Consider the following 218,966-nt stretch of genomic DNA (forward strand, 5'->3'; position numbering starts at 1 on the left):
GAACGGATTAAGGTTGTATTATTTCTCTTGTTTGGTTTTCGCTAAAAAAAGAATTAAAAGAAAGAGCACACCAGACAGTCGAGATGTAGTGTTCTTGGTATTGTCCCTTTACATGTGTTGTCCCTCTAAATATATATGTCAATATGCACAACAAGTGCATCAAAACGCTTGGCGTCTGCATGTAGGCGGAGGGTGGAATTTCCTCGCATCTTCCGATTGGCTGGCCTTGAGTGACGTTTCTGGAGCCGCTTCCTGGTCTGGCTGCTCTCCAGGGGAGGAGGAGAGAAGCGACTGCGGTGTTAGCTAGTCTCAACAAAATGGCTGCGAGACCACTGACGCCGAAAGCTCACTGATCCGCCTACCACGACCGTGCTCTGCGCTGTCTGGACCCTCGCAGAATGTATTTTCTCGGAGTCGCTTCCCACTTTGCATTCGCGGTAGCTGGCGCGTTACAAGTCGTCCCGCTGGTCACCTAGACACAACAGTTATTTTATTTTTGCACTTTAAAACCAAGTTGGCCGGCTGGCTTTCGGACGGCTGTCGGCAAGCTCGGACAAAAAAACTGCGCCATTCCATTTTCATTTCTTATTTTTTTTCAGTGCGGCTCAACTTCTACCGGCTAATGTTGTCGACAACAATTTAGCTGCGTTTTACAAGGTCATTCCTATTCGTATCGTTTGTTTTTGTTGTTGCCTTCGCGTAGTCCCCCTTCCCGCCCCCTATACGAGATCGCATATGGCGTTTTAGCATTATTTTTTGCGGCATTTTTTCCAATGTTTCTCCCAAACGACACATTACAAAACAGTGATTTTGTATATGTGGCCGAGGAGGGGGCGTTGTATACCTCGCTCAACCGTCACCAAGCTGCTACGGCGGCCGCAGGCGAAGCTGCCAAGTCTTGACTGAATCTGCTCCATCGCGTTACGGGTAACTTTGGAGAGGACGAAGGGGATTGATTACAAGCTGCCAAAGCCGTGCTTAACGCAAGGTGAGTGTATATTCAGCACCTCTCTCTCTCTCCGTCATTTGTAAGTCCTCATAATTATCAACTCTAGAGTTTGTGCTCCTGCGAATATAAATGTGTTGGTTTCAATGGGGATTCCAGTAGAAATAACAAACGGCGTGATGCTAAATTGCAGTTGTAGGATTATGATCAGATACACCTCATTAAATGCATTGTAAGTCTTTCTACTGGGTTATTGGACGTGAAACTTAAGCGTTACATCACAGCTCTTCTGTGATTGGTGGAGAGGGACTGAGAACACTGCACATGTGAATAGTTTCTTTCACATAGCCAAGGAGGTATTGCATTACTTGGATTTGCACAAACAAAGGCTTACATGCTTTTATGGGAATGCAATGACATGATGGCAGCCTTTATATTTAAAGAAAAATGCCTTTTTAAAATTGTGCAATCTGCTTGTGGTTCATATCGCTGTGGTACATCGTGTATCTTGTACATTCCCCTACACTAATTCCAAGTACATTATTAAACATAACTATCCCGCCGCCCATTCTCTGTTCCTCCACCTGTACTCCCGATACTGATTGAACTGTCGCCTTCCGTTGCATTGCAACCCCCCTATTCTTGCATCCCCAGGCTCCCGAGTACAGCTTTTAATATCTCTTTGGCGTGTCTTAATTGAAGTACATAATATCCTGTTCAATTTCAACCCCCTTCATCTCCTCCCTCTGTCATCTTCTGACAGAACTGTCTTATCTCTATCGTCACACACCAGTGCCGAATTGAAATGAGAAAATTGGTACGCGAACACATACATGTGTCGAGATGGAATGTGTTGCTTCCAGCTCAGTGCTGTTTTATTGACGTGTGCAAGCATTTTTTTGGGCCAAACTCGAGGTCCCGGCAGTTGGTTAATGCCCTGCGGTTGCTAATCAGGTCATGAGGTGCCTCCCGCATGCCTCTAAACACCCAGCTCGCTCATTGATGTGCACACATATTTTTTTCTCCAGACGGTCAAGTGTCCTCCTTCCTAGACACCACCAGTCTTTCCCAAAGGCTGACTGATAGCAAATAAAAGAGTCCCTGTGAAAAGATTTTTCAGGGGCACTCTGCTGTCCATAAACTAGAGAATAGGGGGAGTTTACGCTTGTTCAGAAGAGGGAGTCTGCTGTAAGTCCCTCACAGTCGAGCTTCCAAGCATACCTAACATCGACTTGAGTGAGCCGCCCAGGTGGATAAAATCCTTCTACCTTTTTGATTAATGATTGCAGTTCAAATTTAGACGTCTGCGTGAATGTATCTCATCCATTGGCAGCGTCGTGTACTAGGTAGCTGTAGCTGTTGAATATATTTTGAATAGATTGTCCTTTTTATTACTCCCAAAATTAATGGGATAAATTTATTTTTAAAATTTGCCTTAAAGTTAATTTTCGCGTCATTTTGTTTTCTGATTTCGTTAACATTGTTGTGTTCTGATATTGGTCAATGAATGAACATAAACAAATAATAATTAAGCAATATTACGCAAGACGGATTGATGATGCTCTTGCCAGTCATTCTGAAACTGAGAATTTGAGCATTTTGTCGTCATAGCTATCATCCATCACTAGTGGAGTCAAAACAGCTTAAGTTACTGTTATTGAGTTTTGTGGACATAGGAATGAAATGGAGTATTCCCGCCAACAGTAGTAGTCGCTCTGTGCTCAGCTGAGGCTTAATTTCCAACAGGTGAATTCTCTGAATAATTGCCCTATATCGTAGGAAAAGCTTTTTGTTAGTTTGTCCTCTCTACAGCAGGAGAACATTAGAAGAAACATTCTTTTCTTTTTTCTTTTTTTTTTCTTGGCAGCACACTCGTGCTGAAGGCTGTTTGGACATATTGTCACTACCTCAAGGACAAACCCACTCCATCTGCTGTGTCGTATCAGTGCACATCTGGGTAATTTGCTGCAAATAATACTCAAGGTTTGTTTTCTAATGTCTGACCTTTTCCTGATGATACACTGCACCCTGTCGAGTCTTCAGGTTGCTCTCCTTGGCTTGTACCCATCACAAAGCCGGAAGCTGTAGAAGACTTTATTGTTCTGTGTCGAACAATCCCACAACTCTTACGTGAGCCAATTTCCAAAGAGTCTCCAAGTTCCAATGAACAAAAAGTGCTTTCAAACATATCTGTTGGCTCCAATAAGTCCCACTTAGTCCTGCTTCAAAAAAGTGGCTTATATCGCCGACCCCCCGTCATTGACCTTATCCCAGGCCTGACCACGGTGCTTACCGAGCCCGTTATGAAGCCTTTCAAACAACTGGCACAGAACTGATAGATAACATGCTTAACACCACCACGGGGCGCTGCTCCAGTCTGGGGGGCATTGACAGCGGAATCAGATGGGTTCAATTTGTGGCTGTCAAAAGCCATTAACCTCGTCCTCTAGACTGTGAATGGCGATTTTAAAGTGCAGGGGAGCAGAATAATTAGATGCCTGTCTGTTGAATTTGATGTAGGCATTGTTATAAATTAGGAGTATTTGTGGACGAGGTTCTCAGCAGTAACAGTGAAAAAGGAAATTCATGTAAGAAGGAAAACCAGGAATTCTGCATGCTAACACCAGAAGAACACACAAACTATGGATTAATTAGACAGAATTCTGCTGTGGCAAATTCTGCTCATTGTCATCAAAACATGAGATCGGGATACTCGGAACAATTCCCTCAATGCTGTCAGATTATTTCTAAAAATAACCCATAACAGATTAATTACCCTAATATTCAATCATCGAAATGCAGTCAGATATCCATTCTGATTTTGCATTGTAATCACATTGTATTGACGGCGAAACCTGAACAAAACTTTTTTTCCATATAGGCGGCTTTAAATATTTTTGTTTTGTTGCTTGCCTGTTTTATGCCTCCTTCCCCAGCGTATGTGCCAATAGAAGGGGCAGGGCTTAAGGGGCCCACCAGGGGTAAGCCAGGTCAGCATTGAAGCTGGGAGATGGAGTGGTGTGAGGCGGGGGCAGCTGGGACCTGGCGAGCTGATACTTTGAGTCTTGGCACGACTCCAGGGGAATGTTCACTGTGCGGAGCTTGATTTGGGGCCCTGTTCCCTCCCTCGCTTTCGTGTTGGCTAATTGGAGACGCTGTGGGAAGGAGCATGGCATTACATGGAAGAAGCCTGATGGGGAATATGCGGGACATCCAATTTAAATGTTCCAGTCTTCATACCCAAACTAACATTAGACAGCCTTGCTCATGATGTAACAGGGCTTGAGCCTCACAGCACATTCAACGCTCTCAGTTAAGGATATGTAAATAGCACTAGCATGCGCCACCTGTTCTTGTACTGGGATTAGGATTGAGGCTCTTAGGTCCTAGCTTTGTTGTTGTTGTTGTTTTTTTGGGTTTTTTTTTTAATGCCAATATCAGTGCAGTGAACTGAAAACGTATGCTTGTAGATCAGACTTTAACACAATCAGGATTTTTGGGACAGATCACAGAAAACAAAAAAAAAGATCACCAATGACTGCATATCTCTGTCCTGCCAATCTTTGGCCTGGTTGAAGGAACCACGGGGGGTAGGTAGGTAGGTGGGTGGGTGGTGGTGGGGTCTCGCCTGATCTCTCTTATGGATGATGGGACTTTGATCACCTTCCCAATGAAAATAATCGCTGCAGTTTTTGTTCGCTTCCTGTCAACGTCTTTCCAGAGCGTTATGTTAAACTCTGAATATCCTAATGACTGTACATACAGGAGGTTTTGCCCAACATTGGGTAGAATTTACAAACAAAAAATACAAAGACAACAAAAACAGCTCACAGTGACAAGATCGCTATTACACCTGCTGGAGTGATGTGGGGATCAGTAATATGTGAGCTGTCGGTGCGGTGCCCCTTGGTGCCAAGAACGATCCCCAAACTTTCAACGATGGATATGTTTGATACAAAACTCACCGGGGGGACCGTATAAGCCTAAATGTAACCCTCCAATTGTTTGTTCATTTTACAGTGAGGGTTGGCCAACAAAACGTTTACAATTATATGGTCAGCTCAAATCAATCGGCATGTTTTTGTAACATGAATGTAATCTCTTCTGTCCATTTGTTTCGTCTCGTTATTATTGCTCACATTGTTGTCAACTTGAGAATTATCAGATAGGTGACATTTTGCTGTGTGCTGTGTCAAAGTAACCTCTAAGTCTGCCTCAGCTGATTATGTCGTTTGTCTTGGCGTGCGTGCAGTTTGTGTTTGTCAAATTTTGATTGTTATTGTGACAATTTCATGCTACATTTGGCCTTTTGTTGTGAGTTAATTGATGCACAAAATGTTTTACACACTGTAAACAATTTTGTGTTTGATTGGAACAAAGTGCAGATCATAAAACATACCCATTGAATGTGAATGAATAATCCATGCACTTGAAGCGATGTAAAGCAATCGAGGGCAAATATTGTGCAGTACTGCTTCAGTGTCAACGAGCCTGTTGGCTGAAGTCAAGCGACATCTTATGTTATGGCACAACTCCTGCGGCCAGCATTATTCTGCAGACGGCTCAATAATCGGGAATTGTTCCACACCACTCTCATTTTATTTAAAAAGCAAGAATGAATACATTAACTGCTCAATACTTTTTACATAGTCAAAAAAAATTTCACTTGTAAATGATTCTTGACTTCACCATGCATCTTATAGACAAGAGTGCGGACTGTGCTCTACATGCCGAATCCTCTACACACAAATCAATAAGAAAGGCCCAACGTGTAAAATGGCTTGACACCTCGAATTCTGTTCGATTTAGCAGCGGCAGCAGTCATCCTGCTCGGTCTCGTGATGTTTTTTCACTTGATGAGCTGCTGCCGTGTTAAAGTTTAATGTCAACTTGGCTGCTTCCCCAGCAAAGACACCCGAGTGCAAACCTCAAAACTATTATTTATAGCACCAACTCTCCCTCTCTCCCTCAGTGTTGGACTTTATCCTCCCCCTCATGAACTATCCGCGCGCCTTCAGCCACGTCAGCAAATCCCAGCATCCATTGATCAAGTCCAGCGTCGTGGCAATAAAACACGTTTTATACTTTGACCCACCTGGCTCAGCCGAAGCTTCTATGTGCAAAATGCTCACAAACAATAGCAGCGGCCTTGCTTGTTGAATTTACAGCCTTGCTTTTCCCACACGGCGATCATCACGCCGAATTGACGGGTCACACTAGCACATTGCTCCAGAGAGTGTCAGTCAAGGTATCATCTCAAAATGATACAGTGTCTACATTTCAAGCCTGGAACAAATCAAGTCATTCAACCGGTTTGCTATAGAAATGAAAAGAATGCTTTTAACTTTAAACTCCACGAGTATTACACTCCAGGAATGTCTGGATTTGCTAAATGCTAACAGTGGTGGCTAGCAAGTTTCCCACGTCGTGTAGTAATGGTGGATCATATTAGGGCCGTTCACATGGCACACATTTGCTCCGGCGCTGCACCGATATATTTTGTTGCGATATATTTTGCACCGCAGCAAATTGTGTGGAGCGTCCGACAGAAGGCACGAAAGCAACGCATTCTCGCCATACGTACTCTTCACAAGCATTTGCTCTGGAGCAAATTTAACCCAGTTGCGTTCACACGTGGAAATTTACACCGGTGCTGCTTTGCAAACGAGCATTTGCTCCGGAGCAAATATTTGAAATTTGGTCCGGTATAAGCTCTTTTCCGGGGCTACGCCGGAGCTAATTTGCATGTGTGAACGCTCTACTGGGGCAGCCCCGGCGCAGCACCAGACCAAACCTTGCCGTGTGAACAGCCCTATTGCTTCAGTCCTCTGTCGTCGTTACCTCACCAAGCTTTTGTGTCTTCCCTGCACCATCTTTGCCCTTTTCATTTGTCTTTGTCTAAAGCAGTGCAGGTCTTTCGGTTTCTCTCAGCTGTGCAGTTTCTCATTCTTACCACCGTCCGATGGATATTAGTAATCAAGGCGCATGGTTATTTCTGTGCTTTCCACCCCCGCCTCTTCTCTCACTCTCTCCCCCCTTGTCTGCCAGCCTCCATCATGCTTGCTTCACTTTTTGCCTTTCTCTTCACTGTATATCCAGTGAGGATTTTCTTTTCTGTCTTTCCCACTTCCAGCCTCGGTTCCCCTTTTTCGCCCTGTCTGGTTCTCCGGCGGCATGTCGTTCTTAATTGGTGTTGTTCTGCTTCTGCTTTCATCCACCGCCTGTTTTTTTCCTCCTTCCTCTCATCCGCCCACCTCTGTTTCTCCCACCCCTCCCTCCTTTCCCCAGATCCTCTGACAGAATGGCACCAGACACACCGCCTCTCTGCCGTCTTTCTATGTCAAGCTTGTATGACTGTAGCTTCATCATTCGCAATAGACTGTTCTCCTTACCGTACTGTGTTCACCATAACTGTGCCACATACTTCCATGATGTCCATTTATTCTATTTGGTTCTACGGAACCACAGTCAGAAGAATCTTTGGTCGTAGGCATGCAAGGGGAGTTCAAAATACAAATTCCCCTGAGACCTTACAAATCTACGTCAAACCCAAATATTATGTATTTGAAGTCGATGTTCAGCTATCATAAATCATGTCATGCAAAATCTCAACAAGGATGACTTCTGGGTACTGGTTTTCATTTTTCTTTGGCTTTTTGTGAGTTTTTTCCCCCCTCCAACACTGACTCAACTAAGAGGTAATGGTGTCATGAATATCAGCGCACATCTCGTCTCTGCGCCAGTGGAGAACCCTGTTTACTGAGCTTTTTGGGGACATCAGGGAAGAAAAACAAGTATAAACACCAGACTTTCCGTGAAGTTTATTTCTTTTGAGTCTGGAGCTGATTATTCGGATTTCCACTTTCAATTGTTTCAAAATATTGAAATACGTCGGAGGTTGACCTTTGTCTTCAAACTTCAGAGGTTGCACTTTATTTGTGTTCAGTTTGTTAGATTCAAAGTATGAAATACTGGTTCACCATTAATTAGATGCTTGTGTCAGCAGTGCTGAGAGCGAGGCAGTGAGACAGGTAAGGATATGTGAGGAAGCCTCGCCTGGCATTTACTTTGTCAGCTAAAAAACCCAACTGTCCCTGCTGTCACATTTAAAAGAAAAACACCAGCAATAAAGTCCGGCAGTTTCCCTCACACACGCCGTAAAATGTGTTTTGCATAGACGGCAGAATGAAAAGCTGTATCTCAAGTAGGGTTGTCATTTAACATAAAGTGATTGGACAGATGAAGAGTTGGTGAAACTGTGATTGACAGCAGGGATGTGGTCATGTTGGAATAGGTCAACCAGGATGTGGAAAGAATCTCCAGCAGATTCAAATGAGGAAAAGCAGTCAATATTCACGAAGCTGTAATTACTGCCACTTCTTGGAATAAGTAAACAAAGCCATAGTTAATTGTTTTTTTTTTCCTGTGTTTCCATCCATTCTCAGGTCAAAGTATAGTTGAGGTTGACAATGCAATGTTCGGTTGAACCTAATATTGAAAATTTGACCTTGTTTGCCCCCTTTGAAGCTTGCATTGTGGTCAGGGCCACATCTGCTGGTATTAGCATTGCTAATTTGCTATTGACGCGTCTCCCAGAGATTAGTCTGACCTTTGAACTGTGCTACGTGCTATTCAGCATCTCCTGCTGGTACAAGTAAGTTGATGCGACCTCTACTGGGAGTCACCCTGGTGCGGTGCATAATTTTAAACTGACTTGGCTGATTGCATCAATCACGAATGCGATTGTTGTGGTTTCGGTTCTGTCGCGTTAGGCTTTAGAAGGATGAGTACATTTTGAGCCAGGTTTTCCCCCAAAATGTTGTTCGTGTCGTAGACCTCTGAGACTGTTTGTGATGTGTTAAGTCACTCATTGGATAGGATGACTTCATAAGCACTCCCAAAGGTGGTATCATGTGACTCTCACATGATGATGATTGATTTCACGGTGCGGTGTATCATCAGTTTGATCTCACAAATTATTCCTGTGTCCTAAGCACATTAAGATCCAAGCGCACAAACATCCAGACATCAACAAGCATGCACATGCGCCGTCCTTGAGACCCAGTTCATACTTCCAATAGTTTCCAGCACTGTCACTAAGGAAACACATTCTGGCCTTCGGGCAGTCTGGCCAGCTAGTTTGACTCACGCAACCAGCATTGTGTAGATCATTCTGTCACTTTGTTAATGTTTGCACTGTCCTGCTTGGAGATCTCAAAAAACTCAAGCATCTTGCTTCTTATGTGAATTCCTCTTCCACAATAATTTTTACTTGAGCTGTTTACTGTCATCATCTGTCGTCCTAATTCATGTTGTCTTGTCACTTTTTCACCCTTCAATTGCTTCCTTGTTTTGTTTTGTGGCTCTATTATACTGTTTGACTGAGAGGAAAAATGTTCCTTTAGACATGTCAAGCGCAATTTACATATGAAGGGAATGTTGTTGATGGAAACCTTTTCCCAGGCACGGTGTGCGCTCTTGCTGCGACTGGAAGTAAATCAAATGGAAGGGGCTTCCAGTTTACACAAATACGTTTGAAATGCACACACTGATCAATGACGCGTCTATTTTGTGTATGTTGTAATTGAGGGAAAAAGAGAACAAAGTTAATCAAAGCCTTGGAGTGGGATTCTGTTTTTGACCAAAAAAAATGTTCTGTTGATTTACAGCTGAGAGAAGCAAGCAAAACAAGAACGAGAACCGTTTGATGGAAGAAAAGAAAAAGAAAAAACAAGGAGAAAAGATCAAGAAGGTCATCGCTCAGAAGAAGGTGATTCACTTGCACATCTGGTGAAGTTATTAATAGATACATCTCCTTACACAAAAAACACAACAGTCAATAAGGGGTTGAGTTGGCTCTTCGTTTTTCATGTTTTAGAGAATGTTATGCTCCTGAGATTGTGGGAACATTTTGGGAAAGATCCCTTTCTATTGCAGCGTGTGGAATGTAAGATACTGTAGCTGCAATGGGTGGGACAGCTTCATATCTGTTCCACTCTAATGCTACTTTTAAACGCCCTTCTTGGTGCATTTATTTCAAGAAACTTCATTGCTCTCTCCCCTGCAGGCTGCTGAACAGAAACCCAAAGGTGAGTACCTGTCATCTTTATTTTTTATTTCTCAATATTAATAATCGGCAGTAATCATTTCATATAAAGCTGCAAAATTAAACACACGTAGCCTTTGATGTCCTGAGCCAACCCCGTCGGACGTCATGCACACGCGTGAACCATTTTGTGCTCTGAATCTCGCACGCACACGCACACACACACACACACGGCGCAACAGAGTGAAATGCAGGGTGACGTCTGCTGTGCCCGCAGCAGCAGGCAGTGGAGTGTGTGAAGGCATCCTGTCAAAGCACAGTGTTGTGGCTACAAAGGGCGGCCGGGAGAAGTGGTGAAGGCAAAATGGAGACGCATGGAGAAATAACGGCGTTGAGCTATGAGTAATGCCTCAGGACAGAGGTTGAAAAAAACAGTGTCCTCGCTTACCCTGAGTCTTGTCCGGATATTTAAGTGCAAACATCGCCTAATTATTTGTGTTAGGTTTTAATTTAAGGAGGGGGGGGGCTTTGGATTTTTAATGAGACTTTCTTGCTTTTGAATCTTGAGCTCTCGGATTACAAGACATGAATCCGTTTTATCATTCTGAAGAGGAAAGTTCAAATGGATGAACACACACTATGGTTATCAATAGTACAAAGTAAATATTAGTGCCTTTTATTTTCTTTTTGACGCTATGTATTTTCTAATGAGAAGCTGTTTTGCACAGTTCTGAATATATATATAAGAGCTGTCAGTTTAGCGCGTTTTTATTGGCATTAATTTAAATGAATTTTAACGGGATTAAATTTTTTCTCGCGAGATTAACGCGGCACACGTCACAAGCGGATGTTACTTGTTTGGAACTATTTTGTGTGGAAGGTTACAGTGTTCTGCGTCCATATAAATAGAGCGGGTGGAGCTTCTCTGTGTTTGTCTGACAGTGGTAGCGACCTAGCGAAAATAAAACGTCTCCAGTGTTGTCATTCGAAATGAGGTCGACACAAAAACTGTAGAGAGACTTCCGCACAAGGACCAACACAATCAACATAGCCTGACTGTGTTAGGGGGAGTGACCCCCCCCCCCCCCCCCCCCGCCCCTTTCAGAATGGTTTGCCCCAGCAGCACGGGAGAAGTGCGTGCGCTTTTTTGTACGGCGGGCAGTTTTGAATACAGCGGCACATAATGAACACTGGTGTCCGGTGTCTCGTTATTCTTTAACAAACATACAGAAACAGACTGCTGTGTTCACAGTAAACTTGAGAAAAACGAAGTATGTAACCATGGTTTAAATCTACTACAGGCTGTGTACTAGTTTATTTATATTGCTCTGTTTTGATTTTATAGAAAAAGCTGTTAAAGCAGCTGTTGTGTGACAAAATATTGTTTTCACTGTTGTTGATGGACAGTAATATTGTGTGAGAGATTATGTGTGAATAACTGCTCCAAGTGAAAAATGTTCATGTAAAATTGAAAATCTAAATTATTTCAGTAAATATTTGCATTTGGCGCATAGAAAACTGATTCATGATTCCATGTTGATGAGAGCATTAAAATGGGTGAAAAATAGGACAAAAAATGTAAAAGGAAATTCAGAAACGATAAAAAATGTTTGAGTAATCACGATTAACTTTTTAGTCCATTTGAGTTAATTATGCATTTTTAATTAGATTAAATATTTTAATCGTTTGACAGCTCTAAAATATATATATATATATATTTTTTTTACTTAATGCATGTCCTCAATAGGCAGACTCTAGCCGTGATCATGACCTGTGCGCTTTTCATCAGGACTTGTTTCGTTATTTTGATGCCCATAATTAATTGGAGAAGCTCACATTTTGGGCGCTTTACTGTTGCTGTTCATCCTGCTCACCTGCTCTATGCCATAGTGAATGTTTGAGCATAAGGAACAAACATACAAATCACATTTTTATAGCTCTTCCCACACGACACGACTCAGCCAATCAAATAAATTGTTTACTCAAAGACGTCAAGCGGTGATGACTCCAAGAATAAAGACCCCTGTTCAAAAGCATGAATTTGAAGAATGCTTTATGAGTCCTTCCAGTTGAATAGCCAACAAGAACAATTGGTGCATCTATCTCTCTATCTATCTCTCGCTCTCTCTATAAATGGTATTAATTTTTTTAACTACCAGTTGATAATGCCGAAATGCTTGGCACTGAATTATGATACATGCAGTATCTTATAATCTTCCGAATTATTGCTTGAACTAGACCTGCAAGTCATACAATCAGTGTTTACTGTGTAGACCAAATGTGCCATGTTCAGGTTTGAGACTGAAAAGGCTTGAAGGATACCCAAGGTACAGTCTAAAGGGGTGTTCACACGGCACACATTTGCTCCAGCGCTGTACCGATGTATTTTGTTGCGATATATTTTACACCGGAGCAAATGACGTACAAAGCCCCTGAGCGTATTAGCACCGGCGCAGCGTCGGTGCAGCTCCACTTGCGTTTACACGGCATTTTCTGCAGCGGAGCAAAACGACAGAAAACAAATGAGCTGTCGTGTTGGTTCTTTTTTAAACGTATACACAACTCAAGCAACTACTGTACAGGCACGTCCTTCTCCTTCTCGGTCTCCGTGCCTTCTGCTTGAGAGTGTGTAGTTTGTGTAGGAACAAACTACACAAACAACTCGGAGACAGTCCAGTCTCCTACAAAAGGAAAGATGACGTTTGGGGACTATCCCCCCCACCCCCACCCCCCTGGTTTACATGATCATTAATGAGATAGCAAGCAACATGATCAGTAATTGGGTGTGTTTTTGAGGAGAAAAATAAAAGTGCGGTTGTTGTGGAGACTAATCACTCAATAAGCCACCTCTGTGATTGTGCTCATAGCCTCATGTCTGCCATTTCTCTTGAAGGCAAGGCATTATCGACTGGAATGAGTTGTTTTCATGCGTGGAGGTGAATAATAAGAGGTGTGCCCGTGTGTGCGCGCGCGTGTGTGTGGGAAGGTAGCAATCAGTATGCAAAGGTGATTTGTGTCTTTCCATCCATATCGGTAAATTCAGAAATTCATAGACACATACAGATTCACCCAATCCCGTCTTTCCTGCTCACCGCTGTGCAGGGCTTTTGGGTCTCTAAGCATTTCAATTTGTTTGTGGTAATCGATCTCGGCCCGACGCGTTCATATGTATGAAAATGAGATAAAGCTCCAGCACAGTGGAATTAACTTCTCTGCCACCCATTAGGCTTCACACCAGCATAGGGCTTCATTCAGCAGGCAGCCTCCCACTGCCCGTTTCCAACCCCCATGCACACGGCCACGTACGTGCAGACGCACACACAGACAGACCACTGATACAGGGCCTCCATCCTCCTTTGTCCTGGTCCCCCATTACCTACGTGATTATTCAGCCCATGCGGACACGCGGCTCTGTCGCAATCTCTCAATACCACCACTGCAAGCACAATCAACTTGGTCTGTTTCATATCGCCCCCGACGTGGACAAATGCACGCTGGCACAGAGAATAAGAATCAGGAGAACACAAGGTTTGTTAAACCTTGTGCTACATATTAAAAGATAAAGTATGAAAAAAATATATCCCATCTCCTCCCTCGTTGCCATAGTGAGTGGTTTAAAGCAAATCCTTCCATCGTGGATTTGCAAAACCAGAAAAAAATTGAGCAGTGGCGGCATATCGAATGCTCGTAACTTGCCGGGAATGGCATTCATGCAAAAGCATTACCTAAGCAAAAAATAAATGTGAAGAATTTGCTGCAGAACCTTGATGTATTGAGTCACATTCCCCAACTACAGTATACTCAGAAAATCTGCATTTGCAGTTTATGCTACTACCACACATTTCACTTCTGAAAGACCAAAGGAACACAAAGTGGACGTTTGACTAATCTGTTCCATGGTCAAAATGTCCATCCTTAAGCCTTTATTACCTCTAAGGACAATTGTTTTAAGAAACAATATAACACGCTTGACATCTGTACAGGTACAAATATAAATTCTCCAGTGTGAATATAGAAATATGAATTGTGTGCTCATTGTGCCTTTCCGGCAGCCCCTATATTTTGTTCTTCTGCTTCTTCCTTTCATAACTTTGCCACTGTGAATTGGGAATTTCTCCATTGCGAGACTAATGAAGGTTTTCTTATCTTATCATTGCCTGAGCAGAAATCAACCTGTCAGGGGAGGTTACAACAGTAAAAATAAACACATTTCCCACCGTACTCACGTCATCACTTGAGTTTTTGTAAACTTTACGACATTTCACTGAGCAGCCAGAAAATGTCTATTTCCTATTCTGTAGTCATCATATTTATTTTGAGCTACCGACTTGGGTCGAAAGACGATGCCAGTTCATCATTGACGTTTTTCTATGACTTTATTTATCCCCAAAGTATTGTTTCAATTCTGCATTGTACTTCTGCCATGACCTTCATCTTGAGAGACGCCTATTGAACGTTTGCAGCATGGTTTGTTACCTTGACCCTTCCTTTTCAACACCTGCAGTTACTTCCTGTTGCTTCATTTCATCCTGGGAGAAACACAATTAATGCAGTGAGAGGACCATTAATGTTTATCAAAGTGAGAGACCAAACACAAGTGAAGTGCTTGTTTCCGTTTTGGATTAATTTGCAATTTCATATGCTATTAATTGCGTCAACACAACAAGGGAATTTCATGAATCACAATCCAATTAGAAGCTAATTTATTTAAGCATCAGCAGCGCTCTTCTCTTCACTTAGCCACATTTATAAACACTCAAAAGAATTAATAGTGAATCGCTCGCAAATTGCATCCCATGGATTTATGACTACCAAGCATAATTGTTTTCCCGCTGCCCCCTCTCTCCCTCTTCTGTGTACTCATCCCGCATGCATGTGGCGTGTCGGAGCGGAGCAAGAGATGAAGGGAGAGCCTGGGGTCAGTGCGACAGGAAACAAGAGGGCCACACAAACCTAAACAATGCCTTGCTCTTTGTCTATTCATACGGCGGAATCACTCGCAGTCTGCTGGGAAAAAAAGAGGCCATTTTATGCCTCTGGACCGCCCCCCCCCCCCCATCTTCTCTCGCCTCATCCTCCATCGCACCACGTCGAAAGTCTGGCAGATTATTAATAAGATGTGATTTAGCTCCTATGAATGACAGTTCTGACCGTGCCCGGAGGCCAAGATGTTTGCATACAAGTTTAAAAGGTTCAAAGGCTGTCAGTCGGTTCGCATCAAGAATGTGCTTCTCACTCCTCAGAGGCTTGAAGCAAATACCAGTTCTCCACACACTTATTATTCCTCTAGTTTCCACCTTGCAAGCATCACCGGATTCTTCATATCATCCATTTATTTGTTTTCCAGTTTGATTAGGATGACATTAACCTTGGTAGACGGGTTGCACCGTTTTTCTGATTAATTCCTTTAAACCGTCATGGCCTTCAATAAATCGCTTTCCTGGAGCTTGATCGCGAAAAGCTTGTTTCTCCAAATGTTGTGCGTTATTCCTTTTATAAGACGTTAATGTCTTTCTTTTTTTTCTGATAAACGAATACCTCTTTAAAAGTCAAAACACCATTATTAGCAATGGAAAGGCAGCAATATTGTGAGAGTGCCTCTGTAAGACAAAAACATTCAAAATTTATAGCCATGTTTCATGGCAAAGCTACAAATGACTGGGGTTATTATAAGAATTTGTATCATCCTTTTATGTCTTTTTTTTTAATTTTAATTTTAATTAGGCTTTATTGTATCAAAAATGCTTCGTTTTAGTATTGGTTTTAGTTTGTTTTCATAAGTATCTTATTTAGAGTATTTGAGTGCTAAATAAAAAGCTGAAAGAGTCATCAAGTGTTGTGTAATGAAGTAAACCACAATCCCCAAATGACTGTTTGAACTTCCTTCATCTGTAAGGTACAGAAATAAACATTTAAAATCAACCCCAAAGTTCATGTATATTAGTTGACAAAGACAATAAATAACGAAGGGCATTTTCACGATAGTTTTAGTTGGTTTTATAAATGTAACATGTAGTTTTTATTTGGGAGGGGGGGTTGGGGTGTGTCACTCCTACATTGTGTAAACGCTTTGGCTCACTCTTTCGACAATGACTATCAAATGTAGCGATTATCATGTACACAAACTGCAGAAGCGTTTTAACATCCTCGCTCTCATACCCCATACCAGGGAGAGGTAAACAAGCGTGACCCAATCGAGAGAAATCACGGTCCTGGGATGGAGGTGAAGATTGGGTGTACAGGGCACTAATTAGATGGAGAGGATGGAGGAGGCATGGCATGGGAGAAGGTCACATGAGGCCACAAGAGGCAAATGGAGGTGCAGGAGGCAACAGTATTGGTCTCTATGGCAACCGCCTTTTTTATAGAAAGGACGAGGGGTGAAAATGCTTTTGCCTTAATGCGGTGTGAGTGTGTTAGTGGAGTTTTTACTTTATTAATACAGACAGATGGGATGTCACAGTCTCCCGCCCCCACTGTGTGTCTAAAAATTCATTGCCATAGACATGCATATGTAAAAGTTGACGTGAAATAGTTAAAGTATGAAATGGTTGAATCTCAATTTAAAAGGCCTTTTCAAGATGTGAAGGTTGAGATTGTCATAGTGGAAAGATAGTATGGCTTCATATCCACAAACCCACAAATAACGTCCCTCTACATTATTATCTGAAATTTTATGTATAGACATGGTCATAAACTTGGGGGATGGCACCATTGTGCAGCGCGTGTATGCTGGTGCATGTTTTCCATCCCCCACTATTACAAACATGGCTGCATAATGAAGTGCTTTTGAAGACAATAGACGAGCTCCGGGAGAAGTACGGCCCAAGGGACCACAACTGGCCCTCCTATAGTCTCTGACCGCCGGCCCTTGTGACCATGAAGTCAAAACATAAAACGTATATTTTTTGGGGGGGCATTCGTGCTTTTAATTTATGTGCACACGGGTGGACACCAGTACAAGTGAGGTAACGCGCATGAGCCATGACTTGTGTCTGTAGTGTTGCTAACTCTGTGATGTTTTTGCTCTATTGAGCAACTTTTCCTTCCCCATCAGCCATTATTTTTTTCCCCCCAAAAAAGAGACTACTTATTCGAATTTTTTTTTTTCAAGATGGCGCCCGAGTAGGCAGCCTTCGGCAAGTGCTCTTCAAGAGCCTTGCTTTTTTGTTCTTTTTTGCTGTTTTTGTCTTTTGTTTTGTCACATGTTGTTTGTTGTTTCATTGTGTGGACCCGATATGGACTGTTTTCAGCGCTTCTTGGCCACGACATTCGTCAAACGAGCAGTATCTGTGCTTGGTGGTTGCGCCTTCTCGGCAGCACGCCTGTACCAGCACAGATTTTGATTGGGAGGAATGTCGGCGCCATTGACTGTCGGTGCTGGACAGACCTGGGGCGCTTGTGTTTTTTGCGCCAGTAATGGGCAGCATTTTTCACAACCCCGATTTGTTCAGTGGCTATGTCAGCGCTGTTGGACAGTCGGCGTTGGTGCGGCTGGATGGATGGCTGCTGAAGTTGAGGGTGAGGAGAGAGGAGCGTTGGCGAAGAGCGCCGACGCGTATTTGGAACCGTGAGTCGCCGCTCGGAATTGAAATGGATTTCCATGGGACAGGAGAAGTGAACCAATCTCTTTTTTCATCAATGGATGCTACAGCTTCTTGTTGACTTTGAAACTTGGCTTGTAGCCGACGTGTGCACATTTTGAGCATGACGTCTCTGATCCACTGGTTAAAGGACACTTTGAATCTCTCCTCTTTCGTCTCAAACTGCTTCAAACAACAAAGCGTGTGACGGAAAAGTGGTTAGAACTGCACGACTGTCCGTTTTTTATGTTATGTGTTGTGTTTATTATTTTACTTTATGCTAACTGTTTTGTTAAGCGCTTTGTTACAGCTGCCGCTGTTGTGAAAGCGCTATATAAATCAGCATGTATTGTATTGTATGATCGTACTTCTAATAATATTTCATTCTTTTGATTGAATGCATTAATCTTGGAAGAGCCTTTGGAATTGTTGAACTGCAAATGTCTGTAATCCATTCATACAAGACGTGAGACATCTATGATAATAAAGGCTGAAAGTCGTAGTTTAGTTGCACTCCATGACACCACTCGCAGGCTGCTGCGCCATCATGATTTATTAAAGCTTAATTTATGATTTGGGCCTTGGGCTGCCCGTAGCGCATGAATATTCCTGCATGTCTGCTGTAAAATAAACAAGCCAATGACCCAAGTCAACAAAAGGAGTGTATCAAAATATACCTGCATTGTATCTTCACCGCGTTGTTAGCGACTCAACCAGAGGATTTTAAGCCTTCCATGTGGTTCAGATGCAATACGCTTGTAGCCTCTTTAATTTACTGTGCGGAATCTCATTCCCCTTCACTGGCAGGAAGAGTAATGAGCATACTCTTCACATTCCTCATTTAATTTTTCATAGACGTGCTCTTATCTGAGGGATTTCCCTACTCTTTTCCATTTTTTTCCCTTTGTGGCTTTTTATTTGACGCTCACCCTCTATAAAGCACTTACCCAGCCTTCATGAATTACTAAAAAATCGCTCTCCCACAATATTATAGACACATCACGCTTAATATACTTCTGTTTGATCAGGGCAGAGGGGAGCTGTTACCATTATAGGTACTATTTTTTTCACTTAGCATATTCCGGCTGCCCAATTTCAAGGTGGAGGGTGTACATTCTTCCACTTTTTTTCAAAGCAATTTCACAAGTTACACCGGGAGTTGGAACCTATTGATACGGAAAACAGCCCTTGCGTATTAAAAAAAGGGGGGGAGTTAATTCTTGAAGCACTACAACTCAAGTCAAGCCAGTCCAAACTTGATTAACAATCCAGCTATCATCTTAACATGTGTAAAATGCATAAAAACCTACATTTTGGGTTGCTTAAAATTTTAGAGGCGGTTTTATTAGCCCATCTCCCCCAAAGCCTTTCATTTGTCTGCCTCAATATGTTCTAGCCTGGAAATCCAGAGTCATGGCTGTACCAACAATTAAGTCTGGGCATAGTATAATCAAGCGCGTTTCCGAGGCGAGGCAAACTTGAGCAAACAGACTTGAATTGACCCAATCGGCGAAGAGTGTTTTTGATGTTGGTGCGGGGGGGAGACACTTCCAGTGCAGTCAGCTGCTGGTCTCTTAATGACTCTACTGTATTGTGACATCTCAGCTTTGAAACAGATTGTCCCAAAATTATTATTTGGATATATTCTAAGCAGAGTCCTGTAGAGTGTTGTGCCCTTGAATCAAAGAGGTTTACATGCTATTCAGTCCTGAAAAACTTGCATTGTTTCGTGTTTTCCCCCATTGCAGTCTGCTGCACCATAGAGCAGTCTCAAGATGGATGATGGCACAGAGGGGGAGAAACACAAGGGAGCATCAGGCTGAGGAAGATATAAGGCAGAAATAATGGTGATGGAGAGACAGTGAGAGAGAGAGAAAGGGGGAGAGCAGGTGGCTTAGAAAGTAGCTGGGATGGAAAAACAGAAAGAGGAGGTCGTTGAAAACACAAGGGAAGAAGAGGAAGTGCGGCAGGGTGGCATGTGTTCACCATCCTCCGGCCTGATTGACTGCGAGTCTGTCAGGCGGGCTGAGTAGAATTTAATCGGAGATGTGCGTCAGCCACTGCAGTTCCAGGCCAACTGATGGAGGCGCGTTGTCACTTCATCTACATGTGTGTTTAAAATCACAGAGAGGAGGGGGGGAGTGCAAAACATATGTGCCCACTGAGTATTGATGTGTCCTACAAAGATGTATAGGCGTTTGAAGGAAACCAATGGAAGACAGGCGTCAATAACATGTCTTTCCTCTCAACGTATGAAGTGCTGTGTATCTTCATTGGTTGTACTTTCATTTTTGTCATTTCTGCTCTTTTTACATTCATGCTCCATCTTGGAAAGTATTGTGTTTTCGGAAAGGGCCTTTGTTTTTGTTTATTTAACAAGGTTGTGGCAGATTCATTGAATATCGCCGCGCTCCCTGCTTACTTGAACCTCTACTGTGGCTACTGCTCTCAGATAACATCTAACTCTTAACCACGACTGATGTTTTAACTAACATATTTTCTTCACTCTCTGGTTTTCAAAGGCGCTCTCCTCTCATAGAAGCACACACATTCTCTTTTTTCCCTTAAGTGAAAACCGTCTCAGCTGTTGTGTCGAATGGTCTTTTCTGTCAGGGGACTACACAAAACATTATCAACTATTCATCGAAGTGTTTATCCTCAGATCAACAAACTGTTCTTTGCAGTTGCTTGTAGGTCACGAGTCGGCTTTAGCACACTGCCAGTATACAGATTTTGCAGTGGTGAATGCAGATCAAGTGGAAAACATCATCCTCTTCAACTTCCTCAGTTTCTGCACATTCACAGAGGACCTTTTTTTTCCCTCAAATATTTTTTGTCAGCAGATGCGATGGCTGTGTATTAACTCATTCAGTACCAGCCAATTCTGGACCAAGTCTGAAAAGTCGTTTAAAAACGTCTTTGGGAGTGAATGAGTTAAACAATAATGTCACATTACACATGAATGCTACATTAGGTGACTGGCTAGGGAGAGGAATTAGCATGGACATGGCATGTACAAATAACATTCAAATAGCTGCTCCGAAAAAGCCCAACCCAAGCGTGTAGTTTTTGTTTTTTTAACTTTCGTTTGTTGAACATTGTCAAGATTGCTAAAATAAGTTATTTGAATCATACCGTTTTGGCATTATTATTATCCCATTCAAGGAAAAAAGGTTTGCATGTCATGCGCAAACATTAATTCGCCATCATGGCTCTCTCTGGGATTCAATGTATCCGACATCACTAAAGCTCTAATACCATAACAGCGATGAGTTTTCATATATACAAATATATTGCAGTTAGTTAGTTTGCCCTCACTGTCAAAATCAGAATGCATCAGTCACTACAAAAAAAAGTGCTTTCGTCGTTTAAAAATTGTGTTTTTATGAAAGTTTCATTAAAAAAAAAAAAGTCTGTCATTTCAAAAAAAGTGCGTCACTGACCAAAATACAGGGGTGGAAAAACAATGACTTATGCTCCCTTGGCTAAGCGCAGCCTCGCTTGGGGCGCCCTACAGCCAAGGCCAGTCACTCCACATTCATTGATAGCCTAGTTCATATAATGCATATTGTCCCGCGCGCCAACGTGCACCATATTCTTGTTCATGTTCCACTGCTGAAACATCATTTTGAAAGCCTCTCGGATCACCTTTGGTGTGTTAGAACCCAATGGCTTTTGTGAATGCACTGTTGGCTTTTGCATATTGTAGTCCTCGTCCCGCCGTTGTGTCGTCAAGCTGAGCAGAAATCCATATGTTTGTGATGAAACTGTTGTCCCATATATTGTTGTGAATTGGAGAATGAACATATGTAGAGACGGCATGAGGCGTCCTCGAAAACATGTGTCTGCAAAGTAGTCGTGGGTTGGAATAAGTAAAATTAAAAAGTGTGAAGCGAATGTCTTTGTCAAAACGTGACCAGGTTAATATAATTACCTGCTTCATATGACAAAACCCTTCAATTAATATCTTGCTTCCTGTCTGTCTGCTGTCTGTTTTTGTGCGTGTATGCGTCTCCATCCAGTGCCAGAGCCTGCTCCCCCTAAGCCCAGTCCCTGCACAGCCAACCACGTCCACCCTGCCAGCCCTACGCTGCCACTCTCCTTCTCATTTCCTTGTGGAAATGACAAGCGCACCTCCTGCAGTAGCCAGCTCCAGAGTTCCGTTGCCCCTCAGCCACAGTGCACGTCGTCCTCTGCCGGCGCTCGCTACCCACAGAGAGAGGTGCCCCCGCGCTTCCGGCAGCAGGAGCATAAGCAGCTACTGAAGAGAGGCCAGCCGCTGCCTGCAGGAGCCTTTGGTGCTCTCGCGCCCTCCTCTTCCTGCTTGTCACATTCATTACCTTACTCTTCACCTTCTACAAGTACCAGCAGCACTACACCAAAGTCTGCAGAGTTCACTGCAGGCCAACAACACTCACCAGGTTTGTGCGCTTTTTCCAAGCCCTACACTTATTCAGATTTCTTCATTTAAATTTCAACCGTGTGTGAATTTGTTAAATTTTTTTGTGCATCTTTGCTTCATGATTAGATTTTTTTCCCTCTTTCAAAACATGGGGGGAGGAGTGCTTTTCATTCACTCATCAGAAGAAATCTCAAAGCATTTCACTGGTCCCAATAGTTTTTTTTTTTTTTTTTAATGACAGCACAATCACTTTCAGTCGTGTTCTGCTGCTGTGGCTGTTGCGCCTGGATAATTAGCTGGCGTCGTACAGAATCTTCATACTTCCAAAATCATCACTTTTCGGGAGATCCCCAAAATGTTTTTCATCCATTCACATTGCATTACTAAAAATAGCAATCCTTTTCCAACATTTTAGATGGGGCAGTAATTTGTAAATATAACAGCCACACATTTGGATTGACCAATAATACTACAGATTTGTAGAAAAAGCCATTAAATTCGCCACATTGGGGCAAAGGAGGTTTTGGCCTGACATCACTGATTTGTTTTCACACATTCAACATCACACATTAAATATTTACAGCCACTGCACGTCAGACATTTTGCCAAACTAGGTGAATTTGTTTGCATCTTTGAGACACTCCCTCATTTTTATCCTTCTTGTTTTTCATCAGTGCCTTTCTTGATCTGCTCATAGCTTATATTACAACAAAAACACCTGTGCAGTGATACAATTTTCAGCTGTTCTTTAAAGTAAACGAGTCAACAAGCTGCAGTTGGCTATTTTTTATGTGATGAACAGCCCTAGGATTTGTCTCTGCTGAGGGTTTTTTTTTTGGCTTTCTTTTTTCAACTATCAAGACCATACACATCCTTGCATATTTCCTGTCTGAGCTCAGCTTCAAGTAAGAGGCTTCTCTCAGCTAAATTTGGATAGAGGCATTGTTGACACAAGAGGAGAAAGCCTAAGCCTTGACTCAATTTTGAAGCCTCTGTTCTTAAGCAGTTGGGCTCATGTCGATTGCGTTAACCTCAGTCTTTCTGCAGGACTCTCAGGGCCACTTTTACTGCCCAGTCTGGATGAGGTTATGATGATTCAAAAGTTGGAGATGGTAGGAGCCTCAAGTCGTCCGAAGCTTTGTACGTGTGCGCATACAAACGAACACATCAGTGTTGTGGGTGTGTCGCTAGCCTGACCTAGTTGTGTCACCTCAGATCTGTGTCTGCCTTGCAGGCCATCTGACACACACACGTACACACAGACACAGTTCGGTTTATATAAAGCTATTGTATAGTTTTCCTATTTTTCCAAGACAATGAATAAGACCCACGTGCAGTATGTGCGGATATTCCGGCAGGCTATCCAAGCACAACACAAGCTATAAAGACTGAAAGGGAAGCACTATATCGATTCAAGAGGATACCTCACCACCCCAGCCCCCTACACAATCCTCTCACCAGAGATACATCACCCCCCACCCTTTTTCTGCTTCTACATCCTGGTCTATCCAGCTGACCTGGGATCATTAAGTAGTCCAGACCAGACTGGCTTTCCCAGTAGCAGGTGCTGAATTGGGGGTCTTTTAAGACGTGTGGGAACTTCAGCCCAACAGCTGTTTTGTGATCCAAAAGACAGTGCATGTAGCCATAAGGCGCTTTAAGGACCCTTGGCCCTACTGTTGAGGCAGCTTATGTTTGAGTGAGGATCTGACTGCCTGGAATAGGCCTTTCCGTAATGAGGAAATCCAGACAGTTTTGATGTAAATGAACAGATCAGTCAGTCTACGCATCCATCCATGTACTGTACCCTTCTTGTAACTCCACTGCTTATCTTCATTGAGGTTACAGGTGAACCGATCTGATCTCATAACCTAGAACGGTTACCTGGCTTTCGCAGGGCGTATATAGACAAATAGCCATTCACACCTATTGAAAATTGAACGTCTTCACTAAACTTAATATGCATGTTTTTGGAATGTGTGAGGAAGCTGTAGTAAACCCACACCAACATGGAGAGAACATACAAAGACCCCACAGGGAGGTCAGCTCCCAGATTCAACTCCCCACATCAGAACTGTTGGGCAGATGGGCTAAGCACTAGTTTGCAGATCCTTTTTCCAAAATTACACTTAATCCTGACATCTGTTATTCTAAGCTTTTAAAAAAATCCAAAAACACTATTGCCCTAACGAATTTTGAATAACGGTTGCTTTGTTTTGTTTTTTGATACATTTTTTTAAATGTACACATCACAACAACACATTAAATAACCGCAATAGTATTTGGTCCAAAAGAAGCCCTGATGGTTTTTATTGCCTATTTTTGTGCTCTCACGCTCAAAGGAGTGGCAGTGAAGCCCTTGGTGGCCTAATTAATCCAACTACGATCAGTGAAACAACAGAAGTCACCATTGCTGCCCCCCCCCCTTTTTTTTCTTTGCCCAGCAGAGATACTGACATGAATGATGAGTTTTATATCCTTGTATGACTATTCCCCCCACCACTGGGAAAAAAAATAAGCGCATGCCTCCTTTGGTCCAAGTAGGCTTTAAAGCTCTCCTCAAAGAGTAATGGATCAGACCTATTAGAATGCAAAATACTACTAAATGTTCACTCTCCTCCCGCTGCACACCACACTGACTCGTCCAATCCAGTGATCCATCTATCCAACTCAATATATGCTCACATTAACTAGAGAGGAGTTGCGTCACCTTTGTTTTTGCTCAATGCTGCATGTACCAACCCTCCCCCTCTGGACGTCTCACTTGCACCACTCCGCTCTCCCGATCACTGTCACCACTCCTTCCATTTTTTTAAATTCTTGGCTACATGCCCATTTCTATGTAGACAGCTTGATTTATCAGTGTTAATCTCTTGTTTAGTTCATGCTTTAGCTCTTGTAGTCTGTTGCCATCCAGATTACAGCTATGGCATTTACATTCATTGCATGTAAACTGTTGTCATGCGCCAATAGTCCCCTAATTATCTGAGCACTTTTCATGATCACTAAGCTTTGGTCCGGATGGTTAGCAATGAACAGGCCGCAGATGCATGCACAGACCTGCACATTCATGCATGCAAACAGGCAGCTTTGTTCCCATTTGGGAACATGAACAGAAATAAAATGGGAACCTTTGTTTATTTTTTGGGGGTGAGGGGGGGAAATAACCAATGAATGGCCTCTTCGTTGGATTGAGAATGAAACAGCACTTTGGAACTGTCACTTATATATTATGGATGGAGACAATTTAACACTGCCAGATTTTTTTTATTTGAATGTCAGGAGAGGGAGTTGCAGGAAATGAATTTGATGACTTAAGGTGGAGGAAAGATAAGATGATCTCTATTTTATCTATAGCGTTATAACCACATTTATTTACATGTATATTGTTAGGCATCATACAATAAAATGTAGTAATATGCGAACCAATAGTGTTATCTGCACATCAATAGTATTATTTGCCCCTTGATTCCATGACACAACCTCACCTATGCGCTATTGGTGCCTTCTCGCTGAATCGGGTACTAGAAATTGTATCTGACATGTTCCGACATTAATGGTGGCCCGATGGCCAGTATAGCACTGTGTCGAGCCACCGTGTTCCTTGCAGATACTGGCCCAACGGTGCAATCTATTGCATAAGTAAATACAATGATATTGTCACATTTTGTGATTTTTACACCAAATTTTTCATTTTATACTAATATTGTATTTTAATATAGTATAAATAATACATATATACAAAATACAATATCGAATTTTATACTGTCCAGGAAAAAAATACAGAAGTAATGTTCTTTCATCCATCCATCCATCCATCCATCCATCCATCCATCCATCCATCTTCTACCGCTTATCCAGGGCCGGGTCACGGGGGCAACAGCTTTAGCAGGGAAGCCCAGACTTCCCTCTCCCTAGCTACTTCTTCCAGCTCTCCCCGGGGATCCCGAGGCGTTCCCAGGCCAGCTGGGTGACATAGTCTCTCCAGCGTGTCCTGGGTCTTCCTCGGAGTCTCCTCCCGGTGGGACATGCCCGGAACACCTCACTAGGGAGGCGTTCAGGAGGCATCCGAATCAGATGCCCAAGCCACCTCATCTGGCTCCTCTCGATGTGGAGGAGAAGCGGCTCGACTCGGAGCCCCTCCCGGATGACCAAGCTTCTCACCTTATCTCTAAGGGAGAGCCCAGACACCCTGCGGAGAAAACTCATTTCGGCCGCTTGTATCCGGGATCTCGTTCTTTCGGTCACGACCCATAGCTCGTGACCATAGATGAGGGTTGGAACGTAGATCGACCGGTAAATTGAGAGCTTCGCCCTTTGGCTCAGCTCCTTCTTCACCACGACAGACCGATACAACGTCCGCATCACAGCAGACGCTGCACCGATCCGCCTGTCGATCTCTCGCTCCCTCCTGCCCTCACTCGTGAACAAGACCCCAAGATACTTAAACTCCTCCACTTGGGGCAAGATCTCCCCCCCGACCCGGAGGGGGCACTCCACCCTTTTCCGACTGAGGACCATGGTTTCAGATTTGGAGGTGCTGATTTTCATCCCAACCGCTTTACACTCGGCTGCGAAACGCTCCAGTGAGAGTTGGAGAGCCCTGTTTGAAGGAGCCGACAGCACCACATCATCTGCAAAAAGCAGGGATGCAATACTGAGGCCCCCAAAACGGACCCCCTCAAAGCTTCGGCTCGCCTAGAGATTCTGTCCATAAAGGTTATGAACAGAATCGGTGACAAAGGGCAGCCTTGGCGGAGTCCTACCCTCACTGGAAACGATTCCGACTTACTGCCAGCAATGCGAACCAAACTCTGACATCGGTGGTATAGTGACCGAACAGCCCGTATCAGGGGGTTTGGTACTCCATACCCACGAAGCACCCCCCACAGAACTCCCCGAGGGACACGGTCAAACGCCTTCTCCAAGTCCACAAAACACATGTAGACTGGTTGGGCGAATTCCCACATACCCTCGAGAACCCTGCTAAGGGTGTAGAGCTGGTCCACTGTTCCACGTCCGGGACGAAAACCACACTGCTCCTCCTCAATCTGAGGCTCGACTTCCTGACGGACCCTCCTCTCCAGCACCCCCGAATAGACCTTACCAGGGAGGCTGAGGAGTGTGATCCCTCTGTAGTTGGAACACACCCTCCGGTCCCCCTTTTTAAAAAGAGGGACTACCACCCCGGTCTGCCAATCCAGAGGCACTCTCCCCGTTGACCACACGATGTTGCAGAGGCGTGTCAACCAGGACAGCCCCACAACATCCAGAACCTTGAGGAACTCCGGGCGGATTGCATCCACCCCTGGGGCCCTGCCACCGAGGAGCTTTTTAACCACATCGGTGACTTCAACCACAGAGATAGGAGAGCCCACCTCAGAGTCCCCGGGCTCTGCTTCCTCCAAGGAAGACGTGTTGGTGGAGTTGAGGAGGTCTTCGAAGTACTCTGCCCACCGGTTCACAACGTCCCGAGTCGAAGTCAGCAGCGCCCCATCCCAGTAATGTTCTTTAAAAAGCTTAAATAATGCAATTATGCTAAATATTAACTAATAATTTAACTTAAATACAGTTGAGTTGAGTTACCATATTATGTCATGAGTACCAGTTCTAACAGAGCTACAACAACACAGCCCACTCAAAAAGTCTTAATGTGGGACTCCGCAGTATCTGCTCAGACCAGGTTTCAAGCGCCCAACGTTCTAATAGGTGAGTGATGTAAACTGTTTTTCATTCATTAGTCAAGCAGATTCACCATTGCGTGGCTGCCCTGTTGTACTATTTGACGTGGAACGTGCCAATCCAGGGCAAGTACATCCTAACCGAGCTGGTACTGTGCAGTGAGAAAACTTTGTCCTTTAAATGTTTGTAAGACTGGAGTGGTGAAAATGTCGTCCTTTCAGATGACGATCAGTTGTTGTGACCCATTTTAAAGCCTTCAGGAAAGTTAACGTGCCAACAAGAGGACACAAAATACACACAAGGTTTAGGGGTGAATAGAACCAACACTCTCCTGAGGGAGGATCGTATCTTATCTATTGCTGTGCTTCAGGACTAATAAAATATGTTGCTCTAAAGATAGTGTTGACAGATCAAAGACAGTAGTAATATCAGTTGCTAATAATGCCGTCTCTTCGTGTAAGACATCTAAGCCACTTTGGTTTGTAATTGAAAAGACCATTTGTGTGGTTATGTCTAGTTGCTTTCTGTACCGTCTGATTTGACAAGCAGACTGCCATGCATCTAATCAGCAATTGAAGTTGATTTCGACGTGTTGGTTACTTCTGTGGTCTATTTCCAGAAACATTCATGCTTTTTTTCCCCCTCCAAATAAACAGTGTCATAAGGCAGAGAAACCCCTTCCTTGCCTAAGGCCATATTACAGATGTAATGACAGATTGCTTTTGCTGTAATGTAGGGATTTCTTTTTTCCTTTGTCCAACTGATTGTGTGCCAGCATTACGGAATATGCATGCACCATCAGCCCGATGACCTTGTGCGATAAAGCCACCTGCGAAATGAAGATAAATGTTTGGAGGCAAAAACCGCATTCCCAGCCGCTCTGTTGTGTGTTGTACTGTAGCTTCAAGGCACACACGCATGCATGCACTTATAAAAGAACATTTGAGGTCTATGGTTTGACATTGCATCAGTTAAACAGTTTAATTTAGATTTTTCGGCACTGTTTATCGAATAATACATTGTCCTTTTTCTCTCTACATGGTGGAATTTCCCTCTTCATATGCCTGGTTGACCTGTGTGTTGTTTAGATAAATGATAAGAATTTGTATTATTTGAAGACGATCGCATGGCTGGCTCGTGGGGATCAATAGCTTTCCTTTCTCTCTGCCTCTTGAATTAACAAAATCATTGATTACTTGTCTCATGATCGATTCATTTCCCTTTTATAGCACTGATTCGATCAATTAGTAGTCCCGTCCACTGATGGGGTGCCACTGGGGCAAATAAGATTGCTTGTGTGCAGTGGAATATAAATGTATTAATAAATTAAATACTTGCTGGGGATGTCCTGAGTTTCTGGTTTCTGGAACACAGCGGCTATGTTCACAGATAGACTAGACTTGCTGTTGTATGCAGTGGGTGAGGCATATTTGCAGACACTTGGAAAAATGTGTTTCCTTTAGTTTTAACGTGTGTTGGGGGTGGAGTACGAGTGTTGGCTGTGATGGATGTGAAGTCAACTTGGTTTCATTCCGATAAATGTGCAGCGTTCCACTGGGGCTTTCCTTTAGTGCCTCCTGCTAACAAAGCCACGTTGGTGACAGATGCTCCTCGACTATGCTGTGTGTTTGATGAGGGAGAGAAATGGATAAGGGAAGAGGCACAGTACACAAAGCAAGACAGAGCATCGCTCACAATATAACAACAGATTAGGGCATCCCAAGAGTGAGGAAATAATATGTTTGAAAAAGTGGAATAGGAAGAGCAAGGGAAAAGTTGTTTTGGTTCGGCTGACTGTATGATATGATATATACATGTACTACAGGTACAGAGCCCTCCTCTCCCTCTATCCGCAGGTGACTTGAACAAAAACTCTTCATTATGCTCAACATCATGGTTGTTACTGAAACCATTTTATCCCACCAGATTTTGGGAGCACCGCTTTAAATTGGTGAAATCCATAGATTTAATGTGTTCTCTGGTCCTGCACTTATTCTTTTGGATTTTTTTGTCATGTTCTTCCATTCTCTTTATCATTCAATTTGTTTTGCTCAATCTCACTTTTAAAGTATATCCAACTTTGTTTCATTTCTCATTAGACATATCCCCGAAGAGTGGTCCTTCTGCCCAGATTTGCCAGTGGGGCGCCTCCTTGAATGCAGACAGCATTTCCGGTGACAACAGTTGGAACAAAGGAAATATTGACAGAAGTGATACAGAAGCTTGCCGCAGCAGTGACCTCGGTCAGCCTCCGGCACCGGCATGCCCCTTTGGCTCAGCTAGCTTCAGCACAGACGCCAGCACTGTCACTACCGTTAGTGGTACTTTTCTGACTATGGCCACGGGTGCCACAGGCCAGCCGGCCCACTACACATCTCTCAAATCTAACAATAATATGATGGCAGGACCTGGATCAGGCAACACATTGTCAACTAACAGAGGTTGGGGCTCAGATGCCAAACAAGATGGAATGAATAGTGGGTGGGTCGGAACGCCCAATCACTGGGGCTCACCCGGTTTTAACTTGAATCTCAATCCCAGTGCCAACCCTTCTGCATGGCCTGTTCTCGGTCATGAGGGTGGTGGTGTTATTGGCTCAAATGGTGTCTCAGCCTCATCTCACCCACCAGGCAGTGGGAATGGAGATATTGGGAACGGGAGCCTTGGAGGCACAAGCACTTGTGGCGGAGGTTGGGTTAGCATGGTTGGTGCTAATGAAAATGAACAGCAGCGCCCTTCCACCATCCCAAGCTTGTCCTTCAATATGGAAACTAACCTTAACACTGATGGACCAAACCACACCAAGCAACAAGCTCAGGAGCCTATGAGCCCTATCCATGGGTTAACAGGCTGGGGAGGTCAGTCGCCTACTGAATCATCCCAACTCAATGGAGACACAACAGGCAGCTCTGTCTGGAGCGGTGCTGAAACCAAGGCAGCTGATTCCCCCAAGGACTCTGGCTGGGACGCAGCCCCCCCTGCGGGCCTCTCTGCTTGGGGTCGCCACGGTAGTGGTGGTGGCGGGAGTAATGGAAGTGGTGGCTGGGGCGACTGGGGGAAACCCTCAGGAGGTGGAGATGCATCAAAAGGCTGGGACTCTGTTGATGCTGTCATTTCAGGTCAAAGTTCAGGTCAAGAGCAACAACTTGGCTCATGGTGTAAGCAGCCCGGAACTGCCCCAGCAAGTGAAGGTAGTGGGGACAGCAGAGATGGCCATTCTCACCACAGAGAGAGGTCCTCAAGCATGGATTTTACCCCCGTGTTACCCCGACAGGACCTGGATCCTCGGGTGCTGAGTAATACGGGTTGGGGGCAGACTCCAATCCGACAGCATACCGTGTGGGAGATGGAAGAAGCAAACTCTGATGATGGGAAAAGCAACAGCAGCTCAGACACATTTGAAAGTTCCAGTTCTAACAGTGGATCCGCATGCACCAACGGAGGTGCCGTCAACCCCAACATAAGTACAAATCCGAGGCATGGATCTGATGCAAAACATGAAAGCGAAGGATCGTCAGGCTGGGGAGCCCCTCCACCCCCGCCAGTTGAGACTGCTTCGGGATGGGGCGATCACCCACATTCACAGAAAGAAGCCACTAATGGGACCACCAGTGGCTGGGGAGACCCCTTACCTACCAGTGGACCTAAAAATGTAGGCATGACATCTTGGGGCTCTGAGGACAAGTCACCTAGCTGGGACAGTGACATGACAAAAAGCCAGTCCACTAATTGGGGGGAGGGCACGATTAGCTCCCGTGGTTGGGGAAGTAGTAATGGGGGCACCAACAGTTCTAGCACAAGGGACTGGGGAGAACCAGAACGCAAGAACAATGGGTCACCCAGCAGCTTGTGGGAAGGGGAAGGAGGAAATGGAGGTAATGGAGGATGGAAGGAAAATCCTAGAGGAGGAATTAGAGGAGGTGGTAAACTTGCTTCTTCTTCTGCAAGTAGCGGCACTTGGGGAGAGAACGCCCGTACCAGTGGCCCAGTCCAGAGCACCTGGGGCTCCTCCAAGCCCACTGAAAGCAGTGGCAGCAGCACCGGTAGTGGTGGAGGGGGCAGCATTGGTTCTTGGGGAGGTCCTGGTTCTGTCAAACAGAACACCTCCGGTTGGAGCAATGTCAGCAAACAGGACCACGGCTTGGAATCTACAGGTTGGGAGGAGCCCTCCCCTCCCTCTATCCGCAGGAAGATGGAGATTGATGATGGAACATCCACCTGGGGTGATCCCGGCACATACAGCAAGACTGTCAATATGTGGGATCGCAATAATCCGAATAATAATCCAGGCAACAGCGGTCCACCCCCCATAAAGAATAGTGGCATGATCACACCCAACAATAATAATTACTCTGTCGGCCCTAACAACAATCACCACCACGGCCATCCAGTGCACCACCATCCTCACCATGGCAATGTGCCAAGCCATATCCATCAACATCATGGAAACAACTATGGGCCACCCAACAGTTGTGCCCCACACCCAGGTGCGGGTCCCCAGAGTCGACCTCCTCTTGCTAACCCAGGTAAAACAACGGTCCTTGCATTATCTAACATACATTGACCATCTTGTATGCGCTCAATAACTTTAAAATGGTTAAAAGCTGTTTTAAATAATAAATCAGATCAAGTAAAAGATATTTTTCAATCGTTGTCAGATGATGTGACGAAATTACCATTAAAACTATTTTCGAGGTTTGTAATTATTCCAAGGATTATATCTTCAAGTAATTATTTTGTGGTGATTGTTCTATGGTTCTTCTTCTGGTTGTTGCACATCTTAATGACGATGCATGCCGAATCAAGTCTGTCCATTTATTTCGATTTTTGGTACGCAGTTCAAATGCGTCTCGTTGAAGATAAAGGCTACATACATACACATTAAAGACGTCAATACTTTTAATGAACAACTCTAACCCCTCTCTTTTTGATTGTCCCCACTGTGAATCAATTGGACTGCATTAACAAATATTAAAGTGTAAAATTAGTATTCCTTCAATTTGTAGGAACAATACAACCATTCCCAGTTAGCAATTAGCATCCTTGATTTTGATGGCATTTCAAATCGCTGTGCCGTATGAATGACCCCTTTCAGAAAATTCCCCCGTCTGTTTTCCAGGCTGGGGAGAACTTCCCAGTGTTCAGCCTAAGTCAGAGCCTGCTTGGGGAGAGCCTGCAGCTCCAACATCAGCTGTGGACAACGGCACCTCTGCTTGGGGCAAACCATCAGGAGGTGTCAGTGGATGGGGAGATGGTGTCCATGAGCCCACTGGACCTTATGGCAGGACCAACGGACCCTCCTCTGCTGCACCCTGCAAGACTGGTACATAATTGCCTTTGTATACATTGGTGATAATAATACATTTTATTTGTGGGCGCCTTTCTAGAAACTCAAGGACACCTTACAACAAGCAGTTAAAATCACGAGTACAATGTTAAAAAACTACATCAAATAAGATAAGAAAAAATACAACAAAATAAATAAATAAAACAATGGCTTTATGGTCTGAGTGAATAGGCTTGTCGAAACAGATGTGTTTTGAGGCGGGATTTGAAATGTGTTAATGAGGCTGTATTACGAAGGTCAGCGGGGAGTGAGTTCCATAGCTGGGGAGCAGAGCGACTGAAGGCTCTATTTCCCATGGTGACGAGGCGAGCAGGGGGGACAGAGAGGAGGACAGAGGAGGAGGAACGAAGAGAGCGGACAGGCGTAGGAATATGGATGAGGTCAGATAGGTATGGAGGGGCTAGGTCATGAATGGATTTGAATGTGAGTAGCAGGATTTTATATTGAATGCGGTGTAAAATGGGAAGCCAGTGGAGATGTTGGAGGACAGGTGTAATATGGTTTATGTATGGCGTGAGTGTGATAATGCGGGCGGCTGAATTTTGGACCAGCTGAAGCTTATGGAGGGTTTTTTGAGGGAGACCAAACAGAAGGGAATTACAGTAATCGAGTCGCGAGGTGACGAGGGTGTGTACAAGTATAGCAGTGGACTGAGGAGTGAGAGAAGAGCGGAGCCGGTGGATGTTTCGAAGATGATAATATGCAGAACGAGTGATGTGGTTGATATGTGAGGTGAAGGAGAGGGTGCTATCAAGGATGACACCCAGACTCTTGACCTGAGGGGAGGGGGAGATGGAAGAGCTTTCGAAGGTAATGGAGAAATTGTTTATTTTGTTTAGATTGGATTTAGTGCCAATAAGGAGGAATTCAGTTTTATTGCTATTCAGTTTGAGGAAATTTGAGGTGAACCAAGATTTTAATTCCTGCAGGCAGTTGGTTAGGGAGGATGGTGGAAGTACGGTATTAGGTTTGGTAGAGATGTAGAGCTGGGTGTCATCCGCGTAGCAATGAAAATGAATGTGATGTTTCCTGAAGATATTACCCACGGGAAGAAGATAGATTAGAAATAGCAATGGGCCAAGGACAGAACCCTGAGGAACACCTGAAGTGAGGGGAAAGGGGTGAGATCTAAAACGTTTGAGCTGGATAAACTGGGTGCGGTCAGAAAGATAGGAGCGGAACCAGGAGAGGGGGATGCTGGTGATGCCAATGGAGGAGAGTCTGTCGAGGAGGATGGAGTGAGAGATGGTGTCAAAGGCTGCACTGAGGTCAAGCAGGAGGAGGATGGCGAGTGAACCGGAGTCAGCAGAGAGAAGAAGGTCATTGCATATTTTGAGGAGGGCAGTTTCAGTACTATGGAGGGGACGGAAGCCAGATTGAAATTGTTCGTATAGCTTATTGGAGGAAAGATGGGTGTGAAGTTGAGCAGCTACTGTTTTCTCTAGAAGTTTGGAGATGAACGGAAGGTTTGATATGGGACGAAAGTTGTTCAAGTCGCAGGGATCAGAGCCAGGTTTCTTCAGTATGGGAGTGACAGCAGCAGTTTTGAGATGAGATGGTACAATGCCAGTAGAGAGGGAAGTTTGAATAATGTTAGTGATGAGAGGGGAGAGGGCCGGGATAGAAGCTTTGATGTCTGGTCCTGAGGAGTCTCTAGTGGGTCTTAATAATCTGAGCAATTTTGCACCTTGGAATGTTTTCGGGACCAAGTGCAGAGTGCTGCATGACGTTAACTCACAAGCAATGTGTTCAAACGAAAACAGTGCCATCAAGTGGTCAAGATCAAAACTACCCGCTGTGCTGATTTAGCTAAAATTACATTTGTATTAGGTTATCTTCGCAAGTATCCTCCCTTTTTTTCATCTTTGATACAAACCCACACTTGATTCTTTCGTCAGGTCCTAAACCTATGCAAGACAGCTGGGGAAGTGGAGGGGAGGAAATGGGCATGTCTTCGGGCCAGTGGGACACTGAGGATGGGGACATGTGGAGCAGCCCCACCTCGCTGGAGAGCAGCTCCTCCTGCAATTCCTGGGGCAATGGATCCAAGAAGATCCCGAACAAGGTAAATATCTACATTTCTACATATTTTATAGACATGTCTACACGTGGACACACATTGATCATGTGATTATTTAAATGTTTGACTTGGTGTCTCTTCAGGGGAAGATGATGAACAAACCAGATGAGACATGGATCATGAATCGTCTCATCAAACAGCTCACCGACATGGGTTTTCCGGTATGAGTCATTTATTCTACAAATGTTTAGGCTGATGTGCATAATTTATAAGCCTTCTTTAAGGCTAAGGTTTTATTTACTATTTGAGGAACTTATTTAATCACTGTCTTACAGAGAGATCCTGCTGAGGAGGCACTGAAGAGCAACAACATGAATCTTGACCAGGCCATGAGTAAGTTCACTTTTTGTGTGAGTGGTGTGTCTTTGTACGCATGTTTCAAATATTATTTACAACATTACACCCCCCACTCAGGCGCTCTGCTGGAAAAGAAGACTGACCTGGACAAGCGTAGTTTGGGCATTTCTGATTACAGCAACGGCCTGAACAAACCACTGGTGTGTCGACCATCCATGCTCTTGAAAGATCCTTCTGACCGCAATGCCTTCCTTGACAAGGTAATAAGCCACCTGGATGGCCTTCGGAGCTTTAAAGAATGTCAATCACTAATCTTTGTTACTCTTCTCACTATTTGTCGCCTTCATTACTGTTTTATTCTTCTGTTCCAGGATGGTGTTCTTTCCAACGATGCCCCCCCATCACCATTTATGCCTTCCCCCAGCCTGAAGCTCCCCCTGGCCAACAGTAGCCTTCCCGGGCAGGGTCTGGGACCGGGCAACTCGGGGCTGGCCATGCAAAACTTGAACAACAGACAGGTATTGTTTATGACGTCTCAAAAGTCGCTACATTGTCGAGGAGCTGTATAATCATAAATTCTATTATTGTCTCTATTGTTCACTTATGTTTGAATGATGAATGTGTAGCTCCCTTTTCACAGCTCGGAATTTCTTTGGCCTTCAAAAAATATCTAGTCGTTAAAAACAGTAATACTGCTCAACAGCAAATTGAAATTGGAAATGGCTATGTGTATAAATTAAATGTATATTTGACGCCGATGTGAAGAATGTTTTTTGTTTCCAACACATCTGGGGTTTTTTGTTGTTGTTTTGATTTTCCTTTTTAAGTTTGACCCAGAAAAGCTAGCTCAATGCGAATTTTACCATGTGTTGTAATTTATGGTGATGACGTTAAACCAGAAATATTACTTGTGGTCCGACCGATATGGACTTTTTTATGCCTATATATATTAGTGTATGCTCTCAGCATTTTTTCTGCAGTAGTGCCAATCATGCAAGAGGTATTGCCTATCCCATTCTCATGAATATGTTACATCACTTTAAAGATTTTTTTTAAACAGTCAAAATTAATGTCTATCATTTCAGTCAAGTCAACAGTATTTATAGAGCACTTTCAAACAGCCATCGCTGCATACAAAGTGCTGTACATGGAGCAATTTAACATGCACAATAAACAGTAAGACCAATCGGTAATAAAGGCGGTAGAAAGCACCAAACAGTAAAATCAAGAACAAATCTAAGTCATGCTGAGTCGAATGCCAAAGAATACAAGTGAGTTTTGAGGAGGGCTTTGAAGATGGGCAGCGAGGAGGCTTGCCGAATGTTCAGTGGGAGGTCATTCCAGAGAGAGGGACCAGCAACAGAAAAGGCACAATCCCCTCTGAGCCTCATTTTAGTTCTTGGTACTTCTAATAATGTCTGGTCCACAGTGGACTGATGGATACAGTCATACAATTGTAAATGACTTTGGCCGTTTGGAAGTAGGGTATGTATAAAAAGAATAAAGAAAGAAATTGTTTTGTTCCAGATACCCAGTGGAATGTTTGGCAGCAGTGGAGCAGCACACGGCCGTACCATGCAGCAGCAGCCTCCTCAGCCACCAGTGCCACCTCTGAGCTCCTCCATGCCTAGTCTACGTGCTCAAGTGCCTCAGTATCTCTCCCCTCAGGTACATGAACACACATGCACCCAAATGATTCTGCCATTAAGCCATGCATTTTACTATATCAACTTGTCTAAACACTTCCTACTTGTACATAGCAGTATGTAGTAATTATGTTCTTTCCCGCTGCTTTTGTTTCCTCATGAATTATAACAACTTACCCGTCATTCCCCCCTCCACCCTTTGCAGGTCCAAGCACAGCTCTTGCAATTTGCAGCAAAAAACATTGGTCTGAACCCTGCACTTTTAACCTCACCAATAAACCCTCAACAAATGACCCTATTGTACCAACTTCAGCAACTTCAAATGGTGAGTCGCACCGTCTGATCAATAGACATTTTTGTAATCACATTTCTGATTCAGTGTATTTAACAATCTATTTCAAACCCTCTTCTTTGCTTTATTTTTGTGTATGCGTGGCTGTACTGCAATGTACCTTTGCTTCCCTCTTTTTTTTTTCAGGCATACCAGCGTTTACAAATCCAGCAGCAGATGATGCAGGCGCAGCGTAATGTTTCCGGTCCCATTCGACAACAAGAGCAGCAAGTGAGTCAACGGGCACAACGCTGCACTCACAACATGATGTGATGATCAATGTGACCCACTTCTGGAGCATGACTGCATACGCTGACTGCAAAATCGATTCAATACTGTAACAACAGGAATGGATAACGTCTCATTGTTACGTCAGTAGTTGCTCAAGTGTTGCTTGCGTGGGTGAAGTTTCTTCTTGGTGTTCATACTTCCCCACATTGGTATTTCTGTCCCTTAGTATTTCTGTCCCTTTCGTCACCTTTTACTCTGCCGTGTGTCTGCCCACTCCTAGGTCGCACGCACAATCACCAACATGCAGCAGCAGATCCAGCAGCACCAGCGTCAACTCTACCAGGCGCTGCTGATGAAGCAGCAGCAGCAGCAGCAGCTTCCCTCCCATTCCGCCTCCTCTTCCTCCTCCCAAGCTGGTCTGCATGCCCCCGGTGGCCCCACCGGAGGCCCAGGATCTGCAAAATCAAGCCTGGACCCTTTCACAGGCCCGCATCATGCCCTAGGCCTGGTCGACACACTGCACACCAAAGAGCCGCTGTCTTCACCCAACGCCTACAGCACCTACCCTCTTTGTGAGTCTTTAACAGAGAGCAATTAAGGTTTCTATTAGTTCAGTCACTGTGGATTTGGCAACATCCTTGGTAGCCATGGTAACAACGAGTCGGTGATTGTTACCACAGCTGTAAATTTTGGCTTCTCCCTTCCAATAAAAGAGAACAATGAATGGAGGTAATTACTGTGGATGAAGTACTTATTGCCTCAGCAGCAGCAGCCAAGTTGAAACACAATCCGCATTTAACTGACTTGTTTCTTCAAATAGTAGCTCATGGAGTTTATTTACTTAACAGGAAATATTTTGTTTTGCATGATAGTTTTTGTAGAGGAGGCCTGTATATGTTAGAATAAATATACTTTTATTTCATGGGACAATTTCGCTTTAAACTCCATAAATGTCAACCTCACAGATGCCTTGTCTGCTCAGGAAGCAATGTATGGTATACTGTAGTTGTCCAGTCTGTCCAATCAGTAAATGCAAACGTAATTCCAGCCACACAGTAGTAGCACCAGGCCCCCCCCAAAAAATGTTGAAACGCATGATAGAAGCATAATAATAACTTGAGACAAAGTGGAAATACGGTCTGCCATTTATTATTAAATGCTATATGGCAAAAAAAAAACATGCACAAAAATAACAAAACATAAGTCATATTTTCTTTAAACTCTTAAATACTACAGTATAAATATGCTGAATATGAAATAATCATTGAAACATGTCATAAATATACCTACATTGCAAGGGCCATCACAATATGGCCACCCAAACAGGCTTAATGTATTATTTTGTTGTATTGTTTGTAAAAGTATGTGTTTTTGAAATCTTGCATCCTGTGTGCAGCTGGACTTAATCCAAACATGAATGTAAACTGCATCGAGGTTGGGGGTCTGTCTCTGAAGGAGCCCCCTCAGCCCCAGTCCCGCCTGTCCCAGTGGACGCACTCCAACTCCATGGACACCCTGGGTGGCAACACCTCAAACCTGGAGAACAACCTCAACAAACACGGTGGGTCAAACATTCATATCTTGGATCATCCACAACAACAGAAAAGATGGATTCAAGTCACTGTGTGCTTTTTGGTATATGCTAGGTGCCATATCTGCTGCCTCAACCTTGGGGCCACCTGGGAAGCCCTCACAGCTAGAGGATTCCTACAGCCCATACAATCTGATGTCCAGCTCGGACTCCCCCGCCAGTTCCTTGGTACCGCCAGACAACTGGGGCCAAGGCAAGAACCCCAATGAAAAGATCACCAACGGCACCAACATTAACTGGCCCCCAGGTGAGTACAAAGATAAATGAATAGCAGTGGTCTTTGCCACCGCATTTGTGACAATCTACTTTCTTTCACATCCTCAGAATTCTGCCCGGGTGTGCCATGGAAAGGCCTTCAGAACATTGACCCTGAAAACGACCCCAATATGACCCCTGGTAGTGTCCCGAGTGGTCCTACCATCAACACAAACATCCATGACGTTAACAGATATCTTCTGCGTGACAGGAATGGAGGTATGGACACTCACATGATATGCTTCAAGTCTCTAATCAGCACAGCCAATAACGCAAAGTCATCCTGATTTACCGATTAATGAAATATAGGCAGTACAAAAATGTTGGCACGCCACCTCAACAACAAAATTGTACTCACTTCCTCGGCAACCATCTGCACCTCTGCCAACCACAAAAAGGAAGGCCTCACCTCAGATGGCAGTTAGCAGTTTTCGTGTGATTTTTTTTTTCCAGAGGAATTCACCAGTAATTCAAGAAGTGATGCTTAAGTACACTGCGGGAAGCACTACGAGAAGGTTGCTTTCTAACTTAGTCATGCATCTGTTTTATTTCTTACCTTTGGCTTTGTTGAAGGCAAACTGTCCGATGTAAAGTCCACCTGGTCCACTGGGTCCATGACGCAGAACCAAGCCTCCCTGACTCATGAGCTGTGGAAAGTCCCTCAAGGCCCACGCGGCTCAGCAGCCCCGTCCCGACCCCCACCGGGCCTCACCAACACCAAATCTTCCTCTACCTGGGGGGGCAACTCACTGGGACTGTCCCAGGGCTGGAGTGGCTCTTACTCCTCGGGTGAGTCAAAATATTGTGATGGAATTTCTGATTAGAAATTAAGTTGTCTTTCAATATCTCTATTTTATGTGTATGGCAAAAAGTTCAACAAAAAAATAAAAATACGAGAGACCGAGTTGTAGTTTGCTGGCTACAATTTTTTGTTTCAACAACCCTTCTGCGAGGATGCCTTTAATAACCTTTGCGTACCCTCGTCTAACACAGAGGAACTCACCTCTTGGTTCGACTCGTCATGCCGGGCCATCCTGGATTTGGTGGCTCCTTCAAAAATTGTGCTGCCAAAGCCTAAACCCGAGCCATGGTTTAACGACATTACCCGCGCAGCTAGGCAGGAGTGTCGCAAAGCTGAACGCAAGTGGAAAAGAGACAAATTGCATGTCTCTTCTCAAATTTGGAAAGACAGCTGGCGTATCTACCAGCTCACAGTAAAAGAGGCCAAAAGAAAATATCTGTCGGACCTTATTCTAGCCAACCGTCACAACCCTCGTGCACTATTTAAAACGATAGATTCTGTACTCAAACCCCCTCTGCCTACTTGCTCGGATTCTTCAGCCGAGATGTGCAACAGATTCCTTCAGTTCTTTATTGATAAGGTCTCTACAGCTAGGATTCCGGTCCCAAATACCGCATCTGACCCCTCTGTCCATGTTCCATGTTCAGCTGTCCTAAATTCTTTTGATACTGTGTCCTTGGCGCTTTTGGAGGATGTAGTTCGCCAGACGAAGCCATCTGGCTCCCCTTGCGACTCTCTTCCCCCACGCTTCTTTCAGGAGGTTCTCCCGAGTGTTGGTGCATCGGTCTTGGATATCATCAACAGCAGCCTTTCTTCTGGTGTAGTTCCCCAACAGTTTAAACATGCTGTGGTCCAACCCTTGATCAAGAAACCTGGTCTTGATCCAGATGAGCTGTCAAGTTACAGACCCATTTCCAAACTGCCTTTCATTTCCAAAATTCTGGAAAAAGTGGTGCACATGCAGTTGAAACTTTTCTTGGATGAACATAACATCTTGGAGGTCTTCCAGTCAGGTTTCAAGACGATGCATAGCACGGAGTCAGCCCTGTTACGCGTTTCTAATGACATCCTCCTGGCAAATGACTCTGGAGACCACGTGTGTCTGGTTTTATTGGACTTAACTGCAGCATTTGATACAGTGGATCACAGTATTCTGCTGACTCGTTTGCAGCACTTGGTGGGCATTGGCGGGAGTGCTCTTGATTGGTTTAGGTCCTATCTAGCTGACAGGACCTTTTGTGTCAGCCTTGGCTGCTCTGAATCACGCACTGCTCCCCTGTCATGTGGTGTTCCACAGGGCTCAATTCTGGGGCCTCTGCTGTTCTCGCTGTATCTGCTCCCATTGGGTTCCATCTTAAGGAAACATGGTATTCCTTTCCACTGCTATGCAGATGACTGCCAGATCTATGTCCCACTGAGCAAGAAAGACACCTTCTCATTAAGGCCACTCCTATCCTGTCTGGAAGAAATCAAAACCTGGATGGCACAAAATTTCTTGAAGTTCAACGAAAAGAAGACAGAGGTGATATTGTTTGGCCCCAGTGGACCTTGTACATTCCATCCTGTAGACTTGGGCCCCCTATCTCCTTATCTGAAATCAACGGTCTCAAACTTGGGACTTAAACTGGACAGTGATTTCAAACTCGATCGGCAAATTGGTGCCGTTGTTAAATCCAGCTTTTTTCACCTTAGACAGCTGGCCAAAATAAAACCTTTCCTCTCACATGAACACTTTGAGACAGTAATTCATGCTTTTGTCACATCCCGGCTCGATTACTGCAACGCCCTGTACTTTGGAGTCAGCCAGTCCTCCATCAAGCGCCTTCAGCTGGTACAGAATGCCGCTGCTCGCCTCTTGACTGGTACTCGTAAGAGGGAGCATATAACTCCTACTTTGGCATCCCTTCACTGGCTCCCCATTCATTTTAGAATTATTTTTAAGATCCTCCTCTTTGTTTTCAAATCTCTGAATAATCTCGCGCCACCTTACCTCTCTGAGCTCATCCGCCCCTACACCCCTGCCCGGCGCCTCAGGTCTGTGGACCAGTCTTTGCTAGACGTGCCAAGAACTAAACTGAGGCTCAGAGGGGATCGAGCCTTTTCTGTTGCTGGTCCATCTCTCTGGAATGACCTCCCACTGAACATTCGGCAAGCCTCCTCGCTGCCCATCTTTAAATCCCTCCTCAAAACTCACTTGTATTCTTTGGCGTTTGACTCAGCATGACTTAGATTGCTATTGGTTTTACTGCTTGGTGCTTTCTACCGCCTTATTACTTATTACTTATTACTGATTCGTCTTACTGTTTATTGTATATGTTAAATCGCTCCATGTACAGCACTTTGTATGCAGTGATGGCTGTTTGAAAGTGCTCTATAAATACTGTTGACTTGACTTGACTTGACTTGACTTGACTGTTTGTGCCGTCAAGTAAATATAACATAAAATATCCTGTATGTGAACCACACTGGCTCAATGAAGCATGTTAAGTGTCTGTGAGTAAAAACAATCAGTCTTGAACGTATGGGCAGCCTGGAAAAATAATAGTAAAAGGAACAAAAAAAATTTGAATAATGAAGACAGTAAATAATAATATTCCCTTTACAAATATAATGCAGAACAGCGCTGCAAATCCTTTTTTTTTTTTAACAAAATCTCACTAGGAAACCTTTAATCAAATGCGAGGCAGACTTGGTCAAAGAGCAGAGATGACATCTGCTCTCTATTGATGTCTTATCTTGTTGAACGTACCCTGCTAAACTGACATCCTGAGGTTTACCGGCTCGCAAGGAGGCCTCATGTCAACATTGTTTCTCTAAACTGCTTTGCTCGTCAGTTGTGCCCTTTACAAAAAATGTTGGAGTTGGCGACGCTTTTCGTTTAAAAAAACAACAACAACAATAAAAACTAAGAAAAAAAGAAAAATCACAATTTAATACTTGAAATTTTTGAATCAAGTATTTGCTATTTATATGAGTATATAAAAAATATGTTTTTATAAAACAAGTTGCAAATCTCTCGCTGTCCTTATTTAACAGAGGGAACTACATGGAGTACAGACAGCTCCAACAGGACCAGCAGCTGGCTGGTGCTGAGGAATCTCACACCTCAAGTAAGTGTGCCAATTGATTGATTTGAACAAATGGTCCAAGTTGAGTGAATAAAAAATTCAAAATGAATGCCACACTGTAAGGCCAGGTGGTATCTTGTGTATTTTAGCGAATGCTTTATAAAAGGTTCAAAGTAACTTCGAATGTCACCCAGGCCGCTTTGTACGCACAGATACGTTCTTTTTATCGAAATATACTGTACATCTCCTCTAACGGCCATGCGTCGGTGGCTTTTGCTGGCTCTACAGATTGACGGTTCGACTCTACGGACCCTGTGCATGCAGCACGGCCCTTTGATCACATTCCACCTCAACCTGACCCAAGGGAACGCCGTGGTGCGCTACAGCTCCAAGGATGAGGCCGCCAAGGCCCAGAAGTCTCTGCACATGTAAGTGCCAGAAGCTGTTTGGGAATATCACACCAACATTTGCAAAGCTACCTCTTGTTGCTCTCACTTAATTACAAATGTGTCACAAGGTGTTGGGCAAGTCTTTGAGCAAAACGTAGAACATCCAAAATCGAGGACTATTAATCCGGAGACTCTCGTTGACTTGTTTAAAACCACTTTTTAATGTGAATTATTTTATTCTAGACTGAAGTTGTCATCTTTAAGTATTCAATAACACAGTTGCACAGTTGCAATAAGATTATTTCACAAAAACCTTTCACCACAACTGTGAATGCTTTTGCAAATTTGTCTTGGGATCATTTGACTGACCCGTCTTGTGTTTTGTGTCAGGTGTGTGCTCGGTAACACCACCATCTTGGCAGAGTTTGCTGGGGAGGAGGAGGTGAATCGCTTCTTTGCACAAGGCCAGTCGCTGGCCTCAAACAACACCGCCAGCTGGCAGGCCAACCCGGGAACCAATCAGAATCGAATGGGCGGGGCAGCGGCATCCCACTCCATCGCCCAGTGGAGCACCGGCGGCGGGGGAGGAGGCGGCGGCGGTGGCAAGACCAGCGGAGGGGACCTGCTTTGGGGGGGTGTTCCCCAATACTCCAGCCTGTGGGGGCCTCCGAGCGGGGAGGACGCACGCGTGATCGGGAGCCCCACCCCTATTAATACCCTGCTGCCTGGAGACCTACTCAGTGGGGAGTCCATGTAGAAGGAGCAAAAAAACCCAAGCAAATCATGTGGCGATAATCAGCTCCATTTTACAACTTTCTGTAACTGTGAATTGAGAAACGGAAGGCTCACCAGCCCTTCTCTTTTTTTCGTGTTACCTTTTATTCCTTTCATTTTGCAAATGACTTTGTAAGAAAGAAAAAAAGAACTCAAACGTGACACAAAGAAACCTTTTTGAGTTTGGTTTGGTTTTGTTAGGAGAAGCAATCAAAGCTGCCATCTACCCTTTCCTTGCAAGAAGAATCATCCCAGACAAAAAGACTCTCAAGCGATCATTCCCAGCATGCCCGTGGCCAACGATGCGGTTGGATGACCTTTACTTATTACTCTTTGTTTCTCAGCACTAATATTAGCCTTAAGTGCTCACCTGGTCCTTTCCAAACCGCCTTTTTTTTTTTGTTGATAAACTGAAGAAGCAGATGGAATCTTGCACAGTTTTTGACCTCTTGAGCCAGTGCCACGCGACTGGCGACCGACTCTCTTCGGGAAACCCGGCTCTTCGGACTCTTCACTTGTTCGACGGCGGGTTCATTGTTCTGATGTCCGTCCCCCAATATATAAGCTCTGAGCAACTGCGACGGCGCCCAATCACTGACGAGATCTTCGCCGTCACCTCCAGTTCACTCACTGGTGCTTTGTGGAATGTTCGACAACCTTTCTGCAAGTGTCATTGCAAGGAAAAGGAAAGAGGACACGGCTTTAACTTTTTTTGAACGTGACGGTTTACATTGTGCAATATACACCGTAGAAACTCTACGTCCGTCCCGTCTGAGCTGGTCAGTTTTTACAGCTTGAAAGGCCGTTTTTTTTTTGTTTGTTTGTTTTCCTCCCCCCACCCCCTCCAGAGCGCCATTGGAAAATCTGTGCGAAGCAGCAGCAGCTTGGACTTCGATGCACACTTCCTGTCTGCGCGCCGCACCCACAGCCAACAAGAGACTGGATCCGATTGGACACCTCTTCTGGGTGTCTGGCACAATACCAAAAAAAAAAGGGAGGGGGGGGGTTGTGGCGTATGAGTTTTCCCAATGCAGTAGACCTACGAGTCTTTCTCGTGGACACACATGGGAAGGCCTCTTATCATAGCACTTATGAGGAGCCAGTGGCTTTGGCTCAATAAAGAAATAAATCAAAACAAGACAAAAGCTCTGATGAAGGGAAAACGCGACTGACACGAACGAAGTCATCTTCGTGAAGAATAGGAACAATTCTGAAAGTGAATATCACTGTTACTCCAAAACGTCCAAGCCTTGCTCGCTCTTTTGGAGACCAAGCGTGGATGGTCATTGGGTGTGTATGTGGGGAGGGGTGGGGGCAGCATGGAGGGTGTGGCGTCCACTGAGTGCCTCTCTGCTGTGGTCCACCGCCCACCGTCCCGCCCCTCCCCCAGGTGTCCGACCGCAGCACTTCCTCCCCGTGCTCCGTCTGGCAATAACCAGACCAACCGTGCTCATTCTCCTTTTCAGTTGTTAAAACGCAAAGATCACTTTAGCTGGAAGATCTACTAGTCATATTTCTGGATTGTGTCTCGTTGTCGTTTGTGTCCACAATGCAGAAATGCGTACGTACCTGCGTATGTACAAGTACATCGTGGCTGCCTGAAGGAGCCTCTCACTGTTCATATGCAGAAACACTTTTTCCTCAGAGGTGCCTCTCTGTGCTCATCCTGTGTTATGAATGCAAAACAAGGATCAATACTATTGATTGTCAATTGCTTTTTGAGCTGATCGTGCTTTGTGTTGGACAGTATTCTGTCGTACTTCCAGGTCTGGGGGTGTTTTTCATTGTTTTGGTCCAAGCTGCTCCGCCTACCCACAGGTTGCCCATTGCATAGCTGCTACGCTAAGCCCCCCCCCCCCCCCCCCCACCACCACCACCATTAAAAAAAAAACTGTCACATCTGGTAGCCTCCACCCAACCCCTCCCCTCCATGAGGCACCGAGGGCCACTTGTAACTGTTTCTATGCAAAAGACGAGAAGCCGGGGCCCTCGACAAGCACCCCGACCCCTTGTCACTCCAGCACTATTCCCACCCCTACTGTGAACTTCGCTATGGCCGCCATTTTCTCGAGACACTGTCACTGAAGTGGAGTGCGAAGACTTTATCAAAGGCTCGTGTCCAGACTTGATCTCAGGGTAGGGGAGGGGGGCACAGAGGATGACCATGCAGCTCTCTCTCTCTCTCTCTCTCTCTCTCTCTCTCTCTGTCTTTCTCGCTCTCCACGACCGTCCTTTGTTCCCGTGTACACACCTCACGCATTGAAGAGATGCCAATGTACTGTGCCAACTTCACCTTGCTGAACAGAGGCAAGGAATGTTTTTTTTTTTTGAGGGGGGCGGCACAGGGGAGTTGGAGGGGCAGCAGCATCACATCCTGAAATGACGGATTTTCCTTTTTTTGTTTGTTTTGTGGGACAAACCCAAAGCTAACATTGCGCAGGGGGAGGGTTCCAGTTTGCTACAGTGCACAGTCGATGATGGGTAATCCCGGGTACATATTTTTTTTTAAACCAAAAAAAAAGTTACAAATCACATTTTAACATCATTTTTATGGAGTTTGACAGAAAAATCTTTTTTTAAAATACATAAAAATGGGGGGGGGGGGGGTGTCTATGATTTTTTGAAGCTCTGCACTTCTCGCTGAAACTTCTCCGGTCGTCACGTTCTGCTCACGACATGAACAAGTAGACCCACGACTGGGGTGCCTTTTTGTTTGATTTGTTTTCTTGTGGATGCTGTATTTATCTGGTTTATATTTTGTGTTGATGTCCTGCTCAAAGCAGGCCCCGATGGCGAACTGTACATTTCCACTGGATCCGAGTCGGTGATAGGTACAAAAGTCTTAAATCAAGAAGGAAAAAAGGGGGACAAAGGCTACCTTTCAGGACACGGCGTCCTGCAGCACACGAGCAAAAATCACTATTGCCTGTTTCTGTAAAACTGCCTTGATCCAAGAAGCTCAGACAGACCCAATAGTCCATCAGTACCGCGCCCAGAAAGTCACAAGGGGCTTTCCCATGCTGCACCAGCATCGAGAGGCTCTCCTCTTCAAGCGTGCTTACCGTAGACATATACACAATGAATGCATACATACGTACGTGTGTATCTATACACAGTCGATATTTGTATGTATGCATACGTACGCACCAACTGTACATATATGTACACCTCGGATGGTAGCCTCTAAAATGTTTTGTCTGCAAGGTTGAAATGAAGATGAGCAATATGTATCACCCCCCGCCCCCACACACACACACACGCACACACACACGAACGAACGTCCACACAAATATGCGAAGGAAGCAATTTGGTTGTCAACGAATACTTGATCCTACGTTCTGCTTTTCAGCCACATGACGTCGTATACGTCAGTTAGTGTCATATGTATGGATCTTTGTTCGTTAGCCCGCACTCCAGTGTAAGTCGAGCATTTGCTAATTAAAACAAAAAAATGAAAAGTAGAAGAATCACATATCAAAAATATATATATATCTACATATATATATTGAACTTGAATACTTGAACTACAATGTACAAATGAGTATTTGGGCCACACTGAAGAGAAAAAAATGTGTATAGTCAACTTGTGCCGGGGGAAAAAAATCTGTTTTAAAATGTTTGTCTGGATTCTCTAATGTTACTTTTAATAAACAAAACCAATTTTTACAAGTGGGGAATTTTACAGCAAAGCAGCATTTTTGCTTCTCGGAATAATCAAATTTACCCATGGATGATTAGCACAGAGTTTTCTCTTCAAAATTGTAATGCTCAATGTTGTCATTATTCTTGGAAGATCGTGACATTGTTCTCAAACAATACTATTTAAAATTACAAATTGCGTAAAATTATGAGAAAAAACTTTCAAGAGATTGAGGATTCAAACTTTTTTTTGTATTACTTTATTCCCCATTTTTGTTTCTTCTGATCAATCATACTTTTTCTCATTTTTGGTGCCCACGCCAAAAAAAAGACTGAAGACTTCCCAACTCCTGTTTACTTAAAATTTACAACTGAAGACGCCTTTTAGATTACCTTTTTTTTCTTTAGAGACTGGCCCAAATACTCCTTGGTCATGGAGCGCCAACAACGTAATGTGAAGTCAGTAAAGGTGTCTTTCTTTCTCGTCTGACAAGTAACATGGTGAGGATGAAATTTACCAATCTTTTGGAGGGAGAAAAAAAAGAAATAAGTGTCATCTCCGTTTTGTGTGCGACGGATATTTGAATGTGTGCCAGAAACTGTGTGTTTTTGTTTTTGTTGTTGCCTGGTTCTCTTCTAATGTTGCACTGAGTGTCTTGTGCCCCTCACTCAGCTAAAAAAAAAAAGTACAGGAGGGGTAGACGGCGACAATTCATGTGTACATGTTTACTCAAGGAATTCATTTGTTTTCATTCTATCTGTACAAAAAAAAGTTGATCTACCTTTATAGTGGCTTTTATTGTGGAATAATCCCGTTGCGGGGTTGTCATTGAGTATTGCACCATTTTGTTTCAATAAGGTTAAAAAGTTAAAAAAAAAAAGTATAAATATAAAAATGTTTTTAAAAAATAATATAAATAAATCAAGACAAAGAGGCAAGGCCACAGCTAGGTGTAAAAAAACTGTGTAGCATCAAGGAGAAATGAAAAGAAAAGGGAGGCGAGGTCATTTCAGAGGTGCCTATTGTTTGTGTTCCTGTTGTTTACAAGCATTTCATTTGTGTCACCTTCAAAGAAAATTGGAATTACTATGACAGGAATGTTGTGTTTTGAATAAGAAAATCCTCTTCCATGGAATATGGACATGAAAACCTTGCAAAATGAGGATACGTATGCTACTTTCAGAACTCTGGGATCGATCAGTGTTGTCATATTTCAAGTTCGGCCCTCGTTCGTTTGCGTCGTTTTGCTCATTTTCTTGCACACTTGTTGTTCGAAACATTCATGAATTTTGTCTCAGGAAGGCCAGAATTCCAATATCCCAACTCCTCCATTGTTCCTTTTTTGTTTTTTTGTTTTTTGCTACTCCCAAGCAAGCACTGAAGCTTTTTCGGGGGACTCTCAACTATGACGACAACACCACGTTTGTATTGTAGCAAGTGACGTATTTACCAAATAAGACTGAGAATTAACTTTGAATATGGAGAATTAAAAAGTGCTTTACCGGTGAAATCTTGCGTAGAGATTGCTTTACATTGGGAAAACAAGGATCAATGGAAACACATGTGTTTGTTTTTTTGTTGGTTTGTGAGCGCAGGATGTTCTCAATCATCTCTCCGTGTGTCCGTGTGACGCTTTTCAAGCAGCAGAGATTTCAAGCAAGAGGTTCTGATCTATGCACAAAAGTGGGAGGGTTCAGGGTTTTATGTTGGCTTCTTCTTTGACTAAATGTGCTCAATGTGCCGTAGTTGTCTGGTGTTAGCGGACCCTTATGACGTCACCATGCTGTGGAAACCCTTCTTAACTAATGAGCGCTTGTCCTTCTGCTTAAAGCACTGTGGGTGGGCATGAGAAGAAGCCCGTGATTTGCTTTTTGTTTCTTTATCTTTTGGGGGCTTTTGCCTTTGCCATTTTCTTATTACTTTGACACACGCAAATAATGGAAAAATGTCTGTAACTAAACTACAAAGTTGTGGCTTTTTAAATGTTACTTTTTCTCCTCATAGAATGTGATTGTTAAGACATGCACCGGCAAAAAAAAGTTTCCATTTGGACTATATGGATCTTCTTTCGGACGATATTAATAAAAATTACATTTTCTTGGCTGTAACTACATGTCTTGGTCCTTTTTGTTTTGTTTTTTTAACATGTCACATGGCTGTGTGATGCTAGTTGGCTCCCCCTTGTGGTACGTGAAAGCATCACTGCCAAGGTACAGTTTGGATGTATTTAACTTTTTTTAAATTTGCATTACTTTTTGAGAAATGCCTGCTTTTCAATCTTAGTTGAAATACTTTTCTTTTTTTTATTTAACATACTGCATTTTAATGTTACCAGTTTTTGAGAAATGCCTGTTTTTCAATCTGAGTTGAAGTGCTTTTACATTTTTTTAAGGTACTGCATTTTAATGTTACCATTTACCTACATCACCACTGACTGTTTTAGGTGGTATTTGGTGCAAAACGTTTCATAACCTCTGTACTAGGGAATAGCCCTACATCTGCGTTTGTTTCCTCAAAGTGTGATCATATCTTTAATAAGGCGAGGCAGTTTTATTTCTACCACACATTGTATACACATGGCAATTCAATGTGCTTCATACAAGCAAAGGCACAGCAACTAAAACTTTACAAACAAAACAGCTAACGACATTCAGAAGCAAAGCAGAGAACACTTGTTTACGGAAATTATTGAAATAACATACATTGCCAACATTTAAACACAACAGAAGATTTGAAAGAAAAACACTTTAAAGAAACAAGAGTAGTTTTCTAAAATTACAACAAAAAAGTTAAAATGTTATCAAAGTTATGGGAAAAAAAGCAAACGTTTTAAAACTGAATTTAAAAGCATTCACACTTCACTTACGTTGGCATCTTGTTCTATTTGCTTGCAGCGCAACAGCTAAAAGCAACTTCGCCATGTTTTAACTCTGGGGCTCCACTAATTGACACAAATCTCCAGATGTCATAAATCCCAGTTTCAAGTTAGTCACTTAGTCTCCACTGAAAAACAAATGAATGGTTAAGACGTTAAGAGGCTATGAGGAGAGAAGTGGTGCCTTCGAGTGTCAGAATAAAACTTGAATCAATGTGTTATCTCAGTTCATAGACACTTTAGATTACTTGAATGTGACGTCACTTCTACTTTTTTTTCGCTCAGCATCACTGGTATATAATACTCAACTGCACTGTTCATTTGAAGTCGAATTACTGGTATCTCTAACGCACCACGTTATCCTCAACTTTTTGTGAGATTAATACTACGAAGGAGCTAATGATATTTAAAAAGCTGACCGAATGGGAGTTTCGTAATGATTTTCCGGGCAGTTTTTCTTCACTTTGGAGTTGCGATACTCGGACACCTCGGTGTCGTCCAGCTTGGCACTGAAGGTCTTCACACCGGTCATCTCCTCGTAGATGGGCGCCGGAGGGCGTGAGGCGGCACGGCTGCGTGCTCGCTTCTGAAAACCAAATCAGTGAGGTGTGTAAACAATTCATTTCCTGTGCAATAAATAAATAATCTGAGTTCTCGCCCCTGACATATGAGAAGCTACTTGTGTGGAAACAACTCGGTTGTGAAACTGCTGCGGTTGGCGGAGGAAGAGGAACCGGCGACACCCACACGACACCCACACAACAAGCAGGTGTTAATTTATATGGGACTAACCCTTCTCCGGTTAAGAGGAGAGAAGTGGTGCCTTGAGGTATGAATGACCCAATTGTATTTTTTTTTTTAGATACGAGGCTGACTTTATTTGCACGTGCAAACTTGAAGTACTGCACCTTACATAACACAACAACACTCACATGATAGATGAGCATCAAAGCGAGGAGCACGATAAGGACCAAGACGGCCGAGGACAGCGCATACAGCAGAGTTGGGTAGCTGGAGCAGCCGCATTGACCTCCTGGGAAGAAGACAAAAGAGGCTTTTAGGTTGCACCAACCTCATGAAGTAATCGCACGCATGTTGATTGCATCAACAACAAAAAAGGTGGTTAGAGAACAAAGAGTTCAGTGGAATTGCAGAGGCCGCTGAGCCGCTTCCTTCCGTGTTTGAGGCTCAACTACAGATGATGAAGATCCAGCGATTGCCCAATGATTAGTATTAGGAGATGAGTGACATCTTGACAGATGGAAGATCATAAATCACCAAGAGGCACAGACATGGACCGACAGGACAATGAAACCTCCAACATTCCTCCAAAAATGATGGCAGAATCATCCAGAACGAAACAGATTTGGTTAGACCCTGGAGGTTCCAGTGTGCTGGATGTTATTTTGACCTTGTGTTGTTTGATTGGAAGGGGGCGGTTGTTAGAGGATGTTAATATGTCACCGGCGTGACGATCAGGTCCAACTCTTCCATCACCTACCTCCCACGGAAACAAAGACGGCTTGTTTCATGTGTAGCGCGGCGCTAGTATCGGGACGGCCGCGTAGAAGAAGCTGGCAGCTGTACAGGCCGCTATCCTCAGGCTGCAGATGTCGCAGGGTGAGGTTGTACGTGAAGCCCCGGGGGCCCGGAGCCGACCACAGCTGGAATCGTGAGGAGGAGGAGGTGGAGGCGGGCCCGTCGCCGAGGTGCCGCTTGGTGTGGTAGAGCAGCTCCACGGGAGCTCGGCCCCTTCGCCGCGTCAGGCTCACGCCCTCCACAGGAAGGTCCTCGCCGTGAGGGGGGAGACACGAGACGATGGCTGAGCCCCCCGCGCACACATCGATGCGCCCTATGTCCGCTGTCCCACCGGAGAGGGGGATACAAACATAGACTCAGTGGGCCCAATGGAAGCCAATGATAGTACAGTATCGGTGTCCGTGCTTCCAGGTGTGCAGTCATAAACATTTTCACGTTTGCAAGATTAATACAATTATTATCTCGGGGCTGTTACTCTGAGCGGCAGGATTGTTACTATTCTTGCCCAAAAGTACAGTACAGTACAGTACATGCTGATTTATATAGCGCTTTCACAACAGCGGCAGCTGTAACAAAGCGCTTAACAAAACAGTTAACATAAAGTAAAATAATAAACACAACGCATAACATAAAACAAGGACAGTCGTGCAGTCCTAACCACTTTTCCGTCACATGCTTTGTTGTTTGAAGCATTTTGAGATGAAAGAGGAGAGAATCAAAGTGTCCTTTCACCAGTGGATCAGAGACGTCATGCTCAAAATTTCCAAGCGGCGACTCTCGGTTCCAAATAGGCATCGGCGCTCTTCGCCAACGCTCCTCTCTCCTCATCAAGAATAGTAAACGGAAGCAGAGCGCAGGCACCTCAGGCAGTAGACAATATTCGGAAGCGAAGTGGAATTCGCCACAATTGTGCTCAACTGTTAAGGTAATTGCATCGTTGGTTTTTAATTGATAGTACAATAAAAAAATACAAATAAATACAACCTCAAACCGATAACGTTGAGTGTTGTTGCGTTATAGCAACACTTTACAATGAGCAAGTCATGCTACCAATGCAGCAGCCATGGCTAATGTCATTTTGACAGCGCTAATGCTAGCTTAGTACAGTATTGCTAGCGCTGGCCTGTTGAACGTGGATATGTGTTCAGTTTCCGAATTGCATGCCATGATGAATGGACAATTTTGAGAAATTGCTTGTGCACATTAGTGAGGGAGAACATTCAACAATTGCTCGCAGTTTTAACACTGTAACCCCCCCCCCCTGACCCCTCCCCAAGTGTGTCAAATTTACAAGATACTTTTATTGTCACTTTTCTAAGATTTGAAAAACATTGTGTAGTTTCCATTGATTTTGAGATACTGTAGTTGTATACTAAACCAGACAAATCTTATTTGCATTCTTTTTAGAACAGAAAAAAAATGTGATTGAAAAGGATTATAATCCCATTATAATTTGTGACATTGTTTTGGTAGTGAGCAAGCAACATTTGATATTCTTTTAAAATTGAGGTGCAATTGCTGATTTCATGGTTACCTTATCTGTGAGATGGTGAAAAAGATCATTTTAGAACACTTAAATTGGCATGGCAAGCAATGATAAAAATGCCTTCTCCTTAAGACAGACAAAAGTCACACATTTAAATTGTGTGGGTGCCATTTCTAGGTCAAAATGACACCAGTCTGTCACTTGGCATCGTGTTTATTCTTTTTTTTCCCCCGGTCCAACAAAGTAGATAAGCATAGTGCATAATGTAATTGTAACATGTATTTTTACATATTTTGATGGATTTTAAGATATCCTTTATTTTAATTCCTTAACTAACATTTATGTCTGAATTTGAGGCATAGGGGTCTTGGAACGAATTAGGGGATTTTAAATGGAAAATGCGTCTGTACTTACAAAATGTTCTAGTTAAGACGTTTCTTCCAGAACCAGTTAATTTCGTAGGTAGGGGTACCACTGTATAGATATTCATGTGAATGGTTGTCCGTCTTTGCGAGTCATTCATGTGACTGACAAGTAGGCATATCCACGACCCTCCACGTGGTGTCAAAAGTCCCTAGACATGTTTTGTATTTGATTCTTAGTTTTTCAAATGAAAGTGCTTTGCGGTCGCTTGTGAGAGGAAAGTCTTGTCCTTCAAATGCCAACCTCCTACCAGTGAGGCGCAGGTTTAATAGCTTGTTTTTTTACACATAAAAGAAAGGGTGTCCAACATCTGGCCAGCAGGGCTTTTCCGTACAATGTCGATTAAAACTGCTTAGCGTATATCATCGACCAACACAGAATTGGTGTCAGCTGATTTATCAAACAAATGGTCGGTTCATATGTATAGCGAATGGGAATGAACATTTTTATCCCATGCAGAATTTGCTCACACAAGAAATGAACAGTTTTTCATTTTGTTGATGAATTCTTGATTATGGTAATAGATAGAATAGTCGTCAAAAATACAAAATAATTAATAATAAACGGTCAGAAAATGTCGATTTTATAGTGTGAAGTGCTGTTAGTGGTTGACCCAAAAAGTTTGCACTGTCATAGCAAAAGTAGCAAAGAGATGTTTGCACAGAACTCAGGAGATATTTTAGCCCAGAATGTTTGAAATCCTTTCAAGTGTTTTGGCTGTCATTTGAAAACTCTCAGTTTCATTTCCCTCCACAGGTTTTTGTTTTGGTTGAGCCTGGAGTCTGAGTAGACCTCACCGAATGCCTCCCCCCACAAAAAAAGCCGAAAAAAACTAAACAAAAAAAGTTTATTATCTGACTGATCGTAGTCAAGGAGGAAATGTGATCTGTGGAAGAAAAAAAACCTTCCCTCCCTCTCTGTACCTCTAATTTGATTCTTAAGAAATCACCACACACAAGGAAATTCTGAGAGAGAAGGTGTGACTGACAAGATTTGATTCATTTTCCTGTGCTTGTGGGTATCGCGGTAGAAGAATTCTGTGGTTGTAAGAGATAAAACACTTCATTTATTCAAACCTTTCGATGGTGTTTAATTCACTTTTGACTGATGCTCTGTGTATTACCGTCATAAATAAGACACCGCGAAATTGACAAACTGTAACTTTCTGTGTGAGTGAGCATTTCTTTTCCCCCCTCCGCCTGATGTGAGGCCCTGTGGACAATGTTTGGACACCCCTGGGATGAACATACAAAAGATCACTCACCGGGATTAACCAGGAGGAAAAATTCTGTCTCTCCAGGCACGTGTTCGTCCTCAGAAGACGGATTGGCCACCACAAACTCGCAATTGTAGCGGTCCGTGTCATTGGCTCTCAGGTCAGATAAGGTGACGATCAGAGAGTGGCTGCTCGGGTCGCCGCCGATCTCCAGGCGACGTCTGTCGGCGGCGACGTTCACGTGCGCCTCTGTGTCGGTGTATTTGAAGAGCACTTGACCAGGGTGCAGCCACGTGCGCCTCATGTAGAAGCCCAAAGGAGAGCGGCTGCTGGGCTTGATGGTGCACGGAAGGTCCACCGAATCACCCTCCTGCCTCTCCAGGAACTGAATGTCGCCACACACTTGAACCCAAAAAGTAAAAAAGGACGGGAATTTTCAGTCTTTTTTAAATGAACTTGTGAAATGTATGTTTTTGTGCTTTATTTTCGTTTTGGGTTGCTGCCTTTCTTTCTGTCCCGTCTCCAACACACCAGAAAATGTCATTGCTAATTTCGATTTTTTGGGGTGTTTTTTCAAAGATTTCCACCCCTTTAGAAGACGTCTGTTTTATTATTCCACTACATTTTCATCATAACTGCGTTATTCTGTTGAGGACACCAAAGACCCTTTATAGTAAAATAGTCCCGATAACTATTGCCCTCCATCGCTACTTTTCTTTTATCTCCCATCCATCCCCTCTCAAATTACATCCGTGCAAGCATTATTGTTATTCTGCCACCTCTCAAATGAAGTACCGGCAAGTGTTTTTTTTTTTCCATTGGTGACCACGTCACTTCCAAAACCACAAAAACAATACCACGACTTGGAACACAAAATGCAACTCACCAAATACACTGTGAATGACCAGCAGGATCCAGAGGTGGTGGATGGTGGTCATCTTTACCTCAATGCCAAACCTCTTTTTTAAAATGCAGAAGGGAGGCAGACAAATGCGTCATGACAACACGTACAAAAGAACCTCAAAATGGGTGTAAGAACGACCCTAACCAAGACTTTGAGAAGCTCCGCCTTCTAACCTCAAGGGGAACAAAAGAGGAAGATCCTTTTAACTTACACTGTTATGTTTTTTGTCATCTTCCACTCAATTGTAGTAAAAGCTTAACGTTGTCTTGAAAAGAATTATGCTGTATACCGTGATAGCGATCGCACGGTTAACACACCCATTTTACAGTTCTGATATCAAGGGTTTGAATCCAGGCCCCGACCTTCATGTGTGCAATGTATATGTTGTCCCAGTGGTTGTGTGAATTTCATTTGGGCCTCCTTCCACATTCAAAGAAATATAAACGACACTTAGAGAAACAGTTTATTAACAAAAGGACAATCACAATACAGTCAGGAAGGTTACAAAATCACCCAAGAAAGCATACTTTGCTGAATATAGCAGTGAAGGTCAACTCATTTTCTTGGGAAACGCTGCATCTTCCAATAAGTATTAAAGTTTCCTGTGGTCTCCAAAACTCCAGTCAGCGACCACCAAGCTTACACGTTACACTTCCACGAAGCCACAACTTTCCAATAAGCGTCAGAGGACAGTTTTTCTCATTGACTGAAATAAATAGCCAACTTGCTTTCCCCGACTAATAACATGTTCATGCAAATTAGAGAATGGACATTTGCTAAAAAAAAACAAAACAAATAGCAGGATTAACAATAGAGGAGAGGGATGTTGTGTCACTGGCGAACAGAAGTTGCACTTACAACAGAAGGGCGGGCCGTGGTCTGATTGAGAAGGAAGGGAGTGATTCAGGGAACTGTCACTCAGATCCTGATTCACTTTCACGTCGTGTTCACAGAACGGCACTGCAGTCACAGACCATGTGCCTCTCGAGGCACAGGACTCGATTCACGTTCCCTCTCGAGGCACAGGACTCGATTCACGTACGGAGACCATACCGCTAAAATTCACGTTCCAACGAAGCGGGTTCAGTGAATGTACTGTGCATTGACCCCGCGATCAGAAACGTCCCGTCCCCAAGCGGCAAACGAATGAGGCATATTCGCCGAGAGCGCCACTGTGCCACATTCAATATGGCGGCGACGCCAACGTATGGTTGTGATACAGCCTTTATTTTAAAACGAATCATAAAATCAAAAGGCACGCCACATGTTTCTCATTAAGTAACGTTTTCCCAGAAATTAATGAACAGCATTCGATTCAGCGTTTAATGCGGTGTTGGGGTACAAATGATGTTGGTTCTCCGACACGATAGGCGGCGAGAGGGAGGAGCAGCAGCAGCAACGAAAGAAGAGGACGAGGAAGAAATACGATTTTTTAGGCGCAATTTCTGTGCCTTGTCTACGAATACTGTTGTCCTGTTTTTCTTGCATTTTCACTATCTCGAGCTAAACCAGCAATGGCTGAAAATGCGGTTCCCGTCCACCCTGTGGACGTGGTAGTGACCTTTTACCGAACAGAAGTCCTTACTGGCGAAGAGGCTAAACATTTCACCAAGAGTGATCTTGCTCCTTCTCCGAAGGTATGTCCGCTCTGTTTGAACTGCTTGATGCTACACATTAATTGAATAATGGCCTACGTTTGGTTACATTTAATGGCGTTTGGACTTGAACAAATGCTCCATGTCAATTAGCGACGTTCAAACGAAACAAATCATGAAAGGAGAGCGTCCCGTGTCAACAGTGAATTTCCCGAGCGAGTCAGTTGAAAGTCTGTCAAGTCTAAGAAACGACACACAAAACGGATAACCAATGTGGGGCGTTGCGCTAAGTTCCTTTTGTGAAATCGACAATTATGTGCTGTTTTTAAAGTAGGTTCACACTGACGCTTTTGCATACAGAATCTCAAGTCTAGTGGCGAATGTTTAATTAAAAACCGATTTGATGCTATAGTCCTTTTTTAAAAACATTTTTTTAACCAAGTCACTTTGTAAATTCACTTCTTTGCAGCCAGAAGCAGTTCAATCACTGTACATGAGAGTGTTGCATCAGCTCTTTCGTTTCAGACCTGAATGTCACTCCATGGTAAGTACTGTTTTACAGGTAAATGCTAACCAGATTCATTCACATACACCGATATCCCTTCTCCAGTTGGATCATACCGCCAAATAAATTAGGAATTAAGTTAATTCGCCTGGAAGTATTAAGGTCAGACCTGACAAATAACCGCAAATCACAGTGACGCAACGTATTTGACTGGCTATTCATGTCGTCGCACATATCATGTCTTGTAAATTTCCCCAGTGTGGGACGAATAAAGGATATCTTATCTTTTCAAGTTGTCGCCAAACTCGCCACACTGCATCTCCAATTCCCTTAAAAAATTGTTCACTTATTTCACCAAGACATGGGCACCATTGAAGTCGCGTTTGTGTAGATTGTTAGTCATTCGGGGCACGGTAAAGAGTTTGACAAACGGTCATGATACCAATCACTTTCCTTGTGGATTTTACAGGTTGTACACTACACCACGGGTCACCAATCTGTTGCCCAAAGGCACCGTGTCGTGCCTCAGAACCACACGCCTTCTAAAACTAGCTCATCAGTGGAGGGACACTGAGATCTACAGAAATAAAATGTTTCATAGATAATGATTTTAGTCAAGTTATTTTTAAAATGGAGTCATCGTTTAGAGACTGTGTTTAACTTTAATTTTTGTGCAAATCCTTGGAATCTCAGCATCTCCCCCTGAAAACACGATCACGTTTTTGTCGTACCCCATTAAAGTAAAGCTTGCTACTTTATAAAATGTTTTTTTTTTGTCCATTTTTCCAACAGGTTCCACTTGTGGAAAACATTCAGCATCCCGAGTGCCACGAGGGGGCAACTGCTATCCTCAGTGTCTATGCTCGCATGTGAGTTTCTGTTCTGATATCAAACTTCACAGAGGCACAATTAATTTTGTCAAACAGAAGTTTTTGAATCCTCTTGTACAGTAGCAAAGTTGCAGAACCAGAATATTGGTGTGGTGCGCTAAACACAGTATGATCAACTTTTAATGACATTCGGTTTGATCCATTGTGGTCATACGCAACAGTGAATTTCTAGTTCTCAGATAACTATACTGTAACTTCTTTTTTTAGGCGACAGTTTCTGCCAATGTGTTTTGTGTATGACTTCTCACTCAATGACCTCCTGGCACCTAGTAAGTATGTTTTAAAGACATCATTGGATTTTTTTTAAACACCCATATTAACTTCCGGATCAGCACATTTATGAAACGTAAAATCATTTTCCTTTTCAGAGAAACATCGGACACTTACCATTTTGAGTGCCATCATGAACTTTCTCCAATTCAGGAAGCAGAGGATTAATGTCATGTCTGCAAAGCAAGTCAAGTTTGTATGTGATATTCTAACTCACCTTTTTTTGTTTTTGTTTTTTTGCTTGGAAAATGAATGTGACTCCGCTCACCAACGATTGCAATTTGATCCCGCCGTCCCCCAAGAAATATTGCTAATTGCCTATCTTGATAGTTTAAAGCAAAAGCATGCTGCAAATGATGATGTAGAAGTTATTTTGCTGTATTTTGTTAAACTGAGGACATAATCAGTATTTTAGTTCGGTTTGTGTTTACAATGACTCGCCGGTACTGTGTTTATTGTCAGAGGGCAGCCTTGGACATGCAGCAGACTTATGCCAAAGGAACCCAGGAAGCGGAAAAAAAAATTGAGATCCTGACGTAAGTCTTGAATGAAACATGGTTTGCGCATATCACGGGTCGCACACTTTAGTGACATGTTTCTGGTATTTGCGTTAACCACGAAAGAGTATTTTCAGGACTGTGCAAATAACATGATGCTGCCCCCAACACCATGCGTCACTGTAGCCTATGGTGTTCTTTTGGTGATGAGCAGTGTTTTGTTGGCGCCAGTTTTTGGTATTACAGTGAAACTCCTCTAGAACAAAACCTACATGGGTGAAAATACCCCCTAATGTGAAAAAATCTTCATGCATTAACACCATTCCCATTCTACTGCCCCCCATCCGACAAAAAAACCCGTGTTGCGTTATACGAAATAATTTTTTCTTCTCCGGCCTCACGAAGACATTCACTACAACGAAGTCTAATCCAACAGCGACCTCTACTGCTTCGTTCGGAAATGGCAAAAGCAACCACCACACTGGTTTACATAGTGAACAATGTTTATTTGGTGATGGTGGAAAGAAAAGCCAGCGGGTCCAGGAAGTATTTGTTATTGTTCGATTCAGACGAGCATGGACGTTGCATTGCTAAAATGACTATAAAACGGACCTTTGGATGTCAAGCAGCTAAGACAAGAAGAGCTCTGATGCTGGAAGAGAGGGTAAAAGTGATCAAAATGAAAGACGGAGCAAGCAAAATAAAATACATTATCCAAGAAATTGATGTAAGGGAAGTGAATGCTGATCATAAATTTCACAATTTCTTTCCCTTTTTTTTCTTTCTACATGGACAATATGAAGTGTCAAATAAGTGTGTGCTCATACTTATGCACTATTGGAATAAAAATACAGTACACATACGTTTGTTTGTGTGTGTGTGTGCGCGCATGTGTGTGTGCGCATCTTAGATCAAATTTGCTACAGTGAAAAACCCCCTGTTGTGAAAAATTTCTTGCTGCAAACATGATTTCGTTGTAGAGGAGTTTCACTCTATGGCCAAAAAATTCACCCTTGGTTTCATCAGACCAGTCTTTTTTTTCTTTTTTTTTTCCCCTCCATCATAAGAGAAGGACGATGCTTACTTTGTTTCACTTGCTTAGGTCTATCCCACCGGAGCAGCAAGCTGAGGACGCTAAGCTGGAAGCCGCCCTTTCTGAACTGCAGGCCAACACCACAAGTTTATACAAGGGCGTGGTAGGTGGTGCCAGAACTGTGTTCCCAATTGCATTTAGCGTGTTCTCAGTCAAGGTCAAATGAACCTGGTGCTCTTCTTTCAGAATGCTAAAAACGACACAATTGCAGAGTGGAAAGCAAGAATTGCAGAGAAAACGCAGAAACTGGTATGGGGGGTGGGGGGCTGTACTCAACTGAAAATGTTTAGATCAGAAATGTTTTTTTTTTGTTTTTTTTTTTAAGACCCAGCTCAAGATGGACGGAAGCAACATCAAGGAAGAAATCACGAAACTCAAGTCTCAAATTGTGGAGTCACCAGAGGAGCTGCAGGTCCAAATGGAGAGGATGAGGGAAAATATCAAGGACTTAAAAAGCTCGATTGTGAGTGAATAGTTATTTCGCTGCGAATATCTAATCGAGTTTGACCTTACCATGACAACTATTTGATATTTGCATATCCTGTATGACAAGCATGAATTGTGTTCATGTTAGGGGAAAACTGATGAGGATGTAGTGCAGCTGCAAAACATGGTCCAGACAATGAATTGCACCGATACGGAGATCCAGCAAATGTACAATCTGCTGCAAGACCTTGAAATCAGCATGAGCGACAGCAAGCAGCAGGACGAGGAGGTATCGTCGTAGAAACCTAAGCAAGTTGTTTGTATCGAGGGATATCATTCATTTCAACTGACGATATTCCGAGTTCCAAAAGATTGTCTTCTGTGCACATGATGCAGCATAAACAGCTAATTTCCCAGCATGAGAAGAAACAGAAGGAGCTGAAGAACCTATGCAAAGAGGAAGAGCAGCTGAAGCAAGTGCTGGACATGAAGCTGGACAGGGAGGCCAAACACAACGTTCGCAGGCAAAAGAAGAAGGAGGACAAGGAGCAACATGTCAACACTGTGTTGGGGTAAGCCTGCGTTTCGAGCTCAGCTTTGCAATGAGCCGACGCCATTTAGCAGCATCTATCAAAACTGTTTTATGTACAAACCAAGTCCAATTTCCGACTTAAATGTATGATTTATTTATTTTTTATTCCAAACGGTTGCATGTGATTCTCATGCACCAAGCGTCTTTTGTGTAGTAGTTTGTAGCCATGGCTTGTAAAATGAGGCAACAAAGTATTCAAAGCACTACCTCAAAAAAAACACAGTCCGAGTACTTTGCTTCAATTGTCGAGGTCCAATCTTTGTAAAGCGTGACTTTTAAGGAATGACGGCGCCAAAAACAAAAGTATCGACAGTCTGTTGTGGAAAACAAGTCAGGGTCTTGGCAACTGAAGGGAGTAATGGCGCCAAGCCAACCCCAAGCCTGGAAAAGCATCACAAAAGGAATACAAAAGTTTGTCTGTCAGTCACAAACTTTGATTTGCGACTCAACATCAAGTTTTATTTCATACAACTTTTAACTTGTATCTTAACTCGTACGTCTTCCCAGATTCTTATGATCAGCTAGAATGTGGGTGTTTCGTCAAATTATTGCTTCTCTTCGAAGTTGCGTATCTGATACAGAGGTAAAGAAAGAGTTGTTCCTTTGTCTCTTGTCCATTTTTTAATGTCAAACCCAAAAGTTTTCAGTCTACAGAAAACAAATGAAATATGCCCATTTTCTTCCATTACCTCATCTCTCCTCGCTGTTATGAACCAAATTAATTTGCATTGTGTTTTGGTTGAACTTGAATCCAGACAGTGTAACCAAATACATCAGAAACGTCAGGAAAAGGTGGACAAAATCCAAGAGGTGTCTCAAGAGAATCAGCAGCTGCGAGTAGATATCCAGAGCCTGACGGATGTCTGCAGCCAAGAGACCAAGAAAGCTCAGGTATGACCGCAAACAAAGTTTCGACATTTTCAGCATGTTTGTGTGGTTGGGTTCAGTCCTTTTCCTTTTCCAGGTTATGTATGACACGCTTTCAACTGCAATGGATGAGCTGGATCAGAGAATTGAGACGACTATTTTAAATGCAAAAGAAGATGCCATCAAAATGTTGGCAACTTTCCAATAATTGTTTTTTTTTCCCCCCTCATTCAAGAGATTCATGGAGGTTGTGTTCAAGTTTTTACATGTATGTGCACTTAAAAGCTGTTTGGTGTTGGAGTGACTTTGTACACGATGCGTACATAAAGAAAATAAATACAAATTGTATTAATGACGTCTGTCAGGCAAATTTTTTTAGAGGGTTTATAGCACATAGACATAAATGTTAACAATTTGCCACGAGGTAACAAAAGCACACTTGTTAAGTTGAACTAGGGTTTGGGGGAGGGGGTAATGTTGGGTTAGTTTTGTGTTGGGGTTGGAGTTTCAGGGTCCATTTAGGGTTGGTGTTAATGTTTGTGTTGGGTTGAGGGGCTGGTTTAAGATTCGGGTTAGGGTTGGTTTATCGGATTAGGTTTGGCGTTAGGGTTATAGGATTAGGGTTGATTAAATCATGGTTTAAATTCTGATGCACCAAACTTTAAACGTAGTTTGTAATACAGGGTTCTCACTCTTTATTAAAAAATAAAATAAAGCAGGTAAATCTTAAATTTACGGTGGCGCGTGATTACGTCACCGTAAGTTATTAGCGCTCAGCAGTTTACAATTGCAGCTTGTGATCAGAGCTGTTGCGCTCTATCTTTTATCGTCATGATTCTCATTCAGTTTGCTTTGTGTACAATTCACCGAGGGCATGGGCAAAGAATAGGAATCTAGGAGGGCCCAGGGAAGCACTTTAAAACGGTAGGTGTGAGCTACAATAGTTAACTGACTGCAAAAGTGCGCCATGTGTATGTGTGTGCGTGCCGGTAAGGGTAGATCCCGGGAGGTTAGTTGATCGAAAAGTAGATCTGCGATCCAAAAAGTTTGGGCACCCATGGTCTAGTGCAGGGGTCACCAAACTTTTTGAGAGTGAGAGCTACTTCATGTGTCCTGATTGTGTGAAGGGCTACCAAATTGATACACGTCTGAAATAACATTTGTACAAATTACATTTAATAATATTAGAACATTAGCTAGCTAGATATATACTGTAGCTAGCTAGTTAGATAGCTAAATAGGTAGCTATAGAATCTATAATACTGCCCATGTTTGCATTTTTAAATCATAATTTCTACGAGCAAATCACAATCCTAGCACTGGCGGGCTACTGGTGTGGTCCTCACGGGCTACCTGGTGCTCGCGGGCACCACGTTGGAGACCCCTGGTCTAGTGTATGCGCCTTTCCAAAGCCTGACTGAGAGCACTTCGAGCTGACACGCTGGTTATACATAGAAAGGCGACAGGCATGCGGAAGTCCGCCAATGAGTGAAGGGTGGGCGTGTACGAGGACGCTAGAGGTACGTCCCTAGCAGGTACCAGTCGCCAATGAGTGAACAGGGTTCCCACGGGTCCTTAAAGTTCATAATAATCCAAAAGAAGTTGGAAAATTATGTTCTTAATTGTCCTTAATTTTCTGGGGAAGCTTCTAAAATCAATAAAAATCCTTTAAAATTAACCTTTGGTGTTCATTTCATTTGTGTATGGGCCGAATAAAACGACCATGTACAGTTCGGCATTTTGGGCCGAAAAAAAAAGACCAAGTAAGTCAGGCGTTTTTAGCCAAAAAACCGACCATTTATAGTAAGGCATTTTTATCCGAAAAAAACGACCATGTTTTGTAAGGCGTTTTTAGCCGAAAAAAACGACCATGTGTAGTAAGGCGTTTTAAGCCGAAAAAGTGCCCATGTATAGTGAGGCGTTTTAAGCCGAAAAAAACGACCATGTATAGTAAACCGTTTTTAACCTAAAAAAAACAACCATGTATCGTAAGGTCTTTTTTAGCCGAAAAAAACGTCCATGTATAGAAAGGCGTTTTTAGCCCCAAAAAACGACCATGTATAGTGAGGCATTTTTAGCCGAAAAAAGGACCATGTAGAGTAAGGCGTTTTTAGCCGAAAAAACCCCGACCATGTATAATTAGGCGTTTTTTTATCAAAAAAAAAAAACCCGACCATGTATAGAAAGCCGTTTTTAGCCCAAAAAAACGACCATTTATAGTAAGGCGTTTTTAGCCAAAAAACGACCATGTATAGTGAGGCATTTTTAGCCGAAAAAAACGACCATGTATAGTTAGGCGTTTTTTATCGAAAAAAAATGACCATGTATAGAAAGACGTTTTTAGCCGAAAAAAAACGACCATGTATTGTAAGGCGTTTCGAGCTGAAAAAAAACGACCATGTATAGAGTAAGGCGTTTTTAGCCCAAAAAAAAAACGAACATGTATAGTATGGCGTTTTTAGCCGAAAAAACGACCATGTATAGTAAGGAGTATTTAGCAAAAAAAAAATCACCATGCATAGGAAGGCGTTTTTTGCCTTACTATACATGGTCGTATTTTTGGCTAAAAATGCCTCACTATACGTGGTCTTTTTTTTCGGCTCGAAATGCCTTACTATACATGGTTGTTTTTTTCCGGCTAAAAACGCCTCACTATACATGGTCGTTTTTTTCGGCTAAAAACGCCTCACTATACATGGTCGTTTTTTTCGGCTAAAAACGCCTTACTATACATGGTCGTTTTTTCGGCAAAAAACACCTCTTTACACATGGTCGTTTTTTTGGCTAAAAATGCCTCACTATTCATGGTCGTTTTTTTCGGCTAAAAACACCGCTTTATACATGGTCTTTTTTTTCCGGCTAAAAACGCCTTCTTATACATGGTCGTTTTTTCGGCAAAAAACACCTCTTTACACATGGTCGTTTTTTTGGCTAAAAACGCCTCACTATACATGGTCGTTTTTTTTCGGCCAAAAACGCCTTACAATACATGGTCGTTTTTTCGGCAAAAAACGCCTTACAATACATGGTCGTTTTTTCGGCAAAAAACGCCTTACTATACATGGTCATTTTTTTTCGGCTAAAAACACCTTACTATATATGGTCGTTTTTTTCGGCAAAAAACGCCTTACTATACATGGTCGTTTTTTCAGCAAAAAACGCCTCACTATACATGGTCGTTTTTTTCGGCAAAAAAACACCGCTTTATACATGGTCTTTTTTTTCCGGCTAAAAACGCCTTTCTATACATGGTCGTTTTTTCGGCAAAAAACGCCTCACTATACATGGTCGTTTTTTTCGGCAAAAAACACCTCTTTATACATCGTAGTTTTTTTGGCTAAAAACGCCTCACTATACATGGTCGTTTTTTTCGGCTAAAAACGCCTTACTATATATGGTCGTTTTTTCTTCAAAAAACGCCTTCCTATACATGGTCGTTTTTTTCGGCTAAATACGCCTTACTTTACATGGTCCTTTTTTCGGCTAAAAACGCCTTTCTATACATGGTCGTTTTTTTGGGGGCTAAAAACGCCTTACTATACATGGTCGTTTTTTTTCTGCTAAAAATGCCTTACGATACATGGTTGTTTTTTTTCAGCTAAAAACGCCTTACTATACGTGGTCGTTTTTTTTCTGCAAAAAACGCCTCACCATACATGGTCGGTTTTTTTCGGCAAAAAACGCCTTTCTATACATGGCCGGGTTTTTTTTCCGATAAAAAACGGCTAATTATACATGGTTGGGTTTTTTTTCGGCTAAAAATGCCTCACTATTCATGGTCGTTTTTTTCGGCTAAAAACACCGCTTTATACATGGTCTTTTTTTTCCGGCTAAAAACGCCTTCTTATACATGGTCGTTTTTTCGGCAAAAAACACCTCTTTACACATGGTCGTTTTTTTGGCTAAAAACGCCTCACTATACATGGTCGTTTTTTTTCGGCCAAAAACGCCTTACAATACATGGTCGTTTTTTCGGCAAAAAACGCCTTACAATACATGGTCGTTTTTTCGGCAAAAAACGCCTTACTATACATGGTCATTTTTTTTCGGCTAAAAACACCTTACTATATATGGTCGTTTTTTTCGGCAAAAAACGCCTTACTATACATGGTCGTTTTTTCAGCAAAAAACGCCTCACTATACATGGTCGTTTTTTTCGGCAAAAAACACCGCTTTATACATGGTCTTTTTTTTCCGGCTAAAAACGCCTTTCTATACATGGTCGTTTTTTCGGCAAAAAACGCCTCACTATACATGGTCGTTTTTTTCGGCAAAAAACACCTCTTTATACATCGTAGTTTTTTTGGCTAAAAACGCCTCACTATACATGGTCGTTTTTTTCGGCTAAAAACGCCTTACTATATATGGTCGTTTTTTCTTCAAAAAACGCCTTCCTATACATGGTCGTTTTTTTCGGCTAAATACGCCTTACTTTACATGGTCCTTTTTTCGGCTAAAAACGCCTTTCTATACATGGTCGTTTTTTTGGGGGCTAAAAACGCCTTACTATACATGGTCGTTTTTTTTCTGCTAAAAATGCCTTACGATACATGGTTGTTTTTTTTCAGCTAAAAACGCCTTACTATACGTGGTCGTTTTTTTCTGCAAAAAACGCCTCACCATACATGGTCGTTTTTTTTCGGCAAAAAACGCCTTTCTATACATGGCCGGGTTTTTTTTCCGATAAAAAACGGCTAATTATACATGGTTGGGTTTTTTTTCGGCTAAAAATGCCTCACTATTCATGGTCGTTTTTTTCGGCTAAAAACACCGCTTTATACATGGTCTTTTTTTTCCGGCTAAAAACGCCTTCTTATACATGGTCGTTTTTTCGGCAAAAAACACCTCTTTATACATGGTAGTTTTTTTGGCTAAAAACGCCTCACTATACATGGTCGTTTTTTTCGGCTAAAAACGCCTTACTATATATGGTCGTTTTTTCTTCAAAAAACGCCTTCCTATACATGGTCGTTTTTTTCGGCTAAATACGCCTTACTTTACATGGTCCTTTTTTCGGCTAAAAACGCCTTTCTATACATGGCCGGGTTTTTTTTCCGATAAAAAACGGCTAATTATACATGGTTGGGTTTTTTTCGGCTAAAAACGCCTTACTTTACATGGTCCTTTTTTCGGCTAAAAACGCCTTACTTTACATGGTCCTTTTTTCGGCTAAAAATGCCTCACTATACATGGTCGTTTTTTTCGGCTAAAAACGCCTTTCTATACAAGGTCGTTTTTTTCGGCTTAAAAACGCCTTCCTCTACATCAGGTGTCACCAACATTTTTGAGGGTGAGAGCAACTTCATGTGTACCGATTGTGTGAAGGGCATATTTGTCCAAAATACCTTCAATAATATGAGGATGTGTTATTTTTAATACTTGATGATTTAAATTGTCAGACTTTGATCGTGTTTTGAAATGTCTCACAGTACTGCCAATGTTTGCATTTTTAAATCATAATTTCTACTAGCAAATCACAATGTCCAGGCACTGGCGGGCTACTCAAGTGGTCTTCACGGGCTACCTGGTGCCCGCGGGCACCATTTTGGTGACCACTGCTCTACATGGTTGCTTTTTCAGCTAAAAACGCCTTACTATACGTGTTCGTTTTTTTCGGCTAATAACGCCTTACTATACATGGTCGTTTATTTGGGGCTAAAAACGCCTTACTATACATGGTCGTTTTTTTGGCTAAAAACGCCTTACTGTACATGGTCGTTTTTTGGGGCTAAAAACGCCTTACTATACATGGTCGTTTTTTTCTGCAAAAAACGCCTTACTATACATGGTCCTTTTTTCTGCTAAAAACGCCTTTCTATACATGGTCGTTTTTTTCGGCTAAAAACGCCTTCCTCTACATGGTTGCTTTTTCAGCAAAAAACGCCTTCCTATAAATGGTCATTATTTTCAGCTAAAAACGCCTTACTATACGTGGTCCTTTTTTCGGCTAAAAATGCCTCACTATTCATGGTCATTTTTTTCGGCTAAAAACGCCTTTCTATAGATGGTCGTTTTTTTCGGCTAAAAACGCCTTCCTCTACATGGTTGCTTTTTCAGCAAAAAACGCCTTCCTATAAATGGTCATTATTTTCAGCTAAAAACGCCTTACTATACGTGGTCCTTTTTTCGGCTAAAAATGCCTCACTATTTATGGTCGTTTTTTTCGGCTAAAAACGCCTTTCTATACATGGTCGTTTTTTTCGGCTAAAAACGCCTCACTATAAATGGTCTTTGTTTCGGCTACAAACGCCTTATTTGATGAGGCGCCCTTCGGCCCACAAGTGTTGTTCCTTGGTTCAACTTTTTGTTCATCTTCATTGCTTATCGTGAAAATAAAGAGATGTTTAGCTCTATTAAATAACTAACAATTTCATTGCAATGCTTGTGGGTAGACAACATTTTTTCGCTAAGATGCCCGCGCGATCGTAGTGAGCCACTGCCTGAGCGGCGCAGTGGCGGCGCGGTGAAGTAGGTACGTTTTGAAAAGGGACAGACGGAAGGACAGACCGCGTGCGGGACGACGCGCAATATATATATAGATAGGATTAGGGTTGATTAAATCATGGTTTAAATTCTACTGCACCAAAATTTAAACGCGGGTGTGGGGTCAGCTCTCCCTCCCTGAAGCCCCACTCAAATTTGAAATAGATTAGATTTAAACCTCCGTCCGATTTGCACTCTACAAGAAAGTTGAAATTTAAATCTGTTGCACAAGAACTTTAAACCCCAGTTTAAAATGTGATTGTGAATTAATTTTAAACCAACAGTTGGGATGGTTTAACTTTAATAACAAGACTGACGGGATTACAGCAATTGTGGACAGGATACAATCAGTCGTTTGTGCAGGAGCATTCGGGGGTGTATAAATACCTCTTCCCACGTGCCGTGTGTTCTCTTGGAGATTGATTTTAACACAAATGTACTCAAAGTCCATGGAATGAACAGTTGGTCAATTACATTCTGCAGTCAAATGACCTTCTTACATTCCACTGTCTCCTGTATAGGACATAGTTCCCAATTGCTATAATTACCGAAATGTTAAACCAGGTTTCAGAAATTAAACGAGGATTATAATTGAGCCGGGCTCTCGGTCAAATCTGGGTGACAAATGTGTAGGGACTACCCCCCCCCCCCCGGTCTAGTTAAAATGGTATAACCCAAGAGGCAAGGTGCGGCTTGCCATCGTTACCGTCAGTTGCGATTCATGCTATTAATGCATTAGTCAAACGCCATCATGACTTGTGTCATTAATTAACCAAACAAAAAACTCCTAATGTTTGGGCGAAAAATATACATGCGGTAAGCAGAATTCATAAACAATTGTTTGTACTACCACGCGTGTTCCACTGGGTGGCGATGTATTGATTCAACAGCCAGAATTATGAAGCACACGGCAGAATGTAAACACTTTCAGTTTATTGGTGAAAATCACAAAACAACGGTTTCGATAGACATTTCTAATTATATTGTAGTATGCCTCAACATGTAAAACGCTTGGCATTTATGAAACCATCAAGGTCACAGTCACGTTAAACTTTCAAACTGACATAGCACAAAAACGTCCTCCAGCGGCGTTCATGTTTTTAATCGCATCTTTTGTAAATACTTTTCAAATTGGCATTGCACTCTTAATACATCCTTTAAACTTCTAAATGGTTTAGTATAATGCCGTTCTTTTTTTTTTGTTTACTTACCATGCAAGTCCATTCTGTGACTGTACAGTTAATGTGAATTAGCAGTTCATCTGTGCGGCCTAGTCAAGTCTGAATCATACAGCATTATGATGAAATGAAATACAGTTGTTGGACAGTGCAGACCCACACTACGAGGAACAGCGGGTACTTACTGGGTTTAAAAGGCCTGTAGCGCCAGCTGAGTGGGTACAAGGCTGAAAAGTGGAGTGGGAGGTGCTACAGACAAACAAGATACAAAGCAGTTAAGTGATCGGAGGGAGCTTTTTAATCCACATTATTTACCGACAAAGTCCTGAAGAACTTAACCAACCTGATCGGAATCCTGAACAGAAAACAGGTGGCCAACAGGACAAACGAACAAGGAAGCATTTTAGTACCCTGAAATACGCACACTGCAGTAAATAAGGCTAGGTGCAAATCTTTTCTGGAAACGGCCATTGTTGTGCTCTCTTGGCTAGGCCAGGTAAATACGGTCGCACCCTCCAACCAAGGATGTACTAGCTGGTATTTGCTGCAGTTCCTGTATTACTGGGTGTGACTGGCATTCGGCATAAAGCGCAAAATGTGTGTACAAATCGAACACCTTTAAGTCATTTCTATCGCTAGCTCTCTCCAGATGTTTTATCATGCATCGCTAGGGACCACAAGTTGACCATCTTCATTCAAGGCCAAGAGCCTTTTGGTTAAGGACAATATTCAGGCTTTTGGAATATGATGTCATTCTGACGGATGACACCTAAATGGGAGTGATGGCCAGCTTTGTGTTGCGCGTCAAACGTACAAAACTTGGTACAAACCTTTGTGACTCACCTTCACGCACGTCACAACAAACCAGCACTGCAGTTTTAAGGTGGATTTTATTACAACAGCTTGATAAAACATTACAAAGGATGCACACAGGGACCCCTTTTTAAGCAGGAAATATTAAAACAAACCTGAAATAAGAAGAAACCTAGACTCATGAGCCACAGAGCGGTAACACTACAAAGTTGGAATCATCACCGGAAGACCCTCACCAACCAAGGTTGGGGACGCAAGTCCAACAGCACCTAAGCATGCTGTGAGGGCCGCCAGTGATCGACAAAATAAATGAAGAAAAAAAGAAAAAACTAATCAATGAATGGTTTACAGGGTAAACTTGCCTTTGTAAGGGGTTGGTACGTTCATGTAAGTCCAGCAGCTTCAACAGAAATATGAATGACTTTAACACACTTCACCCCTAAGAACCTGAGTGAAACCTACGAGGGGAAAGAGTTTTTATCTTCACAAGTGATCAAATAAAGAAATTGAAGCAGTCTGGAACTTGTGTAGTTACATGAAATGTCCATGTGTTGCCAACAATAATTAAGTCTTCGCCACCGCGGGCTTTACTGCTCTTAGGTCTGAAAATGTACAAGGATGAGAGAAAGGTATGAACCTCAAACCTAATGTGGGGGAGGCTTTGCCGCTTCAGTAGCGCCCAGCGGGAGACATGACAGGAGGCCTCATGCCCATGGGAGGGCCTCCCTGGTAAGAGGGCACCAGAGGAGGACCCTGCCCGAATGGAGGCATCCCTCCAGGCATGTAGCTTGGCATGCCCTGTGGGGGGGCACCGTACTGACCTACAGAGGACACATTTGGGGATTGGGGAAGGGGAGATAAATATTTTATTTAGAATCAAACATATTTAAAGAATTTGGTTTTCATCTTTTTAAGGTACTTTTTAATTTAATTATTCACCCCAAAATAACCACATCATTTTAGACAAATGGAAAAAAGGAGAAAAAAAATTATATCAATGACAAATTTTATAGGACTTCTTATGTCAATGCTTGGTGGGCAGCAGCAGCAGAGGCCGTAGAAGGGGGGAGAGAAAGAAACACTGAGCGTCACTTTTTGTGCCACGTGACTCCACAAACCAGTTCGTGCAGTTAGTTCATAACGTCATGACCATTGTAAACGGGTGACGCCCGTAATTGACATGGATTGAAAAACTGAATTCTAAATCCGGACACGGGCCCCGCAACACATTGCGTTGGACCTTTGAAGCTCCAGTGTGTGTTAAAAGCAGTTGTCTCCTAACCATGCATGGGATGCCTCATGCCAGGCTGCTGCGGTGGCAGGCCTTGCTGCGGGGACATCATGCCGCCGACAGCTGCCACTGGGGGAGCAGCCGCATGGGCTTGAGCCGTCCTGGCTAAGAGACGCTGGTAACGGGGCAACTGGGCCCTCAGTTCCTCCTGTGGTCAGTGACAAGAAACAGAGCAGCCATTAGATTTCAAGCAACACTGCTGTGACCCTTTACAGCACAATGACGAATGTCCACAAATGCACACAACTGAGGCTATGCAAGCTTGGGCTGCTCTTCCGACGTGGCCACAAGAGAAACAATCTACGAATTTTGAATTTTGTCTCGATAAGAGTGTGTGAATTAACGCTGTGATTAGCATGCATTAAAATGAACAATACTTCGCAAGGCTTCCTTCCCTCCACTGATTGAAAATGCCATTATATGCTTTAGCCATTACTTACTGTGGAAAGGGCAAAAAAGAGAGTTCAAGCAACTTACCAGCGAGATATCCTCATCAGGGTGGATCAACTTACTAGTTGCACTCGTGGCAGAGAGGGTGGCAGGTTTAGTGGGCACTGTGGCCGGGGCTTTGGCCACAGTGCTGCTAGAGGGGTTAGAGGAGGAAGTGGAAGCGGAGGAAGAGACAGAGGGTTGGGTATATGCAGGGAATGTTGCTTTGGGTGGGTCGGAGGAGGCCGCGGTGGCGCTGTGGGGGTTTGCTGCGGCAGCTCCTGAAGCGCTTTGCTGGGCCTGCGTGGACAAGAGATAGATGAACAGTGGAACATACGACAGCGACCTGCTACACACTGAACTGCATCCCAACTTTTGGAATGGAAATGCAATCAAGTGAAGCCCCGCTGCATCGCGGTTCGTCTTTCGCGCCTATGCTTCTGTTTATCACAGTGATTGTTTCTCATGGGTTACTGCATACCTGGAATATTCAAATTTAGCGCTGCTCAAATTCAGTGTCGTGCCCTGTTGTGTTGCAACATACCGGGAAGCATTGTAGACCGCTGCTACAGGATGTAGCTGCAGTGTGAAACGGTGCAAGAAAGTCGTCTCAAATATATTGTCACAGAGAAAGTGAGGAAAGACTGAAATTGTGTCTTTTAAAAACTTTAGATGCATTTAAAGCATATGGTAGGGAAAAGCTAAAAAGATGGTAGGAGTGCAAAAAGTGAAATCTGATCTGATGCAGATCACGCGTGCGGCACCTCAGAACCTGATTACCTTGCCGCTGGTCTGAATAAGAACACCCTTCTCCGTTCTCATCATCCAAAGTGTATTCGCCAATCTGAAAATCCTAAAAATGGGAGGTTTTGCACGACTATCAAAAGATATTAACATATTGTGGGTGGGTTTGGAATGTTTCCCCCACAAGAAACAGTGGTCCACTGTAATTATAATGCATGACCCTACCTTGTACTGAATTTGGGGTTTTAATTTTAATACAATGACTGACTGTACTGTACACGTTGCGTATTCGAACCCAGACAACTCATGCATGTCTACAGAGGGCAAAATGATGCAGACTGACACTTTGTCACTGTGTATCATTGTTAGTAGGGCTGGGCGATTATGGAAAAAAAAAATCCAGATTATTTTGACTGATATCGAAAATTTTCATTGAGTTAATTTCTTTTTATTCAACTCTAAATGAAACAACAGCCACAAAACAAAGCAATATATCAAAGTATTAAATAATAGCAAAAGATAAATACCGGCTGTACCTGCTGTGCATGCCTCGGCCTTTTAGGGCCAGTGTAGTGCCATCATGCATGAAGACACACGCTTACATTAAGACAAAAAGAGTAAAAGAAGAAAGTTGCGATTGAATTTTATTAACATAAGTCATTTTTACAGATTTGGAAAAATTATGCTGTCGAGTATTGCTATATTTCCGGGTTGTATGTGTCACGAATATGAATTATTTGAAGGAATATCACAGAACTCTATGCAAATGTTCAAATAGTCTTGTCAATGAAATGTACACTGACTGCTCGCAGTGGCAATGTTTCACATAGTATATTGTCATGATTTTTGTTGTGCGTTTAGTTTTATAGTAAACTCCAAGCAGGGGGTCATTAAAACCCTTTATGTTGGCTCAGCCAGAACATGGATGTTTGTCACACACTTGCAGCACAAAAATCATGGTGCATTCAGGGTGCTTTCACAATGTAGGTACTTAAAAACACACACCGTGCTGTTCAGCACCTTAAAGGTGACGTCAACCCCAAAATTTACTTGAGAAGAATATGTTCAATGAAGCACCACTAGTCTAAACATGGCATTGTAACGAATACTGCATTGGCGGAATAACCATTTTTGTCCACCTTGGGGGGGTCAGCCATTTTGCCACTGGCACTCGACTGAAAATGACATCACAGTTATTCAGAGCTCAGGTAACGACCAATCACAGCTCCCCTGTTCCACCTTGGGGAGGGGGGGCGGGGGGCAGCCATTTTGCCACTGGCACTCGATTGAAAATGACATCACAGTTATTCAGAGCTCAGGTAACGACCAATCACAGCTCCCCTGTTTTCTAAATTTGGTCACATACTGTTCGCAAGATGTGCCTTGATTGGTTGTTCCTTGAGTTCTGAACAACTGTGATGTCATTTTCTATTGGCAGCAAGTAGCAAAATGGCTGCCCCCAAGATGGATAAAAACAGGTAGATGCTGCTGGAAGTCAACCCAAATGTTTTTTTTTACAGTAGGTTGTCCTTATGTGCCTCCACAGTCGAGAAACTACATTCTGATTAATATTGTTAAGCAGCAAAATCCATTGGTTGTGGCTCACATGTTTTCTGAAGCTGAGCCATGATTGGTCAGTGCCTGGGCCCTGAGCAATGATGTCATTTTCAATTGACAGCAACTAGCAAAATGGTCATCCATGAGATGGACAAAAACAAAAAAACAACCGCAAGGATTTTGCTGCTTAATTTGTACTCTGCAATATGAATCAGAATGTCGTGTTCGGACTAGTGGAGCTGCATAGACCAGATTATGGTTTAGAAAAGCTTGAAGCCGACTTGCCCATGAATTCACATTCCACAATATTAATCAGAATGCCGTGTTGACACTAGCGGTGCCACACAGAACATTACTGTAAAGAAAATGTTGGACTTGACGATCACTTTAATCATTTTTCTTCTGATATCATAATATTTTTTTTTTACGATTGTGAGAAGCCAAAATTAAAATCACAATTAAATTTCGATTAATTGCCCAGCCCTAATAGTTAGTTTAAAAAAAAGCTCATGCATCGAAACAAAGATAACAGCCAGGTGGTTGTCTTGGCTAATTCTGTGACCAAATGTAGCCGCTGGACTACCTTTGCGGAAGAAGTACAAACACCATTAGCCATCGCTTACTACACTTCAGGCAGAGTTAGAGTGCATGTGTGTATCTGTGAGAAGCAACATGCATCTAGATGCCAGCCACAGTCTATCTGTGAGCGTACTTGTGGTGTGTTAGGAAAGGGCGGCTGAGAGGAGGCAGACTGATGGTCTGCAGGTGGAGAGGAAACAGCTGCTGTGCCCATCTGCAGCATGGTGAAAAGGAGATGACACCATTGGCACGTCACAAGAGATTTGAACATTGTAAAAAGCAGGGGATGAGGGCAAACGAGTTGACCAAATGTGAATACTGTAAGTGAAAGCTGGAAAACGTCAGCTAGTCCTGACTCAAAAAAACCTCCACATGGTAATCATATAAAACGCTTTCATGGAAGTGGTGATGAAAATATATTTTGCGGGCGGTGAGAGGTAAGCGGATGTATTGTCGGGTTCCAACCTGTGCTGCACTGGGGAAAAGAGGCTTGGTGACAGCAGGCTGGGCCGCTGGTACTGTTGGTCGACTGGGTATGACTCCTGCTGCGGGGGCGGGAGTCATGTGGGGCATCCCTGGCCTAGGAGCCATGTGTGGAGGCATCCCTGCGAGACCCAGGAAAGGAACATGCTCATAAATCAAAAAAGTAGAACACACCATTTATTTTCTCAACACGTACAAACCCAATTTCGATGAAGGTGAGATGTTGTCTTAAAGATGATTAAAAACAGAAAACAATGATATGCAAATTTTGAACTGAATACATGACAAAACTGAGCATATTGTATGTGGCAGTGTAATGTATTTTCTGCCAATGCACTTATTGATTTTCTGTTGAGAGTTTGTTACGCTTAGCTGTAAGACACATTGTTTCAGCAAAACTGAAGCGAAGCATCAATCATTTACTCCGGGCATCTCACTACTGAGTTTAGCAGAGCTTAGCCTTAGCATGCCTTCTGCTGTTAAATACTACTCCTCCTCTCGTGGTAACGATACTTGTCAGAAGTGTCACTTATTCGCTACCATGAGGGCAATAATCAATTACTTTTAGAGGAGGGGCTGTTGTTTTGCCACAACGCTAACTGCTATGCGGCACCTGCAAAGCTAGTTTTGTGCACGGGGAAGAGCAAAGGCCTCGATTTGAGGAAATACAGCGTGTTAGAACTTGCTTCTCTACAAGTCAACTAACCTGGTGGCATTCCAGGCATGCCTGGCATCATGGGAGGCATCATCCCACCCATTGGCATCATCCTGTTAAAGGACATTCAGATGAGTAACTGGCTTTTCCCAGAGACTTACAAGCACTGCAAAACATCTGATAGAAGGATCCGATCTAACACAAAATCCAAGATTGAGATGGTACCCTGGAGGCATGCCGTGCATGGGAGGCATTCCATGCATCATGGGTGGAACACCTGGCATCATTGGAGGCATTCCTGTAACGGTGATGGGGAAAGAGCATTTACCCAGGTGATTGGATAGCTGTAAGCCACAGGCTGCTCAATTTGATCTGTCTAACCTTGATATCCACCGGGAGGCATCCCGGGTCCCCCAGCAACAGGTGGAATTCCTGGCTGAGCCATGGGTGCAGCATAGCCTGACTGAGGTGGCACTCCAGCCACCTGCGGTACCGATGGACCCGGTTCATCGTCGTCGTCATCTTCATCCGAGTCATCTGGGTTTTTCTTTTTGCCATCTGAAGGAAGGAATAAATAATGTATAAAATGTAGGTCTCTATCTCACGATTATTTCAATAATAGATTAATCTTTTGATTATTTTGTTGCTTGATCAATAAATGAGAAAAAAACATTTCATCTTATCCTTTTATTCTAAAATGAAGTTATTTCAAATGTGCAAAAAATACACAATTTACTTGTTTAGTTCATAACATGTCAGGAAATGGCCAGATGTTTATAATTGTTTTCCAAATTAAAAGTAGATGGTTGCACGTGTATTATTTTGATTAAAAAATAATCTCTTTTCAAGAAAAGAGACTGAAATTCAGAGAATTTGGATCATTTTCAATGAAACTGGATCTCTAAACAATGACCCAATTTTCAATATATATGTATCAATTAGTTTAATAAAACTGCGTAGTTCAAGCTTTAATTTATCAAGCACTTTATTGCTCAAGGGAGCACAAACCTTGAGATTTCTGTTCTAATGTCCGTCTCCTCTCTTGCATGTCTTTGTCAGGGATCCCCTCCATGCCATAGATTTCCAGCTCAATATCCGTGCGTCCGGGAATTGCATTTGGCACACTGTCAATAGTCTCTTTGTGTACCTGTAAGGCATGCCAAGTGAGCTTCTCTGTACTAGAAGATAACTACAATCGGAAGCGATTGACGGTCAACCCACCTGCATGCAGTGAATGGCCAGGCCTGGACCAGTGTACAACTTCTTGTGGCAAATGTGACATTTGAAATGCTTTGCCTTTTGGTGTTGAATAAGAATTTTTTCATCGTCAAAATCTCGATTGCAATACCTTAGAAGAGAAACTTAAGGAATGTTCTCGACTTACGTAAAAGCAAACGAAAGCACATTGTTCAACGAGAAAGATACTCACGTCTTCGTTTTTAACAGTTTGATTAACAACAACTGGTTTAAATATCACAATTTGTAAGGCAGCATATCTTGTAATTGACTCGACGCGTAGCATTGACCCGCCGTCAAAGCGCTAGCAATCGTGCTGATTACAGTCGGCTAGGCTAGGCTCACTTATTCACTGACATCTGTTTAAGGATAAATAAAAATCAGGCTTAATTATACCAATATAACTACGTATGACTTACTTACAAGACTAAATATCGCACCTCGGCAGCACACAATGACTTTAAATCCGCATTTGGTACCTTACACATCGATAAACCGTCAGAGTGAGCTTAGGCCTGTCTTTTGTCAGGCTAGTTCCGAAATGTTGCGCCTTTTTTTCGCTGTTCGCTTTTCCATTCAAATGGATACCAGCACCAGGGCTTCATTTGCTTCTTCTTCTTTCTCCCCATGCTTGCAACAAGTACTGAAAAGCAAATTGTAATCTCTTAAATTCTTATTATCTGGTTGACGACAGCATGCTGTTATTCAACCTCAACGCCGAAAATGGCGCCTAACGCAGGAAGTAGAAGCGATCTGTTTCTTTCCATGTAGGTGACGTCACATTAAAGGACAGACGCCCATAATTTACGATGATTTACTACTTTACTATAATTTTAGTTTTATTTTAAATAGCACAATAGATTATTGTTAGTGTATTCTGACAATATCGTGCGTTACTTTTCCGTCTGTAAACGATACTAAATTGGGTGGGGCGAAAAACCGGGGACATACCCTAACTCTCGCGAGATTACACGCAGTTCGTCAAGACTCCGCTTGATGGCGACAGATGTCGGGCGAAAGGTGTTAGATATACAGTGCACTACTACATTTTATTTATACCGCATGTCAACAATTTTAGTTAAAATTAAACACTGGTACAGTGAACACTGTGCTGTCCATGTGCACTATGCTGTGCTCAGTTTCATTCATTTTATTTATTTGCCTGCAGTTTCCATTTTGTATTAATTTCCACGCTAGGCTTGTTTACCTTTTCGTTTTTTGTATCACATAATTCTAATTTAGTTGTGCAGGGCACTGCCATTATTGGTTTTATTCGACGTGAGAGAATACCAGTTCAATGGCCATTTAGGACTATAGTAATCCCTCGTTTTTAGCTATTAAAAATAAAATGATTGGCAACACGGTGGACTTTTGGCAAGCACCTCAAAGTTCTGAGGTTCGGATTTTGGCCTAATGACCACATGCGCTTTCGCTAATGGATGAATGGATATTGACAAAATGTCAAGTGTTTGGCTTCAGTATAAAACTGTTTAATGCACTCCAGTATGTACATATCAAATCTACAAAATATCCACAATGTTAAAATATTAGTACCCTTCAGTGTTGTCTCACCGTCCTTATAATACATACGTAGACGGTTTTTAACTCACTATTAAATAGGATGCATACAAGACACTATATACAGTACAATGGAGATAGACCAGATAATGTACACTATATACCAATATCTTAGAGTAAAAACAGCAAACATGTTAATCTGTGTTTAAACACACGATAATCAAGGTTTGTGTGAAGTAGTTACCAAAGAAATATAAGGTTAAAAGTACAGTACTATCGACAGCTCGAATCAATAAAAACGTTATTATGCTTTGACAGAGGCAGACAGAGCATCGATTTCTTTCCCATTTTTGGAGAATGACAAACTTGAGTGTGAACTGACACCAGTTCAGACAATAAAAGCCATGCCCGTGTGCACTTCTGTCCATTTGGTTGGAATAATACAGATATAGTAATTCACCATTATCAACAAATAACATCATTGCAGACATTCACAATCTCTAAACACAACAGCTTGGCATCACATACGACAGTTTAGCATTCTGAATGGCACTTGTGCTTGTGCTGTGGACACACATTTTGGTGCAGTGGTTACAGAAAAAGTCAGACACATGCATGAGGTTCAGATAACATGGAACTACTACCCTCGTTTCATTTCTCTAGGAACTTGAAATTAACCATATCGTTGCAGCTCGTGGTAGCTTAATGCATCTCACTTTTGTGCAATGAAAAACTCACAGACTTTGTATGATTATTCATTCATTCATTAATTTTCCGAACCGCTTGATCCTCACTAGGGTCGCGGGGGGTGCTGGAGCCTATCCCAGCTGTCTCCGGGCAGTAGGCGGGGGACACCCTGAATCGGTTGCCAGCCAATCGCAGGGCACACAGACACGAACAACCATCCACGCTCACACTCACACCTAGGGACAATTTAGAGTGTTCAATCAGCCTGCCATGCATATTTTTGGAATGTGGGAGGAAACCGGAGCACCCGGAGAAAACCCACGCAGGCCCGGGGAGAACATGCAAACTCCTCACAGGGAGGCCGGAGCTGGAATCGAACCCGGTACCTCTGCACTGTGAAGCCGACGTGCTAACCACTGGACTACCGGGCCGCCCTTGTATGATTATTATTATTATTATTATTATTATTATTATTGTTATAGACAGAACAGTTCCATTACATTTAAGATGAACCTCTCATTCACCAAGCTGTTTGAGTAGGCACCATCGGATTGAGTGTAGCAAGAGACTATGTCCACATGTACATGGAGTTAAAAAATAATGCATAAAAAATCCCAACCGTTGAGTCAAAAATAATTTTAAAAAGTATCACGATCAGTCATGGGTTCGCTTCCAAGCCTGTGTGGAGAAGCAGAGTACACAGAAGTTGAAAAATTGCAAGACTGACTTCTTTCACATTCGTCAGTAGTTTGGCCTTGACGAAGGTCGATGTAGTTGCGCTGAACATGGTCATTATACAACTGTTACAAAACCACACTAGTCAGGGCAGACATGTCCTTGAGGCTTCACATTTTTTATACTGCTCTATTCGGGACGAAGAGGATTAAGTCTGGTCACATGTTTTTACATGGGAAGGGATTGCAAGGCTTCCTCTAGAAATGCAGCAAGTGGATGAAAACAGAGTCCACTTGAGGGACAGAAGGACGAAGGGGGTATTGGTGTCACGGTGGTGGGGGCAACCGCACATCAAGCAAGCTGTAGGCAAAAATGTTCCAGAATATGGCACAGAGCACAAACAAGGTATAGACGCAGAAGAAGATCCAAAAGAGGGACTGCTCCTGGAGCCGCTGTTCATAGTTCTGCAGGACCACGACCCCCAGTGTGAGACCCACCATCACCCCGCCCAGGTGAGCTACAAAGCTGGGGTTGGGGCAAGGAGAAAAGGCTGGCGGGTAGAAGCGGAGCCACACCGCCCGGCCAAATTCGACACTCACTGCATGTGTGCAAAAAACACAGAAAAACCTGTTTTGTTTTCAACAAAGATAGATAGATACCAATCTATCTATCTATCTATCTATCTATCTATCTATCTATCTATCTATCTATCTCTATACATGTATATAAAACTGTATATATTTATATATAACTATCGCTCTCTCTGTCTCTCTCTCTCTCTCTCTCTCTCTATATATATATATACCGGTACACACTGTATAACTATATACTGTATTACTATATAAAATTTACTACAGGATCAAGGAGGAGCTATCGGTAAATTAAATTTCAAAATACACACAGTCAGGAAGATTACAATAATTATTAAGGCACATGGACAGCAGTGTCCTTGGGTGTCTTGAAAGGCGCTTATAAATAAAATGTATTATTATTATTATTATTGTGTACAGGTTGCATGAAAGGGTTAAATTGCATACTTTACGTAATTAGTCACTTTTTTTACTTCCAGGGGAGGAAGGAGGCACTTATTTGTTCAATTAGAAGACACAGCCAATGATTAATTTACGAAGATGATCTACTACAGAAAATCTCAGGTTATATTTATTGCTGGGTAGCCAAAATAAGCGGACTTACTGCACACCAGAGCCATGGCCATCCGGAATAATTTAAACTGACACTTCATGCCGGACCAGTTCTATAAAAGAGAAGACAAGTGAACAGTAAAAGAGTCAACATTATGCTCCAAAATCAAGTCTTTTCCCATCACAAAATGTGATGGAATGTATGGCATGCGCAGATGGAGCCACACCTGCTGCCGGGCCCCAAAAAGAAGCTGCTTTAATGATCAAGTACAGTGAGGGATGTGATAATCATCTATTCACACTGAGTCTCACACACACACACACAGACACACATTACCATGACTACATTGGCCAGGTGTGCCGAGACCAGGGCATACACCCCGCCAGACGAACCGACCACGGGAGCTGTCATGTCAGTGACGGACACTGCAAGAGACCCTGCAGAGACCAGACGCATCACATATGAGAAAACTTCACCTGGATATTTTTAGGCACAACATGAGAAGTGCGACAAATGATAATACAACTCGCACACTCTGCGTAGATTCAACCGCCCAGTTTAAAAATAGAACGCAATCTATGCAATATCCCTTCCAGACTGAAAGGGCTTCATGGTTGTAATAAAATGAAAATATAAAGGGCTGTCCAATTTGTAATTAAAAAGAAGATTGAGGATCTTAGCGAGCTAAGCTATTTGAAGCTAATTGAATTAGTGTTTGATTAGATGAGTGATGCAGACTTCATTTTTGACCCTGGAAACAGCAGTGTCTCTGAATTGCACACTCGGTGCACTTGTTCAGTATGTACCGGTAGTATTGTTCTGTTTCGATTGATATCTATCAGAGAGATTTTTTTTTAAATATGCAGAATGATTGGAACCAAATTTGTCACATAATCCCCAAATACTCTAAAGTTAAATAAAATATACCGGTACATCCCGATAAATGAGAAAATGGTGCAAAATGTCATTTATCTCAGTAGTTCATTCATATAAAGTTACAACAGAATGAATTGAATCTTTTTTTTTACTGTGCATACTACGGTTTATAATTTTAAAGATGATACTGTGGTTGACAGAAAACACAAATCCCAAATTCATCACCTGAAGAAATCGGAATACTGTTACACATAAGGTAAGAAACAATCTTTTTTTTTTATATGTCAGCAATTTGGTAGGAATCTGGCTTTCATAAGTATTTTCCTGTCTTTACTAAATCCTCGTAATATATGATTTTCACTGGATGAAGAGAACAAAAAATAAATACAATTCAAGTTATTATCCACTATTGCATGCATGCAAAGCAAGCAAACATTTTTAAAATTGTTATTGTCTCTTGATTACACCCTTCACTCAGCTGTCAACAAACAAGTTCATTGAGTCCCACAAAAGGGCACAAATGTGTGTTGTACCAAGAGGGCCATTGACCGCTCAATGACTCATGACGTGACCTGTGACCTCTGCCCTGACCCCCCCCCCACCCCCCCGTCTGTGTGCCAGCTGAGCTGCTGTCTCCTCGCCATGATTGTTTGGATGTTCTTTTTAAAAGACAATTTCAGTCATGTGATCATACGAAAACATTTGAAACATGCTATTATTGATAAAAAAAAAACATGAAACAAATAGAACCAACTATAATGGGAATGCAAAATATAGATAAATAAAAAGAGATCTGAATAAATGAATGAAACAACAAATGTGAAGTTATTGAAATCTCCAAATGATCCATACTTGACCAGAGTTTAAATGGTTGTGTGTCCACCCTGCAGTTGACTGACAACCAGGCCAGGGGGAACCCCGCCTCTCGTCCACAGTCAGTTGAGTTTGCTTCCAGTTGACTTGATTGTGGACAAGCGCCATAGAAAAAGTTTGGATGGTAGCGGGACATTTCAAATAAACACGAGATTTATTATTTTCTTTTTAATGTCCGTGACCCAAGCGTTATATTTCATAGCTAGATATTAAAGTCAGATGTCTATGAGTGATAAAATATCCGGTAGTAAAGACTGACTTGTAAACATTTGATCATGAAAATGTGATGGCCCATTTACGCTGATATTTACTGGATCATGTTGATGTCTGACAGGAAATATGACCTGCGGTCAGACAACAACGAACTAAAAACACAAACAGCGAGCGCGTTATCTCCGCTGGTGGTCGATATCTCATTAAAACAGCTGACTTGTGTGTGTCTGATTTATGCTGTTTCCCTCCTCATTTCACTCTGGGCTTAATTCTGTATAGGCCACCTCAGCTGGTATCCACAGGGGGGCTTGTCACTGACCCGTGCACTCACACATCGCAAGCGAGCAACCGCACAGTGGGAGTTATTCAGAGACAGACAATTTGCATGAATATTAATCCAAGTCTGAATGCAGCATTTCATATTTTAGCCATTTAGCGCACTTCCCCTACCTTTGGTAAGACACGCACACAGACGTCCAGACAACAATAGCCTGTGATTGTTGACGGATGATGTGATGATAGTAGCTTCATCAAAATGACATTAGCGACATTCAAACTTGAAAATATATGTTGGGTTTGTGATCGAACCAGTTATTGAGTGTATTCTTTGCTTTTTGGTTTAATCGAACTCTGCTTGCCATGATTCTTGGGGCAATGCTTGATTGTACATGTCAAGGGAGGGTACTGAGGGACACCCTCAACCCCCAAAAGACCGCCCACAGAGCCATCTGTCCAGATGACACACACACACACACACACACACACACACACACACACACACACACACACACACACACACACACACACACACACACACACACACACACAAACACACACACACACACACACACACACAGAGAAGATCGGAAAGTGATGCTGAAAATCAAACAGATGGGGTGTGCAATTGGGCTTGAAATGTGAGACCTTGTGTTTTTGTTTCTGTGTCTTGCTGCGTAGTACACGTATGGATATTGTCCATTAATGTGATGAACTCATGCGGTGCTTGTTGGCCCGCCCACCTGCCAGCACGCCACACGCGTAGACGAGTCCGATCCTCGCCGCCCCGTGGACCATCTCCAGGGGGACTCCCACCAGCAGCTGCATGGCCATGTTCAGGCTCAGGTGTTCTATCCTATCACACACACATGCACACACACACGCGCACACACACACACACACACACACACACACACACACACACACACACACACACACACACGCACGCACACACACACACACACACACACACACACACACACACACACACAGAATAATCAGGAGATAAAATGCATCAACTCTCAAGGGAGAGGTAGGATTTTAAGCTAAAGGTAATGTAATATAATTAGTGGGTATCTAACGTTTTGTGGGCATGCTTGACCAGTTTAATCAACTGCAGTGTGGGTTCCACACCCACTAGTGTTAGGGGAAAAAAATGCGTGATGCAGGAAGACCAGATACATTTCTTCATTTAATAGTTCTACTTTTCCCACGCAATTTAATCACACGCAAATGAAAATCTGAATCTTTATTTTTTTTTTTAAATGTGGCTTTCTTACCTTGTGAAACTTTACTTTATTACCATTAAGTAATGTTAATTCTATTCAATTTTTGGGCATTTTTTTTTTCAAAATCACCTTTGTCATTCCAATAAAGTCATATCATTAATAAATCTATTTTTATGGCAAGCCGTAGGAATAATACATGTCATAAGGAAGTTTAAAAGTGCTTTGACAACAAGTTCCCAATGAACAATCATGAAAGCAAGAGTTTGCAAAAAAAAAGGGACAAAATCCAGTTTTGGCAAAATTGCAACAAATGTGAGAATGACCTGAGAGAAGAACATTTGTAAAATGGTCTGTGAAAAAGAATTCGGACCTAATGGCCACATTCCAACGCTTATTTGATTTGAACAAACCACCACATCAGAGGAAAAATAACCCATCAATGCCTGAGGGCTGAAATGTACACATAAATAGATAAATATAGTTCCGGTTTAATGGTATTAAATCCGAATTCTGCACTTAGAACTGCAGTCAGTGCAAATATAGTCAAATATTTGTGTTTTCAGGAAGCACGATGCCCGTTAATGTGCAAGCAATATTTTTTTTAGAAATCTATTTTTACACAAAAAACACTGTGTAAACACATACCAATGCAGGACATAAACATTTCCTGCGACCTGCACGCTTCATTCCAAACCTCATTTAAGCAGCAGACCAGCACTCATTTGTATCCAAAATCCAAAAGCGCAGCTGCCATAATAATCTCGCCTCTCTTTTCCGATCCCTCATTTGCTCGTGTTCGCCGTATGAATAAAAGCACCAGCTCTACTTGATGTTTTCTGACGGATAAATGACAAACTGCAGCAAATAGGGCCGACGTGGCGCTTAAAAGCGGCATGTTTTGACTGCGCTGAGCACACAACAAAGAGCCGCGGCAGGAATGAGTGCAAAGCGTCCCAGCAAACAAGCACGCAAACAATTTCCACCAAGTGTGCCAATAATCTATTTAGTGCATGACAAACCATCACCAGATGGTTCAATCATCACGGGGAGGGGGGGGGGCATTGGGGTGGCATTGATTATAAACACACACGGGCAAGATAACAGCAACTGACATGCGGAGGGATGACCTCTGATCTAAGGCAAAACCGTTATGACTGATATCACGGACTCACCGGAGTTAAATTTAAAAAGTCACCGGATCGCAAATTTCAGTCTCACGAGATCTGCTAATGATGGACGGACACGGATACCATAAGCCAAAGGTGTCAAAGTCAAGGCCCGGGGGCCAGATCTGGCCTGCCACGCCATTTTATGTGGCCCGCAAAAGCAAATCAAGCATGTCAAGTTCCATGATGCTTGCTAAATTCTGAACCAAAATTTCAAATTGTTATATGTCATCCAAAATAACGGTCAGTATTCTTGACTTTTGATTTGAAAATGAGCGATTCAGCCATTTGTTGTGCGTTGTGTATGTAATATGTGGAGGGGGTTAAACATTTATATGGTTCCCCAAAATTCATAACGGCCCTCCAAGGGAAACCGTAACTACAATGTGGCCCGCGACAAAAATGAGTTGGACACCCCTGCCATCGGGTATCTTGCCTTAAAAAATAGGGGCCCTATTTTTGTGCCCAGCGCCAGGCTAGAATTTAAGTGCAAAGGGAAGCCGCCACCATGTTGTGTTTTTCTTCAGTTCAGATTTATTTCTCAACGATGAGGAACACTTGTTTTCCTGTAATTAGTTTAGATGCCATTTACATATTGCATCTGACGTCGGGCACAAGTCTTGCATTTGATTCATTTTGTCATTTAACAAGATGTCATTTATTTATCGACTGACTGATTTTGTGTTGGGCAGCCCGGTGGGCGAGTGGTTAGTGCATCGGGCTCACAATAAAGTCCAATCCAATCCAGTGTAGATGCACAGGGTTCGATTCTGGCCTTCCTGTGTGGAGTTTGCATATTCTCCCCGTGCCTGTGTGGGTTTTCTCAGGGTATTCCAAAAAACATTTGTGGCAGGTTAATGGAACACTCTAAAATTGTGCCGAGGTGTGAGTGTGAGCGGGGATTGTTGTTCATCCATGTGTGCCCTGCAATTGTCTGGCAACCGGTTCAGGGTGTCCCCCGCCTACTGCCCAAAGACGGCTGGGCTAGGCTCCGGCACGCCCCATGACCCTTGTAAGGATAAAGCGGATCGGAAAATGGATGGACAGATGATTTTGTGTTGTGGTTATAGTTTGCCGTACAACTCACCCAGTGTGCATGAAAATGTAGCTGAGGTACCTCCAGGCCTGGGCCCGGAGCTGGGGGTGGTAAGGTAGAGGACTCTTAAGGAATGATGGGCTGGACACCTGCAGAACTAGGCGGTCCAGGTGACATCCATAATAAAAAAAAACAATGACCTAGGGCAGGAAATACAGACAGCGGCAGTTATTTGACAACCCGACCAATTACAAACATCGGTCATGGCAACTTTGAGGAAAGAAATTCTGACAAGAAGTAAAAAGGTGTGCGTGAAAGCAGACAAGGGGAAATAAGATTCAAGAGTCAAACTTCCAAAGGGGAACATTTTAACATTTGGATTGTCAGCCAAAATAAAGTCAAACATTATCACCATTTGATGGTTTTCTGTCGGAACATCACAAGGAAATCAATCTCAAAAACATACCGCTATAGTTATTTCTTGATCACATAGAAAAAGGAAAAAAAAAAAGATGAAATGATGAAGATTTTACCTCCACGTTTGGTTAGACTTTAAATGGCGGCTGAACTTCAATTTGTAAGACTTAGTTCCACTTTGGAGGTTTGACTGTACAAATCGAATCAACTCAAACTCCAGCAGTTGACTGATGAGCCCGTCAATAGTATCAAGCTGTGCAACCTCAATACTAACAGACTTGGTGAAATCATATGGTGATGAACCCCCACCCCCCCAAAAAAAACAGTGGTCCAACATTGTTGTCATGGCGATGCATGCTACGCCCTCCCCCCACCCCCACTTCACATTAATAAGACCGAATAGAGGCACTGACTGACTGAAAATGGCTTCTAGGTGACATTATCATTAAAAGAGGGTGAAGATTTCAAGGTGTTTGTCATTGTCGAACAACAATTAAACATTTGCCATAATAGTAACTGATAGTGTGGAAACCTTTGTATTTGCTCTTTTCCCGAATTATACTTATTTTTAGATGGTACTTGGTGTAAAACGTTTGAGAACAACTGTTCGAACATTTCAGTCCATCCTTCGAATTGGATCATTTACCTCAAGAATGGTGATGGTCAGGATCAGCCATGGAGGGGGCCAGTAGTTGTAGCTGTCAAAATACCACTTGCGATCCACTTCCCGCGGCAACGTCTCATAAGCAACGTGTCGGACCAGGCGCTGGGATAGACCCAGACCCACCTCATCCCGCAGACTGCTGCCCTTTAGGTGCCTGCCCCCCTGGAGGATCGCTCTGCGGAAGCTATTGGAACGCTTGTTACTCATCTGGAAACAAGGGACATTTGAATCGAAGTTTAACGCACCCTACTGAGAAGTGTTGTGCTGCACTAATCTGACTTTGATGCAGACAGTCTCAGTGTGAGTCTGAATGGTCGTCTGAGTTCATATGTGCCTTGCAATGACCTGACCAAATTGCGGTGGCTAGGTTCAGAGACCTATCATGAATAGCGAAAAAAATAAAAAAACTTGGGTCATTGACACGCCCCCACACAATGTCCATCAATGCTGATATTAATAATAATAATAACAATAATAACCCTAATTTTCTATACATTTTTATACATGAAAATAAATGATTTTGGATTTTGCGGAGGAAGCAACCCAGGCTTCCTGCCTGACACGCAAAGCTAATCACCCACTCAGAATGTATCACTTCACCAAAGTTCCTTGGACCAAATGCAAAAGGATCAAAAATAAAAGAATTGGCCTCGCTGCTCCAAAACATTTGGAAGGGAGCATCCTCCAAATGCACTCCATGTATGACTAAAATCTGATGACGCAGCACAGGCAACACAGACTATAGAATACCATTATCATCACCTAGCAACCAACAAAAACCCTTCCCCTCACCGCTGTCTGCCTCCAAGGAGTTCAACCCCCCCTCAACCCCCACCTAAAATGTCCCTTTTATTGGGGTGGCCAGCTCAGTCTGACACACTGGAGCCATCAGCTCAGTCTGACACAGTGAAGCCATGCCATTCCTTTCATAGTTACTCTATGATTATTTTTTAAACATAAAGTGGAAATTAATGGCTGAAGATGATACATGCTCCACCAACAGTGAAGCTCTGCGGTGTTACTTCGTCAACGTGCCTTTGGGCTGAACTGGCTGTATGCTTTAACGACAATCTCCATGACAACATAATGATTGCTTCCTCACTTCTCTCCTGCAGTCGGCCTCTCCTTCCACCTTCTTATTTTTATTTCATGGACCATACATCAATTCTACTTTTGTTTTGTGGGCGCCACAGCACATGGAAATTGGTTATAAGGGTAGCGAAGGTTCAGGTGTGGCAGAAAATCTCAAATGGACGTGGTAAAACAAGTTATTCTGTAACAGGACATTAATTTAAGGGTTGATCAAGGGCCCTGTGTGGATGGAGACGCTTTCAGGCACATGCCTGGCTTTCTTTTAAAAAAAAAAATGTTGCATTTCACTGGATCAAAATAAAACATTTGGAAGCTTGGAAAAACAATGAGCCACATTTCCCCCTATTTTCTTATCATGTTATGGAGCAAACCAGGAACCAAATAATGATATGCGGATTTTCGACCGTGTGAATTTGAAATAATTGTTCCTTTTTTTTTGGACACAATACGTATTTGTTGTCAAAATCTGATTCAATCAGTTAACTGTCAAAATAAGCGACAGAAATTTGAAAAATGTTGGTTCCAGCCTTACTTACTTACTTGGCGCTGTGTATTTTTGGACAAGTTTGAATTTAATGTTTGACAGAAGCGGAGATAAGCACCTGATGCACACTTGAGAGCATGCCAGAAAGAAATGAAGTTTAAAAGTGGAAGGGAGGAGGTGGTAGAAAAAGAGGAATGGAGCAGTGAATCAAACATTGTCATCAGGCAACAAATCAGTATTCTGACAGAAGGTCGCAGGAAAATGTGGTCCCGGCGATGAACAATAACGCTGACCTTGAATGAAACCAAGTGACTCCAGTCAAGCATTTTGGCCAGCAATTTTGTGGATCTTTTCACATAGCAGACCTTTCTCGGATGGAATATATTCCCGATCGGTGCCATAATCACCCAGGGACTGCCCAGCATGTCTACATATCTTCCAAAGTCAAGTGAAAGGCAAATATTAGAAGCACAGAAAATGGATGGAAGTTAAAACATTAGTTAAAACCTTACCCCTAAAGGAAATCCCTCCCAAAAAAAATATTATTAAATCCTGTTACAGTTACCTCCAGGGGAAAGTTTGAACAGACTGAAGGTCAAGCAGCCTTTTGGAACGAATCATGTTTGACTTGACTGCAAATGCACAAGTATGGGGTGCGCTGGATGTTTGCTTGAAGGGAGACATTGAGCAAGAATCAGCAGGCAGAGCTTTCAAGGTCAAAGCTAAAAGGCGGCGCAAGGTGCGAAGCAAGAGAGGAATTGTATCCATCATCTGTCAGAAATTCATTTCCCAGGACACCGTCTTTCCACCTCATAGCTGATCTTGGAATACAGATGCTCAATGCAAACATGCTAATCAAGTTAGCTTGTTTTTCCCCTACCATTTAGAGAAACGGTATTACGGGTCATCTATTTTTGTTGTTTATTTAAGAGATACATTGAGTATCATAAGTGACTGACGGACCACCAGGCAGACCAAACGATGGCATACAAGTCTAACTACAGAAATCGTGACAGCCTCACCAAATTGACAAAGTCCTGGTTGCAGATTTTTCCGTCAGAGTTACCATCGGCGAGGGCCAAGAGGACTTCCAGCTTGTGGGGGTCCAGCTCTGAGCCATGCGTCGCCAACAGGTCCCTGAAGCGCTCTGTACTGATGAAGCCGGAATTGTCCGGGTCATACTATGGGTGAACACACATATTTAAAAAAATGAGGCAGACTTTTATTAACAAAATCAGGGATGCCATCTGTTTTCATTAAACGTATGAATAGGGCACAATAACAAATAAGTTCTTTCTACATATTAGCGTTGTCTGTCGACAACCATCACATCCACACCCTGAACCGGTTGCCAGCCAATCGCAGGGCACAGACAGACAAACAACCATCCGTGCTCACACTCGCATCTATTTACAATTTTAGAGTGTTCAATCAGCCTGCCATGCATGTTTTTTGGAATGTGGGAGGGCCTGGAGTACCCGGAGAAAACCCACACAGGCACGGGGAGAACACGCAAACTGGGGAGAACATGCCGCAGCCGAAATCAAACCCGGACCGCCATTGGAAAATGTAAAAATACGAATTCTGTACATTTTTGGACAGCATAGGAAGCCATGTAGAAAAGTGCTCGATGAAAAATAAATAAAAAATAAACGTATTCAGGCACCTGTTCCACAGGTGATGGCTAGCATGTGACTGTCGCCACTGCAAGCAATTTCCAACATGACACTGTTACCCACGAGTGTTAGTTAAAGTGAAGGAACCCCCCCACCCAAAAAAAAAAAGTCAGCAAGACAACAGGCAGCAACACGCAGCTTGGCAAGCTGCCATGTTCTACTCTCTACGGACCAACGGAAATAATGAACTTCAATGCTACAGCAGACACACTGCCAATATTGCTTTGTGAGTGGTGTGCGTGCACAAATAGAGTATTGATTTTGAACCTGACAAATGTTCACACCCTTGGGTCAGTCTGGTCAATGCCTTTTGAGTACCCCCCTTCATTAAAACGTTTTGTCTTTAGTGGGTTGCTTTTATCGGACAAATATGGCACTGAACGTGTAAATAACAGGACGGGTGCAGATTGGAGCAGAACACACTGCCATTTGCGAGAGCAGCTGTTCTCAAAGGGGAGGTGTGGCAGCTTGAAAAATAATAATAAACTGGAAATGTTCAAGGCAAAATATGCCATTTTTTTATTTTAGATCTACAATAAGACACCTTCTAGGGTGGAGTGGAAAACTCTATGAGAAGGAATTTACTTACAAGGTCGTGACCTTGGAAACCTGTTTTGAGAAACGTGCGCTTTGAGTTCCGAGGTTGGTCAAAGAAAAAACTAACATCTTATCTCAACGACTGACGGTACCAATATCCCGCACCTTACGTCCTCGAAAATGTTGTTCTATAAATTGTCGCCGAATCGGTGATCGACCACAAAGTGGAACCATTCCAGACCACACTTTGTTATTTCACACTCGGCAGTAAACTGAATGTCGATATTGTGTGGGAGATGCACAGACGGCTGTTACTGTCTACGTGCACCGGAATATTACATTTAGCAAGTGCGCTCGTACCAAACACGAGGACAACAGTCAAAATATTTAACATCTGCTGCAGAGGAGGCGGCACGGACGTATTCACTCTCTGATGAGGAAAAAAAAACTGGCTGACTATGATTAAACTTGCACTGCATCTCTTAACACCCACAATATTGTCCCCAGGAAAGTACACCAGATACACTGCGACATCTACTCCTAACACTCTCACACACACACACACACTTTCACTATGTAAAAGTGGAAGTGAAGCATTAGTCCACAAAAAGAACCAACCTTCTGTTGCAGTACATCAGCCAGATTGTGCTGCAGGCATTTGCCCATGACGAAGTAAAAACATTTACAGTAAGCAGGGTCACCGCTAAAACAATGCAGATGCGTGCGTGTGTGTGTTCTCATTGTTATATTGTTTGCGGCAGACCGCGCAGGGTCATTTACAACCAGGGCGAAAGGATTACAGCTCAATCCAAGACCCTCACAGGACACCTCCCCCATTGCCCTCCCCCAATACGCGCACACTCATATTCTTTAAAACCATCATCAGACCTCTCCCCATGCAGAGCTGACATTTGTTTGCCTGTGACTTTCACGCAGACACCAAACCAAGTGGGCCGCACCGATCAAACCAGATAATAGGATGCTTGATAACATCCAACATTTGGAGTGACGTTTACATAAAACTGCGAATATCACACATCTGCGAAACGACTTCAGAATGTAGTGGCACAAGTATACACCAAATCAGAATAAATATTTCACATATATACAGTTAATCTGCAATCTTCAATCAGAATCATTTCAAATCTAACGACAAAAAAAACTGCCTGAAAAGCGGGCTATTTTTGACGAAATTTACAGATCAAACCAGTATTTGACTCATAATCAATTTATGTTTGTGCATTTACTGAACTCTCTAATTGAAACAATTTCCTGTTTTGTTTTGTTTTTAAAAGGGGGGAAATTATTATTTTTGTTCATTTCATTGAAAAATAAATGATTAGATTGACGGACTTTGGGGGTTATTACCTTGTGTCTGCGTGAAAAGAATTTAATTTAAACGAGTTTTTAGTTGAGGGCATTTGAACCCTTTCATGCACCCGGTAACCACTGTAGTAACCGCTGTCCCTCAAAGGGTTAATATTATTTGAAACAAAGTTACTCGGGCTTACGAAACTGTGATAGTCTAAGGCACCAGATTGAAACAGGTACATTAAAAATGTGCACGGACTGTAGATCCAAATGATTCATTTCTATCATAAGCGTTCATTTTAAAAGCATCTTTGCAGTGTGGAGAATGAAACCGCAGTGCGGCGAGGCAAGGGGCGATTGGGGGTCTTTCTGGTTGCAGTAACGAATTGCGTTCTGAAAACAATGCTGGCTGTTTTGCATTCTTATTGTTAAAAGCATAAATATTAAGGACTTGCCTCAAGCCCAAAGAAATGCCTAGCCTTGTATCAAATATGCAGAGAGGCAAAAAAAAAAAAAAAAGAAATGTTAATAATATTTTAGCCTCAGGGTGATTGACTGAGTCCAAATAAAGAAACATTCAAGCAGCTTGTGAAATCATTTTCAATAGTTCCAACATATAATGAACATTTAATCTTGAAAATACCGACCGAGAAGAAAGGAAAAAACAAACAAAATCAGTCGCTTAAACACAGAGTCTATTATCGAGTCTGCACTTCTGTTAAAGTTTGGATTTCACAGACATGCTGGGTGAGATATTCTCTTCCATGGGTACCCGTTGTAAAACATACTTTAAAAATACTGTTTGTTTGTTTGTTTGTTTGTTTGTTTGTTTGTTTTAAACATCATTAAAGTTCATCAGTGTCAGGCGACGGTTGGATTCCAGTTGACAAATATAAAAGTCTATGGCAGTGAAGGAGTTAATTGTAAAATAAATGGAAGCCCCGAAGCCTTTGACCAGATCTGACAGGATGCATGCTGGGAACTCTGTCGGACCCGGCTTACAGTGCACAGCGCATGGCAGTGATGGGCATGATTTACTGTCAAAATGCATCTCCTGTCTCATTCTACGTGCTAGCTCCTCCAGGTACAAATACTGTGCAGAGAATGACTTCCATTTGGCTCGTGCGACATGACGAACATGACGGGTAGAGCATTAAAAGAAAAAAAAAGGTGGCCTATGGGAGTCGAAATGCCGCATGTTCGAATTGTAACATCCCCTGCAGGCTGATGCGGAATGGCGGGCGTGACTGTGGCTAATCACCGTGGCAACTGGCGTGACAAGACCCACAGAGTGCGCGTGCACTACTATAATACTGGGTGTCCCGAAAGTATGTATGAATGTGTTAAATTAATGTATATCGTGGATGCGGTGAATAATGGAAAATAATTGTGAATTGTACAGACAGAGGGGATGGAAGGAGAGAAGATAGAGCGGTCTAAGGAAGGAAGAAGTGGGGGTGGGGGGCAGGTCTGAAGTGGAAGGAAAGACTGCAGAAAGGAAGGTATGAGGAAGGCAGAAAAGTGGAACAAAGGAGAGATCCATTGTCGAGAGAGGGAGGTAACAAAGAAGGTATATGCGAAGGAAGCAAAGCCAGGAAGAAAAGAAAAAAAGCTGGTCTGAGGCGAAAGGTAAGACAATAAGAAAATTGGGTTCAAACGATGGAAGGAAGAGTGATTAAATTCAAGTGATGGAAAGCAGAAAAGTCGGTTTAAGTGAAGGAAGGAAAGCTGTAAGGATGCACAACTAAAAATTTGGGCGAACGGAAGATAGGACGGATGGAGAACGGGAGGAAGGAGATCAGCAAGGAAAAGATGCGTAGGTAAAAGAAAGCAGGAAAGATGTCCGGAATGAGGGAGGGAACACAAGAACAAACAAAAAAGAAGGGCAAACTGTTTTTCATCGGAGAAAGGACAGAAGTAATGCAAGAACAAAAAGCAACTCTGAAGGAAGGAGGTCAGGAATGAAGAAAATGCAGGAGAAGCTGGCGAGTTTCCTTTACTAATTGCAGCTAAGGAGAGTAGCTCGCAGCTACAATGGACACCCAGTGGCCTTCTCATGTTAATCAGCCCCTTCACATTGGGGCGGGGTTGGCTCAATGTGACACTGTTCGAGCCGCTATTTCTGTCACACACACACACACACACACACACACACACACACACCTTTGTCACATGATCTGTCACAGCTGAGAAAGTACATCATCAGTGCCATTGGACATTGTAAGAGTGGGGACACCGTGTGGGTCTGGGGGTTTATCGTCAAGCCCGCCGGCAGACTTGGCCTCATTTAGCGGACTAGTTCAAGTTGAATGGAGCCGACAGCTTGTCAGCGGGCGGCTGTCTGAATGGGAGGTGCTGAAGGGGGATCGGGGTTGGGGGGTGGGGGGGGTGGTGCTCACGCATTCTGAAGGGTGGCTGACATTGGCTAAAAGGAACACGGCCAAGTGTGTGAGGCCACCTGATGTCATGGATGCACAGGTGGTGATGGATGAGAGCTATTTTTCGATACCCCGTGATTTTCTCATCTGTTATCTACAAATCCGTGCGGAATGTAATCAAATGTATTGTTATTGCACATGAATCCAGAACAATTTCACTTAACATGAGGAGCAGGGAGAGACAGAAAAACAAAATCCCAAACTTTGCTCCTAGGGAAGGGCTCAGTATGGGTTTGGAAAAACCGTTACGACAGCCACATGAATGGGAGACGTAAACGACGACAACTCAAATACTTGGGTTGGGAGGATGTGTAATGGGAGAGGATTTCGGGCAGGGGCAGACGTAACAGCCCAGATATGCACGCTGGGCGGCAAATGCAGCCTTTTCAAGGTGTGCCACACCTCCTCAGCAAACCTCGGCGGAACCTGCTCCGCCACAATGTCGCTGGTTTGGAAGCAAAGAGCGCTGACCACTGAGCTCAGTCCGGGCTGGAGCCTCAGCTTCACGTCGTGTTTGAAGGGATGGGAAATGATGTCTAACTCATGTACAATTTCTATTTAAAAGAAAAGAAAAAAAAGAAAAGAAATCATAACATAGTTTCGCGTGTAGCGGTGTCACAGGAATGGCTCCTGATGCCATCCTAGCACGAACGAGAGTTGGAAACTTTCCACATTAGCCTAGCGCTAGCTAGCTGATACATCAAACGTGTGGAAGGATTTAAAACACAAAATAACACCCCAGGTTCTGCTGTCATCCAGGGTATGGCAAGAGATGATGGAGGTCAAAGTACGGTAAGTTATTTTAAACTTTAAAGAGGAAAACCCGTCCAGAGGATGTCAAAACACCACTTTATACTAAAGCTACGTTTCAAATCAGTAGGTGGAAAGATTTTTTTTGATTTGTTAGGACTCTGACATGGTTTGCGGCAAAGAACAATGAGTAACCTCTATTCAAGTGAATGTCGCCACAAAAAGCAAATGGAGATTTTGGGTGCGAGGCTGAGGTCTAGAAAAAAAATAGTCATTTGGAAGCCCATCATTGGCAAAGTTGAAATTGTGCGGTGGGCTTCTCCTGATAAGCCTCGAGTCGATTCAGCTGATCTAATTCTGAGACTGTGCCGCGATAAGAATTGAAGTACGCATGTTTCTTTGTTCACCAAATGCAAGCGGATAAACTGACCTCTACCACAGCGTGGGCGTGACCCAACCGCTCCTGGCTCGAGCCAGCACTGCTGCCAACTCGCTAGCTAGTGGCTCGTTTCATTGTTCTCCGATAGAGGGAGGATTCAGAGTAATCCCGACAAAAGAAGTATTGTTTAGCCAAGAAGGTCAAGATGCAGGAATGCTGCACGGAGCGAAATTGTTATTCCGATTCAGTCCTCAAAAGACGGGGAACTCACGAAAAGGAGGAATGTGACAAGCGGCTTTGACTTCACATCATTAATTGCCCACACATCACCTCTTCCATTGTGGAAAAGCCCTCAAGAAAAGGTCAAGCGTTCGCATTCATACAAAGAGCAATTCGCCATTCACGTCACGATTCATCCCTTTCCGCCGGGCCCGGCCGGTGCTCTGACCACGCACACATGACTAATGTCACTGCGAGATTTGTACCAGCTTCCAAATGTTAATGCCGGTTAATGCCGTTAGCGAAACACCAAGTGGATGCAGAGGTGAAGGCGAAGTTCTTAGCCACATGAAAGCAAAATTGTAGCAAAACAAACTCACAAGGAATGAAAGCAGGATTGATGAATTCACTTACATTTTTTCCATGATAAGACCATCCTCCCATTTTCACTTTCGGTCAGGGTCACGGCAGGAATCTCACACTAGCTGGAAGAAATTTTGCGATTATGTGAACCGCCACACTTGGTGGTGCTACATTAGAATACAGCGGTACCTCTCTTTACGAACGTCTCTTCATACAAAGTTTTCAAGTTACGAAACGCCTCAACAGGAAAATATTGCCTCTTGTTACGAAAGCAATTTCAGGATATGGAAGGTAAAAATACACTATGGGCTGCTACTCGCAGCTCAGAGTTTCCTCAATGCAACATACTTAGAGCTGCTTTGCCAATGACTATTCCCGAGCATCATCCTGGCATCCCATTGGCTCCCGTATGTGTCTGTGTGTAGATAGATAAATAGATTGAAATGTGTCTATGCAGCGTCCTCGTCATTCGCCCCTCGGGCCATGAGGCGATAGTTTTACGTAAATGTGAATCACCCAGAAAGAGTGTTCACAAGTCGGGCGATCGCTCACAATGCTGATGTTTGCATTGGACATTTTCAAAGGACTGTCAAAAGCCGACAGAAGCAAACGTCCTTGGATAAGTTATTGACAAAACGCCAGGCAAAAACCACTTCTGAGAGAGAGAACGTGAACTAAAGTGGGCAAAAAAACCCAGATGAGGACACAGTTAAAAGTTAAATGACCATCATTTTCATTCTTTACTCTGTTTTTTACAATAAGAACAACTCATTTATTGTGCAATAATCTAATTGTAACATGTATTTGTCTCATATTTTGACCCGTTTTTAATGCTTTAGAAAACATATACGTTTGAATTTTGGCGGGCTTGGAACGGATTAGGGCATTTACATGGAAAATGCGTCTCTACTTACAAAATGTTCTAGTTAAGAAATTTCTTCCAGAACCAAATCATTTCAGAAGTAGTGGTATCACTGTATTCCATTTACGGTATACTCTCGTTGATATGTTAAAGAGCAACTTGTTCTCACAAGAATTAGCAGAGTCGATTTCATTCTCAGCATAATGCAGTATAATTGTTAAGACACGTTGGTGTTACGTCACACGATTTCGGAAAAAGTCATGCCCATGCACATGTGTTGAATGTTTCCTTTTACACGCAGCTATCATCAGAATCTACAAATAGGCCCCATTTACAGTAGTTTTTGCCGGGTAGCTGTAGGTTTAAGGAAGCACAATTCAACTTGATTGAAATGGCTTCTTAAATGCACCCGGGTACAGAGGTGACCTCATCATGTCGTTTGTCGGTGCTGTTGTAACCCGAAGAGCCGTTACATAACGGTCTCATTTCTGTTTTCACTGGCATTACAGAAGCTCCAAACTGGGGAAAAAATGTCTCAAAAACTCATTCCAGTGTCGTCGCAGTGAATCAGCTGAAGTTGGACTCTGACTCGTACGCATGGCTGGATAAGATAATGAAGGCTGATTTAATTCAAGTCCACTTAATACTTAATTACAAACACAGTTCTATTATCATCGGAAAGTTATACAGAAGACTGATTGACAGCGGCTCCTGCGCTTTGTCATCTAGTCAAAATCTAAAAGCACCGCTATAATCACGGCCTGCAAAATACATATCAATGATTCCAAATAGTGAATAACAATTCACTCAGACAGATGACTCATTTTGAACTTGAGAGCAGTGTTTTTCACGTTGACCGTCGATTTCTGACGGTGTGTCTCTCTCTCAGGATTTACACAAAATCTGTCAATCAGAATCACCTGTCTCCAGATTGGAGCTCACATCCGCACACAAACACACACAAACACAGTACGGTACAGACCCACACTCACCCACGCAGCCTTCTGAGGCCAACATATACACGCACCATTTCCTCATTAAATGGTCTGTAACCAAGCAACCGCCATGACCCAAGCGGGCGTATGTGCACCGAAGCACTTGACACACATGGTACTTGAAGATGTGCGGTTGGAATGTCACGCGCGGAGGTATTATATTAAATCCCCACTTTTTATGCACAGGCGCACGCACGCAATAAGAATCAAGTGAGTTTTCACGAGCGTCTGAAAACCCCTGATTGAAGCTTATGTCATTCACACCACAGTGGCGCCTGTTCATTTCCCCGACGTTAATGGTGCTTCGTGCTCTTGTGACCGAATGAGAAAGCGCTCATTAAAAATCAAGTAACTCGTCCCGTGTGATAGCAACAGCCGCATGATATGCTTCACATGCTGGCACCGACGTCAACATTCGCAAGTTAAAAACACTTTTGAGAAGGGAGTCAGTCACGGATGTACAAGTCAGACGCCGGTCATAAGCCTTGACGTCGCAATTTCGAGAAGGCCCGAGTTTCTGTGGCAAAATTTCAAGGACGTCACGTGAAGCCATGACTGTATTTGGTTCTTGGTTCCAAATGCGCTCTAATGACTCGTCAAGCGGATAGACAAACGGTTCATATCATTCCAAAACGTCTTTGACACACAATTTACGCACTCCTCATCGACTCCCCCTGCTTCATTACACACACCTCGCATTCACAGATTGTTAAATAAACACACTCAGACACCGCGTGCGGGAATACGGTTTTAAAAACGCTAGTTGATAGCTGAAGGGATTGAGGAGGAGGCGCGAGAGTGAGGAGCGGGAAGCCCCTTGAGGTGTCTGGAGTAGAGAAAAAAGGGAGTCGCAACCGAGTGAAGCCGAGCGCGTCTCAGCAGGCGCTTGAGCGTGCGCTCGTATAAACACTTAACCTCCTGCTGCTGCTTAGTAAAGCGTTCACGCTGGAGAGAACGCACGTGACAACTAGACGTGCAGACTTCCATTTGAGGGGACGGGGAGGTGAAGTTTTCGCCATCAAAGCGGCTGGCTGCCTTTGACACGGAGATCGTAAAAGCAAGAGTCAAAAAGGCACACATGCGTAAAAGAAAACACTGATGGAGTGGCCGTGTCAGTCAGGCAAAAGGTCATGCTTGGGTCAGCGCGAAGACAGACGCACATCGGCGAATGAACTGGCGACACCGAGCATTTACAGCGAGGCGAGAGCCCCTCATTACCGTCGGGCCAAAGCTTCCATCAAACGCTCCGATTCGCGTTGTAAGACAAGAAGAAGGGGGACAAAAAGAGGGGAGAAACATTTGTTTAACGAGCCCTTTGCTGGCTGCCTTCTTCTCCCATTCAATCGCTACTTCTTGCTCCGGGCCTGCCTTGAGGTCAACCCCCCCCGCCCACTTTGCCTCACAGCGCCGTCAAAACCCAGCACCAGTGACGGCAGCGGCTCCATTCAGCGCAGATTTATGATCTCTAAAAGCTGGCAAATGGACCTGCGACTGTCTGCTCCCCCTTCAATTCCTCCAAATGTTGAGAATGGAAAATGGTTAAGAAGGGTCATTTGGGGGGGGGGGGGGGGGGGGACCAAGCGGAGTTGCCGGGGACATTTTCAAGGATGCCTTCAGGGTTGACCTGCCTGTCAATCCCCAATAAAAAGCCCTCCACTACCTGGACGGATGAATAGTTTGGGGGGCGTGGGGGGGGGGGGGGGGGGGGGGACTATTCCTCTTGCTGTGTTACTTTGGTGAAATATTTCCTGATGGATCTTTGGATTGATAAGGGAAGTAGGATCAGACAGGGCAGAGATCCTAGCAAGTGGTGAGAATCTCATGTGAATTCCCAGGCCGCTTCGCATTATCCTGTGAGGTCAACAGTCCGTGTACGGCCTCACGGCCTTTGTTGGAAGGCAGCCCTTTCAAATGATATTGTGACATGAGGAGAAAACACATGCGAACTTCCAGAAAAGATGGTTCACAATCGTGGCATTCAAATTTCCTTCGGAACTAGTAAAATGATTTAAAATCCAGATTAAAACCTTTGCTCCCCCCCAACCCCCTGCCCCGGAAGACTTTTAATTAAGGTCTTCATTTCACCTCTTCTTTACAATACTGTCGGGTCCTCTGCACCACACTCATCGACTTCAGCACATTGGCACTGCTGTCAGATTTTGGCAGCCAGACACTCCGGTAAAATGATACGAGAATGGAAAACAAAAGGCCGGGCCTTTATGACGAAGTACTGTCGCTCACTTCGGATGAGCCGAGACGACCAGGTCGCACCAGATCCCGCGTGCAATGACCAAATAAGTAAGAGCCGAGCAATCTGTAAGATTTTGCATGATTATTTTCTTCACATACACGACCAGTCGAATGTTTGGTCACACTTTCCACTGCGATCAAATGAAAATGAGCTTTCTGAAGAGTCATTTCCTGTGTGTAATGAATTGATATATTCGGCGCGTTTCATTTCCGCTTCTTGACAACTGAATTAAATCAGTTATGGTATTAGAATTTATTGAGATGCGTCCGCATATATTTCTGCAGAATCACTGTATTGCGATACTGTCGTCGTCGTCTGCAAAATGCAAGCATTTTCTATCCCTCTTATTCCAGTTCAGCCCGTCACAGATTGGGAACTGAACCCACGAAGCCTGCACATTGCATGCTGCATTGTATGCTTTGATTCTCACCACTAGTCTTAATAGTGACCATCTTTCCAATTAACAAGTGGCAAAAAACAGAAGAAGTAGCATCATTTAGTAAGAGCCATCTATCTCACTGCTTCCAGTCACGCAAAATGAATCCAAGCATCCGGGGTCAATCGTTTTTCATATAAAGTGTTATTTTTCTAATCTAATTACCAGCAGTCAAAAAAAAAGTCATTTTTTTGGCCCCCAAAATTTTGAAACTAGGAAGCCTCTTGTGTGCTCCATCTGAGCGATACTCTCGACTTGAGAGGAATCTGATTTGATGCCACTTGACATCGTGGTTCTACAACAGAGCCAAAACGTCTCTGCCAAAAGAAACAATCAGACATTGTGCAGCGAAACAAGGCCTGCACACAAAACTTTCACAGCCATCGAGAAAATACAATCACCATGACACATGTTCATTTGATTGCAGATTATGTTGCTTGTATTCGGTAATATGCATCACTGACAGGGATTAACATTTGTTTAGGGATTCTAATGACAAGTGAGTGAAGCAGTTGGCGGGAAGGCAGCTTCGTGAACAGATGACCCAAAGCGATCGGAAAAGCCAACCAACGTTTTAGAGAGCGTATCTGGCGTCATAAATCTGAACAAAGAGGTTTAAACGCGGCGGATCCTGCTAGCTGGCCGCTTTTGTTTGAGGCGATTGTCGGAGTGCCATCTGCCTGGCGAGACGAAACTTCCTCCCTGCAAAATGCACACCCCGGTGGAAACGTTCACCATTGGCCTACGAAAGAGCCTGTTAGCATGCGCGCTCACCCACACATTATTTCAATCCCATGAAAGCAACGGGATCGCTGTAAAAGGGATTTGGCTTCAAGTTATAGTTTGCTGTGACTGTGAGGATCCCAACTGTTGTCAACGGATTATTCATGAGAGCCCCATCCAAGATTCTTTAAATAGACTCTCCGAAATTTAATGCATTGTGGTATCAGGGCATTTGATGAGGATTTTGGACAACTTTTAACTCCAGCGCATGCCGATCATTGAAACCATCAATATTTAACACAAGCACAATATGTAAGAGCAGGCAACTGTGCCATGTAACATCCCTTGGAACACTCGAGAATTCATCTTTATCAAATAACATGACATACGTATAAAACATTTCAATAAAATTAGGGGTGCATCGATCGATGGGCCCTGGATGAGAATCGGGGGCGATTTTGCTGAATTTTGGAGGATTTGGCGATTGGCCGTTTGTTTCCGCTGATCTCATCACACAGAGCTCTGCAGAGGTCTGAAAAAGTCAGCCACTGCTGCTCTGAGATGAGAGATATTTCATATTTATTTGGAGAACTACTTCATGTGCAATTCAAACAACCCAACGGCATCGTTTCATTGGTGGTTTACAATCAAACGAGATTGGAAAATCGAAGTAAGCTGTTGGTTATGAAGAAAAAAAAAACAATCGGGATTGACTGGGCAAGATATTTAAAGTCACCAGACTTACTGATCGGTAAACTTCTTAGATATATGCCACATGTGTCAAACTCAAGGCCCGGGGGCCAGATCTGGCCCGCCACATCCTTTTATGTGGCCCGCGAAAGTCAAACATGTCAACTTCTATGATGCTTGCTAAAATCTCTACCCAAATGAAAAATTCTCATATGTAAAAAAGAAGAGACATATTGGAAGCATTGTCGTGTAACCAAACTCCTCATTCCAGTAACTTAAAGAATAGTTGAATAAACCATTATTCTTGACTTTTTTTAATTTGGTTTCTGTCATAACGGCTCTCCAAGGGAAATTGTAAATAAAATGTGGCCCGCGACAAAAATGAGTTTGACACCCCTGATATATGCTCTAGCCAACCAATCAGAGGACAGAATAATGCTGTTATCTTAAAAGTTATGATAATAAATAATATGAAATCCGATTGGTCAAAAGAAGACTCTCATCGCCATCACTATACTGATTCTCAGAGCACATGGAGGCTGAAATCTGATTGGACAAAGAATGTTTGCTGAGACCTGACGGGAGGGGTCACCTCTAGCTTCCATCACACATTGTCAACAGATGTTTTACTATGCCCAGTGGGCATGTCTTACAGTTTCATCCGCAGAACGTGAACAAAGAACTGAACAGCATGTAGCGTTTTTGTTCCCCGCGTAGACTTAACCACAATTGTGTCCTAAACGGTTTGAAAGGAGACGATGCGGTCTTCTCCACAAATTCAAAAGATTGTAACTGCAGGATAGAAGGAGCCAAGTCAATTCATGTAAATGTTTAAAATGAATAAAACAACAAAAAAACAAAACAATAACACATGGCTGTGTTAGAATATCTATAAAAACAAACATGGTCTGATCATTAGGTGCAGCAATGCTCTTCCAAAATGCTACACTGATAATTGACGCTAATTCATACGTGGTTGTCCTGGCTGGTCTAATAAATGTTATGGAGCACTGGAAAGGTTCCTGGGTTGGCATGGCAACGGCAGAGGTGCTACAACGGTGTACCATCGACATGGTTTCAAAGCAATTTTTTTTCCAAGTCAGATGATTTCATAGATCTATACACAGTCAGAATGCAATTTGGAGAAAAACAAGACAAATAATCCATGTCATTTATATGTTGTTGGTATATATATGTATGTATTTATTCATTAAATAGTTTTTAAAATAATTGTACAATTAATCACTTGTCAGAATTTTATCCTGCCAAATTTTGGAATTTGTACCAGCCTCCCAAAAAAACTTAAAAATAAAAATCCATATCAGTCGGGCCCTAGTTTTGACCTTGTGATTTATCATATGTAAACATATGCACAGTATTTACAAAGGGATAAACCATTAAGTGCCACTGTACCTAGCGCAACATTTCAATTTCATGCCAGCGCTGCTGTGAATTGGAGCCGTGAAACCAATTATGGCCAACTTGGCACATCGTCTTTTTCCCATTTACCGATCAACAGGCGCGGCAGCTATTTTTACCTGAGCATAAAAGCGGAAACTGTTTTCACACTCCGCCAGCTGGAACTTGGCTTTTCAGTACGGAAATATATTTTGTGCCCCGAGGAGGAGCAGCAGCAGCAGCAGCAGCAGCAGAGAACAATAAACAAAGATGAAATCTTTCAATTAACTCGTTTAAGATGTTATCTGTTATTCTTATTGCTTTCCTTAATACAGTGCGGGCCATTTGCAGCTCCTCCGAATTGTTTGGGATCGACGAAACTCAGCTGGTGTCAATCATTCTGGGAATGTTGAGAGGGTCAGCGTAGTGTGACCTCGCCATCTGCGCGCACGTCAATGGCCATTATGCAGAGGAGCATATCAGCGTGCCACAGATGATATGGATGAAGATTTAATGTGTTCATTGGGAAGAATGGCAAATGTGAAAGTTGCTGAGAGAGGGAAAAGTCTCACTCCACCACACGGTTGATACTGTTGCACTCCAGACTTGTGGAATTGCAAGCGAATGAAAAAGGTTGCAGAATCTGTCCCACGAAAGAGCATCTTTTGGATCTGGTGCCTCACTGGCCATCTTAGCCTCAAAGTGAAATGTGACAACACAAAAGTGAAAATAGAGGAGTTGAGTCAAATACTCATCTGGGCCATGAGAGATGGGCGTGAATCAATACCAGTAATATGTATCGGGGCGATATCGGCCTTATTTTAAAGGGTTGAGATGCTCATGCTTCCATGACACATATCAAACCTGGGATACAAGAGGGAAAAGGGGGGGGGGGGAAATTTGATTGGGTCACTGGAACCATATCGTGCAATTGAACGAAATTGACACTTCATACTGGTCAGCCAGATCAAATTTAGGGTACCTGAAATCGCCAGCTCAAAAAAATGGGCCCTCAAAAAAACTGTTATGAGAAATCATTCATTCATTCATCTTCCGAACCGCTTGATCCTCACTAGGGTCGCGGGGGTCCTGGAGCCTATCCCAGCTGTCTCCGGGCAGTAGGCGGGGGACACCCTGAATCGGTTGCCAGCCAATCACAGGGCACACAGAGACAAACAACCACCCACGCTCACACTCACACCTAGGGACAATTTAGAGCGTCCAATCAGCCTGCCATGCATGTTTTTGGAATGTGGGAGGAAACCAGAGCACCCGGAGAAAACCCACGCAGGCCCGGGGAGAACATGCAAACTCCACACAGGGAGGCCGGAGCTGGAATCGAACCCGGTACCTCTGCACTGTGAAGCCAACGTGCTAACCACTGGACTACCGGGCCGGCTGTTATGAGAAATCAATATCCTGTAAATACTTCACAGGAAAAAAAATGATTGTTTCTGGTGATCAGAATGGTGCCGGCCCTGCTTAATTTGAGCCAGGAAACCCCCCGCAAATTTGATTGAATTACTTCCTGTTTGTTTTATCTGGCATCCCCGGCATAATTGGGACGCGTGAGGCAGCAACCTGTGTCGTTTAAGAGATGCTGGCGTCGCCGGCGAGGATGGCCGGGGTCACCCGCCCTCTGCTTGACAAATGAAACAAGTCATTGTGAGACAAAAGGGAAGGCGTGCTGAATAAAAGCTCGGCGGCGCATTTGGAAGCGGCACGCTGCCGTTTGGAGACTTTTTCACATTGACACCCGCGCCGGAGGCACATAAAGGAAGTCTTAAGGCTTCATGTATGCGCGGACACACACAAACACATACACACACACACACACACACACGGGAAGCTCCTCCCTTTCTCGTAATCCCCTGGGACCCCACGTCTTTGCAAAAGAGGAAAAAAAACTGGGTCTGACATGAGCCTTTGCCTCACCCCATTAAATGCCACATGCGCGCGCGCGCACACACACACACACAAAAACACTTATGTTCATGCATACAATTTCCGCGAAGAGAAAGTATGGGGGGCCCCAGGGCAGGCAGGTGCTGGGACAGCAGAGTGACTACTTTGTGTATGTGCATTTGTGTTGTGTGGTCATCGGGGTCTGTCAGCTGGACTGTGTTGCGCTCTCTTGTGATTAAAACCAAAGTGGCCTGGCTGATGTGTGTCTGTGACACCGTCACTGCATGATCAGGGTCAATTCCCTACAGTGTGTGTGTGTGTGTGTGTGTGTGTGTGTGTGTGTGTGTGTGTGTCCCACATGACTGGTCGCTGCAGGAGTTTGCTTTGACAAAAGCCAAAGCCCATGGTTTTGCTTTTTGGCAAGCCGGCAGGCTTTTTCAAAAAGGATATCAAGCGAGCAGCACGAGGCACGATTGGAATCTAAAAATACATTTGGCTAATGAGCCTACACGAAAACGGAGCTGACGGGAAGCGAGAGCGTCCAGTCTCGACCAGCTGAGACCCAAACACTTTTGAGAAAGAAGTCGAACGACACAGCTTGGCAAACAGTGCAAACTTCAAAGGTCAACTCAACCATGTTTTGGGGAAAGTTACTTCGTAGCGCAAACCACAATTAGCAGATCTCGTGAAGCCTCGGCATCCCTCAATTCAGCGAGCATTAAAGTGACATACCTGACTTTATATCAAAAGCCTCTTTTACACGACGTGCGAAAACCAGCATCTTCCGTCTCGCTATTCTGTACTGTATCATTCACTTCCTAAAATAATGGCCTATGGGCCCCCCCCCCTTTCATCAACACCTCTGCTAAAATTGCCTACATCCACAGTTCAACAGATCATTAATATTATTCATTTTTAATGAATATAATAAATGTAGTATTTATTTCTGTTTTTAGTGCTCCCTGAGGGGGGAGGATATCACTTAAACCACAGGTGTCAAACTCAAGGCCCGGTGGACCAGATCTGGCCCGCCATGTCATTTTATGTGGCCCGCAAAAGCAGATCATGTGTGTCAACTTCCATGATCCTTTCTAAAATCTGTACTGAAATGTCAAATTGTCATGTGTAACAAATAACATTGAGATCATTTTCTGACCCTGTTTACACTCACTTGAACAATAAGTGAACAAACAACAAACAAATGACTGATTTCAAAACGAGGAATCCATCAACTTGTTGTGTACAAGTAATAATTCGACGTGATTAGTAAACATGAATTCAGCCCTCCAAGAGAAGACGTAACTCCAAAGCGACCCGCAACAAAAATTAGTATGACACCCATGACATAAACCATTACTTTAGGAATGGAATGATATTCTGGTTCTCGAACATACAGTATCTCCTTCATATATATTCATCACTATAAGCTTAATAGCTAGCACTGTTTGGATCCTTCTGGCCAGTAATTATTCCAAACAATTGAAACGGCGGCAATAGTGGGAAGCATTTCTTGGCAAATGTGTGTGTGTGTGGGGGGGGGGGGAGAAGGTCACAGAAAATGAACACAATTGGATGATGCAAGCAAGAGTTGAGAAATTTTGCGGCACGTACCTTGTCAAACAGTTCCTTCCATTTCTGGGAAAAGAGAAGGAGAAGAGGGGAATTTAGACATGAGGCGTGAGTACCTATTTGGAAAGGATGATTCTAAAAATACTATCCTAAACATGCTGTGTGCACTGGGCTATTACCTAATCATCGTGTTCATTGAGCTGCAGCCGACGAAGATAATATGAAAGCATATGACAACAAGGAGCCGCTCACATTTGTGCGAGTATTGCCTCCTTCTCCCAAAACTACATGACGTCATTAGCGGCTCTTCCCATTGTTCTGCAACACATTCAAGTGCTTTAAATCCACATACAAAAGCCAATTTGAATGAAAACTAACTGGAGAATGTTAAGTATTGCCTTAGATTTTAGAGCGTGTCGGTGGGAATATTTTAGAATATTTTTGCCATTCACACATCTTGAAAATCAGTGGGGAAAGTGGGGAACTGTCCAAAAATGTATTGATAAGTGTATATCGATCGATCAATCGGCCGATAGATATAGGGCGGCCCGGTGATGGACTGGTTAGCACGTCGGCCTCACAGTGCAGAGGTGCAGGGTTCGATTCCAGCTCTGACCTCCCTGTGTGGAGTTTGCATGTTGTCCCCGTTCCTGTGTGGGTTTTCTCCGGGTACTCCGGTTTCCTCCCACATTCCAAAAACATGCATGACAGGCTCATTGAACACTCAAAAATAGTTGTGACTGTAAGCGCTGATGGGGGTTTTTTTTGTCTATGTGTGCCCTGCAATTAACTGGCAACCAGTTGAGGGTGTCCCCCGCCTACTGCCCGAAGACACCTGGGATAGGCTCCAGTACACCCCCGCAACTCATGAGAGGATAAGCGGATCAGGGACTGCATGGAACTATCTATATAACAAATATACAGTAAGTGCACGTGACTTGATAAAAGGAACGTGTTCCAATACTTTTGCCCGCCAATAAAGTTATCTCCTACTCACGTCTTCGGGAGCCACGGGAAGGACTTCGGTGCTCTCCAACACTTCTATTTCCTCTCCCTCCGCATTGGCCGCCACCGCTGGGGAGGAGGTGACCGTCAGCTCCCGGTTGCCGCCCGCCATCCTCCTGGTCACACGCGGTCCCTCACCGATGACTCCGCATGGTTTTATATTCTCCCCTCCACTCTGGCTCCTTCCTCGGCGTCACTTTCACTTGACCACCATCGTCGTGAGGTGAGTTCCAGTGATGAAAGAAAACAACGGAGAAGAGGCTACTTCAAGATTCGCTGAAGAAGAAGTTGATAAATCCAACGACTCAGATGAAAAGGATTGATAAAAGAGAGAAAACTAGGATAATCCCAGGCAGGAGAGAAGGCGGCAAGCGTCCAAGTTTGGGAAGCAGCCAGGATGCTGCGCAACAGCAGCAAGGGAGTCGAGGACTCTAGAAAAAAAAATAGTAATAAAATGAAATGACATCATCGAGTAGTAACAGGAACGAATCCCATCTAGTAGTTGAGTTCAAGACGTTTGCAGCAAACACTCAAGCTTTCTTTTTTTTAAGTGCGTCACAGTACCTTTTTCACGTCTGCACGATGATTTGGAGCGTTTGTTATATTCACCTCGGGGATCGGTGGTGGGAGGTGTTTGCTAGCCCGGCGTACTCCGCCGCCGCCGCCGCCGCCACCTGGGTTAGCTCCAGGAGGCTCCGGAGCTCCGTCCGCGGCGGGAGAAGGGAGGGGATGGGGAAAGCTCTTCCCCTCCCCGCACGACCTCCTTCCCTCCTCCCCTTGCAGCAGCTGACTGTCACTCACACGCTCCGTTGAAGTCATTTGGTCCTTTTGTTGATAATCAATATTGTTGTACTGCATTGTGAATTTAATGGAATACGTTAACTACAATAGCTTTTAGTATTTTACGAACTTGTCTTTTACAAACGGGTTTACCAAGTACATATTTGATCTCATCTTTCACAAAAAAAGTGGATTCAAAAGTTAATTTATCTTCTGCCATCCGGTGGACCACTTAATTTCTGTGCCTGCCACTGTACGCCGGTGGCATAGATCGGGGATGGGCAACTTAAATGCTAAGTGCTAAATGGCATATACAGTATATATAAAAAAGGGAAGGGCCACACTTCCAAGTGATTTTAATTTGCCCTTCTCCCCTCGTGGGTGTTTTCGGGGAAAAAAAGTTCATGGTCGGTACCTTTCAGACAAGCAACCCATAAATTAGCTGGAGACATCCGATATGCGTAACAGTGGGGTGGAATTGTGTGTGTGAGGGTGCACGGAGAATGTGACAAAGATGAGCTCTGCGATGTGTGAGTTCATTAAGAGCATCAAAGTAACCACAACACTTTGTGTTTGTCGTGATGAGAGAATTTGTGGGTGTGAGGGTTGCAAAACCTAACATAAGATTTAATGAGCAGAACCTGAAAATGTGCTAAATTGCAGGTTAGTCCAAGAGGGAATTTAACATTGACATCAGTCCAAGTCTGTACATTGGTGGTTTGGGTGGAATTTTTTTTCTACGCAATGCTGCTGCCTGGTGTTAGTGGAAAAACACTACATCATACTGAGATTTTGGTTAATTTGAATTTATTTTGACTACCGATACCTTATGTAGGTACCCAAGGGGTTAAAACAGTTCTCTCGACAATGCAAAACACCATCGCAAACTGGAACCGCAATAATGCTGAACAAATGACTAAATGAATCACTGTCTGATTGCAGCACAGGTATAGTATTGGATTTCATTTCAAATGTTATATGTCCCCTTTGCTGACACCCAGTCCAGGATGAACCGCGTTTTGAGCTCTCAAGTTGAAGGAATTAATCAGTTGTGCAGAAACATTCAGACATGTCAAACCAGATGATTTGTATTTATTGTGATTTTTCCAAATGGCGGTGCCTGGGAAATACTGTTCATCCAATCGTAACATATGGCAAGCAGTTGTACAACAGACTGTCGTTGAATCTTCCGCTACAAGAAATTCGGTGGAGATTTCGAAAAAGGTCACGGGGACAAACAAATATGTTTTCATTTTCAGCTACACAGCACATACTAATTATGGTGAGTAATGGATGGAATGTGGCCAGAAATGATAACACGTGTTTTGCAGCATGACTAAATTCTGCAGGTCACATGTCCCCATTCACACACTTGGCCATAAAAAGGCAAAAACAATAAATAAATAAATCCTATCGATGCTTAAGTATCATGCCAGCCAGTCTGAAGGAGAAGCTCAGAGTTATTTACAGTATGTACACTATCACTAATTAAAATATTGCATCTCTCGCCTGGCTTGACAAGTGCAGTCAACGGGCCAACCGAAAGAAAAAAAAATTATGGAACACACCTGTATACAATTTAATACGCTTCAATCAGCAGTAGCTTCTTATATTCCTCTGATATAAATATATGTTTTCTTTCTGCACACATGCACAATAAGCAAAATTACACTTTGAAGTAGAAAATTAAATATTGCAACTTTTTTTTTTAAGCACAATAAATGTCTGCATCTCAAGTCAGAAATTTGGTACCTGTGTTGATGCACTGGATGGACAAAAGGATTGGGACACGTTGCAATTTCACCCAAATGCACTACCGTAATACGAGAGGAAATGATGAAGAAAGGCTCTCTTTGCAGCTACAAGCGCTTCAATTCTTCTGGGATTCTTTTTAGAAGATTTTGGAGGGCGTGTTGATGGACGGTGCTCATTTGTGACGGAGTTCTTTTAAACCAAACCCATCCAACACCGTCTTTATCGATGTCGCTTGAACAGAGAGGGCCTTTCTTATTAATACGGAAGACATAATCCGGAAAAAATGACTTATTGTTTGTCTTTTTGCTGGCCCCTAAAATTGATTTCAGCAAGATAGGAAATGTGGTGTACAAAGTGGCCATTGAGACTATTTGGGGGTATTTCAACGAAAGTCACAGACGTGAAAACACCTGAAAACTGTTTTAAAACGAACTTGATGTCTCCTTTTAAGACTTTCATAAGGTCGTTCACACCCATAGCCGAGTGACTGTCCCTATACTTTTGTCCATATAGTATGTATTGTAGAAGAAAGGGTTGTGGGTAGTCATGAGGCATCACCGTGGTTTGAGCAGAACTCTGTACATTGCGAAGCCCAGCACAGCAAACACGGTGGCGCCGACACTTGCTCTCAGCCAGAAGGCAGAACTCTTCAGGTCCGCTTGGCTCATATGTCTGTGACAAAGACAGCGGAAAAGGGCGTCGGAATGTATGAAGTCATCATCACACCCTTCAAAGAATTACTGTTGAGGTGTATGAACAAAGGGGGATGTGCAAAATAGGATGGAATCGAGAAAAATGTACATCAGTGACATGTCAAGGATGAAAGATGGTGATGAAGTGGCCCATAAAAAAAAGATTAAAAATAATCAAGGACAGTCAGTTGATGGCTCACCAGATGAATAAAAAGGCTATCAACCTAAAGACAACAAAGGGAAGAGTCAAAATAGAAAGGCTTTCAACAACATGCGGACCAGGGAATGCAAGAAAACGGTTTCGTTAAACAAAAAAAAAAAAAATAAGACTGAAGAAGAGGACAAGTGAAAGAGAATGTGATGGCTTGTGTTTAAATACTGTGCATGCTAAGGTCAAGTCATAAAATTACCAGTATTAAGTCAAAATCATCGTTTCAAGAATGTTTCTGTGTGCGACCTTCAACATTAAAATGACATGAAGATTCCAATTCATATTTTTGACAAAAAAAAAAGATCTAGCCTTACCTTTTCTCACATTAATTTGTTCATAACATTACTAGTTTTTACAACTTAGTCAAAACTACATTAAATTAGTATTCACACATTTCTGCTTTATTCTTATTCCAATTTGGTTCTTGTAACATTCCATCTTTATCGTCCTATCATGACTGCCTCCGTGTGCCTTGAATCTGAAAATATTAAAACTTTATTCCGACTTCTATTCTTGTTCAACTTGGTGATCAGATTTTCATTTAATTCATAGAGAAAATCCCGTTCAGAAGTCCATCAATGTCCAAATCTCATGCGTGATCATTACATTTTGTTCCTTAGGACCCAGAACGAATATCTGAATATTAAATGAAATTTCTGTCGTCAGCTTAGCCGAGATCCAAAATGCTAAATTTAACGTTTAATATTTGGTGGCGGCTCTCCTATGAAGGAACTTGTTTGGAAATGTGGAAGTGAAAGTCAAGTTACACAAAAACATCTGGATGAGTAGAGAGAAGAGATCTTGGACAAGGACCTGCGGAGAACCACAGCGTGGAGTTTGGCCCTGACCGTCTGCAGCAGCTCGGAGTTGAGCAGGTTCTGACACAAGCAGAAGGTGCAGCGGTTACAAGTGCACATGCAGCGCAGTCGCGCGTGGCTGAGGAGAAAGACACACATACAAACACGCCAGACGAAGAAGCCTTTAAAAGATGCCATCATGTAGAAATGCCCTCAGAGTTGCCACCACAACAGAAATGTGATTGTTGATGCTCCCCCTGCAGGCTTCGAAGCCTCCGCGGGGATCGAACGTGAGCACCGCTGTGCTTGAGTGGAGGAAATGCAACAGTGCCTGCCAGGCCGCAGGGTAGCCAAGCGCGTCGATGCGTCAAGTCGAGTGAGTGACGCAGCAACGTGGTGAAGCGACAGGTCCTAACAGCCGATCTTTGTCCTACTCCAGATGTGCACACAAGAGCAAGATCTTGAATGTTAAGAGACTTTTTTTGGAGGGGTGGGGGGGAACTGTCAGGGCCTTCAGAAAAACAAAACACGAACAGAAAGTGGAATTGGAAAAAAAAAAGAAAGGACAGATTGAAGAAGGAAGGAAAACAAAGGAAAGGGAAAATGAATGAAAGAGAGAAGGAAAGAATGAAAAAGAAAGACAGGAAGAAGGAAGGAAAGTGAAAAGAAGAAAGGAATGATAAAGGAAGGAATGATTGAAGGGTTGAAAGTGAAGGATTGAAGGAAGGTTAGAGTCAGGAATGGAACAAAGAAAAAAGGAGGAAAGCAAAACATTGAAGGAAATGTATGAGAGATCGGAAGGAATGAAAAGCAAACAAACAAGAAAGGATAGGAGTAATAAGGAAAAATGAACGGGAGGAAGGAAGATTAACAAAAACTTGCAAAGAAAGAAAGGAGGGAAGATGAAGGAAAGGAAGGAGGGAAACTAGACAATAGAACAGAAGAGAGGAATAAAAGAAGGAAGAAAAGGTAGGAAGGTGACTCTTATCGGAGATGGTTTTTCCTCATGTGGTGCGAGGGAGAATTCAATTACTTAACCGCAGAGAGCTCCAGGAAATTAGGAGTCAGGAATTAATAGGGGAGCTTCATTTGTGCAAATGCATTTTTATAAAACACTGCATACAAATGTTGAGAACATCCTTAATTTGTTTTGTGCTTTTGTCAAAACGTCATCCATCTTTTACCTGAAACTCCGCCTTAAACATCAGCTTTTACAGACGCCGTGTCAGTTGTGTCGTCGATGTGCTTGGCAGTAAGAACGTCTATTGTCGCACAAGGCGGTATCGCTGACACGAAAGGTAATTACTGCCCCCTAGTGGCATCGCGGTACTATTTCAGTCACGACCTGATTCGTTTCCTTCATGGGATTCATTCAGCTGCCTGTCAGAAGGAAATAGACAATTGCGCGATGACATGGGCATACTTACGGGTACATGGCCATAGTGCTGAGTTTGGTGTAGATGTCTCTACTAGGCGGCCCCGCTGTGTTACAAGTGAACGATTGCGGAGGAGGCATTTTGTGCCTCCGGCAGAACTCCAGAGGGCTGCAGCCGTAGAACTGTTTCGTCTCGGGCAGGTCCGACTTGGCCGCTATCATCATGCACGGGATCTTGCAGTCCATGAAGTATTGCTATGAAAGCAAGGGTGACATGCCTGTTTAGATGCTATTCAAATCAGGGATTTTCTGTTCTTTTTTTTAAAAAAGCCGTTAGCATGGGAATTGTACCTTGAAGACTTTAGCGCAATAATCGAAGGAGTACGGGTTGCTGATGTCATAAACAAAGCAGACGATGTCACAGGTCAGGTCAGTGTCAGACAGGTAGTCCAAGTCAGGGAACACTTCATGAAGCTGAGAAGAACAAAAAAATACTGACTTTGGTCTTATTTGTCTACAGCAGGGGTGGGCAAAAGATCGCACGGGGGCCAAATATTGCTCGATTCATTCTTTTAAAAGCACAGCAACACAGATGAGTTTTAGCTTTAGCAATGAAGCTAGCAAAGGGAAAGGTGAAGCTATATGGTTGGTGTAGTTTAAATTTTGAATATGGGTGGCAATAAACAGCTTGAATTTGCCTTTCTGATGAATTCTTCACTATTTGAGAAAGGGCTGCTTGATATGAAGTGAGATGAGTTCACACCATAAAGTGATTGTATCTCAAGTCTGCGCTCACAAGTTAAAAAAATAAATAAAATGGCCTAACAACAGCGTTTAGGACAGAAAAAACCTCCTAAGTCATCTCAGAAGGCAACACTGTATCTATTATCTACAAATAACTTTGCCCGTCTGTCCATTCAAAAGTAAAATCCGCGCGGCTCTTGATCACAAATTTTGCCCACCTACGGTCGCAGGTTGTGGGTCACGAACAAAAAAAAAGATCACGAATAAAAGTGGCCCAAATGAATGAGGGAACTCTGGGATCCCAGGTCAAAGCTGCTGCCACCTTTATGGAAATGGGAAATATGAAGACAGCCATCAATCTTAACGAGACACTTACTAGAAGGTACTTCTCCTGACCATAAACGAAGGTCGTGCTGATGGCGTAGTAGGATTTATGTTCCTCTTTGATCATTTGCTGGTGCTAAAATAAATAAATAAATAAATAAAATCATGTAAAGTTTGGGAAGTTGAGCCACAGTGACAAATAGCATATTGACTTATTTTTCAGGGCTGACATTTTGTGGTTTACCATCAGGTTTCTCCCCAAAAGGGCTTGGAGGAAGCCGCTCTTCCCACTGCCGACATCTCCGAAGATATTGCAGCGGAAGACGCCACGCTGTGTCTGCTTTTTCTGCAAGTCAATCTTCTTATCCCTGGTCACTGGGGGTCGGGGGCAAGGGGGATGTCACGTACGCATCACAGGATTAGTTAGGACGTGTCCTATGCACGTCACATGTCCGCAAGTCTCAACAAAGCACAGCAGTCTGTGTGTGTGTATAAAAAAGCCGTTTTCTGGTTTACCTGTTATCCCTGCTGTTTGGGACTCCTGCTCAGCTATGATTGAATAGCCAAGGTAGCCCAGATACTCCAGGCAACGCTGGACATCCAGATAAGTTGTTAAACTGAAAATAATAACAATAAGGGTAAACTAACAATTAGAGGAATGTATAGTTCTTTAAAAAGCACGATAAAAAATGAATATAAATGACTAATTGTGTGAAAAAAAACAAATACAGAAACAATCGGTAAGTAATGTTTTAAAAGTATATAAAAATTTAATTAAATCTGGGAAAATAACAAAGTGTTAAATACTCAGTATTTGAAATAAAATGCAAAGAAATAAAACTACTTGGCATAGATAATAGATGCAGCAACAAAATTAAGTTAGATTTTTTTAATTTTAACAGATTAAGAAAATTACACAAGACAAATACAAAAAATTGTTTTCATTATTACGCCATTTTTATGACAAACGAAAAAAAATCGAATTATTTTTAATACAAATAAGATCAGTGGTGAGCAAAGTTTGATTTCAAAATGGACAGATGGGCCAAGTCATTCGTAAATGAGTTAAAAATCTGAAAAGATAATTCATTCTCATTGTGACTTTATTTTTAATTCATTGAATTTGAATTTATGAACCAATAAGTTAATAAAACTATGTTTTATGTTCAATAGACAAACAAACCCTAACAAAAAATAAAACAAATGTTGAGCATATATATGTAATATTTTAACTAATATTTTACTATGTGCAATAAATTACCCCCAAAAGCAATTAATTTATTTATTCACACACGCCCTCAAAAAAAATGGGGGTTTTAAATTAATGCAACAAATATTGCAGGACTCTTGATAATGCAAAATGATCATTGGGCCTGTTTATAGACTGGAGCCCATGTGCCACTCCTGCGTTAGAAAAAAAAAAAAAGAGGCCACTCACGTCCACTGTGAGAGATAACCCTGGTAGGTGATCCAGCCCTGCTCGTTGGTACACACTGTATTGTTGACGTCAGGACCCCAGGGCATGTAGGGAAAAACATCAAACAGGTCCCTCAGCTCCTCTGGCGACAAGGCACAGTCACGGTCCTGACAGAACACAGAGCACAGCACGCGATTCTTTTTCACTGTTGCGCTTGCCCTTCGAAGTTCACTGCCAATTCCCCTCTCAAGTGAAAGCGTGCCTTAGCAGGGGGTCAGGACTGGCAGGTATCAGTAAGTAGGGGGGCCGATTGGGTTACGTACAGTAATGCAGACTGAGCAGCTTTTCAGAGTTGAAAGAACATGCAGCCAGACGTCAAGGATTATACCTTGTCATGTTTGTCGAAGACACTCTGCAAGAAGAGGTAGGCTGTGTGGTTGAGCTCTGTGGTGCAGTCGGCGGGGACTTTCAGCCTGTAACGTCACCATGAAAAACTACGGTCAGAGAACAGAGCATCTTTGAGGCAAAAAAAGGGGAAACACACAGACGGAGGGAATGGCTAAAATCCCAACGCACTAACAGTCGTCCCCGTTCATGATCATGCCAGCGTGAAGACGACATACGGAGGGAAGAGGTAGTCCTGATTGAGCTCCAGGTCGTCGTCGTATCCGAACCTCCTCAGGACCGTCCACGTTGTTTCGTGTCGACCTCGCTGGATGAACAGCGTGTGGAGGAACAGGAACCCTGGAGAGGGAAGACAAAGAAGCGACACGGTTAAAGACTAAAGTCGGACCTAACGCGCGAGTGTGTGTTTTAAGAGTGCCAACCTTTGAGAGTGAGTCCATTGTCGCACACCCCATCTCTCAAATTCTTCCTCACGACAGTTTTCACATCCTCCAACGCCTGCGGCTCCAGTGGCATGTTGAAACATGTCCTCTAGGGGGTACCAAAATAACATTAGTTAATCCGCATTGTTGAGTCAGGCGATTCTCAATAATATCAGCAAACAGGGAAATTACCTGAAAGAAGTTAAGCTCACTATCGTTGAGAATACCATCGTTGTCCAAGTCGGACACTTTGAAGATTCGCGTCAGCGCCTTGACGCAAAGTGGCTTCATCTAGGACCAAAACACGACAAATGATGCATTTGCATTTAGAGTCAACCGCACGGAGCATAGGTGGGCACATTTCTGTACTCAAAAGCCACAATTGATTCATTTATTTTTTTAACACGTCATTTGTTAATGAGACAAAACAAATGAAATAAAAATAAAATAATTTCATGAAACGTATAATCATGTCATGTACAATTAATTTAGTTAATTGGCTGGATAACTAAATCAAATACGAATGAATATTTTAGTTTGCAAGCTTTAGGACAGAGCAGCCCAGTGACAAATACTGCAGGGCTCTTGATAATAAATTCCCAACGGCACCATCGAGAAATAAATTTGGGTAGAAACCACATCACACCAGCTTGCTGAAAATGCGCTTTGTTACTGTACCTGTACTGCAGTGAAGTTGCTAAATTAAATTGTCAGTGTCACAGGGTCAGAAATGTGCTACAATGAGATCAAGTATTGTCATAAGCTGCATCCTGTAGTTAGTAATTCTGGCTCATTATGATGGCGACACTTACGTCTTTTTTCTCTGGACAGTAGAGGGGGCCAGTGGGATGAAGGACAGCCTTTTGGGCATAGTAGAACAGCTCCGAGATGTTCTTCAGATTTTTTGCTGAGCACTAGAGGTACAAAATCAAGAACTGTTTCAAGGCGGTGGCTACTACTGTGCGGCACGTGAGTTTGTAGGACATAAGCCTTGAAGCAGGGTGGAATTACACTTGACTTGGCATGACGGAAAATACCATGTGACAGTGCAATGGAAACATTCTCTCGCCCAGTGTGTGTGTGTGCGTCCACGTGTGTGCGTTTGGCATGGCCAGACAGGGTATTAAAACACAGGATCCGTCTGAGCACCATGCCTGCTCTGATTATCCCGTCTGCAAAAAAGACAGGTGATGACCCGAACGCAGGAAGTCTTTAATTACCATTTGCATGCTATTTAACAACGAAAAAAAAAACACAGGAAGAATAGCATTAGCTTGGGAAATGAATATGAGGCTTTCATGCGGAAAGCGACTGAACGCAACAGTGAACGGCAAATGTCTACAAATGTATGTACAAAAGTATGACATTTTTTTTGGCGTGGTTACTGACAGTAATAAAAATAATGATAATAAAAACTAAAAAAAAACTATTTTCTGACTTCAAATTGGACAATGCCATACTGTAAAAGTGTGGGGGGCTGACGGTACTTCATTCTATTGAATTGTCTCTTAGGTCAGAGTGAGTACATTAAGTCGAGAACATTAATCCACTTGCGCTGCCTTATTGGTGAGAAAGGTTTCCCCCCACACCTCGACGCAGGTCTCGATCTCGCTGTACTGGTTCATAATGGGCAGGATGGTCTCCATGCTACTGTGCTCCACTAGGTCAGACTTGTTTCCCACCAGGATGAGAGGAACCCTGGTTACACAGGAACATATATGAGGGACAACATTTTTATTTTAAAGAGCACATATTACAGAAAGTAGACTTTTTAGGGTCTTATGTATAAACAGTTGGGTCTTTGGAATGCTTGCCCATCCATCAAGTGTAAAGTTAAACAACCAAGTAAATCTTTTCATGATGTGCCAAATTCTCAATAAGTGTGTGAGTGAGCTGTTCAACAATTGTCCCCACTGTTACATAACAGTGGGGCTCATTTATACAGATAGTATACAGTCGTGTATGACGTGCTGCCTCCATGAGAGAAAATGCTTTTGTCTATACAGTATGCGAGTTCCCCCCCTCCCCCTCCACAGACACCTACTGCAACTAGTAGCCACTCTCGTCGCAAGACTCATGCTATGGTAACAAAGGGTCATTTGAATAAAAATGAATGTTTACCATTCACTTTTATTTGCAGGGGTGAAGAACTGGAAAGCATCATCATGAGAGCTTTTACCAAATACTGCACAATACTTTCAGCTTCATGTGCAAAGCTATTTGAAAAAACTCTCAATATGATGCAGTGCAGTTTTAAAACCCAGACAATATACACATACCTGCTGTCCTTGTCGGTGTTGTCAAGAATGAGGGGGATCCAGTAGCTGGTCACCTAAAGAAGAGAATTTTAAAAAAGGTACCGTGATCAATGACATTTCCAAATTATTAGCATCAATTAATTTTTTGTACTCGTCTTTAGTAGAGTCGCAGGTGGGTTGGAGCATATCATATATATATATATATCACATCTCTTCCTGGTGAGCCGATGCACAAACAGACGAGCTGCCAGAAGCCAGCTATTCGCATCATGGTCATTATTGTTATTCTTATTCACCTTCTCTATTGACGTCTTATTGTTGACGGAGTACACAATGCAAATCACATTTGCCTACGGGAAAAGAAGACAGCGGGCCTAGTAAGTGTCAGTTGAAGTCAGCACTTAACATGGGACGTACAATATAACAATCTTGAGACTGACCTTTGAGATCTCTTGGAACAACTGCTCATCTGTCTGCTCCGCATCTGCGCAGGGAAGACAAAAGATCTGATGAATGATCACCACAACGTAGAAACAGATATGAAAGTAGAAAACAGCATGGTTGCTCGGAACAATAGAGTACAGTGACTGTCATGCGATATTAATGAAATGTGTACATTCATTTCACAAGCAGATTCTAGAGTCTAATGATAGATAGCATGCAGCTGAATGACTTACGAGTTTACTTCCAACTTAATTCATTCCAGACTTCAAATAGTGAATTGTCGTTACTTTCGCTTTGTTGTTTTTTTTTCTTTATACAATTAGTAATGTTCAAATGCGAGTTAAAACGTTGCCTGTGTAGTTTATGAAGGACCTGAAAAGTCGACAATGTGTGTGGGGACTCTCTCTGGAGTGACATCTGCAGGGATGGTTATCTCCTCAGCTCGGTAAGGAACCTGACAGAAAACATTCACGTCACTTCACTAGCGAGGCTGATCTCTTCCCAACAGACCGCAGGTACTTTCTGTGAAGTGTAAGGATAGTTAGACATCCTTACCACAGTTGGGAACTCCTCGCTGACCAGGGACATGATGAGCGATGTCTTTCCCACCTTGGCTGTGAATCAAACAACATAAGTTACAATTTGGAAGTTAATGCACCAAACTACACCATGTTTTAAGTAGCATACAGTTCGATGCAAACTCTACACAGTGGCTAAGATTTAATTTGAACCTAAAACCATGACCCATAAGCATTTTAGTGGAGTGGCTAAAAACAAAATTCATAACGAAGACACTTTGGGATTTAATTGACTTTTGTCACTGTCCAACAAAATGAACGTTAGTCCAAATGTAATAAGCTTTTCAATTGCCCTTTTAAAAAAATAAATTAGCAACAACAAAAAAAAAACATTCTTTTGTACGACCGACAAGGGGAATACAAGCTTTTTATTGATCAGGAATAACAAGCATGCAGTCTTGATGGTTTGTAAAGAAACTTAAAAAAAAACGGAATAATAAATTGAAACTACCGGCATATGAGACCATTATGATGCTTTTGGTTGTATATGAAAAAACAACATTCTGTGCACACTTTTGTGGGCATAATTTTCCATGTTCTTGCAAAGACCAATCAATCAAGAACCCTTTTTTTCTGTCGGGGGGCCAACACGTTCTCTTGCGAATGAAACAAGTCCTGTGTTTTAAGCGTAGTACAGCAAAATCTATTTGTCACCATGAATGCACGGAAGAGGTAATGTGTTATCACACTTTGCAAAGAACAACATCATCAAGTCGTGTTAAAATGGGTGTGACCATGCCCTCAAGGATACGAATAACGTCTTGTGTAAATTGAGGTTACTGCAACACTGAATGGGACTGCACATATAGTGGGAAATGAATGACATCCAGTTAGTATACAGCAATGAAGATGGACATCACGCAGTAGTGAAATGACTCACGTTCGCCAACCAGTAAGATCCTGACGTCCTTCCGCATCGTCCCCAGTGTGTCGTTCACCTACGCCACGGCCGTACAATGCGTCACACATTTATGCTCCCGTGGGCAAGGAGGACACTGACAGCCCGGCTAGCAAGCTAGTTAGCTAGCCGCTACGTTCGCATATCACGGCGTTGACATTTCGATGCTCAACATGAGAAATGTTTCAACCAAATTATTCCAAACGTAAGCTGTTTATGTTGATAAGTGAGTCGTAAGCCACGAGGCGACGAAAGGCCTCGGTGAAAGTGCATGCAAGGAGCTGACTAGGTTAATCTACTCTAACTGCATTAGCAGGCGGTAGCTAGGCTCTTTGACCACGCCCCTTCAAGTCAGCTGACCGAGAAGCGCGACTGTCGATTTAATTTAATTAAGCTTTTCTTTTTTCTTTCTTTCGGCTCCGTATTTTTCAACCAAATATTTAGAAAAAAAATCTGTAAACCAGTGGCTGGATTTGACTCTTAATTAGATTCTGAACCCTAACTATTAAAGAAAATGGATTGATGCCCAAACATTGATATTGTGACAGCTGGAAAGTGTGTTCTTATAAAAACAGGGCAGAAGCTAATACTTAAATGTTCTTTATTTGAGCCATCAACACAACAGTTAAATGACACTTGTGTCAGTGCTTTTAACAAACCTTTTCACCAATGCTGCAGTACAACCCTAACACATTACCACAAAATAAAACTACTGTATATACATTGTGGGAAGAGTCCATACAAATCATTAGTCAGACCCATGCAACCGTTAAATAATAACACCTCATCTTACCTAGATATTCATGCATCCAACTTAGTAGTAGTTTATGAGCCAGATATCTCCCGATACATTTGTCCATAGTATAAAAATGATAGTGTGCATTGGTGTAAGAACCCCTTCAGGTTATTTGCACCTTCTCATGTTGGCTTCATCTACAAAGACAAACAACAGACTTACAGTATACATATTTGGCATTGATATATGAACTGGTGTCTTGACTGAGACAATAACAAGCCTGTAAACATAAAATTTGCATGAGGATAAAGTCCTTCCTTTCATGGATGGATGTATATTCACATCATTATATTTGTCTTACTTGCATAGTCTTCTGGCGTCATTGGCTGACCGATGACCTTCCCGAAGGCCTGCAGCCACTCCTGCTGTTCCAGTTCCTGCTCGCACATGAACACAAACTCCCTGTCTGGCGTGTGTAGAGTGATGGCACAGTGCCAGCGACCACCTCTGGAGTGGCGCCTGCTGCCCTCCAACACCAAGTAACCGTGACTTTCTGTGCCGATGAAGACGGCCCCGAGCTCGGTGGCATCCTAATATGGGACAAGACAGCACAGGATTACACTTCAAATGGTTTATTCAACAGCATATGGAAGTTTATTCGAGGGGACGCCTTTTTGGTGGAATTTTATAACATGGTCTCAGCATGTTGAGATTTATGTCAAGTGTTTTTCATGATGGGAACGAGATATGTTGTGTTTTGGTGTTGCTGTTTTGGTTTAAATTGACTCAGCAGTCATGCTAACATTCAAGCATTACCGAATACAGTATGTGAACAGTATGAAGTGAATATGCATGGGTTTGTTTTCCAAGCAAAATGAATAAGAACGTATTTGAGCGAGGCTATTTGCCTGTATAGTAGATGTTGCACACAGCAACTCATCGGGTCATGACATCCATTCAAAGGATGGTTGTTATTTGAGGAAATACGGTCTTTTAATCATTCTTACTAAGCGTCTGTGAGCAGATCGCTTGTATCCTGGATGGGGACATGCATGGCAATTTATAGTGTAAGTTGAAATTAAGTGAATGTATTTTAAAATAATGTTCTTCTTTTATTTAAAAATATGACAGATTTTTTTGGGGGGCGTGGGGCATTACCAGTGGGGATTTATAATAGAGAAGCTTCCTGTTCAATGCACACAGAGTGAACCATCTCTTTTTGAATGGCTCCCGCTGCTGCAAAACAAACAGAATATAGCACGTTAAAAGACAACAAATAGAAATATGAACATTTTTGACGCATGTTTTTTGGTAGGCGACGCACCGTCGGGCCAGTTTTCTCCATGTATCCCTCCTTAAGGCAGTGTCTTGTTAACTGAGGTACTAACTTTGCAGATAAACCCACGATAAGCGCACGTTAAAGTTGTTCAAAATTCTGATATAAATGTGCTACGTTGATCACGATCACTACATTGATCCCACCTCACTTTGTCGTAGCGTGGGATGCTTCTTCTGGAGGTAAGCCAAGCGTGTTGCTCGAATAGCATTGAAAAAGGAAACAATGACCTGTAGAAGTGTGAGTACAACACAAGGTATTAAAAAGGGAATCCGATTTTAAATTGTTAAGATTCAATTTGAACTTCAGTACCGGTCCAGAGACCTACCACTGGCAAATCATTAATTGTCAATAATAAGTTTATAAAATAATGAAAGGTAATTGAAAGTTTTTTTATTTCAGACTGCAGCCCTTCACATTCATGAGTCGTAGTACTTTGTAGTTGTGGCTCTCACTTTCAGAAAGGTTGGTGACCTCTAGACCAACTGGGTGAATACCGTGCTTCAGCAATTTGTGCCTCACCTGTCCATTCTCGTGGTAAACAAAGATATTCCTTGTCCGTACCTCCTGCAAGTAGGAGATTTGCAGGCCGTGAGCGTGTCCGATCTTCTCGGGCTGGAAAACCGCATTCAGCTCCTTCATGCTGATCACAGCTTTGGGAACTCTGGACTTGGTTTGAACAACAGTAGCAATGATCGAAATAGAAGTTACACCAATATCTTGGAGGAAAAAAAAAAAAGTTGAAAACTGAACTGTACAAATAGATATATCGCATACAAAAATAGAAGTCCCGCTGTATTGCAAAACAATTTAAAAAATGAAATGGTAACATTATTTAATATTACTACAAAAATTAATTTGCACAATGTAACTCAATGCACTTGGCCACTAGCCGAATTCCAAATTCTCCCAAATTCTATTGAGAGCAATCTTAGGACCCACATTCTGTTTTGTGAAGTATCTGAGAGTGAAGTCCTTGTGGGACAGCAGGAAGATCCTTTTTAAAAAGTGCCTGTTGTCTTTGCCCTTCTTCCACAGCGTTTCCTCAATGGTGTCTAACACATCGAGCACACAAAACAAATTAATGGACATGCATTCGAAAACAAAAATAAAGTTGTAATACCTGCACCATACGACTGTTGAAAATAGCCTTTCTCTCCAATGAACTCTCTCCTTTCATACTTGGCACGAATCCACTGATCCTTAAGAACCCTGGCGGTTATAAATCACCAGGCTGCTTTAATAGCTGCTCTCTGTGTGTTTGTTCCCGTTTTAACGTTTGCAATAGGAGATTCCAAAAGCATATTGGCGAGCCTTCGCTTTCAATTCCACTGAGCTAATAAATTCCTCTGATGACAAATCATCACGTACACACAGTCTCTCTGCTCCGGGCGGTAGATGAACGCAGGAACACATTTCTCGTAAGTGGCTTTGGCTGCCAAGTTTCCCCGCTGACTCATGGCCTGGGGTGACAAAAAAAAGTGACATTGAAAGCATGCATTGTACAGATTGCTAATTTTCTTTGAGATCATGGAAAAAGTGGCATTATCTGGAGTACATGCTCACGATGTCACAACTTTTGAAGACGATAAGAAGGGTTAAAAAAGAGAAGACTGTTTGAGAAACGGTATTAATGAGAGCAAAGACATTTATTTAAAGACGTGTATTTAAATGAGGCTATGTGAGCCTAAAAGAAAAACAAAGTCATACCTCTACAAGAGAGTCCTGCCAATGGTCGAGACGTATGGACTTGACTTTGCTGATAGAAGGCAAGTTCCGATGCATTCCAGAGCAGTTGACACACAAAAACACACAAAGCGTGTAGGAAGCCCAATCAGGCTCTGCAAGGCAAGCACGCAAATAATGTTGATATGGGAACTAAACACAGACGGGGTGAGATTATCATACAAGAACATGAAATACAAGCCCATATGACAATTAACACCTATTCTACAAAGATAAACACATTGTACATAAATTTACCCCGACAGTGATGACAGTAAGGTTGATTAACACTGGGGACACAGCCACCATTTCCTGTTCTGATCCTATAAAATGTGACCAAAGTGTGGCTTTAAATTACAATTAACACAATGTGCCTGTTCTTGCAGCTCATTTCGAACAGTGTGTAAAAGCTTCAGATTATTTGTTTTAGCAATGTTAGAATGACCAGAAAAAGATACTTATTCAGAATATGCTTGATTCCTTCCTTCCACAGAATACAACCAGAAACACTAGAAGTATTCGATGTTGCCGGGAGGAAACCCAACTTCTGTGAATTTAATATTTTTTCACGTACCGATAGCACTGGTCAGAATCCGCGTGGGGTTGGCTATTTTTCAAATTATTATTGACCTATCCAAACAGTTGAAAATACTTTGCTCTCTTTGACGATGCAATGTTAATGTCTCAAAAAACAAACCTTTTTTTCTAGAAAATGTGATCGGTTTGCAGATGCGAGGATTCGGCCCAAGGCCGTCAATATTTAAACCAGGCATGTCCAAAGTCCGGCCCGCGGGCCAAATCCGGCCCGCGGTCGAATTTCATCCGGCCCTCGGCCCCTGTCATAAAATCAGTGCCATCTGGCCCGCAGGTTGGGCGCAATGGAACACGTGTTGCATTGACTGAGGTCTCGTAGACTGGTGAGTGATGTTTCATAGAGTACTGCTTCCCTCTAGTGGCTAAATGAGTAATAGCATTCACTAAATGAGTAATAGCATTTAGACACTAGAGGGCATCACTCACGAGTTAACAAGACATCACTCCGTGTTTATATTGACTGATATGTCATATTTCAAATGATCCTTGCAGTTGTGGATATGTGTATTGCTTGTTCATTTCCCCGTTGTTCGAATCAAAGGTTTTGTGACTATTGAAAAGTCATGGTGATACATTTTATGTTTCAAATCAATCAATTTGCACTCAGGAGACTTCTGTTTAAGAAAAAGTCAAGTGAATAAGCAGTTGCATGTGAAATACCTGTTTCAAATGAACCAAAAGAAATTCTTAAGATAGTTGAAATTAAAATAAAAATGGAAATGTGAAACAGACTGGCTTACAAAAATTTGTTGAACAATATTGTTGTTCAATGTAAAGAATGTCAGCCAAGGTCGGCCCCCCGACATTTTACCACATAAAATCTGGCCCCCTTGGCAAAAAGTTTGGACACCCCTGATTTAAACTCTTTTAGCGCACAGTGAAATTAACTCTTATCCGTTAAAAGAAAAAAAAAAACCAAAAGACGCAAATGCAAAGAAGACATCAAGCATATGATCCGCACTATCATACAAATCTAAACTCAAGAAATTGTTCTAAAAAAAAGCAGGATGATGCACTTGGTGTTTCGAGGTTCTGGGTTCGAATCTTAACTCTGGCTCCCTAATATAGGGTTTGGGTGGGTTTCCTTCATGTCGTCTTCCTCCCACATTAAAAAACAAACCCCCCCCCCCCCCCCCCCATATGTGTAAGACTCTAAACCAGGGGTGTCCAAACTTTTTGCCAAGGGGGCCAGATTTTATGTGGTAAAATGTCAGGGGGCCGACCTTGGCTGACATTCTTTACATTGAACAACAATATTGTTCAACAAATTTTAGTAAGCCAGTCTGTTTCACATTTCCATTTTTATTTTAATTTCAACAATCTTAAGAATTTCTTTTGGTTCATTTGAAACAGGAATTTGAAATATGACATATCAGTCAATATGAACACGGAGTGATGTCTTGTTAACTCGTGAGTGATGCCCTCTAGTGTCTAAATGCTATTACTGATTTAGTGAATGCTATTACTCATTTAGCCACTAGAGGGAAGCAGTACTCTATGAAACATCACTCACCAGTCTACGAGACCTCAGTCAATGCAACACGTGTTCCATTGCGCCCAACCTGCGGGCCAGACGGCACTGATTTTATGACAGGGGCCGAGGGCCGAATGAAATTTGACCGCGGGCCGGATTTGGCCCCCGGGCCGGACTTTGGACATGCCTGCTCTAAACTGTCCATAGATGTTAATGTGAGAGTGAATGGTTGTCTCGATGTGCACTGTGATTGGCTGTTGACTAGGTATGACTGGCCCAAGCTTACCTTTGACCGTAATGAAGGCAAGTACTCTCAAAAATGGCTAAAAGTATGTAACAGTCAAGGCACATTTCTAAACAGGAGTCTAGTTTTAGTAGCCTGAGTGGTGATTTTTTTTAACTGATGATGGAAAAAATATTAATGACAGTTGCATCGATGCTGCATCATATCTTTTTTTTCACAACTTTAGCTAGGCTATTGGGGAGGCATTTGTAAAGAGTGAAATGGCCCCTGATAAGATAACGCTTACCCACCACTGAATTATAGAAATCAAAACTCACCAGGAGCACCACAGTCAGCACATGTATTGTTCCAAGGCTGTCTCACCAAATCAAGCAAGATTTTGTTGTTTCTCTCTAGGTTGGCCATAGGTAAAGGCTCTGCTGGATCTTGTCAAATGGAGTTGCATACTATATGCACAGACAGAACACACAGTGGGCAGGTGAAATAATATATTTTCCTTTCAGTGCACTGTGGTGGCCAAGTGTTTCCTCTTTGCCGCTCAGCATCATGACGTTTATTGCTCTGCACACAAACAGCGAGGTGTGGAAAAAACTGAGAAAGGAAGTGAGAGCGGTTACTTGTGTTCTACAAAAGCAGGATCAGGTTTCATGTAGTTTCAGTTTTATGTCGGAATTTTGCCTTAGAATGATATTGAATCTAATCTAACAAAATTACATGTTTACATTGTTTGTTTTAAGTGATCTAAAAAGCAGTGTGCTGTCATGAGGGATGGCACTACACCGCCTCCCCCCAAAAAAGGGGGGGAAATCAAAGCTTATTTTAAGCCTGAGTGGCTAAGCCCCACTTAATTATTTCATGACGTCACAAATAAATGTTTAATCGGCATAATTAAAATAATAATCAAAAAAACTGCATGCTTTCATCTTGGATAAAGGGTTGAGTTATAGCAACACTTATTCTCACTTGGGTCACGGGTATGCTGTTTTTTTAATGACGAAAACAACCGTTAGAGGTCAGTGTGGTGAAAAAGACATCTCCGGAACGTTACGTGATGCTGTTGTTTAAACCGGGCATTTTAACGCAACGGACAACAACGAAATATTTATCCGATGTCACAATTGAAGAGCGATTAATACGATAAGAAAGATTCATTGGTGAACATGTGGGTCGCCAGGCGAGTTTTGTCGTCTGTTGCCCATAGTCGTAAGTACCGTTCCATTTCGTTATTTGATTGCAGTGCGTGGATATTTTGCTGGTTTATACACAAAAGGGGCTTGCGTGTCAAAACATTTGAAACCCTTATATTTGCTCACTATCTTCTAAAATGATCCAATGTGAAATGAAAAACCTGATCTTGTAAATAAATAGCAGAGGTGGTAAAAGTACTCGCTGTCTGGATCAGGCGTTCATGCCATCAAAACAACGTGTTCCGTTGTGAAAGAAAAAAAAAGGAAGAAATTGACAAGTGAAAAATGTACACCATACCAGTATGTTTTTTTTTCTTTTTCAATGCCAAAAGCCGTTGGTTTTTGGGCTGGCACGAGACATCGTATTTCAATCATTCTTAGCACCAGTGGCGTGCGGTAAGGTTCATGGTTGGTGAGGCACCGACTCCTTTAGTGTCAGATTTACAAATGTATCAACCAAAAACAGTAGCTTATTCAATTGGCTACTGGTTATTTCATATCCAAAATTTGACCCCATGGGTAAAAATACAATATTCTATTCTATTTTTCTTAGACTAATTTATTTTGTTATAAGATTTTGACAGGCTCTGCAGTTTGGTGTCATCAAAATGTTGTGACATCTCATTAAATTTTGTACAGTCGACCAAACCGAGGAAAGCTAGCTCACAAAATGATCAAACCTAGCTTTCATCTGAACACTGATGTTGACCATAATCTTGTCGAACATTTGTTTTCTCTCATCTCTGACCGACTGATTTCTTCCACTGTTGTTTCGGCCAAGTGTGCTGCATTTCTGCTCAAATCGCTCATACAGTGTGTTAAAGTCCCGTCTCATGCGTTCAACAACTCCGATGGTGTCGTGGGTTCGCGCACAACAATATCCAATGTCCATGACTTTGTTTTGCAGCACTCTAAAAAGTGCATCAGTTTCACTGAAAATGCCCTCATATGCCATCATTAAAAAGCATGTCGATGCTTCTGACAGCCATCGATCATATCCAGTGACCATCATTTGAGTATCATTGTCCCAGCGATCGGGATCATAGGTTTGCGCTACTAGTTTTTTAACACATCTGTTTTCTCCAACACTTCCAAGACATATGCAGCTACAGCAGGGGCTCGCCTATCATCACTTACATCATCAAATCCTAAAAATGCTTCCACCACCACAGTCCACTTCACTTTTGGCAACATAGCGCAAAATAACAGATCTGTGCTTTGTTTGTGATATCCGTAGTCTCGTCCAACTCTATGGAAACAAATGGGGCAGCATTGATCTCCCTTTTTAGATCATTTATTATCACATCACCGAAAGCTTCAATTATATCGTTCTGTATTCTATTGGACAAGCCAGAAAGCACACTGGATGAGTCCAAATGTCTAGCTAACCTCTCATCTTTCTCATCAAAAGCATGTGATAGTTCTACATAATCGCCACGATTAGAAGAGCTTGCCCTCTCGTCGTGACCACGAAATGCCAACTCCCGTTTAGCGAAAAAGCAGGTTGCATGAATGAGGTCTTTCACAATCTCTCGGTTTTCCCTTACCTTGGCATTGCGGATGCTAACGTTGAACCTCCGCTGTTCGTTCAATGCCAAATCGATCCTTGCGCTTTTCATATCACAATATCCAGACAAGTTGAGAACAAAAGGCAGGGAAAACAGTAAAGACGGGTTTTCGAAGGACAGCCACATTACCGTTCTTTTCGGCTGTACCACTCCGTTTGAAAAGTTGTCCGGCTGTCCCGTAGTTTGAAGCAAACCTTTTCGCTCCGGCGTTGGTCTACCTGTGTTAATCACGTCCACTTTTGACTGAAAGTCCAGTTTTGAGAAGTTTTTAAGCTTCGATATATAATCCTTTTCTTCCATTTTGGTTGTCCGACGTAGCAAATTTAAAAAAGGATCGCACTTGACTCGCCTGGCGCCTCTGCACAGAAGAAGAGCGCAACGTACCTGTTTGCTCACGTACGCCCTTAATTGCGGCAGAGAACGATCTGCCGCAACCTATGCCTTTTCACTGCGGTTTTATTTCCCATCAGCAAATCTAAATATGTCACCAAAAAACATTAAACTTTAATGGTTTAAAAACATTAGCCAGACTTAGGAAAAGCAGATCAAATAAATGTATCTGCAAATGTTATATTGCTGATGTGCAGATGTACGGCAAGCAGGACGTGCCAGTTGCATGTATCAACCCAGTTTGTGATGATTGCGCAATGCAATGCGCGTTCAGAGGTGCGGCACTGCCTCACCTGCCTCCCCTGACCGCACGTCCCTGCTTAGCACCTATGAGGAATATCTTGCTTCTCCTGCTCTGTTGTGGCATCATTCATGCTCCCGAGTTCACCATCCTCAATGTCCCTTCAGTTCCTGTTTTGAATGAATCCCCAAGACTACAATGAACAATGCGAATCGCAACGACTGTTGACTTTACCACCACTCTGTACTGCGTACAGTTCATTTTTCTGAAACATTTATTTTGTGCATGCAATACTTTTTCTACCCCCCCACCCCCTTTATTTTTGCTGCTGTAGATTGTAAATTTCCCCATTGTGGGACAAAAAAGGTTTTCTTATCTTAATTTACATCATATCGTCATCCACATAGGTTGGAACAAAAATTATTTGAACAAAGTAAGGATGAGAAAGTACAGATAACCGTTTTTAAACTTTGGGAACTCAAAAAAAGTTGTTTAAAAGATCAAAGTCAAACAAACACCTGAAAACCCTATCTTAGTATTTGTACTTACCAACACTGATATGAATAAATAATGTGTCCCCTGTGTAGGTCAGTATGCTGGTGACTCCAGCTTGTTCCGCCGCCCTCGACCAGGTTCGTCCTCTGATATGGAGCTGCGTTACCTCCAGTGCACATGCTGCTGGAGGAGCAGAATCCCAGTGGCGGGAATCGAGAGCCTCAACACCACCATCTCTACCGCCTGTGAAGAGGAGGACAACAACGATGAGCACACCGCTCCTCTAGATGCCTGCTACACCTCCGAGCAGCGTGACGCCATCCTGATGCTGCTCAACAACGCCTCGCTCACTGAGCTGGCGGGCGTCAAGCTCCTCCGAGGGCGTAAATCTGTCAACATAGTGGACTACCGGAGCAAACACGGACCCTTTAAGACACTGGAGAGTGTGGTTAACGTGCCGCTACTAAAGCACAAGAGCGCCGTCGTGGTGTTCGAGTCCATCCTCAACCCGGTGAAGAAGAAGAAGGTGCGCATTCAGCTGGCCAAGTTTATCAGGCCTGAGGTGGACAGGTCCTGGCTGGAGGTAAGCACTTTACAGGTGTGTTCAACTCATTTTTGCAATGGCCACAATATAGTCCTGGTTCCCCCATGACGACTGTGAAACCAAACCAAAGGTTGACATGGCCTAATTTGGGGGTGGGTGGGGGATAAATATGCATACCGGTATATATATATATACACAGTATATAGAGGAGTTTTTCTCTCGCTTGTGTGACATGGACTCGGGCAATGTTTTTCCTGTTCAAGGCAAATTAGAAAGTAGTCCTGTTTGCTAAATGCCCCAAATATGTAGAATTTCATTACTTTCTTCAAAGTATGATGTGTAAACTATGTTTTTAAACAAGTTGGGGAAATCCAGATTATATTATCATGTCTTTGCAAGAGTCTGTTGTTCATTGACAACATTGAGGTAATTCTCGAGACACCTACCTGTATGCGGACGTAAAGGCACACCTAAAACACCCCGCTTCTTGATGTAACATCACATTTCATTTTAGAATGTAAAATGTTTGCCTTGGCACAATAAAGGTTTGCATGCAGTCTACATAAATCTACTTTCTGCTGAAGATGAAATTCTGAGAGTTTTGACAAATGGGTCTCTAAATAATTAACCAGTTATCAAAAATAATTCTTGATTTAAAGTAATTCGAAAACTGATTCTAATAAATATAATTGATTTACACTTCTCAGAAAAAAGTAAGGGATATTTTCTTTGCCTTTCTGTGACTCTTCCAGTCTCTCATTTGCCACCTCTTGATAACATCCTAAGCTTAATACCGTAAGCCACTTCTGCCAACATAGTGTTTGAAGCCTTGCAAGGGCAAAATGTTATTGATCCATTTTTTTGGCGTCATCTTTGTCTCGTGATCTTTTTGTTTAATCCAGGATGCCAATTCCATCGTTTCACTCGTGTGCGCCACTAATCGAATAGCGTGGGCACACATGGGCCGAGGGATGACCGTCATGGAGTGGCAGTATCTCGATTGTCCAAACTTCCTGAAGGGCACCTACATGGCGTCAGCTTACTTACACGATGTGAGGCTGGTTCTTAACCACCACCCATGAATTTAATCAGTGACTTACCTTGTGGTGTGAAAGTTGTGTTTTTGTGATCATCAGGTGTCAGCAGTAGTGTCCCTCCTCCCTTCGGCGGACTTCTACATCATCGAGAAGCCATCCATCTCGGTGCAGAACACAGCTCTGTTCCCAGTAATGGCGCACATGAGGACGGTGGAGGCCATGTTATTTGCACTCCTGGAACCCAGAAACTTCCCACAGGATACCAACATTCCTCCCAGGTTTGGCACTTTTGCTTGGAGCTTGGCTTTTTGAGAATGCCAACACCTAAAGTAGCAACTTCTCGTCATAGAGTTCTGAACATGATGCGCACCGCCGTGGGACGCCACTTTGGACTCATGGTGGGCGAGTCGCGGACTAGTGGGGCGCAGATAGTGCGGCGGTTGATGACGGAGTCTGTGACGCAGAAGATGCCGCGGATAAACTTCCCGCCGGAGCTACTGGTCAAATACAGGAACTGGTTCCAGATGAGCAGCAGAAGAGGCGGAGGAGAGGAGCTCTGCGACGCTCTGCTGCAGGCCCTGGCTTTTTACGAGCTGCTTAGTGAATCCTCTGCTTAGCCGCCGCTGATCTGGCAATGCACACAAAAACACATTGGCGGTCAACCCGAAAACTTTTTTCTTCCTGCTCAACTTCAAGGATACAAACCATTTTAACTGGGGTGTGGAAACATTCATATCAGGGGACATTTTAGTTTTTGTCCTCGGACGGTTAAACTAAAAAAAAAAAAAAATCATGACGCTGAAAACATTTATTATATACTGTGCTTTTTGTGGCCATTTGTTTTGGGGCCTAATATTTATTTCTAGGGGAAAAAAAGTCTTCTTGCATCTGGATATAGCTAACTGGTCACAAGTTGCCCGCATTTGAATTTATTATAAGATGTGAATTTAATTACTTATACTGTATAACATTAGTTGGGGCTCTAGAGTGTGAACTCAGGCAACAAAATATAATTATATTATGATTGGACTGTGTCGGAAAATTTTGGGCTTGCTTTCCACTTTATGGGGACCTGCTTTGTTGTTGAAGTTGGATGGATGAGCATGTATATGGTTCAATGTGCCAGCAGTGCTTTGAATGCACACGGCAGTTTGCAATTTGGACTCGAGGGACTTCCGTCTCCAGAAGTGTTTAATAACACCATAAAAAGTCAAAAGAGTTGTTGTTCATTGTTCTTTTTTTCCCCCCATTACTTGGATGGCCTTGGCAACACCCGGAGTAGCTCTCGCTTAATCTCAAGCAGCTCTACCGCTGGTAGACATGAAGTAATGAAAGCCAAACTTGGTACATTTCCACGACACAGAATCAACCCCCAAAACGACCAGTTAAAACCGGAGTGTGACAACTGGAAATCAAGCATGCTGGAATTTGATCTTTGACTACTTCATTTAAACCTAATAATGTCTTGATCATCCTGTGCACACCTGTGCAAATGCATAAAATTTATCTTTAAAATTGTTTTGCTTTTTGGTGTGTGTGTGTGTGTGTGTGTCTACTTTGTACATTGTGAAATAAAGGAAAGTGACCTCAGTGCTTGAACAGTTAAAAAAAAATGTATTTAGGATTCAGGGTTGCACATCATTCCAGCAGCTGTCTCAACATGAATTTTGACAGTTTTGAGTAAATAGGCTGAGTGGAAAATAAATAGTGAAATTTTTGGGGTTTTTTTTTCTTTTTTTCTTTTTAGGCTGTCGAATTAGAACTGGAGAAATCTTGGGCCAGGAGTTGGAGTGTTGACTTGGAGAGGCCCAGGTGTAAACTTCGGAGGTAGTTCACACACCTATGTAGGAGGAGAAATGACAATTCATTTTGAAAAACATTAGCAAAACATGAGCAGGTATGATTATTTACTGATCTGCAGAGTTAATTAAACAGAATTTGAGAGCCCTTTTTGAATCTCTACACGCGTTAAAAATAATGATCCAATACTACGACAGCATTTTCTGTCACTGACTGAAGAGTAGAGGTTCCCATTTTTACAGACACCAGGTCGTTCCAATTCCCTAACCTTTTCAGTCATTGTGATCTTGACCAATCAAGAGTCATTTCAATGAAAACAATCAAATCTGAAACTATTGAAGCTGTTGATTGTTTGCTCACCGGGACGGCTTGTCCTCTTGCTGCCTTGTAGAGCGACTGATGGAGCGGAGGGCTGCTAGGTAATCAACGCATACAGCCTGCCTGTTTCCCAGCAGGCCAAAGTGCTGACTGCTCAGCACCGCTTGGCTCATCTTGTACCTCCTACAGCACATGCTGTGGATAAAAAGCACATGTCCTACACTCGCTGACCACTTCATAAGGTACACGCGCCAGGGGGACTGAATGACATAAAAATGGCAAACACGCAGTGAAGAACTGCCTAACTTTCACCCTTTCATGCACCCTGTAACTTGATAACATGATAAGCTGTCCACTAAAGTAACCGCTGTCCCTTAAAGGGTGAAAAAAGGGCAACTTTTATACAGTCGTTCTTTTCATGTAAAAACAGGTCAGCCCACTCTCTTTCACAAGTAGTCGCGTGTGTGTGTGAAGTTGAAATACAGAAGACTCACATTGGGTCAGCTGGAGGTTGACGGGTGAGGCGTGTTTGTCCATGTTCCGCTCTGCGCATCTGTGCTTCAGTTCCAACGTCCGACATGTGACTCCAACACCGGCGACACGCCAAAGCCTCCGCAGTCGCCCGAATTTCCAAGATTCTCTCCCGGCTGTGACTCCGCACTTCCTCCTCGCTCGTTTCATCTAATAAACCGTCTTTAATGTCAGCTCCAGTCCAGACAAAGTCCCAGGTGCAGGTCACCGGATCGAGCGCTTCTGTTGTTGCGACCGTGGCGTCGATGTACGACATGACGTCAAAAAAGTCAGCCAGACCATTCAAGCATTTCAAGTCTACATTGGCGACGCCTTGTTCAGTCCTGTGATGTAGCGTTGTCTTCCGAGAGCGGGAGAATCTTTCTGATCTGCGTGTCAATTGGGATCCGATTCCCACCATGCTGCGAAACCCAAATCCATCCCTCACTGGGTTGATGTCTGCTGCCACATGCTTAGACCGGAGCACTGGAGTTTGCTGGTGGGACCTCATGGGTATAAGCATCTCCAGGTTGGTGTACAGCAGAGGAACATCTCTTCTCCAGCTCTCTACCAGCTTGTTCACGTCAGCTTCAGTCGACGGATTCTGAAGAATCGCACAGAAATTAATCCTCACTGGTAATTGATGGTTCAAATAATAGCCGTAGTTTGTACACCTGCACAATGCCACTAAATACAAATTTTGAAGTGAGTTCAAAGTCTTCCTTCACAAAGATGAAGAACTACTGTTTCTACCCAGGCGGGCTTTACACTCCAAGATTGATGTGACGTCACTGATAGCGTCGGGGTTCACTTGAGAATTGACTGTCGACCAGTCCGGGCTTCAACTCTCCGTGACCCCCGAACATGCTCAAGAGCAAGAAAATGGATCAATGGTTGACGTGACATGACTCCATTTTTCCCTTGTGTTCTTGCCAGTAATATACAGGGTGTCCATAAAGTCTCTTTACCATTTCAAAAACTTATTAAAAATGCAATTGATTCGATATTTTATTCAGATTTGTTCTATTGTATTCAGCGTATATTTTTACCTCTTTTAATAAAGATATCGTGCATCGAACAAAGATTAAGGACATTACTGATCTAAAGCAAAGGATTACTGATGCCATTGCCACAATTGATGAGGCTATGCTACAGTGAACATGGCAAGAAATCAAGTATCGTCTTGCAACTAAGGGATGTTTTAAAAAAATAACTTTCATAAACGCTGAATACAATAGGAAAGAGAAAAGGCAAGGAATCGGATAACCGAAAGACACACTGATTTGAAAAAAAGATGTCACGACATGTGCATGTAATGTACATTAGAAATAAAAATAAAGACATAAGGGAGGATTATTATTTTGGAAAGGCAGAATCTTAATTTCAATTTGTATTTGACCCGATTCATTTTTCCAATGTGTGTGACGTTACCTTCAGAAGGTTCAACAGATGGTTTTGACTCACAGGATGAAGACCCAGCATGCTCGCAGTGCAGCCTGCACTAGGTTGGGGAAGTCTGGGATGTTCCCCTTCTATAGTGATGCCTTCCAAACACACACGACACACACAAACGATTGATTTCAGCAGTCAAATGTTGTGGCTTTAGTGTATCCAGAGAGAAGCACGACAACCTTGAACACTTTTCACCCACAACTGGAGCTGGAGGAGACAACGTCTGACGTCACCCCTGGCGAGCAAGACGAGGCTTCTCACGTCGTCAATCTCCATTTTCACGCCCTCGGCCAAACATAGAAGCTGCAGGTAGCTGCAGACGTTCACCTGTCGAGAGGCAACTTGCGTGAAAAGCCTGTCGACATGAGCACGGGTTAAAAAAAAAAAGTACGCAACAGCCGGATCTCACAGGTGATGGCGTCTTAAAAACAACTTCTTCCAAGCTGCTGCTGAATCGCTCTCTGAATGTAGGATCTACGGATGAAATAAAAAGCATGCATAGTAATAAAATGCGCGTTTCGGCATGCTCACAAATACTCAGTTTTCCAATCATCTCCTGCTCGCAACATAATTTCCAGAGTTAAATATACAAGCTCATGGTGCCAGTAATTGCTCTCTGTCTCCAAAAGCATTAAAAAAAGGCAGAAGAAGTCGTTTGTCTATATTGGCACATTACTGGTTTCATTCTAAGTCCGTTTAACTTGAAAACTAAAAAACATTGTTAAAGAAAAACAAAAAAAACATATGCTAATGTATATGTACGTTTCAAATATCGTCTATGTTTGTTCGCAGGCTACTTTCGGGATCCATGAGGCATGAGGTACTTTTTATGATGAGAGTATGGGGCTGTCATTGTCCTTTCATCTTTTTTTATTTACCGTTAGTGGTAAGAACAACTGGCCTCTTTGTCGTCATCATGAAAGTCTTGACGGCTGCCAAGAAACCGACATCCTCTTCAAATATGACATCAACCTAGAAGAGACGGACGGAGCAGAAGAAACATTTAAATGTACAATAAATAAGATATTCCGGCGTGTCTGTCCCACCTCCTCAAACAGGATTAGCGACGTGGCTCCTTTTTTGTTCTGCGGTCTCGCTTGATGCTCAAGCCCAAGTTCCAGTTTGACATGCGGTGTCTCCACAGGCGACAGATCGCACAGGTGATCTGTTTTGGTCTTCATCTTAAAGAAGTTTGTCAGAGTGACAGCAGCTGGACTCTCTTTTCCTGTGCACCTGCGGCGGCCAGAGGTCTGCTTTCTTGAGCTGGGGCCCATTTTCTTGGGCGGTGGCAATTTGCCTCATAGAGTAAAGAATGCAAATTAAACCCACGCAGGAAGACAGGGGCCCCTGATGCAAAATGAATAATTACGGGGACATGAGCCATCTGCTGGTTTAATGGTTCCACTTTAGTTGTAGAGGAGTGGTGGGCAAATGTTTGATTTTTAAAAAAGGAATGATGGGCCAAATAATTTCTACATTTGGGGAGGGGGGGGGTAGTTTAAATGCATATATAAAGTGGTTTAACAATAAAATGATTCTCTCATGTTTGGTTTATTGATGATAGTGTGATTAACCAATGAAAACAAGTTACATGTGTTTATTTTACAGCTTTTTATTGTATGATTTTCCAAAAAATCCATTCACAAATTATCAAATGAAATAAAACAATTAAAGATTTTATGGAAAGCCATTAATACATTTTAACTGCCGATAACCAATTTTAGAGAGCATTTTATTTTATTTTTTAATATTATGGGACTCTTGCCAATGTAAATTCTCAGGTTTGTCTATATGTGCCTGGACTGGACACCACTCCAGGGTATACCTGCCTGCAAGCCTTATGAGGAAAAGTGCTTCACAAAATGGATGGACGGACAGCTGGCGGGGGGGGGGGGGGGGGGGGGGGGGGAAGTACCGGTACTACGATTTTCCTAGTCCGCAGTCCTACCATCTAAATGTTGACTTTTAGAGGAGCAGCCTCTGGTGCCGTAGTTGTGAAAGTAGGCCGGTCTCAGCGGGTCCTTCTCGGCCGTCTCCACCAGGTGGGACTGGGTCGCTTCTTTCAGCTGATACAGAAGCTGGCGCCCATTACGTTGGGAGGAAGAGTTCACCTCAAACACCTGTCAGTCCATACGAGAAAAGGAAATTGAAACAAGAGTTTTCTTGAGGAAGACTTTGCGTACAGTATTGTGACCTTGAAGCCGAGCTCCTGAGCGCAGGCGTACACTGATGCAGTCTTGCCCACGCCGGAAGGACCCGTGATCAGCATGGTGTTGCACGGCGGCTTCTCATGGTTGTCCGCGGAGCCAACCTCACCCTGGAAGTCTCCACAATCCCACGAATCTGCATTCAAATTACACGTGAGACATTTTAGTTGACATTTCACTACAAATTACACTTTTCAATCTTTTTTTGACCCAAAAAATGTGAGCGGACAATAAATCCACAACAGAATGCAGTAGGAATACTAAGTTCTAATCGCAAAAAAAAATAAAATAACGCTATTTTGAAGAAAATAATGATTCATTTTGGTCAGTGTGAAAGATTTACCGGTATGTATTATTTTATATAGTGTCAAAATAAATTTGGAATTAGGAATGTAAAACATGTTGATAAACACTTTATTCAAGGTTTTATGCTAGTAACGGTTTAACAACAGGAACCGATTATTTATATTTTCATTCCTTCTATGGGATAACCTACCTTACCTTGAGTACTAATGCTTCCTCTGCTCTTTTCTTCATTTTTTATTTGTTCCATTATCCTATTCTCATTGCAGTTGATCCACCGTTTCCACATTGTCAACCAACTGAAAAAGATGCTAGTGTGCATTGAACTTAAATCAACATTAGTTGAAAGTGTGTCTGTCGTTTATGAGCGCTTACCTGTGCAGTTTGCTCACTTGGAGGATATTGCCAATAAGTTCACGTGCACATTGGGGACTGTACTTGTCTGTCCACAGCACATCCTCCCAAATGGACACTAGAGCACACATTACTGAATAGCACACAAACGCGAGCTTTGGAAGCAATAATCAGAATGTATACCTTTTCGCATAGTTTCAAGCTTTTCGTCATGATCTGTGCAAATAATTCTCCCGCTTCCTTTCGCAACCTGCTGCTTAAGTCTCCGAGTGCGGCTCAACCTGCTCGCTTTGGGACGCGTTTCGACCGAAAACTGCGTTGAGAGGTTGGAATTAGCAGTCTCTGCAGGGAAGATATTAGACCTCGGGCTTTTGGAGGCCTTCTCTGAGCCGTCCTGTTTCTTCTTCAAATCCAAGTGCTTTGTGCCTTTAAGAGATAAAGAAAGATGCAGATAGCATCACATTGTAAACGGGATCCCGTGCACCAAATTAGAGGTCAAACTCAGGCCCTCCAGATCACTTCCTGTCGCCAATGAAAGTTTGCCACCATTGTTCCTTGACTTCGATTCAAAACGTGTTCGATGATTTCAGTCAAATGCAGGGAGAACTATGTAATATGTGTAACAGCAAATGTATTCAGATTTGGATTTTTATGTACAAAACATTCAAGAATCTTTAGGGTACAGGTGTACAGAGTTCCCACATGGAACATATTAATGAAGGGACAGGAAGTTGAACAGTGTTGCGCTTTAGCCACGTGTCTACTTCATCAACAAATAGCAAGTTAGGGTGACCAAACACCCTCTTTTGCCCGGACATGTTTTAAACCCTGTCCCGCCATCCAGGGGAGTTTAACAAATTCATGAAAATCTCCGGCTTTAATTACTTTTCACGGCACCAATCACTATATGTTTAATTGACATTTGAGTGACATTTTTTTGGCGTGCATTTTAAAAAAATGATGGGAGATCGTTCGCAGTGTACCATTACCGGCCTGATTCACGTTTAGACTGGCGGGGTGAGAAGACACGCCCAGGTACACGTGTGAGTGCCAACAAAAACTGTTTGCAGGTGGTTGGCAACCAGCTGCGCCACTCGCCCAATGTCAGCTTGGATAGGCTCCAGCACACGAGTGACTCGAGTGAGAATAAGGGGTACAGAGAATGAATGTAGAGATTAACTAATTGATTTGCACCTGTCATTCCAGAATCTGGTAGCCTCTCTCTGGCTTTCCTCTGCAGCGTTTCAAACACACCTTGGACTGGGAATGCTGAATTGGATGCTTGGATGTCCCGCAAAAAGCTGTGCTGAGTTTGCTCGGATGATACACGTGACTGCAGGAATGATGAAGTCTTTGGCACCGTATCTCCCGTTGCCAACATATCGGCTTCACAATGAAGAAGGGGCAGCTTCCGCTCTGTGTGCATACACCTGTTCCTTTTTCTGCCGTCCTGCTGTAGGTTAGATGCATTTATTGATACTGAAGTTAGATTAATTACAGATTGATAGATACATTTGACAGACAACACTAACGCCCTTGCCTCGTGTTTGAGAGCTCGCTTCATGACTAAACGAAACATTGTGTAGACGCTTTCTGGTGTGTTTCAGTTTGTTCTTCACGACGAAAAAGACAAAATGTCAAAAAGTAGCCTTGTAGCACTTTGAACATGGCGCCTTTACGTCGAATATAGTTCTTCCGTTTCGGTCGAACTAATCATTCACCCTTTCACACTCGACTTAGCAGTTCACGAGAGTTTATTTTACGAAAGAGTTACATACCGATACCGACGACTGGAAGCGACATCAAAAAGTCGTGGAAGTAAAACGTTTGGGTTTTGCCCAACTTATTTTTTTCCCAGCAGAACAAACTTTTTGACGCACTACTGCCACCTGCAGTTGTGATGGCTCAAATATTCGATTAAAGATGAATACATGTGCATGAGAGAAAATGGCAACTACTGATTAATTTCCTTGAGACCGTTTTTTATTAATAAAAATTGTGCGTGTGTGTTGGAGCGCCTGTAATTTCAAGAACTGGCAGACGAGTAGTCAGAACGAAGTAATGTAGAGACGGATGAAAAATCGATTCCACAGCGTTCTTGACCTCAGGTGATGGTTTGTATCTCAACAGGACAAGTCTTAGGACTCAGCCAAAGTATCAAAGGAGTTGTTTCAGGGCATCTCGGTGAATGTGCTGGGCCCAGTGTGAGCCCAAACCGATTCATTTGATTGAACATCTCTGAAAGGATCTGAAAATTGCTGTGCACTAACGCTCTACATGCAACTTGATGGAGAATGAGGTGGAAGAAGGAATGGGCATGTTCATATTCAATTGTTGCTAAAGGTGCATCAGGAATGTACTGTTTTAATAGCGTTCCAAAATTTTCAATAAAACCTTTTTCATGTGGTTGGGAGAGGGAGTCACTATTCCTTTTTTTGTAATAACACTAATAAAAATGTATTCTCTCAGGATACGCGATATACAGTATATGAACAGGTTGTTCAACAGGGGCAGGTGGTAGATTCAGGAGACTGAATGGCTGGTTATCTACATGTGCCCTGTAATTGAATGGCACTCATTCCAGGGTGTACCTCGCATCCCAGGTACATGGGATAGGTTCTAGATTTTGTCCATTTGCTGTAGGTACTGTAGCTACTTGTACATGAGGTCAACAAATTACAACCAGCTCCCAATATTGCCATCAACTATGACCGATTTGCAAAGGCTCATTTGAATAATGCAGCATAAATTAGGGTGATTTTTGTATTTATTTAAATATAAAAACCCTAAATGCAGAGTGTACGTCTTTACATGATTCTCAATGGGATGTTTTGTAAATAAAAGGTGAGAAATTCTCCCCCTTTTTTTCTTCACCAAATAAAAGAAATAAATCAGACTTCCAGAGATAAAAATATACAAAATTAGGGTTGGGAATGAACCATCGATGTCAGTTTATACCCAAAGCCACACGCACACACAAAAACAAAACCTAACAGAACTCAAAATACTGATAATAACCCCTTTGGTAAACCGGCACTGAAAACTATAATCTAACTGTTATTCTTTGAACTCTATTGTCCAGAAAAAAAAAGGTTTTGGGTAGCCCAAACACAGTCCCTTATTGTATAAACCGCCTGACATTTCTTGTACTCACAGTATCAACAATGATACTAAAACACAAGTTCTTCAGATTCTCCACTGATGACTAAGGAAAGGCTGCATAACATTTGGGCGCAGCTCTGAGTTTATGAAAACGGAAAATCTCTAAGTACAAAAACATCAAGTGCTAAAAGTAATCAGCTATGAGTTTTAAAAGGTTATCATGTATGTGTACAATTCACGTTAGCAGTACAGTTTCAACTGTCGTTCGAATGATCCTCATCTTAGCAGGACGCACAAGAACAAGGGTGGGGAACCAGGGTCCAGTCCTCCAGAGTAGGCCATATTAATTGTATTAGGAAAAAGAAACAAAACAAAAACCAAGATTATATATATTAGGAGCATTTGTGGGTTAAAAATTTGTTTGGGCTTGGATCAAATACTCTCATGAACCGGGCATCCCCACCCCTGCAATCTGTTCATATTTACCCAGTCGTGATGTGGGTGATTCAATTCTACATCATTCATATTTGGTTGAGTTCAAGTTTTAAAAACTTGTTTACCTTGTATACATGGTCTGTTTGCAGTCAGACGCTCTGCGGACCACCTCTAAGCACCAAAAGGTTGGAAATGTTTATTGAAGGGGGAGAACCCTAAAACACTCCCCTGCGACTACTACAAGCCTGCATCAGTCCGTGAGAGCGCTTTTTGTCCTCTTGCCCTGCTTCCCCACAGCGGAAGACGCCGCGTTGCCGTTGCAGCTCCCTGCCGCCGCGAGCAGCGCGCGCTCTTGCCGCTCCTCGGCATCCACCGGGAGCTCCTCCTGGATCTGCTTCAGACGCGTCATGGCCCGGTCGATGGTGGCCGTGCCCACCAGGTTGAAGTCGTGCATGCTCACCAGGTGGAGGAGGAAGTTGCGGCAGAGGTTGCGGCGGACGATGTGCGCGCCGCAGTCATCCACGAACAGTATGATGGCCTGGTTCATCTGGTTGTCCGCTATGAAGCTGCCACACAGACCACACCACAACTTTATTGGATGAGGAATGCAAGTCAGGTTCATCTCTATTATGGTCGAAAGGTTAATTAATTAATTTCAGTCGTTTGGGTCAAGTCAAATTTCGTCTTTTAACCCAAAGGAAAATACTTATTGAGCCAATTTGTTCCCTTTTTTAATATTAATTTTACATTTCTATTTTACTGTATATAGTGCAGGGCGGCACGGTAGTCCAGTGGTTAGCACGTCGGCTTCACAGTGCTGAGGTACCGGGTTCGATTCCAGCTCCGGCCTCCCTGTGTGGAGTTTGCATGTTCTCCCCGGGCCTGTGTGGGTTTTCTCCGGGTGCTCCGGTTTCCTCCCACATTCCAAAAACATGCATGGCAGGCTGAATGGACGTTCTAAATTGTCCCTAGGCTTGAATGTGGGCGTGGATGGTTGTTTGTCTCTGTGTGCCCTGCGATTGGCTGGCAACTGATTCAGGGTGTCCCCCGCCTACTGCCCAAAGACGGCTGGGATAGGCTCCAGCACCCCCCGCGACCCTAGTGAGGATCAAGCGGTTCGGAAAATGGATGGATGGATGGATGTATATAGTGCATCGATGTTGTGGCTGGTGAGTGTATATGATGATTTGGTATCCACATACCCATGCTGCATGACATGAAGGTTCCACAGCTTCATCACCTCCTTCTCTCCTTCATTGACATCTGTGAACTCATCCAGTTGCTGGACAAATAAGTAAATAAATGTTCAGAACAACAATTAGGGTCACATGTTTATGCTGTACTTGTCATTTTGGTAATAAAACAAGCCACAAATTAGACAGTAGTCATAAAGGAGACCTCCGGACATTAAAAAGAATTTCACTAATTCGCACAGTGTAACCTTGGTTCAGGTCCGATGTGGCTTCACACTTGACGTCTTCAGCAGAGTGCAAGGTTCATATTACAATGTTTACATGCCACGGTTCTCGCCTGACGTTTCAGTCTGAAATGCTCCCACACTTTCAGAATCTTCCCACGGCCTCAACTGAAAAGTTTGCTTCCGACTTCCTGTGTGTATGTGATGTTCAGGATAAAATAAGATTATATATCTCACAATGGAGACATTCACATTCGCGTGTGACGTCTGCTTGCAATTGTGCTTTGCGATGTGAACCCGTTTAATTATTTTACAGTCCGTTATTCACAAAATGAAAATCATTACTATCAGCGGTTCTTGTGGTCGTGCCAAAGGCTAATATGTAAATGTTGCTTTGGCGCATCTTAAGACCCAGCATCTCGGTTGAAGTGAGAGGAGAAGCTTCATTTAGTCAGGCCACAGCCTTGTTGAATAGAACATTTTTTTCTGGGATTTAGTGGCGTCTATAGATCTATATGCAACTACACACCTCTATGAGTGAGCAAGAATTACGGATCCACTATTTGCTCCAGGGCGCCCCCACAACACAGCATCCTAACCATTTCACCAAATAGTTTCTGACAAGTCGTGACAAAGATGCGATAAGTCCTCTAGGGCCGCTGTTGTGCCTGTTTTCCAGCATTCCCAGGAGCAAAGCACCTGATTCAAATCATCAGGATCATTCTAATGCTGCTTCAGAGCTGGCTGATGAGCTGATCATCTGAATCAGGTGTGTTGCAGCCGGGAGAGCTGGAAAACAGGCAGGACAGTGGCCCTCCAGGACCGGAGCTGGACATGCCTGGTTTAAGTAGTCTGTCGGCATAACAGAAAAAAATGGCAGCTCTTACTGTTGCAGTTTTCTCTCTGAGCCACTCGGGATCCCGCTCGTCCTCGCTGTCCACTTCCATCTCCTGGGGTCGCAGCGGCATGCAGCTGTCACTATGGAAGTAAAGGCGGTTGTGTCCGCTCACGTAGGTCCTCTGCTGTTCCATCTCACCCTCCTCGGACTCTAGAAACTCAGACAGGCTCGGTTTGGTCCTTTTAGGCCTGCAAAAGAAAAACACAAAGTAACCATATAGTATCATGTGACAATACCACCGCCTCAACTTTTTGGCGCTGACGCATTTAAGCAGTCATTCCAAGCAATGTCATAAGAAATCCTTTATTAGTCTCGCAATGGAGAAATTCTCAATTCACAGCAGCAAAGTTATGAAAGGAAGAAGCAGAAAAACAAAATATAGGAGCTGCTGGAAAGGCAGCCACTCTCGCGGCGCCATCTGGAAGTCAAAATAACACAACACAACACAGACAGTCGTGCAATCTTAATCACTTTTCGCTTACCTGCAAACCAGTATGTGAGTGACGGCGGTCCTCTTGACGGGGCCGTTGCGGCTGAAGGCGAAGCCCGGCTGGCTGTGGATGTCCTGAGGATTGCCAACGTACGAGCCGTCATAACACTCGTTGATGGACACGTCTATCCTTGCTCCTTTGGGGTGAGGCTGCAAATTCAAACATGGGAAAAAATATTTGAAACACACTGTTGAAGACAACCACCATGGTGCATTTTTCCCCCTACATGGATTTCAATATCACCAGTGTCCAAAGAAAAGCAAAAACAAAGGACTATCTTTTCTTAAATGCAAAAGCAGGCTTAAAAAACCCAGATGTATGGTGTGAATGTCTGTTTTGATTATCTGTTTGAAGTGCTTTGGTATCATCCTTCCGTGATACATGTGTGCAATTACATACCCCCACCCCCACCAAACTTGACAAAAAGGAAAAATAACTTGGGGGATACATGCGTTCCTTTGGACAACAATGAGTAATCACTTGTATTTGCTATTTAACACCATCAATTCTGCATATACGTTTTGCTCAACATTTTATATAAGGTATTTTCACGACCATTCGGCGCACCGTATGGTTGGGCGCGGTCTCATTAATGGGTGCCATTTCTGTATTTTACACATGGACAAAACGCACTGTATTATTGGCCGCAGTTTTAAAGTGGTAAAACATACGCCAGCTTAAACATACAGATTGCATGCGTGCACGCTAAAAACACGTTAGCTTGAACCATACGGTAGCATGCCAAGACATCCAGATATAAGCTAAAAACACGTTTTTAAAAAGGCAACGGAAGCAAAACTGAGTTCCGTTCATTTCGTGATTGTGCTATTCTTTAAGAGGAACTAAACCGAGGAAGTAAAAACTTTGTTTCATTTTAAACGTGCATATCTTCCTTATCACGAACTGCTTGCTGAAATCACAAAGTGTCTATTGTGTACTATTTTTTTTAAGTGAAATTATTGCATCCAATCGCTTATGTGATCTGATCATTTTTGGGACTTTTCACTCGATATGTTTCATGGATTTTTTTTTTTTAACTGCCAATTGCGGTACACTGTGCCGCACTTTCTCCGTCAACTGCTGCATGTTTTCTAGCTCATCACTGTGATACACAGGCTCGAATGAGTACACCCACCCCACCCACTGCAACATCTCTTCCAGTCTGCAGCCAATCATGATTTCCCTCAACCTGGCACCCCCTTATGATGACTCATTATTCTGTTTAAAACGTACTCAAGAGTGTTTTCTTTCAGGAATGGTACATAACTGCCAGGTTGAGTAAATTTATGAATGCAAATATAATCTCTAGCCAAGGTGTTATTTCAGTAAAATGTATTTGAAAAATTAATCAAGACTCCCAAAAATTGGATTTGTTGGTTGGACTGCTGCTTTCTATTCACAAACAGAAATACTAGCATAATTATGACAGCTGTCGGCCAAGATCTAAATTTGTTTGACCGGAATATTTTGATCTTAGGCACTACCCATGATTCTTAAATGCATCTTTAAATTAAAAAAAAAACAAAACCTCATGACTTTTAAATACTTTTTACTTCCACACAAGATATGATAGAAATGTTATTCTTCCTTACCACATAGTTGAAGATGAAACGTGAGTGTGAAAGTTTGAGGTGTTTGAGGAGGCTGTAGAGCTTGCTGCAATTTAGCGTGCACCAAGGGCAGTGAAGGTCATCCCTCGCCTCTGTCTGTTGCCGCGTATTGTTGTTGTACAGGAACTAAGTCAGGAAAAGGTCAGACAACACGTCCGGTAACTGGATGATGAAAGCCATGTCGACGGTGGTACATTATGCATCATCACTCTTCTTAAAAGGTGGTTTACCTGATAAAATATCCGTAACTTTTGCCGTGGCTCACATGGGACGAGTTCTTTCCTCATCTGGATATCTGTGCTGACCGACTCCTTCACTGCTGAAAAGGAATACATGGAGTTGTTCAACCAGTCAAAAAAGAAAAAGCACTTTATCAAAACTTGTTACTATTATACAGTTGTTCATTTCCATAAGAAAAAAAGTATATTGGAGCTGAACTTTATAACATGAAAATGAAAATGCAGCTGAGTCTTTCAAATGCGACTTGTAAAGAAACAAGGGGCTCACCCAAAGGGGTGGCTCTGTGGTGACTAGTCCTGGTCTCCATGGGGCCAGAGCTGTCTGAGTTTCGGGTAGCCAGGGGTTTGGCGACGGGGGCTGTGGACTTCCCACTGGCCTCACCAGTCCAGCGTAGAGTAAATTGCAATGTGGGTCCCTGAGAAAATGTTTCAAACGGTGGCAGCCTCTGAAGTAGGGGAGACACGACACCATGTTGGTCAATGATTTGCGATGACAAAGACCAGCGGTGGAACCGGGATTGTGAGCGCCACGGAGCCAAACGTCACCTTGCCATCAAGAATCGTCTCCCATGTGGCTCGCTTCTTGCTCACAGGGCTGTCCTCCATCCACTGCATGGACACCTCATACTCTCCATCCAGCAACTGCAACCTCCTGCACACGTCAAGAACAGGACGCATTTACACTAACCAGTCCCTTAATTAAGAAAACAATCAAATACGATCCAACACACACAATGTGTTTGACTTTGTAGTTACATTTTGCCTGAACTGTACTCCCTAATGCGTTTTTGTGCATAAGTGCCAAAAGGTGAGTTTAATGACTACGTACGGTTTTAGCAAAGTTCTATGGTTCAAGGATGATGGACGTGAAAACAAAAGGAACACGCTTTGTTAAGAAAATGATACCAGAAAGGCAACCGGCAAGGTGCAGCAGCGCAATTCTGAATGCATCTACGTCAGCAGAATTTACATTGACAGAAAAAGGATGTCCCGTTTTATTTCACTGCCGTTTGGCATAATCCTCACACCTCCAAAATCATCACTTTTCAGAGGACCGCAAAAACAGCACGTTTGTTCCAACAATTAATATTGCATCATTAAAGAGAACACGCCATTGTTTACTTCTGAGTAGTCATTAATTTGTAATGCGTGCAGACTGACCAATAGTATAAATTGGTGAAAAAAATATGACATTTACTAAATTGTGACACGAGAGGCTCTGGCCTGATGCCAACAATTTGATTACTGAAATTATGCAGTATTTACAAAATACAGTGTATTGGCAGCAGGAACATCACACGCATTACAATCAGCATAATTTGTTCTTATCAGTGTAGATGTGTCATAAAAGATCTATAAATGTACCTGTTCTTATCAAAGACAGTCATTTGAGCAACGTATGTCTCTGTTGTGTCCCCTTCTTCCTTATGAGACGAGTTCCTCTTCTTTCTACTTTGAGTATCTCTCACATCTACACAAACGGATACATTGTCTTTACATTTGCATCATAGTAGGTTCCACTGTCGACTTTGAGGAGCTGCTTACCGATGTTCTCGTTGGCTTCGCCGTTGGGCAGGCCGTTGGCATCCCTCCGGCCCGTACGTGACACCCTGAAGAGGAGCGAGTACGACTTGACCATGTGGCTGTTGCTGGGCTCAAATTCGTTGCTGGACACCACTAAGGAGGGACAGGAGGCCAGCTTGCTTTGCTGGCTGTCAGGGTTCAAAGGCACCTGCTTTTTACCTGTAGGCACTTGCTTAACTGGGCAGCTGACATCCTGCAAGGAGCAGAAGAATGAGCGAATAAACAAGATGACACGACGAAAGAGGCTGAATGCGACGACTTACCTTGCGTTTTTTATGGCAGACTTTGACAAGTAGCACCTCCAAGGAGACGGAATTTTGCTCATTCTCTGAGTTCTGAGATGGCTTTTCTAGACGTAGGAAAGTCAAAATAACAATGTCATCAATGTGATGGAAAAGTGTGGCGGTCAGAGTAGATCACCGCATCATGTAAAATTATTTTTAATACTTGGCGGGAAACTGTCAGCTGAATTGAGTCTGGACACATGTTGTCAGGCTGTTTACGTGCCTCACCGGGTGCTTTTTGGTTACCAAGAGAGTCGAAAACTGGCTCAGCTCATAATTATTTAATAATGCTTGTGACTCATGATGGCTATGACATGAAATAATGACACTGACAACATTTTTCTTGATATGAAAAGGGAGACATATTTGTGAGGGAGGTGTTAATTTATCTTAAGCGCACTCAGCGACTAATTTGGGCATTGACTATGAAAGATGGCAATCACAAATATTTTATTACATTACATTTCTTTCTTGGGGTATTTGGAGTCAGAAGACACCTTTCAATGTGTAAATATTCCCCTTAAATTCTTATTCTGGCCAGTGCATCAATGCTTATGGGAACAACCATAGGTCTACTTACCGTCCTTATGGAAGAACCCAGTAAAAGTTAATTGCAGATGAGAAGATAAGCTAAAACACACACAAAATTGGAAATTAAGTTTAATGCAATTATTTATTTGGTTATTGGTCGGAACACTGGAAGATCGTTTCGGCCAAAGTTACCTGGGAGATTCCTGCTCTCCCTTCATCTTCTCTACAGTTTTCAACAAGTTATCTACTTTGAATGCTTTCCTGGGAACAAAAAGAAAGATACTTAGAATTAAGTTTTGCACACAAGACAACAGAGAGGAGACAGATGCAAAAGTGATACTTTTTGTACCTTTTGGCATTGGAGCGACCATTTCTATGAGACATGAAGGTCAGAGTTCTGTGCAAAAATATCGGCTAAAAGGGAGGAGGATGCAGTCGTTTTTTAGATGCTCAATTCTTTCAGGAAAGAAAATAATAGTGTAACTTACTGCAATCAAGTTCCTGGTGCGAAGAAATCTGTATATCTGTGTTGGCTCTGGGAAAGAAAGCAAATAATTTGCACTTCTACAAAACCCTATATATATTAACATGTTATAAACAACAAAATGAAAAGAAATGCCTCAAGTTAAACGATTAGACAGTTCTGGGGCTGTGAGGAAAAACAATCAAATGAGTCTCTAATGTAAACACTAGGAAACTGGACCACATCACACCATTCACAAATCACAAATTCTGTGAGTCAAATAGCTAGTAGTCTAATAATGTCTGAATTGTCTTGAACCAAAATACACACAAGATGTACCAGAAACCTATGAAGCATACAGACCCCTCAGGTCGACTGGGACAGGTCTCTTACGTGCTCCCAGAACGAGAACCAAAGTGAAGCAGCATTTACCGGTAATTACTATGCTCCTCACTTGTGGGAACAACTACCCGAATACCCGACGTCTGCTAAAACTGACAGTTCTTTTAAATCAGGGCTAAAAATATTGTTTACTGCAGAATACTCATAAATGTATTATTTATTCTCTTCTTTTAAGCCCCATTTGCACAGCATCTTTTATCTAGAATGATGCTTGGTTTTACAGTGAAACTACTCTATAACGAAACCTACATGGGCGAAAATGCCCCTCAGTGTGAAAAAATCTTCACGCATTAACACCATTCCCACTGTCCTACCCCTCATACAACGAGAAAAAACCCTGTTGCGTCATACGAAATATTTTTCTTTGCTCTCGCCTCGCGAAGAGATTCACTACATCAAAGTCTAATCCATTTTATTCTCTCTCTATATATATATATATTATAGAATTATTTTATTTTATTCTATATATACTGTATATATACCGTATATTTTACAAAATGCACTAAGGAGTGGCACCCAAATTTCGTTGTATGCAATACAATGACAATAAAGGCGATTCTGATCTGATCCAACAGCGACCTCTAGGGCTTCGTTAGGAAACAGTAACGGCAATCACCACACTGGTTTACAGTAAATATTCCCATCTACGGAGTTCTTTCAAAACGAAATTCCCTCACCCAGACTAAAAACCTATGCATTAAAATTAAATTTCGACCACAATGTTACATTAACGACCAATTCATAACACCGGAATTTCCACTACCCAGAACCCGGAAGCCATACAGAAGCATACAGTGGCGCAAACACAAGCAAGTTCCACAAAGATACAAAACGGCGACATGTAAGTGACTCATAGCATGAGTTTTACTGTAATAGTGAACGATTTTTATTACGTTCACAGCTGTGAATTTCCTGAACGCAACATACTCATAGCTGATCTGCCATTGGCTTACCGAGCATCATCCTGGCCTCCGATTGGCCAAGAGGGACCTCACTATCTATATGTGTGTAGATACTGTAGCTAGATCTGTGGAAGATAGAGTGGAATGCATCTGATTGGCTGCTCAGAGTAAATTGCTAGTGGCTTGACGGACAGTCAAATAAACGAACGTTTCCTGGAATGCTTTACTTGTTATCATGCTAAAAACCTTACGCTAACTCCAGCGCTAATTAGAGAGAAGGCGAGTTCCATCGCGCTAACTATGGCCATCGAGGACTACAAAGCGTCCCGTGGCTGGCTTTAAAAGTTCATTGCATGACATTGGGTGGGGATCGAGGGGAGGTCGAGTTAGAGACCGTGAGATGGTGGAAAGAAAAGCCACCGGGTCCAGGAAGTATTTGTTATTGTTAGATTCAGACGCAGCAAGAACGTTGCATTGCTAAAATGGCTACAAAACGGACCATTGGATGTTAAGTAGCTAAGACAAGAAGCGCTCTGACGCTGGAAGAGAGGGTAAAAGTGATCAAAATGAAAGACGGAGGAAGCAAAATAAGATACATTATCCAAGAAATTGATGCAAGTGAAAGTGAATGCTGGTCGAATATTTTGCAATTTCTTTCCCTTTTTTCTTTCTACACGGAGTATATGACAAATAAGTGTGTGCTCATACTCATGCACGATTGGAATAAAAATAAAGAGTACCGGTACATCTATGTTTGTGTGTATGTGTGTACACATACATTTGTGTGTGTGTGTGCGTGTGTGTGTGTTTACATCTGAGATCAAATTTGCTACAGTGAAAAACCCTGTTGAGAAAAAGTTATTGCTGCAAACATGATTTCGTTGTAGAGGAGTTTCACTGTAATCTAATTATCTTGGATGATTTTTAAAATAATCTTTATGATATTTGTTTTTTCTTTGTGTAATGCTTTCAATGTTTGATGTGAAGCACTTTGAATTGTTTTGTAAATGAAATGCGGTCAGCAACTAAACTTGGCCTGTAACCAAATGAAGGCGGCTGGTCTACTGAGTTAAACTAGTACCTAATCTAACTACAGAGACACTACTTTATTCCTGATTTTTTCCTGTTTATTTTTTTGTTATATTCAAAAGAAGTAAATGATTATGCACACAGTACATTTTATTGCTAAATACACCACTGTACATTGATGACAGTACCAAATAGACACTATCAATTGAAAATATTGGTGAAACGAAACCAAACAGCGGCGTAGTAAAGGACTGAAGTCTCACTTTCGAAGGCCTGGAGAAAGAGCTCATGGTCGGCCTGAATCTGCTCCATCTTTGGCTTCTTCACGGAGTTCAACATAGCCGACGAGGCGGGGTACACGGCACCGTTCGCTTTGCAACCCGCCCCGCTCATTATGTGGCCGGAATTCTACGAGCGGACATAACATAAATATTACAATTAAAACACACAATTACTGGACAAACAATGGCTGTGCGGCAAAAGTTACCGCAACGACTAGCACGGCGGCTAGCGAAACCCACACTTGCTATCACGCTATTAAGCTTGGGTCAGTGCCCTTTTGGTCCGGCGTGAAACTAATACTGACGAAGTCATTCACCTTTAATTGCATTCGACATGAATAAAGACAACCTACCCTGGCGGATGGCATCAAATTGTTAGCCTCGCTGCCCCCAGCACAAGCCTGGAAGAATCAACAGCGGAAGCCCATGAAGATGAAAAGGACGCGACGAGAACCTGGTCGCTGGCTAGTTAGCTAGCGATGCTAGCATAGTTGACCGGCAAATGAACCGGTAGATCTCCGGGTTGCCGAGTACAGCCACCAATATTGTTGTTTTATCGGATATGGACTGTATAATTTTCGTGACATTAATAACCATCTAAGAGTAATTTATCGCCGTGCGGCGTCCCTTCAATTTGGAATGAACAACAGAGCATTGCTCATTTGTCAGCCAATGAGAACCGTACTGTGTGAATCCAAGACTGCGATTGGCTACTGGAAACAGGAGGTGACGCATCCCCGCTCTTGGGTTCTGCGATTTTGCGGGAAACGAAGCGAGCGTTCAAGTGGACGAATTCATACTGTCCGGCTTATGTATTCTCCTTTACAGCATAAAAAAGATTTCTCGCCAAGTATCGTTACAAATTTTGACTCACCCATCTTCGAAACGAATTAAATCACTATCAAAATTGAAGTAGCTGCATTTTTTTACAGCATCATGCACTGGCAATATTTTTATAATAAGTACATTTGGAATTATGTAAATACCCAGCATTATTTAAAGAAGCAAACTACATCTACATTGACACCTCGTTAAGAACGATAGTATCATTGAGTGCCTGGCTGCTTGGAACATACTGGTGTGGTAACACAAATCCTCAGGGAGGCACATCTCACACAAGCTCGTTGAGCTCTCCCTCCACCGACATCATGTTCCCAGCAAAGTTTCAAACCTTATTCTAGATTAATACAGTAACTGCAGGCTAAAATTCACTGCAGGATCAGGTACATCAGATTGGCATCGGTTTGAGAAAGGCATTATAACCGGCACCATCTCAGTCATCCTTTTCGCCCTCGCCATGAACATATTAGTCAAGGCAGCTGAGGTAGGAGTATACCAACGCCCAATCAGAGCCTTCATGGACGACCTGACTGTCAGTCATCACGGCATCTGTACCAGACAGCAGGTGGATTCTCCAAGGCCTTGAGAAGATCATCGGCTGGGCTCGGATGAGCTTTAAGCCAGCAAAATTGAGGTCTTTCGTGCTCAAGAAAGGTAAAGTACTGGACAGGTTCCGCTTCTCACTGGCTGGAGCCACCATCCCATCCATCACAGAAAAAAGCCAGGAAAAAGCCTTGGGAAGTACTGTGTGAAGTACTCTGACTGGGGAATGTAATGTGTAATTGTGCCCCCCCCCCCAAATTACCTTGGTAAGGATTAATAGTCAAAATAACGACTAAATACATATGCAACAATCTGTTTATATCACTGACAAGTATAGTGTGGTATCAGCAACACTAATGATATAAGTACCTCTTAATACGAGGACTCTCTGTAGTGGTAGGTGAAAGAATCACTGAATTAAATACAAATATAATTTACATTTATAAAATAAGATAAAATGGGATAGGCTCCAGCACCCCCATGACCCTAGTGAGGATGAAGCGGTTCGGAAGATGAATGAATGATAACACTTATTCAAAAGATGTTTGTAGCTTTGCATACAGCCTGTTCATTGGTTTGTTTTTCAATCCGGTAATGTTGTTCTATATATTATTGACAGTTCAGTAACCTTTTCACTAACTTTTATGTATATATATATATATGCATTTCATCTTTGAGAACTGTTTGTTTAAAAACATGTATTGAAATACATCCATCCATCCATCCATTTTCCAAACCGCTTGATCCTCACTAGGGTCGCGGGGGGGTGCTGGAGCCTATCCCAGCTGTCTCCGGGCAGTAGGCGGGGGACACCCTGAATCGGTTGCCAGCCAATCGCAGGGCACACAGAGACGAACAACCATCCACGCTCACACTCACACCTAGGGACAATTTAGAGTGTTCAATCAGCCTGCCACGCATGTTTTTGGAATGTGGGAGGAAACCGGAGCACCCGGAGAAAACCCACGCAGGCCCGGGGAGAACATGCAAACTCCACACAGGGAGGCCGGACCTGGAATCGAACCCGGTACCTCTGCACTGTGAAGCCGACGTGCTAACCACTGGACTACCGGGCCGCCCTATTGAAATACATATTTATTTTATTGTATGTGCAATGCGGTTTAATTAAATATTATAAGCATATGTTTTATTTTGTTAAGTGTGGTCAAATATCTTAAAATTGTCAATACTGTATACTTTTTGGGAATACAGCTGAGGTGTGTTTTTTTTAAAGATGAAAACGTGTTTGTTACTGTATTTTAATGTTGGCCATGAAGATAACTACTTTTTGTGAGGTGGTACTTGGTTAAAAAAAGTTATTGAACTCCTGATTCACACGATGTACGTAATGAGATGTAGTAATTACTACAGTATAGCCTTATTATAATCTGTACAACAGCTACTGTATACTTGTTTTCCCGTCGGAGCTATTTAGGACCAGGACCAGGAAGGACCAGGAAGTGTAGAGAATCATAACTTCCGGACATGTGTGAGGAATTGATTTGTCGCTAACGTTAGCTGTCTCGTGGCACGATCTTGGTTTGATAGTAATCCATTAACAAAGCTGACATTAGGTCATTCAGTTTCGTCAAAATATTGGTGAATGTAATTCTTTTGAGGGGGGGAGATGGCGGAGATCGTTCAGCAGCGGATCGAGGACCGGATTCCGGAATTGGAGCAACTGGAAAGAGTGGGACTCTTCACCAAGAAAGAAGTCAAGTAAGAGAACACACTAAAAGTTAAATGTGTTCGAATTATGATCGTACGTTTTTGATTCGAGAAACAACAGACATCACGCGTACATAACTTGTGGGAGAACTCCTTAAAGGCATTTTGACAACACGAACAGAAAAAAAAGTGTGGAAACCTTTTGGTAAAAGTAGCTTTTCAAAAATTGTTGATGAAATACGAACCATTTAGCCTGTAAAAAGCACGAAATACATTTTCTAATGACACCACAATCACTATGATCGTGACGCGTTACTTATTCTCGAATTTCGTCCAGAAATTAAAAATCAGACATTATTTTCACCACATAAAATCCTGTGTGTTTTAAATAATGGGAGAAGATATGCATAATGTTTGACTTCTACTCATCTTGATTAAGTCAGTTACAACTTTGTGTTTTACAGAGCCATCATCAAAAAGGTGACATCACTGGAATACAAACTCCACAGGCTGATCATCAACAAAGATGACTTTATAGCATACATACAGGTCGAGTCATCAAACTTCTAATTCACACACATTAAACTAAGTCATGTTGAAAAGGCTCATTCATGGACATTTATGTTAAATTGTAGTATGAAATCAACGTCCTGGAGTTGGTCAAGAAGAGGAGAGCGGTTGGTGGACCTATTATATTTAAGATATCCTTTATTTGTCCCACACTGGGGATAATAACGTGATGACGATCATCATATTACTCTGGGCTGTTTTTCAAACTGCTTCTCATCTACGCTTTTGCAGCACATACGCTACCAGTTCAAGAAGGAAGAAATCGAGTTTCCCATCATACACAGAATCAACAGTGTCTTCAGAAGGGCCACAAATAAGTGGAAGGTACTTTCGGAAGGGCATCCTCCCGCTGATAAAATATGATAAGGACGTGTTGCACCACCAAAGTGAAACAATCCTATTATGTTGCACTGGTAATTGATTAACAACTGTACTGTTTCAAGAAAAAGTCAATATTTTTAGGAGGTGACTGTATGACGAAAACAATATTCAATGACATTTAGAGGTCTCAAAAGATGCAATTTGTATTATTGTAACAGCAGTTTGGAATAGATGAAAATGAAATCAACCAATGCAAAACCAGTACCTTTGCCTTGCAGGATGACGTGCAGCTTTGGCTCTCGCATGTCGCTTTCTGTAAGAAATGGGTACGTCCAAAATCATTCTTGTCAATTCACTGATCTTGCAAAAGTGTAAGTGGTCGTGGTATCTTTCCTCAGTCCACGCAGGGGCAGCTCAGCAAGGTGTTCTCAGCAATGCTGGCCATCCACCCCGATAAACCAGGTACCCTTTGGCTCCCCTTTTAATTTTAATTTTCGAGGAATATGAGCCAAATATCTTGAAGCCGTTTTGGCTTGTGTCCTGCTGTTTGCCTCTAGCGCTGTGGATCATGGCAGCCAAGAGCGAGTTGGAAGAGAGGAATTCCTCGGAAAGTGCCCGACATTTGTTTCTTAGGGCTCTGCGCTTCCACCCAGGCAACAGAAAACTCTACCAGGAAGTAGGGAGCAAGAACATATGGGCCACTTTCACTCATTTTGACACTGAAAAAAAGCATCCAAGCTAATTCCGCCATGTGTTGCAGTATTTCCGTATGGAGCTGCTACACTGTGAGAAGCTGAGGAAACAGAAGGCAGAGCTGGAAAAGGCTCACATTGACATTGTGAGTGGGCCATCATCCATTTAACAAGTTTACTCAGATTTAAAAAGTTGTAAAAATGTAAACACGTTTACAAATGTATATAAAGAAAAGTCAAAGAAAGAAAGAAAGAAATCCAGGTTGATATGGGGTTAAAATAAAAAGATGTAGAAAAATAAAGTGCTTTTCAGGTGCACTGTGGAAGATGGATGATAAAGTAAATAACATGCTTCAATTGTTTTTATTGGTGAAGGCTGGCTACGAGTTCTCTGCAGAAATCCTAAGTGGGAAACTGGCAATGGTTGTGTACAACGATGCCACAGACAAAAACAAAGGTGGGTTTGGCCCTTATTTTAAATTCTGACATTGTTTTACGATACCATCTGACAGTATTAAGTAACTATGTCCCACAGACGCAGAGTTTGTCATCTCACTCCTCAACATTGCATCCATTTTTGACTTCACCAAAGACTTCCAAGAGGCCATCCTCCAGGAGTGAGTCACGACGAAACCTTTTCTGTCCCAAAGATCCGAGATGACGCTTACCCAGACTCTCCTGTGCACTTGTTCTCCAGTCTGCAGACTAAATTCCTAGATGACAGCGTGACATGGAACTTCTTGGCCAAGAGGGAGCTGGATGCTCCAGGAGTGGGGGAGGCGCTCCAGACCGTCATGGGCCGCGCTTCGGAAGTTGACCGGAGAGAGGCGAAATGCTGCCAGGTCTATGAAAAAGGACTTGAAAGAATCAACACAGGTAAAAGTCCTCACATACATAAATTATAATTTTGTAGATCGAGGGATTCAATTTTTATTTTGAGGAAATAAATGAATATCATCTTGGAATTTTTGAGGAAAATACAGGGATTGGATTCAAGTTTTGGAGGAAATACGCTAATTTGAGTTCACATATCTGTTGTGATGTTGTTGTTACCTCCTGCAGAACCCATGTGGACCTCCTACATCGCCTTCTGTCTTGAGAGGGTGAAAAGGAAGACAAACGTCCAACAGCTGGTGGACAAGGTAATCCATGGTGGCTCTGCACGTTGTCCCTGTGTGCGAATAAAAGACAAGAAAATGCTTGTTGCGTCAACTTAGGGTGTGAGTGTGAACGGTTGCGAGTGCGTTGTGATTGACTGGCAACCAGATGCACTATTTGCCCAAAGTCAGCTGGGCTAGGCTGCTGTTCCCTGAAAATGCAATTGCTTACAGAGACAAGAGAGGCTGCTGGGAGTTCTGCGGCGCGCGCACGACTCCTCACTGCTGAAAGAGGATTATTACAAGAACTGGGTAAGACAGAAGAACAATTGTGTTAGAGCAGGGCTGGGCAACTCCGGTCCTCGAAGGCCGCTATCCTGCATGCTTTAGATGTTTCCCTCCTCCAACAAGCCTGATACAAATTATCAGCTTATCACCGATCGCTACAGAAGCCTGATCACGTTCCTGATTGTCTGAATCAGTCATGTTGGAGGAGGGCGACTTTTTAAACATGCAGAAAAGCATGTTCAGAAATCGGATGGATGGAATAGTCACACTCTGGGACCAGAGTTGTCCACCGCTTTGTTTAGAGTATCCCGAGACGGATTCTGTCTCTGTCGCGCTGAAGTTTTAACACAATATCCTCGTGCAGCTGCAGATCCTGGTCTCGTCAGGAGATGAAGAGAGCGCGGCCAACATCGCAATAGCAGCCACGCGGCGCTACAGCCAATCAGTGTCGGCCTGGAGCATGGCCTTGCAGACACTGGTTCACTTGGGGAGGGATGACGTCAGACGGCTGTTCCATGAGGCGCTCGCAAACATCCATCCCAAGGTACACAACCACACGGCGACAGAGGTGTCTCCTCGCTCAAACTAACCGCCACTACATCCTTTTGACTTTCCCCTTAGTCCTTGTGAAAAACAGTAGGCGAGATGAACCAACCCTAAAAAAATGAATTCTCAGAAGGAATGAAACTTATTATGAACTATATTAAAACTTGACCACCGTAGACAAACTCATATAGTCAAGAAAATAATTTATTCTTCTTAAGCCCGGCTTTTGATGAGACTTGAGCCGTGAGGAGAAACAGCGTGAGGAAGATTACAACACTTGGTGCAACTTGAGAAGGCATTAAACCACCAGGCATCTTGAAATGCCTCCACTGTCAAACTCAACGTAAAACTATGAGAAATACACGCTATGATAATAACCACGTTCGCTTCTAAGTCATAAATAGAAAGCAATAAAGTATTACAATCAACAAAATCAGATTTATTATCCATAATTTGGTTCTAGATAACTGCTGCTAGAGTGCTTCACATAGCTGACTTTTAAGCATCTGGCGTGGGCTTGACTTGCCTGGGATGTAGTTTGCCGGGATCGACTCCAGCTCCGCCATGACCCTGAGCATGATGGGCGGAATATAAAATGAATGGAATTCTCCTCATAAGTGTGTCTGCATGATTATTAAGAAGCTTCTTCCCTGAACTGTGTCCTTTTGGGCGCGCAGGAAAGCTTACCAATTTGGCGGCTGCAGATACAGTGGAGCATCGCCAACCAGAATCCAGAGGAGACGGAGGCCATTTTCAAGGTTCAAATCAAATCCACCAGACATGGCGATCCACACTGAGCAGTCATTAGCGCTCATGCAATGACGATGATGATAATACTTTTGTGGGACACTTTGTTCTTCCCCGCTTGTTCTCAGAGAGGTCTTTCGTCTGCGGTGCCCGCAGTTGCCATGGAGATGAAAGAAAGCTACGTTGATTGGTCATACACCACCGGGGGATACAAGAAAGCGAGAAAGACTTTCACAAGGTAAGTTAAGTGCGCTTCGCAATTGTGTAAATTGAAGACTATAAAGGGCGGAATAACGTGTGTGTGTTTTAGTTTACAGGAGAACCGACCGCTATCCAAAACGTTCTTCACCAAAATGATACAGATTGAAAAAGAACAAGTGAGTGCATTAAATACTGTCATATAATTTAGAAAGTGAGCTTTAAAGCCTGGCAACCCCAAAATCCATCTCATTGCTGGTTCATTTCCAAACAATTTTGGCCAGGAAATGAGGTAAAATCAATACATTTGTTCAGGGTTTAACTGTCAGCATCATAAAACCTTTAACAATGATCGATGGTATTTTTTTAAATGACATGGTAACGTTTCTTAACTATTATACAAGTGTAACAATAACTTCATTGGTGTAGAACAAAACAAAAATAAAGTAAAACCACTCACCCTTTGGAAAGGAAGGCCTGATGGAAACATCATGAGGAGTGATGACTTGATATTTCAGGAACTTGATTGCTCATATACTATGGTACAAAACTTTCATTTCTGATTTTTGCCATCACCGGTGCCCTTGTATCCAGACATCACAAAAAGCAAAACACACTTGAGTCAGTCATTCTTCAGATGGTTCTCAAACATTTTACACCAAGTACAACCTAAAAAAATGTGGCTCTCCCAAGTTCCACCATTATAACCAACATTAACATACAGTAGTGAAGTAGGCCTAAATGCTGGGAGGGTGAAAAAAAAGGCAGAGGTTTTGAGATTTGAGTTAACATGACGTCGTTAATGCAGGAGACCCCAAAGATGGACAATCTGAGGGACTACTACGAGAGGGTCCTGCAAGAGTTCGGCTCCTCTGATGAAGGTGAGATGCCTTTGGGTCAAATAGTCCATCAGGCACTGTACTGTCAGTCCAACCATTTATTTTCAAGATGTCATTATCACATTATTTAAAATTGTTATTTAAACAGATAATGGTTAATAAGCAAACCAGGGGGATGCCATGGATGAAAAAAAAATTGGGACCTGTGGCTATTACACAAACAGAAAGTGAAAATGTGAGAAAACAAGGAGTTGGTCCCTGCGATGTTGGCTTCCACACCCTTTTTTTTAACCTATTTAACCTTTTCATGCACAAATAATAATAACCGGTAACCTGATAACATGATAAGGTGTCCACTGTAGTAACCACTGTCCCTGAAAGGACTTATTCAGTGGAGCACAAAACATCCTTCCCCAATTTGTTCCAACAGAGATGGAAGCATACTTGTTGGAGCGATATTACAATATTTTTTCTATTTTTGAACTGAAAGTGTGGAGCATAGTCCGCAAAAAAAGGGGCAAAATAGGAAGCTCCAAGTATTGAGGGGCAAGTGTGTGAATCAGCAGAAGCGTCGAGATTTTTGACCGTTTTTACGGGTTGTGTGCTATCTTGTCGCATATCCTATTTTTCTCTGTCAAATCATAGTAATAATGTCCATGAATAGAATGTAATGAATATGCGCATCGTGACAAATCAATATGCAGTATGCTACTCATTTTGGTTTGTTCATGTTGGCCACCAGGGGGCAGTATATAACAGGCATACGGAACTTGATGTCGGTTGAAACGGAAGACAGTCTCAACGAAAGTGCAATGAAATCAGTTGTTTTTCCTAGAGGATAAAGAATATGTGCCTGTGACCATTGGTGCACGATCTGTCTGCTTGCGATCAAATACAAGTTGTTTAAAGTATTAGAAGTGCCACAATAATAGCCAGTATGGCGTTTTGCATTGAGTGCTAGCATTAAGCAAACTTTTATAAGACAAGTTAATGTGCTTCGATTAAATACACAACTTGTCATTCTATTTGTTTTATGTTTAGTTTGACAGTAAAATTCAACTGTGAGTGGCAATAAACAGCTTGATGCAAGCACATTGCATCTTTTTGGAAGAATTGTTCATTATCACAAAACTTCTGTTTGTTGTGAAGTTTGCTTTCACCATAGTTGGCACTCGTAACTAACTCTTAACGGGAAGTGCTCATACGCTGAAGTACCACTATAGTTTCTAATTTTGAGTTGATCTGAGCATTCTTTTTCCATGTTGACCTGTGCGATTGTCAAGATCTGTGGCTGGAGTACATCCAGGAGGAGATGGGACCCCTCGGGCAGCCAGAGAATTGTGGCAAGATCCACTGGAGGGCCATGAAGTTTCTGGAGGGCGAAAGCGTGGAGAGGTTCACCTCCAAATACACACTCCTGCAGACTGGACACCTCTGAGTGCGGTTTGAAGAAGTGCAGGTTGCATGTTCTTTAATCAGCAGGAGTTGTTCAGCCTGGGGCAGCACATGAAGATGTTGGCTGGTTTTCAATGGAGGCATGGATTGTTTGACCAAGTTTTACATCGTCTGGTGTCCAGATTCCAAATGTTCTCCAGAGATGTAGAAAAAAATGTTTCCAGTTGTAGTTCCACTTGATATACTGTATTTGTGTGACGTTGCAAACCTATGCCGGTGGAATTTCCCATTAAAAAGACACACTAGGATACTGTTGAAATAAAACTGTCAAATTTGTTTTGCAAAATGTCTTTAACTTCAGTGAAGTTAATTCAAGGGGTTGTCACACAAACATTTTCTTTCAAAACAAATTCTACATGATTAAATCCAGACATGTACGTTGTCGGGCGGGGGAAAAAAAAATCGGTTGGGCGACAGCTCATACCTCAAAAAGTTAACTCGAGGCACCACTGTACGTTTCGTGTATTTGTTCAGATCCCCCGAAGAGTCATTTTAAATCCATTGTCATTAACAAGTTAGGTGTCCATAACGCAAACAACTAATAAGACATCACAGTTCATGTTAAATGGACTCTGCATGCTGTTCCCAAAAGAGAGATGATGATAATTATGATAATCTCACCTTGCAACATAATTTGAATCCTCATAGTCTGCTTCACTCTCAAATCTTCTTGACGAAGATGTAAGAGAAGAGCACCAAGATGGCCGCCGACAGCAGCCCAATGGCACACTGGTGGATGCTGGTAACCTTCTCCAGCGTGTGTATACGCTCCTCCATGGCGCTAGTGTGGATGTAGTCATAGATGGAGGCCCCGATGCTCCATACCGCCCACACAGCATCCACCAGAGCCTTCATGGTGGGAGAAACCATTGAGGGGGCCGCCTGCAGCCGGGCGCCTGACACAGCCACCGCTCACTGGATCTTCACTGTGATGACACACACAGGACAACACTTAGTGGGTTATGGGCAATAACTTGACACCATATAGAGATGCTGGACGATTAAGCTTTAGTGTCGAGATCAGGGGTGTCAAACTCAGGTTCTGGAGGGCCGCTGTCCTGCATGTTTTCCAAGTCTCCCTGTTGCAACACACCCGATTCAAATGATCAGATCATCAGCAAGCGCTGCAGAAACCGGACATTGAACCTGTTCATTTGAATCAGGTGTGTTGCAACAGGGAGACTTGGAAAACATGCAGGACAGCGGTCCTCCAGGACCGGAGTTCGACACCTGTGGTCTAGATAATTTGAGTTTTAAAGAAGTACAGTGCACGTTTACATATCGCAGTATGAAACATGAGAAGTCGAATTGATAAAGCGAGATTTGTTTGCATTATTCTTGCAATCTTGCTCATGGTTTATGGTTACACTGCACTTGTTCGGTCAAATTTTGTGAAGCCGTCATAGTGAACACTTAAAAAACTGCTAGTCAAAGTGTTCATTTAGTAAGGCAACTGTTTGAAGTCGATAAACAGTCTTTCATATTAATTAATGGTTCATTTACATTTATTTTATCATAAAACACCATTGCACGAAAGCAGTGCTCATGGGATAGAAAGCAAGTAAGGGTTCAGAGGTCAGCATACTCGAGTCAATTCGTGGAGCCCAACATGGTGCGTCAGTATTTAACTGTTATGCTACATGCAAAAGGGTAAACTACCAACAGAACTCAAACGAGTACAAATCCAGGGTAAAAACTACAAACCTCCTACATACACCTATGATTAAGGTCTTATAGAGCATTTCTATAGTCAGGCCAAAAATAAGTAAAATGTGTGTTCAACCGCTAAGTCGGTACTGTTCAGTAAAGTACTCATTGGCGGTGATGAGACCATCGCAACTCAGTTTCCTTGTTCATGTTCAACGACGTCTCCTCTCATTCTGATGGCATTCGGTTAAACGAGTGAGCTCACTGTAGAACAGCTGATGACCAAGAAGGCTGGCTGACTTTCAGGAGTGTGTCGGCGGAGCAAAAAGACCCAAACTCACCAACACGCGACAAATGTGGACGCGGTGGTCGATACGTAGAGGAACATCCGTCCAAAATAATTCCAGATCTAGCGAATAATGTTATCTGGTGGATTGAAACGTCGACCGGCTGTTTATTTCACTCGCTGACACTTTTGACAGGCGCCCGGTTTCAGTATCAAGTTAGTTTGAGACCGCGCGGATCACTTCCGGTGGTACGTTTCAATGTAAAATAAGCCTTCTTAAATATACTGTCAATTAAAAAAAGTATATATATATATATATATATATATATATGACTTATATATATATATATATATTTTTTTTTCATTCATTCATTCATTCATCTTCCGTACCGCTTGATCCTCACTAGGGTCGCGGGGGGTGCTGGAGCCCATCCCAGCCGTCTCCGGGCAGCAGGCGGGGGACACCCTGAATCGGTTGCCAGCCAATCGCAGGGCACACATTGACGAACAACCATCCATGCTCACACTCACACCTAGGGACAATTTAGAGTGTTCAATCAGCCTGCCACACATGTTTTTGGAATGTGGGAGGAAACCGGAGCACCCGGAGAAAACCCACGCAGGCCCGGGGAGAACATGCAAACTCCACACAGGGAGGCCGGAGCTGGAATCGAACCCGGTACCTCTGCATTGTGAAGCCGACGTGCTAACCACTGGATTACCGGGCCGCTATATATATATATATATATATATATATATATATATATATATATATATATATATATATATAGAGAGAGAGAGAGAGAGAGAGAGAGAGAGAGAGAGAGAGAGAGAGAGAGAGAGAGAGAGAGAGAGAGAGAGAGAGAGAGAGAGATATGAGTTGACAGCATAAACACATCTCGATGTCTGATGTAGAGACGAACCTGTGGAGAGACACCATGATGCAGCAGGATATCCAGACCGCCGCTAAATAATGAAAAAAAGAAACAAATAGTTCAAAGAGAAGAAGTTAGGGGTCTTATCTTGTTTTTTAACAACATTCCTGTTCAAAACTCTTGCCCTTGTCATGTTTAATTCAAGACATTTAACAATCAGAGGCCATGGCTCGGCTCCACGCAAGGTTGACTACAAACACGTTTTGGGGATTGTAAATGTTGAACATGCTCAGCATTTGCTATTGTCGTTTATCGGATAATTAGGGATGAAAAGACCACGTGACAAGATAATTGTTCAGATTAATATTTGAAAGATATCCGACAATTTGGCCATTCCTGGATTTGTTTGCAAGGTAGGAAAAATGCTCAAATTTAGTGGTGTCAAGCAACAGGACTTCATGGCATAGCCAGAGTCTTAAAATAAGGTAATTTGCCAGGGCTCAGGGTTCAAGTTCGGATTCCTACACTTTCGATTTCAATACTGTACCAGTTTTACAGATTCAGGTTCAGGATAAATTGGGAGAGACCCTAAAAATGGTGGCAAACCATCACCGTTCCAGTTTTTTTGCTTTGACTTGAGAGCAAAAATGTAAGATTATTGACGTTTAATCATTAAATTACAACTTTAAAAAAACTTTCTACTGTTCAAACATGTCGAGTCTATCTATGCGTGAACGCAACCCGTCGACAGCAAGTAGCACGTGACCACTCCAATACGATCCAGCCGTGCAATGACGCGTCTCAGCCACGGGGGGACGCTCCGCGCCACCACGCCGCTGTCCAGGGGAGGGGAAGGGGGGCCAGATGAGCCCGGCCGAGATGAAACCTTTACCACCGCCTTGACAGTCACAACGAGGTGGAAGAAACACCTTGGTGAAAGCCGCGCAGCAGCAGAACGCGTGGACATTTCTTCCTCTTGCTGATTACTTGGGAATAGCGCTACGACCCCCTCCCCCTCACCAAAGACCTACAACTGGAGAGGAGCCAGTGAAGACGCGCTGAAAATAACCAGGTTACCACTCACTTCCCCGCTTTTTTTGGGCTCCTCCTTTTCCAGCTGTTTGGGAATATCCCGCTCACTCACCGTCTTCACGCCACAAGGGGAGGAGGAGCTTCTTCCGTCTGCCTCCGGCCAGCTTGGCTCTCCCTGACACGGCGCTTTGGCTGGGGTGCGCACCCACCCGGGATCTCTCACTAGCGTTGATGGCTCTTTCTTTTTTGTAGGACACTGTTGCGTGTGTTTCAGGAGATGATCATGCGCAAGGGGTGGTTGTGCTGCTGCTGCTGCTGGCGGTGGGGGTGGTGGTGGGGTGGGATGGGAGGTGGGTGGGTGGGGGGGGGACTATCCGAGCTGTTGCACAAGATTTGCCCACCCACCCCTCTTAAAGGATAATGTGATCGAACGGGAAAGTTTGGACTCTCCTGCAGAGAGCCAGGCCACCAGACATACAGTGGCTGATCCCCCCCTACCCCCCACCCCCATGAGGCGACTGTGGATGCTGCTGCATGGAGGTGACACCAAACCACGAGAGACCAATAGGCAGCATTACCGTCACATGGTATGTATCCATAAACGCGACCTAAACTGTGGCTCGGGGTCCAAAAATTAGTTGCAGGCCTTTTTGGGGATTATAGGAAAATAGGGTTTTGGCTATTTGACAAAAAAATTGAGCATGCATGCTTGCATTTTTTTAGGGGATTTAAAAAAAATACGACTTTTGTGTGATGATGATGATGTATTTTAGTATGTTTGGGTTCTAAGGTGAAAATGTTTGCTAAATAGAGCGCTTTAAGATCATCCAGAGTACTGACTTTATTGTTGCAAGTACAACAATTAGTAAGCAGGACAGTCTTCCCATCGTCTGTGATGGTGATAATGAAGATGGTGTGTGTGTGTGTGCGTGCATGTTTGTGTGTTAGAAGCTGGGTCTTTGCGGGCAAGGTGAGTCCTTCATCTATTCAACTGGCCTACAAAGTCCCAGTTTCTGGCTCACTTGAGCAGCAAGTTTAAGAATGCATAGGAAACATGCCAGCTGGAATAGTCAAAGAGTTTAGAAAGAGAAGTGCATACTTAAATCAGTGAAAAATAAACCAAAAAATGAGGCAGGTCACCCCCAAAACACGTATCTCCTAATATATTTATTTCGTGTTCTATTTTGCAATTTTTCCACATAACCCCCAACTCCTACAAAATACAAATCCTATAAAAGCGTAACTTTGTATGTAGATGTGTCTAATTTCATATTCCACTGTTGATCAATAGTTGTCAAAGGAAATATGAACTTTTGTCATAGTCTTGTGAAAGTGTGTGACCCCCCCCCCCCCCCCCACAAAAAAAAGACAACCGTTAGCTGCATTTTAAGGGACAGTTTTGAAGTTAGCCCAAATCTGAATGTGGCTTTAAAGTAAACTACCAGAAAGGAATCATCCAGAGAAACGTGGCCAACTTTCTTTAACTTTCGCATTATTGTCGTCACGTAATACACGCGTCACTGACCAAGTCATTGATGCTCGGTTTCTTCATCCAAAAGCAGTTAAAAGTGTGCCAAACAAGGCAAAATCTAGCAAAGCTCCGTTACATTGAACAGGTGGCGAAGAAGTTGTGATGAAGGCTTGCTTCTATATCCGTCCTGACCCTGGCGTACCGTACATATTTCCCTAATGAATTTAGCATCCTGACACTAGATGCTTTATGCAATTAATAGAGGAGTTAGAAGGGTCGTGGTGGCATCACCCTGCTGCAAGTGACATATAGGTAAGGCATTTGCTGAAGCCTCATGTTCGTATTGTTTTTTTTTTAAAACCAATATAAAAGAAGCTACGATCAGTGAATATTAAAAGGGCCCATTGTACTCACTAAAGATTAATTTACTGCTTCAATGCAATCTTTGTATCATTTGTAGCCCTCTTTCGGGCAAGGAAATAAATTTGATATATTCGATCTGTCAAAATGGACGTCACACAACCATGTGATTTCTCCATATCATCTCTTGCAGCGAACCAATATATTTTCTCCTCTTACGGAAATAGTATTTCAGTTATGGCAGTCATTAACCATTTTCAAGTGTTCCAATAAATGACAATACAAAAAAATGGAGTGCCCTATAAAGAATAATTTAAAAAAGAATAACATAGCTTTTTATTTTTCTGTATAGCAGCACTTATTAGGGCAAGTAACCATATTTGGTTCCCAAAATGGATGGCACATGCCTCACTGAAAAGGCAGGAGAACTGTGTAATTTCTCCCAGCCCATCAACATAAAGCTTGGAAAAATTAAAATTTTTTGAATGTATATATCCTGTATATAGCTAGCCAACTAGCTAGCTAGATAGATAGATAGAGAGATAACAGGATTAAAATTATGATTGTAATCAAACATATCAAAACAAAGTTTAAAAGAAAAACATTGTAACCAACGGCACTATAAAAGTTGAATGTACCCCCCCCCCAAAAAAAAACAATACAGCCTGCTATTTTTGGTTTAGTAGCACTTGAAAGGGTAAGAATCCATATTTGTTTCCCTAAATGGAAGTCACATATCTCACCAAAAAGTAAAAAGAACGACATGAGGTAATGACTATCATCAAAAAGGTAAATTATAATAATTGTAAATTTGACATTGGCATGTTCACAGTATTAGTATAATGACAAAAATTTTACATTTTGAAATCGTAACCGTAAAGGAAAAAAAACAGCCTTATAATGGACTACAATCTTTCTTTCTGCTTAAACGTATTTCAATGAGCTCCCTAAAATAGTTCAACATAGTTTTCAAAAAGAATCTGTCATCACACTTTAGAGGGCAGGGGAATGTCTCACCGGAGAACCAACCACGTGACTTCTCCCAGCCAGTCAAAGAAGAAAAGTCGTGATAACAATCACTTGTTGTACTCTTATGATTATTTTTAATTAATTCTCTCATAATTATAATCTCAATAATGTCCAATGACACTTTTACATCATCCTCATAATTTTATGATAAAACCTGTTTCAACTTGCCTGATATATTACAAAAATCATATGCCGTTAAAATGTATCTCATCTCAACGTATGCCCCCTAAAGTGGAGGATTTTTTATTTCAACCTGCCACCTCGTATATAATCAGCTGATTTGGGCTGCCACCAGCAAGACAGAATATAATATTTCATATCACATAATAACATTTCAAATAATCTTAGCAGCATTGAGATGCCAATCAAATGGCTGAAGTCCGATGAGAAAACTAGTGGTGCCAAACGTTGTCCTTATAAGCTAATATATGCTAAAGGAATGAGAGCCTGGTCCAAAGAAGCAACAGGACCACAGGGTGTCTGATTAGTATCATACAGAGATGATATGAAACAGTGTCAGCTGCTGCTGCTCGCCCTGGGCCCTCAACAATCAGAATCGCCTCGTCACTGACTGCTAATATCTTCATTTTCCTTCCCTGTCTCATATTCTCACACTATTTCAATGTAGGCTAGTTGACTTACTTAAAATAGACCCCCCCCCCCCTCCCACGGCCCCCAATACAGACACACACACACTTGTTTGCTGCCTCGGGTTCAGCCTGCCGTTCGTCCATTGGATCGTAAAAGCAAGCCGATCACGTGTTGCCGTTTAGAGAACCACGGAGATACGTAGAAGCTTTGTTTAGCTTTACTCTGGAATGAACTCAGTCAACCTTTAAAAAAAAAAAACGTCACTGGAGACACGAATAAACCCCCGCCAGATATGTACACATTTGGTAAATAACCCAAAGCGTGCTTGGTGTGCGCCAATTATGAAGGTCACCATGTTGCACCACGCCTATAATGGCACCAACAGGATCCGGGAAGTGCGCAAGTTTGATGTGAAAAATCTGGAAGGAACGCAGAGAAGATGTTACGCTAGGGAGGGAGGGAGAGAAAAGGCAGCAAGAAAAGTGAGGGACTTTTAGGGGCAGCTGTGTTTTATTAACCCAGTCATAATGCCCCTAAAAATCCTTATTGCTCTTGCAATGCTCCACAAAAACTGCTGAGAGACGTCAGCAACCCGTTACACGCCGACTTTCCCAACTTTGTTTTCTGATGCTGATTAGCGAGCTGGAAATGTTAACAACTCTGTCGGGGTGTTGCGCACGCACCGTAAAAATAAGTGTCTCACCTTCGAAACATCACAATGTCCTCATTGTCGCTTATTCGAAGGCATACCGGCGCGGCTCGGTGTATCACTCAGAAAGAGAGAGTGACGGGCAGGTGGAGCGAAAGGGAGTGCGAGGTACGAGCCGGTTGCAATGGAGGGAGGCCCAGCGGAGTGTTCGGAGTCATAAACAAGGAGACATCTTGACAGGCAGCAGATGAGCGCGCTGGCAGAGACAGGACAGCAGCTGTATACAGACAGAAAATGGCAACCGAGATGGAAAGACGTCGTGCAAGGCAGACATGGGTTGATTTGACAATGAACTCTTTTGTTGAATGCCAGCGACTCAGTTGACTGATGTACGATCAACGCTAACAAATCAGGTCGTTTTGAGGTAGTTTTGAATTTGCACGAGGCAGTTTATGAGACTCGATTGTCCATATGTGTCAATGTGAGCCCTGCAATTGTCAAATACGTGTCAACACATTTTTTACTTGTTTTTTTTTTTGTCAGACATGCAAGTAAACTTTACCAGATGATTACAAATCTGCCCTAATTTTTTTCTCTAGCACATCAGGTTTTCATAATAGTGATTATATAACAACAAGGAATAGACTACTATACTGAATAATATTTATGAATTCGGGGCTAGGTTCAGCAACCGGTGGAAAAACCTGATTTGCTAGAAAAAAAAAGTAAAAATATTTTTTAAAATACTTTAGGGGACACACCAAGCATCTCTTGATTAAAATTGTTCTGTTGACCAATGTTATTGGCCCGGGCCGAATAGCGCAGGTGAGAATTTTGTTAAAATTCGAGCAATGAGAACAAGTTGTGTCAAAAACGCATGGATGGGACTGTCCGTGGCAGTACAGTGATAGCGGGGCTAACCCTCCTGTATGGTGATTCCATGATCTCCTTGTGCCCACACGTGAGAAATTGGAACCATTGTCATGGGCGATGCCAACATAAATAGTTTTAAATTGTAATATCACCATTCACTGTTAGATGGCAGACATGTCTTAGTTGCGCGTACACCATGTTTTATACTGCCCGATACTACAACGCAAGTAGGGATAATATTTTTTTGCAGACTTGAAATGATATGACGGACAAACACAGTATCTTAATAATAGTAAAATATTGACAAAGCAAGTTGGCACGCTGTTCAGTGGTTTTGTGCCGTCTTTGAATGGTCATTTTGATTGAAGAGCACACATTGAGAAATGTATAATGAAAACTCAAATACATTGTAGAGCGCATCTTTTTTTACATATACCGGTACGTCTATTTTGTCCATATTTAAATGATGGCTATATGTTCACTGAACACCAAAATAATATATGTTTTTTTCAAATATTTAATGCTTTAATCCTAATTTCGGATTAGGGCCAAATTTGACCCTTTGGGATTTAAGGGTAGCATTTGAGTAGCAGAATTTATAGGGGCCAAATTTGACCCCGTGGGTTCTCCAGGGTCAAAATGGCATTTTTGTCTTATAATTTGTTTAGGAAGTGCGGGGTCCCAGTGTGGAAGTGTGGTGCCCCAGAAACACTGCTGAAAAACTGTGGCCGCCCCCAGCATCCCTGGCACAGAGGATAGGGGAGTGAGACCGTTGGACAGAGTGACACATAGGGGAGGGGGAGCGAGGGAAAGTGTGGACGATGACTCAGGGCCATGAACCACATGGTGATGGAGAAGGGAGGAAGGAATTACTCATCTGACCATGTGGAATCTCATACGACTATCACAGGATTGACCGTGTGTTTCGCCCATGGGCATCAACCCCCCCCCCCCCCGATTGACATCACTCTCCCAAACGAGGCAGTGAGTCAAAGTATCGATTGTGGTGCATCCCCCATCACACAGGAAACAGTTTAACGCTATTCTTTGAGACTCCTCAAGGCGTTGTGAGACTCCTTGTGATCATTGGAACATAAGTGAGTTTTTATTCTTTTTTCATTTAAAAAAATACAGTTACATGATTGCCCCCCGCCCCCATCCCGTCCTCTCAATCCCCTGAGGGGTCCTTGCTTGTGAGAGCACACGTTATTGTCTCACAAAGCCATTTGAATTTGTCGAGAGCTTGCAGCTCGAGCACGACTGTAGTTTCCCCACCTGAGTGCGGTCGCAGAGACAGCCAGACTAAACAATGACGTTTATTTGCAGTGTAAATATGCCAGTTGGCTTGTTGGGTTTGAAATTACAGGCAATCGGTGCAGGTTGGTCTTCTCCCACCACAAATTAGGCAACAGCGTACAAATATTTAAGCCGAGGAAGAACTGAAAATGGCTCGTTGAGAGAGTTTCCCCCTCAACAGCGAGGCGACATCATCTCGGTTGTGACGAATGTCACAATAAGGCACCGCGTGACCAACTCACTGTTGGTCGGCGTTCACTTCCCTTTGTCTGCTGGTCGAGCTAGCGAGAGGAGCTGAATGAGAGCTGCCGACAGATGGTTCACTTGGTGGAGTTTGCGTGGGACTATTACAGCATTTAACGTGTGGTATCTAACCATGACTACCATTTTCCTGCACTCTTGTGGCTAATCGGAGCGAGTCGGGCTGGATTTGACACAGGCATGTTTAAACTGACAGATGGATGTCACGGCAGTGTCAGCGTGGAATCAGATATCCTCGTATTTGATCAGGCCGCCGTCGTTATGTGGCCAAATTACGGTAGATATTGGATATGTGACTGCAATGTTAGCAGAAAGATCGACTTGGACCCGAACGCTGCGAATTAGATGTCATCAAAATGCATAGATGGAACTCATCTTGGCTTCTAGAGCGCCCTTATGAAACAGTTGTACCAAAGCGCCATCGACAACTAAGATTGAACAACAAACACAAGAAGTTAATAATAAATGAAATATCATTTTTGGGGTTAAAAGATACAAAGTCCGACAGAGCTGTCACCATGTCTGAGACCAAACTATCCTTATGTTGGACACCTGCTTCAAAAAAATCAAAAGCGCTATTGTGCAAAGATGGAATTAAAGTTGATGCTCTACGACAATGAAGTTGAAAAAGTCCAAGTCATAAAAAATAAAACATCTAAATAAAGTTGCATGACTACAAGAATAACATGAAAGGGATGTAAGAAATAAAGGGTCATTTTGCAAGATTAAAGTTTGAATATAATGAGAAATAAACTGTCCTTTGATGCCAATCCAGTCACAATATGAGAATGAAAGTGCAATGCGAGCAAAAAGTTATTTGACATACTTAAAGTAATAACTTATGAGACTAAAGTGGCTCAGCTGTAATGATCATTTCAAAAGTCTTTTTCCCTGCTGAATAAGTCCAGAATGTCGGACTGACTGAACAGGAGAAAGGGGGGGGCACACCCTTGAGCCTCTGTTTAACCAAGCTCAACATCGTTATCGGCTGCATGCTGACGGCCACGCAACGCTCGAGGTGCCATTTGAATGCAGCGCAAATAATGCAGACAAAAGAGAGAAGGTGAGAAAAAGTGAGTTGCGACTTACCTTGAAAGCCAGCGTGAACTCCCCGACCTGCTCTCACTCCATCAGTCTGTTCAACGTGCCTCGGGGATCGCGAGTGTATGGAATACTCTACCTGCGAGAGTGAGAGGAATTTCATTAGTGTTGAGCAATCCTGGAGCTGGCTGGCACAGCTCCTTTTTTTTCTTTTTTTTTCTGGTTGGCCAAACCTAAGTATATAAATGTATGTTTTTTCACTGCTTCAGTGTGTGTCACACGACCCGTTACGAAAAATATCCTTTTATAATACATTTTATGGCACGTTGCACATTTTTTGTGTTGATATATATATATATTTTTTTTTTCATTTGAATACATTCAAATATATTTAAAGCATGCGGGTGATGGAAAACTGTGCCAGGTGGGTCTGGACCGTCGGGTTCCCCGCAGAGAAAACCGCGCTATCTGTAGTAGTATTTGAATGGAAGGCAGCCGCATGCATGTGGCCTTTTGAAAAATTGCAGAGCACAGAATGTTGCCAGTGTAAACAGCCTCGTGACAGACCCCGCGGCAGAGTGAAAGGCCCCACATAAACACGTCGCATGACTGTCGACGTCCACTGAAGGATCTTTGTACATCGCTCGATGCTATACGGAACGCCATTGTGCCTTTCTGCACCAGTTGACTTCATTCTCCGCTCCTGTTTGCTTCATAGGGATCCGTATTGGCATTGCGTGAAAGTATTCCAGCAGCCCTCGTAGTGGCGGACGTTCTGCCAAGCATCCGCTGAGCCACTTTGGTTTCCAGTTGTTTTCCGCCCGTTTGGGGTCAAGCGTGCACGTTGGCGCAGCGCGGCCAAATGCTGTCGGAGGCTCAACTATGCGGTTGTGTGTTGTGTAACTCCACGGGGCGATTGGCAGACGTGCGCTCCATGCCAAGGATACAGTCATACTCAACTCGTGTGTGTGTGTGTGTGTGTGGGGGGGTGAGGGGGGGTGGCGGGGGGTAGTCAGAAAAATGAAAGTAGGTGTTTGCTTTGGCAGCGAGGGGCTTTGCCAAAGAGGCTGCCAAAGCTCACCAAACGAACCCGAAGCAAGAGCTGAGTCCCACCTCTTCACTGTCATGAAGGTGGCCGTTTTGATCCACACACGCACTCGCACATGCACACGCACACACACACACACACACACACACTCAGAGGGCAGCCTAGGGCTGTGTTGTTAAAAAAAATTACAAATAAAATTAAAAAAAAGAAATGAAAGAGAGCGAGAGAGAACCGCATAGTGCAGGAAAAAAAAAAAAAAACAACAATTAAAAAAAAAAAAGGGAGGAACTGGTGAGGATTTGCAGCGAACCAGAACTAGAGCAGAGCCTCGTGGCTGTGGCTTACTTGAAGGCTTATTGTTTGTCCTTCGAGTTCAGAGGGCCAAACTTGGCTCTGAAGGTATCGCAACAACAAATGAAAGGAAAACCTATCTTTCCCCCAAAACTTCTCCCGTGGCAGAAAATTGGTTTCCCGCCTCGATTCAGGCGGTCAATGGAACTGATTCAAGACACTTGGTAAACATCAGCTGTCTTGGAGTTGGCATAATCACATTCGTGGCTGCGGGTCTTTTTTCTTGGAACTGTAACTGGCAAGGACTAAAGTATTTAACAAATAATTGTGTGCTAATGTGTGCAATGTGTTTTTAGAAGAGGGAATCCATTTGCTGGAATGCTGCCCCCCTCCCTCTATTTGTGTAAAACTAAATTGACCACCTCACAGTACAATCACTTCATTTTCAAGAGCGTTTGTTCTCAGTTCTGTAATCTGTTCCAACAAAGTACAAAAATAATCTAAATCTGATTTTTTTTTTGCAAATTTGTACTGGGCTAGTTGACTTGACGTTTTTGTGTTGGTATCAAATGTTTTGTCAGCCAGAGATGTGACATGCACAAGGCCACTCAAAGCGCCGCCTTGTGCCTTCTTGGAGGCTCCTTTGCATTTCTTACATCAAAATGCAACAGACCAAATTTGATTTCAGTATCAACAGATTGGAGAAATGCACATTTTCAGACTAAATATTCACAAATACTTGCATGGTAGATATTCATGTTGGCAGGGTGTTCTTTTCCTCTGTTATTATTATTTTTTTCCCCAAGATGTCATACCTAATGGTTTTAGAATAGTTTAGAATTAAAGTGTGTTCCAACACAATGTACATACCATGAATGCCTCCGAGCCGTAAGATGACTCATCTTCTTTAATAAAAACCAAACAAACCATGCTGCGGTGTCACTACAAATGCACACACACACACACACACACAAACGACCAATGTCCATAAATGTCGATCTGCACAGTTTTCTTTTTAGCTCGTTTCACTTCAGATGATAAGACAAAAAGGAAGGTTGTCCAAATTCCATATCGTAAATGCACAAAATTACAATCAATATTTTCATGAAATAAAATTCTACGCCATCAGTCCAGGATGTCCCCCCAAGTCACCAAACACTATTTTCTGTTTCGTTCCAGGTATCTTTCTGACAGACCTGAGGCCATCAGCATTTGAGAGAGTACGTTCCCTTGTCCATGGCTCGCCAGTGGACATTGGAGCAGTGTTGCAAAATGTTTCTGTTCCCAACTGAAGTTCAGTTGAGTTCTGTCCTTCCAGCTGGACTTTCCCTTGGCTCTGGGTGAACGCCTACTCGAGGAGTTGGGTTTTTCATCTGTGGTGGTACTAGCAGGCCCTTCTCTATGTGGCTCGTGTAAATTGAAGCACTGGACAGCAATAGACTGAACTGCAGTTGGGGGAGAGAAAAACGTCCTGCCAGGCGGCAATTTTACAACGCTGCTCCAATGTCTATTGGCGAGCCATGAGCAAGGGAACGCTCCAGTACGTTGACGAGAACTGCAAAGTCAAGCTGTCAAATGCTGACGGGCTCAGATCGGTTCCAACACGTTAAAAAAAAAATTAAAAAGGGAAGGAAGTGTGTGTGACTTTTGGCACATCGTGTACAATGTGTAGAATCAAATGAAAATCAATATGTCGGACCTGAAACGAGCTATTATAAGTTAGCACCACCTCGTATGTCTACATAACCTTCGGATGCCCTGAACATATCACCTTGGGAAATTATGAATTATTAATATGGTCATCGTTCACATTCAGTGATCTCTCATTGCAAGTAACACTTTTGCAGCTTCATGGGGAATTTGTGTAAACGCATAAGGGGGAAAAATCTCAAAGTGATATTCTTAATACATGCAGAGCCTTGGCAGGTTGAATCATTAAGCAACATAATATTCAATAAATCACGCCATATATGAGAATCTATGAGGTGATTTCTCAAAGGGCACCAAAAGAATAACGTGTACAGTACTTAATAGCGACTGCCTTATCAGCATCCCTATTGGTGGCTTGCATGGTGTGCCAGTAAAGCTAATTGGTTCATGACTTAAGGTGTTGCACTGTCAGCAACCTTTCATCCATTTGTCAAATTTTTGCACTTCTTTCTGATTAGATTTTGCTCTTTCACTCCCGATAAATAAATAAATACATATAGTACCTAAATAAAAAGTCACGCTTTTAAAGCGAAATGATGCAACGTGCCATCGTCCGTGTGTCTTTTCCAGCTGGCTGTGTATCCATTACATCCACCATCATCATTTGTAACTGTACACTTTGAACGCAAGCGGCAACCACGCACAACGCCAAAGTAAGCGCTTGATTTATGGAGATGCTTGAGTTTGCACGTGGCTGCTGGAAGCTCCGATTCAATTTTGGTACGGAATGAGACGCACACAATAAAAAATGGGTCTCTTTAAAAAAAAAAAAAAAAAAAGAACCAAAGTACAAGATACTACGTTCTAGAAGAGTAATAATACAGCCTCCCATGCAGCTCTTGTGATGCTCCGTTATTGAACTCATGTGCTGTCGTGTGACTCTGACGTCAAGCATCAGATGACACGTTTATACGCAGATGAATTTGTGAGCTCAAGTGCGATATGTGACATTTCATATTTCCCCAAAAGATCTTAAACATGCGCGGTTTGGCCAAACAGACGAAATGATTTTCTTCTTTCGCTAAATAAAAGCATTTGCACCGAGATTGTATTGCCTCATGCCCTGACAACTTCATGCAATGTAGCAGTGCCTGCCTATTATATTTTTTTTGCCTGAAAGGGAGGTATTTATTTACCTAGTTGCTCAAGGCACCCAGAGATTCATAAAGGCACGGCGTCTATTAGAGCAGAGACTATTATTTGAGGAAACGCACCAGTAAAAAAATCAAAATAACATCACATTCAATTCCTGAACAAACACGATCAGTATCCTGATTGGTCCACCAACATTATAGACCACAAAAGTAGGGCAATTTAGGGTTGCCATAGCAAACTCAGCAATCACAATTCTTCATTTACAGGCTAGGCGACTATCCTTGTTGAGGCAGTTATTTCAGGACACACACGGAGTCAAGTCCATTTGTTTTTATTCAGTATTTTGTGACGGGCACAGCAACATTTTTTGGGGAGTTTTTAGTTGAAACTTTTAAACTAGGCACTGTTGATGGTGGCATATTGAGAGAGTGGTTAGGTGGTCTGCCTAATTGATCAGAGGCTCCGGATTGCAATGTCAGCTGTAGTTTCTCACTGTGGAAAACTAACATGATGTTTCCTTTTTCAAATTTTTTTTTTTAATGATTAACAGTATTTTTTTTCCCACAAATTTATGGGACCCGAATAGGCTCCAGCAATTCCCCGCGACTCTGTTCAGGATAAACGGTGTAGAAAATGGAGGGGGTGGATGGATGGGACAGGATGACACGGACAGCACGGGGATCAACTGGTTAGCACGTCCACCTCGCAGTGCAAAAGTTCTGGGTTCAAATCCAGTCCCTGTGCCTGCATGGGTTTTGTCTGGGTACTCTGGTTTCTTCCCACATTACAAGGGTTGATTGAGTGCCCAAAATTGTGATGAAGGATGACACGGTTTCATTGGTCATGTCCCAGGTTACAAACGATGTAGTGGCGGCCGTATTTGACTCCGTCTGCGTAAGACTGCAAGGGTTCCCCCCCCCCACCTGACGTCACATGTTACGTGCCATTTTATGTCTGTCAAACTAAAATGTACCCGATGCTGGTTTTGTAGCATTGTCTTGGGGTGATCCGTTGCGGTCATTAATTGCGATTCATTAGTAATTCGTCTCATAGCGTTGTTTTTTTTTTTTTCCCGTAGCTTTGAAGTGGGTGTGAATGAGAGGCACGCTTAATGAGTAGGAGTGCAAAAAGAAGCTGGGCTTGTTTTTTGCACGGCAAATGTACAGCCAAGGGATTTGTTTTTGCAGTGGCTTCACACAAAGAGGTGTAAAATAGCTCGACAGCCACAATTGTTGCCGTGTCAGCCCTGATCATATCTCTTTAATGTCACGTCTTACCCCAAAGTCCGCCCATCTGCACAGAGAGCAGCGGAGGGATTGACTTTACTTGAATACATGACTCGCCAGCGGGGATCAGAACAAGTCCATATTAAATAGTGACTTCACTCTAAGGCTCTCCAAAAACTTGAGATTTACACCGGCGGGGTCACCAGTGGAAGTGGAGCTGGAGCCGAGTAGTGCAGAGTTCTCCTCCTCTTCCCCGCCCCCCCCTCGCACGTTCTGCTTTTTTTTACTGTATATGGCTCACAAAGCCATTGTGAGCGTGTGCCGGTCCAAGTGGGGGAAAAGACGTAGCTGAGAGTCACTCTCAAGTAAAAGTGGTGACGTTGTGTTTACTCCAAAAGTAACCCCAGTTAAGCTCATGGTTTGTGTGATATCGTGTTTTATTTTGAAAATTACACCTTGGTTATTTTTAAGTTAGGGCAGCTACCGTATTTCCTCATCGAGAGGTTCATCTCAATCATTGGAAGACTGTTGTTCTATGCAAAAAAGGGGAACCTGCTATGTCGTGGTGCCTGGTGTTGTGAGTTTTTCGAGATACCAGCTGTTTAAAGCTTCTGATTGGGGAAAGCCGAGAAATGTTGATTTGACTACCGGTAATCGAGGCAACTCTGTTATGCAACCCAACAAACCAACAACGCAGCATTTTGTTTTGAGTTGTTTTCTTGTTTGCGAGGACATCAGTTTGCTAGCCAATTGAATCATAGTATAGTGTAGAACCGGTAACTGTCTACCTTGCCTTTTGAGTCCGAGAAATAAAAGACAAAATTTAGTTTGGCCAATTAGATACTAAATCATTGTGTATTCATTTGAACCTCATGAGAACGTTTGAGTCATCCAGATTCCAAGCAGGAAGAGCTTAATTTAGGCTGTGACATGACCAGCGTACGTCGATGAGTTAAATACACACAATTGGGAGGATTAGGAGCATTACTGAAAAGTAGGGAAGACTAGTACATGAACAGAGTGAGAATATTATAAAATATACATACAGTATATTCAAAATAATATAAAATATGAAGATTGAAGAAAAATAAAGTCATACTCTAATATTATGACAATAGTTGCACATTTGAAATACGAAAATGATGCCCTATGCTTCAACTGGTCATTTTAAGACCAAGGCATAATACGATGAAGGAAGATGTCATTTTATGATAAAACGTAATATGAGGAGAAAGGAAGGTGGGAAATGCATGACATTGAAATAATATGAGGAACAAAGTGATAGTTTGATGAAAATGAAATGTGAAAATTACGAGTTGGAACTTTATAGAAAAATGAAGGAAGGTCATGAATATGAGGGAAAAAGGTAGAATTTTATGACAATGTCATGTGAGGGGGTAAAAGTTGTATTTCTATAAAAAACTATGTCTAAATATTACATGATACAAAGGTGACATTTATCCCAAATTATACAATCGTGAGAAAAAAGTTGTGCTTGTATGAAAAGAGTTTTAATACTATGAAGGGAAAACATTGGAATGGCATGATAATAACGTCAAGATATTATAAGAAAACGTTGGGGAAAAAACAATAATAATAATAATTATAATAATAAGTTGTGATATGAGGGAAAACAGAATTTTACAAGAGTTGTAATAAGATAAAAAGGTGTATTTTCATGTTTTTTTCTTTTCTTTTCCCCCCCGGTCTGTCCTCAAAAGTTATATGCAGAGCAACAAATCAAAACCTTTTATCTCAAAACATTTACATAGTACTGTAATTGAAAAAAACAAAATCCAATTATGCCTGCCGAGTACTTGACTTCCTTAATAGAGTTCCTGCTTTGTTGCAAAGCAACCAAGGCAGGTGAAAGCGTTGTCAGCCACCCAGCTTGTGAGGGAAAAATAGACTTGCAACAGTGTTGTGTTACTTCTTGGTTAACTCACTTAGCACTTGCGCTCATCCAACCACACCACTTTTACCCATCTGCTCGGTGTAAAGAAGTCATTGCGTCATGTAAGTGGAGTGTAATTACCGCAGGTCATTAACTTTATTTTCTAGCCATCTTTTCGAGCTTGCAGGCACGTTGCGACCACTCGACCCCATCGCTGTACTACTGTTACACTCAACCAAAGCCGCGCGTGGTTGTCAGGCACCCTGTGGACAGACAACAGGGCAGTGCGGTGGGCTCAGGTTCGGGAGGATTCCCATGCTGTGGCGTGCGAGCGCTCTCGGGGTGTGTGCAAGATTTCAAAGCATGAATGGTGCTCGCCAGTCATGCATTTTCTCATTTGCTCTCATTAGGGTGGCGGGTGAGTTGGTGCCTTGCTCAGATGTCTTCAGGTGAGCGTGTGAGGACACCCTGGAGTGGAGCAGTGTCAATCGCAGGATTAGATCCTGCACTCGGAACCTATCTCGCCACCCTCCCCAAAATCGATAATCAAATGTGGCCTTTGAACATGAAATTTTGCTCGCCTTTTGCTGGAAACTACAGGTGTCAAACTCAAGGCGCGGGGGCCAGATCTGGCCCGCCACATCATTCTACGTGCCACACAGATTCTTAGAACCTCGAAGTAGATGGAATTTTCCGTTTCAAACTATTTTCACCACTTTAAATGGTCTGATATTGTGTAACACATAACAGATTAAGTAAGGACAGATCATTGCTGTTGTTTTGTGAAAACATGAATTTGGGCATTTTTAGACACGGGCTAGCATGTATCCAATCTAAAGTTGTAAATTAAGAGGAATGGAGTGCGTGCGGCAACAATCAGACCATGACGGCACGGTGCTGAAGCCTCTCACTATGAGGACCTCCAGTCAAGCTGCCAGGCAGCTTTGGAAGCCGCGCTGAGACCATTTCAGACCTGCAGTTCTCCCATACAGCTCTGTTCAGAGGATGACTTGTGAGCGAGTTACAAGCCAGGCTTCTAACATGCACTTACACAGAAAAAACACTTACATAGGCGCTGTTGCACACACTTACAGGCATGCCGGGACACGAGTGGATCGAGCGCATGTGTAACACGGTGCACCGTAAACACTGTCGAACTGCTAGCTTGGCAGTTTAAAAAAAAAAAAATGCGTAGGGTGGGGATGAGGGGCCAACCATTACGGGCATTTCCATACAGACATGCCGTATACTGTTTCCTCTGAGCTAGTTTAAGGTCAGGGACCGGCAGCTGCTACCTCAGCTGAGTGCAGCAGTCTGAAAGTTTGAGATGACATTTGAACATGCTTAACTGTCACACACGTGGGAATACTGTGCCTCAGTGTACATCAACGATAAGATGAGTATGGTGTTGAAGAACTTGACGAGTAGCCACAAGGAAGGAACTAAACTCCATTTTTCTTTCTCAAGGCGTAATAACCCGCTGTCCCAAAAAGCCCATCTGTCCAATGACAACTTTGAATTTGTATTCAAAACGGTTCTAAATGTGTCATCGTGTTCGTCTCAGCCAAAGTGTGGTTTTGATGCTTATGCTGAATCCTGCTCTCTCTATTAGAACATCCTGTGGTGTCACAGTCAAACGTAGTAATTGAATTTTTAAAAGAGCGATGTTTGACGAGACGCGAGGGCTGGTTTCCCTTCGGCTCACATCTCGGCGGTACAAAAGCGCCTGCGGTTTTCTGCTGGAGACTGTCTGACACTCTGATGGAGACTGGGCTGCACTGTGCACAAGAAATGCAGGCCAGAGGGAAAACGTCATTGTGTACACGAGGAAGTGACAACATTTCCCCCCAAAAAGGCACAGTTGTTAGCCTCCCATTACTTTATGTGAAATGTTAAACATTCACAAGTGTCTACTTAAAGCACGGCAAATATACCACCTGGTTAAAATGAAAGGACAGCGTATGCACTCGGTTGCCAGAGGTACGTCTGTCATGTTCATGAAGCGGACACCTGCACGATAAAATGAGAGTCAATGAAAGAAGTGTATCAAAATGTCACCTTTTACAAATACTGTATGATCATGTTCTGTTTTCATCGACTCTGCGCTTCTTCATGCTGACGGGCATTTTGGGAACGGCGTCTGTGTTAGTTTATGGTCGGGTATTCAATTTGAATTTCAAACTTTGGAGCTCTCCTTGTGAACAGGCCTTAAAAAAAAAAATCTTCGGGAGCCTACTGAGCGCTTGATTGTCCCTAAAAATGTCATGTGCTTTAATATGGTCTAGACAGGTTTAAAAGGGACACTATACAAAAAAACAACAACAACAACAGAAGCGATAAATATAATGAAAATTCATTCATCTTCCGTACCGCTTGATCCTCACTAGGGTCGCGGGGGTGCTGGAGCCCATCCCAGCTGTCTCTGGGCAGTAGGCGGGGGACACCCTGAATCGGTTGCCAGCCAATCGCAGGGCACACAGAAACGAACAACCATTCGCACTCACACTCACACCTAGGGACAATTTAGAGTGTTCAATCAGCCTGCCACGCATGTTTTTGGAATGTGGGAGGAAACCGGAGCACCCGGAGAAAACCCACGCAGGCCCCGGGAGAACATGCAAACTCCACACAGGGAGGCCGGAGCTGGAATCGAACCCGGTACCTCTGCACTGTGAAGCCGACGTGCTAACCACTGGACTACCGGGCCGCCCTAATGAAAATTCAATTCAATTAAAACAATATACTCTTCTAATTAAAGCATACAACACCTCCCCATACCGGAGGTGTCGCACGGTCCACGTGATGTGTAACTCACCTTAGATATAAGCTGAGTTTGAATGTAAACAAACAACTGCACTTTTCTAACAAGAGCCTCGTTCGTCCATTGGTGAATATTACATGTCGAGAAAAAAAACCCAAACAACTTTTCAAATCCATCACATTTAGTCCTTTCTCTGTCTGACTAAATTTGGATATGATGATTTACAAATGCAGCTCGTCATGCTGGGCATGCCTTCATTAGACGATATTCATACGTTTCAACTTTATTAGTTTTGAAATTCTGATTTATGCCAATTTTAATGAATCAAAAAAAATATTCAAAAAAATCGGGAATGGGATTTTTCAAGGTGCTGCATGGTAGAACATATTTGAAGAAGGCTGTTGGTGATGTCAAAGCGCTACTTGGCTCCCCTGAATATTTGCTGTCGTTTTGATTTACCATGGGCGTGTGTTTTTTTTTTTTTTTTTTTGTGCACTCGATTTCCATGATCTCACATGTACAGGCTATATCCGATATGCCTGGAAGCATCCAGCCTTAGAGTCAACGCAGCACAATGGAGGTTGCTTGAATTATTTCATAGAACATTTGATCGGCATTGACATCTGGCCTTGAGAGATAATGACCACAAATGGGTTGTAAAAACGCATCTGAAAAGCATGCGTTTGGGCCTGTGTCTATTTAAATCTCAGCAGTGGTGATGGGGTCCAGAGAATATATCAGGATGTAGCGTGGGTGTGGAGGGAAGTGTCCCCAGGAGCCAGCTAAAAGTCTCCCCCCGCGCACTAAAAAGCCTCGACCCGGCGCCTACACACCCACTCGACATGCATGGGGCATCTTCATAGCGGCACACGGGAGCTGCTTATATGCACATTAGAAGTGCGAGGAGACAGACAACATGAAAGACAATTTCTGGGAAAAAGGACCAGCGCATAGAACATTTTAAAAAATGAAGCCAGACACAGACGCATCGCCGCTGTCTTGTGTGGCTGCGCAATGAGGAGCACATGACTTCAATCCGACGCGGCGCGTGACTCCTTATCAGACAAAAGCGTCCCACAATGATGCCGAGCGCCCCCCACCCCACCCCACCAAGCCCCTCCTGCCATGTCAGTGGGAAGTCATGAGGTCTTCGTCTCTTTCGCCACGCCGCGTCTCGTGGCTTAAGGGCCCTTAAAAAAAATTCCCTGCTGCTAAAACATCCAGCTGCCGTGAAGGGTTGTCAAAAAATAGGCGACTGCTTAAAGAACATTCCTAGAGGCAAGAATGACGGCTTGGAATTTCTTTTACTCGATAAATGAATCTCAGAACCCAGCAAGCAGCACTAAATGCAATTATCGACAGTACTGTGGTCCCCAATCACCAATAAACATTTGGAGAGAAGAAATCAACCTGCCATACTTACAAGGTGCCAACCACTCAACGGCAGAAAGGCCAGATTGGATTTGACTGATGATATCAAGATGAACCTCTACCAACAAAATGATGGAAAGGCCAAAGTATGGAGAAAGGAAGGGTTTGCTTATGATCCAAAACGCACGTGTCCTGTCAGGGCTTGGCTTTAAGGCTAATTCCAAAACAAGTGCACTAGTCGTTACTGATGATGTAACTCATTAATGGTAGCAGCAGAATGAATTCTTAAGTGTACAAAACCATTTTGTCTGGCAGTGGACAGTAAAACGCATCCAAATGAATCAGGAGATACATCACATCATCAATGACCAAAACACACAAAGCGCATCATTCTTCACATTCTCTTGAACTATGTTATGCTAAAACTCAGTCGGTAGCAAAAGCTCTCGAAAGTTAGAAAAATATCAGACAACAGTTTGACTGGTTGACATGAAATTGTGTGGGCATGACTTTGAATACGCCATTTTGGGCGTACTCCAGGGCTTGTATTTTGACAGTTTTAACTCCTACAAGGGAAATTGCCCAAATGAGCCGACGCAGTCTGATGTGGGCGGAACATGGTGCTTGATGATCATTCGGACTTTTCCAATGACAAAGGGAATGCAAGGGCCTGTTCGTTTGATTTTGGCTTTATTTCACAATGGTTAATTTTTTTTTCTCCCCCCCCCCCCAACACCTTTATGACTATGACAAATCAAGCATTGCCTGTACTGTTGATTAAGATTTTAGAATGGTACGAATAGGCTGACTGTGGAACAAAATCTTTTTAGTTCCAAATCAAAGCAGACGTCAACCAGCATATTACCAAACTGAACGAGTACCATTTAAAAGACAAATCTTGAGAGACTCGTGAGGGCTGGGTCACTTTTGCATGAGAGTCCCAGAACATGCTGTTTTCAGCAAGACAAGAAAATAGGGTGTCAAGTTTTGTATAATTACTCCTTAGGCTATTTTGATCAAACATGTTACCCTATAAGTGATGAAGACACCTGGTAGCTGTTAAATTGTGTGCCTCATCTTAAATGTGTTCAAGCTCGTGAAAAATACCTTCAAATTTGATGTCTCATTATAGCGCTCATTGGCAGGCGGTTAAAAAAAATGTGGCTAATAAATCAAAGTGCTCTGAGAAGGGCAAGGTCACTTGAAAAAAGTCAATAAAAAGAAAAGGAGGCCAGCAGGAAACAAATGATTGGATATGATGGTTATAAAAGTTTCCTCTCTGAATCCTCTTTGAATTGTGGTGCCAAGCTAGAACAAGCTGGCAAAGTTTATGATGCGTGTGTGCGTATGTGTGCGCGTGTCTGTGTGCGCACACGTCCGGCCATCACGACATCACATGGTGCAATCACAGAGTGGCGATGGCCTCAGGCGGCGTGGACGCGTTCCAGAGGGAGCACTTGAAATTAGACTAACTTAAGGTTGCCGGGTTCATCCACAGTCAACTTGAAAAGGGTTGATTGTCTTGATGCTCCGCTCACGGTTGTGTGCAAATCAACTGGAGAAAGCTTTGAATGGCCGCCCTATACTGGATGTGACTGTGGCTAATAGTGCACTCAATCAATGAGAGAGAAATGAGAGGGAGGGAGTGGGGGTGGTGGTGGGGGGGTCTGCCTTTTATAATGATGCCTTTAAGGTTGGCAAAATGCTAAAGTGAAGAGAAGACTTGTACAACCCCAATTCCAAAGAATCTGTAACACGCTCCAAACAAGACATAAGATCTGTTTGGATCAACCCACAGGCGAACGGGCTAACTGGGAAACAGGTAGGTGCTATCTATGAGCTTCACCTCTTTGTGAACAACTGCATGAGAAAACAGTCGAAGAGTTTAAGGACAATGTTCCTCAAGTAACAGTGGTGAGGAATGATGGGATTTTATCGTCAACCCGTCCATATCTTCAAAAGGTTACGAGAATCTAGCAAAATCAGCGCATGTAAGGGGCGACGTCAAAAACCAACATTTGAACGCCAGCGAGCTTCGATTCCTCCGGCGATACCGCATTAAAAACTAACATGAAGGATGTCAGCAAAAAAGGTTCAGAAACACTTGGGAAAAACAATGTCAGTCTCTACAGTTTGGCGCTACATCCATAAATGCAACTACAAATTCTACGAAGCGAAGCGAAAGCCATTTATCAGCAACACTCAGAAAAGCCGCCGGCTTCTCTGGGCCCGAGCTCATCGAAGATGGACAGACGCAAAGTGGAAAAGTGGTCTGTGGTCTGACGAGTCCACATTTCCAAGTGTTTTTGGACGTCCAGGCCAAAGAGAAAAAAAAAAGAACATCCAGAAGTTCAAATGGTAGGATTTGTGCTGGTGTGGAGCTGTGTTGGTGCCAATGGCATGTAACTTACCCAAATCCGTGAAGTCACACTTTCTGCTAAAAGGTACATTCTGGTTTGGGGGAAACACATGCCGCCATCCAAGCAGCGTCTTTTTCATGGACACCCCGTGCTTATTTCAGCAAGACAATGCCAAACCACATTCTGCACATGTTACGACAGCATAGCTTCGTCGTAAAAAGAGCCCGGTTCCCAAATGTTCCTTGACTGTTGTTTAAAAGAAAAGGTGATGTAACACGGAGGCAAACGTGACCCCGTCCCAGCTTTTTTGGACCGTGCTGCAGCCATTAAAAATTCAAGTTCGTGATTACAGTATCTGCTTGTAACAATCGCGTTGATCAGTTTGAACATGAAAATAAAAATAGCGATTGAAAATTATTTTCAAATCAGCGTGTTCTGTTTTCGCTCATGTTGACTTCATTGGAATTGGGTTTGTAAAAATGCTCGACACATGCCCTTTGAAATCTTCATGTGTCAGCGACTTTGAATAAAGAACGATTATAAGACCTGTCGTGTCTATTTGTGGTTATTTTGATATATTTGTTTTGTTCTTTCACAGCGAGTTTGAGTTTAAGAGACACCAATAACATAGTGGTACAGATGAACATTATGATGTTTTTGGTATGTTCTTCTTTGCGGTTTTCTATTTCTACTACTCCCAAAAGGACCACAAAAAAAAAAAAAAAAATCCACCCGAAAGGGAGTAAAACTACAAACAACAGAGATAGATGATAAATGTGTCAAAAAAAGGTACATTAAAAGATAACTACAATGTGATGTGTATACATCATTGTTTTAAAGGTTGTTTTCTATTACAATATGTAATTCTTGTCAGATTCTAACCTAAAATACAAAAAAGTTAAAGCATTCCCTTGACGTTTTCAACAAAAACGAAACTCAGATAATTGCAATTTTCATATCACAATAATCAGACTAATTTCTACTTTTTTTTAAAGGTCTCTCAAATGCCATCAAGAATCTACTTCTATCTCTTATTTTCAAATGGAACTATATTTCCAACACTTGAGGACAAAGCATCATCAACGTAATCGTTGCTTCGAAGGACAAATTCATTTCAGCATTGCATTACAAAGAGTCTTTTCGATGACAAGCGTAACCCCCCACTATAAAAAACCAAATATTTGGAATGAATGCGGCCCTAAAGTGATAATTTGGCAACATGAGACATTTTTGCTTCAAGCAGTTTTCTCCGCAAATTCTACACTGGGGACAGTCCACACACCCTCTTTTTCCACAGCTGCACCTTTGAAATATTTTCACAAAGTGCTTTCATATCGTCCTGTCCAAAATAATCTGCATAAATTAATTAGTATTTCGGCATTCGTCGGCTGCCGCAAAAGCATGAGTTACTTTTGTTAAAACTATGACAGACGCGTTGTTATTCTGACAATCACCAGTGGACAACACGTGGCAGCCATTTGTTATAAGAAGACGCCATGAAAAGCGGATTATTCTGGTTACGAGACATGTTTCAACTGCTTGAAGGGCCATCCCGCATTTCTTCAAGTCCGCGGTGTTGTTCAACATGCCCATCATTTTCTCAAGCGTCTGGTGGAAATATGACTCTTCTCTCAAGTGGAGGAAAGCGGCATAAATAACTAACCTAACAACTGAAGGTGAATTCAAAAAATCATTCCCTAATTGATTTGGTTTTTTTTGGCAACACAAGTTAATGTAAACAAACAAAAAAAAAACGTATTGTGGATGTTGAATGCCTTAAAGGCAATTTTTTATTCAGGAAAAATATTTTTGATTTTTTTTGCGGGGAGCTTTTCATTACTGTATTCCAAAAAGAGCACAATCTCAACCAGGGCTATCAAGAGAAGAAATAACGTGAGGAGAGAAGAACAAAAAGTCCTGGACCGTTACGCAAAGTCAATGGACTCACATTTAAAGTGGTAAGACTTGTCGAATTATTTTTACAGCTGTGTACGAGTTAAGAATGTGAAAATGTGAATAATAAATTGTAGAGTCAATAAATCAGTCTTTGTCATGTATCAATTAACGTTTTCCTTTATTGAGTGTGGGACACTTATTATGGTTATTATTATTATTATTATTATTATGACCAGTGAAATTTTCATGATGGTGACATTCATGGAAGTGATTATTTTTATTTCCATTAACTACTTCCTTGACAATCGTGCCATGGTAAAAGAAAGAAAGAAACAAACACACACACACACAACAACAACAATTGTAGCTGTGCTGTAGCCAGTGGGATGACTTTCACAATATATAATTAAGAAAATAATAATAATGAATTCAATAATGAATTCAATCAATTAATTTTGAGTGTTCAATGTGGACTATATTTATATTTAAATACTCTGATATCCGCCGCACATGTCCCCAGAGCTCAGAAATCTGTCAGCCTGCACCTCAATCAAATTCACCAAAATCACGTTAGGCCCACTCTGCCAATAGTGAGACGTGCTTCCGGCAGGCGTGTAGATGATTCTACGTTCGGCCACAATATTGAAAGTTGTGCCGAGCGCATGTGAAAGGAAGCGCCTTTAGTACACTGGACACTCAGTATTGCATGCAGAGGCGAACCAAATTCCCAAACAGGCTCATCTAAGCCTGAAAATAAGAATGAGACAATTTTTACGCTCAAGCACTGTCTCGGAATATCGAGCCCCAAAAGTATAGAACTGCCGGGTCGACTTTTGTCATTCCATGTGGGTTTCATTTAGTGACACAAAGATGGGTGGGGTGGGGGGGGGGGCAGTGTAAAAAGGCCTTATGGTACGGTTGATCACGACCACTTCCCTTCGATACTTTTGCAACATCCTCAACCAAGGGGAAAGCCCCATCAAGTCTGGTCACAAGTAGCTCTAAGTTCACCGAAGCGCACTTCAGCCAGTATTTTTTGTCTGCTGTGGATGAGGGAAGAAATGAGGCAAGACTCAGTGAATCACACAAACGCACGCGAGAGCATTTTGGGGTTAAAGCTCCTTCAATTCTCCGGGGACAACAAAACAAATGTTAACAAAACAAACTTCCATGTAAAACAGTGTTATGACTTTTTGTGTCTATTCAAAGTGACAGTGAAGTGGGGGGCACAATTCGAGATGGTTGCCAGTGAGCTCCGTGTGTGTGTGTGTGTGTGTGTGTGTGTGTGTGTGTGTGTGTGTGTGTGTGTGTGTGAGTGAGTGAGAATGAGGGAACATTACCGTCAAAAGAGGCCATCTTTTAATTGCATCTGTTTTCTGCTCCGTGCTGTTAATACTCTTAGTCATCTCTCAAGAATCTGTGGTGAGTGTTTTTGCTCCTGAAGCAGTTTTGGCAAACCACAACATTCCTTGGAATCCCACCCCCACAAAGTGATTAACTGCACTCTACAAAGACAATGTACCTGTTTGAAAATGGCTCAAGAAGTTGGAATTCAATGAGGAAGCACAATCTCAAGTGTTTTTTTTTCTTGACAAACAGATTTGGCAAACCATCTTTGGAGGTTTTTATATGTGTAGCTGCCAGTGGTACGTAACAACTACAAGTACTTGTTTGTATACAAAAGAATATTTTTCAGGTCTCTGTACTATACTATACTATACTATACTCATTCATTCATTCATTCATCTTCCGTACCGCTTGATCCTCACTAGGGTCGCGGGGGGTGCTGGAGCCCATCCCAGCCATCTCCGGGCAGTAGGCGGGGGACACCCTGAATCGGTTGCCAGCCAATCGCAGGGCACATATAGACGAACAACCATCCATGATCACACTCACACCTAGGGACAATTTTTTTTAGAGTGTTCAATCAGCCTGCCATGCATATTTTTGGAATGTGGGAGGAAACCGGAGCACCCGGAGAAAACCCACGCAGGCCCGGGGAGAACATGCAAACTCCACACAGGGAGGCCGAAGCTGGAATCGAACCCGGTACCTCTGCACTGTGAAGCCCACGTGCTAACCACTGGACTACCGGGCCGCCCACTATACTATACTATACTATACTATACTATACTATACTATACTATACTATACTATACTATACTATACTATACTATACTGTAAGATTTTTTACATGAACCTTCAACTTTTGAAAACGGATATCTGTGATGTCCCAATCTCAAAAAAGACGTAAATACTGTACAGACAGGTCAAGTCAATCACGGTTGAAATCTTGACAGATTGAGATCTAAGGTCATATAAGGCGGAATAAATAAGAAAATAAATAAAACAAGGAACGTGGCAACACCAGGGACCATGAACGACGACGGCTATTGATTTGAAGGCAACATATTTCCTTTAGTGGCCTTATTTAAGAGCACTGCTTAATGATGTCCGATCCAAGTCGGATTTGTGTCGAATATGTTGTGTCTTAGACCAGCCTAAAAATAGCAAACTTAGCACACATCACAACTTTAGCAAAACTATGCGGGAACAAAGCTCTTAAATAACGTGTAACAAACTTTACTTTTTTTTTTTTAAGCAAGTCAGTCAAAGTGAGAAAATACAGTATCTGGTTTGAAAACTTCTCGCACATAATAAATGGTATGTTTTTCTATTTTTTTTGTACTCATGTATGTTAGCTGTTAAATGATGACTGTTTGTGAGGTATCACATTGCTGATTTCTCTGGGCCCGAAACTGAGCTCAGGCATTTTACGCAGGTAGAAAGGGATATTTTACCTGGCAACAAAAGAAAAGTGGACGACAAAGGGCTTGCAGCTCATGGTGTAAACATTTTGAATCCAACCAATGTACCAAGTAAATAGCAGGTTATAATGAAATAGCGCAAATGGATTTTCATGACCTTTACCTGTTTTTGTGCCTTTTTTTTCTTTGGGTGATGAACTTGATAAAAGCCACGAAAGGGTTTGGGCAAAATTTCAAAGTGAATAGAAAATAATGGATTATTAATATAATAATAATATATGATATAGAAATAATCCATAATTCCCTTTAAAAGTTACCGCAACAACGTAAACTGAGTTGTATTTTGTTAGTTAAGGCGAATTTAAACTTTTTGAGTTGACTAGCTGCTCGTTGTTCTCTACACGTGCTTTCTTCCAGGTTCGAATGCATTTGTAACGTTGGCGACCGCCGCTGTACCCTTTTCAGACTAAAAATAAAGTCACACGCCGTTCCTCTTCCCCACTGCCATTTTTCAGGTCCATCGTTCTCTGTTGCTTGTGTGTACATGTTGTTGACTGGGTCACGCTGGAGCTTACTTGGTTGCTAACCTGACGCCGCAGAGTCATGTGACGGCCGGCACAACGTTAAAAAAAAAAAAAAAAAAAGAGGGGTAAGTAGATCAAAGTGTGTCTACTCAAGAGACACAGACCTACCGCTTACCTCTTGAATAAAACTGCAACAGTGCATATAAGAGTGTCACTATATCAATGTGGGTATTGCTATCATTGTTATTTAAATCGATCCACCCAACATGAGTTTGCTGCATCATGTTTCACATCTTCATCCATCAAGCCCAGCCTTGGAGCTGCATCCCAAGGCCTACGCACCTTTTCCTATGATGTGCACCAGGGACCCACACCCAGGATCAGCTCCAGCAAGATCTGCTCAACATTTGCAAGCATGCAAACACACCCAATCTACACTGCATTTGTGTCAGAGACCCGACACAAATAATTGAGAAAAAAAAAATATTCAGACCAGCTTACTTACCAACTTCCATATGCCACGAACACTAGTGAACAATAAGTTACAGTACCCCACATGGTTTCAATAAAACAGCTTTCAGTGTGAACAATCCTGGCCGCTGCACACTTAGAGTATTAGGGACATGTTAAGAGCAATTGTAGGAGGAAATGGCCCACTCGAACACACACACACACTAACCTGCCCCGTCCGTGTTTGTTAAATGGACTACAATGCACGCCGCAAGGCTTGCAACCTGCCTGCCTAGCACACTAAAATGAACATAAGATTAAGATATCCTTTATTTGTCCCGCAATGGGGAAATGACATTACATGTATGATGCAGGGCGATAAAAGCTGAGCCCTGTTGAAAGTTCATGTTCACACGATGCCACTTGACCGACCCCACGAGCTTCCACTTATTCGGCTCGATATGAGTCATGTAACGCGAGTGAACACGGGAGCGCGTGATGTTTCAGATGCAAACAGTCGACTCGCTCGCCCTGTGTGGCATGCGGCATTGCTCAACCTGTTCGTCAGGCTTCCCCGCAGGGCCAAAACAAATAATTCACCAAAGAGAGCTTGTCCTCAAAAAGGCATGTGGTGCCTGCTAGCAGCTCCAGATTCACGTTTAAGAGTTACAGTACGCTGGAAACCTGTTGCACAGTTCAGGATTGTAACAAATTTGAGGTATGAGTATATGCTGAAATTTCGGTTCAGGAAGAGGTTTTCACTTGGTCTCACCTTGGGACCCACAATTTGCAAAATACATTTGACCCATTTTCACTAACGGTCGTTTCTACTAGGGTGGCTTGGGACACCCTGGACTGAATGCCAGTAGAGCAATCGGCTGATTGTGTTTTTTTCCCACAATGTTGAAAATGCAATTTATGTGATTACCTTTTTAAGGTTTTCTCATGTATTTTCCAATCAATTATTCTATATTACAAAAAAAAATAATAAATATGATCTACTATATGTTAAAGGATCATAAGATATAGGTAATTTTTTATTGATGTTATAAATTTATTTTTATTCATTTATTTATGCTAAAGGCCACAAACAGATGAATTTTTCCTCTTCATAGGTGACTGCTGCCAAATTTGTAGGGCATTTTCTGTAGGGCAGAGGACATTTTCATTTAATTTTCGTTTGACTGCGGAACAGTTTTGATTCCGATTATATATATATATATATATATATAGATATATATATATATATATAAATTGTGAGGGGGGGGGCATCCCCACACCGCAGCACCCACTCCCAATGGTCATTACATGTAGCAGACGGTTTTGCCATCCTTGTCCCAAAATAGGCAGCCGCTAGCAATTCCAGGTCAGATGGTTTTGAAACATCCATGGCAAGTGGAGGAGTGGAGGGGGCACTTTGCAGAGAGTCGCTTGAGAGAGGAGGCTTCGTTCACACCCAGGTGACAGCGAGTGCGAGGGAACAAAAGTCGAGCGTATCTGCCTCTGCATACAAAAGGTGGCTTTCCCTTCACTGCATTTTCAGACATTGGTATTAGTTTTGTGTTTTTACTTTCCGCTATTTGTAAGGTTGTTACAGGTTGAGACATGATGCGAGACGAACTTTGTAAGACACGGCCTAACCACATCATTTTATGTGGCCAGCTAAAGCAAATAATGTTCATCCACTTTATGTTTCTGCTGCCCCCCACCCCCAAAAATAAATCTTCACGTTTAATAACTTTGATTTTCACACTAATCTTTACACTCGTTACAAAATTTCTTTACTTAACCTTTTACATGTGCCTGTGTGTGAGTGCCATATAAATATCAATTTATACGGCATACATTTATAAGTATTTTGAGTCTTGGTGTCCCTGTTTGGTAGACGGGCACCTGTGCCTGCAGCGTAAAAATAAGCTCAACTTCAGGAGCAAGTCTAGTTTAACGTGTTTGTCAATTGGTTTCCCGCGCTATGCCTCGCCGGGTGTTCCAGTTGACGCGGCTGCCATGCCCGTTGGCAGAGCTTGCAATTTGGTGACAAAAAGTAGACTACATTTTAGACGACCGAAAAGGAGGTCCATTGTGTGGCGCGGGTTGTTTAACGCAATTTTGGTGAATTTGATCACGGTGACAGATTCGGCGCGCTGAAATTGTGTGTTATCTACTTCATTCATTAATATGACAACAACGTGGAACAATCTCTCTCAATCATTGTAGAACTGAAATAATTGAGTGAATGAAAATCATTATCATCGTAATAGCACCACCCTGACCACATGCCACAATTGTTTTGCGGGGATTCGAGTGTGGGTAGGTTCATGGTTATATCCGGGGCCGACTACATCATCCGTAAGGAGAGATCGTGTACTTTATTTGCCAATGGCATGCACGAACCACAGTGACTCGGTTTCTGCAATGTCAATCCGGCATGCGCACCGACACCTCGATTTAAATAGAAATGAGGAACGGCACCACGATTGGCCAAGAAAAAGTTACATTTCATCCCACAACAGCGCAAAAGGGCGCAAACACTCAGTTACTCCCAATTCGACCGGTGCAAAGTCTAGCAAAATACCAAAAGAAAGAAAATTCCATTCACAAAGTTAGCAGACACTCTGCGCTAGACTTGAGCTGTGAACGAAAATATGGCCTATGGGATTGTTTCTAATTTTTGCAGCTATTTAGATTATGTACGGCGTTTGTTGTTATGAATTGAGATCAAAAACTCCAGCCCGAATGGTGCTTTTATGTCATATGTACAACAGTTAGCTCGTGGGGTAATCATTGATTGATCTGAGAATCACCTTGCAGCGTCACTTGCAGCCTCCTAAAGTCTTAACCACATCATCAACTCTTCACCCTTCCTCCATCCCGCCTCAAGGCTACCCAACCACGGCGAGAATGGTGAGTCAGGTTGAAACAAAAAGCCCCATTCAAAACATTCATTTACTGACAAAACCTCCTGATTGTCTATACTTCACAGCAAATTGTCGCCAGGATTTCCGCCTTCTGCTGCGGTGAGATCTTAACCAAAGCGCATGGAAGTCACCAGTGCGGTGGCGTTGACGGAAAAAAACACCAGGAGCAAACCTCATCAAGTTTTCACACATTACTGTGGCCAAGGCGTGTGATAAAAAAGTAGAATATATATATATATATATATATATAAATAAGCATGTAGAAACCCAATCTACTCAACCGTAATAAGACATCCTTCCTCATACAAGGAGTCATTTGCTTTTTTTTAACCAGCATGACACATGGTTACAGCATGACACATGGTTACAATCCTTCCCTGGCTTTTTTCCCAGCATCCACACAAGAGGATTTTATGCATTTGACTGACTTGTTTTCAGGAGCAACATCAGTCATTCAGCTTCAGTGCCCGAAAAGGAAATCATACAGAGGATCTATTCCCAAAGTCATTTCATGGCTTGTGGATTTGTTTCCTCTCTTATAGTGTAGTAAGTGCATCATTATGACAAACTATGCACGAGGAGTTAAAACTCAGCATTCGAGTAGCAATGCACAATGAAAGTCGTCACGTGGGAAAGAAGTGCGTGCAATAGATAGAAACATCACTCTTGTTTGGCAAACAGCTTGTGGGAGCTCATGCAAATGAGCCACTGCCCCCCCCAAAAAAAACTTGTTCAAGAGTGAACAAGTTGGAGATACATGGATCCAAAAAGGACAGTCCTGAGTCATTATTTCAGAACTCCCTGTCACTTTCTGCTTCGTGCTGTATGCTGGAATATGAATTCAATCCATGGTGCTTCTTTTTGGATGGATATGGATATGGATATGTGTGTGCCAATTATTACATAATAGAATTGATGCTAACATGTGCATCCGACGACCCTGCAGTTCTGCTGAGCATATGGCTTTCACATGATAGTGGTGCCGGATATCAATTGCAAGGATTTTAAATGTTGCTAAGGCAGGGGTCACCAATCTTTTTGAAACAAGAGCTCCTTCTTGGCTACTGATTAGTGACAGTCTGCACTTTTGAAATACATTTGCTCCAACTACTTTCATGTTACAATTAATGAAATTCATTTCTGAGAAGATATCAAATATCAATTGACCACACTTTATTATAAATATTTGTGTTCACAGTTTGAAATGACCACGTCTACAGTATTGCAGGAGAGTCACAGTGTCTAATCACTGGTGAGCTATTTTTTAAATAAAAAAATGGCTAGTTTTGTAGTCCAAGTTGGTGACCCCTGTGCTAAGATATCTACCACTTCATGGGTCAGCATTATTAAGATGAACCCAACAATGTCACAGTCGGACCGTAAATCCGAAGGGCTTGTTTCAGGACATATTCATGACAGTCACAAAAATACTTTGTTGTGTTAGTTTCACACCAAAGGTGTGGGCATCTACTCTAGAGACCCAAATGTTGCTTTGTAAATGAAGTCACTTTTCCAGAACATGCTCCCTTTAAATATTTTGATGTGGATTGTTGTTCAGAAATTCTGTTTGCCTTTGTCATCTGGCTAACAGTACTGCTGAATCAACCCTACCTCTACTGGGGGCAGCCAAGTATTGCACTACATTTAGGCTCAATCAATTAAAGGCAAACAATCAATTCTAGGCAATAGACAAAAAAAAAAAAACTAATGGAATATTACTACTATTACTGCACAGTGTACATTACATGTCTGTTTCCCTGTGTAGCGCACACTTGATTCTTCCGGTTCATGAACAAAACAGCACAGAGGTATTAAGCCAATTGTAGACACTATACTGCATTTCCAGGTAATGATTATAAACTTGAGGACTCACAGTCTGCTCTCAAAAGAAATTAGCAGGAGTTTCCACAGAAACAAATGCACTTGATTTAAATTTGGCGGTTAGAAACGAATGCTATGGAAATAATTATTCTACTCCTCGAACGAATATGGAGCCAATTTGCTTGGAAAAGTAGCCTGTTTCTGTATAGCTGTTTCCTTCAGGCAAGTCCATTATTCAGCACATTTGCTTTGAAATGGCAAAGACGAGGCCTCTGAGATGCTGGAGATACACCTCAGGAGGCAAACCGTCTACCCGTTTTACCTGTTGACATTACGAATACACACATTTTTCTAAATCTTTACATATGTGGTACTGGAGGTGCTAGAATGAAATCACTTGACCAGGCCAAGCCCGAGTAACTTATCATTACTGGTCATGATTGACTGCAGCTGCTAGTTTCTCTATGCGGGCATGAAAATCTATTTGTTTGACAACACTCCTTGGATCTTGGAAGGAGAAGTTGGAAAAGCATTCAGAATCATTTTTGAGCAATTGCACATATCATTATCACTACATCAAACAATTAGAACATAAACAATGACAGGACCGCAGACTACGGAGCACGTTTTGACCAGATATTACATCACACGTGTATATTGAAGTGACAAAAAAGAGCAGTGGACATAAAATAAAATGAAATAAAAGTAGAGGCGGACGATGAAGTAAGGTATGTTTGGGCGGGGGACAAAGAAATGGAAATATTTCTAGAAATAATAAAAGAAGCAAACATGAACAAGGGAGCATGCGTGTGTTCCCTTACAGACGGAGAATGACACGCTGGTCTCGTTATCAGCGACAGTATTCTTCACATAAACATTCTTTGCCGTCTCCTTTTCATGTGTCTGTCCATGACCACTTTTGTTGACGGTCAGCCGTGTGTCTTGTGGCAGACAGACGCTCTTATAAGACGTCATCTCATGGCACAGTCTCCTCTCCATTCAATACTGGCATGTAATAACATGTTTGTTTTGTGCATTTTAACCAAATTCGCTTTAAAATGTTGAAATATTTGGATGGAAAGCCATTTCTGGGGCGGCCATGTTGGCTGGGGCGATTTTCACATCAAAATAATGCATGGACAAACAGTATGTAGCAGTCATGTTAGCAAAGGAAAGAGTCCCTTCAAATGTAATGGAGTTAGCTTAGCATCTGCCGCAGACACACAGCTCAAAAGGAGCATCTCACATCAACCTATTCAGGTTTATGACTGTTGTTTTCACTCTAGTGAGTAGTCTCCACATCTCTTGGCTCTACTATTTTGGTCCAATGCACAGCCAAAGAATAAAAAATGTTGGTGTCCACCACAGGTAGGGCACGTGGATGAGAGCACTCAGGTGCAGGCTTGCCCAGGAAATAGGAAATGTCTTTCCTACTGGTTTATCTATTGCTGCTGCAGTTGTATATCAATGACACTCAGAGGTTTATGTCCAATTACTATGGTATAAAACAAGTACTTCTACTCCTACTTGGAAAATAGCAAGGGCTGTTTTGAGTCAAGTAGGTAACCTGTGGTGGAAAAGGAGTATGGTATCGTCCCCCCTACTGTGCCTGGGGGAGGACAGATTGCAGTTTGAGTCACATAGGAAATCCCCTAATGCATTTTTAGCTTTGGCGCATTTCGTACTTCCTATTAGAACCGCAGTCGTGTCATCATATAATCCAGGGCAGGCTGTGAACCATGACCTCGATGATGACTCTCCAACCCACCTACACAGTGCTTGTCTTGGGTGCCAAGCGGGTTAAAGAAGCTAAAACTGGAGTGTTTCATGTTTCATATAGGCTACGACGATGTTTTTGGTGCATCAAATCAAAGGTGGCGATGTGTTCGTATGGTTTTGTACGTGTGTTTGTGTCGGCCGACGTGTGAGTTGGGGCGAAGAGGCAAAGTGTTGCGGCGTTTGATAGTAGTCTCGGTGGCAAGCTTCAAACAAGCTGTCGCTCGACTTTTGAAAGAAGCACGCACACACATGCAGACAGACTGACACAGATACACACACACACACACACACACACAAGTCTTCCCACGCACATGACGCACTCTGAGACCACTATTAGTCTGCCTCTCAGCTAACTGGGATTTCAAGATGCGGCAGGACCACCATTGAACACTTTCCAGCTTGCTTTGTGTTTGGCATTTGCAACAAGTTTTCATCGTTTGGCGGCGCACATAACAAACATGGAGTCCTGAATTACCCGATGCTCAATTGTATTTGCAACATTTGGCAACTATGCTGATCATCCACTTTCTATAGCGCTGGTTCTCATTAGAGTCGCGGGTAAACTGGAGCCTAGTCCCACCTGACAGGACAAGAGTCACAGTCAGCAGTTATTTGCAGGGCATGTGCATCCACTGTACTGTATATACAAACAAACACACACTGACAGCGGACTGTGCAAATATTCCTTTCTAAAATATTTACAGTAATGAGGATGAAATTTTAAAATGATGCTAATTGCTCTTACGTTCTCCCTGTACCTGAGTGGGTTTTATCCATGTACAGTGTAAATTGCTGTTCATCAAGATGTGCATTGCGATTGGCTGGCATCCAGTAATAATAATAATAATAATAATAATACATTTTATTTGTGGGCGCCTTTCTAGAAACTCAAGGACACCTAGCAAAAAGCAATTAAAATCACGAGTACAATGTTAAAAACAACATCAAATAAGATAAGAAAAAATACAACAAAAATAATTAAATAAAAAAAATAATGGCTTTATGGTCTGAGTGAATAGGCTTGTCGAAACAGATGTGTTCTGAGGCTGGATTTGAAATGTGTTAGAGAGTCTGAATTACGAAGGTCAGCTGGGAGAGAGTTCCAAAGCTGGGGAGCAGAGCGACTAAAGGCAGTTCAGTCGCTCTGTACAGCGTGGACCCTGCCTTTCAACCTAAGTCAGTTGGCATCGGCTCCTTCTCACCTGTGACGGTAATGAAGATAAGTGTAGTTTTGCAAATGTGCGATTCATTTTCATTTATACCAGTAAATTACCATACATCAAATTGAAAGTTCTCAATTTTTCAACCCTGAAACTCGTATATTTCATAAAATAGTTCCTGGATGCTACGGCATAATTCGTCAAAAGATCAATTAAGACCTCACTCAATCAGATTGAGTCTTTTTTTAAAGCTTCAGCTCATCAACACTATCATTCAGATTTTTTCAACTAAATTGTGTGGCGTGCCCTCTGCTGCTAACCTAAACAGCAGCCCCTACCGAGGTAGCTAAACCAGTCTAATCTCTCAGATTAATAAATAACTGGAGATTATCTGCATGCTCTGCATAAATTACTGGCACAATATTTTGGATGCTCCTATGTACAGTAGATTCTGACATGTGATCCCATGATCTGTGTTTACAATATCGGGGGCTATATGGCTCTGTAGTCTGCCTCAATTATGCCTTTTCTCTATCATATAGTTATTTTTATTCAAAAAGATAAACTTAAAAAGAATGATGCACAGCCATCTACAATTGAGGAAATGTATATTTCCCCCCCATTTTTATCTGCCCAAGTTCAAGTGTAAAAAGACAAAAAAAATAATGTAAGATTGTATTTTATATTGGGTTCAAAAACTATTGCCCTAAATTACACTGCACACAAGATTTTAATCGAACTTAATGCTTCAACTGCATTGCCTCAAGTAGCAGGCTCACTGTTGTGTGCAATGGTACATTCATTCCCTGAGAAATGTCAATAGATAAAAAGAAGTGATAATATTGTCTTTGTCGTGAACACATCAAAACTGTGCCAACAATGGCGAAGGGAGCTTGTCCTTTCTTTTTTTGTGCATCACTTCCTTAAACAGATTTATCACCGGTGTTTCACAAGACATTTGATCAGCTCTGTGTGTGTGCATGTCTCATTTGTGATAGTAAGGCCGTGTTTAATGTTTGTGTGTGTGTGCGTGTGTGTGTGTGTGTGTGTGTGTGCGCGCGCACGCACATGTGTGCGTGTTGGCCGCACGCTAAGACTCTTAACATGAGTATGCGATGAGCGATGCGATCAGGCCAAGGATATTTGAGAGTGCAGAAATAAGCAGAAGAAGAAGAAGAAGAAACTGTGCAGGGCCAAACTATGAGCCCTGGGGGATACTTGCTTTAGAGATACTATTGTACGTTGCCAAATACGGCACATCAGAGCCAACTTGTAAATTGAGTACATTGCATAATGGTGCCAAGAAAATCTGCTGCTCCGCCACGGCCACATCTTTACAGCTGTGTGCAGTGTGTTCTAATGGTATTTAGTTGGGGGGGGGGGGGGTTGGAGGTAGGGTGAAGGAGCGGCCATATTTCTTATTCACAAAGATAAATATGATGTGTTCAGAGGGTGTGTTGTATGAGATCTCTGGCATGCAGATGTTCGTGATGAATAAAGAAAGAAAGAGAATATTCAAGTGGATGATGATGGAAAGCTTAAGAGAGAAGAAGCACAAGATCACACACACTCGGAAAGGAACACCAAATAATGATGTTTTGGGGGGTGGGGAGGTGGTGAGAGAGCAAGCCCCTCGCTTTGCCTGCTAAGAGCTCATCATTAGGGAAGTAGTGAGTGGGAGAGAGGAAGATTCCATCTCAAGGCAGGCGGTCATTTCAGGTCAATCAAAGCCATTTGAATTTCTTTCAACCATATAACAAACAATAACACTACTCAGAAAATGGTTCAAGTCAATGGAACTTCCAAAAGCAGATGCCTTAAAACAGGGTGTCAAATTCATTTTTTGTCGTAGGCCACATTTTAGTTACAGTTTCCCTTAGAGGGCTGTTATGATTGAAATCAAATATAAAAGGTCAATGATAACGGTTCATTCGCTATTGTTGAAGTTACTGTAATGAGGGGTTTGGTTCCAAGAAAATGCTGACAATATGTCTCTTATTTATTTCATATGAGAATTTAAAATTTGGGTTGATATTTTAGCAAGCATCATGGAAGTTGACATGTTCAATTTGCTTTCGCAGGTCACATAAAATGATGTGGCGGGCCAGATCTGGCCCGCGGGCCTTGCGTTTGACACCAGTGCCTTATAAGTCATAACATTTGTACATCAAGCAATTATGGAAAAATATGCCTCAAAAGTCAAACAAAACGCAAGAGTTCAGCAAATCCCGAGAGCCACTGAGCTCAATCAGCTTTTAACCTATGATTAACTCCACACAAGTTTTTCTTTGGCTTTTTTGTGATGTCAATTCAGAACCATACCAGTGTCGACTACAGAACAGAAAATGGAACTCAAAATATCAGAAAGCAACTGGCTGAGAAATGCAGTTATCAATTATTCAACATTACTGCGGGATGTAGACTGCAACTAGCATACATGAATGCTTCTTAAGGTATTATACATAATTATTTTCTTGCTTTTTTCAATATGAACATTTTATTTAAAATATTTTCTAATCAGCATGTAATACTCCTGTTGGACAGAATTTTAATTGTTCTTAATCATCAAATCAGCAAAGCAAAAATAATTGAGTTTGATTGTATAATTTACTCTGGTATTATACCTGTGAGCCTAAAGAGGTGGAGCAGGATAGACGGTGACTGTCGGGATGTATTTTTAATTTATTTACTCATTCAACAGGAAGTTCTGTAGACTTTTCACCCAAAAGTGCTTCACTCTGAGGTGAAAGACCTTTTGAACACAGCACATCTGAGAGCGCTTAAAAGCCTGATGCCAGCCTTTCTTGAAAAGGAATCTACTGTCGATTTCACTCTGTTTTCATCAGACAGCGCTTTGTGTTTTGGCAGCGAGAGAGAAGCCAAGCACATTTCTCTGAGTCATCAGAATGGGTGGAGAGAAGAGAATGAGGAGTAGGAGGAGAAGGAGAAGAAGAAGTAGGAGGAGGACAAGCATTAGGTGGCAAGTATGGAGTTCCCCCTTCTTTGCAGGCGAAGGCTTTCGCAGCGCACCGAGTCGAGAAAACCAACCACTATTGTTTCAGCGCTGCTGGCAAAGTGAGCCTTCCTGAAACTCGGCAAACAAACACACGCACACGCACACTAGGGGTTTGTGGCAGAACACAAAAACAGGAGAGAGCTATTGTGTGAAAAGTCTTGAAGGACTTTTACGGAATCTGCTTTCCTTTCTACTATGGAGGGCAGCTAATCCTAGTCGGAGCACAGTTTCCACCAATGAGCAAAGCCGGATATGCAGTATGTGGCGGCATATAGCCTTTCCTATATTAATTAAGTGCGCCTACAGCTTTTTAGCCCCCCCCCACACTGCAAGGTACCCCAGTAATTCACAACCACTGTGCTGCAGCTGTGCATTGTGCGGATAAGCATTAAAGATCATCAAGTGTGCCATGGAAAGTTATTCAATTTCACTTATATGGTCTGGAAATGATTTACTACTCATAGAGATCCTTTATTAGGCAGGAAGAATTATTTTTACTGCATTAAAATGCGCATTTAGAGGTGCATATGCGGTAACAGTATAGCATTGGGCCAACATTGTTATTAAGTGCCTTTGTTGTCTTGTTGGTATCACTCAGTCAGTGTGAAAATATTGAATAATGAAGCATCTGCACACATACCGGTGACAATGATAAGTTTCCTGAAATGTATTTCCCCTCATTTTATACCATTGTTTCTCATCGGATGTACATGATTTTGGCATGTCATACCTTCAGCTCTGCTCACTACTGTCTTGGTAATAAGTGGTTAAAGAAGACGGCATCATTTTCTATGCCTGGTTGTATTGCCTCTACTTGCGGATGATGTTGTCATCTGATATTTTAGCATCAGAGCAGAGGCAATAGACGAGCCACAACACGCGTGGCAAACCAAAAACGTGAACCGATGAACCTCGTGAATGGCTGCGATGAACACCAATTCTACCCCTGAAGTGCTTAACAAGGTGATTAATCATATTAAAATGCAGGTTTTCTTCCTGCGGCACGACATACGCAAAAATATATCACATGATTGACAAAGTTCTCTTTGAGGTGTCTGCTCTCCTTTTTAGGAGTCAGTGTGGCCCAATTTAGAAAAAGATTTCCACGTGAGCGGCACAAGCGGAATATTAAATAGGCACGGCTTAAACAATCTGACAGCACAGCCTTCGCACCAGCTGTGTAGAATACCATAACACGGATTCAGTCGCCGTCTTGTTTGGCTCACAAACTGATGAATGCCACCTCTACCTTCTAGGCTCGGTCTTTTTAGGTTCAGCCTCTTATACGCAGAGGTTCTTGCGTCCCCGTGACCCGCTGTTTGTTTTCCGCTGAAGCGTATGGACACATTGGGACAAGGGAGGCGGATAGCACAGCCTACTTTTACTTTTTTTTTTTCTCCACCTGGGAGCTTCAAACTGAGGCAAGGGAAACTCAAGATTGGTTTGAGCCCCTTCCTGGAAGCAAGAGGGAGGCCCACAGGCACACAGGGGAAAGGGGACTGTGTGCCAGGGTGAACCTTCTGGTCAACAGATAAGAAATACGTGTGAATGAGTGGGAGTGTTTGTGTGTGCTCGAGAGAAAAATGGAGGAATAGTGAAGAGCACACGCTCTAGCCAGGGGATTTGTTGATGCCCAAGAAGATCTGTTTACACTGACTGCCCCTGTTGACCCCCCAGAGGATGCAGCAGGCCCTGCGAAAGCACACACACACACACACACCGCTCCTCACTTAGCCACGTTTCTCAGCAGGCATAGATACAGGGTGTATAAGGGCACCTGTTAGAAACATCCGGCTGGCAAAATTCTAAACCCAAGCATGCATCCTGAGCGCTGCAAGAAAAAGCCAGCCTGGAGCTGAGTTTTGGGAGTGCACGAGGGGAAAAGGAGTGAAAGATGTTCAACGGATTCAGACAACCTGGATTTCTGAGTGAGGTTCGAAACGCACGCCAACAAGGAGCATGCGTGTGGGAGTTGAAAATGACTTCTTGCAACTCCTGAAGGTAGGGAGAGTGGAGGAAGGGTACACAAAGGCAAGTGTTACAAAGAGTAGTTGGAAAAAACAAGGCTCCTGAAAGAATGATGATACAAGAAAGTGTCTGGCCTATTTGTACTGATATGCTAAATCAATGTAATTGAAGCGTTGCACGATCCAGCACTCCCTCTACAGTTACAGTTCAAATGTTTTCAAGAATGTTTTTAAATGGTTTTTATGACCGCGAGAAGACAACAACAAAATCACGACCCCCTTCGGATGGAGGATGGGTCCTGACTATTGTGTACTAACAGTACAAAATGCCGTCTCGCCCCAGTCCAATCGGGCCTTTTTGGCTTGTGGAACTCCAGAAGCAGCTGATGGTTACCAGCTGAGTGCAGCTTTGGTTGTCACCGGGGCAGAAATTCGGGCGTGGGAGTAGTTCGGTCAGGCAATTGAAAATGACTTCCGGATGGCTTCGAGGAAATTCTGATCCACCATTCGGAGAGGAGGAGAAAGTATTCACATTGTGTCTGGTGGAAATGTGGCGCTGCTAACCTCGACTCGGAACGTTGTGGATACTCTGAAGACCTCTTCAATTCCGCTGACACGTTTTCCTTTGAGCAAGCAGAATTGGGAGAGTCTGAGATGGGCTCTCCTATCTATGGGTTTGAAGTAGAGACCGATTTGACAAACCAAACATTTTACCACCAAATCTGAACACTCGATAGTGACGAAGCAGCCTCTCATAGAAAAACATACTATCAGTCCGGGGAATAACTGCAGGTCGGCGTGCAGCGTTAATGTGACTCCTTCGTCTTCCAACAAATTCAGGAATACGGTCAAACCTCGGTTTTCAAACATCTCTGTTCTCGACCAAATCGGTTTTCGACCAAAAATTTCAAGTTCTATCAGCCTCGGATGACGACCGAATTTCGTTTTTCGAACTGAGCGTACTTGAATGCGTCACTTGACTCCTCTCGCCTTCCTTACACGAGGAAGTGACCCTTCGTCGTGTAGCGTTCCATTGTGAACAGACGTGTTCAATAAAGATTTTTTTTTTTAAAGAGCGTGGTTTCAGTTTTCGAACAAATCGGTTTTCGAACAGCCTTCTGGAAGGGATTATGGTCGAAAAACGAGGTATGACTTTATAGTCTATGTAATTATGTTGTCATTTAGCTATATTAAAATTACTGGTAAATAGTTAATGTAGGCATTACCAAATGGCCCCCAGAATTCAGGTGCAAATTACGGTATAGTTAGCATATCATAACATAAACTGGCGCTCAACCTTTGGTGTGATTCAGCTAATGAGAAATCAGTAAATTTGAACACCGCAAAAAAATATTGCCTGTTGTTTTGGTGAACACACCATCCATCAAAGAAAATCTTAGGGAACTACTGTAAACAAGTGCTAGTTTTGGCTTTTCATTTACATCACAAAAAAAGTGTTTGGGAGAAAACACAGGACTACCAGCAGTTAGTTCAAATTCATTTAGTTCTTCTTAACCATGTGGCAATGGCAGATACCAGACTGGCATGCATATTGTAATATTTTCAGTCTTTCTGAGCAAGGATCATTATGACAATGGTGTTTCTTTTTTTATGCGAAAAAATTGATTTTCCTAGGTCGTAGTTTAAGCGTTTAACCAGTGTCATGTGTATCTATATATAAAGAGAGGGAGAGAGAGAGAGAGAGTGTACAAAATACATATGACATGCATCGTCTTTGCCCGCTAGATTAGCACTGCTGTGATTTTCACATTTGCGCGCCGTCGTGAGGTTTGGAGCTTGCCTGTGACATTTTGGTCGGAGGAGGCCCTTTGACTCACATGGACGTGCACGCCTGCTGACTCACTAACCTTGTCTGTCACAGTGATTAATGTCGTGTGGAAACCATGGCTGTGCTAATGTACAATAATAGGAACAGCAAAAAATAAAAAAACAAAAAGAAAGGGGGGTGGTCAAGATTTACAAGTAGCTGTGACAAAACAAAGTCACAGATCAATTCTAAATCGGCTCTTAAACTCAGTGGCCGCCACTTTGGTGTTGTATTGTGTGTTGACGTCCAAGGTGGCGTGGATAGGCACACCAAAGCACATTCAACAAGTGAGTTGTCATAATTATCATAAGTCATCATTTTATATAAATAAGTGTGTATGGAGGCAAAGCTTCGGATACAAGACGAAAGTAGGACAGAAGACCGTCTCCTATCATCCTTCCTCTTTCTTTCCCCGAAAGAGGTCACCCGTACCTACAAGCACTCAATCAACCTGCAGACGACCTTGCTTGTCCTGAATACAGTGTCCCCACCGTTTGTCTGTTACGCAGCCATCGCTGTGCGCTCAGTGCCAGGTTACACAGCCATCAGCATAGAGGCTCCGTTCCGCTAACCACTGTTCAAGTGAAAGCACGGCAACATTTAGCCCTGTTTTATGTCAGTGTCTCATGTCTAATGACGTGGATTATGAGCAGACCTACTACAAAAATATATATTAACATGATTTTCCTTTTCCCTTTGTATTATCAATTTCCTCTGAGGGTTCCCAAAGTATCTGAGTGCATGGAAACCTAAGCTTGTATTCAACATAAATGCTCCTGAAGATGAGTTCATGTCTTTTTACGGTGAACAAATTAGTACAAAAAAAGGAAAGGAATACATAGAAATGCGGTGCTCAACTTCTTCAGTCAGCAAAGTGGTGGACTAGTACACTTGAAGGCGTGATTAATCAACAACAAATCCCACACAAATGACTGTTCTAAATGACCACCTAATTGCTTACTATGGCCAAGGAACTATAAAAGTCATTCAAGGGGGAAGAAAAAACACTTCAACAGTGATGTTTTTTTTTTTTTTTAATTCTCATCCTAAATTTTTTTAAATATTTTTGTACGTTTAAACTAGTTCGCATTAGAGGCATCGTTATATGTTTCCAACTGTAGGATGAGCAGGTGTGAAAACGCAATTGATTTTTTTTTCATTTTATTCATCTTCACGAGCTATTGCTATTGTTGGTATGATAATACACCGACACGTTTTATTGGGGTGAAGGCCATAGAAAAGGCTGCAAACCACCTCAATGAACCGAGGCTTGCTCAAGAATAGAGTTATAGAAGTAGATCATGACAAGTCTGCTTAACCGTTTTTGGTAAAATGAAGCACAGGAATAATGCGGTCCTCTTGTGCAATGGACTCTCTCAACCCTGGCATGGCAGCCACATCGAAGATGCCTTAAGCCATTGTAAATCATTACTAAATAAATGGAAAGAACAGGCAGGATCCTCTGATTGAAAACAGCTGATGTCACACAGCAGCAACTGCGAAGGTGAAAATGAACACACAAGGGCCCAGACATCAGCTGTGACAGTCAGGTCAAATTTCTGACATGTGGTCCGATGAGCCACCCTCCGTAAGGCTACTCGAGAACGTGGACGTTGCTGCAACCACGCTGCTACAAAAGGCACTGGGAACAGGGCTGTGGGGGCGGCAAATGTAAACGTTGTTTGTATCATGTTAGCATGAGAGGGTCTGTGTGTGCATTTGACACAGTGAACAAGAATAATGGAAGAGGCAGACAGAGAGGAAAGTTAGTGTAATCTCTAGAAGGCCAGATTCCTGGGTGATGTATGGTGCACAGAGTGCATGAGCATATGGTCGAAATGGGTGTGGGAGGCGTAGAAGCAAGCTCGCTACAAGTCCTTATCGCTGCACAGAGCAATGTGGGGAATGAGGATGCTGGGTTCAACACTGCTGATCAAGGGAAAGAAGAACGGGTCGTACTAATTTGCTCACTTTCGATTGTGCGCTCTCAAGCAAAAATTCTCTCCGGCACACACACCAGCACACCAACACAAACACAATCAACGGATGACAATCTGAGCAAACATTTTGCAAGCAAATGCTACGAGCCGATGTTCTGTGTTGAAGGAGTTGTCAGTGAGAGTGTAGCCAAACGTAGGTTTGGCCAAAAATTCCTCTTGTTTTTCTATTTTCCTTGTTGAACTTTTGTGGTGCATTCCAGGAAGTTGGAAATTTCTAACCTCTGACTAGGCCACCACAACTGGGAATTCCTACTTGATCTGTTGTCAGATAATTTTGTGCCGCCCCCAGAATCAAAATTAGATGATAATATTGTTGCTGTCAAATAACGACTGTGCATGGCACTTTCTTCGCCCCCCAAGAGCAATAGAACATATTTCTGATATTTCCAATTTTCTAACAGTCTTGAATGCAGCTTATAGTGCAAGTTAAAATTGGACATCCTCTAGAATGGATTGTGAGGCAGACATGCAAACCACTACGCCACCATGCTGCCCTAAAAGTACCCATTCGAGCTTAAATATTTATTTTTACTCATGTCCATGAATGACAAATTATTCATCAGCAACAGGGGTCAGAAGGGCTAAAGCTGTGTTTGTCTTATCAGTGATTCAGTAAATCATCACAATGATGCAGCGACAGAGTGCATGTGCAAATGTGTGTGTGTGTGTGTGTACTCGAGACAGTGGGAGAGAAAGAGTATGACCGTCACGGTCTCTTTGTTTGTGCGCATGTTAAGTTTTAGAAGAATCATCGCTGGACTCCGCAGACATTGCGTGTGTGTTCATTTAATAAGAAGAACAGCAGAAATGTGCAAGCCTGAAAATGAGCAAAATGCATCATCATCTGTTTGCTTTGCCCGCACTTTATTGTTGCCATTTGCATTTGTTCCCTGTGTTTTGTCTCAGTTTACTGTCTATATTATTTAATCTGTCACGGGCTCCTCCAGCCATTCCTGTTCCCTTGTCACGAATGTGAGTGGTCTGCGGTGCGCTTGTTATCCAGCACCTATTCTGACATCCCAGCCAGACCAAACTGGCAGGTGTGCACAAAGACAAAAAGATATGCGGAGATAATGAACCACTTGGAAGCTAATGCAGTAAAACTAATGGGGAGAAAAGTGGGTAAGGGTGTGTGTGAGGAAGCTGTTCGGGTAGGCGTGGCTAAAGGCCATCTTGTCAGAGGCAGACAGGTGGGCAAAGCAGCCAGACAAGCAGGTCGTTACAGGCTGGCGGGGAGCTGAAGGCTGAGCTACGAGCTCAGCATCTCAACAGGCTACAGTCAATAGTGGCTGGGCTGATAAATACTGCCCCTATCTGGGCCTGGAGGGGTATTGCAGGGTTCAATTAAACTGGGAGACGATGCAGACAAACATGTTGTACTGGAGGGTTCCAAAACTTTTTTGTTGTTGCATTGTTCAAAGGATCCCCTCAGATTTCTAAAGCCAACTCAACATAACCACATTGTTTGTCTCTAATTGCCATGTATATTTAGTTGGTTGTATAAACTTTAACCCTTTCATGCACCCTGTAACCTGATAACATGATAAGCTGTCCGCTGCAGTAACTGCTGTCCCTGAAAATGTTAATGTTCCAACCTGTTGAATTATATTTGCCCGAATTCAAATCTATATTTATCAATGCTCTCCAGTTTGCAACTCCATTACTGCTCGAAAATTTAAAACATAAGAAATGTACATGGATTTTGCATCTCTCATAACGGCTTATTATCCTCACACTGATGCAACTCACTCTTGTGGACGCCAGCAATGCACATAGTAGGGATGTTGCTAAGTACCAAACAAATCAAAGAAAATATGACCATTGTTCCTTGTGGATTTGTAGTTTTTTTGTAAAAACAAAAATTCCACAACCACATAAAACAATCCAGAGCTAGACCACATTCCTCCAAAGCATTTGGTGGAAATCTATTAGGATACTTGCATAATAAGTGTGCATAAGTGTACTGCAGGGCGGCCCGGTAGTCCAGTGGTTAGCACGTCGGCTTCACAGTGCGGAGGTACCGGGTTCGATTCCAGCTCCGGCCTCCCTGTGTGGAGTTTGCATGTTCTCCCCGGGCCTGCGTGGGTTTTCTCCGGGTACTCCGGTTTCCTCCCACATTCCAAAAACATGCTTGGCAGGCTGATTGAACACTCCAAATTGTCCCTAGGTGTGAGTGTGAGTGCGAATGGTTGTTTGTTTCTGTGTGCCCTGCGATTGGCTGGCAACCGATTCAGGGTGTCCCCCGCCTACTGCCCGGAGACGGCTGGGATGGGCTCCAACACCCCCCGCGACCCTAGTGAGGATCAAGCGGTACGGAAGATGAATGAATGAATGAATGAATGAATGAATGAAAGTGTACTGCAAGGCGGCTCGGTGAGCAACTGGTCCCCAGGTTGGTCGCGCAGTGCAGGGGTGCAGGGTTCGATTCTGGCTCCGGCCTTCCTGTGTGGTTTGCATGTTCTACCCTTGCCTGTGTGGGTTTTCCCCCGGGTAGTCTGGTGTCCTCCCACATTCCAAAAACATGCATGGCAGGTTAATGGAACACTTTAAATTGTCCTTAGGTGTGAGTGTGACTTCTATGTTCGTCTATATTTGTCCCCTGCCCTGGCAACCAGTTCAGGGTGTCCCCCGCCGACTGCCCGAAGACAGCTGGCATAGGCTCCAGCACACGCGCGACCCTTGTGAGGATAAGCGGATTAAGAAAATGGATGGATGGATGGATGTGTACTGCACAAACCATTAAGCAAGTACCCAGAATTAGCATTCATAAAGGTAATGGCTACTCAATTTCCCGTCTATGTTTGATTGAAATTGCCTGGTGATGAAATGGGTTCAGCTTCTGCCCTCTTCTGACTGGAATGAGCATGATGCAAAAGCGATGGACCAACAGTTGGATCAAAGTAATCCAACCAAAGACCAAATTGACAAAAGAACCCTCTAACAACCCAGTCAACCGAACTGCCTTGAACACAACTGAAACCGTGTTTTACAGGGCCACATGTGAACAATTTGAACAGTAATCATGTTACAGTAAAAATGTTCTGAATTAACATTGCACACAGTGACACACACACACACAGAGCCTCATAGCCAGCAGCAGTACCATATGCTCCACTTTCACAATACTGTATAGTGAAGATTTCACCCCAGAAATGGAGTCTTGACTCACTAACTTGGCTAAACCCGATGCCTTTCTTGTGTTCACCACATGTGGCAAGACTTTATTTCAGAACAATACACCCAAGAGGACCAAAATGATCACACCCACCCTAGTGCGAGATATAAGCAACATAAAAAGGAAATCAGGCTTGGGTTTTGCGGCGATGAGGTCCTGTCAAGAGCATGCAAGCTTGATTTATTAAGAGTGAAGAAACTTTGTGTATTGTCATGATGGCTTGCACCATTTCTGGGTCCAGACTGCAACCCTTGAAAGATCCGTCACTCAGGCCCTGGCTCCCTTCCATCTGGGTTAGGTCACAATGAAAGGATCTTTCACAAGAATTAAAGACAACACAACGGAGAGCTCACATCTTCACGAAATGGAAAATCCATCAAATCCCAACCACAAATTTTATTATGTCAAAGTCATTCAATTTAATGGTCAAATATTGGTGAAACTAAATCCACAATGGGCTAAAAGTGGCATGCAACTAGCAATCGTCTGAGGTGCATTTTAAACCTGCCATCCTTTACCACTTTACACAAGATGATTCCAGATTCTTTATTCTCCCGAATGGATAAACGTAAACCTATTTTTCTACTGTTTGTGCCTGACTGTGGTTAGCCAACTGCGGCCATCTTTGTTTACATGACAACATGCTGCACAGGATGAATCAGGAACAGGTCTCGGATGATGAGCAGACATACCAAGGGCAAGATGAGAAAGACTCGACTAGTTGTGAGTCCCAGTGGAGGAAGAGAGAATGAGCCGCCTGTGTATGTGCGTGTTTTATGTCCAACACACAAAACACACACACACATCACATTGATGCATGATGTTTCCATGAGCAAAGAGGAATTAATTCTGCTGGCGCTGCCAACTGATGGTGGCCAAATGTGATCTTGCAGCTAGCGGATTTGCAAGACTGATAAATGAGAGACCTACCCTCAAGAGAAGCTAGTGTAAAAGGAGATGCCAAGTCTAGTTGATAAAAGGACACTTGCCCAGCAACAAAAGCACGATAAACACTTGCAACTCTTATCATGTAATATTTCACCCTTCTTCCAGAAAGGTAAACAAATTATTTTCATATAATTCATTTAAAAATGGGCTAAGCAACCAACATTTTATTTCCTTCTCCGAGGGGTACATTAACATGTCATCAACATATGGTAAGAAGAATGCTTTTCTGCATATTATATATATATATATATATATATATATATATATATATATATTTAATGTTTCACAACATTATTAAAACAATTCCTATTCATGCAGACCTGCATAAAATAAATAAAGGATATAATAGACATAGCAGGCCCAGAAGTTGGACATCCCTTTGTCAAATAAGTAACATGAAATTGAATAATTTCAACCAATGGGGTGGAAGGGTTCATCCAGGTCATAATTTCGCAAATGCAAAATCAAACCCATGTTGTTGTTTTGGTCTATTTTGGGCTTGTACTCATGTAGGCAGTATAGGGTAAACAGTAAATGAAAACACGAGTAATATCAAATGAGTCTCTTGAACATGCAGGATAAAAACGAGAACAAAGTACACTTTTGTTGTATCGCCTCTCTACATTGAGGTAGGCCTATCGTGGGTGGTCTGTAAATGGGCTGGGTTGTGACAAGAACATCAATTTAATTCCATTTGGATTCTTTACGTTGCGATTCAATTCCATTTTGATTGTGTAGGATGGTAAAGTCAATGTTGATTTAAAATTCATATTCATTCAGTAAGTTACATTTATTTTATTTGTTATTTTCAATCAATTCAGAGGGCTTGCTGAATCAATATTGAATTGGGGAGGGGACTACTGCAAGGCAGCGATTAATTGGCGTTTCTACCCACCACCAGTCTGGAACCTATAATGTAAATCCATCTTAAAATTCTGGTACTACTTATCTCGGTGTAAGGAAGAACTAGTCATATACAGTATTTCGTTATGGCCTCCTAGCGAATGTGCTAAAAAGCTCCGACCGGTACTTCCAAGTCCAGCCAGTCAAACAAGATATTATACATAACAGTATTCATATGCAAAATCTGTGATTTGTATTCATTCGCCAAACAAAACATCGGCGTAAGAATTTGAATGATGAGTCAAGCATGCTGATGGCATTCAAGATGATTCATTTACATGCCGAGCATCACCATCTGGAAGGCACATCTGACTACACATCAAAAGTAACTTAGGGTGATAGTGACGGCCATGTGTTCGCCAAAACTGACTTCAGGAAGTCACAATGACCACAAGAGTGCGTCCTGCGCCAAAGCTGACAAGTCCATCTCCCGCCGCCCGATCAATAAAGACGCGACTTGACAGCTCTCACAGGAACCAGATGAATCAAATAAATGTTGGTGAGTCACATCTTAAGGAAGTGGCGTTGAAGCCCTGCAGCTTTGCCTCTCCGAACGTCATGAACAAAAACTGTGCGGCTGGCACTGCAACACCCCCCACCCCCATCCACCCACCCACACACGACTAGAAATTGAAGTGTATATTGTTGATGTCCCCTGGTATTCCACAGCATGCACAAGGTTATGGCATTAACATGTCATTGTTCAGGTCTTTGTTATATCGTGTACAATTTTTTTTGGTCCTTGAAAGAGTGGTGTTTCTCTAACTTGAATGCCGCAAATCATTTCAGAAATTTTAAAATTCAGTACAATTTGATGAAAACGTGCACTTAAATGCGAGATAGCGACACTTAGATGTGCCCAACACCGAAGAACAAGTCAAACAGAACGAGGCCATTGATTTCGCCATTCAATAAACATGACAATTGTGGACTTGAAGGGGTTTTTTTTCATAAAATAACACCCTTA

At 42.7% G+C, this 218,966-nt stretch overlaps 11 protein-coding genes and 3 long non-coding RNA genes across 29 annotated transcripts; 5 read left to right on the forward strand and 9 right to left on the reverse strand.

Annotated features, from left to right (window-relative positions):
• Positions 1-262: 262 nt before the first annotated feature.
• Positions 263-50,218, forward strand: tnrc6c2 (trinucleotide repeat containing adaptor 6C2). Of its 6 annotated transcripts, none has more exons than XM_052084061.1 (23): positions 263-988; positions 2,814-2,929; positions 9,616-9,716; positions 10,014-10,035; positions 21,598-21,996; positions 29,759-32,185; positions 32,779-32,982; positions 34,905-35,071; positions 35,170-35,247; positions 35,362-35,419; positions 35,501-35,643; positions 35,755-35,901; positions 36,911-37,051; positions 37,235-37,354; positions 37,508-37,591; positions 37,872-38,163; positions 38,988-39,152; positions 39,238-39,429; positions 39,507-39,656; positions 40,011-40,226; positions 43,276-43,349; positions 43,596-43,735; positions 44,087-50,218. In XM_052084061.1, the coding sequence occupies exons 3-23, from the start codon at positions 9,654-9,656 to the stop codon at positions 44,451-44,453; spliced, it is 5,649 nt and encodes a 1,882-aa protein (XP_051940021.1). In that variant the 5' UTR covers positions 263-988; positions 2,814-2,929; positions 9,616-9,653; the 3' UTR covers positions 44,454-50,218. The 6 variants fall into 6 exon arrangements, with proteins under 6 accessions (XP_051940021.1, XP_051940024.1, XP_051940022.1 ...); XM_052084064.1 differs by having other exon boundaries at positions 9,616-9,711; positions 10,012-10,035; XM_052084062.1 differs by lacking the exon at positions 2,814-2,929 and having other exon boundaries at positions 263-994; positions 9,621-9,716.
• A 1,152-nt stretch (positions 50,219-51,370) lies between these two features.
• On the reverse strand, positions 51,371-56,694 carry cd7al (cd7 antigen-like). The gene is made up of 5 exons (XM_052084124.1): positions 56,536-56,694; positions 55,698-56,051; positions 52,487-52,846; positions 51,918-52,018; positions 51,371-51,571 (listed from the first exon to the last, which is right to left on the reverse strand). The coding sequence occupies exons 1-5, from the start codon at positions 56,585-56,587 to the stop codon at positions 51,392-51,394; spliced, it is 1,047 nt and encodes a 348-aa protein (XP_051940084.1). The 5' UTR covers positions 56,588-56,694; the 3' UTR covers positions 51,371-51,391.
• Positions 56,695-57,956: 1,262 nt separating this feature from the next.
• Positions 57,957-63,638, forward strand: nuf2 (UF2 component of NDC80 kinetochore complex). The gene is made up of 13 exons (XM_052084106.1): positions 57,957-58,190; positions 58,618-58,692; positions 59,446-59,522; positions 59,751-59,812; positions 59,912-60,009; positions 60,276-60,349; positions 61,413-61,506; positions 61,590-61,652; positions 61,729-61,866; positions 61,978-62,118; positions 62,226-62,401; positions 63,177-63,312; positions 63,386-63,638. Exons 1-13 carry the CDS (start codon positions 58,068-58,070, stop codon positions 63,494-63,496), a joined length of 1,368 nt encoding a protein of 455 aa, XP_051940066.1. The 5' UTR covers positions 57,957-58,067; the 3' UTR covers positions 63,497-63,638.
• An 8,182-nt stretch (positions 63,639-71,820) lies between these two features.
• znf207b (zinc finger protein 207, b) lies at positions 71,821-79,491 on the reverse strand. 2 transcript variants are annotated; one of them, XM_052084102.1, is made up of 11 exons: positions 79,325-79,491; positions 78,722-78,848; positions 78,509-78,647; positions 77,882-78,058; positions 77,726-77,798; positions 77,552-77,613; positions 76,828-76,967; positions 76,496-76,576; positions 73,531-73,782; positions 73,045-73,201; positions 71,821-72,583 (listed from the first exon to the last, which is right to left on the reverse strand). In XM_052084102.1, exons 1-11 carry the CDS (start codon positions 79,363-79,365, stop codon positions 72,432-72,434), a joined length of 1,401 nt encoding a protein of 466 aa, XP_051940062.1. In that variant the 5' UTR covers positions 79,366-79,491; the 3' UTR covers positions 71,821-72,431. The 2 variants fall into 2 exon arrangements, with proteins under 2 accessions (XP_051940062.1, XP_051940063.1); XM_052084103.1 differs by lacking the exon at positions 76,496-76,576.
• LOC127613198 (uncharacterized) lies at positions 77,680-78,091 on the forward strand. Its single transcript, XR_007966096.1, has 2 exons — positions 77,680-77,832; positions 77,900-78,091. It is a non-coding gene; the product is annotated as an uncharacterized LOC127613198 (long non-coding RNA).
• Positions 79,492-81,542: 2,051 nt separating the features above from the next.
• rhbdl3 (rhomboid, veinlet-like 3 (Drosophila)) lies at positions 81,543-111,398 on the reverse strand. 2 transcript variants are annotated; one of them, XM_052084110.1, is made up of 10 exons: positions 111,157-111,393; positions 110,585-111,023; positions 109,630-109,653; positions 92,108-92,266; positions 89,492-89,716; positions 88,480-88,628; positions 85,741-85,853; positions 83,096-83,196; positions 82,811-82,871; positions 81,543-82,214 (listed from the first exon to the last, which is right to left on the reverse strand). In XM_052084110.1, the coding sequence occupies exons 2-10, from the start codon at positions 110,702-110,704 to the stop codon at positions 81,943-81,945; spliced, it is 1,224 nt and encodes a 407-aa protein (XP_051940070.1). In that variant the 5' UTR covers positions 110,705-111,023; positions 111,157-111,393; the 3' UTR covers positions 81,543-81,942. The 2 variants fall into 2 exon arrangements, with proteins under 2 accessions (XP_051940070.1, XP_051940071.1); XM_052084111.1 differs by having other exon boundaries at positions 81,937-82,214; positions 82,807-82,871; positions 111,157-111,398.
• A 1,046-nt stretch (positions 111,399-112,444) lies between these two features.
• Positions 112,445-124,052, reverse strand: rhot1b (ras homolog family member T1). Of its 3 annotated transcripts, none has more exons than XM_052084094.1 (20): positions 123,675-124,052; positions 122,772-122,830; positions 122,589-122,670; positions 122,213-122,256; positions 122,069-122,122; positions 121,794-121,846; positions 121,104-121,212; positions 120,327-120,428; positions 119,707-119,805; positions 119,515-119,623; positions 119,311-119,431; positions 119,076-119,160; positions 118,709-118,854; positions 117,787-117,887; positions 117,515-117,645; positions 117,323-117,406; positions 116,554-116,676; positions 116,255-116,457; positions 114,844-114,908; positions 112,445-113,799 (listed from the first exon to the last, which is right to left on the reverse strand). In XM_052084094.1, the coding sequence occupies exons 1-20, from the start codon at positions 123,709-123,711 to the stop codon at positions 113,792-113,794; spliced, it is 1,815 nt and encodes a 604-aa protein (XP_051940054.1). In that variant the 5' UTR covers positions 123,712-124,052; the 3' UTR covers positions 112,445-113,791. The 3 variants fall into 3 exon arrangements, with proteins under 3 accessions (XP_051940054.1, XP_051940052.1, XP_051940053.1); XM_052084092.1 differs by having other exon boundaries at positions 114,844-114,966; XM_052084093.1 differs by lacking the exon at positions 114,844-114,908 and having other exon boundaries at positions 123,675-124,051.
• Positions 124,053-124,276: 224 nt separating this feature from the next.
• Positions 124,277-133,883, reverse strand: LOC127613180 (arf-GAP with dual PH domain-containing protein 2-like). 4 transcript variants are annotated; one of them, XM_052084118.1, is made up of 12 exons: positions 133,737-133,883; positions 130,119-130,247; positions 127,475-127,605; positions 127,136-127,227; positions 126,888-126,976; positions 126,707-126,819; positions 126,287-126,433; positions 125,911-125,994; positions 125,753-125,815; positions 125,587-125,664; positions 124,790-125,018; positions 124,277-124,625 (listed from the first exon to the last, which is right to left on the reverse strand). In XM_052084118.1, exons 2-12 carry the CDS (start codon positions 130,204-130,206, stop codon positions 124,597-124,599), a joined length of 1,143 nt encoding a protein of 380 aa, XP_051940078.1. In that variant the 5' UTR covers positions 130,207-130,247; positions 133,737-133,883; the 3' UTR covers positions 124,277-124,596. The 4 variants fall into 4 exon arrangements, with proteins under 4 accessions (XP_051940078.1, XP_051940079.1, XP_051940077.1 ...); XM_052084119.1 differs by having other exon boundaries at positions 126,329-126,433; positions 130,119-130,362; positions 133,737-133,855; XM_052084117.1 differs by having other exon boundaries at positions 130,119-130,362; positions 133,737-133,855.
• Positions 130,839-136,778, forward strand: tefm (transcription elongation factor, mitochondrial). The gene is made up of 5 exons (XM_052084123.1): positions 130,839-131,004; positions 133,775-134,265; positions 135,129-135,278; positions 135,363-135,541; positions 135,613-136,778. The coding sequence occupies exons 1-5, from the start codon at positions 130,962-130,964 to the stop codon at positions 135,878-135,880; spliced, it is 1,131 nt and encodes a 376-aa protein (XP_051940083.1). The 5' UTR covers positions 130,839-130,961; the 3' UTR covers positions 135,881-136,778.
• A 26-nt stretch (positions 136,779-136,804) lies between these two features.
• Positions 136,805-144,228, reverse strand: atad5b (ATPase family AAA domain containing 5b). Its single transcript, XM_052084076.1, has 15 exons — positions 143,986-144,228; positions 143,402-143,660; positions 142,391-142,633; positions 142,229-142,325; positions 142,052-142,152; positions 141,538-141,686; positions 141,291-141,463; positions 140,390-140,642; positions 140,222-140,315; positions 139,753-139,817; positions 139,523-139,670; positions 139,323-139,435; positions 137,876-138,495; positions 137,424-137,576; positions 136,805-137,103 (listed from the first exon to the last, which is right to left on the reverse strand). Exons 2-15 carry the CDS (start codon positions 143,631-143,633, stop codon positions 137,007-137,009), a joined length of 2,538 nt encoding a protein of 845 aa, XP_051940036.1. The 5' UTR covers positions 143,634-143,660; positions 143,986-144,228; the 3' UTR covers positions 136,805-137,006.
• An 857-nt stretch (positions 144,229-145,085) lies between these two features.
• On the reverse strand, positions 145,086-156,567 carry suz12b (SUZ12 polycomb repressive complex 2 subunit b). Of its 2 annotated transcripts, none has more exons than XM_052084141.1 (17): positions 156,229-156,567; positions 155,858-156,002; positions 153,287-153,333; positions 153,148-153,212; positions 152,991-153,059; positions 152,848-152,897; positions 152,247-152,332; positions 151,945-152,176; positions 151,765-151,870; positions 150,946-151,051; positions 150,668-150,845; positions 150,391-150,476; positions 150,143-150,286; positions 148,542-148,699; positions 148,049-148,247; positions 146,947-147,026; positions 145,086-146,310 (listed from the first exon to the last, which is right to left on the reverse strand). In XM_052084141.1, exons 1-17 carry the CDS (start codon positions 156,241-156,243, stop codon positions 145,995-145,997), a joined length of 2,082 nt encoding a protein of 693 aa, XP_051940101.1. In that variant the 5' UTR covers positions 156,244-156,567; the 3' UTR covers positions 145,086-145,994. The 2 variants fall into 2 exon arrangements, with proteins under 2 accessions (XP_051940101.1, XP_051940100.1); XM_052084140.1 differs by having other exon boundaries at positions 150,391-150,479.
• A 2,142-nt stretch (positions 156,568-158,709) lies between these two features.
• utp6 (UTP6 small subunit processome component) lies at positions 158,710-165,662 on the forward strand. Of its 2 annotated transcripts, XM_052083443.1 has the most exons (19): positions 158,711-158,977; positions 159,391-159,475; positions 159,562-159,603; positions 159,728-159,820; positions 160,096-160,143; positions 160,216-160,279; positions 160,375-160,493; positions 160,578-160,655; positions 160,885-160,966; positions 161,045-161,126; positions 161,207-161,385; positions 161,572-161,651; positions 161,841-161,918; positions 162,259-162,438; positions 163,118-163,198; positions 163,316-163,425; positions 163,498-163,564; positions 164,194-164,266; positions 165,508-165,662. In XM_052083443.1, exons 1-19 carry the CDS (start codon positions 158,886-158,888, stop codon positions 165,660-165,662), a joined length of 1,788 nt encoding a protein of 595 aa, XP_051939403.1. In that variant the 5' UTR covers positions 158,711-158,885. The 2 variants fall into 2 exon arrangements, with proteins under 2 accessions (XP_051939404.1, XP_051939403.1); XM_052083444.1 differs by lacking the exon at positions 163,118-163,198 and having other exon boundaries at positions 158,710-158,977.
• LOC127612693 (uncharacterized) lies at positions 161,544-167,856 on the reverse strand. 2 transcript variants are annotated; one of them, XR_007965910.1, is made up of 4 exons: positions 167,668-167,856; positions 166,301-166,605; positions 163,128-165,718; positions 161,544-161,680 (listed from the first exon to the last, which is right to left on the reverse strand). It is a non-coding gene; the product is annotated as an uncharacterized LOC127612693 (long non-coding RNA). The 2 variants fall into 2 exon arrangements; XR_007965909.1 differs by lacking the exon at positions 161,544-161,680 and adding an exon at positions 162,469-163,010.
• Positions 167,857-172,387: 4,531 nt separating this feature from the next.
• On the reverse strand, positions 172,388-177,302 carry LOC127612700 (uncharacterized). The gene is made up of 3 exons (XR_007965913.1): positions 177,139-177,302; positions 173,674-173,896; positions 172,388-173,389 (listed from the first exon to the last, which is right to left on the reverse strand). It is a non-coding gene; the product is annotated as an uncharacterized LOC127612700 (long non-coding RNA).
• Between the last annotated feature and the right edge of the window lie 41,664 nt (positions 177,303-218,966).

Source organism: Hippocampus zosterae, chromosome 13 (assembly GCF_025434085.1).
Source record: "Hippocampus zosterae strain Florida chromosome 13, ASM2543408v3, whole genome shotgun sequence".
NCBI classification, from domain to species: Eukaryota; Metazoa; Chordata; class Actinopteri; order Syngnathiformes; family Syngnathidae; genus Hippocampus; species Hippocampus zosterae.

Coding starts and splice junctions, on each gene's coding strand:
- tnrc6c2 (XM_052084062.1), top strand. CDS start 9,654: ATGGAAGAAAAGAAAAAGAAAAAACAAGGAGAAAAGATCAAGAAGGTC. Junction 21,997..29,758: donor AGGCCAACAACACTCACCAG/GTTTGTGCGCTT, acceptor ATTTCTCATTAG/ACATATCCCCGAAGAGTGGT. Junction 37,052..37,234: donor CTCAGTATCTCTCCCCTCAG/GTACATGAACAC, acceptor CACCCTTTGCAG/GTCCAAGCACAGCTCTTGCA.
- cd7al (XM_052084124.1), bottom strand. CDS start 56,587: ATGACCACCATCCACCACCTCTGGATCCTGCTGGTCATTCACAGTGTA. Junction 56,052..56,535: donor GGTCATTCACAGTGTATTTG/GTGAGTTGCATT, acceptor TTTGGGTTCAAG/TGTGTGGCGACATTCAGTTC. Junction 52,019..52,486: donor CGTCTTTGTTTCCGTGGGAG/GTAGGTGATGGA, acceptor TCTTCTTCCCAG/GAGGTCAATGCGGCTGCTCC.
- nuf2 (XM_052084106.1), top strand. CDS start 58,068: ATGGCTGAAAATGCGGTTCCCGTCCACCCTGTGGACGTGGTAGTGACC. Junction 61,507..61,589: donor CAAGTTTATACAAGGGCGTG/GTAGGTGGTGCC, acceptor CTCTTCTTTCAG/AATGCTAAAAACGACACAAT. Junction 62,402..63,176: donor CATGTCAACACTGTGTTGGG/GTAAGCCTGCGT, acceptor ACTTGAATCCAG/ACAGTGTAACCAAATACATC.
- znf207b (XM_052084102.1), bottom strand. CDS start 79,365: ATGGGGAGAAAGAAGAAGAAGCAAATGAAGCCCTGGTGCTG. Junction 78,648..78,721: donor TGGCCATTCACTGCATGCAG/GTGGGTTGACCG, acceptor CATGCCTTACAG/GTACACAAAGAGACTATTGA. Junction 73,783..76,495: donor CCTTTCCTAACACACCACAA/GTACGCTCACAG, acceptor TTGTCCACGCAG/GCCCAGCAAAGCGCTTCAGG.
- rhbdl3 (XM_052084110.1), bottom strand. CDS start 110,704: ATGGCGGGCGGCAACCGGGAGCTGACGGTCACCTCCTCCCCAGCGGTG. Junction 109,654..110,584: donor TTCCCGTGGCTCCCGAAGAC/GTGAGTAGGAGA, acceptor CTCTTTTCCCAG/AAATGGAAGGAACTGTTTGA. Junction 85,854..88,479: donor TACATTTTCATGCACACTGG/GTGAGTTGTACG, acceptor TGTGTGTGATAG/GATAGAACACCTGAGCCTGA.
- rhot1b (XM_052084092.1), bottom strand. CDS start 123,711: ATGCGGAAGGACGTCAGGATCTTACTGGTTGGCGAAC. Junction 119,806..120,326: donor ACTGTCCAGAGAAAAAAGAC/GTAAGTGTCGCC, acceptor TTTTGGTCCTAG/ATGAAGCCACTTTGCGTCAA. Junction 116,677..117,322: donor GTCAGGAGAAGTACCTTCTA/GTAAGTGTCTCG, acceptor TGTTCTTCTCAG/CTTCATGAAGTGTTCCCTGA.
- LOC127613180 (XM_052084118.1), bottom strand. CDS start 130,206: ATGGCCAACCTAGAGAGAAACAACAAAATCTTGCTTGATTTGGTGAGA. Junction 126,820..126,887: donor TCAACAGTCGTATGGTGCAG/GTATTACAACTT, acceptor TCGATGTGTTAG/ACACCATTGAGGAAACGCTG. Junction 125,019..125,586: donor TCTATTATAAATCCCCACTG/GTAATGCCCCAC, acceptor GTCCCATATTAG/GATGCCACCGAGCTCGGGGC.
- tefm (XM_052084123.1), top strand. CDS start 130,962: ATGTGGGTCGCCAGGCGAGTTTTGTCGTCTGTTGCCCATAGTC. Junction 134,266..135,128: donor TGGACAGGTCCTGGCTGGAG/GTAAGCACTTTA, acceptor TGTTTAATCCAG/GATGCCAATTCCATCGTTTC. Junction 135,542..135,612: donor GATACCAACATTCCTCCCAG/GTTTGGCACTTT, acceptor TTCTCGTCATAG/AGTTCTGAACATGATGCGCA.
- atad5b (XM_052084076.1), bottom strand. CDS start 143,633: ATGCACACAGAGCGGAAGCTGCCCCTTCTTCATTGTGAAGCCGATATG. Junction 140,316..140,389: donor CGCTAATCCTGTTTGAGGAG/GTGGGACAGACA, acceptor CGTCTCTTCTAG/GTTGATGTCATATTTGAAGA. Junction 139,671..139,752: donor TTTTTAAGACGCCATCACCT/GTGAGATCCGGC, acceptor GCCTCTCGACAG/GTGAACGTCTGCAGCTACCT.
- suz12b (XM_052084140.1), bottom strand. Junction 151,052..151,764: donor ACTGTCTTTGATAAGAACAG/GTACATTTATAG, acceptor TGACGTGTGCAG/GAGGTTGCAGTTGCTGGATG. Junction 148,700..150,142: donor GTTTCATCTTCAACTATGTG/GTAAGGAAGAAT, acceptor TTGAATTTGCAG/CCTCACCCCAAAGGAGCAAG.
- utp6 (XM_052083443.1), top strand. CDS start 158,886: ATGGCGGAGATCGTTCAGCAGCGGATCGAGGACCGGATTCCGGAATTG. Junction 160,144..160,215: donor TCGCTTTCTGTAAGAAATGG/GTACGTCCAAAA, acceptor ATCTTTCCTCAG/TCCACGCAGGGGCAGCTCAG. Junction 160,280..160,374: donor CATCCACCCCGATAAACCAG/GTACCCTTTGGC, acceptor GTTTGCCTCTAG/CGCTGTGGATCATGGCAGCC.